General features: G+C 44.8%; 1 protein-coding gene across 1 annotated transcript; it reads right to left on the bottom strand.

Moving 5' to 3' along the window:
- Positions 1 to 87673: 87673 nt before the first annotated feature.
- LOC144372381 (acyl-coenzyme A oxidase-like protein) lies at positions 87674 to 231207 on the bottom strand. Its single transcript, XM_078035782.1, has 11 exons — positions 231068 to 231207; positions 214406 to 214489; positions 207454 to 207540; positions 206920 to 207018; positions 202282 to 202396; positions 201895 to 201981; positions 200104 to 200176; positions 196366 to 196498; positions 160066 to 160100; positions 103723 to 103839; positions 87674 to 87920 (listed from the first exon to the last, which is right to left on the bottom strand). Exons 1-11 carry the CDS (start codon positions 231200 to 231202, stop codon positions 87674 to 87676), a joined length of 1212 nt encoding a protein of 403 aa, XP_077891908.1. The 5' UTR covers positions 231203 to 231207.
- Positions 231208 to 232500: the final 1293 nt, after the last annotated feature.

Raw genomic sequence — 232500 nt, 5'->3', positions numbered from 1 at the left:
ATGAAAGAAGCCCTGGATGTTTATGGAAAGAGTGAATTAACAAGTGCACAAGTTTGAAAGAAGCTTCCCTATGATTGAGTACTGATGGGAGCACGTTTCAGCTTGTTCAATGTTAGGAAGGACATAGTAAAAATATATTGCTTGCAAACACAGTTTACAATGAAAGCAAACCAATGGTTCCTCCTTCCTTGTAGGAAGATGTTCAAAATCAGCCATTTTTTGAAGAAAGATGAGAGAGTTCTGTGTCTGGGATAAAATGGCTGCTTTCCAGCCATATTTCACAGAGAACCCAGGGCTTCCTCTGAATTAAACCCAATGTGATCTTGTGTTATTATCAAGCACAGCACACTGCAGTGTTTGGGATCCGCTGTCCCCAGGATTTACTTCAGCTCCTTAGCTATCCACCTGCATTCAGAAGAGCTATTAGCCCAATTTTCTCTTGTTTGCATTTATTTTCAATTTTTTCACCCTTGAGGGATTCTTAAAAATCAACCAACCAGCAATGCTCTTCTATAAACCACTTTGCCAGCATATGGTTTTGTTTTGTGTTGACAAGATCAGGAGCAAATCTCATTTTCATAATACACCTGTCCCTTTGGTGACCAACTTCTCAGTTTACCTATTACTTTGGTGAAATTAAAGATGCTTCTGATGATTTTCCTTGGTGATCCTAAACTCCTTCCACTAATGGAACCAACTCCAGAGATCACCCTTCAACCCAAGAAGGGAAAAGTAGGAACAATTTGCCGTCAAACCAAAAAAAAAGAGGATACTGCATCTATTCTACTAAGGCTTTGGGCAGCTGGTGAAGTTGCTCTTGAATTTCATGTAAAAAAGCAATATTATGTCTTGGAGAACTCTGGTCTTTAGATATGCAGATATTTAGATGCCAGGTTGTTGGCATGGGCTCCCTGGAGGAACGTGAATGTGAATACACACAACAACATTGAAATCACAGATGCCTTTTGCAGGCTCCTCCAGTACTATAAATAGATGATTTGGGGCACACTTTTGGAAACAAAAATAATGGAGTTGGGAATGCATACAACTAAAACAAATTGATTGAATTGATTGAATCCTATGAAGCAGAGGTTGGCTGCAGAAGAGAATCACTTGGTCAGATTTTTAATCCTACTATTGTCATGTGTTCAACACTAGACTAACAAGATAAAAAATTCTGAGGATAAGGGCTGGGTTATGGCTCAGTGGTAGAGCACTTGCCCAACATGTGTGAGGCATTGGGTTTGATCATCAGCACCACATAAAAATAAATAAATAAATAAATAGCCCAGCTACAATTAAAAAAATTTCTATAAAATATGAGAATAAGACAGGGCAGAAGCATTTTTTTAAAAAAGCTTTTTGGGTGATTCTAATGAGCAACCAGGGTGGAGCACTACTGTTGGGAACAATAGCACAAGTAAATAATACCTGCTGAGAGGGAAAAGATCAAATGGTAAACAGCGCTGCCCTGGGGGTCCCCTTTTCTTCAGTGGGCTGCTGGGGGACATACCAAAGATATTGGCAAAACAGGACACTCAGCAGTGAGTATTCAGCGGCATCAGGGTGGGGCCAGCTAAGTGTGAACGGAGCAAATGGAATGAAGTTGGGTAAAGAGTATCTAAATTCTCATAAATTAAAAAGCAGAAAATTATTTCATTTTCACAGAATGCATTATGACATTTCTGATAAGTTTAAAGACAAATGATATCCTTAGATTTTAACTTTTTTTTTTCATACAACGAAGCCAGATATCTTACCATTTGATAAGTTCAAGGTCAGCAATAGCTTCCCAACAATAGTATTTTACTGTCATGGCGGTTTAATTCAACTAAACCTCTATTATAGAGTGCCTACTGTCTACCAGAAAATGTTCAACTAGGAATAAAGATTTTAACTAGAAGAAGACAGACAAGACATCAAAATGAAGGTGTTTGTAACTTTCCATTGTATGGTAGTACAAGCCACTTTCCTAATAACTACAGGTTAGTGACAGAAATCTGTCCCTTTCCTGGCATCAGCACATGCTGGTTCAAGCCACTGCCTTCTCTCACTGGGATCCTGAGCTAAGGGATCCCTAACTAGCTTCCTTCCTCTACCCCAGCTCCACCCCTCTGCCTGGTTTATTATTCTCAGAACAGCAAGCAGAGGGATGTGTTTATAATAGAGTCACGTCATATCATCCCTCTGTTCAAAGCCATCGGTAGCTTCTTTTCCACTTGGTGTAAAGGCCAAGGTCTTATCAGTGACCACACAGCTACACAATCTGCCCTATCACTTCTCTGGCTTTGGGTCCACCTGCTCTCCCTGTCTCCACCCCAGCCACTCTGGCTTCCTTAGTTTTTCTCAAAAGCTCTATACATACTCCCATCTTGCTTTATTTTCTCTTTTAGCCAACACACTTATTTCTTCTTCTAAAGGGTTTAAAGTACTTACTGATCATGCTTATCGTCTACTGTGCTCAACTAGACTATAAACTCCCTGAGGACAGAGATCTCTATTTTGTTCACTAATACATCTCAAGAATCTAGACCAGGCACCAATTATAAGCTCAATAATTGTTATTTTTTTAAACTTTTAAAATTTGTTCTTATGCATAATAGAATGTATTTTGACATGTGGAGTACAACTTCCCTTTCTTGTGGTTGTGTATGAGGTGGAGTTACACGGGTTGTGCATTCATATATGAACCCAGGAAAGTTATGTATAATTTATTCTACTATCTAATTATTGGTTGATTTAGTATAATTTGTAAGAGTTCTCAGAAGTGACTTAAAATATATGTGGTAAAATTTCCACAAGGCTAGAAACGACACCTATCTTGGCCATCACTCTTAGCCCACAGTAAAGAGAATAAATATTCATTGAATGGATGAATAAATGAAACTAAATTTGGCAATCAATATTTCCCCACAAAGGTATCCATTTCCAGTTTTGGTCCCACATTTTAAAGTAAACCTCTTTAACCATTAATACTTGGATGATTCTTTTTAGGTCCTAATATCTACTATGTTTTAAGAAAATTGTTTTCCATTCTGAAAAAGCTAAGACTTCCTATAAAAATATTTTATTTTTTTTCTATACTGAGCTGAAATCAGAACAGTTTTCGGCTCCGGGTGGGGGTGAGTAGTCTCTAGGACTCAAGGTCATATGAAAGGCAAAATCAGAATAAGTTCAAGTCCTAGAACTGCCACTCCCTGCGGGCCCCTGAGCTCCAGGATGTCCCTCTGGTTCTGCCACCTCCCAAGCTCATCTTCTTGTCTTCTCTGAAGTTTTCACATGAAATCCAGGGAGAGGACTTCCTGGCTCACTTCCCAGGCTGCTGCCTCTATTTATCATGCGTTAAAGAAAAAGTTGGCTGTCAGGTGGGAATAAACTGGAGTTTGCCAAAGTATCCAACACAGGAATTGATTTACTGAGCATTAACTCAGTAGCTTACTGGGAGACATTGGAGTAAGGAGTGGCAGAGAGGGTGAAGAAACAATGGCTTTAAGGCAGCCCCTGATGTCAAGGAGTGTCCAGTATAGTGGGTGAGCCCGGGCAGGCCTGCAGGGCCTGGGCCAATGGGGAGGCAATGTGGGATCTGATTCAAGAAAAAGGAGCCAGTCATAGATTAGGCCTTTAAAGGAAGGAGTATATTAAATCTTGCGGGGTCGGGGGACAAATTGAACAGAGAGAGGAAAGGGAAAGGGACAGATTGTTGGAGAAGAGACAGAAGACCAAGTTGGAAGAGCAAATGGAAGAAGGTCATTTCATGTGAGTTGATTCAGGCTTTGCTCTAGAGGTAGCACAGAACGCCCGAACAGGGTCACCACCAGGGTGAAGGAAAGGGGACATCTGCATCGTGTGCAAGATATGAGGCCCTGCCAAAGCACTCAGTAGTCAAGGTAAACAAACATTAATGAAATATTTTAAAGATCAAATTGACAAAGTTGAGCCAGGCTTTTTATGAATATAGTTTTACTGAAAAGTTTGACTTGGGGAATGCAGGATGAAAGCCCCATTTTGGAATTCTGATCTGGGAAGACCAGTTTGAGCTCAGAGCCTGCCTCTGCCTCTGCAGAAGGGCAGCAGGAGGCCTAGGAGCTAGGGCAGCTAGTGGTCCAAAAGCACCCTCCTGTTGCTCCTGTCCATCTTCCTATTTTTTCCCCTATATCATGCTGCTACCTTTCTGGCTTCTGCTGTCTCCTGTTCTTGAGGGCACGACGGATAATATCAGAATCGAATGGGAGAGACAATTTTGTAAACAGTTATCCACATCAGAACAAAATAAGGGGTGTGGGAGATGTACCAAGAAGTGTAGCAGTGTTGGCTGCTTCGAGCCGGGATGTTCTAGAAGCTGGTGGCATCTACCCCTGGGCTTTACAGAACAATCTGACTTGGCTAAGCAGAGACAGTGGGAGGACTGACCTGGGCTCAGATCCTAGCTCTGCCATTTATTAGGTGTGTTACCTTGGATAGGTCATTGGACTTTTTTGAGCCTCGTTTTCCTTCTTAGTAAAATAGGGATCATGATTACCCTCTCCTCACAGGATTTTCATGAGGTTTGTGTGAGATATTATGCACAATCCTAGAATGGTCCTGTTCAAGATTGTTATTGTTAATGCAGACTCACATCATAGTTCCTCTATCGAAAATAAAGCAGTTCTATGAATGAAGACAATATTGGAAATTCCAGCTATCTGGAATGGAGTATGGCCATTTTCTAGTTAGCAGAAAGGGTTTGAGTAAAATCCAGAGTGAGTTCTAATGTTAGACTTCCCAGATTTACTGAATTTATCAATGAATCAACCCATGTATGCTGATTAAATACCTGTTATTTGTAAGCTAGGTATTGTGGATGACCCAAAGAAATACAGGACATGATCTTGGTCCCCACTGAGATTAGAATCTGGTAGATAAGACTTGATATAATGGGGGTGTACTTTTTAAAATTTTATTTTATTTATTTGTTTATTTTGTTTTGCAGCCTACTATACATGTATCCCTCTCCTGATAACAACACCTGGATTTTTCCTTGGGAAGCTTTCCCATTCCCTGCTCTCAGCCCTATCCTCTCTCTGGGTTCAAGGGGACCCTTGGTGTAGCCTCAGCCAATTAATGCATTGCCTTTCCCTGGCCACAGTGATTGGTTCAGGGATGGGCACATGACCCAATCAGAGCCTAGGGGACTCAGTGAACCCTTATAGGTCTGCTGATTTTTTTCCTACTTGACTAGAATGTATGAAGTTGTTATCATTTTGCCATCATAGAGAGAAAAAACATTTTGAAATGGAACCCAGGTACAGAGCCAAGAGGGAGGGGTGAGGAAGGGAGAGGGAGAGATCTTAGTGATTATTTGAGCCACAGAACCAAGCCATATTTGAACTCCAATAATCCAATTAATTCTGGTTTAAAAATTAATTGGATTATTGACATGGTGAAACTTTGTTGTAAGTTTTCCCCAGCCTCCACCACATTCTGACTTCTCTGTGTGTGTCTGATTCTTAACTACTACCTGCATATATTATTTGATATCAGCCTTTTGTCTAGCTCTCCTCCTTCAGCAGACTATAAGGAAGATGAAAAGACCTTGCAAAACATGCCATCTACTTCTTTGACTTGCTTGCAATAAGAATAATGGTTCAATTTAGCACAAATATCCAGATTAATTTATACTGTGGGCAAAAGGTAACCATTGGCCTATAAAAGCTTTAAATTTACAAGATATCAGAGTATCACCTTGAGAAGACTTATGAAGTTGCACTCATACTTAATCTCAAGATTTCTTACAAGAGTTTAAATTAGTTTTTTCCTTTTTTTCAAACCAAAGTCACAATTGTGGGTTTAAATTGTGAGTTTCCCCCTTTTTGATTTTATGACTTAACCAGGAACAATTTGGAGGACACTCAAAACAGAAATTTTCCATTATCATTTTTAGGTACCATATCTTGCCAGCACTACTGATTAGATACGTTGGGTCAGCACTACCAAGTGTCTTATTTGCCACCTTCCAAAGAGTTTCTGGCCAGGCATGGTGGCACACACCTGTAATCCTAGCAGCTCGGGAGGCTGAGGCAGAAAGATTGCGAGTTTAAAGCTAGCCTCCACAAAAGCGAGTTGCTAAGAAACTCAGAGGGACCCTGCCTCTAAATAAAATACAAAATAGGGCTGGGAGTGTGCCCCACCCCCCAAAAGAGTTTCTATATCACAAAAACTGCGTGTCTTTTCAGTAAGAGCATAGTAGGTGCAATAATGAAATTATTGGTTCAGGGAAGGAAATTGATAACAAATAACTTTTCTGACAAATGGGGTTCATTGTGACTAGTCAGTGTTGTTAGCATAATTGAGTTTAGCATCAAAGCTGAAATCACCCTTTGAAAATTAAGTGAATTTTTGTTCCTGTTAACTCATTGTCTTGTTAGTGTTCATTTCCTGCGGATGAGTTTGAATCTAATTTTGTTCTTAAAAATTTAGAGACATAACTGGGATTATTTCAAGATATTTGGCATGGGTTCACGTCCTGTGCCAATAATTTTCTTGCTGCACCTACAATATGCTTGCCCAAGAGACCCATAATTTGTATGATGCAAATTTCTAAAAGGAGTCAAATAAGAATGTAAGAAATTTGACTGTCTGACCCAATGTGACTAATGAAGCCAGCCTCACCCGAGGTGAAGGGCTCCCACATTCACTGGCCATGACAAATCAGAATGAGAGAACTTGCCCTTTGTGTCCAACTCTGCAGCACAGATTAAGACATAGCTATAAACCAGCACTGGTTTCTGCTCCTGATGGCAACATTATCATTTTTAAACTTATCATTAGTTCATTAAAACAATCCCAAAGCTTATGAAGGTTGTTGACAGAACATAAATACAAACATAAAAATAAATCATACAAAGTCCTCTGGAGCTGCCTGAGACTTCAAGGATCAACTGGTCCAATCCTCTGCAGCAGCGTTACAGTCCTTGTGTTCTTTACCTCTGTTCCCATGTCTTCATTTCTAAGCTCTCCTTTAAGAGGAAAGACCTTCATGAGGTGCTGCTCTGTGAAGGGTCTTGTTCTTTCATTTGGCTCAAGAGATAACATGTCCCATGATTTGCTATAACTGCGGTATATGGTCCAGCTGGCACCTCTGTTCCAGAGCACGTCTACTTAGGGATCTCATATCCTCTGGGCTTCTCAGGTCTAGGCTAAGTATGGTGAGTTCTTCCAGATTTCTTCTGTGTTGGTTCTCTGTTTATTGATATCACCTAGCTGGGCATCTTTCCCAAAATATCCATGCTTACTTTATTGAAATGCAGTACTGGACATGATAGTTAATAAATATATTGAATAGAGACATGGAAATACACATTATGTTTCCTCTAATAAGTGACAACTTCCCTTGACTTCAGTTATTTGCTATAAAATAACATGTTGGACTAGATGATCTCTAGGATCCATTTCCTGGCTCTGCTCTGAGAGATGAAGACTGAATATGTACACTTTCAGAATGAGTATAGAAAGGAATGTTATTTAGATATTCACTGTAAAATTGATTTAATAGAATAAAAGAAAATAAAAGGCTTGTTATAAATATTTTCCTGAAGCAATTTACCTGTGTAGATTATGAGCCTGATTTATTTTCCTTTAGGAAATGTCACTGGTAGTCTTTGGACACACTTAATTGGTAAAATAAAAGTTTTTGATGAGTTGAATACATGTTATAAAAAAGTCTAGTTTAAATATTTTAGTTTTTGCTGAAATGTTATCTCTGATGTAATTCATTTCTGTTGGTCTTTGATTTTTCCATCAGTAACAGGATCCCAAGCTACTTTATAGAATGTTTATAAACCAGATGAGGAGTGAATGTGGGTTCTACCCTGTGTAGAGTCAAAAATGTGAAGGTAGGTATTCTGAACTAGATGGCAGCCTTTGGAGACCAGAGTCTGGCTTCCTGTGACTTTATCCTAGTGCACAGTAGGACTTAGTAAAGTCCACTGTGTTAGGTCAAGAATTTCACCCTTTTCCAACAACAAAGTTTCTGATAAGGAACTTGACAACAAATATATGAAAAAATGTTCAATATTTTTAGTAATTAGGAAAATGCAAATCAAAACGATGCTGAGATTTCATCTCACACTAGTCAGTGGCAGCCATCAAGAATATAAATAATGATAAATACTAGAAAGGATATGGAGAAAAGGAACACTTTTGCACTGTTGTAGGACCATAAATTAGTATAACCACAGTAGAAATCAATATAGAGACTCCTCAATAGACAATTCACAGAACCCACCACATGACTCAGCAATACCATTTCTCAGAATTTATCTTGAAGAATTAAAGTCATCTTTATCTACAACAATACATGCATACCCGTGTTTATTGCAGCATAATTCAAAATAGCCAAACTAGAGAACCAGCCTGGGTGTCCATCAACACATGAATGGATTAAGAAAATGTGGCATATATATTTTGTCTTTAAATGACTATGAGATTCAACAATACAATGATATAAACATGGAACTTTCTTTGCAGGAATGTTTCTTGACAAGTTAAACTCATTTAATAGACATCTTAGATCTTTTATTTTTATTGGCTTTTGAGAATTGTATTTTTCCAGAAATTTATTCTAAGTTCTTAAATTTATTTAGGGTGGGTTATTCTCTTAGCATATTGCAATGTTTGTAGTGTGTGTTAGCATGTCATGATGTCCCCTCTTCCATCCTTAATGCTGTTCATTTCTACCATCTCTATTTTTCTTGACCAGTACAGCTAAGAATCAATTTTTTAATCATTTCAAAGAACAAACTTTCAGGTCCATCAATTTTCTCTAATTTGTTTTCTAATTCATTAGTTTCTTTCTAATGTTTATTTTTAACCTTTATTGTATTTAGTTTGCTCTTCTTTTTCTAACTTTTTAAGGTGAGAACTTATTTATTTACAAACTTCTCATTTTCTACAATAAGCATTTTAAGCTCTACATTTTCCTCTAAGGACTCCTTCACTTCACAAAATTTGGCATGTTGTATTTTCATTGTCACTCAGTTTGAAATATTTCCTAATTCCATTTGTGATTCCTTCTTTGATTCACAGTTTATTTTAAGATGTATTGCCTAATTGCCAAATGTTTGGGAGATTTTCCAGATATCATTTTGTCATTGATCTCTAATTCAATTCCATTGTCAATAGAAAACCACTCTATACTATTTTAATTCTTACAAAGTTATTAAGATATTTTATAGCCAACATGATGGCTCTGCATGTACTTTTCAACAAAAACCTATAAATGTCAAGAAGGCTGCACTGAAGAATAGTGTTGTTCACATCTTCTATAGCCATGCTTATTTCTATAGCCTACTTATTTCATTGGTTACTGGATTTATCCATTTCTCCCATGTTTCTGTCAATTTCTGCTTCATGTCTTTTCAATCTCTGTTATGGTATATAGCTATTTAGGATTATTCTGTCTTCTCAAGTGGCTCTTTAATAGTCATGAAATGACTCTCTTTCTCCCTGGCTATACTTTAGTCTTAAATTTTGCTTTAACTGATATCAGTATGAGCTCTTTGATATTATTGAGCTCAGTAGTTTCATGCTATATCTTTTCCTGTTATTGTCTTTACATTTAAAACATTTGACCTTATTTTAACATCCTATGACAACATCTGCCTTTTAATTAGAATACTTATGCCATTTACACTTAATATAATTAATGATTCTGTTGAGTGTAAGTCTACCACATAGCTACTTGTAGTCTGTCTCCTTCAATTTCTGTTCCTTCGTCCATGTTTTCCTTTGTATTGACAAGTTTTTATTTTTGACCCAGGATACTTTCTTCTTTTTAATATTTAAATATTTAATTGAGCTACATAAATTGTCAGTGATAAATGCATTCAGAGAAGGAAGTGATGGATGATCCACTGATGTACAGCCTTGAGGTAAGGGATATATTTCATAGTACCTGGAGATTGGAAGATATTTCAAGTCAAGAAAAAACAGTCTCAGAGAATGGAAATTATTTAGGTGAGTAGAAATGCAACACGGACTGATTTATTTTTTTATTCTTCGAGCATTTTCAATTCTAAAACAAAAATAAACAAAAGCATGAAATGAAATCAGCAGAGATCTATCAGAATCTGCTTCTGGAGGGTTCTCAGGTATGACACCTGGATCCTCACAATAGAGAATCTCTGGACAAGTGACAAAGGGTTTTATCTTAATTAAGTGGGAGATAGTGCTAATGGGTTTCTGTGAGCAGAAGAGCAAGGTTTACAGTGAGTATTTACAGAAAGTTGACCTGGGAAATTATGTGACGTGTGCACTAGAGAAGGGATGTGAGTGTCAAGGAAGCCCTCAGAGACCAGGTGAGCAGCCTGTGTCCCCATACCATGAAGGTGCTATGGAGAGGGAAAGAGGAGAAAAGAAGGGCTGATGCATGGTGAAGAAAGCAGAATGGCCCAGAATGATCATTTTCTGGTTGAAGGGGATCAATGGGCATCTAAGTAAGGCTAGTTTAAAGCTTTTAGAACTGAGGACTAGAGCTTCAGTTAACAGGGAATTTTAGGGTGAGGAAGAAGATGACTATGGTGTCATGAGCTTAAGGAAATCCAATATGTAAAAGCTCCAATAAAGGTGAAAGTGTCAAATTATAGTTGTATAGTGATTCAGTGTGGTTCTGGTGTCATTGAGTACAGACAGAGATAATTCCTCCCTCACAATTGAAGTCACCTTATTTTGCTGTGTCTGTTTCTAAGATATACCCAAGAACATATGTCCATACAACTTTTTCCTAAAATTGAGCTTTCAAAAAACTTATTAGAATTCAGATGAGTAAAAAAAAAGACACTGAAGAATATACTGAGCTTCGTGGTTGACATTAACGAAGTTCTGGAAGTCACAGAATAAGGAGAATCAATTAGGATGAGAATGAGGGAAGACTGCAGAGCCAGCTCAGAGGTGTTACTACTGCCTCTGCTGCCTTCCCTAGCCACCCAAGTCTGGGTACTTTCTTGAGCCACACTGGCTGAATCAACGCCATACTTCATGTGTAATGCAGGGACCTTAGAATAGAACGATTCCATTTATACAACAGTCCATACTTCATGACACTGTTGCCATATATTTCACTTTTAAATATGTCATAAACCCTAAATAATTATTCTTGCTTTAAACAACCAATTAAATTCTAAGAAATCCTGCACACTTAGCAATTTAAGTGGTCTTTAGTTTAGATCTGAATTTTCATTTAGATCCATTTGTTTATATAGTTTATATAGTTTTTTTCCTTAGCATTTCTTGGAGCTCAGGTCTTGCATATGTTTGGATTGAGAACTCTAGATAGATTTTTTTTTCTTTCAGCAACACTATAAAGATATCTCCCAACTGTCCTCTGGCTCTGCAATTTCTAATGGGAAGTTGATTGTCATCTTGCTTATCATTGCTGTCTGCACCTAGTGGCATTTTTCTCCAGTTACTTTTGAGACTGAACTTGGTCTTTGATTTTTAGAAGTTGTACTATAAGGTGTTCCATGTCTATATTTGTTTTTAATCCTTTCCTGCTACAATGTTGCTAAGCTTTCTGAATTTGTGTACTGCTATTTTGATAACATTTAAAAATTTTTAAAATTCTCTCTCATTCTGCCTCTCTCTCCTTCTAAGACTCTGATTGCACGTATACCAGGGTGTGCAATCCTGTCTCTCAGGCCATCAATGCTCTGTTCATTTTATCCATTTTTTTCCTCTTTGAACATTAGTTCAAATGATTTCTTTTGACCCATCTTCAGGTTTACAGATATGTGCAGTCTCTGTTGTGTGCAGTCTGCTGTTAATATCATCCAATTAATTTTGTATTTAGAGGATTTTTCAGTTCTATATTTCCCACTTAATACTTTTAGTTTCCAAAGTCTTCTGAAACACCCTCTCTTCCTTCATGACCACTTTCTTTCTTCTGACCACTTTTTAATATATTTACTCATATTTTTTTAAAAGATTCTTGTCTGCTACATCCAACATCTGGGTCATTTGTTTCATCCTTTAGGTCTTTTACTATTGACTGATTTTTCCCTTGACTACGAAGCACATGTTCCCATTTCTTTACATGTCTTTTATTTCATTGTCAAGTGGATGCTGTGGTAAGACTGACTTGGAATCTTGATATCTTCCCCTAAAGAGTGTTGGTTTTATTCTAGCATGCAGTTAAACTGCTAGCAGGTAAACTTCAACTTGTGGAGGCTTGGTTTTCTGCCTTGTCAGGAAGAATCTACTTTGGTTTGCTTTAGTTTCTTTTAGTTTTAGCATTAATCCTTAGGCAAATCCCTTTTCCTGGGACATCATTTTACTTCTAAGCTGTGACCCTTCTGGCATTTCCATGGAAATCCCGCTGAGTGTACTGCACTTCTCTAATTTGTCAGGATTCCAATTACAAACTTGACTTCTGCATGAGGGGCTGAATTTCTCTAAGCTTTCCCAGCTTAAAACTCCCTGAGCTCCTTGTCATCGTCCCTGCCTTTCCACGGGTATTTCAAGAATTGGTCAAGGATCTAGATGGTGTGCATACCCATAGTCTGAAGGTTCCCTTTGTGACTTCTTCCTGTTTTTGGATGTTCCTCCTCAATTTTCAGTTGCTTTGGCAATTCCAAACTCGATCCGCTGACTCTCTAGGTCATTAATATTGAAGCTCCCATGAGGGGAATTCATCTTTCCCAAGGATGGGAAAGGGTTTCTAACTGTGAGCTAAAAACCCAAAGACTATAAAAAGCATTTCTGCATGGCTAAAAAGCACCATAAATAAAGTCAAAAGACAAACTTCAAATTGACGGAAAACTTTTGCATTATGACAAAATGATCCTTCCCAAAGAAAGTACTCTAAAAACTTGATGGACAAAATATACCAAAACCCTGTGGAGAAAAGGGAAAATGACGAGAACCAGCAATACTTGAACTCTATGTTACAGTGACCCCCTCACAGCTGGAAAACCGCTTGTAGTCACTCTGTTTAGAGCAATGTGGAGACACCACTTCTGACCTGCCAAACCCAGAACTCAAAAGGCACAAGAATGGATTCTGCCGAGGAGACTGACAAATAGACATTGCCATTGCCACCCTTTCCCTCTTGCTGGAGTTTCAGGGTTTCAATCTTCATCTCTCACTGAGAAAGGGGAAAAGGTTCCCCATTACAGGACTTTCAAGCAGCATTCAGAGGGAGGGAGCCTCACATTACTCTGAGGGGGAATTTGGCAATGTCTATCCAAACTACAAATGCACTTACCTTTAGACCCAGCAATTACATCTCTAGAAACCTGCCTAAAACTTACAATTCCAATGATGCCAAAATTTATATCCATAAAGTTTTTCATTGTAACATTATTTATAGTTACAAAATTGAGGGGCGGGGACTGAACACATAATTGAATACATAGGACTTTGAGCAAGCCAAATTATATCCACACACTACATTGCTCTGCAGTTTTTAAAAATAAATAAGGTTGATCACTATAAACTTATTAGAGTGATTTGCAGGACATACTGTTAAGTGGAAAAAAAAATACAAGGAGTAACACAGTGTTCTATCCTCCATAGGAGAAAGAAGGAAATGTGAGGAGACTTACATGCATCTGCTCATTTATGGGCAAGAAATCCAGGAGGGATAAACCAGAAACTAAAGAAACTTGCCACTTAGCTAAGAAAAAAAGGAAAGAGATGGAAATGGAGTGGCTAGGGTGAGAAAGGACCTCTAGGTCCCTGAAGGTACTCTCTGTATAGCAAACTTAGCAATGTTTCACATAGCCAAGAAAACTCAAGTGGATGTAGAGGAACTCAAAGTGGAATACACCAATAGGAATGCGTGTTACAAATAAATAGCATAGGGCTAGGGCTGTGGCTCAGTGGTAGAGTGCTGGTCTACCAGATGCGAGGCCCTGAGTTCAATCCTCGGCACCACATAAAAAATAAATAAATAAAATAAAGATATTGTGTCCAACTACAACTAAAAAATAAATATAAAAAAACAAATAAATAACATAATCATGCTGACAGGGGGAAAAATAATTAAAGATACTTTGGCAATGCTGCTTGGAAGGATAGAGTCACAGTGGAAAATACCGTATTCCAGTTAGCAAACGTGTCTCCCAGGGGCATGAGCCCGTGATTCTGAAACTGCTTCACGTGCATGCCAGGATGAGCAGATAAGAAAGAGGGGAATAGACAGTAAAAGCCAGGTTTCCACTGTCCCAGAGAAAGAGGTCCCAGAGAGGACAGGAGGTAGGTGATGAGCCCTTTGCCCGGGACACAGAGCCATGAGCACAGCTCATGATTCCAATGCATGTGACTTCACAGACACACAGGTTGACTTCCCAGCTTTGGACAGTCTCCAGCAGTGACAGTGCTGTGACCAGACATTGGTTTTTAAATACCATTCTCCAAGAGAAGGACCCAGGGCTCCCTGGAGACACGATGGATTACAGGGCTGGCAGGAACGCTGCATAAAGAGCCCCCAGGTGAGCAAATGATCAAAAAAGGCAGGGGCCCCTCCATACTATTAAATTAGAACACAAAGTGCAAGATGAATATCTATGGATACATATTGATGCAAATAATAATGGAATACATAAATAACTGGGGGAGAAAGAACACCTCTTGGTTCCAGTTAATAAATGTGGTAGGAAGGAGGAAAACAGAAAATTCTTGGTGGGCGAACACGAGGGGGGTTGACCCAGAAAGATCCACTGACGGCTGCTGAAAATAATGGGTGGGAGTTTGAGGAAAAATAGATATTTGCCATCTGCCTAGTCAGAGCCCTGTCCCACCTTTGCCCTGGCTGACTGTGATCCCGGAGGAAGCCCTCCTCAATCTGAAGGTAGGTCTGACTCAATGACCCGAGGGGCCCTTCCAGCCCCACACTCCCATGGGAACCCTGTACCTCCCATGTCATGATCAGGACTGTGACTTCTTTCCCTGTCCCTTACCTTTACCTCCATTTCCTCCTTTCTCTTCCATTCCCTTCTCAAAATTTCTCTAGAAAGAGGATTTAGGGCTTTCTCTGTGAGAGAAAAATGGAGAAAGTTGGAAGTGAGGGGAGCCCTGGGAACCAACAGGGGCCTCAGCCTGCCTTGGGTCTCCCTCTTGTCCTCTCCTGGGCGAAGACCATCACCTACTCCTTCCTGGGCCACCATGTAGCTAACCAGGACATCACCCTTTCCCCATCTCAGGAGGGTCAGGATTTGAATCTGATGGCTCACTGAGCAAAAAGAACACGTTCCACATCCAGGACCTTCAAGCACCAGTCAGCAGAGAGGAAGCCTCAGTTCTGCACAAAGCGGCCTCTGCATAGGCAGCTGATGTGCTCTGGAGACACAAAAAGGTCCCTTCCCTTAGGCCAGCTTCCCTGCCCCGCTCTGCCCAGGGAGTGAGAAGATGCATCAAGCTCAATGCAAACTGTGAGCTCAGGGATTTGGGTTCTAATCCTTTCTCCTGTCTTTGATGATCAGAATCTGGAACAAAGTTCTTGACATTTCTGTGCCATGAGATTTTTTTTTTTTTGTAAAATACCTGCCATTCAGGTTGTTGTATTGGTTTTTAGAAATTGAACAAATGCAGATTATTGGAAATGTAACTTTCTAATAACTGGCTACTACCACTCTGTCCCCCACACCTACCCTTAAATTCTTCATGGAATACGAGCAAATCAGCTCTGGACTTTCTCCGGGTTCACCCACAACAGTATGTCTCAGCTCCCTCTGAGCCTACCAGCTACCCCCTGAACAAGGCTCTTAAGGACTGACTGAAGGATGTTCCAATGGCCTTTTTTCCTCCACAAGCACCATAAACGTGCCTCCAGCTATCAACACAGACATCTTGCATTTTCCATAAATGAGAACTTAGATTAACTCCCAAGCCCAGCCAGATGAGCTAAGTGAAGATACTGTTGCTACAAAGACCGCTGTTTCAAAAGCACTGTGGTTTTAATTATGTTTTAAAGATCTAAATCAAGAGCTTTAAAGTCATGCACACTCAAAGAGTAGTCAGGTCGTCCACTGGCCACAACAAGAACAACTGTAGGTGACAGGAATTTTTCTAAATAGAAGGCAGAATGTTCCATTTCTGATCATCTTATTGCCAGTCTCCACCAAATCCCCTTTCACATCTAGAACCCTGAATAAGGAACAAGCCCCTGGGTAGTAGCAAGCAAGCCAGCACACTGCCCTGGATTTCCATGATCATTTGTGGTGTTCGTTGAAAAGCCCCTTTCCTTTCCCTTGCCTTGTGATTTAGCCTGGCAGGGTGCTGAGGGTATCCTGCTTTAGGTGGCTTTAAGAGACCCTTCCCAGGGGACTCGCACACATGAAGTGAGTAGACAGAGAGTGGGAGGATGTTCCAGGAGATGAAACAGACACGACTCTGCCCCTGGTTGACTGGCTGTTTTCAGCCATCCGCTGCCTCATCCTCTGTCTGATTCTGTCATGCATATTTGAAAATAAAATCACTGGCTAAACGTATTGATTACTGATCACCTTTTTCTGGACAGATTTTCTCTGTAGAATGACAGAAGGTCTCTACTAGGGTGTTCTCAATGTGATGAGCCATGGGTCATTGTTCCCTCTCCCCCACCAAATGGAAAGTGATGCAGCAGCCTTGATGAGAGGGGGTTTGCAGACAATTTTGGAAAACTGGAGATGCGAGCTTCCAGGGAATCCAGGGAGGGCTCGCTCCATGGCCACCAGCAACCCCAAGGGCAATCCTTGGTCCCATTTTGAGTGACACTCTGACTCCAAGGGGGAAATGCATTCTCAGAGGAGTGCATGCTCATATTCTTTGGTGGGGACCAGGTAGTTCCTCCAGAATAAGTTGGGTTCTAGAATGTTCTTTGAAGGCTGACCCAACTTCTCTAAAGTGAAATGTGCTTTTGAAGAAAATTCCAGAGGATTACTGAAGAGCTGAGGAGAAAAGCATATTTCTGAAGCCCATTCATATTTTTTGCCTCTTTTATTTAAAGATTCTGAACCGAATCACAGGGTTATCTTTAGGGGAATGTGGAATTCCAATGAAATCACCGTTCCTTGGACAGCACCCAAAGACTATTGTCCAGACTCTGGGCCAGATGTTCAAATGCTAAACAGAATCATTTTATTTCATGATACTCCAAAATAATACAGGTGGACAGATGCCAGTCTATAGCTAGCTGAGCAAAAAACTGGTCCAGAAATATACACTAGAATATAGAAGTGCACATTCTTTCTCTAACTTTGCAGGTTTTCTCTTAGTACCTATTTCATTTTGCCTTGGGCTAAAACTAGATGTGACCTAGCTCAGGCAGGAGCCTTGCTTAACAATGTCTGCAGTCTTCCCACACCCCTAGCCCTAGAAAATCCAGCTCAATGATACTTAATTGCATTGACCATAAAAATGGTTACATCAATGGCAGTAACTAAAAGAATTAACATGACCATAAGACTTATAGCTTTTTAAAATAGTTTTTTACATGTTTCATCTAATTACATCCATGCATCAAGTTTGTATTACCCTCATTTTTCTTATCCCAAATTATAAAGGAGAAGCTACAGCTCAGAAAAGGGAAATCCTCATTGATTCTAAAACCCTCATTTTTTCCCCACCACACTACATGCCTGATGTTTATTTTATACTCAGAAAACATCCATGTGTGTGTGAAGGTTTTTTTTCTCTCCAAACTACAAAACAGACACTTAGGAAAAAATAAACAACTCCTCTGGTAGGGAAAAACTATAGGTAGAAAATAGACTTCTGAATATTTCATTAGTTCCAATAAGCATCCAATACTATGCTGAAATAGAATTAAAGCAGATATTTTACAGTGGATCTATTTTTCTAGTATGGATAACATGAACATATGAAAAGAATATGATAGATTCCTGAATATAGAGTGTTGGAGAATGTTTTAACAAAATAAGCATAGAGAGATTTAAACCCTGATATGGTGCTGGGAAAGTACAATTTGGTTCAACATTTGTAGAGAACAATTTGGCAGTATATAAAGTCTAAACACTGTGCTGTTGAGGATTCAGTATGGCACAGTCCATAATTACTGAAAAACAAGAGGTGTCGGAATCCAATGCAGTCATGTTCTTTTGGCATAAAGGAGCATTACACTATATTATTAAGTGGAAATATTGGTTTAGAAAAAATATATATAGATATAGTTTGTTTTGAAAAAATGTATATCTTAATACTAATCTTGAATCATTTTTTATTTGGGATGCTGTATTTGTTATCTATGTCTATGCAACAAATTATTTCCAAATTCAGCATCTTAAAATAAAAAAAAAGACTAATTATGTCACACATTGTGTCTCAGAGGGTCAGGAACCCAGGCCTGGCTGGGTGATTTTGGCTCAGGCTGTCACGTGAGCTGTAGTCAAGTTGTTGACTGTCCCAGTCCTTGTGGGCTCTGAAGAATTGACTAGGGCTAGAGGACACTCTCACAGGATCATTCACAGAACTTGGGTAAGAAGTTTCAGTTCCCTGCTACATGGGCTGCTCATGACATGGTTTTTCCCAGGATGAACTATGGAAGAGAGAGGGAGAGAGGAAGAGGTAGAGAGAAATATAAAAAGAAAGGTAAGAGGAAGACAGAGAGAGAGGAAGAGGAAGAGAGGAGGAGGAAGAGAGACAGAGATAGAGAAACTAAGGCACAAGCCACAGTATCTTTTATAACCTGCTTTCAGCAGATACCCTCTCATCTGTGTGCTCTATTACTCCCACAGACCAACCTGTGTACAATGTGGGGACAATACAAGGGTTTGACTATCAGGAGGAAAGATCTCTGAAGGCCATCTTGGATCCTGGCCATCCTGGCCCACCATGATTCACATTCCTCCAAAAACACATTCACACCTTCCCACGAGGGTTTTATACCACTATAGAGTTAGCTCAAATTCCATAATATCATCATCTAAACCCAGTCAAGTGCCATTCCTCACATAGGGTTCCTCTTGCTTTGAACTAAAGAGGCAAGTTACCTGTCCTCCACATGGCCAACATATAGTGGAGGGACAGGACAGGATAACTGCTCTTGTTCAAAAAGAAGGAACATAGGCATTAGTTGTCTATAGAAATTCTGAAATCATAAAAGAACTCAAAAGTCATAGTGGTCTTTTTGCAAAGGACCAGATTATTGTCCATTCCTCAGAAAGTATTAATAGTAGCATCAGCCAGCACTTTTCCAAAATAACTAAATTAGCATTATATCCAACTAAATGGAGATTGGGGGACATCTTAGGATGCCAATGGCCACAAAACATAACTGAAGGTTTTGTCCCAATTCCCTAGTTACAGAAAAGAGGATCTGATTGGCCCAGGCTGATCATCTCTGCTCCAATCAAAATGGACAGCAAATAGCATAAACATGACTCCTGTGCTGAGAAATGCGGAAAGCACATCTACGATGAAAACAGTGTATGGAATTTCACTAGGTGGGGGAAGAAGAGGGCTAGCCTCTCAGGTCATAGAACTTCTGGGCAATCCACAGAGTTTTCACAGCAGGCATTAAATGAGTCTGTCTAATTAAGAATCAGTGGGATTTTATCTGTTGACAAAAAATAAATAAATAAGTTTTTGTTTTTTTTTTAAATTAAAACAATCTGAACTCAGCCAGGCAACTTTCCCTAGTTAGGTCTCACTCCTACTTGGGGGAAATTTATTATCCATGGCTCTTGGCTCCATCCCTGGGCTCTTGGTTCCTCTTTCTGAGGCATCCTTCCTTTTTCATGTAAGGCAGCGTGTATTCATGCTGGATGCTTTTCTTAGTCTGCTTCCTGATGGTGGAGGCTTGGTGGCTCACAGGCTGTATTCATTTTGTACTGTCTCAGCACTTTCCAGCACGAGCTGAAAGAGGCTTGGCTAATACAATTCTCTTAAAAACCACTGGAGTATGAATAAGGCTTCAGACAGTGATCTTAATTTTCCTAGAAGCTCTATAGTTGGAGAGGGTCTGTGAAGCATATCTTTAACCTCTTCAAAGGGCCTTTTGCCTGGCTGAAGACCTACCTTTGATGCTTCTCAGTTTTTTAGAAGATTTTACACTCACACCTGGGCTTTATCTTTAGACCATAGATTTCTGGGAATTCCCTAGATTATATTTTTGCTTTGAAGCCATTTAAAAAATGAATATTGTTGCTATTGGTTAAATTGTATCTTCCAAAAAGTCATTTTGAAGTACTAATTCCCACTACCTGTAAATGTGACCTTCTTGGCAATAGGGTCTTTCCCTATGGCATCAAGTTAATTAGGGTAGGCCCTGATTCAATATGACTGTGGTGTCCTCATAAGAAGAGACACCAGGGGTGCAAATGCACAAAGGGACAGTCATGAGGGGTAACAACAGGACAGCAACCTGCAAGTCAAGGAGATAGGCCTCAGGGAAACCAACTCTGGACCCCAGAACTGTGAGAAAATAAATTCCCAGTGTTTAAGGCCGTCAGCCTGTGGCACTTTGCTAAGGCAGCCTGACCTGACTGAGACACCAACTTTCTGAAAATATCTTGTTATTACCTAATATGTATTTACTCATCTTCTTTTCAAAAGTATATTTGAAAATTATTCTTGTGATATATATGCCAATGTATATACAGCCATTATATTTGCTTCTATTCAGAATGTCTGTACTTAGATTTGTTTCTAATCTCTGACAGTAGGCACTTTTACTGAGAGGATTGACACCTCTTTTATTTCACATTGTAACCCATTCTAAACCTAATCCCTACCTTCCAAGGGTGGGAGCTGGAGGGATTTCTGCCTTTCCAGGATAGAAATGCATCAAAGCTTCCTCTCCATGGTTTACTGTGGACTGAACCCAGAGATAATGTTGTAATGAAGTGTAGTTTTCAAGGAATTACCAGATCAATGCAGTCCCAGATCAAAGCACTAATCTTCCAGGGCCAGGGAGTGGGCTACTATACTGAGCCAAATTAGAGACAAAGGCACAATTAATGGGAAGCAGATTGGGACTCAATCCTGGAGAAGTTCTCCAGCCAAGGATCAGCAGTGGGAACTCCTGAAGCAGCTCTGAGGAAGCACTTTCTGGGCTGTTTTTTGCAACCCCTCTGATTATACGAACTTCTGGCCACTTATTTATCTTCTTTGCTTTGTCTTCCATGGTGATTTGAAAAATGAGTATCCTGTGTTCAGTATTCATGTTAGTTTTCAATTTAATGAAATATGTACTTTAATCTGAGTTCCTCTAATATCACAGTCAGAATAAAACAAGACCTTTCAACTACCCTGTGATTAAAATAAGAAATTCAGCATGTCTTCACTTTACTTTTCCTCTTACCTTTAAAAATAGGATAGATCCAATCTATTGCACAACCAGTTACTCAAGTTTTTTTTAATTCATTATTTTAAAAAAATTTTTTAGTATCTATACTAATTTTGTCATTATTTAAAAAAACACATATATTGAAACTTATTATTGATTTGATTTTGATTCTTTTAAATGTCCTATGGAGTAGGTTTTTGAGTAATTTTCTAGAAAAGCCATGTGAATGAAACTGCGTCTGATCACTCTTTTTGAGTAAATTATCACTCTCAGTCTGTTGCTTATATGATATTCTCTGTTCTGGATTTCAGGGTTTTTCCATTAACATCTGGGATGTTTATACACTAAGGAAATATTTTCCATTATGGCTGTGATGACCGTCTCTGCTCCCTTCGTCTGGACATTTCAGGGTACGTGCCACCCCTAGGCAGGCTCTGCCGCAGTTTCACTCTGCGTCTATTTTCTTCTCTTGCTGTTTTAGCTCTGGCTCTCCTACAGTCTCGGGAAGCTAGTTTACATATTGCCTTTTCTTTTTTCTTTCATTCTTTCTTTTTCTTTATTTTTTTTCTTCTTTTTTTTTTTGATACCAGAGACTGAATCTAGGGGTATTTAACCACTGAGCCACATCTCAAGCCTGTTTTTATTTTTTATTTACAGACAGGGTCTCACTAAGTTTCTTAGGTCCTCGGTAAGTTGCTGAGGCTGGCTTTGAATTTGCAATCCTTCTGCCTCGGCCTCCAGAGCTGGGATTACAGGTCTGCTCCACCATACCCAGCTACCCTTGCCCTTTCTCCATTGTTATACGAACTTCTGCCACTTATTCATCTTCTTTGATTTGTCTTCCATGTACTTCTCCAAGTACAGCATTTTTGCTTTGATTAAATTCTCTAATATTTGGCTGGTTCCATGTGTGATAAGGCCAGGGGACATGCAGCCACTTGCACCCATCTGATTGTGCCCTTGTGGTCTGGCAGAGCCTCAGCTCAAATGGATGCCTGGAGGGAGAACTGATTTACAAGCCCAAAGCCCTGCTTCCAGCAGGTTCTCACCCAGTGTGACTCTGTTCCCCTAGGAACCATGGCTGCTTCCAGGACTCTTCTGCCTCTAGAGTATTTTCTGAGAGCACACCCGTCCCCAGGCATCGCCTACCCTCTCCTTCCTACCCTCTCTGTGCTTGGAAAACAGACAGTGTAATTGATATAAAAAGAGAGGAACCAGAGCAGGAGAGTTGCTGGCACCCAATTCTGACCCCTGGGTACCTGATTCCTGTGCCGAGGGAGAGCAGCAGCCTGATTCTGGCTACAGCATGCTAAGCCCTGGACACAGAGCCAAGACAGACGTCGGGTGAGCAAAGCCTTCTCCTAGGGTCTCCTGGCTATTTATGCTGGGGCAGAGGACAACTGGACATTGCTGGGTGGGGTGACCTTTCCTCAGGCCAACCCTGCCAGTACTGCACATGGTGAATATTCCCTCTGGATTCCCACCAGCGCTTATACAAAGGACGATGCTTCTCAGATTCATAGGAAAAAGGGTGCGTGAAACTAAGACGATGCTAATCTTTACGTTAACTGATAAACCTTTCCCTCCAGAGAGCAATATATTTGTCATTCGTGTGGAACAATGAGTTTTCAATTCAATAAGGGTTTAAAAAATCACCCCACTCGCTACCTCCCAGGGCAGCCGAATGAGGCTGGTAGATGGACCGTAAAAGACACGCAGGGGTTAAACAGGGGCGCTGGCTCCAGAGCCCAGGCTGCCTGAGCTGGCCCTTTCCAAGCCTGTAATTAAGCTGACTCAGCCTCTGCTAAATTTAGCAGCTAGCTCACCAGCTAGGAGGGCCTCAAACACGAGTCAAAAGGAAGAAATACAACATGACTGATCTTTACCTTGTAATAAATTCTGGCCACCAAACACCGCTGAAGAACCCTCTCGCGGAAATTCACAGCCTTCAACAAAAAAGCGAGGTTACCAATCGCATCGGTGTTAAATGCCAGGAAACTGGAAGACAAATACAATGGCCATCGTTATTATTTTGGTTTCACTAAAGAATTTCATTTGAAAGAAATCGTGTTTTCCATTTTTTTTTCTTCCCCTCGGAGAAAGCAGTGTAAACACACATCCTCTCCCGTCCCTTCTCTCACTGACTGTACATGCACTTCTTTTTAGTATTTTTCTGTAAATGGTTGGTTCTAGTTTATTCTACATTTTTGTTTTGTGGTATAGAGGTTATTTGGTTTTCTGTTCTTACTGTTAACTATGTGTTATAAGTAATGTTCAATACTTGGTATAGTCTATATTAACAGCTACATAATTTATATCAGGTGATAATATATTCAATTATTGATAAGTAAATATCGAAATTGAATATGAACAATCAAATATATATGTCTAGGCCACAAAGCATAACATTTATAAAATACATTACATATCAGGATCTGTGATAAGTATTGGCTGCTAATTTTTTGATAGTATAAAAATTCTCAGATGTGGAAATTATTATCAACTTACAGCTTGTTATGGTTTGGATATGAGGTGGCCCCCAAAAGCTCCTGTGTGAGACAATGCAAGAAGGTTTAGAAGAGAAATAATTGGGTTACGAGACCCTTAACCGAATCAGTGAGTTAATCCCCTGATAGGGATTACTGGGTGGTAACTGTGGGCAGGTGGGGTGTGGGGGAGGAGGTGGGTCACTGGGATGTGCCTTTGAGGTATATATTTTGTTGTAGCAAGGAGAGCTCTCTCTCTCTCTCTCTCTCTCTCTCTCTCTCTCTCTCTCTCTCTCTCTCTGTTTCCTGGTGCCATGTTCCTCCAACATGCTCTTTCAACTTGATGTCCTACCTCACCTCCAGCCCCAAGGATGGAGTTGGCCATCTACAGACTGAGACCTCTAAACCGTAACCCCTCAAATAAACTTTTCCTCCTTAAAATTGTCCTTGTCAGGTCTTTTGTTCACAGCAGAAAAAAAGAAAAAGAAAAAAGCTGACTAGAACATATCTCAAGAAACGGAGGCTCAGAAATATGGAGTAACCTGCTGAGAGCACAGACGCAGGACACCATCAAGCTCGGCTCTGTCCTGGGGAGCACCAGTATTTGAGGGAGAGGAGCCCTCCAGGGCTTGGGCAAGGGCAAGTTAATGATTCATGGTGTGACTGTCAGCAGGGCATGGTGGCACATGCCTGTAATACCAGCAACTCAGGAGGCTGAGGCAGGAGGAATGCAAGTTCAAAGCCAGCTTCAGCAACTTAGTGAGGCCCTAAGCAACTTAGCAAAGGACCCTGTCTCAAAATAAAATATAAAAAAGAGCTGGGCTGTGGGGCTGTGGGGCTGTGGGGCTGTGGGGCTGTGGAGCTCTGATTGAGCACTCCTTGGTTCAATCCCTGATACCAAAAAAAGAAATAAAAAAGAATGATGTTACTATCTTCATCAGGTAGTAATTTCCACTCTCCTCATTTGGCAAATTAAGAAACTGAGTCACAGGGAGTTAAAAGGTTTAACCACAAACAGACTCAAAACTGTCACCCCATGAGCTTTTGCCTTTCAACTCTGCCTTTTGGGCTAATTTTGTGGCTCTCCCCCTGAACCTTTCAGGTAACGTCTATAGAAAGGTAAGGGGTTAGTTCATGTAGGATCCCCAGAGCACAGCCACATCTGGCCCTCCTTTCTCCCACATCCTGGGGAAGTAATTATTATTATAGTACCCAAATAACTTAGGTTCCCAGTCATTAAAAATTAAAGACTCAAGTAGCTGTTGTTGACAATCAGGCAGGAGAGAAACTTCAAGAAGCACTTCTGAGACACTTTTGATATAGTGCTTTGGAGAATGCCAAATCCTGAATTAATAATCACCCATTTAGACAGGGAAGGCAAGTAGAAGTTATTTATGTGCAGTTATCAGGAAATTCAAATTACTGTTTGTGAATGCTTATTTTGAATCTGGGCTTCAGACGGTTGAGTTTCTGCTTGTCTATTTCTCAGAAGGCAGAAAGAACTTTTAGTTAATTGAAAAGCAGGCTTTAGTCTTTCTGGGACTGTCACTATGAGACCTGGAGGCTGTCAGTGCTGTTGTTAGGACTGCTTTTGTGTCTTGGGATGCTTGCTGCACGCCAGCATTTGCTGACCTTAGGTTACAAACTGCTGTGCAACAGGCTCTTGCCTACCGGGCCCTCAGAGTCCCTTGTCAGGCCCAACCACATATGCAGCCCTAGGAACTCATCTAGTGTGAAAAATAGGAATATAGCTAAAGGCAACCTCCTCGTCACTGTGTTTTATAAGGAGGTGAAATGACTCTATATTTAAATAAAATTTAGATTATATGCAAATGCATATTATGGGTCATGAGGGAAATGCAAATGAAAGCCACAGTGAGGTCGCAATATACATATACCAGGATGACTAATGACACGGACGTCCAATGTCGCTAGGGATGCAGAGAGACTGGAGCCTCACACCTCTGCCATGGTAAAGCCCTTCAGGAGAAATTGTCTCTCCATTTCTCATACAGCTAAACAAATACCTATGCCATGAACTAGTGATTCCACACCTATTTGCCCAAGAGAGACAAAACAAGTGTTCACAGAGGCTTATTGGAGAATATCCATGGCTGTTCTACTTACTGTACTGGAACACCTAGTGGGAACATTTCAGGTGTCTCCTCATCATGAGAGAATAGGAAACAAATCCCAGAGAATCATGAAGTAAAATACCACTCCTCAGCAACAAAAAGGAACAAACACACGTGATTCCATAGAGAATCTCCAAAAGGATCTTGCGGGGTTCCTGAGCCCACCGCAAAGGAGGTCAGACTCTATGTTCCCCTTATGTGAACTTCTAGGACAGGAAAATCTCACGTGCGATGGGAAAATATCAGAGTGATGACTTCATTTGGAGTGGTGGTCATTGACTGAGAGGTACAGAGAGAACTTTCTGGAGTGATCAGTGATGGACTAGCCCTTAACAGGAGTGTTGGTTATAGAGAGGTGTGCATTTATCAAAACTCAGTGAATGCAGAACAGATGTACATTTCATTGCATGTAAATTTTCTGCAGAAGAACAAAGAGAACCACAGCCAAATGTTGAACTGGAGTGAATGATGTTCCTGCTGGATTATTTAGAGATCTGGCCATGCCTGCAGTTTACCTTGAAATGCGTCAAAAGGAGAAGGAGAATGGACACAGGAGCCAGGGACTGATGCATGGAGAGATGGTCATGTGCTGCATGAGGACAATTCAGCCAATAACAGACTGCCTAGAAGATGGTCCCTTAGCATCAGTGGAGCTGATTCCTGTGGCCTAGTGACACCACAGCCATCATAAGGCTGCAGCACATCACTCACGTGTGTGGGGACACTGGTGTAAACACATGTGCTGCCTCCCGGTCCTTTGAAAGCACATGTTACCATGTGCAGTACCCAATCCTGGATCCTGGTGGGAAACCTCTGGTCCTGGCTTACGGACTTGCTGTCTGGGTGCACCATGGAAAGTCAGCTGCTGCGTGTGTGCGAGTCCCACCAGCAGGGGCCTCCTGCCTCTCGCTGCCCCAAGGCCACTGCTAGGTCCAGACCTACAAAAGGTTCACACAGTGCCCCGCTATGTTCACACTATGGCAAGGCTGCCAGCTGCCGTGTTTCTCAGTGCATGTCCGTGTCATCGAGTGGCACGTGACTGTGTATGTGTGATGGTGGTTTGGCAAGAACAGTAGTATGCTCGCAGTAGCTTCTCTGTGACAGGTTCCCCCCAACACCCAGTGAAAGACACATTGTAAAAGCCTTTCAACTTTGCTGAATATTTGAAAATATTCATAATATGGAAAGACCCAGGAGTGCAGGACAGGATCTTGACTTTGCTCAACACTCACCACCTCTTTGGGATCCCTGGGCTGGTGAGAGCAGTGAGGAGGACAGTGGCAGGCTCCCTGGGAACAGAGGGAGGCCGCACTCCCTGGGATGAGCAGGGGTGGAGTGGCGCTGTCTGCAGAGTCAGGGACTGCCCCTCACAGGTGCCAAGCAGCACCTGGTCTCATGGGGCCTTTCTAGGACAACGACTAATCCCCTCACAGCCCAAATGAGGGGTAGCCTCTGGGTGGCCCTGCAAAGGGCTGCTCACTTGGAGAGGTTTCAGAGTACAGAAGCTCTCGGCCACCTTTCTTCATTCTCACGGCACATGGGCACTTCTCCTGTGCTTTGTCACTGTGATGGATATCCTGCTGCTCTATGGGGGTGCATGCTCCGGGGAAGCTGAGAGCCCAGGTCCTGCTGTGTCCAAGTGTGGGGCAGTGGCCAGTGGCAGAGAGAGCTGGAAATGTGTCCATGACAATTCCTTCCTTCACGTAAAAATCAGGGTAAGTAAAGTGTGGGGATTTAAGTAGATAAGCACAGGGGGAGTGAATGAGCAGGACCCGGATGTGTGGGGGAGCCATGTGCACTGTTTTGGAGGTTAATAACTGAGACAAAAATAAATGGGCTAGAACTTTCCAAATATTTACAATTGGAATACTGCCTTTGGCACATCTCAAATCTGTCCTGGAAAAATTTGCTAGGAATATAGATTTGCATACGTGTGAGAGTATGTTGTGCTTTCCAAATAATGGAAACAAGCCCTTCTCTGCTCTCTGGAAAAGAAATGAAAGAGCAGATGATTTGTGACCAGTTGGGGAACAAGTTTCCTGAAAGGAAGAAGCTGACTCTGCTGGAGAACTGTGCGAGTCCTTTGACTCCTCCTACACTGGAAAATTTTCAACCTAATAAGTTGGAGAGAAAACCATCGGTGCTATACAATGCCCACTCAGGGGTAGACATATTTAAAAAGATGCACCAAGTTGCTTCAGTATGCGAGAACCAATTGAGACATAAAGCTAACAGAAATTTCAGCAAAATAGTCCAGGGATGTGGGAACTCGTGTTTTCAAGCTTTAAGATAAACCATGGTTGGAATAAACAGAAACCTGAGCAGCAACTTTTTAAATAGAAAGAAGAGAAGGGACTACAGATTTCTAAATTTCACTTCACCCCCATGGTTACAAAAAGTCCCATATAAACATTTATTGTATTTTCCATGTTTTTAATCAGGACTGCATTATGGTATTGTCTCATGAATAGATCCTCTGGAAATTAGCTCAATACATTGGGATTGAGAGAGTAATCATTTTTTATTTGCTTCCAAATAAAAAATAATATATTTTTAAAAATCCACAAAAGAAACACATTAAGCTCTCCAAAAGTAGAATAAAAGAGATGACATATTTATAGATGTAAAAAGATGAAATAGACAACAAGGTACAAAGAGAGGATCAGCAAAGGGAACAGTTGGTGGTGTGAAAAATAATAATAATAGTAACAATAAACCAACACTCATCTGGTGATACTGAGCAGCACCAGCAGAGAAGGGAGGAGGTGCAGGAGATAATTCTATGGAGGACAAAGGGGACGTAGCCACAGATCCAGCACAAGTTCAAAGGATAATCAGAATAGTATGAAAACCCTTGCACCAAGTGGATAAATTCCCAGTAAAGTACAATTACTAAAACTTACACAAGAGGAAAAGCCTAAACAGTTCTGAAATAATGAAATGAATTAAATTGATAGTTTAAAATATTCCCCCAAGTGCAGATCATTTTCAAATAATTGAATTCTTCCACAGAATGAGAAACCACTCCCAAACTAGCTCCAGGAGACTAGTAAAAAATTGACACAAATCTAAACCAGGGATGTTGAAGAACAGAAAATTATGAGCAAATAAGTATAAAACCACTCCCATTCGAATAAGCCAAGCCCCAGGAACGTGAAGATGATAACCCAGCCTGAGAAAGCCAAGGATCTCCCCAGAATGTCAAAGTAGTTCCACACCAGGAGACTGACAGGTCATTTATCAAATTAACAGAATACAGAAAGGTAGGTTCATTTCAATAGATGCAAACTCATTTGAAAAATTCATCATCTAGTAATAATGCAAATGTGTTAAAAATAAGAAATGGAGCTTCTTTAGGATAACAAGTGTTTCTAGCAAAAGCTCCAGCCAACATTTTTAACAGTGAAACTCATCTTTTTAAACCAGGAACTAGACAAACAAATACTTTCTCTGTCTACTTCTAATCCAATTGCACCAAAGTTCCTGGCCTTGCAGTAAGATGTGAAAAGGATAAAAGAAAAACAACTGAAAAGGAAGAAATAGAAAATCATGATTTGCAAATGATATGATTGCCTGTGTGTGTGGGGGAAACAAAGAATCTAGATACATTTAGAAGAAAATTTTTACAGTCAGATTTATTTAGAAAAGCCAGCTGCAGACAGTCATGGTAGAACTTGCCTATAATCCCAGTAGCTCTGGAGGCTGAGGCAGGAAGATTACAAATTCAAAGCCAGCCTTAGCAACTTGGAAAGGCCCTATGTCAAAATAAAAACTAAACAAATAAAAAGGGCTGGGGATGTGGCTCAGTGACTAAGTGCCCCTGGGTTCAATCCAGGGTACCAAAAAAAGAAAGAGAGAGAGAGAGAGAGAGAGAGAGAGAGAGAGAGAGAGAGAGAGAGAGAGAGAGAGAAGAGGAGGAGGAGGAGGAGGAGAAGAAGAATGAAAGAAAAGCCAACTGCAACAGCAAAAATAGAATTTAAAAAATTCTCTTAACAACAACAAAACAATGGTAAATCTATCAAAAGGGGGCTGGGGTTGTGGCTCAGTGGTAGAGCACTTGCCGAGCATGCATGAGGCACTGGGTTTGATCCCAGCACCACATAAAAACAAACAAAATAAAGGTATTGTGTCCATCTACAACTGAAAAAAAAATTTTAAAGATAAATATTTAAAAAAATCTATCAGAGGATATACTATGTATGGGTAAAATTGTACAACCCTAGAAGATTCTTAGAAGATTAAAATCTTTGAGAAAAAATATCTGTTTTATTTACAAAATAAATAAGAAAAGTATTTACATGTCAAATTTTCTGCAAATCCATAGATTGAATACATTTCAAGGAAAATTTTAGCAAGTTTTCAAAACTGTGGTAAAATAAACATGTGGAAGCATTTGTCATGTTAATCATTTTGGTGGATCCTTCATTCCTTTCTAGGACTTCTTCACTCTAAACTGAAACCTGGATCCATTAAATAATGGCTATGCATCTCTCTTAGCCCCTATAATCAATTTTCTGTCTTTGTTAATTTGAGTACTCTGGGTACTTCATACATGTTTTAGTCATCTTTTTTGCTGCTGTGACTAACAGACCTGACCAGAACAATTGTGGAGGAGGAAAAGTTCATTTAGGCACTCACAGTTTCAGGGGTCTGAATCCATAGGCAGCTGTCTCAATTCCTCAGGGCTCGAGGTGAACCTCATGGCAGAAGGGTGTGGTGGAGGGAAGCAGCTCACATGATAATCAGAAACGGGGGGGGTGTGGTGTAGATTCCACTTGCCAGATACAAAATATATACCCAAAGGCACACTCCGATACTCCCTCCTCCAGCTACATCCTACTACATTCAGGTACCACTTAGTTCATCCTGTCAGGGCATTCATTTACTGATTGGGTTAAGGCTCCCATAACACAACCATTTCTCCTCTAAACTTTGCTTTGTCTCACACATGAGCTTCTGGGGGACACCTTACATCCAATCATGATAATATACATTCAGTCATACAACACTGCCTTTAGTATATAAGACTGTTGTTTTCTTTTGGAGGAATTTGACAAACTGATATCAATAGCTATAGGGAAATACAAAATTCTAAATACGTAATTTATATGTTTGTGTGTGTGCCTATAGGGAAATACATAATTCTAAGTTGTATTTCAGCTATAATAATGGAGTAATATTTTATCATAAAGACAGGGTAATGATAACCTGTTTGTTGGGTCAAAAATATGCAAACTCTCTCTAGGAACAAAATAACCCCCAAATGGACTCCCACATGTGTGGAAATTTAACAAATGCCAAAGTAAGAAAAGTATTTACATGTTAAATTTTCTGCAAATCCATAGATTGAATACATTTCAAGGAAAATTTTAGCAAGTTTGTATTGCCAATAACTAGGATAGGATGGTTAGTTTATTAAATGGTACTGGAACAACAAACAACTCCAAAAATTGAGGGAAAAAATGGAATTAGATCCCTTCCTCAAAGCACATACAAAATTTTCCAATGAATTCAGGAATTAAACATGAAATGTGAAACTCTCAAGACAATAAAGAAAGTGTTGAATATCAAAGAAAAGGAGAATTATAGTTTAAAAATTTATAATCTTAACTTAAATTGTTGTAATTCAGGAATTTGCATTCATCCAAAGATACCACAAAGAAAGTATAAGAAAAGCCACTAACTGGGTTGTAGCATCTATAGTGACATAGGAAAAAAGAACCCCTCAGAATCATTAAGATGAGACATACACACACAAAATAGAAAAAAAAATGGATAAAAACATGAAGAGGCATTTCACCAAAGAAGAAAAACATAAGGAAAATGAAGAGGGGGAAAACACGGTATGCCTTAGAAGTAATAAGGAAAATGCGATTTAAAATCCTGATAGGAGATCATTTTTTATGTTGCATTGAGAAAACTTAGGAAATCTGTTAAGATCAAGTGCTGAGGAGAATCAGCTGTGGCTCTACAGAATGTGTGCTTTGGGCAGGAGGGTAGACTTGTAGAACCACTTTGAAAAATACCTTGTCACTGTCTAGTAAAGTTGAAGATTGGCATATTCCACAATAGCAAGCCCACTTCTGGGTGATATCTACTCTAGAGGAATGTTTTTCAAACAACAGGTTGCAAATCACGGATGGGCCATGAAATCCATTTAAAAGATTGATATCCAGTGTTCTAAAAAATAAAATTTAAAAACACCAGACAGTAACATGAGTAGCAGGACAGGAACTGTTTCCTGGAAAGTTTGCTTCAGTTGTCTGGGGTGGAGGGCTCTAGGTGTTGTGATGATTGAAATGCATTTTTGACTCTAGATCATGTCAACTATGTTTGAAAGCCCTGTACAAACTCTTGTGGGTTCCCCAGAAAACATGAGCAAGATTTTTTTGTAACAACTTTGTGCAAAATATCAAAATGTTGCTTACACCTAAAGGTCCGCAAATACTAGAGATTAGAATGGATTAGCCAATTACGGTATACACATATGATGGACTATTTGGGGATGATATGACACTTCTTGGCCACATATAACAACTTGGATAAACCATAGAAACAAAATATTGAGTGAAAACAGAAAGTCCCTGATATAGCATATATTATGCCTTATCTTCAGAGCTTACAGACAATGCTAAGACAAAAAAACTGATTAAAATGATAAAAGCATCCTGAAATCATGTATCCTGCGTGTGGCGTCAAATTCCAGCTCTGCCATTCATTAGCCATGCAACCATAAGCAAATACTTAACCTCCGTGCCTCAGTTTCCTCATTGATGAAATGGAAATAAAAACCTACTTAATGCGGCTTGAGGGTTAAAACCTATAATGCGTTAGGAGCAGTGGGTGTATAAGAAAGAAGGTGCATGAGGAGAAAGAAGAAAATCAGCATTGTCTGAATTCTTATGGTGGTCAGAGGTTGCAAAAGCATTCAATTTACATATTCACATTTTTTGTGTACATTAGATAGTAAAAAATTTCAAACCAGAGTAAGTTGGGCATGTCAAGATTTTGCAAACTTAGGTTGGATAATAAGATATTGAAGGCAGGTGACAAGGACACCCTGAGTGATATACATACCTGGTCCTCAGCTTGTCACTCACAAACGCCACCCAGCTCCAGAGCAGGCCAGCTAGTGGTTGGTCTTTGAGCTGTTTGGTGTACTGAGCCAGCAGTTCCCGGGCCACCACCTGTGCAGAGTTCAGTCCTCATCAGCCATGCTCAGAAAGGTAGAGAGGCCAGAGTGCCTATAAATACTGCCACTGGATAAGGCAGTTTCCCTATGATCAACTCCTTGGAAGGAATCAAGAGCAAGATCCCTTCTTTCCAGGGACCTCCAGTGCCCATGGCAAAAGCCTTGTGTTTACCCACCACTCCGATTCCCCCCACGGCTGATTTCTAACTAGCTCTGCCTCCTGCCTGCCTCAGCCTCAACATTGGTCCTGGAACCGAATACTTTCACTGACATGTCGGATGAAAGCTGCCTGCCTTCTGCAGATCAGATGGCCAGTCTGTTCTCTTCTTTGCCTTTGACATTCTCTGGTTAATTAGGCCTTTAGAGAATAATATTAAAATGTCCAAATTAAGCCATCTCTACCGCCCCCACCCCATCAGCAGCTTTAAAGATATAATTCGGGCCTAAAATACTGCATGGATTTTGTTCAAAGATGTCTGTGGCTCACTCACTGACAGATTGACACAAGTGAGGCTACCTTGACTCAGCTGCCCGCAACCAGCCTCCACAACAGCGAGCCCAGCCCAAACTGCTGGTGTTCTGTAACTATGCACTAACAAACTGTTGTCTCAAAGTACTAAGTTTGGGGTGATTTATTAACTAATCAGTAGAGTGCTAGTTCGTTCTCTTTTGGTTATTATTTTTAGAATTTCCCTTATTCACTGTATAAATGGTTTTACAGAAATTATATAAAATTTTATATATGCTATCATTTAATAGTATATCATGTGATATTTTGGGGTATTTTGCATTGCTATATAGGATTCTACTTAGCTGTTTAATAGTTATATAGTGTTCTTTGTTTGAATAAATCATGCTAATTAAACATTTCCCTTTCAGTAAGACACTTAGGTTCTTTCCAATTTTACACTGTCAATAACCTTGACATCAATATATCCAGATAAACAGCAGGCTAGTGAGAGCCCAGGCCTGACGCAGTGACACGGAGGCTGTCAGGCTCTCCAGTCCCAGGGCCATGGAAGGATTAACTCCCCTCCCCATGAAGATACAGGTGTTTCTGGCTATTCTCTCCTTTCCTGTTTCCATGGAAACCTGCAACGTCCCTGCTTCCAAGGGTCCTTAGGCCTGGGCTTCGGTCTGCATTTGAGGTTGCCTTGGTAATCTTGTGTATGGAGGCAGGCACGGGAATGTCTTACCGTGTTTTTTCCTTTTGCTTTATTATAAATTATGTCTCTTTGATTTCTTTGAAGTATTGACTCAAATTCTGAAAATTATGTCTCTAGATGGATTTTATGATCCATGATTTCATTTCAGGATAGTAAAGGGAGTGTTACTAGGTATCTCTGGTAATGCATTAGATCCCATGGAATTGCGCGTCACTGAATTACGCATCAAAGAATAGGAATTTTTTATGGTTGTTGCTATACAAAATAAGTGTGAAAATCAAACACTCCCAACAGTGAGGAAAGTGAGAAAAGGAAAAAACTTTAACTAGGGCTGAAATTAATGTGATTTAGCAGTCAAGTTCAGCTTCACTAATTTCTCACCAGGATTGACATGTCCACTTCTTTGTTCCTGCTAATCTATTAGGTGTATAATGCTCCAACGCTTCTCTCTCTATTAAAAAAACCTCCATAAAAGCAACCTCATTCCAAGCATTGAGCAATGGCTTTCTCTGATTTCTATCCTCCATAGTTTTCTCTCATTCCATTTTTCTTGGTAGCAATTGCTGCTACCTGAGGACACAGCACCACTTCTTTGCTGGTGTGTGGTCCACCTGCCACCCAGAAGCTAAGCACTGAGAGGGCCAAGTGTCCCTCCTTGTATCCCCAGACAGGCACCACAGAGTTGGGAGCTGAGGAGTCTGCTTCCTGTTTTCAGAATCTCATCTAGTACATTCCCTCCCTTAAAATCTCCCTCGTGGTCATTTCCACCTTTCTGATTTAAGCAACTTAAATTGGGAAAATTAGCTCACTCCAACTAGTATTAAAATTAGAATGACATAACAATCAAGTTCAGGTGCTAAATTTGAGAGAAGCTGGGTCCTGGCCTACATGACAAGATAACCCATTGGGGGTGCTTGCTTCTTTTTTAGGTCATGAGACAAGCCAACATAATTTTTAAGAAGAGGTGTTTTCTGCTGTCGAGGCCCCATCATAAAAGGTAAGTGACTGAAACCATCAGTTACCATGAGGTTTGTGGGTTGCCATCTCTAGACCCAGGACTTTGACAAACTACAAGGAGGAGGCAAAGATAGATCAGGGAGCATCTAGACAGAGCTTGCAATGAAGAGGCATTTGTTTTTAACCTTTTAGATATATTATTGAATATAGCATTATAGCATACTGGTTATACACACACACACATATGTACGTATATATGTGTATGTGTATATATATACATATGTATATATACACACACACACATACATACATACAAACACATATGTGTGTGTATGTTAACTTTCTATTTTAAATAATCAGATTTACCAGAAGTTGCAAAATTAAAATATTACAGAGATATTCTCTCTAGCCACCACCACCTAGATTCCACCAAAAGTGATCTCCTATATAACAAAAGTGATTGTCAAAACCAGGAAACTCACTACCATTTTTATTCATGGGATCTTTTAGTTGTAGTCAAGATTTCATGAGTTAAAATGAACCTCCGAGTAAGTCCTTTTTAAAAATGAAACGTCGGTTTTTTTGCAGTGATTACATCCTGAGCAAAGTCAGGGGTCTAGGGCATGCCGGATTTCCTTGAGACCACCTGGGATGCGCTTTCTCTCGTGGGGGCCTGCGGTTTGGGGGATGCCTCTGCAGCTGTTTCTATGGTTTTCTGGTCCTGAACTCTTCCTTTTCTGGTCTATCTGCTCAGAAGCCCTTTCTTTTCTTTTAAATTTTATTTATTTATTTATTTTTACTTATAGGTGGATACATTATCTTTATTTATTTTTATGTGGTGCTGAGGATTGAACCCAATGCCTTACGCATGGTAGGTGAGTGCTTTACCTCTGGGCCACAACCTCAGCCTGATGGAGCCCTTTCCTTAAGAGAACTAGAGGCCACCTGAGCAACGAGAACAGCCACCACCTTCTCTTGTAAGGAAGGCCCCATCTGCAGGAGAAATCAAGTTCATCTGTAGCTGACATTTGGAAGCGATGAGTGTGGCAACTGTGTAGAACGATGACATCAGAAGCCCACGTTCATAATCAATGTCACATTCATCATGCAGCACGGACTGTGTAACACCAATAAAAGTGGTTTTAAGTCAAATCGCTTTTCAAGACATCTAGGAGGCAACCAGCATTTCTACACTAAATATTCCCCTGATTTATGCCAGGTACAGTGAGACTTGGATTAAGAAGTCCAACAAGGGCTGGGCACGGTGGTGCACACCTGTAATCCCAGTAGCTGGGGAGGCTGAGACAGGAAGATTGCAAGTTCAAAGGCAGCCTCAGCAAAAGCAAGGCACTAAGCAACTGTGAGATGCTGTCTCTAAATAAAACACAAAATAGAGCTGGGAAAGTGACTCAGTGGTCAAGTGCCCCTGAGTTCAATCCCCAGTACCACCCCGCCCCCAAAAAAAAGTCCAACAAGGAGAGTTTTCTTCCAAGGCTGAAACAGGACCAGCTACATAATTGGGGACCCCATACAAAATTAAAATGGGGAGACTTTTGTTAAAAAAATGATTGAGCATTTCCAGACTGTGAGGACAGAACAGTCAACTGAGCAGGGGCCTGAGCAGCAGCACAAGGCTGGCCCTGTCCTGGGGGCTCCAATGAGATTGCCACAGTAAACACAGGACACCCTAGTAATATTTGGGCAGCCAAATATTGAACAGGACATACACTAATAAATTATTTGTTGTTTACCTGAAATAAGAATGTCTTAGGGTGTCTATATTTTTATTTGCAGTATCTGGAACAATGAAGGCAGGCCAGGGGCCATCCAGGGATGCAAAGATCAAAAAAAGACCAAGAGGCATGATTCTCCAGAACCCAATTTAGAGTTAATTTCTCTTAGATGCTGGGTATCCCAAGGAAACAGTTCATAGAAGAGAATATTTAAAAATTCCATAGCAAGAAGGGACAAGAGAAGGGGTGAGGAAGAAGAGGAAGAGGAAGGGGGAGGGGGAGGAGGGGAGAGAAAAGAGCCCAGGAGAAGAGAAGAAAGACTACTTTAACTTATAAACCAATATGTATGATGCTCCGAGTAATTGCTGGGCCTTAAACATAGATTTCATTTTTAAACAAAGGAAAAAAATGTTTAGGCCCAGAAAAATTTATACATAGTTCAACTGAATTTAAGAGTGGTTAGTTTTTTGTTGCTATTTTTAGTTAAATCTGGACCCAATTTAACTTATCTTTTCAATTTTTATTCCCAATTGGACAATGAAAGTGTTTTCTTTGGGGGTTTTCTTCCTTTGTTTTGCTACATTTATGAAGCACCTACTGTGTATAGGCACTCTTGAGCATGTACTAAGGCTGAGCTGTGTTCCAACTCTTTAGATGGAATAACTAATTTAACCCTGTGACAACTTTGGGGAGCTAATAGAGTCACCCTGTGGCCCACAAGAGACAGCTCAGGGCTAGAAGTTAAGCAGGATCCGCACAGCCAAGAAGTGGAAGGGCTGGGACTTAAACCCAGAGTCCATGCTCTTAATAATCCTACACCTAAACTGCACCTACTATATGCCAGGCTCGGTACTGGGCACTGGGGTATGAAGAGAAGGCAGGGACAGACAGCGGCTGGGCAGACAGGCAGGAATAGAGAGCTCCACATGTTCGTGCCACGGTAACAGGTAAAGCCAAAGTGCAGCAGGCATGGAGGGGCAGCTCTGCACCTGAGCAGGGGCAGCGAGGGGAGGACCTGCCTTCAGGGCTGACCTTGAAAGGCACAGAGGCTGACATGGAGGGCTGGAGGCTACTAGATGGGCCACCTCTGCTGTTTCTTGTTAGAATTACTTTTTATTTTTTTTCCTGTCATAACGAAGTTTTAGGGAACACCACACCACCGGGCCTGCTCATTTCACTGGGTGATGGCTGCTTTCCTGCTGCGGGGCAGACTTAAGTGGTTGCAAGGAGCCCATGGCTAGCACCCACGAAGCTCTCCCCCACCCATATTTTACTGGTGCATTGTAGTTGTGCGTGAGGGTGGGGTTTGTTGACCCTTGTTAGTTATAGCTTTTGACCTACAGAATCTGTACACACCACAAAGTGGTCATGGCTTCATGTCTCTAGGTCCGGAGGAGAGGCTGGTAGCAGCAGACCATGGGGACAGACGTTCTTCCAGCTCCTTGTCCCTTCCTTGGGTCTCTTCTCCCCTCCGTTCCCCATCCACACACCTGGACCCCATTCAGCAGTCCTCCTGCCACAGCCGGGCTCTCTCCATCAGCATGGCTGCGTAGCACTTGGCTCCCCTGCTTAGAACTTGACCCGGCCAGTTCATGGGGCACAGGGGCTTGAGCCCTGGTGTCTAGCAGAAGCTAAAGCTGCGTTCGGTGTGGAGGAAAGAACTAGTAATCTAGTGCCACAAACAGCCTTAATTGTGCCCCTACTATGTGCTAAGCATGCTATGGGAGTGATTATGATACAGGGGTCCACTTTATGCTTGGAATATAGCCCTCGCTGCTCTGGCACTGTGACTTATTTTTAAAATGGACACGTTTCTTTCTCTTCTTCTCTCTCTCCCTCCCTCCCTATCTTTCACTCCCTGATTTCTGGAAGAAACAGGATCAGCTTTCTTCTCCATCCTAGGCAGAGTGATCTGTCCTTGAGCACACACTCACCACAGGAACCGAAGTAATTCAGGGATGGCACCAGAAATCTCAGAAATGACTCTCTCCCAAATTAACAAGTGAATTACACTCCAACAGAAAACACTGGAATGTAGCCTTTGAGTCACCTCTTTTAAAGCCCCCTGCTCCCCCTGTTGGAAGGGCAGAATCATAGCCTCTGGAGCAGGAGCACCCTGTGGTTCTCCCTTGCTAGCAAAGCAAGAAAAGTTCTTTGCCTTTTTTTTAAAACTGCGTCCGTAACTGATGCCAATCCAGTAATGAAAACAGGTTTTGAGAAAAAAGGAAAAAGAAGGTTTATTGATTTGCCAGCAAAGGAGAAACACAGGGGACTCCTGTCCCAAAGCCTGTGATTTTGCCCACTGGCAGGAACAGGGGCTTTTACAGAGGTGATTCGGAGAAAATAAGATTAGGGAGGAGAAGATCAGGGAAATGAAGATCAGGGAGGAGAATTTTAGAGAAAAGAATATCAGAGATGATCAGGGAGGAGATCAGGAAGGAAAAGTTTAGGGAAAAGAAGATCAGAGAGGAGGTTTGGGAAAACAAAAAAAAAAGTATAAGTTTCAAAGCCATAGTCATATAGTATCAAGTGAACCCCTGTCACGTGTCCTTGTTATTAGAGTGGCATCAGGAACAAAGAGCAAACTTTTGGTAATAATTACTGAAACCCTGGGAGGCGCAATGATGCCCCCATCTTGCAGATGCAGGCTGTTGCCCTTAGAGGCTAGCCTTGCCTGGGACTTCAAGGTTAGTCAGTGTGGGTGATGCCACGTCCTTCCTCCAGCACCTCTGCAGCCTCCTGGAGGGACCAGCCTGGGGACCGCCAGTTATTAGAAGCAATCCCCCATGCGTGCTCTGGACCTGAGGAAGGATGGAAACTTGTGAGCCCACTCATGGTCCTTGTCTCTCCCCAGGGGGCACCAAACCCTCCACAGGTTTCTAGGGCCAAGTTGTCCAGAGTAGGAACACTGAGAAGAGTTAGCAGTTGGTAAAGGGCATGTACTTACTGGGTGCGAGACTCATCCCTCCCCACAGATGAGTTCTGTTTGATCTCCAGGCTCCCCCTGGACCCTTAGCTATTTCCCATTAAAAATAGTGTGCTCGCCTTCTCTTGGAAAAATGGAAATTCTGGGAATCTGAACCCATTTCCCTCAAGGCAGCTGCTGGTGGAGCTGGAGGGGGTGAGGACCCTCTGTTTGTTCAGGTACTCTCTGTTCTCTGAGCCTCCCAGGACTGCCACAGTAATCTAGGGCCCTGCCTAGCCCAGGAGGCAAGTGATTTGGTGGCCCTGGTGTGGGCCTCTTCCAAGGTCCCATACAGCCGCTAAGAGAAGCCTGGAGTGAGCCCCTGCCCCAGCCCTGCCCCTCGCCATCACCTACCCTGATGAATGGCCCGAGCCCAGCACAGGGGCTGCTCCAGAGTACAGCTACCCTCCAACCTCCCACCAAAGATATGGAAAATGTGTGGCATTCACCCAGCCGCCTACACAGTTGGCACCAGAAATCTCTGAAATGACCCCAAGGTCTTCCCTGAAGCCCCGTCTTTCCCCAGGGCTTGCAGCATCTACTCTGAGACACAGATCCAAAAAGCACTCCAGGGTCAGTTCAGTGGAATTGACCTCTGAAAAGAAGCTTGGGCCTGAAGGACAGATGGGCCACCGAGCTTGACTGGAGTCACCCAGCTTGACTGGGGTCACCATGGAGGGCCATGGAGGCCCACAGGTGTTCTGGTGGTTTTATCCATGTTACTGGGACGTTACACACTGACCACAGGTCCCCACTGAACTCCCAAGACTGTTGTGCGCAGGTGGTTTCCCAACCCCCACCCACCCCCCTCTCCCCCCCTGCTCCTTCTCTCCCCACTCTCCCTCACTTCCAGCAAGTTCCCTGGGGTGCATGAAGTGCCAGTCCCCTCCTGACTCCCACGCCCTGGCCGCGGTCACAACACCATCTAACTGCTTAGGGCAGTTGGAATAGATGTTCCTAGAGCACTTTAAAAAAAGTTATTATTGAAAAGAAAAAGTAACTAAAATTTTAAATCTACAACAAAATAAATAAATGGCAATGAGGAACACATTAAAAAATAAATCCCATGAAGTTTTCTGCAACTTGAGTAACTCAGAAAGCCCTCCCCAAGGAGGAAAACCCTCCCCCATACTGACTGAAGTTGTTTCAAATTAATGTTACTTAAACATGTTCAAATACAAACCCAGATATAAACACCTTGTGTTTATAACTCTTGTTCAACTATAAACTATGAAATTAAACACAAGTGAAACTACAAACCAAGTGAGATTCAGATTAACAGTCCTAATAGTGGATGGCAGGCTGCCCCACACCAGGCCTAGCCTGCTCTTCGTGGGTCCCTGGGGTGGTGCTGGCTCTGTGCTGGGGACACGACTCCCTCCACCACTCCTCTCCGTGGCCTTGCCACCCGCCCTCCAGCAGCACATCCTACCATCCAGTGCCCTTCACTGGGCACACTTTTTTATGGTTCTATAAAATCTATATTTCCCCCCTCATTGGCTCCAGGTGATCAAGGTGATGTTATTTGGTGCCAACAGCTTATAGATACATAGTCCCCCTTATGCACAGTCTCACTTCCCAAGCTTCAGTTCCCCGTGGTGAGCTATGGTCTAAAAACATCAGATGGAAAATTCTAGTAATAAACAGTTCCAATTAAATAACTTCTATTAAAGTATTTCTATCATTTCATTATTTTTAGTTATTATTATTGCTGTTACTGGGCCTAACATATAAATGAAGCTTTCTCATAGGTGTGTACATAGAAGAACAAGCAGTATACCCAGGATTAGCACTGCGTGTGGTTCAGGCACCGGCTGGGGGTCTTGGAAGGCAGCCCCTTGGATAAAGGGGGACAACTGTACAAAGACCAAGGCTGGAAGCCCCTCCGAGGTCCTGGTTACTAGGCTCTTATCCCAATGAAAACCCCCTTTTAGACAATTTCTGCTTAGATCAGCATCAGAATTAAAACACACAATTAATGCATTTTTGTCAAGAACTCATGTTTGCCAGTTTGCACAGCAATGCAATCTCATTTAATCTCGTGGCCAAACTCAGAATTTGTACGGAAAAGGAAGGCATCGCTCTGAGAAGCTAGGAGAAGTAAAGATAAACAAGTGGCCCAGATTCAGAAGGCAATGCCACTGCCCTGGCTGGGCACCGCCGCTCTCAGAAAGCTAGACCTCAGTCCCTACTGCTTGTGGCTGCCCTGTCCCCCTCCGTACCCTGCGTCAACCTCATCACCACCCAGGGCTCTATCTGCCCTTGAGCCTCCTTCCACACACCTCTGGCCTCCGCCTAATTTTTTTCCGCTATCACTACAGGTACTTCAGGGTGTCACTTCCCACCCAGGTCCTAGGGAAGGTCCCTTGAACTCTTCTCTGGCTCTGCTGGCTTAGGCAGGTCCTCGGGCCTCCAGAAGGCCTGGAGACAAGGGAGGTTGCTGATCTTCCAGGGTGCAGAGCTGTCCCCCAGCCCCATGGCCCTCTGAAGCTCCGCCCTGAGGAGCTGAGCAGGCTCCCTGGCCAGGCATCTGGGTGCCCTGACCTTCATGCCCCTCTGTGGTCCCAGGCACCTATACAGCCTTTCCTCTGGCATCTCAATATCTCCACCTGCTGATCACTGAGGCTCACCTGCAGCCAGAGGGCTGCGGAGAATGTTCTCTCAGAACTGCTGTGCGGGCCCTTCCTGCTGCAGAGGGAACCTAAGTCCTCCAGCTCAAGGTCCTGCCTCATTTATTGCCATCACCAGACTGGTCCTGGGGCTCATTCCAGGTGCCAGTGTCCTGCTTGTCACGGGAGAACTTTGGCATTCCCCAGTGGTGGAGTGTTTAGACTGGAAGACAAGTGTGTGTGCGTGTGTGTGTGTGTGTGTGTGTGTGTGTGTGTGTGTATGTGTCTGTTGTGTGGTGTGTGTGTCTTATGTGGTATGTGGTGTGTATGTGTGTGTTGTGTGGTGTGTATGTGTGTGTTGTGTGGTGTGTGTGGTGTACGTGTGTGTTGCATTACTTTGTCCTCTGGGACAGGATTTCTCTTCTTTGTTACTCTTCATTCCTTCTCCCTCCCCTACTTCATATTAAGAAAGAAGCTATGTTTTAATGGCTTCAAATCCACTGATTTTAAAAACTCAAAACCAAATTAAATGGTGGGTCACAAGTAAAAAGTGTCCTGGCCAGCCCCTTGCCTCCAGCACCCCTTCCAGTTTTCAGTAGGTGTTCTCCTAGAAGCAGCAGAGGGTCAAGGTTCTTGCACCCTGCTTTAGTTTGCTCTGTGGTTGCAGCAGTTGGGTTTTTAAAATTTATTTATTTGTTTTATTATTTGTTCTAATCAGTTATACATGACAGTGCTATTCAATTCATTGTACACAAACGGAGCACAATTTTTGACTTCTGGTTGTATCCAAAGTAAGGTCGCAACATTCGTGCAATCATACATGTACCTAGGGTGATAAATATCTGTCTCATTCCACCATCTTTCCTACCCCTTATCCCCTTCCCACCTCCCCTTTGTCCCATTCATCCCATGCACCCCCACCCCATTATGGATGAGCATCCATTTATCAGAGAAATCATTTGGCCTTTGGTTTTTGGGGACTGGTTTACTTTGCTTAGCATAATATTCTCTAACTCCATTCATTTACCTACAATGCCATAATTTTATTCTCTTTTATTGTTAAGTAATATTCCATTGAATATTACTTAGCAATAAACACCACAGTTTCTTTATTTATTGAAGGGCATTATAGGTTGGTTCCAGTTTAGTGAACATTAATGTGGCTGTGTCACTGTAGTATGCTGTTTTTAAGTCCTTTGGGTATAGACCAAGGAGGGGGACAGCTGGGTTACACGGTGGAGCAGCTGTTTTTGAGAGCTTCTGTTTTTCCTGGAGTCCTGGTGGGCTTTTCTTTCTTTTATTTCAAGAAGAGACATGCATTTTTTCCATCACCCCACCACCATCTTCCTGTTTCCTAATCATGCTGAGTGCTGAATGGAAACCACTTCCTCCTCAGGCCATGCTCCTGACCTCTGAGCCTTCCGGGTCTAATTTGGACTCACGGTTTTCTGCTGCCCTGTGCCCACCATCCAGGTGTTTCTTTATGCAGACTCTTCTTGGGTCAGCTCCAGAAAGTATCTTGTCTCTTAAATTCTTCATTCCTTCTGCACATGGATGTCCAATTTTCCCAGCACCATTTATCAAAGAGACTGTCCCTTCTCCAGGGTCTGGTTTGGCCACCTTTGCTGAGGATCAGTTGGCTGAAGACGTGGGGGTTATTTTGGTATCTCTATGCTGTTCCAGGGCCTGTGTGTCATTTTTATCCTATTCCCATGCTGCTTTAGCTGCTGTGCTCTGTGGATGTACTGACCTCATCAGGTGCTGTGAGGCCTTCACCTTTGTGCTTTTGTTCACGATGGCTTGAGTTGGGCTTCCATATGAATTGAAGCATTGTTTTTTTTTCTAGTTCTGTGAAAAACTTTATTGATATTTTGATGCAGATTTCACTCAGTCTGTGAATTTTTTTGAATAGCATGGACATTTTAACAATATTAATTTTGCTAATCCATGAATGTGGGAAGATTTTTCTTTTCTGTGTGTTTCTTCTTCATTTTCTTTCATCAGTGTTTTGGAATTTTCATATTGTGAATGAAATTGCTTTCAAGATTTCTTTCTCAGCAATCTCGTTATTAGTGTATCAAATGCTACTTATTCAGCTTTGCTGAATTTATTTATTAATTCTAATAATCTTCTGGTCAGCCTTTAGTTTTTTTTTCTATGTATAGAATCATATCATCTACAGAGATAATTTGACCCCCATCTCTCACTCTGTATAAAAATCAACTCAAAATGGATCAAAAACCTAACTGCAAGTCCTAAAACTACTATATGAAAACATAGGGAAAAGACTTCAAGACATTGGTATAGGCAATGATATTTTTTTAATGTAACCATAAAAGCAGAGGAATCAAAAAGAAAAATAGAGAAATGGGATTACGTCAAATTAGATACCTTCTGTACAGCGAAAGTAACTGCCTACAAAGTGTAGAAACAACCTATAGAGCCAGAGAAAATAATTTCTATTCATCAGAACAAGGAGTAATAGCCATGATTAAAAATGGACAAAACATCTGAATAAACACTTGTCAAAGAAAGAAATAAAAATGGCCAGCAAATACATGAAAAATGTTCAATGTCATGAGCCTCCAGGAATGCAAATCAAAACTGCCGTGAGATACCATCTCACCCAGCTAGAATGGCTGCTATCAAAAAAATTTTAAAAATATATGGATATGGAGAAAAAAGAACGCTCTCACACTGTTGGTGAGGATGTAAATGAGATCACCCACTACAGAGAACAGCATGAAGGTTCTTTATAAGTTTAAGAATGTATCTACCATATGATCCAATGTCCCTCTTCTGGGTACATATCCAAAGGACATGAAATCAGCATACCAAAAACATAACTGTACACCCATACTTATGGCTGCACTGTTCATAACTAAAATATGGAATCAGTCTATGTGCCCATCAATGGATAAATGGATTGTGTATGCGAGCGTGCAAGCACACACACACACACACACACACACACAGGAATAATTTTCATCATTAAAGAAGATGAAAACTATCATTTGTAACAAAATGGATGGGACTAAAGAGCATTTTATTCAATGAAATAAGCCAGACACAGAAAGGTAAAGGTACGTATTCTGTCTCATACATAGAAGCTAAAAAAAAAAAAAGAAAGATGATAGGAATGTAGAAAAGTGATCACTAGAGGTTGGGAAGGTGGGTGGATAAAGGAAAGCTGGATTTAATCAGTGCATGCTGTATGTATATATTGAAATATCCTACTGAAGTCCATTAATATGTACAATTACATATGTTAATGAAACTACAACAATTTCAAATAAATATATAAATTCTTGTTTCCTTTTCTGCTTTTCTGCAATTCATTCACAAGTAATATTTTTTCAGCAAATTCATGGCAGGTAAACTTCTTGAGCATTTGAAAATCTGTCTTTATTTTGCCTCATATTTCATTGGTAATTCAACCAGCTATGAAATTTTGCATTTGATATAACTTCCCTCAGGACTCTAAATGTTACTCCAGACCCTTGCCTCCAAAGTGTGGTCCATAGGCCAGCAGTCATGGGGCATCACTGAGGTGCTTGTTGGCAACACACAGTTCCCCACCCCAAAATCTGAACTTGAACAAGATCCCCAGGGTACATTAGAGCTGAGAAGGGCTGATGCATCCTTGGTACTGCTGCTGGGAGGCCTGAGGTCAATCTGACTCTCCCTTTTAAGTAAGTGATCTAACATGACTTGGCCTGAGGCTTGGGGCCCTTCTTTGTCCTTACTAGATGTTGTAAAATTCTCCAGGCTCTTTGATCTTTTCCAGTGGGTTCCACCATACCTGAGGCTTGTGCCTGTCTTCAGATCTGGGACACTCTTTATTTAGATCTCTGGTTTTGCCTGCCTGGCTATATTCTTGGCTCCCTCTCTCGTGAATGTCACAGATCCCCTGGACCCATCATTCACATCTCTTGCCCTTTCACTCCTTTTCCCTTGTTCTTCCTGGTCTTCAAATCGGGAACTTTTCTCAAATTGGTCCTTTAACCCTCAGATTAGATTTTGTTTTTGTCTGTGTCTGTTTTGCAATTGTGTGCTTCTAATTTGCAAGGCATTTTAGGATTCTCTGAATGCCCTTTTTCATAGCAGGCTGTTCTTGTTCAATAGCATCACACATCTCTACAGGCAGTGATTCGTGCAGCTGCTTTTCTTCCTCTAGTTCCAGTTGTTCTCTTTGTCCATTTGGCACTTTCTTTTTCATGCTGTTGATGATTCGTCATGTCTGATGAATTTATTAGATGATATGGAATTATGTTTATTTTTTAAGTGTGATGATGTTTTATAAGAAAAGGCCCTTAATTTTAGAACACAAATGTTAAAATTGTTAGGGATGAAGTGTCTTGATGTCTACAATATACTTCTAAATGGCTTTGTGTGTGCATGCACATGCACATACCCACACACCCACACCCACACTCACACTTACACTTGTGCATAGATGGTAAGAAAGTAGAAATTTTAATATGAAAACACTGTTGACCTATGATGAAAACAGGTGGGCCCAGATTTTGATTGTACTAGCCTCCCAACTTTTTGTTGCATTGTTATACTAGTCTCCCAACTTTCTCTTGAATTTTTTCATTGTAAACATTGCAAATAAGGAAAAAAAATGTATCTGATGATGATTGATTGTTCATTCTCTGAATATCTTTAGGAAAATACCGTCAGGGTTTTAAGATTCCTATATAATCTGCTTTTTTTTTTAAATAGAAAATCTGATAACAATTTGGTCTTTTTCCCCCCTCCCCTTCAGTTTAAGTTTAAATGAAACTACAAAAGATCAATGGCTAACACTCCACTACTACTTGATAGCTTCTGTGGGCCTGCTGCAATAGCACAGCTCAGGCCAGCAAGGAAGGCTGGCCTCCTCAGCCCCTGCATCAAGGCCTGTCCTAACACTACATCTTGGCTGAATCTAAGATCTGGAGTTTTAAACATGGAAAAAGTACAAGAGGTTTTGTTCTCATGGCTGCCTGTTATATCTGGCACTAGAATGACCCAGCGCTCACTTGCTTGGAGAAATACTCTTTGCTTTCAGGACGTCAGGATTAGTAGCACCTCTGCCAAGCTTCCAGCCAGGAAGCACACATACTTGATATCAGCAGCTCTGAGACACAAGTCTACAACACAAGCACTCTGACCAGGCAGCAAGAAGGTGCCCCTGCTTGATCATTAAGTAAGTTAACAGTAGGTCATTTGCATTTTTGCTTATGTGCACTGCAGGGTGATGAACAATATGTGCAAAGCCTCTGAGTAACATTCTTTAGGAGATCTGCCAGAAAGGATTAGGAGAGGACCTGTATTGATGTATCTCTAATGAAGCAAAATAAATTTATAATGGGATTTCATGGGTGTAGGTCATAATTGGATTTGGTGGAGGATGTAATTAAATTTCACCAAAGGCTTACAGCCTCTGCCCTGGGAAATAATGGAAGGGTCAGAAAACCTTCTATTTGGCTTAAAAGAAAGCCTGCAGGAAATGGAAAACACATCTTCCCCGTCTTGGACCAGCAACCCCAACATCGCTAGGAACTCTAGGACTGCAAGAGTTTCACTTCAGGGTACGATGTGCAAGCCCTGTAGGTAATATCAGAATACTGTGAAACTCACTCGCTATTTTCTGCCTTTAGTCTTCTCAATTTCCCCTCTTGACTTCAGCTAGGAGAGCCAAAGCACAATCCAGGACAGAGAATGGCAGCCTCTCTAGGGTGAGTGGATCCCAATATATAAGAATAAGGGCAGCTGAATGGTGCAGGCTGTGTCATGGTACAGCCCTGCCAAGGTACTGGCATTGATTCTGGATGACAAGTGGCTTGAAAACTTTGGGAGCACAGCAGGGCATACAGTGTGTGTCCAGTGATGACAAGCAACAGGCTGATTCCCCACCCCCATCTCTAAGTGAATGCACCTAGGGATCTTGGTCTCGAGGTACCTAAGCCCTCCCTGGGCTTGAGTGTTCTGCCCACAGCAGGTGTCAGGAGCTGTGGCCAGATGCACTTCCTGTAGTCAGGTGCTTGGATGTGGCAAACTGCAGACCTGCTATTGGGCAGTTCCTGGGTCCAACATCTCTTCAGATAAAGGCCAAGAGAAATAACTTTACCTCCAGCTACATCCCCCTGAATTCATCAATCAATTGTATTCCATGCTTTCGACTCTCTAGAAATTAATCAATTAATTACTCTCTACAAAAGTAAGGCAGGAAGAACATATTTGCTAATGGCATGTCCAACAGAGGACTTGGGTCTAGCATATATAAAGAACTCTCAAAATTCAACAGTAGAAAGATTGTAGAGTCTTTCACAGGACAAAAGTTTAAGTTTTGATGAAGTTCAGTTTATCAATTTTTCTAGTTATGAACTATATTTCCAATGTCAGGTTTAAAAAAAAAAGCTTTTTTTTAGCTCCTGGTCTCAAGAATTATTTTCTACATTATTTTAAAAAGTTCTATAATTTCACAAGTTACATTTAAGTCAATAATCCATTTTGAGTTAATTTTTAATAATGTGCGAGACTTAGATTGAGGTTCATTTTATTGTCTCAGGGTATCCAATTAATTCAGTATTACTTGTTGAAAATACTGTCTTTCTTCTACTGAATTGCTTCTCATTTAAAAAAAAAATCAATAAGTCCCATTTTTATGGGCCCATTTCTGGGGGCCCAGAAATTTCTCTTCCATTTATCTGTGTGTTTATCTCTTCACCATATACCATATGGATTGCTATAGTTATCTAATGAGTCTCAATGTTTGATAGAGTAATTCATCTTACTTGATTCTTATTTTTCAGAATTTTATTTTAGCTATTTTAGGTCTTGTGTTTTTCCATGTAAATTTTAGAATAAACTTGTCCACAATAATCTTATTTTGTAATTTTGTCAGAAATTACATTAAATCTATAGATATGAAGAGTACTGACATCTTTCCCATGCAGAGTTTTCTAATCCATGAACATAGTATGTCTTTCCATCTATTTAGGTCTTCTTTGACATCATTTAGCAGGTGTTGTGATTTTCAGCATATAAATCTTATACTTGTTGTGTTAGATTTATACTTAGGCATTTCATTTTCTTTGGAACAATTGTAAATGGTATTGAATTTTAAATTTCATTTTCCATATGTTCATGTTTAGTGTATAGAAAAGCAATTGATCTTTGTATATCAATCTTTATTCTGAATCTTGCTGAACTCAGTAAGTTCTGGTAGTCTTTTTGAACATTCTTTGGGATTTTCCATGTAGACAACTGTGTAGTTGGCAAATAGGGATTTTTAAAAATTTTTCTTCCTTTCTAATTTCGTATTTTATTTTTCCCACCTTACTGCAACTAAGACTTCCAGCACTATGTTGAATGACAATGGTAATAGTCAACTTTTGAGCCTTTTTCCTGACTTTGTTAGTAAATTATTCAGTGTTCTACTACTAACCATGATATTAGTTATAAGTTTTATACATAATTTTATTAGATTGAGGAAATTCCCTTGCTTCCTAGTTTACTAAGAGTTTTTAATCATGAAAGATTGTTGGGTTTTGTCAAAATTTTTTTCTGTATAGAGCTATCATATAATTTTTTCTTTTTTAATCTATTGATAGAATAAATTGCATTTATTGAGGCAACTTTGCATATCAGAAATAAATTTTCCCAGGTTATAGTGTATATATTTCATTTTATACACTGCCAGATTCAACTTGCTAATGTGTTGTTGAGGATTTCTGTATCTAAGTTTATGAGAGATATTGGTATATAGTTTTGCCTTTTTCGTACTGTCTTTGTCTAGTTTTAGGATCAAGGGCAATTCCAGCCCCTAAAATGACCTCAGAAGTGTTCTTTCCTATTTTCTGGAGGAGATTGTTTAAAATATCTTAAATGTTGGCTAGAATTCTCCAACTAAACCTAGGTCTGAGGATTTCTTCAGGAGCTTTTCTGTTATTATTAAAATTGAATTACTTTAATATTACAGACCTGTTCAGGTTGCTGATTTCAACATTGTTAAGTTTGAGTGGTTGGTGGCTTTTGAGGAATCTCAGTCCATTTCTTCTAAGCTATCCAATTTACAAATGTTACTGTCTAATATTCTCTCATTATTCTTTTAATGACTATATGAACTCTAACAATATATACTATTACACTTCTGACATTGGTGATTTGAAACTTTTTATTTTTACCATTCTTTTTAGAGTGCTATCAACTCTATTGATTTTTTTCCTCTGAAAGAACCTGTTTTGTTTCATACATTTCCCCTACTAGTCCCCTGCTTTCAATTTCATGAATCTATGCTCCCATATATATTATACCCTTTCATGTTCTTAGTTTGTACTTATTTTGTTCTTTATTCACTATTTTCTTGAAGTAGAAACTCAGATGACTGGCTTGAGACCTTTCCTATTCTCTAAAGTAAGCCTTTGGTGCTATGAACTTCCCTCTCAACATAGCTTTATCTGTATCCCACATATTTTGATATGTTGTGTCATAATTTTTACTCACTTATATGTATTTTTTCAGTTCCTTTGAGACTTTCTTTTTGACCTCAGGATTTTTAAAAATGTTTTTCTTCATTTCTATGTATTTGGAAACATTTATCTTTTGGTTATTAATTTTAGTTTCATTCTATTATGGTCAGAAAATATATTCTACATCATTTTTTAAATTTTTTAAGGTTTATTTCATAGCTCAGGATATAGTTTATCTTGGTGAATATTACTTGAGTGCTTGCAAAACACCCATTCTGCTCTTGTTAGGTGAACTGTTCTGTCCATGTTAATTAAATCCTGTTGCTCAAATGTGTTCAGTTTATCCACCTCTTTTCTGATTTTCTATCTGGTAGTTCTGTCAGCTGCTGAGAGTGATATGTTGAAGTCTCCAATCATTGGTTACATTCTCTTTTCCCCTCGGAAATTTTATTTCCACTTAGGGTTCTTTACACTCTCACTTTTAAAATATGATTTTCAGAAGTATTTTCTCTATATACATTGAACAATATATCAAAAGGTGTTATAATTATTGTCTCAAACATCAAATATAATTTATAAACCTAATTACAAGAAGGGACAGTATATTATATTTACCCCTATCCATTTCACTGCTCTTCTATTCTTTTGGAAGTTCTAAGCCTTCTTCCATTATCATTTCCTTTTTTCTCTAGAGAACTTTCTTTGACTACTGTATGTGTGTGTGTGTGTGTGTGTGTGTGTGTGTGTGTTGTGTGTGTGTGTGTGTGCACATGCATATGTGGTGCTGGAACTCAGGGTCTCTCTTGTGCTAGGTAATCATTCTACCACAGAGCTACATGCTTATCTCCATTAGCTACATTTTTAAGAGCAGATTTGCCAGCAACAAATTCTCTTTGCATTCCTTAATATGACAATGTCTTTATCTCTCCTTCAATCTGGAAATATATTTTCCTCATATAGAATTTTTCACTGATGGTTCTTTTTCTTTTTCTTTTTTTTTTTTTTTTTTTGCAGAAATTGAAAATGTTGTGCCACTTTCTTCTGGCCTCCATGGTTTCATATGAGAAATCTGCTGCCACTTGAATTGATTTCCCCTATAATGCATCATTTCTTTTTATCTACTTTTGAATAGAAACTCAAACTTTGGTTTTGAGTTTAAATGAGTTTAATTATGACATGTCTTGAAGTGAATTTCTTAGGTTTGATCTTTTTGGGGTCCATTTATTGCTTGGTTCTGCAGTTGTATATATTTCAACAAATTTGGGATGTTTTAAGGCTTTATTTCCTTGAGTTCTTTTTCATCCTTGGTCCTTCTTTCCTCTCTGAGATTGATACTACAAACACTAGTTCTCTTTTTTATTGGTGCATTATTCTTATCGATAACAGTATGATTCATACATGCACATAACTCAATCGATCTTCTTCCCCAGTGCCTTCCCTTTCCCATCTCTCTTTCCTCCTCCAGATCTGCTTCCTAAACTCTACTGATTTCTCTTCTATTATTTTAGGTAGTGTATATTTATATGTGAATTCATTATAGTATGCTTATACACAGATATAGCATCATTTGGAAGTTTCATTCCCCAATACTCCTCCATCCTCCTTCTTTTTAAAAAAAAAAAAACTTTATTTTTATTTGTTTATCTTTATGTCGTGCTAAGGATCGAACCCAGGGCCTTTTGCTCTTCCACTGAGCTAATCCAGCCCCTCCTCCCTCCTTCTTGATCCTCTTCCTTTACTTTATTGATTTCTCTTCTATTTTCATGAGATTCCCGTTTTAAAATTCTCTCTCTTTCTCTCTCTTTTTCTGTCTTTCTCTCCAGTTTCCACATATGAAACAAAATATTTGACTTTTGACTTTCTGAAGCTGGCTTATTTCACTTAGTTTGATGTTTTCTAGTTTCATCTATTTACCTGAAAATGATTAATTTCATTCCTCTTTATGGCTGAATAAAACTTCATTGAACATATACACTATATTTTCTTTGCCCATTTGCCTGTGGACAGGCATCAAGGCTGGTTCCATAACTTGACTATTGCATTACCATAAACCCTGATATACATGTATCATTGTAGTGTGCTGATTTTAGTTCTTTTGGATAAATACCAATGAGTGGGAGAGCTGGTGGAATGGCATAAAATAAAAAAGCTTCTGTAACACAAAGAAAACAACTAGGAGTGTGGAAAAGAGCCTAGAGAATAGGAGAAAGTTTTGTCAGCTACTCTTCTGACAGAGGATTGATATTCAGAATATATAAAGAACTCAAAAACTTTAACAATAAACAAACAAAAACACAGAAAATCCAATCACTAATTGGGTAAGATATTTAAACAAACATTTCTGAAAAGAAGAAATACAAATGGCCAACAAGTATATGAAAAAAAATGTTTAACATCTTTAGCAATCAGGGAAATGCAAATTGAAACTATACTGAGATTTTATCTCACTCAAGTCAGAATGATGATCATAAAGAATACAAATAATAATAAATGTTGGTGAGGATATGGGGGGAAAGGTACACTTAAACGTTGCTGGTGGGACTGCAGATTGGTACAATTGCTTTGGAAAGCAGCATGGAGATACCTCAAAAGACTGAGAATGGAACCACCAAATGCTAGTTCTTTTGCTATTGTTATACAGGTCCCTAAGACCCTGTTCATTTCTAAGTTCTCTGTTATTTGGATTGGGTAAATTCTATTGATCTTCCCTCAAGTTCATGGATTCCATTCTCTGTCTTCTCTACTCTATTTCTGGGGTCATTCTACAAACTTATTATTTCAGTTATTTTATTTTTCAATTCTATAATTTGTATTTGGCCCCCATTTCAACTATCCTATATTTCTGTTGATATTTTTCTGTTGTTTCTATTTGTTTCAGATGCATATGTTATTATCACCTGAGCACTTCTATCATAGGGACTTTAAAATTCTTGTCATATAATTCCAAGATCTGATTTTTCTCCATGTCAGTATCTGTTGGTTTTCTCATTTAAGTTGTAAATTTCCTGATTATTTGTAATGACAGGTGAGTTTTTAAAATTACATCAGGCTCTTTGCATACTGCATTATGAAATTCTATTCAATCTTGGGTTAGTAGAATGTCCATCTTTCTACTGGGTCTCTCCAACAGTGCCCTGGCAAAAGCAGAGCAGGAACTCGCCCTGTCTGCATGTAGCTGACAATTCAGCCCACACTTGGCCCTGATGATACAGGTGGGTGGGAGGGAGGAGTCAGAATGCCAGTTACTGCCATCTCCCACCACCCCATTATGCCTTGTTAAGGCTGGGTGAGGAGAGAGGCTTCTGCTGAAGCCCGGAGGGGAAAGAAAATCACTTCATTCTATTGATGTCAAGTGAGATTGTGGCTCAGCTTCTCATGTGACCCCTTTGGGGCCTGGGAAGGATGAGAGGGAAGAGATGACAATATCCACCAACTCTGGTCACACTACCTTGTTTGGATTCTTATTGCTGTATTGTATGGGGTGTCAGCTCCTTGGTGGGCCAACTACCACCAGGGAGGGAGAGAATATAAACTGTCAACTACCCCCTATTATTCCTGGTTCAGTCTAAGATGTCAGGTAGAGGTTGGGACTCTGCTCTCCACTGGACCCTGCCTGATACCAGGGTGAGCAGTTGAAGCATAATGGTGACTAGTTCCACCTTATATCGCCTGAATGGTGGATGTAAAAACTTGGTTCACCAGAAAGTCCTGCTGATACTCCATGATGGGAGAGGCTGAACATTTCCTGCTGCCACCAGGAGCAAGAAGGAAGATTAGCTCCCTACTCAGACCCACCAACACCACCGGGTGGAGAAACAGGATTGCTACCACCTGGTTCTGCTGACTTTGTTGGGTTGGGGGTGAGACAGAAGATCAGCTCCCAGCTGGACCTGCTGAAATTGTTGGAAGGGTAGGATTGGGAAAGTAGTTAGGTTTTTTCTTCTATCTAACTGATGTCCAGTGGATATTGCCAACATGATTTTCTAGTAGGCCTCCATCTTCCTGGTCCTTCAGCTAGGGGGAGCAGGCTTCCTCTTAGAGTATATTTTGTTGGCACTTATTAAAAATCCAGGAGATATGTACCCTGACTGGGATATATGGGAGGCAACAAGGAAACCCAAATCAATTATTATCTCTCCATTCCTCAGATTCTGAAGTACCCTGGAAGCTGCCGTCTCCCTGTCCCCTTTCAGTCTCCCTGCTGGTTTGCTGTTTTACATGCAGATCTTCTAATGGTTGAGAGGGAAGATGCGAGGGATGGGGCTAGTCCATCTTGGTGGACCAGAAGTCCCCATTCTTCTTGTTTAAAAACACAAAGTTTTGATCACATTCCATGTACTATTTTATATCATTTTATGTACCATAAGTTTTTAATTTCTGTTACAAACAGTTCAATTTTAAATGCTATAGAACTCCCCACTGAGTGGTCAGAAACCTGATTTATAAAATCACTTTGCTATTGTTGAAAATTTGGATTCTAACATTATTGCTGTCATAAATAATGTACTGGTGAGAATGTACCTAAAGTCTTGCTGTATTTAGGATTATTACTTTAGGGTGGAGTCCCAGGAGTAAAATTATACCCAGCCCAATAGCAACATGCAAGGAGACCCCTTGTGCCCTCACCAACAATGGGGCTTCAATATGCTTTTGAGGATGAGTCAATATGACAGAGAAAAGAAAACAGTGTTGCAATTTTTCCTAAGATACATTTCTTTCATCACTAGTGAGGTTGTTCGGGCTCCTCCTTTTGTAATTTGATATCTTACGTCCTTTTCCTGTTCATCTTTGAGGGCTTCCATATTCCTTTGGAAGAGCCTTCTTAGTAGAAAAATCTGACTTAATACATATGAGTAGTTCTCTGAAACCAAAAAATATAATTCAACATTGAAGATAAGCTGAGAGCAATGATCTAATCCACTGTTCAGCTACTGCAAACATCAAGTACCTAACAGGAAAACACCTGCCAATTAAATAAAGACATCAGATGAAGATAAAACATGTGAAGCACTACAGATTGCTGTATAACTCTTGAACTTCAAAATTATGCTGTTTAAAATGAATAAACATTTCCTGAACCTTACCTGAAGCATGACAACATTGTCGCCTTCGAAAGTTACAAACACATCTGCATCACACTTCAAGTCTGAGATTCGGTTTTCCATCATGTAGCCCTATTGCAGAAGAAATAAAGAAAATAAGAAACACATTTTAAATTTGCAATCCCATAATTATACAGGATTAACACTTTCTTTGAAATTAAAAATGCAGAAAATTAATTTTTCTATATTTTTATTGGTGCATTATAGTTTTACATAACAGTGGGATTCATTGTCACACATTTGCACACGCACACAATATAACAACGTGATTTGACTAACATTATCCCCAGCATTTCCTCCCTCTCTCCCTTCCCTCCTGCCTCCCCCTTGTCCCCTTCCTCCACTCTACTGATCTCCTTTGGGGGGAAAAATGCAGAAAGTTGAAAGTAATAAAATAGCCATATTTTTTCTAATCATGATAATCACTGTAAGAATTTTGATCCATCACATTAACTTTTGATTCACAAATACTATTTTGCATATTGTCTTCATCTATAGTAAAAAACATTTTAAAATTATCATGTCATATTTTTCAAAAGAATCTCAATAAGGGATACTGATATTCCTCTCTCTTCCAAATACTATGAATTCTAATACATAGCAAGGTATCAGTGATTATACCCTACCATATACAGGCAAATAGCACCCCCCACATGTGACATACAACTTTCTAAAAGTTGGCAAATAGACCAACAAAAATTCTTGGGAGGCCACATAAAAATCTTAAATTGCCACTCTGCATGGTGACATCATTAAACTATTCTGCACCATAAACTTGCACTGTGGCTAGTTGTTCTTTTTTAACTTCCTGAGATCCTTACTGCAATGGCAGCAGCCCACTGCTCATTTTCAAAGTATTAAGTGTTTCCTCACACAAAGAACTGCCCACTCAAGAGAACACAGGGTTAGGCCCAGGCGAACGGTGAAGGAAGCCAAGCTTGTCTCTGCCCCCCTCCCAGCCTCTCCACTCTCCTTTAGCTTGGTGTTCTCCCCCCCAGAATCTCCAGAGCCTTGCCCAATGTCCAGATCTGCTTCCATAAAACACCATCAGATCAGCAGTGATTGTCCCGTTACTTCTCCCAGGAGCATCTATCTTCAGGTAGCACAGTGGCTCTGAATTACTCAAACTAAAAAGTTTTTTCTCAGCAAGAGAAACAATAAGAGAGGTAAATAGGGAGCCTACATCATGGGAACAAATCTTTACTCCTCACACTTCAGATAGAGCCCTAATATACAGAGTATACAAAGAACCCAAAAAATTAAATAAGGAAACAAATAACCCTATCAACAAATGGGCCAAGGACCTGAACAGACACTTATCAGAGGAGGACATACAATCCATCAACAAGTACATGAAAAAATGCTCACCATCTCTACCAGTCAGAGAAATGCAAATCAAAACCACCCTAAGATACCATCTCACTCCAGTAAGATTGGCAGCCATTCTGAAGTCAAACAACAACTAGTGCTGGCGAGGATGTGGGGAAAAGGGTACACTTGTTCATTGTTGGTGGGACTGCAAATTGGTGCAGCCAATTTGGAAAGCAGTATGGAGATTTCTTGGAAAGCTGGGAATGGAACCACCATTTGACCCAGCTATTCCCCTTCTCGGTCTATTCCCTAAAGACCTAAAAAGAGCATGCTACAGGGACACTGCTACATCAATGTTCATAGCAGCACAATTCACAATAGCAAGACTGTGGAACCAACCTTGATGCCCTTCAATAGATGAATGGATTAAAAAATGTGGCATTTATACACAATGGAGTATTACTCAGCACTAAAAAATGACAAAATCATGGCATTTGCAGCGAAATGGATGGCATTAGAGCAGATTATGCTAAGTGAAGCTATCCAATCCCTAAAAAACAAATGCCAAATGTCTTCTTTGATATAAGGAGAGCAACTAAGAACAGAGCAGGGAGAAAGAGCATGAGAAAAAGATTAACATTAAACATGGAGGAGAGGTGGGAGGGAAAGGGAGAGAGAAGGGAAATTGCATGGAAATGGAAGGAGACCCTCATTGTTATACAAAATTACATATAAGAGGAAGTGAGGGGAAAGGGAAAAAAACAAGGGAGAGAAATGAATTACAGTAGATAGGGTAGAGAGAGAAGATGGGAAGGGAGGGGAGGGGGGATAGTAGAGGATAGGAAAGGCAGCAGAATACAACAGACACTAGTATGGCAATATGTAAAAACGTGGATGTGTAACCGATGTGATTCTGCAATCTGTATACGGGGTAAAAAGGGGAGTGCATAACCCACTTGAATCAAATGTATGAAATATGATATGTCAAGAGCTTTGTAATGTTCTGAACAACCAATAAAAAATAAAATAAAATAAAATAAATTAAATTAAAAGCAAAAAAAAAAGAATGTCAAATTTCACCCCTATTAAAATTGTCCAGCCACAGAGGATGCAGAAACTCACAGAAGGGTGCTCACAGGGCAGTTCATATATCTGAGCCTCAGGGACCTACTGCCTGGGGGACCTGCTTTGTTGCTGAAAATGGGCACAGGAGTTACGGAAGCCTGAACTTCCAGGGTCCTGCTGCCCTCAGATCCCTGAAAATCTGTGAGGATCAGCCCTGCTGCCTGCCATGAGGAAAACCCTCTAGGGCCTGGCCCTTCCTTTATGCTCCTCAGCATCACAACTGGACAGTATAAACCACCTGTAGTGACAGAAGCAGAGGAGTCTTCAGAAGGCCACCAGAATTCTTAATTGTTTTCATGAGGTTAAGCCGATTCTATAAATAATCAGTAAGACTCCAACCTGGAGAAGCTCTACCTCCCCCTCCCTACCTGCCCTCCAAAGCCAAGGGCTCCTCCCCTCACCAGGAAACCACAAGAAATCAGGTTCCAACTGCACATCCTCCTGCCTCCTGTGCCCACCCCAAGGCCAGAGTCCCCTCACATCCCATGCAGGGTGGGGGGCTCATTCACTTCACCTCCTCCTCTCCATCCTCAAAGCAGCCCTGTGAAAGGGATGTCACCCCCACTTTCCAGATGAAGAAAGTAAGGTTCAGAAGAGGTGCTGGAATGTTCTAGAATCATCTTTCAAGTTCCCCTGTGGAAAAAGAGGAGCACTAAGTCCAACACCTCAGAGCCGAGATGTGGTAGTTACACTAAGAATCACAGCTGCTAACACTCCACATCATAATGTTGAAGAAACAATGGGTGTTGCTCCTCTGTCCCCCATGTAGGAAAGGGCAGCAGGTTCTTCTGGTCATTATCTGTCACTGCCCAGGAAACCAGGTGACCAGGGTTTCAAAATGACTGAAGGAACACTCTAGTCAAAGGATGGCAGAACCAGCCCCCACCAACAGGCTAGAAGAAGACCGGCCCTGACAGCCTGGGGCACAGTTTGTCTCCTACCAGGTCTTCAATGCCACATAGTTTATTTTTCCCCCTCAACAGAACTCCACTGTGAAACCCTTGACTAGTTCAAAGGTCAAGAAAGACTGAGGGAAGATTCTGGACTCTGTGGCTCTTGGGAGCCGAGGCAACAGGATGAAGACCCTCAGAGAGCTTTCAGGCAAATGGAAATGCAATAGCTAGCAGAGAAAACCAAACTCCCATATGTGTGAGGCAGCAGTGGCAGTGGGTGGCACATGGCTTCAATCTCCCAAAATTGCCAAGGATGTGTTTACCATCTAATTTCCTTAAAATAGGCCCAGAAAGCCAGGCATGGTGGTGCATGCCTGTCATCCCAGCATCTCAGAGTGCTAAGGCAGGAGGGTTGCAAGTTCAAAGCCAGCCTCAGCAACTTAGGGAGGCCCTCAGCACCTTGGTGAGATCTAATAGAAATCAAAAATAAAAAGGACTGGGGAGGTGGCTCAGTTGTTAAGAATCCCTGGGTCCAATCCTGAGTATTGCCCTCTCCCCAAAAATGAATAGGCCCAGAAGGCCCAGCCTCACTGAAGTCTAAATCCTGGGACATCTGTGGTGACTCCTTTAGAAACTAACCAGGCTCAGAAAGTCCAGGACTCTGTGGTTTGGGTGAGTGTGTGTAAGAATTTAGAGGAAGCTCGAGGCTGTGAGAAGCTCCTGAATGGGGACTTGTAGCCCTCTTCCCTAGAGACTTTAATTCTAATTCTGAGCCTCACATTCTTTGGGGACAAGTGACTATAAAAAGTGTGTGTGTGTGTGTGTGTGTGTGTGTGTGTGTGTGTGTGTGTGTGTGTGTGAGAGAGAGAGAGAGAGAGAGAGAGAGAGAGAGAGAGAGAGAGAGAGAGAGAGAGAATCTGTCATTTGGGGTAGGGTACTAGGGATTGAACCCAGAGGCACTGAACCAAATCCCCAGCCCTTTTTATTTTTTGATTTGAGACAGGGTCTTGCTATATTGCTTAGGGCCTCACTAAGTTGCTGAGGTTGCCCTTGAACTTGTGATCCTCCTGCCTCAGCCTCCTGAATTGCTGGGATTATAGGTATGGGCCACCATGCCAGGCTGTCATTTTTTTTTAATTAAACAGGAAGGTTTTAAAAAATTATTATTTCTAAAAATAACAATACATAAGCAGTGTCCAAAAAAATCCTAGAAAACAAAAACAAAAGGAAAATAAATAAATCAGCATCCAACCTCACAGTGTAGAGGTAAATGATTGCCTAAGAAAGAATAACCCCAACAAAAGGGCTTAGGTTAGAAATTGGAAGTACAAGATGGAAACAGGAGTTGTCAGGGTTGAGGAGGAAGAAGGGGATGGAGCAGAAACAACTGAGCAGCTCTGAGTGGAAGGGAGCCATAGACTGTTCCAGGAGGAGGAGGACATGACAGAGCATAGAGATACAGTCAGATGAGACCTCCACAAGGGTTCACAAACCAGCACCGCAGAAGGAGCCCAGAGAAGGGACAGCCTGGCAGGCCATTGTGGATCAAAATATTAATGTATTTCTCACTTTCTTCTTGTAGCTTTAAGTTTTTAATCAATTGTAACCAATTTTTACATGGTGAGAGATAAGGGTCTAATTTTATTGTTCTGAATGTGAACACTCAGCTTTCCCACTACCATTTACTGAGTAGATTGTGTTTTCTCAAATGTGTGCTTTTGGCACCTTTGTTGAAAATCAGTTGGCTGTAAGTGTGGATTTACTTCTGGACTCTCTGTTCCAAGTCACTGGTCCATGTCTGTTTTTATGTCATAATCCTGCTGTTTTGGTCATTATAGATTTGCAATGTCGTTTCAAGTCCTGTACTGACATGTATCCAGTGTTACTTCTTTTGGCTAAGATTGCTCTGACTAGTCAAGGTCTTTTGCAGTTCCATACGAATTTCAGATTGCTTTGTCTATTTCTGTGAAGAATGATGTTGGAATTCTGATACATATTGCATTTAATCTGTAGATCTCTTTGGGAAGTGTATGATCATTTTAACAATATTAATTCTTTCAACTCCAGAACACAATATATCTTTCCATCTTTTGGAATCTTCCTCAATTGCTTTCATCAATGCTTTACAGTTTTCATCATAGAAGCTTTTCATCTCTTTGGTCCAATTTATTTTTAGGGATTTTTTAAACTATTGTAAATGAAATTTTCTTTTTCATATAGTTCACTTTTAACATATGGAAATGATACTGATTTTGTATGCTGATTTTGTCTCCTGTAACTCTACTGAGCTCATTTATGAATTATAATAGTTTTTTTTTTTTTAGTGAAGTCTTAAGGATTTTCTACATGTAAGAACATGTCATCTACAAACAGGAACAATTTAACTTCCTTCTTCCCAATTTGCATGCCCTTTATTTCTTTGTCTTTCCAATTGCTCTGGCTAAGGCTTCTCGTCTATGCTGAATAGAAGTGGTAAAAATGGGCATCTTGGAAGATTTTAGAGGAAAACTTTTCAACTTTTCCCATTAAGTGTAATGTTAACTGTGGGTTTGTCATATGGCCTTTATTGTGTTGATACATTCTTTCTGTACTTATTCATTGAGTTTTTGTTGAGAAGAGATGTTAAATTTTGGCAAATATTTTTCTGCGACTAGAGCAATGATTATATTTTTTATTATTTTAACAGAATTATAATGTGATGTGCCACATTGTTTGCCTATATTGAACTATTCCTGTGTCCCTGTCATGAATTACACTTGGTCATGGTGAATAATGTTTTAAATGTGCTGTTAAAGTTGGTTTCGTAGCATTTTGTTAAGGGTTTTTGCATCCTAATACATCAGGTACATTGACTTGTAATTCTGTGTGTGTGTGTGTGTGTCTGTGGGTGTGTGTGTGTGTGTGCACACATGTGCATGCGCAGGGTCTTGTCTGGTTTTAGTGTTGGGATTATGTTGGCTCCCTAGAATAAGTTTGAAACAATTTCTTTCCTTTTTTATTTTTATTTATTTATTTTTTCTTCTTGGAAAATTTTAAAAAGCAATTGGCATTTCTTCTTCTTTAATTGTCTGGACAAATCCAGCGGTGAAGCTATCAAATCCTGGGCTTTTCTTTATGGGAGACATTTGATTACCAACGCAGTCTCCTTACTCCTTATCAGTCTGTGTAGGTTTTCTGTTTCTTCATGGCTCTGTTTTGTGAGGTTGTATGTGCTTAGGAGTTCATCCATTTCTTTTAGGTTTTTCTAATTTGCTGACACTTAACTGTTCATAATAATCTCTTGTGATCGTTGTATTCTGTCTATTAGTCACAATGTTTCCTTCTTCATCTCTGATTTGTTTATTTGTTTGTTTTTTTTTTATCTGTAGGCTCTTCTCTTTACACTCCTAATTGCTTCCTTGGCCAGGCAGAAGCCTTTTAATTTGATGCCATCCCACTTATTGATTCTTGGGTTTTTTTTTTCTTGGGTTTGGGGAGTCTTGTTGAGGAAGGGATGCCTATACCAATATGATGAAATATTGACTTCATGTTTTCTTTTAGCAGTTGCAAAGTTTCTAGTCTAATTCCTAAGTCTGATCCGTTTTGATTTGGCTTTTATGTAGGGTGAAAAAGATCTAATTCTTTTATATATGGATATCCAGTTTTCTCAGCAACATTGGTCTTTTCTTCAACATAATATTTTTGGTACCTGTGTCAATTAATGGATGGTTGTAAGTACGTGGCCTTGTCCCTGTGTCCTCTATTATATTCCACTGGTCTTCATATCTACTTTGATGCCAGTAGCATGCTATTGGGGTTACTACAGCTCCATAGCTACACTAACACACATATATGTATATATATAAACACTCACACATACATACATTTACTTATCTGTTTCCACAGTATATGCATTTGCTAATGCCATTTTGTGGGTTGTTTTCTAGTTATGGAGGAGAGCCCTCCTTCCTCTCTGTCTTCCTAGATAGGGCCTCACTATGCTGCCCAGGCTGATCTTAAACTCATGGAGTCAAGTGATCTGAAAATGCAATGTCCCCCAAAAGCTCAGGAGACAATGGAGCAGTGATCAGAGATGAAATGATTGGATGATGAAATCCATAACCTAGTCAGTGGATTAATCCATTTAATGGATTACTGTGCTAAGTGATAACTGGGGGCAGGTGGGGTGTGGCTGGAGGAAGAGGTCACTGGGGGCATGCCCTTGGGGATTATATATCCTGTCCCTGTCCCTGGCTCTTTGTGCTCTCCTTCTCTCTGCTTCCTGGTTGTCCTGAGCTGTGTGGCTTTCTTCTGCCACACCCTTATGCCATGATGTTCTGCCTCACCTTGGGCCCAGAGCAAACCACTGAGACCAAAATAAACTTCCTCCTCCAACTTCTTCTTCTTCTTTTAACCAGGGATTGAACCCAGGGGTGTTTAACCACTGAGCAACATTCCCAGCCCTTTTTTATTTTTTATTTTAAAACAGGGTCTCACTAAGTTGCTAAAGCTGGCTTTGAACTCATGATCCTCCTGCCTCAGCTCCCCGAGTTGCTGGAATTACAGGCGTGCACCATCATGTCTGGCTCTAAGTTGTCTTTTCTGGTATTTTTGTCACAGGAATGAAAAGCTGACGAAGACATGATCTTCCTGCCTCAGCTTTCCAAGTGTTGGATCGTGATTGATCTTAATCCTGTGACCACTAGTCAGCATTTGCACATTGAGTTCAATCTTTGCAGTTCGGCTTTGTTAGGAAGTGTATTTCAATAATAAAGCCTGTCCAGATATTCAGAGCAGGTCACTAGCAGAGTCCCTAAGCCTGTGACCACTTCAGCTATCGTAGCACTCGGAAGTGCCCTAAACTGAGAACATTGCAGCTGGAAACCCATGATTGCCAAGGAGAGGGTGGCACTGGGCCCTACCTAAACCCAGAGCCACCGATGTCAGTGAGGTGGGACGTGGTCTTCCTGGGACACATGCATGCAACTTCTGCTGCTGAAGTTTATTCAGGGCCTGAGGTCACTATGATCAGCCAGTAGTGGTATAGGCTAGAACCGGAGCCCACCTCTCTGGGATTGGGGGTTCCTCTCTGTCACCAGAGTGGATCTGGAGCCTCCATTCTGGTTCTGGCCTGGGAACAGGGGCTGAGGTTCTTCTCGGGGCCGAGTGCTCCTGTGGCAGGCATGGTGTGGATTCCAAGGCCATGTCCCAGGCTCACTTGTCTCTCTCCACACTATGCTTCCTAAGGTTTGGAGAAGGGTGATTGAGCAACACAAAACTTCTCTTTTCCTACTCCCTCATTTATCCTTTCTTGTTATGTCAGAACCAAGTGCTCTGATTCTTCACCTGGCTTCCACAGCTCCTATGAGGGTATCTGCCTACAAAGACAGTTGCCATCTTGCTCCACCACCTGGAAGTGAACCTCCAGGAAGTGAACCTCTTCTTAGCCCACATGGGAAGGGCCATTACTCCCAAGGACCAAAAGCCACAACCAGCAATCAGTCTTTCTAGAGGAGGGTGGAGGAAGGGAGAAGAGGAGAAAGCAAGAGGTCACTGCAGGGCTAGAGTCTCTGGCTCAGAAGAGAAAGGGCTGAAACCATGTCTGAAGCCTCAAGTCAGACCAAAGGCACTGTCCTTGTTCCTTCAAGCAAGTGTTGGAGATTTGCCCAGCTCTTTCCTGAAACCCTTTCTGCCAGAGACCTGCACTTTACTCAGGAGGGACTTCATCTGTTTTCTGTGGCTATGACTGAATACCACAGACTAGATAATTTATAAGGAGAAAAAATTATTTAGCTCATAGTTCTGAAGGCTGAGAAGTCCAAGATTGGGTAGCCATGTCTGGTGAGGTCCTTCTGGCTGGTAGGAACTCTCTGCAGAGTCCCAAGAAGGCTCAGGGCATCACATGGTCACACATAGCAGGCTTTCTCAAGTCCCTCTTCCTCTTACAATATCCCATTGGCCCCACTCATATGGCCTTGTTTAATTACCTTGCAAAGACCCCACAAGGGATTAAGTTTCTACTCTCTTTTAATGTCCCACTCTGAGGATTAAACTTCAACATGAGTTTTGGTGGGAATAGACTACAGCAAAGGTCTCATTTGCCCAAAGAAAGCCACATTGGCCAGGGTAGTCCCACTGTGGGGAGAGTACCAGACCAAGTCCATTCTTACTGCAGGTGGAAGAGACCCTTTAGCCCCAGGGCAGGGCAGGTTCAGTCCTGCACAGAGCTGATGACCCCTCCGTGATGCCCAGTGCCATGTTTTCTCCTCTCAAGTGTGTTCCAGAATGCCAAAGGGCACGCTCTTTCCATGGTACTTTCCAGAAAAGTATCTCATGTGCCCCATCCTACTTCTGTCCTGGGGTAGGATTTTTCCTCCATCTGTGAGCCTCCCTCACTTCCCACTGGGGGTTCTAATTTTTATAAGTCTCCTAATTATCTCACTTTAACTGGAGTGACAAAAGGCCCATGCAGGGCTGGGCACCTTCCTCCCTTTCTGCTGTGATGATCTGAAATTTGGGTGCCAACAGAGGTGAGGCAAAGAACCTCACCCCCCCACACACACTGGTGCAAAGGCCAAATTTGGGTGCCCACAGAGGTGAGGCTAAGAACCTCACCCCCCTACTGGTGCAAAGGCCTATCCACAAGTATGGCTGTATGCTGGACCAGTAGCCAATGACGGGTAAGATCCAATTACAATGGTACCAACCTAAGACAGGAGGCTGAAGCCTTGAGGTCAGCTGATCTGATGACGGGTAAGAGCCATATGTAGTATTGGACAACCTAAGACAGGCACGGTCCCTAAGCCACACACTTGATGTTTAATTAAACAGAAGCGGGGAGATGTTGAGAGCCACAGTTTAATCTGAATGACACCTGGCATTTTGCTAGAGGGAATGGTTGAAAGGTGACCCAGCTCCAGGATTAGGGCAGCTCCTGGATTAGGGCGGATCCTGGGGGGGGGCAATAAGGCAGAATAAGGCAGATCCTGCTGCCTCAGGCGCCCGCTACTTTGGAGTTCCCATTGAGTTCTCCCAGGGGTTCCGGCGCATGGAGCCTGGTAGAGGGAGTGTGTTCCTGGGAAGTGTGTGTAGAGTGCTGGTGAGAGTTCGGAAATAAAGAGTTGCTGTTTGAACCTACAAGGCTTTGTGGTGGCTCGGTTATTTGTGCTCAGCCAGACTGCAGTGTGCACGCGCGCACACACACACACACACACACACACCCATGAGGCAGGGAGGCCGCCATGTCAGCCGGGTTCTCAGCCCCCGTGTGCCCTTGGAGCTGCTGATGAATGAGAGCTGGAGGGCTGGGCTCTCCCAGAGCTCCTCTCAGCTGAGGCTGTGCTCTCTGTGGCACGAGGGACTCCAGAGAGTCATGGCTGCTTCGGCTCTGATGGACTCTGCTCACTGTCTCCAGGGCCTGATGTAGAAGGCTTCTTGGGAGTGGGCTCTCGCCCTGTGTCTCTGTTGAGAATCTCTCCAGTGCAGGGCCTGAAAATGTTGCCCTGGGCATATCTCAAGTTATAAGTAAAAATATACTTTGGGTACACCTACAAAAACAGCACAGGAAATCCATACACAAGTGTGTGTGTGTGTGTGTGTGTGTGTGTGTGTGTGTGTGTGTGTGGTGTGCACGTGCACACACGGACTAACCTATCTCCCTCCTATAGTCCATGTGCTGGAGTCCTAACCCCAGTACCTCAGGATGTGACTGTGTTTGGAGAAAGGGTCTTTAAAGAGGTAGGGTGATGCTCAGCGAATGTGACTAGAGTCCTTATAAGAAGAGCCTATTTGGACACAGACACCTACACAGGGTGACCGTGTGGAGACCCCCAGTGAAGAGAGCAGTCTACAAGCCCAGGAGAGCCGTCTCCGAAGAAACCAGCTTTGCTCACTCTTTGGTCCCATCCTCTTCATTAGAGAGGGACCTTTCCCTCTGTACACCGGGCTCCTGGGTGGGGACATTTGCTTATTCATGGTGGGATTGGCAGGGGAGGGTGGGAAGGAGAAGGGATTCAGGGAATAAAAAGGTTTCATCCTTGAAAAAAGTGAGTAACATTTTCCACTAGCTTCCTTCCCTCTAAATAAAACAAGAAAGGAAGAAAGAAGGAAACGTGGGACAGACAGAGGGAACTCTAAACCCATGTCCCAAAAGCCACCTGAGTCCTCAGGAGGTGATCCGCCCGAATCCTGACTCCTGGAAGAGAGAGCCCTGGCGACTGCCCACCCTGCCCAGCTTCTGGGTTCCATCTAGCCCCTTACGACTAATTGCAAGTGTCACCAAGGTTGTGTCTCATTTCAGAGGGAGCCCCGTGACACATACTTTATGATTCAAACTTTATCCGCTGAAAGTTTAATGTTTTCCTGCTGTTTTTAGCATCTTTAAGTTTTTTTAAATGGATGATTGCATTTAATAAATGTATCAGAACAAATTAGAAACAGGCTCTCTTTCCCCTCTTTAAACAAATTGAGGGAAAATTTTGTTAATTTGAAGAAGGAGAAACAGATGAAATCAATCTCATTTATTCATTAGGGGAGAGCCAACTAAAAACATAAGAGGCTGACCTGCCATGCACAGGGACTGTGCCTTAGAGCTGTGTTGGTGACATGCCTCAGCACCTGCACCATCCCCGTCACGGGAGCCCATCTTTGAGAACAGGTAGGTGTAGGAAGGCACCTGCCACCCTCCCTATGACAGCTCAGACCTGGGCTGAGAGCAAAATGCAGTCAGCAAAGGGCCGACCACTGCCCCACCCTGCCTGGCATGCTCTGAGGTGACTTTCAGGACAAATAAACTGGAGAGAGTGGGGAGAGGGAGTTCCTCCTGGATCCTGTCACCAAACACATACCAAAGCTCCCTGTGTCCCAGGCTACCCACGGTGAACCACAGACATGACCACAGACATGGTCCTGTCCTCGTGAGAGAGACGGGTATTTGTGAGGTAGACAAATAAAATGGGTAATTTAAAATGTGTGCCAAAGTCTAGAAAGGGAAAGTGGGAGTTACCTGTGAGAAACATAGAGAAAGAGACCTTCTCTGATTTGGATGCCAGAGAGGGTTTCCGGAGGGCTGTGTCATCCGGAACCTTGGAGGAAAGATGTCAGTCGAGCAGTGGGGACACTCAGGTGAGAGAGAAGCAGGTGTGACACCCTGAGGCCATGGAGGACTGCAGAATGCCTAGGACTAGAGAGACGTGGGGCTAGAGATGGTGACTGAGGAGACAGTGACCTAGGATAAGGCTGGGGAGGCAGACAGGGACCAGATCAGCTGGGCCTCAGGCGCCATCTTGGGGATTTCTTTTACGTTAGCTTATGTGCAGTGTAAAGTCAAAAATAAATTCTAAGCTTTGGAAGAAGATGGCTTGTGGTTTCCAAAGATGACTCCAGCTGCTGAATGGAAGAGACCATAGGAAGCAGGAGAGAGGGAGAGAGTTTGACCAGCTGGTGGTGTGGAGATGGGCGACCCAGGAAGAACGGGACAGATAGATGGTGCATGGCTCAGAGAGGGACTGATGTGTGTGAGAAACACAGATTGCTGCAGGAACAAGTAGGTGGAGGTGTGCGGTCCACTGAGTGGAGAAGCCTGGAGGAGGCCTATGTCTGTGGGAAGGAGCAAACGTTCATATACATTAGGTGTGAGAATGGGTGACATCCCAGGGAACTGGTGGAAATGAACACAAGACACAAGAATCTGGAGATGTGAAAAGACGTCTAGTGTCTCGCCTTGTAGGCTGCATTTAAAAATCTTGGGAAGGTACAGAATCATCAATGGGGTGAGTGCACAGAGAGGGGAGGACCCAAGGTCATTTCTGGAAAATACCAAGCTCAAGAGGCCAGATGGAGGGAAACCGGCAGAAGAGGCTAGGAAGAAAGCCAGTGAGTGTGGCACCCTGGTGCTGAGAGAAAGGCACATCCAGCGAGGAAATCTACCCTCCTGAGTCTACCCAGAGCTCAGGCAGGTAGACCAAGATGGGCCCTTTGAAGAAACCACTGGGAATCTGTGGTGACTTAAAAATAGTTCGGGTAGCAGGAGTGGGGAAGCCAGATTTGCTTGGGTCATGTCTCTGGCTATATGGCAGTCCAGATATTCTTTTAAACTTCTCCAATAGAGACCATCAAAAATATGCTTGTGAAATTATTTCTTAAAAGATGAGTAGCTTAGCCAGGCAGGGTGGTGCACTCCTGTAATCCCAGCGACTTTTAAGGCTGAGGCAGGAATATTGCAAGTTCAAGGCCAGCCTCAGTAATTTAGCAAGATCCTCAGCAACTGAGTCAGACTCTGTCTCAAAACTTAAGAATTAAAAGGATTAGAATGTAGCTCAGTGGTAAAGAGCCCCGGGATTCAATCCTCACAACAAAAGACATGACTGCGAAGAGGGTCAGTACCAGGTGTTGGAGGCCAGGTGAGCAGTTATATGATGACACCATTCAAACCTAGTCCTCTGAAAAGTGCTGTAAGCCACCGCCCACTCAAGAAGACTGGAGCAGATATGTTGGTTCAGCTCTGGATGTGGATGGAGGGGAAAATCTCTCTCTTTAGAACTCCCAACCATGGTGGCCTTCACAGGGCTCCAGGGCCTGCATCTAGACTTCCTAGGAGGCACTCAAGCCCCAAGCAGCGAGGGTGGTTTAAAGTGAGCCTGGGTCATGATCTCCAGGCACCTGGCAGAGACACACAGACCCTCTCTGGCCTGAAAAAGCTACCAAAATAAAGTTCCAGTGACCACAGTTCCCCACCCTAATCACAAAATGTAAGGGAAATAAAGGACAACCAGAAGAAGTGGCAGTCAACCGAACCAAACCACAGAGGCAGCAGATACCAGTATTAGCTTATACACCTAGAAGGAGACAATATAAAGACCACGAAGAAGGAATAGCCCTTCTTCAAAATGCCTAAAATTTTCTGAGATTGTTGAGTGACACAATTTCATGCCACATGTTCAGCAAGTTCAAATGAACCCAAATAGGAGAAGTGAAAACAGATTCGTACTCATGCATTTCCCATAAACACCAAAACACATAGAATTCTTAGAAAGAATGGGAGAAAAGTAGATGGCCATGAAGTTACCATTAGTTAGATGGCTGATTCCTCAGCAGGGAAAAGGAATCAAGACAAAGAGAGGAACTTCCGCACTGAGAGAAGCCACTGTCCAGGTGCGCTCTACACTTCACGCTTAGCCTTTCAAGACCAGCAGGAAGGAGGACCTGTCCAGACGAAAACCCAGACCCACACCAGAGATCAGTGCAGAGCAGGGGTCATGACTGCAAAGATGCAGGAAGGAATTGGGGGCCAAGAAGGTGGTGAGAGGAGGGAGAAACAGGGTTTCCATAAAGTCATGCACAGACGGTCCTTGGTGGGATTAGAAAATGGGGTACTGAAGCAATTGACCACAGAGAAGGAGACTCGCTGTACAGCTGACAGGTAGTTGACAAGGCCAGTATCATAAGAGATTTTGAAAACTCTGTATTACACCGGCCCTCTTCTCTGAGGATAGTGGAATTAGGTGGAAAACCCAGTATTTGTTGGGCGCGGTGGTGCACACCTGATTCCAGCGGCTCAGGAAGCTGAGGCAGGAGGATGGCAAGTTCAAAGTCAGCCTCAACAACTTATCAAGGCACTATGTAATTAGAGACCCTGTCTCAACACATGAGGATGTGGTTCAGTAGTTAAGCACCCCTGGGTTCAATCCCATATCGTCCCCCCCTTCACAAAAATGGTGAAAGAACACCTAGTATAAAATATTGTACCAACAATGACAAGAGCAGTGACTGAGAAGGCTGTCCTTGCAGGGGCTGTGGTTCTTAGCCAAGTGGCTTGGCTGGGACATTGCTCTGCCATGTGTGGTCCTGGGTAAATGCTATGTCCAGGTCTCAAATAAGGAACGCCGGGGACATAATTGATAGACATATTCACTGAATGTAAGGGTCAAGTAAGTCACGATAGAAACTAAAATATACTTAGAATCAACAGACAGAAAATCTTATATATCAAACCATGATTGAAAGAGCCAAAACAGTATTTTAAAAGATAACAGCTTTAAATGTTATTATTATCCAAAAAAAGAAATAGAGAAGATTAATAACATCCAAATTAGGATATTAGAATATGAGCAGGAAAATAAAACCAAAGAAAATAGAAGGAAATAAATAATAAAGATAAAAATCAATGGAATAGAAAAACCAGACGCAACAAAGAGGATCACAAAGCCAAAGTCAATTATTTGAAAAAAAAAAAAAACACAAAAATAGATTCAGAGAGTAAAGTAATGGGAAAAATAAACACTTTTTGAAATGGAAAGGAGGCATAAATCCCAGATGCAGCAGGAATTAAGACCAATATAGCTTAAAACCAAGAAGAAAGGGACAAATCACCAGAAAAATATAAATTACCAAAACAGACACAGGACGAAATAGGAAACCTGAATAGCTTATGATCATTAAAGAAACAGAATCAATCATTGAAAATGTTCTCAGAAAGAAACCACAAAGGCCTGAACGGACTTGTAGCTATTTATGCCAAAAGTGCAAGGGACAGATGATTCGTTTCCAAGCAAACCCTTCCAGATAACAGGAGAAGGGACACCCTCAGGGCATTTAGTGGGGGTGTAAACTTTGATATTCAAACTAGGTAATGAAATTACTAGAAAGGAATACACAGGCTAATCACTCCACCACAGATGGAAAAACCTGAACAAACATTAGCAAACAAAATCAGTAGTTTTTTAAATACACACATGTGCATACCACAGCTAAGTGGTGTGTATCCCAAAACCCAGATTTGTTAACATTAGAAAAATCTGTCAATAGACATTCACCACACAAACAGATTAAAGGAAGATAAAGATGCAATAAATAATTTCATAAAATTCAAACACATTTGAATTTAAAAGCCAACACCCCCAACCCACATACATATACATACCTCGACCTAAACTAAGGTTAAAACAGACCTTCCTACACATGATAAGGAAAATCTAAATACTAAATAATATCCTTGATGACAAAACATTAAGCACGTTCCCTTTAAAGTCAAGAATAAAATGCAGGTGTCTGTTATCCATCAATTCTGTAAACCATTGCACGGGAAGTCCTTGCCATTTCAATGCAGAAGACAAAAAATTAATGTAAATAATTGATAGTAAAGGAAGAAACAAAGCTACAATTTTTCCCTGACAGGCAACATAATTATCTTCATAAAAAACTTCCCAAACTATAAACTATAAATTAGAATTATTATGACAATTGAGCAAGATTGCTGGATATAACGTCAACATACAAAATTAAACTCCATTTCTATATGCCAGCAATGAAGGGTTAGTTAGAATATGTTTTGAGAGCTATCATAGATATCATAATTGAGATCTGATCAGCACTGTTCTCTAACCACAGAACTCACAGAGGTGGGGTATCAACAGGCACATTCATGATACATGAACATTCCAAAAATGGTAGAGTTGGAAAGGGTTTAACTCAAACAAAGATAGGGATTCAGCATTGGATGTGCAAGAGACCATCTGGAGTGTGGCTGGACACACATAATTCAGAGGTAATTTTATACAGCACGTTTAGTGTGCCTGCATTTTTACCTGCCACATGAGGTACAGTATGCAACTTCCAATCGCGTTGGTGTGTTGGCACTCAAAATTTTTGGATTTGGGATTGAGAATGCTCAGACTGTACATGCAATAGCTGAATACAAAGAAGAGTTGGGGAGAAGTGGCAACCAAGAGAGGCAAAGGCTGGGCAATGGGTCTGGAAGGGCGGAGAGGCCTGAAACAGGCATGCCTGGACTCCAGACCCTTCCCAGTTCTTGGTCCTCACAAGACCTGGATTCCAGAACCCACCTTCCCAACTCTTCTCCTAAGGTGCAGTCTTCTTTTTCACTTAAGCAAGTTTGTAATGATTCTCTTACTTGTATTCAAAAGAATTTTAATCAACTTGGGAAACTTCGTATGCAGTAAATCCTTTTGGAGAAGTATAAACCATCTCAAAGGACAATAAAGCAAGAAAGATGACAACATATAGTAGATTCCAAATTGGCAAATTGGCACAGGATCAATGCCAGTCCACCCCCTTATCCTATCACATGTCTGAATGCTGTATAAATTTTACAATCACCTTGTTTATGCCCTTAGGAAACTTGGGTTGAGACCTTCAAAGGACTGTTACCAATAACATGGATTATTCTTGGGTTATTCAGCACTTTCTCGTCAGAATGGGTAAGGAATCATTCTACTGTCTGTTACTGTCCCCCTATAATTTGCCTGACAAGATAGGATCTAGGAATCATGACTCTCACTGAGAAGATGGACACCTCAGGGCAATCTTCCTCAGGATTCCAGATTAACATCAAAAGACAAAGAAGCCTGTTTAAAAGCTATGGACTATGTTAAATGAGGATTAAGAGTAAAACAATGAATAACCTAGGACCCAGAGGGTCAGGGAACAAAGTTGTGGTCACCTCCTACTTTGAGAAAAAGAAAGAAAAAAGTCAAAGTCCTAAACAAAGAGAACCCCAGCCCCCCCCCCCCATGAGATCTGGAGAAAACATCTCACCTCATGTTCTTCCATCCATGGGAAAACCATAAATCCATTAGAAATTAATGACTCCTACCCCTGGGGCTACTGGAGGATTATGGGTGGCAACATCTCTACAGGCTGCTGTACCTAGCAAGGACTGGAAGAATGTCAGGGAGTCAAAAATGAACCCTTCTCTTAAAAAATAAGGGTTGATTCCACTAATCTTAGAGAAGATTTTTTGAATGTTGAGAATTGGTGACTTTTATAAATCTCTACAGATCAGAGTATCTTCAGAAGCTGAATCTGCAGCATCTCAAGTTCAAGGCAACTATCTTCTGTGTTATACTCAGAAAACGGCAGCAGAGGGTGAGGAAAGGCTTAGAGTTTATATCCAGGAGCCCTGGAATGGTGGGATTCATCTTGAAGGTCCTCATCACTGCCAGAGAAGGGGTCTCTGGCCTGTGAAATAGAAGAGGGATGAGTTGGCCAGGAGACATTGGGTTCTCTAGAGAAATGAGAATGAAGCTGAGCAAAGAGCTTGGCTAACAGAGTCATCATTGTTGGATATGGAAAATGACACACCCTAAAACAGTGTGGCTCAGGAGAGGGAGTGAAGGAGAAGGCGACACACTATCCTTTCCCAGTGACAAGACAGGCCCCAGGGAGGAGGTATCCACCAAGTCTGACAGACAGCCTCTGGGAGAGGCCAGAGCATCGATTGTTCCCCACACAAATCCTTTCCCAGGTACCGACCAGGGACCCCAGATCCTCCATCTGGCCCAGAAAAAGATAAATCCCAGGGGGTCTGACCGCTGACACCAGACCCCCTCCCATCTTGCCCAGTAAAACAGATCCCCAATTCCTGAGTGCCCACACTGACACGCTTATTAATTAAGTCACCTCTCATTTGAACCTATATAAGCCCACACTCCTCCTCTGGCCAGTGGCTCATTTTTCACCAGGAAAGCGGGTCCATCAGAGGCATCTCCCGGTTCCTGAATAAAAAACTATACTGACCCATGAAGTTTGCATCGGGCCTGGTCCTTTTGTGCTAACAGTCTTGGCAACCAGAGTACCCACATGGCCCCTTCTGGTAGAGGACCCTTCTACCGTGAGGCCACATCAACACTTGGACCCCGAGACAGACCCTTCTTGGAGGTTCCCAGCTCCAGCCTTGAGCCTCTCTGAGTGTGGGCAGTGTCCAAACTCCTCCCATCTGCCACCCTGTTACTTGGCACCGGGGAGAGGCCAGCCAACCCTCACCCCCTCACACATGTGCAGTCACAGCCAGTGGCACCCTTGACCTTCAGAGCCAGAATCCTCCGCCAGCACCACTAGCTAGCTACACATGACCCAGGCCTCAGCCAAGGTTATTCTTGTTTGCATTTCCTCTCCAGAAGTTGGACGGAGAGCCAGATAGCCTCCGCCTTGGCAGATCTGAGTGGGTCTGACCCCCTTGTGTGTTGTGAAAGGCATCTATCCAGAGGACGGCTGTGAAGAGTTAAGGATTGAAATCAATGCCATTTATTTTATCCCAGGAGTTACTGCATCAGCTGCTCTTGGACAGACTGGAGACCCTCAAAGGATCCTCTACTCTTGGGCCAGGTTGCCTGCCTGCATTGCCTGGGGGGGGCTCTGTGTTCCCCTGCAGGATTGGGCAGGGCCCCATTGAGTTCTTAGATTTGTTTACAGTTCTGCATCCACTTGGGTCCCCAGCAGACACTCCTGACTGTTCCTCTCTGTCTGCATTCAAAGGACCTCCACACCTATTGTCAGCACACAGGACCCGGCCATGTGAACCAGCGACAGCAACTCCCAGTGGACGCTGGCAGGCTCCTCCTGCAGTGGAGGCTGGCAGGCTCCCCCAGGAGTGCAGGAGGTCACCAGCCTCAGCATGCAGGCATGGCGGCATCTCTTTGGGATTCCCAAGATTTGTTTTGTTGACTTCAGGACTTTGCTCTATTCCAAGGGTTAGTGGATGCCAGAAAAATGAGGTGTTAAATCTCCCTGAGGAATGAGTCATGGCCAAGTCTACTGAATAAGCAAGAGACTCTGTATCAAATTTACAAGCATTTGCAATTGTTTCAGTGTTTTCTGGTGCAATCATTAAATGTAATCATTGGGGCCTCTTCCAGCTGGAGTATATTTGCAAACAGCAGCTCCACAGCTAACATGAAAGGGAGGATCAAGGCCCTTTGCTGATAAGATTATCATTCTGGATCTCAGCTCCCTCCTGAGACTCCACCCTGTTGCAGTTCTGTTCAGATATTTCTTTATTTGCTTGGTCAGTTCCACTCTTCTATGTGGGACAGCAGGACAGAACCGGTGCAGCAGGGCGGTGTTATGAAGACCCTCCACTGCTGGGAGTGGGACACGAAGTCCTGCTATGGAGACTGACTGTGAGCACCCTGTGAACCCAGGGCTGACATCTGGTGTTGGTATCAGGGGGCAACGTGAATGGCACAAGACGTGGCTATGGGTATCCTGCTGCAGGCACCATCTCAAGCTGAGGGATACTGTAGAAGGTCCTCATGAAGGTTTGGCTCTGCAGGGCCAAGGCCAGCAGCTAGGACTGGGGTCACTGATCCGCCCTGCTGAAAGGGACAGTGGAACCCACGTGTGTATCCAGGCTGCAGGCCTGTTTTGGTGGACACTGAGGCTTCGGAGTCAGCATTTGGTGAGCATGCCCAGCTTCAGCCTGTTAAGCTCCCGTAGGTGGGGTGGGGGAGCACAGGAGGAGCAAAAGATCGGTGGGGCAGAGGTGAGAAGCCTTCCCCTGCTGGGGTAGAGCCTACAATCCTGTAGAAGCTGACCCTCCCTCCACAGGTCACAGCAGTACTCTGAGGAGCCCCGACCAGGCAGCTCCCGCAGAAGTCTAGTGCTTTATGGTGGAGGCCAGGGAAGAAAGGAAGGGAACAGAGTTGGGATCCTTCAGTGTAGCCTGTTACTGCATCCACAAAGGGGAAAAGAGGGAGGTACCACCTTCTCCCAGTATCCATGGGGGATTGGTTGTAGGATGGTAACAGTGTCCACTACATGCTTTCAATGTAGCCCTTTTTGCTCTGCCACTGCAACTGATTTCCAAAATGGACAAGTTTCTTTCTCTTCCTCTCTCCCTGCTCCTCCCTAATCTCTTCCCCTCCCTAATCTCAGTCACAAGTGGATCACCTTTCTTCCCCATCCTAGGCAGAGTTAGATAACTCCCTGAGCACATATCCACCATAGGAACAAAGTCATCCAGAGTTTGAGGATGGCACCAGAAGTTCTCAGAAATGACTATCTCCCAAGTTAACAAGTGAATTTCAACTCCAGAGAACAGGTGGAATTCAACCTTTGAATCACCTCTTTAAAATCCCCCTGTTCCTGCTGATGAGCAGAATCACAGCCTCTGGGACAGGAGTCCCTTGTGAAGTTTCTCCTTTGCTAGCAAGGCAATAAAATTTCCTTTTCCTTTTTTCCAAAATTGTGTCTTCATGATTGGGTTGGCATCAGGGACAAGGACTAAGCTTTCAGCAACGGGACCCCTGCAGATACCCAAATCTTCAGACGCTCAAGTCCCTTAGATGAAGTGGCATAGTCTACTTGAAGTCATCTCCAGATGGCTTATCATACCAAACACAACGTAAATGCTGTGTGAGCAGTGGTTACGCTGTATTGTTTAGAGAACAATACAAGGAAAAAGAGGTCTGTATGGGTTCAGGACAGATCCAGTTTTTTCTGAATATTTTCAACCTATAGTTGGTTGAATCCATGGGTGAATGTGTGGATACAGAGGGTGGATGATTGGATTTATTGAGTGCTTACATGGAATAGGCACCAAGAGAGAGAGGGATACTGAAGCTCTCAGTGGGGAGGTCCAAGGGCCCTGAACTGAACATAAGATTCCACCACCCCAACCCCGGTGGCCCCCTTCCCATGACAAGGCACCTCTCCCATCAGAAATGCTCATCTAAGAAACACAAGGTCCAAGGCTGCTTCTCCCGCTCCCCTCTCAGGTGATTTTAGGAAATCCTCTCTAGGTTGCTCCAACACTGGGGAAGGGGCAATGTGTAAGTAGAGTCAAGTATCAACAGACTCTAGAAGTTGGTTGACCCCACCAACCCTTAAAGAAGGAAGGTGGGGGGAAGAGAAGCAGCAGGGGCCTGACTCACACGACCAACCAGAGGCAGAGCTGGGTCTCCGCAGCCAACTGAGAGACATACGGTCGGCTTTCGCTCGTGGGCACCTGAAGGGTTTTCATCACGTCTAAATGGAGCCTGTTTGACTCTCCTTCCACATACTGAGATTAGAAGCCGAAATGCAGAACATGTGTGGGAACAGAGAACTGGCCACTGGGGCTCTCGCAGCTGGGTGCCAAGAGCAGGCTGGGCCAGTCTGCCAGCTCCCGTGCCAGCCCCTCCCTGGCTCAACACAGAGACTTTGGGGTGAGTAGTTTAACTAAATCCCACTTCACTTCCCTGGGCTGTACCACAGGCAAAACAGCAGGGAGTCATCTCAGGAAAAGAACGGTCTGGTCCTGTTGGTGGCCCTCCCCTACTAGGGGAAAGTCTAGTTCAACTAGCGTTAACCACAGAGCAACCAGCAAGACCCAACCAGCAAGACCCAGCCATGACACTGGGAACCAGCTCAGGCACATGAGGGGCCTTGCCAAGCTTTAACATGGTTGTGAAGTTACCAGTTCTATTCAAACCATGCTTGTACTAGAGGGAGAACTTAGCTATTTTCTCGGATCGAGTGGGTAAAACCAGTAAGACACTGTGATAATAGGAGCAGATGTGACTCCATTTTGTTTTGTGACTCCATCCTGTAAAACAACCATGCCAAGTAGAAGGGTCATGACTGGGGCAAGGTGTTCTTTTCCTTTTGCTATAGAAACCTTTAAGAACACGGAACTACCTAATGGGGCATTGTTTCTGTAACTAGGGGAACGGGCTCTGTTTCTGTAACTGGGGTGACTGGGCTAACTGTGATTGGTTAAGGCTCCCGCCGCTTGACTGTACTCTCCCACTTCTGTAACCCAGCTTGCTTGCATTGGCTGGACCCCTGAATGTTCCTTTTGGGGTTTTCAGGCTTATCAGGAGTGCCCTTGCAATTGTTTGGGGCTGATCAGGGGAACAGGTTTATGTTCTGGTCAGTCGCCAGTGAGCTTCAATAAAGGCTTGATTTGATTATGCACGAGTGGTCTGGAAGTGAGTTTATGAAACCCTGGGACGAAGCTTTGACTACAACAATACAAGTTGCATATGGTGCAGTGCCGTGGGTCAGGGGCTTGGAGAGACTCTCTGGATATGAAGCTTGGCTCTGCTGCCTTTTCGCTCTTAACCTTGGGCAAGTTATTTCATCTCTCTGGCCTAAGTTTCCTTCCTGTTTTCCTGCCGCCTTTTAGATTAATTTGGTATTCTTATAATTCCATTTTAACCACTTCTTAGCTAGACGGCTTTTTATTTTAGTGGTAGCCTCAGAGTTCATAGTATGGGTGGAGGTTCCCTAATCTGAAGGTGGAAATCCAAAATGCTTCCAGTTTCAGATTTCACAGTACTTAGCATTTCAATCCAGCCAAGTCTATGGAAATATTCCAAAATCCAAGAAACTCTGAAACCTGAAACGCTTCTGGCCCTCAGCACTCCAGATGAAGAAAATGACCTGCATGTATCGTTAGCCATGATGGTCCACTTTCAGGTGACATCATCCTACAGCACATATGGTGTGATAGCCTTGCAATGGTGTGCTTTTTCTTCCCTCCTGACATTTCTGCTATTATTGCTCACTTTACTCTTACACATGTTGTAAACCTCACTCTAGATGGTTGTTATTTTCATTTAAAAAGTAAACTAAATCCAGGCACAATTGTGCAAGGCTGTAATCCCAGTAATTTGGGAGGCTGAGGCAGGAGGATTCTAAGTTCAAGGCCAGCCTCAGCCTCAGACCCTGAATCAAAGTAAAAACAAAAAGGGGTGGGGATGTGGCTTGGTCGTAAAGCACCTGGGTTCAATCTCTGTAGCAAAAAGAAAAAAGAAAAGCCAGTTAACTTTTTTTTTTAATGGTACTAGGGACTGAACCTAGGGGCACTTAATTGCTGAGCCACATCCCCAGTCCTTTTTTATATTTTATTTAGAGACAGGATCTTGCTGAGTTGCTTAGGAACTCACTAAATTGCTGAGGCTGGCTTTGAACTTGCGATTCCCCTGCCTCAGCCTTTTGAGCCACTGGGATTATAGGTCTGAGCCACCACACTCAGCACCAATTAACCTTTAAAAAGATTTAAATACTGAGACTAAAATCTGATCATTTTATCTGTATTTTTGATGCTTTTCATTGCTTTGTGTAAATCCCTCTCTCTATCTGGTATCACTTCCTTCTGCCTGAAGAATTCCCTTTAGTACTCCCCATGGGAAAAGCTCGTGAGTGATGAATCCTGTGAACTTTTACGAGTCTAAAGGTGTTTTTATATTGTTTCTTAAACATAATTTTGTTGGATACAGAATTTTAGACTGACTTTTCCCCTTTCGTTACTTTAAAGATGTTGTTCCATTGCCTTCCAAGGTGATGAGTTCCACATGAGAGATCAACTGTCATCCTTCTATCTGCTCTTTTATACAGAAGACTCCTTCCTTAAGCTCCTCAGACAGGCTGGTGGGAGAGGCACTATTCCCGTGCTGTGTAAGCACTGCGGCTGCTGCTCTAATCCTGCTGGGTGATTCTGTCCTCAGCCCTGAGCCATCTCACAGGCCTGTGCTAGTCAGTACCAGCTGGATATTCGGGGATGGGGAGGTGGGAAGAGCTGCTGCTGACCTCTGAGGTCTCCCTGGTCCAGTTCTCTCCTGTCCACTACTCCATCCTGTGAACTCTACGTGCTTTGTTCCCGTTGGCCCCTCAGCTCCACGCCTTCCACCCGGGGAACTCTCTGGGCCCTGCTGTGGATCACCTAGATGGTTCTTGGGTATGTATATTTCTGTCCTTCAATAGTAGCCCCCACATTGGGAAATGATGGTTTCCGACCCTCAGGACGCTGCTGTCGACTTGCCTCAGTCCCCCTCCTCAGGCATGGCCTGGAAACTCTCTCATGGTAACCACAGGGGCACAGCAGGGTGGTTTGTCTCCTTCTTCTGAAAGGTTCCCATCCTTCCTTGCCTGGTGGCCATGCCTTACGAACTCCTCGGTGCGTGTCTGCTGACCTGGTTTTGGTGTCTGGGTCAGGAGGGCATACCTGCCGTGTGTTACTCCAACTTGATCAGAAGTCCCCCAAGGCCAGAGCGGCTGGAACCTCAGGGCCTCCCAATTCCAGGCACAGAGCACCATGCCCCCCTCAGACTCCCTGGCCTTCAGGACCCAGAACATGTGCCTAGCACCCTGTCCCACACAGACGGAGAACTGGTCACCCTCCACAGTGACCCTAACCAGCAGTCATCAGGGCTGTGATGTGCTTGTGGGAACAAGGACCACGAAAACTCCAGCCATGCAGCTCACTTAATGATCAGCGCCTAGAAATTTTTCTTTTTGTATGAAACCTCCTTTATCCCAGGCAGAGAGAGAGAAAAAGGAGTAAAAAAGATTAAAATATGATTGAATCGCAAAGTCCCACTCTATTTGGACCCTGCATTATCCACTTCACTGCTAAGAAAGTTCTTTAAGCATAAAAACATTACTTTCAAAACATTCAGCCTGACACCCAAAGAAAGCAAGAACTGTCAAAAGTCCTACAGAAACAGCCAGCCTGAGACTCTGTCATGACCCCCGACACAGAGCAATAATGGCATTTAAATCAGCCACCGAGCATTATGGGAACATCAGTCTGTGGAGGGAACAACCTGAGAATCCAGAGGTTTCTGCAGAGTAGTTCAAGAGCAACCGTGCAGGGACCATGAACTCACCTAGACCCAGCTGGGAGGGCTGGGCGCCCATCCACCCCCAGATCCAAGGGAGGACACGCAGGAGGGAGAGAGGGCCACTTTGTGTGCACTGGTGCTGAGGAGCCGATGAAAGGCTTTATCTCCTTCCCATTTTCAGATGCAGACTCCTAAGTACCAAAGGGCCAAACTGGGAACATTCCAGTGAGAATAGGATTACAGAGACTCTGGCCTTGGAGAAGCCACCCCATAACCTGGCCCAGAAAATGTACTCCCCTGACACTCGGGCTTCTGGTGGCCACCGCAGACACATGCAGCCAGCCCACTGCTGTTGGATAAGTGAGTCCCAGGGATGTTGTGCAAACAGCGGGCCGTGACACACTAGTGGTCACAAAATTGATTTAATGCACCAGGACTGGCTTTTCTTAAAACGACACCCACTGAAAACCTAAGAGCACCTCACAATAGTGAAGCCAGTGCTGTCCACAAAGCTTCTTTGTCCAATTTCATGTATGTATGCTTGTGAGGCCCGGGTTGGAATGAAAAGTGTGCCTATACCTCTGGTCATGGTCAAAGAATCTGAAGTGCATTGGCCCAGAAACTTGAGCATTCTCTGTTTGACTGCTGTCAGGAGTAGACATGGCATCCCCTTTGTTTACAATGCCAATGCCGTTTAAATACTTGATTCCAAGAAAACAATCAGAGATATGCAAACAAGCAAAAAGTTAGGTACTAGAATATGTTCTATGGTGTCATTTAGCATAACAATAAAACTGGGGCATAACCTGAGGGACTGGTTGAATGAATTATGGTACATCCACGTGATAAGTGATACCAGTCCTTAAAACTTCACCTGAAGGATCATCCTCATCAACTCTGAGATGAAAAGAAAAGATTATAAAAATTTAAAAACACACATGTGCAGTGCATGGAAAGAACATGGTGTGAGGAACAGTCTGTTGCCTCTGAGGGATATCTCTGCTCTCCTCCTTGTGCTTTTCTATATTTAAAAATTTCTATAATAGGTATTTTGGGTTTTTTGTTTGTTTGCTTTTGGTACCAGAGACTGAACCCTGGGGTGCTTAACCACTGAGCCATGTCCTCAGCCCTATTTTTTTTAATCTTAAGACAGGGTCTCTCTAAGTTGTTTAAGGACTCACTATATTGCTGAGTCTGGCCTCAAACTTGTTGTCCTCCTGCCTCAGCCTCCTGAGTCATTGAGATTACAGGTGAGCACCGTCACACCTAGTATATTCTTTTTATAAAAAATAATATAATAATTGTGATTTTAAAATATGCTTTATTCAGGATAGAAGCTGCCTTTCCCTGTGGTGTTCACATTGGACAGCAGCAACAAACATTAAAGTCAGCAGGTGGGAGAGGCAGGACTGCACAGGGCTGAATGGTGAGAGTAGAGGCAAAATGTAGGTGCCAGATGCACTCAGATTGAGGTAAATCGTACAACAGTTTCCCATCCTCTCCTCTTCCTCAAGCCCAGCTCCTACACTAGACACAGGACATAAAAATTTGTCCCCACTACAGTGACACAGCCACCTCAATGTTCATAGCAGCTCAATTCACAATAGCCGAGATACAGAACCAACCTAGATGCCTTTCAACAGATGAATGGATAAAGAAAAAGTGGTATATACACACAATGGAATATTACTCAGCCATAAAGAAGAATGAAATCATGGCATTTGCTATAACTGGAGAGTATCGTGCTAAGTGAAATAAGCCAGTCTCCCCAAACCAAAGGCCAAATGTTCTCTCTGATGTGCAGTTGCTGATTCACAATAAGGGGGAGGAAGAAGAGAAGATCAGCAGATTAGACAAAGGGGAATGAAAGAAAGGGAAGACGGGTAGGAATAGAAAAGACAGTAGAATAAATACATTTGAATGGGTTTCCTTTTTTTGTTTGTTTGTTTGTTTGTTTGTTTTGTGGTTCTGGGGATCGAATCCAGGGCCTTGTGCATGTGAGGCAAGCACCCTACCAACTCAGCTATATCCCCAGCTCAAGAATAAATATATCTAATAATTTTCCTATGTACACATATGAAAATACCTAAGTGAACCCCATCACTGTGCCCAACCCCAACAATGGGGTCCTAATTAGAATAAGATATATTCCATGCTTGTATAATTTTATCAAAGTGGATTCTACTGTCATGAATAACTCAGAAGAAACAATAAAATAAATAAACAAACAAAAATTGTTCCCAGCCAAGAGCTGTCAAGGTGGGCACCCTGTCTCTGGAGATGAAGGGCCAATGCTCCACCATGTGTTCTTTCTCTCTAAAAAGTAACAATGAAGTCCTGGTAACACGGAGTTCAGGATGAATAATAATAATAATAAAATAAGAGAAGAGCAGATGGACAAGTCTGTGGACGGATGCCGAGTTCCAGGGCTTAGGGGTCTGGCTACCTGGGTATTCATTCACTCCGTCATTCCGTCCCTGCACCTGGCCATCTGCCACTCAGTCCTCAGTGGGCTGAAGCCTCCCCACTGAAGTGAGCCCGAGGCTGGGGCGGCCAAGGATGAGGGAGGATGAATTGCTGCCCTCAATTCAGCCTCGGTTTCCTCGTTAGGAAAGGGCATGGTGAGCACAGCTGAGATGGTTGGCACCCGCCGTGGGCCCAGCCGCTGCTGCTGGCTTCATCTCAATGGACACCATCAGCTGCTGCCGTGGCCCTGGGTCCAGGTCCCCCGAGCACCTGTCACAGGCGACTGTGCAGACATTGTCCGTTCCCTCTCCAGGGTCCTCAGCCCTGGCCTCCCCTGCACCTCTCCTGGGCTTAGCTTGTGCCTGTCCCGGTGTCCCTTGATGGGCCACACCCCTCCTGTGTGCAGGTGTCCGTGCCTGTGTGTCACAAAGAAGGTACATCTGGTCCCCATCCCTGGTCCTGGCCCAGAGCGCCTAATTTAGCACAATAAATACACATTGGTTCTTCTCCCCCTGTTTCTGCCATGACTCCGAAGTCCCTGGGGATTTCCTGAGTGACAGGGCTGAGGAGCACCTTTGGTTTTAATGTTTCGTCTGTAACCCTGGAAAGACCTAAGAGCTCCTAATCCCCTGGAGAATTCCTGAGTATTAAAAGCATCTTTTGTCCAAAGGAGGCAACTTCTACTGGGCTCCTGGACAGCTTTGGGGTGGGTCTGGTCACTAGAAAGTCCAAGCCAGGATTAGAAGCTTGGAACTCTCTTCTCTCCCTCCCATCCTCTAGGAAGGGGACAGGGCTGAAGATTTTGAATAATTAATCATGCCTATGTGGTCAGACCTCCATAAGAACCACTAAAATTGTGGTTCAGAGAGTTTCCAGGCCATCGAACTCATCCACATAGTGGGAGGCTGGTGCACCCCCAAAGCCACAGGGACAGAAACTTCTGTGTCCAGGAGCCATCCAGACATCATTTTATGTACCTCCTCATCTGTATCCTTTGTCAAATCCTTTATAATAAATAGGCAAATGCATTTTTCTGAGTACTGTGAGTTGATGCAGCAAATTCTTGAACCATTTTCTGTTGCTATCATAAAATAACAGAGGCTGGGAATTTTATAAGGAAAAGAGGTTTATTTAGATCACAGTTTGGGAGGTTGAAAATCTGAAAGCTAGTGGCTTCATCTGTTACACCTCTGGTGAGGGCCTTCTGTCTATGTTCAACATGACACTTATGCCATAGCATAAGTGTGCACAAGATGACTGAGTACCACAGGTGGAAAAGTGTCACATGGTAAGAGAGGAAGTATTGCAGGGAGCTGAGGAAACCAAATTTGCTTTATAACAAATGCTCTTGCAGTAACCAATCCAGTCCTGCGAGACCTGTTCCAGTGTTAGATTTAGATAAGATGTCCCCCCAAAGCTCACGTGTGAGACAATGCAAAAGTGTTCAGAGGTGAACTGATCAAATTACGAGAGGGGAAACCTCATCAGTGGGCCAATCTACTGATACGGATAACTGGGGGTAACTGTAGGTTGGTAGGATGCAGCTGGAGGGAGTTGTGGGGCTGTGCCTTTCAGGTTTGCATTTTGTCCCTGGTGAGCAGAGCTCTGGGGCTCCTGGTTGCCGTGTCCAGAGCTGCCTTCCTCCTCCACGCCCTTCTGCCACGGTGTCCTGCCTCCCCTCCAGCCCAGAGCTGTGGAGCTGGCTGACCATGAACCTCTCAAACCAGGAGCCAAAATAAACTCTCCCTCCTGTAAGCTGCTCATGTCAGGCATGTTGGTTACAGTGAGGCAACAGCCGACTGCATGTCCAGTCTCCGAGAACTAACAGGGCTCTTCAAACCCAGGAATCTGGGCCTGGGGCTGGGGCTCAGCGGTAGAGCCCTCGGCTGGCACGTTCAAGGCCCTGGGTTCGATCCTCAGCACCACGTAAAAATAAGTAAGTGAAATAAAGGTGTTGTATCCAACTACAACTAAAAACAAAACAAAACAAAAACCATGAATCTATGCACACGAGGGTAGATTCCTCATGACCCCTAATGCCTCTTATTGTCCCCATCGCCTCAACACCATTACAACGGGGAATCAAGCCCCATGAGTTTGGGTGGGGACAAACCACATTCCATAGCAAACAGGAGGACCCAGGGAGCAGGACTAGACAACCAGAAGATTACAGGAGGCACCAGTCAGACCCTGTTGAGGGACCTGTTCACTGCCCCCCAGTGTCCTGACCCTCCCCATGAGGACTGCCCCTGCCTGGGGGGTCACTTCAGCTCTCACCTCCCTCCTGCCAACATAAGCTCATTCTACCCCAGAACCCCTGGGTTCTGTCCCCATCTGCTGCCAGCCTATGTTTGAAGGGACGGCCGGCTCCCAGACTGCAGGTGGACACCCGTCACTAAGGGAGGTCTGGCAGCCCTTGTTCTGGCTGCCTCCGGGCCAGCTGCACCTCAGTGCCAAGGGCCACTTTATTCTACATCCTCCTTCTTTGCCACATGAACTCCCACGGGACATCCCACGGGAACAAGGCAGGGGCGCGTCTTCACTTGGCCATGTTCTGAGGAACGGCCCTGCTGCCATTCAGATGAGCCAACACCACTGTCCCCAGAGAGAAGCCCTCGGGCTCCCACAGAGCTCTGCCCCTCGTGGGCCCAACTCTGATGCACTGAGCAGGGTGTGGAGCTTTCCAGAAACCCTTCCTTCCCCTTCATGTTCCACAGCTGCCCTTGACCTCTCCTCTACTGAGGCTAAAACTCTCCTCCTCTTTTGACATCTGGAGCTTGTGTCTAGGCCATGTTCAACCATGCTCAGCACCCAGCTCAGAGGAAAGCCCAGCAGGGACCTCCCTCCGTCCCTCCCCCTCTGCATCGAGCCAGGTTCAGACGAAGGGTTGCATCCCCGGGGTGACTGATATGGGCTTGCCATCTGGGCGGAGCCCCAGTCCTGCCGAGCTGATGCCTGCAGTCCTGCTGGCCTCCAGTCCCAGGTCCCCAACCCCAAGCCTGCAGTCCAGTGCACACAGAGTCACTTTGGGTCCACTTTCCCACCAGCTCTGGGCTCCACCTGGTGGGCCCTGGACCCTACAAGTACCTCTGTTCAGAATTTCGCAAAACAAGGCACCGATCCCACCTGTTCTCGGAGCCCTGTCCATTCCCAGAGACTCACGCTGGGCTTTCTCACCCCTCATTGCAAGATCCAGTCTGAAGCCTGGAGCTGGGGACACACGGGGCAGTGTCAAAATTCTCTGCCTTCTGCCTTCTTCTAGGGCAAGAAACCCTTGGGGGTCATTTCCTATTTCTCAGCAAGGGACTGAAAGGCAGGAGCACGGCTTTGGTTGTCTGAAAGCTCCGTGGCCTGTTGACCACCACCAAATTGATTGGCATGTAGCGCGGGCTTTATGGGACAGGCACGCGGGCCAAGCACTTTGCAGATGGGTTTGCATCGGTCCTGGCAGCATCGCACGAGGGAGACACGCGCAGGTAAGTACCCAGAGTCAGAATTCCAGGGGGCTCAGAGCCAACTCTGCCCAGCCCAGGGCTGCCCTGCGCACGCGCACTCCTGGGGCCCCGGGACCGCACGCGCTCACCATGCCTCCTGTGCTCTCACGGCAGTCCTGCAGGCAGCCGACGTTCTCCCAGGTGCTGTAGGCCTTCAGCCCCGCCATCAGCGCCTGCAGCGCGCGGCTGCTGACCAGCTCCTTCCCTTGGAAAATGTCCTCATCCAGAAGGGCCCCCGCGTACCTGCCAGATAGAGCAGAGAGGTGTGATGGACGTCCTGGTACCGCCAGCCATGGGAAAGAGCGCATCCAGGGACATCAGAACCCCAGGGTCACCACCCAAGGCTTCCCATGCCCTTCAGAGGTACCCATGTACCACAGCAAAGCTGCAGCCAGGAGTCTCCCACACACCATTCTCCCTTGGAAAATGTCTCCTCCACGCCCCAGCTGCTTTGCCGCCAGGCCAGTCACAGGCCTCCTTTCGCACAGGGGCCCCTGTCCCAGCCTGATGCTGCTTCTCTTCTTCTTTGAGTCTAGGAGCACATGGTCGCACTCCAGATCACTCTCTCCTGCCCGCCACACAGTGCACACATTGGTACAACCGATTTGGAGAGCTGTAAGGAGGTTCCTCAAAAAGCTAGGAATGGAATCGCACCATGACCAAGCTGTCCCACTCCCTGGCACTTATTTTAAGGGCTGCCTTCCTTCTGAAAGCTCTGGGCAGAATCCCTTCGTTACCTACCTTAGCTCCGGGTGGCCACCTTCTGTGACTTTCCTCCTCCTTCTATCTTTGAGGTAACTACGCCCACCTGCCCTCCCATGCTGCCTCATTTCCACTAGGTGAGGAGATGAGGTGAGGAACCCCCAGAAGCCTTGTCACTCCTTCTTAGCCTCCTCTCATGTACAAGGAGCCCTGTGACTACACGGGACCCACCTCTATAACCCATCATGGTCCCCAATTCAATTGTATCTCCAAGTCTGTTTTGCCCTGTGAGGTGCCATATTCACAGGTTGTAGGGCTTCGGATGTGGACATCTTTGGGGCCATCATTCTGGCTAGCACACGGTCCATTTCAGAACTCCCAGCAGAAGCAGAATTAAAACATGAGAATCATGAACAACTTGTGACACTTTGTGTGTAGAGGGCGAAGTTGCTTAGGGCCTTGCTAAGTGGCTGAGGCTGGCTTTGAACTTGGGATCCTCTTGCCTCAGCTTCCTGCCATTTCTCTGGAGTAAACATGTATGTAGAAGTGAAATAGGCAGGTCATATGGCAGCTGCATTTTAACTTTTGAAGAAACTGCCACACCATTGTTCATATCAGCTGTGTGATTTTTCCTTCCCACCTGCAGCTCATGAGAATCCCAATTGCTCCCATCCCTGACAATGGTTGGCTTTGCGTCTTTTTAGTGTTAGTCCTTCTAGCAGTACAAAATTGTATTGCCTTGGTTTTGAAGTTGCATTTCCCTGATGACTAATGATGATGACCAACTTCTCCTGTGTCTGCGCCTGATCATTCATTTATCTTCCTTTCCTGTCTGCTTAAGTCCTATTGGCTTGCTCATCCTTTTTTTTTTTTAACCAGGGATTGAACTCAGGGGCACTCTACCACTGAGCCCCATCCCCATCCCTATTTTGTATGTACAGACAAGGTCTCACTGAGTTGTTTAGGGCCTTGCTTTTGCTGAGGTTGGCTTTGAACTCGCAATCCTCCTGTCTCAGCCTCTGGAGCCACTGGGAGACAGGCATGTGCCACTGCACCCGGCTCATTCTATTTTTAATGGACTATCCTCTTTGTATGTTCTGGCTAGCAATCCATTGGTGGATGTATGTATTGCAAACATTTTCTCCCATCTGTGGCTTGCCTTTTTATTTCCTTAAAGACAGAAGTCAATTTGGGCTCAAAGTATTGACCTTCATCCATCCAAAATTTTCTAGGGTCTGAACATCCTGTTTCTCCAAATGAAACCTACACAGCAAAAGATACTACAAGGAGCCAAGTCCTAAAGCAAAAAGCAAAGGCTTCTGTGCTCCAACCACAGAACGCAGAAATCAAACTAGAGCAAGCTGACAAGATGCACTTCCGGGTGCATGATGAAGATAGACAGAATCTCTCTAAAGTCATGAAGTCAACAAGAGGGTTGGATTCTGTTAACCAGAAAAACTTGGATGAAAAGTGGGAGGGAAAGGGAGAAAGAAGGGGAATAGCATGGATGGTGGAAGGAGATGGTCATCATTATACAAAATACATGTATGAAGATGTGAATTTGGTGTCAACATACCTTATATACAAATAGAGATATCATAAGTTGTGGTATAAAGGTGCATTAAGAATTGTGATGCAAAAAAAATCAATAAGAGAGCTCATGTATAATGGCATAATTTGTCGTGAACATACTTTATATACAGTTATGAAAAATTATGCTGTGAATGGATAATTATGAATGTAATGCATTCCACTAATGTCATGTATGAAATAAATGAGTAAATAAATAAAAAAAAAACATTTAATGCATTAAGCAACTGAAAAAGGGCTTATGCATTGTCATTTAGTTTGGTCCTTACAACAGTCCTATAAAATAGGAAATCAAAACACCATTTTACATATAAGGGAAAAGCCTAAATACAACCTAGGTTATATACTTAACATGTATTAGGGCAGAGAGAGGATTTTAACCCAGTGTGCTCTCTTGTCCTAAATAACGTGCTCTTTGGGGGTAGGGCTATAGCTCAGTGGTAGAGCACTTGCCTAGCTGTGTGAGGCACTGGGTTGGATTCTCAGCACCACATATAAATAAATAAAATAAATAACATGATCTTTTCATTCTAAACAACATGCCTGTCAGTGGCCTTAATCAAGTTCATGCAGTTTAATCTATGCTATGCTATCACTACTCTTGCCTTGGGCTGTAACTTGACTTAATTTGCCAGGAAAATGTCCTGCTACAGAAGCCCTCTGCCAGACAGAGTGTCAGGGTCCAGGAGGAGTGTCTAAAGAAATCTGCAATAGGAGGCTCAGACTGGTCCAGAAGGTAAATTAGGAAATAAGGATCCCTGTGTCAAGTTTACTCCTCTTTAGTAAGCCCATCTATTGAATAGGTGAGATCTTTAGATATGCCAAGTACCTGTTTAGAAGTTGCATCTGCCGAAGTCTGGCTAGGCAAAATAACCAGGGGGTGATGAGCAACTTGTGAAGGTTGATACAGTAGTAGCGGGAGCCGCTTTATTATGGGACATACAAGCATATATACCCAACTAATTACACATATCTTAACTTAATTAACATAAACTAGATACAGCAGTCAACCAATAAGGAATCCTCATCATCTTAATAATTATACACAGTTTAACTTAATTAACATAAACTAGATACAGCAATCAGTCATTAAGGAATCTCCACACTTAATGGCTCGCTGGCATTACTTCATAAACTACTCCCTCTGGCAAAATGCCAGGCGCCATCTTAACTTGGTTGTGGTCCTCATCAACATCCACTCAAACAACAGGTGAAGAGAAAATAAGTGCAGATCCCCCACCACACAAGGGTACAGGAGGAAGGCAGACAGTCACTCAGAAGCCACAAAGTCAATGAGAGGGTTGGATTTAATTTACAAGTTATTTTGCATAAAAAGATCAGATACAATTTCTTGGCAGTGATGCATGGAAATTGCATTCTTAACAGTGCAATGTGGTCCTGGCAGCACAGGGGGATGAAGGGTGTCTAAGGTGCTCAGCTACCCTGATTCCATTTACCTATGAGGACAGAGCACAGGTGAGGTTTCTGCAAACTGAGGAGTGTCATTCCACCTGTTCATCAATTTAACAAATGCCAATGAGTCCTCACTTTGTGCAAGGCACACATCTATCTAGGTACTGTAAAAACATCAATTAAAAACAGAGAGCCAGGCACGGTAGCACATGTCTACAATCCCAGTGGCTTGAGAGGCTGAGGCAGGAGGATCATGAGTTCAAAACCAGCCCCAGCAAAAAGGCAGGTGCTAGGCAACTCAGTGAGACCCTGACTCTAAATAAGATTTTTAAAAAGGCTGGGGATGTGGCCCAGTGGCCAAGTGTCCCTGAGTATAATCCTCAGTATGCCCCAAGAATTCTAAAAATTCAAAATAAAAAAGACTGGGGATATGGCTCAGTGGTTAAACACCCCTAATCCCCAGTAAACTTCCTCCCCCATCAAAAAAAAAAAAAAACACAAAGCAATGAAATAGAGAGAAATCTCTGCCCGTTGAGTTGCCTTGAGACATTAATGAGTTACTACATATAAAATGGTAGCCCAGGGCCTATTACGTGGCAAACACTTGAATATGTGTCAGCTACTATCTTAATGTTATCCTTACAGGTATTGGGTAGGAAGAATGCCTAGGGGATGACGAAATCCAGCTGAATCTCAGAGGTACAGATGGCGCTGTGGCCCTCCTGGCCTGGAACCCAGCCTGGACTGCCTAAGCTGCCCATGTGGCCAGGAATAAATAAAACGCAGACCTAAAATAATCTTTTGGACTGATGCACTACAAAAATCAATGTTTTAAAAAGTTGTTAATCATTTTCTAAACTAGGAATTTCATTTCTGTAGCAAATTTCCTGGCCAGCTACTTCCAGACTCCTTTACAACAGGAAAGAATAGTCAACGTGCAAAACTCCAACCAGTGAGGTGGCCAAGTGTGATGTCACTGCAAGGTCATCTCACTGCTTTTCTTGAAACAATGTGTGCAGAGAGCTAGGCCCTACTAGGTGTGAACATGCCAAATTGAGGACCAGAGGTCTCCACCTCAAACCAAGAGTAGTAGTGGGACAGTAAGAGGGGCCCAGGTTGCTGACCCAAGGAGCTTATCTGGACCTTCCCCTAGGAGGGAAGCTGGCTTAGGAGCAGTGACCCCCTGAGCTGTGTCCCAGAGGATGGCTGAGTTACCAGGTGGAGCAAGGGTGTGAGGTGAGTGCTGGGGGCGGGGGACGGTCCCCCAGCAAGGGCACAGGCAGGAAAAATATCAGCTCAAGAACCCAGCACAGAGCCTGTGGTGGAAATCAGCAGAGGAGGGGGGGGGAATGGCAGGTGCCAGGCAGGGGGAAGAGGCTCCGAGGCCGTGGGAAGGAGGTTGAGTTTCACTAAGGGTAGAAGATGCTGCGGGGTTGGGGATAAAGGAGGGTCCCAGTGAGAATTCAGATTTTGTTTCAGGAGGATGGGGTTAGGGGAGTTGAGCTAGGACGTGTCCCAGTGACATGACAGAAGAGGGAGGTATCACCAGAATGTAGAAATGATAGAAAGTTGGAGAAGTCTTGGGGCCAATGGCCATAAGAACAATTCATATTTATTGAGCATGGTGTACCCTATTCTGAGCATGTCCAAATATCAACTCCAAATATCAAATTTCATCTTTCTAATAACCTGGTGTTATTCTTCCCATTTTAGAGATGGGGAAATGAGACACAGAATGTTAGTCACTTTCCCATCGTTGCACAATTAGCAAATGAAGGGATCAAGGTTGAGGCCTCAAGCGTAGAGTCCCAGAGGCTCTGCTCTGCATCACCTGGAATATCTGAGGCTGTGCCAGGCCCTGTCCTAAGCACGTTCGTGTGTTGACTCTGCAGCCCCCCCACACCCAGAAGTAGGTACTGATATCTTCACTCCGTTTCTAACGAGCGACTTCACATCCAGAGAATTTCAGTGGTTGCCCACACGGCTGTGAGTGCCAGGGCTGGGATGTCGACCAGGACAGCCCGGCCACTCCTGTCCCTCAGTGACTTCACTTCTGTCTCCTCCATGAGGCCCCTCTCAGGATCCGTGGCCTGGAAGGATTCAGAGAGCCAAGGGATGAGCAGTCTGGGGGACCATGAAGGAGTGGAATCGGCTGCTGAGGTGGCGGGGCTCCCGGGAGGCTGCATAACGTGCACAGCAGGTGGTGCTGAGCTGAGAGGTGCACATGTCAGGTCCTGAGGCCAAGAAAAGGACCAGGGGTGGGAAATGTGCCATCCATCTTGAGGAGGTGTCCCAGAAAGACAAGCTCGAGGAAGGTGACTGCTCGTTGGTAGAATATAGATGGCCTCATGGTTGGTGTAGCACGCATGCCCAGTGAGACCCACGTGGCAGTGTCTGCTGCCAAGGCACTAGGGCAGGAGGCTGGCAGGGCACAGCCAGGGCTCAGCAGTGAGGAGCAGTTCCTGATTATCAAAGGCCCCATGAAGGGAGCTTGAGAAGCTGACCCAAGCACAGACACCCACGCCAAAGGCAGGAAACAGGAGTCCTAGCTGGCTTCCCTATCACCCAGGTGGGGCTGTGACCTGGCAGTGGCTGCCCAAACCTCCAGGTCTGCAGAGGCACCTGCTACACAGGCGATCTGATGGAGGGAGAGGTGCAGCAGCTTGAGGAGGCTGGCAGGGGAGTGCTGCAGGGCTCCCTGCAGAGCTGACCTCCCCTCACCCAGCAGGCCTTGCCCAGCGCTGAGCACCAAGGGGGCTCCTCTCCCCAGGCCAGCCGGCTCCAAAAGACATCAGATCCTGCCATCTCTTGAATATGCACCCCCACCCCCCAAAATCATGCAGGGGTTTTATCCCCCCAAATCTTATGTTAATGAAATTAAGAAACTAGAAACTTCAGCGGCAAGTGGTGTTCAGAGGTAGACATTTGGGAAATGAGTAGGTGAGATTAGGCATTAGGGCGGAGCCCCCATGATTGACTCCTGGTGGCTTTGTGAGGGCAGGGAAAGGCCACATGGACACAGAGATGCCCGGGCATTCCTGCCATGGTGTGACATAGCCATGGGCCCTGGCAGGAACCTGCAATGTGCCATTTGAACTTCCAGCCTTCTAACTAACTGTGAGTTCAATGAAACCTTTTTTTTTTTTTTTGTAAAGTAAACTGACTCGGGTATTTCATTATAATAATAAAAAGGGCAGTTTCCATCCTCTTTGATTGAAGACAAGAGAGTGTTGGAGATTCTCACCGAGGGCCAGCAGATGGGAGCAGATAAGCAGCCTGCAGGGAGGGACTTAACCCAGCCAGGCCTCCCAGCTCCGTCCCCCACCCAGGGCATGTGCAGGGCTTAGGAAGTGAGCTGCCAGGCCCCACACAGCAGCAGAGGATGCGGGGGAATTGGAATCTCAGGTAAACAAGGCATAAATTTTAGTGTAAACATACTGTGCTTAGACTAAAACATGCTGCATTAGTTATCTGCAATTGAAATTGAATTGGGTGTCTAGATTTTACCCAGTAACCAACCAGCAGTGCACCACACAGCAGCTGGACATGCATCATCACATGTGCATTGATGGAAGCCATCCCACCTCACTCTGTCACCTGCCTTTCCACTGTGGAGTGGGACCACTCCTGTCATTGTTACAGGAAACGGGAGATGAAGCAGGGCCCGCCGCCAACCTGGCTGGAGGTCTGTTTCCTAACTGCAGATTTATGCTCTCAAAGATCTGAAGTACCCGTGCTTCAGTAGGGCTCAAAACACCAAAGGACCCTCTCACTGGTCAGCCTCAAGTTTCCCAGACACTGAGACCTGAAGCCAACTGACTAGAGGCATGCATCCACGGACAGCCAAGAAGGAGATGGTACCAGGGCCGGTGTTTGCTAACCTTTGTGGAGAAAGAGAAAGAAAAGGCGTGTGCAGGAGGAGAGGAAGTTGGCACATTTTTTTTTTGTCATGTTACAACTAATTTGATTAAGCTCCTTCCTCACAACTGGAAGAGGGGCAGTAGGGGCAGTAAACTAGAAAAAACAAGAAAGCCTATGTAGCAGGAAGAGCCAGCTTATCCCTGGACTTTTGTGGTTATATTATTATTATTTGGGTTGATACAATAGTTCCACACACTCGCAAGGCACAACGTGGCGCCCTTGATTCATTGTCACACTGGCACCATCGGCTCAGGGTGATCAGCATAAACTTCACTTTGATTTAACACACAGACATCCTTTCCCTCATCCTTCCTCCTCCACTTAGGTCCTTCCTGGGGACCTGTGATCAGATCTTCCATGCAGTGAACCCCTGCTGCGATGCGGGGATGGAGGGAAAGGAGTCACCAAGGGAACCCCAAGCTCGCCAGAGAGCAGGGGGTGAAAGGAGACATGTTTTAGTCAGCTTTTTCACTGCTGTGACTAAAGGACCCGATCAGAACAACTGTGAAGCAGGAAAGGTTTGTTTAGGGACTCAGTTTCAGAGGTCTCATCCATAGAAGTCTGGCTCCATCCCTTGGGGCTCAAGGTGAGGCTGGACATCATGGCAGAAGAGGTGGCAGAGGGAAGCTGCTCACATGATGATCAGAGGCAGAAAGAGACTCGCTCACCAGATCCATAGCCATGCCCCCAGTGCCCACCTCCTCCAGCCACACCCCACGCACCTCCAGCTACCACTCAGTTAATCCCATCAGGGATTTGCTCGCTAGGTTGAGGATATGATCCAATCATTTCTCCTCCAAACCTTCTTGCATTGTCTTACATGTGAGCTTTTGGGGGACATCTCACATCCAAACCATAAGATGGAACCCAGGAAGGTCCAGGAGCAATTGGCTTGATGTCCTGTTCAACAGGGTGGCCTATGTACAACACATCAAGGGCCCCGGGGTATCTGTATCAGTTTCTATTAGGTGCTTCTATTTTCTCTCTTTGAAACCTAAAGCTACAAATGTGTTCTCTCTCTGTCAGTCTGATTTTGGAATTGTGGGGAGAGGGCATCTCCCTAAAATCAAGAGAAACTTTCATTTCATAACAATAATAATGTAGCTCTTATAAAATCAAGAAATATTAAGCTTAAATCTAGCTAAAAAAAATTAAAAACAGATGCAGAAAAAGGAAACATGTTGATATAAGCAGTTGATACTTCAGTTATGCATAAAGATGAAGATATACAAATGAATTTATAAATGTGGCGTGTATAGGGGACCCATTGTAATGGGATCTAGGAACAACTGTCACAGGTTTGTAGATATTCAATTGAGAAGTGAAGAGCTATTTCCTCTTCTTAATAGTGTCAAATTGTACTGGGCAAAAATCAAGGAATTTTGTTTTCTATGGATGTAAAAATTTCTCTGATTAAAAAATTCAGGTTTGTTTGGATTCATCTTATACTTTCATCACAATTCAGTAGTGCACTTCTTTTCTGTTTGTAAAATTTGCAGGTCACGTGAGGCAACTCCTTAAAACGACCCCATGGCTTTCAGCTCTGGCTGTAGGAGAATCATAGCAGTGGGACTTAAACATGCCCACTCCCAACTCCTGAGGCCACCCCAGATGAATGAGAACCAATGGGAGAGAGTGACAAGAGTCTTTATTTTGTGGAAAGCACATCAGATGGATTCAATATGAATTGAATAAGATCCATGAGAACTGCTAAAATGAAAAACCAAAACAACAAAACAAAAAACCTCACAAAAACCTATGTGTCAACTCTGGCTCAGATGAAGCAGAGCTGGGAGGGTGAGGTCAAAGAGGTACAGAGGAGGAGGAAGGCCTTGTTCAGAGTTAATGACAACTTCAGGTGGAGTGGATGAGGTCAGAAGAAATGTCACAGGTTTCTGATACAGAAGGATACCAGAGGTATTTTTCTCCAATGATAATATCACTAAAAAATGCATGAAGTAAAATCATTTTCCTATGGAGTTGTCACACAGCGAAGACTTCAGGAAGGCTTGGAGAACTGCATTCCAAAGGGTGACGAACACGTTTTAGTAGATTGGACATTGCATAAGGAAGGAACAGAGAACCCAAGGAGGGAGACATGAACATTGTCCAAATTAATGCATAGAGAGAGATTTTAAAAAGAGAGACAGAAAAACAAAAACATAATTCCAGTAAGCTGTGGGGCAGTGCGAGTCAGTTTAGCATTTGCATGCTCACATCCCCAAAAGAAAGAAAAGAAAGAAATGGGGAGAAAAATCTTAATGAAATAATGGAGAAAAAAAATGTCTAAATTTTATGAAAATTTCAACTCTTCAATTCCAAGTGCTCAACAAACATCAAACATTATAGACACAAAAACCCACACCTACACCATCATAAGCAAGCTTTAAAAATTAAAAAAGAAAGAAAGAAAGAAAGAAAGAAAAATCTTAAAAGCAGCTTGAGTGGGAAAAAAAATTTACATCCAAGGAAGCAGCTGGAAGAAAGAGGGCTGTTCTCATAGGGACCAAGGAATCAAGGAGGAGAAGAGTGGAGGCTTTAAAGTGCTCAAGGAAAGAGAGTCAGCCCAGAATTCTGTGTCATTGGCAGTGTCCTTCAACTACAGAAAGAAAGAGGAAGAGGAGAGGAAAGAATGGAGGGATGGAGGGATGGAGGGAAGGGAGAAACAGACGTCTCAAAAAATGTAAGTGGAGGGATTCACGGCAGTTGACCTTTCCGTGTTAGAAGCTAACAGAAATGTCAAAAGGCAAACCAGATATCAGTTAGAACCTTTGTCTAAGCAAAGGAAGTAACAGTGTTGGAAGTGGAATAAGAAAGAAATAAAATAAAATAAAATTTCCCTTAGTTTTAATTGCTTTAAGACACCATTATTGAAAAGAAAAAGAAGAGCAGCATACTGAGAGTTTGTAGGGTATCCAAGGGGAACAATGTGTTCTGGGGTAACAATGGCACGAAGGACGGGAGGAGATTTGGGAATACATTGTTTAAGGGCCCTACTCAACAGGAGAATTTGTCTATTTTTTGAAGATGGCCTCTGATTCATTAAAGATGTATATTGTAAATCCTGGGCCAACAATTAAAATATGCTTTTTAAAAAGTATAAATAATATGTCAATAAAAATGACACAATAGAATAATAAACAACGTTCTGTTCACCCAAGAGCAGGCAGAAAATAAAAATAAAAAACACAGATGGAAAAAATAAGCATCAATTATAGTAGGACAGACTTGAATCCAAACATATCAGTAATCACTTTGGGTACAATTGGTCTAAACACACCAGTCAAAAGCTGGAGATTGACAAATTGGATAAAAAAGCAAGACCCAATTATCTGCTGTTAACAAGAAAACTGCTTTAAAAACAGGGTCGGCTAAACTACAGTGTAAAGAAAAAAGTGCCCTGAACACATTAAACCAGAGCCCTGGGTGGCTACGCTGTATGCAAAAACGGACCTCAGGACAAGGAATGTTTTGGGGACTGAAGAAAGAAATCACATCAGGACAAACAGTCACTATTCCAAGAAGGAATGACAATCCTACATGTGCATGCACCTAGAACTTCTTTTTTAAAACAACCTCCAAAATAATTGGAGTTAAAACTGGTAAAACTGAAAGGAGAAACAGGCAAGTTTACCCTGGTTGGCAAAGTCAGCTGCCTTCTCGCTCACCGAGAACAAGTGGGCAGAAAATCGGAAAGGACGTTCAATCTGCAGAGCCCAGTTCACCAGCTGGAACTGGCAGACTCGACGAGATGCTTCTCTTGACCACAGAACACACATTGTTCTCAAGTGTACGTGGAACACTTTACACACACACACACACCACAAATATACACAACGCAATAAATTTCAAAGAACAGAACTCATACCAAGGATGTTCTTGGACTATGAAAGCACTTCTAAATAATCCATGGGTCAAAGGGGAGGTTTCAAGGAAAATTTTTAACTATTTTTAACTAAATGAAAACACAACGTATCAAAACAGGCTGCAGCTGCAATGCTTAGAGGGAAGTTTTAGTCTTAAATGATTATATTAGGCAAGAAGAAAGGTGTCAACACAGTAATGTAAACTTTCACAGGGCGGGGGGCGGGGCGGGGGGGAGCAAAGTTACAGCAAGCAGAAGGTGCCAAAGTCTGGCTTGGCACAAATCAGGAGCCACTTGTCAAAAAGAAACTAACTTTATTTTTAGAACTACAAACGCCAAACAAAACAGCTCCAGGGAAAAACCCTCAGAGCCCAACTGCCACCACCGGCTTCCACAAGCCTCTCTCCCCCACACCAGCCTCTCAACCTCCCCCAATCCTCCTGCTCTTGAGGCCGATTGGCTGGGTTGCGTGGGCAGAGCCAAAGAAGTCACCCAATGAGCAGCTCCGTGGAGGAGCCAATCAGCTAGATGTTGCTGGGGCCGCTGTGAGCCAATCATCAGCTGGCAGTCTGAAGGGCAGGGAAACAGCCCAATGAACATCACCGCAGAGGAGCCAATCAGCTAGATGTTGCTGGGGCCACTGTGAGCCAATCATCAGCCGGCAACTGGAAGTTTGCTGGCAGCTGGATCATCAGCCGGCAGCTGGAAGTTTGCTGGGGCCCCTTTGGCTGTGGCTCTCAACAAGAAGGGACTTCATAAAGAGTGGAGTAGGTATCAATTAAATTTAAACCAGACCAACGACAATCACTTCAATACTGAAAAACCAACAAAATCAATAAACCTCTATCCAAACTGATGAGAGAGGGACACAAAGTAACAGGACTGAAAGAGGGAAAGTCACTACTGACCCCACAGATGGTAAAAAGATGATCGGGAAAATGCCACCCAGCACTCTGGCCATAGATTCAACAGTTAGGTGAAATAAATAAACCACTCAAGAAGTGAAGGCAAAAAGCACTGTAATAGGCAAAACAGTTCTGCAAAAGAGCAAAGTCGGAAGACCCACAGAACCCAATGTCAAGGCAAGTCAGATTGGTTTTTTTTTTTATTTGTTTCATTTTGTTTTTACAAATTCTGCTGTCAAGATTCATGATCGAAATGTTCATCCAACTAGAAGGGGGATTGCTCCATCTACTAAAGGGCATCTAAAAACCTCCTGCAGTGAGCCCTCACTACGGATGGAGAAATACTGCCTGCGGCCCGGAATCAATCCCAGGGGAGGCTCGTCTGCCCTCACCATGGCTCTCCAGTGCTGTGCAGGGGGCTAGCCAGGCCACTAAGGCAAGGAGAAACTCACAGGCATCAGTAGTGGCAGGAAGAAGGAAACTCTTTATTCCTATGTATGTATTGTGTATATAGAAAATCCTAGAGTTCCCAAAGAAACTGCTAAATCTAACAAGTGAATTTAGTTAGAATATAGGATATAAGGTCAATATATAAAATAGTTTGTTTTTTAATACACTGTCCACAAATAATTGGAAATTAAATTTTAAAAAGCAACAATTTGAATAAATTTATTAGAAAATTTATACTGGAAACTCTATGCTGGATATATGAAAAACTTACATGTCCATCAACAAGAAAACAAACAACCCAATTTAGAAATGGGTAAAGGCACCAAAAATGTGTACTACCTTTCTGAAAAACTAGCAATTTCTTAGAATGTTGGACGTATACTTATCCATTTGCCCAGAAAGTCCTCTCTAGGTATTTACCCTTAGAAAAATGAAAGAGTATTGTGCAAGAGTATTCACTGTGTCTTATTCATCCTGGATAAAAATCCTGGAAGCCACTCCCAGGTCCATCAGGGGGAGAATAGACAAGCCAGTTGGAGTTTGTCCATTTAATGTTCCTATTCAGTAATAAAAATTAGCCAACCATCAAGAACATTGAGGGACACCAAAACGATATGTTGAAGGAAACGCATATGGTCTATGATTCCACTTACCTGCTGTGCTAGAGGAGGCCAACCAAGCTAGGGGGAGAGCAATCTGAAAGCTGTTTGTCTTGCCTTGGCAAAAGCAAGGTGCTAAGCAACACAGTGAGACTCTGTCTCTAAATAAAATACAAAATAGGGCCAGGATGTGGCTCAATGGCCGATTGCCCCTGAGTTCAATCCCCAGTACCCCACCACCACCAAAAAAAAGAAAGAAAGGAAAGAAAGAAAGAAAGAAAGAAAGAAAGAAAGAAAGAAAGAAAGAAAGAAAGAAAGAAAGAAAGAAAGCTGGCTGTTTCTGCTGGTGTTGAGGTGGAAGCTGGCTATGAGGGGCCTGAGGAACTTTCCCAGGGAAATGTTGATGCTTTTCTACTTATATCTATTTTTATTAATGCATATTAATTTTGCACATTAATGGGATTCACTGTGATATTTGCGTGCATGCAGCCTGCACTGTCGGTATCCATCTGACCCTTCTTCCATCCTCCTCCCACCTCCCCCGGAACCCTTCCCAGTCCCTCATATTCACGATCCTACTTTGACATCCTTTTTTTTAGGTTCCGATATGAGAGAGAACACGTGATATTTGTCTTTCTGTGTCTGGCTTATTTAGCTTAATTTGATATCCTCCAGTTCCATCCCTTTGCCTGCAAGTGACAGGATGATCATCATCTCCTCCTCCCCTTCCCCCTCCTCCTCCTCCCCCTCCCCCTCCCCTCTCCCCCTCCCCCTTCTCTTTTTCCCCTCTTCCCCCGCCCCCTTCCACTTCCTCCTCTTCCTTCTTTTGGTACTGGGAATTGCACACAGGGGTGCTCAACCACTGAGCCACATTCCCAGACCTTTTTATATTTTTTTAGAGACAGGGCCTCACTATGTTGCTTAGGGTCTTTCTACATTGCTAAGGCTGGCTTTGAACTCTTGATCCTCCTGCCTCAGTCTCCCAAGATGCTGGAATTATAGGCATGCACCACCATGCCTGGCTGATTTCATTCTTTATGGCTCGGTAATATTCCACTGGGTGTATCATAATTTCTTTTTATTAATGCATTTTTTAAAGAGAGAGAGAGAATTTTAATATTTATTTTTTAGTTTTTCGGTGGACACAACATTTTTTTTTTGGTATGTGGTGCTGAGGATCGAACCTGGGCCGAACGCATGCCAGGTGATCGAGCTACCGCTTGAGCCACATCCCCAGCCCAAATGCATTTTTATTATATAGAATAATGGGTTCCATTGTGGCATATTTGCAACAAAGGTTGTTATTTGTGACATTGAAATGTTTGCTACATGAATATGTATTTTTATCAAAACTTACTGAACTATACACTAAAAACCATGCATTTTACTATATGCAAATTTTAAAAACTCTCCAAATATTTTAAATGACAGATGTTGGATGCAAGTAATTTAAATTTTTTCCAGGTAGCGTGGCTCCACCTTCCTGTTGCTGCCTGAAGCTGGGTCTGTAGGATTTGCTGTTGGGACACCCTGCAGGGCTGGCATCTGCTCCAGCCTTGTGCAACAGGAACAGAGGGCACCCCCCCATCCCCACCCCTCCAGTCAGCAGCATGCTGATATGGCAAATCCCTCCCTTCACCACCTTACAGACCTCAGGACCTGTCACTCCTCAGTGTGTAAATTTCAAACACATGCCAACTCTAAGTGATCCACAGTATGACTAGCGCGGCATTGCAAATGTAGAGAAGAGGAACACAGGATGAAGGACCCAGGTTTGGAGACCTGTTCCCAGTCCACCTACTCCTGGGCCCTGTGATCGTAGGCAGAGCCCCAATTTCCTTCAGCGCAGGAGTGACAATACTCACACAGACACCCCACAGCATCCCAGCTCTGAGGAGGAGCTGCTGAGAAGCTCCTGGGGAGAGCCTGGGGTGAAATGTGAATTGCCCTGCACCCTGAAGGCACCATCAATCGCTGCCCTTGTCCTCGGTACCCTGCCTCTCCGCCCCACCCCAACACACACACCTTGACCTACTTTAAAAAACTTGACTGTTGATTTAGAACTTTTATCAGAACATAGAGCTATTTTAACTGTTCAAGTCTGTTATGTTTAGAAACTGGCAAGAAGCATTGGATTCGGGTTTTCTCAAATTCACTTGGATTCCATTTGTCTAATAGATAACTGACAATTGTTTTTCCCTTTTATTTTTTATTTTATTTATCTATTTAATTGTTATTTTTTGTTACTGGGGATTGAATCCAGGGGTGCTTAACCACTGAGCCATATCTCCAGCCCATTTTGGTTTTTATTTTTTATTTTGAAACAAGGTCTCACCAAATTGCTTAGGGCCTCACTAAGTGTATGAGGCGACTTTGAACTTGTGATCCTCCTGCCTCATCCTCCTGAGCTGCTCCAATTACAGGCAGCGCCACTGTGCCCCACTATTCCCCCACCTTTACCCTGGGCATCAGATTTGTACCACAGGCTCCTTCCAGCTCGTGGTTAGGAAATGACCCCAGTGTCTCCTTCTCCTTTTAGTGCTTATTAATACCAGGGTCTCCCATTGGCCTGGACAGAAACGACCCCAGGGCCATCTCACCTGCTGGTAAAGGTCAGGGCCAGCACTGTGGCCAGGTGAGGCATCAGCCAGAGCGTCTGTGTTTGGTGCTCGATGATCCTCACCTCTTCCTTGGCTTTGGGCCCAAACTGCCTCCGGCTAGAGAAAAATCAATGACAAATTTTTACCAAAATGTGGTGGGCAAATTCATGTCCTGAGCTAAATCTGCTTCCCCACCCTTTGTTTTCCAGCAGTGCGTAATACAGAAACCCAGGTCTCCTTCAAAGGGGTTCAAATAATAAGACACCCAAGACTCTGAAGGAAGCCTGGTGGAACTCTTGGACTCTTTGAAAATTAATCTTCCCACCATGGAATATTTTAAAGGAATGTATCTAATACACAGTAATTTTTATCCTTAGCATTTACATGACATTTTGCAGTTCCACGTGCCCTGTGATCATTAATTATCCAGCTTTCCCATGTTTGTGGTATCATTAATGGGCTAGGAGGCATACCCCAGAGCATATTTCAAAAGGGCATCCTCAACAGAGGGTGACGTTAACCCCATGCTCTCGTCAGTTTCACAGTGGGTCATTATTCCCAGTGCCTCAGCACCCCCCTGCAAGTCTATGTGCAAGGCCCCTCCACATCCGCCGTGAGTCCATTGTGCCTTGAGGACAGAGGCTGCATTGCACTCTGAGGCAGCTGTGTCCAGGGGACCAAAGCTCTCCTCAGAGGAGCATACAAGATGGCTTGGGATGGTCCCCACAGGCAATGGCCAGGGACAAGCCTTGCAGAAGCCTGAGGCTGCAGACTTCGGGAGAAGAGCCAAGGCCTGCTGCACAGTCTCCCTTTGCAGGCCAGTGCTCTATGGTCCTGAGTCTGGCAGCATTCCGACTTCAAGCAGTTCAGAGTTTAATGTTGAGTGTGTGTGTGTGTGTGTGTGTGTGTGTGTGTGTCTGTGTGTCTGTGTGTGTGTGTGTACCAGGGATTGAACCCAGGGGTACTCAAACACTGAACCACATCCCAACCCTTTTTTATATTTTATTTAGAGACAGGGTCTCGCTGAGTTGTTTAGAGCCTGGCTAAACTGCTGAGGCTGGCTTTGAACTTGCGATCCTCCTTCCTCAGCCTCCTGAGCTGCTGGAATTACAGGCATGCACCACCACGTCTTGCTGATGTTGATTTCTTAAAGAATGACATTTGATACAATACATGCACATATACACACACGAGCACACACACATACACAGTGCCCACTGTCAAATGCCCAGAGCACACCTGTGCTGCAGACACCCTTAGACCGGGGATATCTATCAATCACTCAAAAAGAAAAGGGAAAGACCATTTTTTTTCTAAAACTTTTCTAATTCATAAAGGCTTTCTTAAACATAATTTTATATTTTGATATCATCTTTATTTGTAATCAAAACAAAGTCACCCTAATGTCTCTCACACGGAAGGCATCTAGAAGTAACAATAGGCCATGTCCCAGGGAGGGAGGTGGTGAGGACAAATGGCAAGCATGCATTGGGCAGCCACTGGCAAACACTGTGAGCACCGGATTGTTTTCCACAATCTAACCACCCACAGATGACTGTCCCAGGAATACCACCCCACCCTGCCCCCGGTCCATGTCCTTCCCTCTGTCCCTGCATACGCCCAACCACTGCAGGTCGTGGCTCCAAATGAGAGGCTGGACAGGCCATAAGGAAAGCTCTCAGCTGGTTCTGGATCACGGTGAGACCAGAAAAGAGACAAAAATCACAGATCCAATAATGGTGCCATCATAATACTAGGTTATTGCTGTGGACTTAATTTGGGTCCCCACAAAATTCATATGTTGAAGCCCTAACTCCCAAGTGACTATTTGGAGATAGGATTTTTAGGAGGTAATTAAGGTTAAATGAAGTCATGGGGTGTGGTGCTAATCCAATAGGATCGGTGGCCTTATATGAAGAGGACGAGAGCTCTCTCTTTCTCACTTATGCACTGAGGGAAGGTCATGTGAGGACAGAGCAAGAAGGCACCATCTAGAAGCCAGAAAGAGAAACATAACCAAGACACCAGATCTTATCTCAGGCTTCCAAACTCCAGAACCAGAAAAACATGTCTATTGTTTTGCTATGGAAGCTGGTATGGTCTGATACAGTCATTTTACAAATTACATTTTTCCTCACTGTCTGAACTTTTACTTTTAAATGCTATGATTATACAGTGGATTTATTAATGATGTGTCTAAAATTTTATCAGGGGACATCTATGTATCTGCTCTGTGTCCAGCAGTATACTAGGGGCTGGCGTCTATCATGTCCAGCAGTGTACTAGGGGCTAGCATCTATCAGGGTCTAGGTGGTCAAGCACTAGCCACTGAGCTCACAGCCCAGGATACAGAGAAGACTCAGACAAGGTGGCATGTGCCGCAAGAGCCTTGAACATGGCCTAATCTCCCACCCTCTGTCAATCACCAGTATTTCCTGTTTGCAGCCAAAAGATCATTTCAGGGCACTCTAATCACATGGAGACAGCAAAGGAAGTGATCAATCATCACACCTTTTAGGTTTGGATTTTCTTAAAAGCCATTTCAAACATACAGTTTTAAATAGCATCCACCAAATTTTCAGTTTTTGCCTGTGAAACCTGCCTTGGCATGGCACGAAGTAGGCATCAATAGCAGAAAAAAAGAGGAATGAATGAACCTTGAGAATGAAGAAATGCAGACGAAGCACGGCACAGTGTCCCCCTCAAGACCTCAGATGCCAGGCCTCACCTGCCTGCTGTGCCGCCCAATGGTGAACCCTGCTGACCCTCATGATCCTTACCCACCAATCGGAAAGTGCCCCGTGCCAATACCCTGCTCTGTTGAACTGCCCCCAGCTCTATAAATGTGCAAAGCTGTTCCTCAATAAACGGGTACTTCTCTAACAACGAGCCTTGTCTGGTCGTCGCAGGACCTGGACCTGCCCTGGACCTTGCAGGTGGACCTTGTCATGTTCCCATTTCTCTTTAACCCCTGCACTTCCACTGGGGTGACAGAGCAGAAAGAGACTTCCCCCACAGAGGGGCCATGAGGCAGGCCTTGCGTGACTTGTATAGTGCTGACAGGGAGGAGCTGCACTACACCTCTGTGGAGTTCCCAGGGAAGGGTCACAGCTAGCTAATCCAAAGGCAGCAAATGATGCTCTATGGGCACATCTCTCAAAGGCAAGCTCAGGAACCCAGAGCCCACACCTAACCACCTCCCCTATAAGGTTCCCACACGAAGCTACTATGGCCCTGCCCTCATCACCCAGGGCCAGGTGCCAGGCAACTGCAGGCAGCCTAGGCCTCAGAACCCACTAACATGATCCAAAGTGGGCAGTCCTCCCCTGCTCGGCCCACCTGGCCCACTGCTCCCTGCAGGAACCACCGTAAAGGCCCATGCCTGTCTTCCCTGAGTCCTTCAGCTCCCCAGGAGGCCCTGCGAGGCATGGTGCACCCCCTCCTCTTGAAGTGTGAGCAGAGAGCTGTCTTCCCCGCAGCGCTCCTTTTCTGAGCTGGTGACCTCACCGTGTCTCAACAATAGCAAACTCACATTTTAAAACATACAGCTCACTGATGGCAGGCCTGCTCACCTTCAGGCAAGGGGGTAAGCACTCAGGAAAGATGGGAAGCGAGAGGGCAGGTTGACTATCCTGCCTTCTCACAGTCCACGCCCACCCCTCCTCCCACCACCCATCCTCCCCCTGGAATGTTACTAGATGTTTTGAAAAAATAAATAAATAACATCTGACGTGCTGGGTAAATACCAGCGTGCATATAGGGCAGGGATAGACGAAGGCAGAAAAGGAGCCTCGCCTAATGCCAGCAGCCCACCTCACTGCTGGCTTTCTTGCCAGGGACCAGAAAGAAAGAAGTGATGGGCAGAAGAAAGCAGCACCTAACTCACTCACTCACTCACTCCTCCCTCCCTCTGGCCTAAGATGCTGCCAGTCCCCAAAGCACTGAGTAGTTTCTATGCCTCTCTGTCTGGCTTCTCCAGGGGGAAATGGGACACTAAAGGCTGATGACCCTTTTCCCACCTGGAGATGCAGCCAGAGGTTCAGCCCTGTGACTGCCACTGTCAGACTCCAAGCTGGCAGCCTGGCTGCAGCAGAAGCGGCAGAGAGAGAGGACTTCAAGACTCAGAGGGCCTGGCCTGTGAAGGAACCTGCCCTGCCACTCTGCAGCCACCTCTCATGGATGCTCTCAGGACCCGTTGGCTGAGCTGGGTGCCATGCCAGCCAGGCCCATCCTCTGGTTGCCAGCACCTGGCATGCTGCCCTGGGCACAGCTGTACCCCTGCAGCTGGCCAGCAATTACTGCCTGCCAGAGGTTTTTATTGTTCCAGTTTATGATCTAGATGGACACAATATTCTTCCTGGTCTTTTCCCTCCACTGGGTTACTATTTTTTCTTTAAAAATACATGTAAAGGCTATATTTTTCTCTGTAAACATAATTTTTACTTCAGTACCCAACACATTCCCTGCACCCACTCCTGAAAGAGCCCAGAGTCACTTAGCTCATTTTTTTTCATGGTCTTTAAAAACAAAAAACAGGACATTGTACACGCAATGATATCTCTGCGAAAATAAACCTGGAGCTTAGAGAGTGCTGTGCACGGTGCCATTTAAAATTACAGATTTAAAGAGCTATTTCTGGGTTCCAACAACTCCTAAGGAATAGAGGAAGCATTTATTTTGGGTTGTTTTATTTCATTCCCACTCAATTTTGAACGCGGCTGCTTAAAGCAACATTCGTGGAAAGTGACACGGCTGTTAATCACCAAGACAGCTACTGCAGGCACAGCCTCTGGGGGACCGCAGTGCCCGCCTTCCCAGCTTTCCCTCTGGTCCCTTCTCCCAAAGGAAGCCAGTGATCTACTAAAAAGATAATTGCTTCCCATGTTTTCCGCTCTGCGGCATCATTGCATCAGGCTGCTGCGAACGGCATCCCGTCACGTGGAAGGAGAGGCATGTGGCCTCTTCCCTTGGCCCTGAGACGTCTTGAGGTGCTCAGGCTGGTCTCAGGTAATCCTGGGATCCCCCTTCACTGTCAAGGTGCTGAGCCCTTCCGACAAAAGCTGAGCTCCTTCCTGGGCCCAGGCCACATTCTTTACGGCCACCTTCCCTTCCTAATGACCCAGATGCAGACTAGGTTCAGGGGAACCTTGAAGGCCCAGGCTGAGCCCTGAACCCTTCCCCACAGGCCTCCACAGAGAGGCTTCAACCTCTCAGTGAGGCCACAACCCATCTTTTCCTGTTTTTCCTCCTCCTCTCAGGCACTCCTGGACATAGAAACTCAAAGGGCAAATATTTTACAAAGCAGGACACTTTAATGCCACTGACTGGACCCAGCAGATTGGATCCAAATGGCCAGTCAGGGTGTAAAAATTCCTGGCTTCTTATTATTAAAAATGTGTACAAGCCAGACACCCCAACTCTCAGCCCCATCACTTGTTACCCCAATCCATCCTACCTTGGGGTCAACCTTGGGATTGTGAAAGAGATAGTGCGCACAAAAGTCATGCTTTTATGTTTGTGCATTTACGGCACAGTGTTTCGGGATGTGCCCATTGGGCTCTGAGCCGACCTGCCCTAAGACATCAGGTTTTCGGCAGGCTGTCCCCACCAGTCTGTAGCTGTCACTCTTCCAGGGGGCAACTCTGGGTCTGTCTGTAGAGGAGGTGAAAGCTGTGCATGTGTGCGAGTAAGGGGGATATAGATAAACCCTGTCTCATGGTGGTCTTGATGTGACTAAACATGCAAACTGACTCCAAAGAAGAGAGTTCTCAAAATGCCAGCAAATAACATTCACTCCTTTTGAGTACTTTTTCTCCCAACCCTAACAGTCTACCAATAATAAAGCCAGCAAATACTAGAAGAGATGATTATGATGAGATCAATGACAGTGACAATTTTTTTAAACATGTGACTAATTCAGATACAGAAAGAAATGAAGGTCCATTGCTGTGATGTTGGTGTCCACAAGCCTGCAAACACAGACATGGAGACCACACTGTCCTGGCCCGAGGGCACCTCTTTGCCCACCATTCACTCTTTTCTTTCCTTTTGATCACATCAGATCAAAATCCCAGGAACAAAAGATCCTCCCCAACCAGAAACCCATGGATCTGAAGTTGTGGCCAGTATCTGGCAGCAACTGACCCTCCATTATCCAAGACCGACTTCTGCACCCACCAGCACTGGAAGAGCAGAGCAAGCTGGAGCAGGCTGCAGATCACAGCTGGTCAGGGTCAGGCCTCTTCCTCCCACCAGCTGAGAGATGACCCCAATGGAGACACTAGAGGCCCTTCAGGCAGGAGAAATCTGCACACTGGGGCCACGTTTCTTCTGAGCAGGTCGTTTCTGACTGATGTTATAATCCTGGCTGGCGAGGACCAGAAGGGTCACCCTGCTTCTGAGATTGGCCAATTCCAGGTTCTTCTCTGAGGATTCAGCTCTACAATCAAGAGTGGGTCTGATCCATCATGTTTTGGTTCAAACCTCTTGAAAACAAACACCCCAGGAACCTGGATGTCTGGCTGCTGAGTTTGTTCTTGTACTGTTCTGGTGCCTTGTGCTGTCCATGGGAGCACATCCAGAGATCAAGTGGCTGTGTCCCCACAGGCAGCCCAGGAGAGGAGGAAGAAGACAGAGTGGTGAGAAGCCCAGGCTTGGGATCAGACATGTCTGTTCGCCAGGCTTTGGCATCTGCCAATGTGCTGTCTTAGGCAAGTTACATGAACTCTCTGAGCCTCAGGATCCTCAACCCTAAACTGGGGCTGATCATCAGTGTGTGCTAAGTGAGGTGGCACCACGCTGACAGGTAGCAGGTGTCCCAGGCACAGCAGATGTTATCACCACAGTCAGCACCATGGCCCCTGAGGCTCTAAGATCACCCGCTATTCCACTCATTCTTGATCAAGAAAAACCTCTGTAAATTTTTCCCAAAGCAGTCTTTTTCTTCTCTTTAACTCAAACAAACCACTAACTTACTCTGCCTCACTAAAACTGCTGTAAAGAGATTTGAGGTGAAGAGAAAAGTCCTTCAATTTAAATCCCACAACTTAAAGATAATAAAATGGCTCAGAGAAGAAGCTGTCTCTGTGTTAGAAGTGCCGCATATGCATGCACTGAGTGCATACCCACACACCCCCATATCCCTGTGTACTGGAAAGCTCTCTGACAACACCTGCCCTATTAGGTACCCGGAAACACCAGCTGATCTTCTCCCCAAATTCCTGGTGCAGACAGGATGGGCAAAACACAGCCAAAGAAGGTGGTCAGAGTCTCCCACAGAAGCAGCAGGATTTTTCTAGAGCCATCAGCGGAACCCAGAGAGGGGCCTGAATGCCATTCAATTGGTTCCCACACAAGAGAAATTACTTTACTTTTCAGAATTACAGACTTAGCAATTTCTGTGAGTGACATAATGGCTAATGTTAATCAACAGAACTGTGATTCTTTGAAGTTTTTCTTGAAAAAAAAAATTGCGTCCTAATGAATACAAAATTACAACAGCGGGAGACGCGGAGCCATAAATTATAGCTGAGGCTGCCTGGGGTGGGCTAATGATTTCACTGTTTAGTTATTTTCACATCTTAAAAAAAATTACATATGGACAGAGATGCCATCCATCAGGGATCTTGCAGGAGCACCTCAGCCATGAGAGTGAGGAAGCCAGAGGGTCAACCCTGGGGGCTCCGGGCTGTGTGTCCTCTTTCTCTGACGTCCCATGGCAGGGGCAATGCCTGGTACATCCTGGGTGCCCAGTCGGTGGCTAGAGCCTGCTACCATCCTAAAGAGAGCAAGCCTGACCTGAGTGTGGACAGAGGGAGGCAGGCAACAAAGGCTGCACCCCAACATCTCCAGGTCTCCCTTCACCGATACTGAGCACCAGGAGATGACGGCCACGTAATGAAGCACTCCAGAGTGTGTGCTTGTCCCCATGCTTCTGCCTGGCTTGAGGTTATTCTTGACATCGAGGATGTCCTGAGATGCTGGAAGGCTAGCTGGTGCCCCCACTAACCCTTCTCATCTCCAAATTTCAAGGTAACTAACGAGGGTCCAGAGGCTCCAGAAGCAATAGCAAGGTCTTCAGATCCACGAACATGAAATACTTCTCTATTTATTGAGGTCTTTTTTGACGTTTTTGGTAATTTCCAGCATGTAAACCCCACATGTGTTTGGTTCAATTTGCACCCAAGTATTTCAATTTTATGAGCAATTTTTAAGTCAAATACCATATAATAAGGTCTAGGTCATATCTCATGGTGATCCCAAAAGATTCCATTGCCTAGTGATGTCATAGCTTAGCTTTTATAAGTACACGCTGTGATATTTTCATAGAGGCAAAATTGCTTAATGATACATTTCTCAGACTGGGCCCCTATTAAGCAGTGCATGTCTGTATATGGTATTATATTTTAATCCCAGTATCCATGTGTTTACTGTAGTGTACAGAATTAAAATTGATCTTTGTATGTGTATTTTGTATCTTCTGACGTTGCTGAACTCACTTCTGAGTTCTAAGACTTTTTAATAAAAATTTTGAAATTTTCTTTTTTCTTTAATATTTTAAAATTTGTGTTAATTAGTTACACATGACAGTACAATGACCTTGACATATCATACATTTGAACCAGATGGGATATAATTTCTCATTTTTCTGAGTGTACAGGTTGCAGAATCACATTGGTCATTTTTTTCAATTTTTTATTTGTTTTCATTAGTTACACATGACAATACTTTCTATGTAAATAATCATATCATTCTAAGTACTGTGTTATTACTTGTTTCCAAAACTATATGCTTTTAATTTCCTTTTCTTGTCTTAGAGCACCGGCTATAACTTTTACCAATATATTGAATAGTATTGGCAAGAGTGTATATACTTGCCATATTCCTTATGTTAGAGGACAACACTCAGTGTTTCACCACAAAGTATAATATTGGCTGTATATTTTTTTGTAGATTCTCTTCATCAAGATGAAGTTATTCCTCTCTTCTATTTAAATAAGTTTTTTTACCATGAAAATATGTTTAAGTTTCCAAATGACTTTTAAGTATCAATTGATAGAATTCTTTTTTAGATTGTTGATATGGTAGGGTATCTTGATTAATTCTTTAATATTAAAAAACTTTGCAGCCCTGGAATAAGTCCCACTTGATCATAATGTATAATTCTTTTGTTATATTGCTAACTTCTATTTTCTGATTTAAATAAAATATTTTTGTGTCTTCATTCATAATAGACATTGTTCTGTAATTTCTGTTTATTATATTATCTTTATTTGGTTCAGGAATCATGATATGACCAGCTGTATAAAATGAATTGGACTATGTTCCTACTTCTTCTATTTTCTCAATGTTGCTATTTTTTTAAAAAAAAATGCTTGGTAGAAGCTGTGTGTAGTGGTGTACACCTGTAATCCCATCAGCTTGGGAGGCTGAGGCAGGAGGATCACAATTTCAAAACCAGCCTTGGCAACTTATCGAGGCCCTAAGCAACTTAGTGATACCCTGTTTCAAAATAAATAATTTTAAAAGCAGTTGGGGTTATGGATCAGTGGTTATGCACCCCCAGGATCAATCTCCAGTACCAAATAAATAAATAAGAGCATGGTAGAATTTTACAGTGAAATCATCTATGCTGGAGATTTATTTATTTAGGAGTTTTATTATGACTTCTATTTATTTTGTAGTTATAGGGTTATTCTAGTTGTTTTACACACTGAGTTATGGTATTTTATGGTTTTGAAGAATTAGTACACTTCTTCTAAGAATTTCAGATTTATGCTTACAGAATTGTTCTGAGCATTCCCTTATTATTCTTTTGATGTTCTGAGTGCCTTTAATAATCACCCCTGGATCATTCCTGATAGTAACTTTTGGTGTTTTTTGTTTGTTTGTTTTGTTTTTTGATACTGGGGATTGAACTCAAGAGTACTATACCACTGAGCCACACCCCCAGTCCTATTTTGTATTTTACTTAGAGACAGGGTCTCATTGAGTTGCTTAGCACCTCACTTTTGCTGAGGTTGGCTATGAACTCGCAATCCTCCTGCTTCAGCCTCCTGAGCTGCTGGGATTACAGGTGTGCCACAGCACCCGGCTCCTGATAATAATTATTTTTTATTTTTTTGTTTTAATTTCTTATAATAATTTGTCTCCTCTCTCCCTCTACACACACCCCCATTCTGACAGTATTGTTAGAGATTTATCTAATTTATTGCTTCAAAGAATCAGCTCTTTGCTTTATTACTATTATTCTCTATTTTCAACTTCATTGATTTCTGCTCTCATCCTTATTATTTCAGTCCTTATTATTTCACTTATTGTTTCCTTTTAGTTTATTTTCTTCTTTTTCTAGGTTCTTGAGTTGGGAGCTTAGATATTGAGGTGAGACTTTTCCTCTTTACTAATGTTTGTATGCATTCATTGTTATAAACTTCCCTCTTGGGGAAGGGGCTATAGCTCAGTGGTAGAGTACCTGCCTGGTATGCATGAGGCCCTGGGTTTGATCACCAGTAACTGAAAAACCAAAATAAAATCACACACACACACACACACACACACACACACACACACACACACACACACACACGGAGCACAAGATATGTTATTTTGGTGATTCCAGGAGGGTACTTGAAGTGAATGTGTTCTCTGCTTTTGTTGCATGAACTGTTCCATAGATGCTGATTAGATCTTATTGGTTGATCACATTGTTGAGTTTTTCTATGTGATTGCTGACTTTCTATGTAGTTATCTATCAATTATTGAAAGAAGATATTGAAGGTGTCGATTAAAATGAGGGTGGGTGGGCTGGAGACACAGCTCAGTGGTACAGCACTTGCCTGACAGACATGAGACCCTGGGTTCCATCCTGAGAGCCATACAGATGCACAAAAGTAGGTTGGTCTAGTTTTCCTTCAGTGCTACTAGTTTTGATTCATATAATGCAGACTGTTATGTTTTACAGACATATTTAGGATTGCTATATTTCCTCGATGGATTGAGTCTTTTATCATTATTCAATATCCTTCCTTGTCTATGGTAATTTCTTTCCCTGAAGTCTACTTTACATGAAATAAATAGAGCCACTCCTGTTTTTACTTTGGCTAATCTTTGAATAAAATATCATTTTCTATTCTTTCACATTCAACCTGCCTCTGTTGTTATATTTGAAGTGAATGTTTTAAAGGCAGCATAGAGATTAGTTACGTTTCTTAATCCACTCTGGCAACCTGTTTTTTTTCTTTTAAGAGAGAGAGAGAGAGAATTTTTAATATTTATTTTTTAGTTATCGGCAGACACAACATCCTTGTTTGTATGTGGTGCTGAGGATTGAACCCAGGCCGCACGCATGCCAGGTGAGCGCGCTACTGCTTGAGCCACATCCCCAGCCCCAACCTGTTTTTTTTTTTTTTTTTTTTTTTTACCTAAATTATTTAGACTATTTACATTTAATGTAATTACTAATATGTTAAGGATAAAGTCTTCCCTTCTTAATTTGTATTCTGTTTTTCATTTCTTGGATTTATTTTTATTGCCTTCTTTTAGCTTACAAGAACATCTTTTTAAATTCCATTTGATGCATTATTGTGTCCAGGAGTGTACCTCTGGATAGCATTTTTTAGTGGTTATGCTAGATATAACATTACGTATACATAAATTAGCACTACAAAATTGGGTCATTTCACCAGTTAAAGTGAAATTCCATCTCCTTCTCCTGGTTATGCTTGTCTTAAATACTTCCTCTATTTACAGTTAGAACCACAACAGACAATGTCATAATTTTTGCTCCAACTGTCAAATATAATTTAGAGAACTCAAGAAGGAAAATCTATTGTGTGTGTGTCTTTTTGCTTACCTTGTTGTTTCTTCCTTCCTGATGAGCCAAGCTTACTTCTTCTGCTTTTTCCTTTCTGTCTAAGGAACTTCCTTTGGCTATTCATTTGGGATAAGTGTGCTAGTGATAAGCTCAGTTTTCCTTCATCTGAAAATGTCTTGATTTCCTTCTCATTCTTAAATGTCATTTTTACTGAATGTAGAATTCTGGTGTCATAGTTTTTTAGCATTTGCAAAATGTCAGGCCACTTCCTCTGGCCTCCATGGGTTTCTGATGAGACATCTGCTGTGGTTCCAATCCTTTCCCTCTGCTGCAAGGTTTTCCTTTGCCTTTAGTTTCCTAAAGTTTCACTGTGATATATGTTATGCGGATATCTTTTTTTAAAAAATTATAGATGGACATGATACTTTTATTTATTTATTTATTTATTTATTTAAATGTGGTGCTGAGGACCAACCCCAGTGCCTCACACGTGGTAGGCCAGTGATCTACTACTGAGCTACAGCCCACAGCCTTCTGAGATCATCTTTTATGGGGTTTGCTCAGCTTTTTGAATCTGTGGGTTATGCCCCTTGCACATTTGGGGAGTTCTTGGCTATTGTCTCTGAGCATTTTCTCAGCACTGCTCTTTCTCATTTCCTTCTGGGACTCTGAAGACACAGCGCTAGGTCTTTTGTTAATTCGTAGGTTGCTCAAGCTCCGTCCTTCCTCCTAGCCCAGATCCAGTGTGTTATGCAGATCTGGGGATGCCAGTTCATAGTTCTTCCCTGGGTCCTCTCCATTGTGCTGCTGAGCACATACACTGATGGGGTTTTGTCGTTGTCACTATTTTGGTTGGGTTTAGTTTGTTGTTGTTGTTGTTTATTTGGGGGGTTTTTTGGGCACTGGGGATTGAACCCAGGAGAGGCTGGTCCTGACCTTGTGATCCTCCTGCCTCAGCCCCCCGAGTTGCTGGGATTATAGGCAGGCGCCACTGCACCTGGCTCACTGATAATTTTTATTTAGGTTTTTTTATTTTAATTCTAAAATGCCTGTCTGGTTTACCTTTATATTACTTTTTTAAAATATCTTTTTTAGTTGTTGATAGACCTTTACTTTATTTATTTATATGCAGTGCTGAGAATCGAACCCAGTGCTTCCCACATGCCAGGAAGTGTGCTACCGCTGAGCCCCAGCCCCAGCCCCAACCCCAGACGCATCCTTTATATTAATTTGCTTTCTATTTTTTGAGAAAATTTTCTATGTTTTTATGTTTCAGGTGAATATTTTTCAAATTACTCTCTCTACCCTCTTGATGTTGGCATCTCTCGGTTGTCATTTTTATTCCATTTGAGGGCTTCCTGGTTCCTGGTATGAGCGGTGATTTTCCACTGAAACTCGTACATTTTAACACTATCCGGGGCCACTCTGGATCTTATGTAAGCCTCTGGCTTCCTCTGGCACTGCTGAGGTAGGGAAAGGAGTCACTCTGACAGGCAGAAGCAGAAATCCAGGCTCCCCAATCTGATTCTGTTAGCACCCAGGTGATGGGGTGGGCTCCTCCACACAGCAGGAGAGGGGTGGGCATTCTGGCTCCTTGGACAGTCCCCTTTGCACATCAGTGAACATGCATCATTTCTGCTGGGTTCCAGAAGGCTCTAACTCCCCTCAGCCTGCTCCCTCCCACCACAGCAGGAGGTGGAGGAGCTGCAAGGCAGGTTCCCTACTGGTATCTCTCAAGACCACAGGGGTAAGGACTGTTACCTTCTGGAAAGGATGAAAATCCCAGCTTCTGAATTGGCCTTCTGACACCAGAAGATGTCAGAACTTTGCACCTGCAGAGGGTGACAGTCTAACCTCCCCTCTTGGCTTTTGTGGGCATGGGTGTGTATGGGGTCTCAGCTCTCTGTGGTGTTAGACTAAAGGAGGGCAGTATTTATCTGAAATTTTCCTGTCTTGTGGTCTCTTTTCTGGTCTTTGAGGAGGACAAAACAGGTTTTGTTGGGGCACGTACATGTCTTTGTATTTCCATTGGTGTTTCGGTTCCACTAGAACCTAGTCCTGGCTTGAGATTCATAAGACAGGAAGAAACCAGGGAAATCCCCACAGGACCATTCCTCAGACCTGGGGGTCCCAGCTGCTCTGCCTTCCTGTCTCTACCTTTCTGAGTCTTGTCAGGTTTGTTCATATGTAACAATCCAGACTTTGTAGTTGTCCTTAGGGGAAGAATCATATATTTACTTGATCTTCCTACAAGCGCAAGTCCCATTTCAAGTTTCTAAACATAAAATACATAGATTTGAACTTTAGAAAGTCTACCTTTGTTCAACTGGTATAAGTGTGGAAAGCAACACTATTAGATTTGTCTAGCTTTCATATGAATAAAGGGAGGCAGAAGAAAAAAAATCATGTGTAGATACTAATTTGGAATACATATGCCCCATGCTCTCCTTCTTAAAAGATGTGCCACATCTTAAAGATGTATATTGACCTAATAATAATGTACTAGGAACAACAAAATATTACATGGAAAATGTGTGCAAAATTATAGTGACCCCAGTGTCAGAAAAAGTGAAACAGTTTGTTATAATCAAGGGATAATGACTCTTTAACCTATACTAACATGCTTGATCAGGAACATTATGCAAGTTCTGTGTTCTGCTTTTCTGTTTACCTAAGATTTCATTCTATGCATATCACTAAATATACTTGAAATTATAATTTTAATGATTATTTCCTTAAATTTCTAGAAAAAATACTACTGAATCATAGAATGTAAGTTTTTTTTTAAATCTCTTGACATATATCATCAACTCACTTTCCAGAAAGGTTTTATCAATCTATTCTTTCTACCAGTATATAACCATACCTATCTTAATACATTCCTGGCAAAGTTGAGTGTTGTTCTTTCAAATATCTTTGTTAATTCAACTATTACCTCATTTAACTTGCCTTTCTTTCATTATTAATAATTTAATTTGTTTACATATTTATTAACCATACATATCTTCTTTAAATTGTCTTTCATATCATTTCCTAGTCTACGTACTATGGGGTTAGAGTTTTTCTTATTTATTTTAGAAGCTCTTTATATATTAGAGAAATTAAACCAATATCAGCCATATTTGTTTGGATATTTCTCCACTATGTCATGTTTTTAGTTTTGATTTTTGGAGTCTGTATATTTCTTATTTTTATGTAATCAATATAACCTAACTTTTTCACTTTGGGACTTTTTCCCCATTAGTCATATTTTTCAAACTCTAAGAAAGGATAGGTGACTTTTTAAAAATTTCACCTGTTGTTATTTTGTGGCTGATTCTAACTTTCAGAGATGAACAGGGGTGAGAGATGTAAGTCTACCCCAGTGGAATACAGGAATAAATCTACCAACCTAGTTACCTCTGGAGAGTGCCACTGGGCTGACCCCAGAAGGCTCTCTGAAGGTGAACAGACTCTTGTTTTATCTGCTTAAAATAGCTATTCCTGGGTCCTGACAATTCCCTAGACCCTCTTCCTTCCAATGGTTTGGCAGATGAGTCCTTGTTTTAACCTTCCTCCCACTGTATTCTCTAATCTGCCAGGAAACAAATACAAGTCCTGAGCCTCCAAGACCATGGCCTTTTCCAGGCATCTCTGTCCATCTCTGATTCTACAATTGAAATAATAAGTAACAGCAAACATCGCCGTTCTGTTGGCAACAGAATATGATTTCAGGGAATATTTCTCGAAGGGCAAAAAATTTCTTGGAGTGGATCTCCATTGTAGTAACCACCCAACTCAGCAAAAAACAAACACTTCATCCTCCATTTAAAGGTTTCTAGCCACCCAGTTACCCCGACCTATGTTCAGGATCTGGTGTTGGATGAACACATCTGTGGTCAAGGTCTACGACACAGAAACGAAAAGTCCCCTCAGCTGGAGTCCAGCCAAAGGGCAGATCCCTGGATGCTGCCCACTGCCACAGGTGCACTCGCCTGGTACCTAATACACAACACATTCCCAGAACCCCACTTCAGGACCTTCCTCCTTAGCAACCCACATCTGGCTACCACCCTCCCTTGACTGACCTGTTCCTGGCCCCAGTCGTCTCCTGGGCCATCCCAAAGCGCAGTGCTGTCATCTGGATTGTGACAAGCCCATTTTATTTTTTTTGTACTGATGTATCCTTGCATATAATTGAAAATTAAAAAGAAAATAAACTGACTATTGTTTACTTTACAAGAAGCATTTCCAAAAGTAACAATGTATTATGCCTGTGACAAAAATAATTCATTTGCTCTGCAAGGATACAGTCAGCAAATAAACTTTTACAAGGTCATCTGAGTTTTTGTGTAAGATCTTAGGATACTGGAAATTATCCAAATCACAGGATGCCAAAGAATGAAACTCAAGATGACAGCCCACCAAATGCCTTCCAGAAAGGTTCACGGGGCTAGGGAGGCTGGGCCACAGAGCCTGCCAGGAGTCAGGAGGCCAGGTCCTCGCACACCTCTCTCATGGACTGGAAGTGAGATAGCAGCGCGCTTTGGACTTCACTCAAAAAGGAAACCCAACTTTCATCTCTGGCTGGACTCCACTACTTTTGCTGGCCTGCGTGCAACAATACCGATACCAACACACTTTTCATTTAATTGCTTAAAATTATTTTAAAACAACACGTAAGGCCTCTGGAAACTGTCCTAGGGTATACTGCGAGTGAAAAAGTAAAATTCAGTAAAAAGAGTGAGAGCCTATATTACTGGAGTCATGATCCACTCATCTGTACCTTCCCTTCACCAACAGCTCAGGTTGACAGAAGCCCTATTCCAGGCAGCTGTGGCCAAATGGGCTCCCTCCACCCTGGCTCCTAGCCTAGGGCTGTGGCTTTACCTTAGAGGAAGCAGTACTGGCATGTCTTATTCCACCTACCCCCCCACACACACACTCCCAGGTCCATGTCACAGAAGCTCTATTTCAGGAGGTACATCTGAGAGGACTGGGGCTCCTCTCCTCCACCCAACTTCCTACTCATAGTGCAGAAACTCCACTGCAGACCCAGCAGGTCACAAATACTAGATCCGAACATCCTGCTCCAGCTTACCTCTGGGGTGGAGGCCTCACACAGGAAGGATAGACTGAGAAAACCTGTAGCTATCATTCCTGCTCAAAACCTTGCTTGTAAAGCAGAGGTGTCACTCAGGGAAAGCAAGACACTGTCCCACCCGTAGTTCTAATGTCCTGGTACCAAGTCAGAACCAGAAGAGAGGAAGACCATAAGAACAGGAGGCTTTGTGGTTTGCTTAAGGAGACCCAGTCTTTGGAAAAAAGCATGGGAAAGACTAAGCCTACGAGTGCTGTTACAATGACAATCTTGGTCAGGCACAATTAAGAGCTTCTGGAAACTTATTATTCTCTTAGTAGCAGACTGAAAGAGGATAGTGTAACAAAATGGTAGATCAATCAGGAAGAAGTTTAATGGAAAGAACTAGAAAAGAGATAGCTAAGAGCTCTCTGGGGTCTGAGCAGCTGCAAAAGTTGGCCACACCCTACTCCTTCCATAGGACCTCACTGTAAGAGGAACAGACTGTGAAAACAATCACCTCATGATTCATAGGGCCTAGCAACTGGTATGCTAGCAAGAGAGGCAGGCCATACAGAAGCTCATGGGAAGAGGATGGGAAAAACCATCCAACAAAGCTCAGAGAAAACCAGTCATCCCAGGCCCTCAGGGAGACTGTCCCTGGCATAAGGCTGCATCCTCTCAGGAGCGGCATCATAGCACACCCCACTACAGGACAAAAGATCTAATTGAAATAGTCCACACAAGTCTCTAAACAAATAAGCAAGCAAACAGTAACAAGCCCAAAAGGGAGGATCGTATCCAGAGTTTCTACTGTACTATCTAAAACAGCCAGTTTAAAAAATATATTAAAAAATTCCAAGAAATAGGTAAGTGTGAGCCATACACAGGAAAAAAAAGCCAGCAATAAAAATTATCATTGAGGCAATTCAAATAGTGGACTTAGTAAGCAAAAATAAGGCATTTATTGAAAGTTATTAAAAAATTAAAGGAATGTGTGTTTAAAGAGGTAAAGTATGTCTGATGCCAATGTTTAATCAAATAAATAGTGCCAATAAGCAGATTATAATTATAAACAAATGGAAATTCTGAAGTTGAAAAATAAAAACTAAATGAAAAAATTCTGATAGATTAGAACTGCTAGAAGAAATGAGTGAATTTGAACATAAATCAGTAGAGGTTAATGCAATCTGAAAAAGAGAGAGAAAAACAGAAAGAAGAAAAGTGAACAGAGTCTCAGAGTAATGAGACCCAGGAAGCCTACCCATGTTCAAAACCAGGAATACCAAAAAGAACCGAAGGAGAAGGAGGAGCAAAAAATGGAAAAAAAAATAATGACTGAAAAATTTCACAAGTCTGATGAAAAACATCCAAGAAGGTCAGTGAGCTCAAGCGAGATAAGCATAGAGAAATCCATACCCAGACACAGGAGAAAGGCTGATTCCAAAGACAAAGAGAAAATCTGGACACAGTAAGAGAGAAAGAACTCATCCCAGACAAGGGAATACCAGTAAGACGGACGACTGAGTTTTCATCAGAATCAGCCCAAAACAGGAGAGTGCTGGAAAAGCAAGCAGACAACAGGACTGCATTTCAAAATTTAAAAATAATGATATTCTCAAGTAAACAGAAACAAGATATTAATTGCATAATTAATAGCAGACTCATCGAACATACAACAGGAAGTTCTTTAGACTGAAAGCAAACTATTATAGCAATTGAAGTGTACAAAAAACAGAGCACCAGTAAAATAATTATGTCAGCAATTACATAAGATAGTATGATTGTACATTCCTTTCTTCTTCTGATTTTTAACATAAAATTATTTTCATAGAATAATATAATTATAATTGTATTGCGGGGCCTATAACATAAAAAATGTAACATATTTGACAATAACTGCTCAAAAGTGGGTAGGAACAAAGCTACATGTGAGCAAGGAAATGACTGCCACCAGTTTGTAATGCAAGTCCACAGGAAGAAATTAGGAGAATCAGAAATGGTAAATAAGAGGTTATTTTTTAAAAGCCTATAAATATATACTTGCTATCATTTCTCCTCTTCTAAAAAGAGATGAAATTACATAAAGTAATAATTATAAAATATATTGTCACGTATGCAATACCTATAGATGTAATATGGAATATGTGTAAAAATAATAGTACAAAAATGGAAAAAGTGGACAGAGATAGAGGGGGAGGGAACAGTTGAGTTTCTATATTTGATTGGGATTTAGTTAGTGTAAATGCAAAGTAGACTCTAATAAGTTAATATGAATACCATATTCCTTAGAACAACCTCTAATAAAACAAAAAATATAGCTTTAAAATCATTTAAAAGAATCGAAGTGTTATGCTGGAAAATACAAAAGAAAGCAGCCAAAGAAACAGAAGAACAAAATCTACATATGATGTACAAACAAAAAGGAAAATGTAAATCCAACTTCATCAGGAATAAAATGAAAATTGAATGAATTAAGCATCCAATAAAAAGGCAGCGATTGTCATACTAATTTTTTTTTTTTTTTTGGAATACCAGGGATTGAACTCAGGGCACTTGACCACTTAGCCACATCCCCAGCCCTATTTTGTATTTTATTTAGAGACAGGGTCTCACTGAGTTGCTTAGGATCTTGCTAGGTTGCTGGAGCTGGCTTTGAACTCACAATCTTCCCACCTCAGCCTCCTGAGCTGCAGGGATTACAGGCATGCACCACTGTGCCCCGCTGCCATAGCAGATTTTAAAACAAGATTCAAATGTATTCTCTCTATACCACACAGACTTGGATTCAAAGATACAAATAAATTAGTAGTAAAATGATGGGAAAAGATGTATCTTATAAACAGCAACCACGGGATCAAGAGTGAATATACTAGTATCAGATAAAATAGACTTAGAGACAGAAAAGTTACTAGAGATAAAAAGGAGCATTCTATAATTATTATTTATGTATTCAGAAAACTGACTCTATTTTCAGATAATGTGATCTTATATATAGAAAATTCCAAGGGATCCACTATAAGACTGTTAGAATGAATAGACAAATTTAGCAAGGTTGCATGATATCAGATCAATATAGAAAAATTTCAGCATAATTAATTTTATGCTGAAAATGAACAACTACAAAGTGAAATAAAAAAATAAATCCACTTATAACATCATCAAAGAATAAAACACACAAGAATAAATTGAACAAAACAAGTGCATGACTTGTTCACTAAAAACTATAAAATATTATTGAAAGAAATTGAAGAAGATCTAAATAAGTGGAAAGGCATCTCATGTTTGTGAGTTGGAAGATTTAAAAAAAACAAAAAAAAAAAACAGAAACACTGCCCAGGCTAACCTACAGATTCAATGCAATCCCTATCAGAACCCAAGATGCCTTATTTTTCAGAAACTGACAAGATGTTCCAAATTAACATAAAATAGGAGGGACCCAGAATAGCCAAACAATCTTTAAAAAGAAGAATATTGTTGGAAAACTCATGCTTCCCAATCTGAAAACTAACTATATAGCAGTAGTAATCAAGCCAGTGTGGTACTGGCATGGGATAGACATATAGATCAATGGAATAGAATTAAGAGTCCAGAAGTAGTAAATCTTTACACTTATGGCTCATCAATTCTTCCAAAAATGGTGCCAAGACAAATCAATAGCAAAAGAACAATCTTTTCAATTAATGGTGCTGGGACAACTGAATATCCACATGCAAAAGAATGAAGTTGGAGCCTTCCCTCACACCAATCAACTTAAAATGGATCATAGATCTAAATCTAAGAGCTGAAATTACAGCACTCTTAGGAAAAAAAAAAAAAGCACAGGAGTAAATCATGATTCTGGTTGAGGGAGTAGATTCTTAAGAAATAAAATGGACCACATCAAATTAAGAATTTTGTGCTTCAAAAGTACACCATCAAACAGAGTCAAAGATGACACACAGAATAAGAAGAAATATTTGCAAATAGTATCTCTGATAAGGGAATAGTATCCAGAGCATATAAAGAACTCATGTAATTCACTAAAAAAAGATGCCCAATTTTTTAAACAAGTAAGGGATGTGAGTAGCAATTTATCCAAAAAAAAGATATGCAAATGGTTAATAAGCCCATAAAATGTTCAATATATCATTATTCAGTGATATATTGATAAATGTCCAATGATCGTTAGGGAAATACAATTAGCTGTAAAACAGTTTGGTTGTTCCTCAAAATATATTGAACACACAGTTACCATACAACCCAGCCACGTCACTACAAGATAGAAGAACAAAAAACATACATCATACAAAAACCTGATGCCTATTTATGGGAACATCACTCACCATAGCCAAAAAGTGGAAGCAATCCAATGCCCCTCAATGATGAATGGATAAATAAAATGTAGTATATCCATACAAAGAATATTATTTGGAACATAAAAGGGAATGAGGGTGTAATGCATACTAAATCATGCATGAATCTGGAAGATGGTAGGCTGAGTGAATGACATCAGTCACAAAAGGGCCATATATTACATGATTTTTACAACAAAATGCCTGAATCAGCAAATTTATACAAACAGAAAAATCAGTTCTTGCATAAGGCTGAAGAAGAGAGGCAATTGCAGTGACTACTAATGGGTTTGGAGTTTCTTTGGGGCTTGACAAAAGTATTGTAAAATTAGATCACAGTGGTAGTAGTGACAAGACTTGCTGAATATATTAAAATATATACTGTAATGCATTGCAGACATTATGTGGGCAAATGTTATAGCATGTGCTCACATCTCAAAACATCTTATTTAAAAAACAGTTGACAGGAGGCTGAGGCAGGAGGATCACAAGTTCAAAGCCAGCCACAGCAACTTAGCAAGGTCCTAAGCAACTTGGAGAGACCCTGTCTCAAAATTAAAAAATAGAGCTGGGGATGTGGCTCAGTGGTTGAGTGTCCTTGGGTTCAGTCCCTGGGTCAAAAAAAAAAAAAAAAAGGAAAGGAAAAATAATTAGTTGGGGCAGTTTTACTTCCTCTTGGGCTTTTGGTCTCCACAGAGGAAGCTCGCCGAGCTGATAAGCACGTCCACATCTCTGCCTAGACATGTAGACAGTCTGTGCAGCCAGGTGGCAAAAGCACAGGCTGCTTGAAGATTCTATAGAATCGAGTGCAAAATAGCAATTAAAATGTCCCCAGATGTTCATTTTGATGATAAAATAGAAGACTTCTGAAATGGAAGACATAACCCGCTTCAGAAGCACTCCATGCAGAAGGTGTTCTAAATTTAGCTTTGGTATTAAGCTAATTTGTTGAACGAAAGCTACCGGGCTGGCATCTTTGGGCTTCGCTGCAATTCTCTTTAGATAGACAGGTTTGTTCTTGTAACTCTGAATCTCCTTTTGCTTGTACATTATTCATAAGTTTTAAATGGCACCTTCTGTCACAGTTTTCCCCCAGATACTAAAAACTTCCTTCAAGTTCCATTATAATTTGAATCTATAATTTGCTCCTCATAAGCAAACTACAAAAGGAACTTAAGTTCAGATGAGATCATGGCACTTCCTCCCTGTCCTGCAGGTGTGGTGGTGACTGTCGCTAATCACCAACCAAGAAAATGAGGAGGAAGAGGGATTGAAGGTTTGCCCAAATCAGAACAACTTCTGGCTCTACCATGAGGACAAAGAAGGCCAATAAGTCAGGAGGACTTTGTTGTGGGGCCTTATGAAACCTTGGCCCCATTAGTCTGTGGTTCTTGGATTTTTTTCTTGGAGTCTGGGAAAGGAGGGGTGTTGGAGGTTCTGCTTATTATTGGGCTCTTAGGTGTAAGTGTATGTGGGGTAAAGAAAGAAAATGAGACTTTATGGATCGACTATATAATTGTGTATTCACACCAGTCATGGACACTAATCTGTAAAATTATCCTTCCAGGGAGGTATTAGTAAACTCAGATTTCTGGAAGAAACCAAACCCCAGCCAACCTAACTCATTTGCTGGAGCTCCCAAGATAAGCCACCATCATGCTGGAACTTGGTCCTCAACACATCCCATCCCCTCTAGCCCTCTGCTGAGTGACCGTGTGGTGATATCGGACCCGCTGGCAAATACCCAGGGAGGGGGACAGGGGTTGGAGGTGGGTCAGCCATGAGGCCATTATCTCTGACAGGAAGCAAATGTCTAAGACTTTATTGACTATAAAATCCCAGACTACAAAAGAGAGAAAACAGATGCAGCCTAATCATTAAAAGTACACTAAATATTTATCAGCAGGTAAAGTCTTGTAGGAATCACTTAAAATATTTATTTATTCAGATTATTCAAATAATTGTCTTTCTCTTCAAATGAACATTGGGAATTCTGTGTGCCTATAAGGAGAGGTAAATACACACCCTCCTCTGTCAGCAAGCAAGGGAGCAAAGCTTCTCATTATGAAAAAGAAGGAAAGAGAAAATTTTGGATACTATCCAAAAGGAGGATACTGGGCTTCCTACCCAGACTAGAAAGGCCACTCACACTTTGAAAGTCACTGTAAATCATTTCTCCAGATTGGAATACTAGAAATGTCCCTGGCCATCCCATAATGCGGAGCGACTACATCTCACTGAGGCTCCCTTCCCTGGGAGGTGGGCACAAGGCTGGGGCGAGAGTTGAGGTTTTTTTTTTACTCCTTTTTCATGGACAGGTGGAAACCTGATCACAGGATGCAGATGACCTGAAAGCCAGTGCCCTGTGGTTTTTGATATGAATTTTAAACCATTTGCATGCTTTACTTTAATGCAAAAAAATAATGTTGCATTTTTAACCATGATTGGCCACATTGGACTCATCCTACACAAAAGCATTTAGATTTTTTTTTTTAAAGAAGCCAATTTCTACTCCTCACAACACTAAGATCTGAAAATTCAAAGCATTCTAATGAATTCAACAGTTTCTCTTTGGGACCAAAGTTTACCTACCCCAGATCATCTGAAATAGGTGGGGGCAGATCACCTGCCAGGGGAGACATAAACAGAACCTATGAACACCCACCAGCGCTGCGTCTTACACACCTCTCACAAAAGAGTATCCTTAGGACTGTGGGTCAGGAATCACTGAAAAAAATTCTGGGGCAGTGCACTGGCAGGCCATATGGATATGTCAGAGGGGAAGTCAGCACAGAAACTGGCAGATTTCAGGAACAAGTGTAAGAAATAGTAGCCAAAAAGCAGTCTTCGGGAAATGGGTCTGGGATGCAGCAGGGGCTCAATAAATATCACTGAAAGCTGAACAGCAAAGGAAAGGGATGACTCTGGGCCCAGAGAGGGGACAGTAATCTGAGATGGCAACAGAGTTCTTCTGCAAGCCTCCCTCCAATCCAGTGCTGAAACCTGGCCTTAAGAAGGATCTCAGGGGAAGCGCAGGCCATGGGGAAGGGTGCTATGAATCACAGGGAGGGGCCGTGAGAGAAAATGGCAGTCCAATGTGGCCAATCGTGGTTAAAAATTGTTTTTAGTATTAAAGTAAAATTTATGCAAATGGTTTTAAATTCCTATCAAAAGAAATGATATCCTCCTTCCACACAGAGCCTACCTGTACAGATAACCACAGGTGCCAGTCTCTTTTGTGTCTTACCAGATAGCCCATGTGCCCCCTCTGTGTGCATGCATGTGCGTGCACCTGTGCACATGTATCTACCCATCTTTTTCTTCACACAAACAGTCCCCACTATTCTGTGCCTTATTTTATCTATTTATTTTACTTACTGACACCTTGTGGAGCTCTTTTTATGGCAGTGCTGAAAGGTGGCATCATATGCAACCCCAAAATATAATACCTTGGTAAAAGAATTATTTTGAACAAAAGACACTTGAAAAAAACAGCAGATGCAACAAGGGCTACCCAATCTCCTCTTCCTCAAAACAGAGATAAACATTCCCCTGTGAAAGATGCCCTCCCTGTACAAAAGAAAGGAATCGTTCTCCAACTCACAGCCAAGGGAATTCTGTACATACAACGTCATTAAAACGACTCTTATCTCCTTTAGCTCCCACATAGCCTGATTTCCACCCTTGCCTCTCATTGCTCGCCCTAGCACCAGAGCATCTGGGTTTTACCACTTCTCTGGGTCCTTGCTTCCTTATAAGGGCTCCCATGTCACGGAACCCTTATATAAATGTGTGTGCTTCACTCCTGTTGGTCTGCTTTATATCAGTTCGATACTTGGGCACAGCCAAATGCTCTAAGAGGGCAGGGGAAAATTTTGCCTCCCCTACCTCTTTCTTCCTAAAAGCCACATGATATTCCACTATATGAATTAACTGCTTTTTATTTAATCGACCTTCCCAATAGATCCTTAAGGGCTTATATTATGTTTAGATAACAAATAATGCTATTCTTTTTTTTTTTTTGGTACTCCAGGGGGTGCTTAACCACGGAGCCACACCCCCAGCTCTTTTTAATTTTTTATCTTGAGACAGGGTCTCGCTAAGTTGCTTAGGGCCTCACTAAGTTTCTTAGGCTGGCCCTGAACTTGCAATCCTCTTGCCTCAGTCTCTAAGTCATTGGGATTACAGGCATGTGCCATTGTGTCCTGTTAAATCAATGCTATTCTTCAATCCACATATTTCCTCTTATATAAAGGGTGAAGTATATGCTGAGGTACATTTCTAGAAGAGAAATTTCTGGTACAAAGGAAGCATGCATTAATGATTTTGATAAATATGAAAGACAGAAAGTTATTGCAATAACAATAATACTAAAATCAAACTGGAAGAACTCTTCATCCCTTACCAACAGAGAGTGCTTAGGAAAACTACAGGAAGCAGGAAAGTGGGCATTGCACAGCCTGTCCCCAAGGCCAACAGGGTCCCCTGAGTGTTCACTTCACAGGGCCCATGCTGGTCCCCGTTTGCATTTGCTCATGATAGAGACCTGGCCATCCTCAGTCACACGGATGGTCTCTTCTGGTATAACTGCTGCACCCTAATTAGCTTTAACAGGCATAAGATAATCCTGGTTTTGATTCTAGATCCACCTCTGATGAGTTTGGAAACATTTTTTGTAAAGAACCAGCTATTTGGGGCTTTGTGGGTCATGGGTTTCTACTACGACTACTCAGCTCTGCCACCGCAGGAAAGCAGCAGGAACAAAGGATGAGAGCCATGTTCCAGTAAATCTCTGATTATAGGAAACAGGCGGAGGGCTAGACTGGGTGCTTGGTCTAGAGAATCGAAAGGTGAATATCTGCTATCTGCCATTGAGGTCTTGCCACGAGCTGAGGGAGGCTCAGAAACATCTGGCTCTAAAGTCTAGTTACTTGTTGAAAGAAAAACTAAAGGAAGCTACTCTGAACCATTTTTTTTTCCATAAGGATCTTCTAAACCCAACTCAGTGAAGCCCAGAGTCCAGCAGGAGCTCTAGCCCTGGAGACGCTCACAAATACAGTTGTCATACAAGGCTGGGACAGGCTCGATACTGCTCGTCCTCACGAGAGTCCTAACACAGCTACAGCACATTGACCTTACTGCGGTCCGGCACCTGCTGAGTCAGAGCCTTCCTCAGTTACTGGAGGATCAAATCCACTTTTTTTCAGATTGCATTTCCATCATGCTGCGGCACACAGTGTGGGAGGCTTCGTGGGACAAGGACTAGGCCCGCTCCCCTGGGTCTACACGAGCAGCCAGCGGGACTCCAGGGCTCCTGGGAAAGGCACTTCTGGCAGGGCAGCGGAGAGTTTCAACGTGCTTCTGGGTGGCTAGGTTCTAAGTGACCTCCATGGTTTCCTTAGAAGCAGCGTCACGGGGCAGGTGCCCCTGCCTTTCTTATAGATGCAGGAGGACACTGGGGCCAGAGGCCTTCCATGGACTGGGGAGGGGTCAGAGAGAAGCACAAGGCACTTTGGACATTGTTTTAGGCAGCTGTTGAGCTGCTGTGACTAAAAGGGCCATCCAGAACAACTGTAGAGGAGGAAAAGTTTATTTAATGGCTCATGTTTCAGAGGTCTTAGTCCATAGAAAGTCGGCTCCATTCCTTGGGGCTCAAGGTGAGGCTGGACATCATGGCAGACGAGTGTGGCAGAGGAAGCAGCTCACGTGGTGATCAAGAAGCAGAGAGAGTCCACTTGCCAGATACAAATATATACCCCAAAGCCACGCCCAGTGCCCACCTCATCTTGCCACACCCCCCACTTCATTTACCGCTGAGTTCATCCCTATCAGGGGTTAATTCAATGATGGGGTGAAGACTCTCACAGCCCAGTCGTTTCTCCTCTGAACCTTCTTGCATTGTCTCATACCTCACTCACATTCCATCCATAACAGACATGAAGTAAATGCCACTAAAGTGGGAAGTTCTAATAGAAAGTTAGAAGTTCTAATAGGTTCACAGGGATCTTGACCTGCCCCGGACCAGGGCTTGCGAAGGCACCCTGAGCCGATGAGCACCCTCTCTCCTCTCTGGGAGGACCACACCACGCTCCAGCTGCAGAAGGCAGGGGTGGGGAGGAGGACCTTCCAGGTCTGGGAGCTGTCCCTTCCAGAGACATAAAAATGCAGAGGTCCATTAGCAGAGAAACCTTCTGACACTGGAGATGTGAGAACTTTCATGTAAGTCTTTCTACCTTTGGCCTCATTCGTGGGGAGAAAAAAAAACAAACTAGATTTACCACTCAATCTTTTACTCTGCCAACAGTGTTTCTTGAGAGCTCACTAAGTGCCATGATTTCCTAGAGCTGAGGAGACGGCAGTGAAACACCAAAGGGAGGAGGACAAGATGCATGGTAACCAGCAATGGTTCAGGTTGAAACGAAGTCATGAAAGACAAACCACCGTGATGCCCCGGAATGGCTGGTGGGCCACTTCAGTCACAAGAGGTCACAAGAAAGGAGCTCTAGGAAAGACGGCAGAGGGTTAAGGAGGGGTTCTCATAGGAGCTGTGACAGCACAGCATTCAAGGAAAGGGGCTACATGTGCAAAGGCCCAGAGGCAGGAAAGAGAGAGAATTTTTTAAAGTCTGACTCGAATGGAGAGCAGAGGGACCCAAGAGGATACTGGGGCAGCAGGTGAGGCCAGATCACAAAAGGCCTCCCACCAAGGAAGTGTACCATCCCATGAGGGCACTTGACTGAAGAGAGGCTATTGAAAATCACCCTGAGTCCCAGAAGCAAAGCAAGACTATCCTAGGCACGGTGGACAAGCGTGCACCCCAACTTTAGGGATGAATCTTAAGAATGATGGGGAGGGCAGGAAACTTCTTTGGCAGAGATTTTCAAGAAGAGTAGAGACAAGGTCAGTGGGGTGTTGGGACCCAGCCCCCCCCCTTTGCTTTCTCACTTCCTGGCTGCCCTGAGGGGAGCAGCTTCTCCACCACACACTCTCTGACACCATGTGCTGCCTCACCACTGACCCCAAAGCAACGTGCCAACAGACCAGGAATGGAGCCTGCAAAACGGTGAGCCCAAAATAAACCTTTCCTCCTTAGAAGTCGATTGGCCTCTGGTATTTATTATAGCAACAGAAAGTTGACTCACACCTTATGTGTTCCAAGAAGAGTCCCAGATCTATGGCACATAGATCCATGGAAAGTTCCAGATCTATGGAAAGTCCTGCAACAACTTCCTGTATGCATGAACTACTCGATAACCAGTGTAGATAAAGCTGGCGCTCCACTTGGAAAAAAATATACCAGCTTCCTATCTCTTACAAACTTACAAGCTAACTCTCTGATGAGCTAAAAAGCCAAACACAGGGAAAAGTATAAAATTTTTGGAAGAAAAATTTAGAAAAATTTTATGGTCCAACATGAAGAAGCTCTTCGTAAGGAATTCAAGAAATCCAAAACTGATAAGGAAACAAAGCTAACAAGATTGGCAAGACCCAGTGTTAGTGACTGCAGAAAAAGACGTGTCTGACAACCTCAGAGGGCTCATTGCTAGAGTCTTTTTAGAGCAGCTTGGCAGGGTTCAAGTCATTCACTGTATGCAGCAACTCTAGTTCCAGGAACCCACTTTACAGGGACAATCACCCATGGGCACAAGCACACGTGTATGAGCTTGTTCGCCACATCATGTTTGTGTAATGGTGAAATAAAAGCTTAGGAGCCTCATACAGTGGTGCACGCCTATAACCCCCTCTACCCAGGAGAAGAATCGCCGAGTTCTAACCCAGACTCAGCAACCTGACAAGAACCTGTCTTAAGACAAAATTTAAAAGCCTGGAGATGTAGCTCAGTGGTTCAGCACCCCTGGTTCAATCCCCGGAGGAGGAGGAGGAGGAGGAGGAGGAGGAGGAGGAGGAGGAGGAGGAGGAGGAGGAGGAGGAGGAGGAAGAGGAAGGGGAGGAGGAGGAGGAGGAAGGGGAGGAGGAGGAGGAGGAGTAAGAGGAGGAAGGAGAGGAGGAGGAGGAGGAGGAGGAAAAGGAGGAGGAGGAGGAGGAAGAGGAGGAGGAGGAGGAAGAGGAGGAGGGAAGAGAGAGGGAAGGGAAGAGGAAAAAGGAGGAGGAGGAGAAACAAAAGAAATAAAAGCATAAAAACAGAAATGTCTCAATAAACAAGTAGTTAAATAAACTCTAGTGCATCTAAACTATAGAACAATAACATAAGTTTTACTGAAAGATTTCAAAGACATTCTGCAGTGTTAAAAGAAAGCAAGTAACAGAATATATATATTTATATTTCCACATAAATATGTGATTGCATAAATATTTGAATGCAGATATATGCTTCCCCATATGAGAATACTTGTTCCCTGAGATTATGGAAAGATGGGCAGGGACAAGGAGGGGACAAAGGGAGTGTCACTTTTCACTTTATTCTAGATTGCCTTTATCTTTCACAGTACGTATTCTTTTTTCCTCTCATTCTGGTTTTTCCCTCTACTCATTTGGAAATACATACTTTATTTTTATTCTTCTTGTGAGCCACCATAGAAATTTCAGCATCCATATTGAACCTCATGAAGTTCCCTTCGGATGGGTCAGATGGGAACGCTGGGGCTTGAACCTCCACACCCACCTCCCCCAGGGCTCTGAGGCTTGAGTTCTACTGTCTTTTGGATCCTGAACGTTCCCTGAAGCCCCAGGTGTCCAGGGCTTAATCGAGAAGCTGTGGGGCTTTGAGGTGGCAAGCATATAGGAGGTGGAAAGGTGGAAAGAAGTGAGGTCATTGGGCACATATCTGTGAAGGGCATCCCTCCATCCCCTCTGCCTCTCTCTGCCCACTGGCTGCCATGGGGCGAGCAGTTTCCTTTGCCACATGGTTCTGCCTGCTGCCTCACCAGAGGCCCCAAAGCCGGGGATTGACACCGTGAGCCAAAGTAAGCTATCAGCCCTCATGAGCTGTTTATCTCAGATATGCTGTCACAGTGGTGGGGAGTGGGGCAACACACAAGGTGTGGTAGCGGGAGGCGTCTCCGGTCCACTTGCCCTCCTGTAAGTGGAAATCCACTGCTCCTCTCTGGCAGTGTGCACTTCTGTCCCACGCAACAGGACCAGGTGGGATTTCTCCTATTCGTTTTCTTTGCTTACTGAAGAACTGAGCTGGAGCTTTTTTTTTTTTTTTTTTATCTCTGTGGCTCTTCTTCTGTGTTTGGTGGCCCCTCACTGCCACCTGAGACCAGTAATAGTCTGGGCAATGATTTTGGATGTCCCCATGGTCCTCCACATCACAGAACTCAGGTGCCTGGTAGGTGACAGGTGAGTGAGACAGAAAGACCAGGTGGGTTTAGCTGCTTGCTGAAGTGGGCCTTCCTGACCTGGGCATGGCCCGCAGTGGGAGGTGTGGTCCTCTCCTGTTCCTGTCCTCTCCTGGGTGTCAGAATAGTCAGGCTGCCAAGCAGGATGAAGCTGGCAGAGGCGGAGCTTTATCCAACCTTGGCCTTGCAGTCAGCCCTCGGGCTGTCCTGGCCTCCCCTGCTCTGCAGGGAGCACAGCATCTGCCCTTGACTCCTCAGCAGGCCTGGGGTTACTCACAGCAGGCCAGGCTTCTGCCAAGACCTTGTGCTTGTTTTCTAGATGTTTCTAGAAAGATCTATAGCCTTTGTCCTTGTTTTTATGTTAGTTTGGTAAGAAATCACCCTTCTAAGGGATCTGCACAAATGGATTGTATCAGGTGGCTCTTATCTGAACGCTACAGACTTAGCTGAAGACAGACAGAACTCCACACTTTGGAGGTAACCACGAGGCTGATGCAGCTCAGACACACAGGGTTTCCTTTTCCTCTGGACACAGGCTGCCTGGGTCACCATAGAGCACCCAGGCCGCCATGTTATCTCGTCCTCATGAGCGGAAGACACACAATGGGAAATAAATACATAACAGAAAGGAAATACTTCCTCCTGGTACTTTCTAGTTCAGGGGCTGGCAAACTGTTTTCCGCCAAAGCTAAAGGTAAATCTTTCAGGTTTTGAAGGTCAGAGGGGCTCTGTCTCTACAACTCAACTCTGCTCTGTAACTCAGAAGACTGCCACAGACAACAAGGCCTTGCTGTGCCCCCAGGACCTCTACCCAGCACTGACTGGGGGACATCAGGTGCCACCTGAAGAGGACACCAGGGTTGGGGCAAGGGTGAGAAAAAGGCACTTTGCAGAGACCCTGAAGTCACAGAACAAAAAACTCTCTTGTCTTGGTGATACCTATCAACATAGAGCATGCAAATGTCATGCCCACGCACCCTGCTGTGGGCAGCCCCCTTACCCCCTCTTAGCTCTGTGTCTGCTTCCAATGCCTCCTGTTGCCCCCAAAGAGCCCCACAGGTGGCCTGGGGTGAGGTCTGTCTCTTGCAGTCTTTTTACCTGAGGCAAGCAGTCCTCTGCTCATGTGAGCATCCTCCACCCCTCCTGCTCTGACATGGGGTTATGTCCCCCAGCCTGACAGCCTCTCCCCCAGCAGCTCAGTGCTCCAAGCATCAGGCCCTGCACCGAGTCTGGTCAGGGCATGCACAGGCCCTAGGAATGGTTAGTACCACATGGAGGGTGCCAGCACCACAGAGCCACCTCATGCCCTGTCCTCAGCCTCAACTTTAGATAAGAGAAGGCTGCATGACCTTCCTCAATGACATCCCCAAACTTGGGGTGACCCAGTCATTTCTCTAGAGGATGTCCCTGTGCATACAACTGACCTGTTGGACAGATGTGGGATTTGAGCAGCTCACACTGGGAGGTCTGCACCCCTCCCACTCTACATGGAAGGAGGCCCATTCTCTTCTTGCCATGGCAGGAGCCAGGGCCACCAGAAGGCTAAGCAGAGGAGCTCACCACTCCTCTGACACTACCTTATCCGTGCTGGAGACAGACAGGGGTGGAGGTTGAAGGGGTGCCTGGTCAAAACCTGGCCCCTCACTCACCCACCAGCCATCCACTTATAGATCCTAAAAAGAGACAAGGATAAATCTAGTCCCTCTACGGTAGGGTTGTCAAGAGGCATAGATAAGATGGTGCTTGGAGAAGCCTCTAAGGAGAGTCTCACCCCTGCCACCTGGGATTCATGACACCCTGTGCACCTGACCTGCCCCACTGCCTGCCCTGTGCAGAGTGTGATTCTGTGCTGTGGCCACACCTCCTGGTGCTAATGTCCATTGACTCTCTCCTGGGCCTACACTGGATGCCTATCACCCAATGCTGGCCTGCCTCAGTGCTTTCCACCCAGGGGTCCTCCTTGTAACCATGGGCAGGACCCTGGGTGAATGCCACCTCCAGCAACCCCTGGCATGGACAAAACAGTTTCAAGATAAGAGCCTCCCGAGCCTCGCCACCCTGTGTGGGGAAGGCAGGTGGCCTGGGATGGCAAGTGACTGTGCCCTAGGAGCCTGCACACCCGCCCACAGGACTCAGGGGATTTGTGACGCATTCCCTTAACATTCACACAAAGGCAGGGCAGAGAGAGCAAACTAGAAATCTGCACAAGTTTTTCCTAGGAGAGTGGACACCCTGACACTGTCCCCTGTCCTGTGGGGCACTGCTCCCTCCTTTCCTTAGAGATATTTCTGTGGAACTGAGTAAGGGACACGGTGCGATGTGGCAGGGGGCTTCAGATCCACTAACAAGCAGTCTGTCTCCCCACTCCCAACCCCCAATATCCACAGGCCAACACTTTCCAAAATCCAAGTTAAAAGAATGGGTAAGATAGACACAGATCATTCTGAAAAACTGAAACTCAGAAACCCTGAAGGTAGGTGGGTGGATGGACTGGCACCCAGAGATTCCGAGGAACCGCACTCTGTTGGCCCCTGGCCCCCAGCCTCTCCTCTCCAGACAGGCCCCTGGTTCCAGAGGGAGAGCAGGGCTGGCATTCTGGTTCACTGACAGCCACGGAAGACACTCCCAGGCCACATACTGAAGGCCTCTCCTGATTCCATGCCGTCTTCTCACCTCCCTTCTCTCCCTGCCCTGAGCCTGACTCTCTAGGCCCACTACACTCCGCACCACCCCAGGACACTCCCCACACCACACCTCTGTGCCCTGGATCTGCACCCTTCCCAGCAAGGCCTGCCCCTGCCCTTCTCCACTCGGCAAAGCTCGGCTCATCCTTCAAGGCCAGAAAATGTCCATTCTTTAGTACCTATCCAGAGGGATGTGTTAAATAAACCCACCCCAGGATGCAACATCAGTGGTTCAAAATAAGGCAGAGCTTTATTTAACTATGCAGAATGGTCTCCAAGACATATGGTTCTGTGGAGAAAAAAATTAGTTGTAGGGTAATCTATAGATTATGCTATCATTTATATGCAAAACCCCACATATGCACAAATAAAATCATATATCCCTCTCCATGCACACATACACATAAATGAATTCAGCACATCTGGAAAGACCCACAGTGCTGACCTCTGGGAAGGTCAGGTGGGGTGAAGGAGAACTTGGGATTTAGAATAGAATATATTCCTTGTATCACTTATATATTAAAAAATAAAATTTAAAAAACCAGACATAACCACCTTGAAAATATCAGCCCTGCTCATCTCTTCAGTGTCTCTCGGGCTGGCTGCCTCTCATGGGGCTCAAAATAGAGGATGAGTCATGGTCCTCTGAAACAGCCTTTCTTTCACCGAGTTGAGACACACTTAGTTTCAGAATGTGAAATCAGGCCACAGTTCAATGGTTGAGAAATGCAAAGTTAAAGTAAAAAAGAAAGGGTTCGAGAGGGGCATCTGAGGACACAAGCCTTGGGGCGAGTTCTAGCCCGACCCTCCTCCTGCACACACAGCCATGTGCTCCCCTCCAAGCCTCGCTGGCCTGGTGGCAGGGACCCCAAACTCACCCCTTCCCTTCCCTCAGCGTTTACAACTGGAGACACACAATTCTATTTTGGTAACAGGAAACTTGGGCTTGGGAAACAGATTCCTGTCTTTCCAGTTTGTTTTGATGTTCACAGTCCCAGAAATTCTCCTGAAGGCCCTAAGTTTTAAGTCCTTTCAGAAGCTCAGAAATGCAGAAAACGGCACCAAAGAGAAATATGTAAGAAATCAAGCCATCTGTCCACCAAACAGGAAGGCAGCTGCCTGCCTGGCCACTTTGCCTGCCCCCCGGGGTCCCCATCTGCACACACCCCACCCCCTCGCAGGAAACCCTGAGCCAACAGGTGCCTGATGGGAGTGAGATGCATTGGCCACCAGGCTCTGACGAGACGCCAGCCTGGGAACCTGGACACAAGGTGGCTCAGGACAGACCTGGCAGTCCTCCCCGCCCCAGAGCTCCGGGGGGGTGGCTGGGTGGCTCTGCAGGCACAGGGGCAGGGGTCAGACTGCCTTGCAGTTGGTGGGACCTGGTGAGCTCTAGAGAGGCTGAACGTGGGGATGGATGCTGGCAGAGCCAGTCTCAGCTACAGTGAGCCAGCTACTCTGTGCGGGTAAGAGAGCCTTGGGGTCTCTTAGTTGAAGGGCACTTCTAAAGATCCTGAAAGTCACCAAGCCTAGAAAAGATTGGCCTCCTAAAGACGTTTCTAGAGAGAATGTCCTGGTGGGTGGATCCCTGGGCAGTTGAGTGTCTTGCCATAGAGGAAGGAATGGCTTTGGATTCCCATGAGCTTGGTGAAACCTGGGTCTTGAGAGGTGGAGATGTTCTGTGCTTGGTGCTGGGGCTGCCTCTTCCTCCTCCTCCTCCTCGGGGACCCTGGAAACCTTTACTGAGGGTCTCCATCTCACCAGACCCACCCCATGTGCCCAATGAAAAATCATCCAACAGGAAATGCTCCCCTTCCCACTGGACATGGTGAAAAAATGCTCTGAGAAAATACAGATTTGACCACAGTCAGCAGAGCGGTCACTGACAGGAGCTAGGAAGGGGACTGGGGATCTCCAGGCACTTGATCATCAATGATTTGGGGTGTTAGGTCAACGGGTTTCCTCAGGGGCTTATCCAAATGAAAGCATCACTTCTCTGTTCCAGTGAAGGGAGTTGAGTAGCTTCGACTTGTCCCTGCGCCACAGTGAGAAAGGCAGAAAAGTGAAGAAGAGCAGAAACTGGAAATAACTGGCCTTGGTGCACCCACAAGTCATACCATCGGCAAGCCCAGGGCAGCACAGGCCAGTGCCTGAGTTTGCTCTGATATCTACTCCAGGGTCACAGCTGCCTTGTTCTTACAGATTGTTCCTCACAGCCAGATGGAAGGCACAGGGAAGGCTCCACAGAAACAGGCTCACCACAGAGACCACACAGGTTCTGAGTGGGAGCACTGGAGGCCATACCCCAGGTCACAGCCGAGTGCAGCCCAGGCTTAAGGAATGGAACGAGTCCATCTACATCTGGAACCAGGGACTCGGAGTTCTGGTTTAACTTTGGAATGTCCCCCAAAGTCCATGTGTAGAGACTTGTTCAGAGGTCCCTAATACAGCATGTTCAGAGGTCCCTAATACAGCATGTTCAGAGGTCCCTAATACAGCATGTTCAGAGGTCCCTAATACAGCATGTTCAGAGGTCTCTAATACAGCATGTTCAGAGGTCCCTAATACAGGAGTGTTCAGGGGCCCCTAATACAGCATGTTCAGAGGTCCCTAATACAGCATGTTCAGGGGTCCCTAATACAGCATGTTCAGAGGTCCCTAATACAGCATGTTCAGGGGTCCCTAATACAGCATGTTCAAAGGTCCCTAATACAGGAGTGTTCAGGGGACCCTAATACAGCATGTTCAGGGACCCCTAATACAGTGGTGTTCAAAGGTGGCTTTTGGAAAGTAATTGGATCACGAGGCTCTGACCTTACCAGTGGGTTAATCCACTTGATGGATTAATAATGTGAATGGACTCAGGAGGTGGGGGGAAGGCAGGAGGAGGGCCTAGTTGAAGGGAGGGGCTCCTTGGGAATGCACCATTGGGGACTGTATCTTGCTTCCAGCCTCCTCCCCTCTGTGACATCCACTCCTAGTCCTTCTCTTTCTCTTCCTGCCCCTCTTCTTCCCAGCAGCCAGGAGCTGAGCAGCTTCACTCCCCCCCCTCCCAGCATGATGTTCTGCCTCCACTCAGACCAGAGCAACCCAAGTCAGACAACCATGAACTAAGGCCTCGGAACCACGAGCCCAAATAACCCTTCCCTCCTTTAAGTTGCCTTTGTCAGGTTTTTTCACAGCAAAGGAAACCTGACTAACTCACTCGGGTTGAGGACCTGCCCTGCCAACAACTAGCTGGGAGACTCACAGGGAAATCTCCTAATATTGAGGGCTTCTAATTATATTTTTCTTCTATTTACCACTTTTTCTTTTGGAGAGGAAAGTATAATTTATTTTATTTTAAGTTTTTTCCTGATTTGTTATACACGACAGCAGAATGCAACACATACAGAGCACCATTTTTCAAGACACTGATTATACACAGAGTATTTTCACACTATTCGTGTCTTATACGTGCACTTAGGGTAATGATGTCCAACTCATTCCACCATCATTCCTACCCCCTTGTCCCCTCATTTCCCCTCTCTCCCCTTTGCCCTATCTAAAGTTCCTCCATTTCCCCCACACTCCCCTACAATGGCCATTATGTGTCAGCATCCTCATATCAAAGAAAATATTCGGCCTTTGGTTTTTTGGGATTGGCTGACTTCACTTAGCATTATATTCTCTAACTTCATCCATTTACCTGCAAATGCCATGATTTTATTCTCTTTTAATGCTGAGTAATGTTCCATTGCATATATGTATATATATACCAAAGTTTCCCTATCCATTCATCTACTGAAGGGCATTGAGATTGGTTCCATAATTTAGCTATTGTGAATTGTGCTGCTGTAAACATTGATATGCTGTGTCCCTGTAGTATGCTATTTTTAAGTCCTTTGGGTACACACTTAGGAGACTGATAGCTGGGTCAAGTGGTGATTCCCTTCCCAGTTTTCCAAGGCATCTCCATTCTGCTTTCCAGATTGGCTGCACCAATTCGCAGTCCCACCAGTAATGTATGAGGGTGCCTTTTCCCCCACATCCTCGCCAACACTTATTGTTGTTTGTATTTTTAATATCTCTAAGCTTCTGATAATGTTTCTTTTTTCTGAATACAAAAACTATATACATTCATTGCAGAAAATTAGAAAAAGCTGGAAAAAATAAAAGAGTAAAATAATCACAGTTAATTTCATTACTGAAAAGCAAGCACTGTTATATTCTGGCAAATTTCCTCCCAGGATTATTCAAGGCATATTGCTTTTACATTCTGGAGAATAGTTGTAATGTGCTGCAAACACAAACACAATTTTGTGTCAAATTAAAAAAAAAACAAACCTCAACACTATATCATGAGCATTTTTTCCATGTTATTACAAACCCTGCCTGAACAATACTTTCATGGCCATATAATATTCCATTGTAGGAACACATCATAATTTAGTGATCATATTGTTGTTTCCAATTTTGTATGTCATGAATAATACAGAGAAACACCTTTGCTCCAATATGTTTTATGCAATCTTGGGCTATTTTTTTAGGGTAGATTCTAATAGTCTTGTTTTGTATTTATATTTCAGTTTCTCTAAGAGAATCATAATAAATCAGATTTGCAAACTCAAATGCCCACTTGGATTAGGAAGGGAAATGAGGACAGTGGGCTAGGTGTAAGAAAACGTCAAAAACTAAAGAAAGCTGTGTGACCCTGGTGAAGTGCACCTGCTGGTGGCTGCCCTATGCCACAGAGCCAGGGTGCTGCTGGACTGCCCAGTTTTCCAAAGAAGCTAGAAACCCAGGCTTTCTACTAATGTATAAAAGTTGGCAAAAGGAGGTCCTCCTGCCCTTCCAGGCTGGCCACAGCCCATTCATAGGGGGCTCTTCCTTCCTGGCCACAAGGATGGCCCTCACCATGGTGCTAGGGTGGGGCTACAAGAGGAGTCCAGGGGATGACTCAGTGAGACCAAAACAGGATTTCACAGTTTGCATCAGTTCCAAAATTCTGCTAGTCCTTCTTTCTCTGGACTTTTGCTCAAATATATGAACGACATCTCTGTGGGTCTCTACTCCCAGCTCCTGCCTGGAAGGTAGCTCATTACACACACCCATTTTATAAGCAGGACCAAAGGCACCCCTGTCGCTAATCATGTAGCCAGGGTTAGACTCTGAGTTTCTCCATTTCAGGTCAAGAAGCAAAATGTATGTGGGGGAGACAAGGGGAGAGTGGGACAAATACAGCCCTAAAAGCAGCCAGAGAGCCCTTCTCCCTGTGGTCCCTCCCAGAGCTCAGCAAACCCAATGACACCTCCACTCTGCCCAGCGGGGGCAGCCACTTGCTTTGGGGATTTTGTGATGTTTGTTTTGAAGTCAGTCTTGTCGAGCCTCATTTGGCAAGGTTTTATTTTGGTTTGGGTTTTGTACTTTGAATATGCCAGGGAAATCTCAGGGAGCCCCATCCACAACCAAAAAAAGAAAGTAAAAGTCTTCTGGAAATGCCTGATACGGCTGGAACCTGGTTTGGTTGGGAGCAGGAACATCTGGAGAAATCAATACTGAAAACATAGTTTAACCAAACAAAACTTGGCATCCCTCCAGGAAGCCCTGGTGAGAGTCATTGTCCACTTTGGATCAGTAGTTACTCCCACTTCCTGTGGGAGGCTCCTGGAGGACACAGAACTCTGTGGACCCAGGAGGACACTTCAACGAACCCTCTCCATCTGTGATCCCCAAGATGCCGTTTTCTGGATGCTCCTTCGCGGGGTCTCTGTGAAATGTTCGACATGCGCAGAAGCACCCAAACGTGACCCCAAATCCGTGTCTGTCTCTCCAAAGCTCATGATCCCTGCCCTGCAGAGCAGGCTGGCACCCTGGCCATAAAGGAGCGTCCTGGGCACCCCAGCACTCCATCTTCTACACCAAGATCATCAGAGTGAGTGAAGTAACACTGATTCTCTCCAAAGGACCTGTGAGCACACTGGGGACCTTGAACTGCGTGTCTCAGCCCAGGCTGTTCTCACTCTGGAAAGATCCAAGTGGCAAAGTGATGCACAGAAGCCCTGGCTCCTTCCTGCAGCTGAGCACCCAGAGATCTCTCCTAGGTCTCCACACAGGACAGCAAAATGGCTGTTCAGGTGGTAAACCCCTGACATCCCCAACCTCCCCCCCCAACACACACCCCAGCAGAAAGCTTCTTTCCTGGCTGTAAGAACAGAGCACAAAACTATAGTTGCAAAATCACAACTAGGAAGTAAAAAGAGGCATACAGGGTTGGAGAAGGCAGGCTGGGTGAACTGGCTGATGTCCCCTGGCCTCTCTGAAGCTGAGGAAGGGCATGGGACTGACTCTCAAGGATTCCAGGCTTCGATGAGACTGAGGGGTACCTGGGAAGTCCTAGCAGGAACTCACAGGCCAGGAACCTCAAGGCCTGTGCCAAAATGCAAGGTGAACGTCACACACCCCATAGTCCCGATGCCCCTGTACTTAGTGGGCTCAGACCCTCAGCAAGTTAGACTCATATCACCATCCCACCCCCCTGATGGCAGGGGGCCCTAAAGCAAGATAGCACACGTTGGACACGGAATCAGTTTCCACCACTGGCAAGCTCTTTGTACACAGCAGCAGTCAACAGCAGCTGCGATCCCTCCGCCCTGCGCCCAGTTGTCTCTCCTCCCTCCAGGTGTGCTTCTGACCCAGCAAGTCTCTCCTTCACGGTGTCCTGATGAATAGATCGTCTGTGTTTTCTTTGCCTTCTTCTTAATGGCCTGGACTATCCTCCAGCAACCCAGCTGTGCATGTCAGATAAAATGTATTGGGGTCGAATGGATTCTCACATCGCGCTGAAACGTAGCACTTAACAAAGGACCCCTGGCCACAAGATAAGCATTCCAGAAAGCTACCCGAAGGCTCTGCGAACTGCCACGCCAGCCGCCCGCTACCCAAACGTGGAGCCCACCGGCATCGGTCTACACAATTACTCCATTCTCTCTCTCCCCCTCCTCTTTAGCTTTTTCAAATATAGTTATGCAAAAGACTTCTGTTTTTAAACTCCCTGTACAAACACAAACATTTTACAAAGCCCACGCAGATAAAATCAGCCCGGGTTGAACGTGTCCTGAACACAGAGCTCTTTGCATCGTGACCTTTCATTGTTGAGTAGAAATGGAGAAGCTGGCACTTAGAGAAATGGTGAGATTTTTTTTTTTTTATGTTGGAAACAAAGGTGTCACCCCGCATGAAGCAGGCACACTCTCTTCAAAGGAAGAGATGTTTAAAAACTGGGGGGAAAGAAGGAGGCACACTTCCTGTTTGAGATGGATGGAGGAAGAGGAGTCGTTCAAATGTGCAATGCAACAGGTGGGCTTAAGAAACTCAGAAAAGGGTGCGTGGAAACAAACCCTGACTGCCACCGTGATATTTTAAAGAAACAACATTTGTATTTTGTTCCATCACTGAATGAAATCAGCCAAAGCCATAGGGAAAGTACATATGTTTGCACGGAGCCCGCAGTTGACTCATTATCTCTGACTTTCTGTTCTGGTTAAAAACATCTCTCTCTTGAGCCTGCAAGCGTTCAGACCCTCACAGCTGAGGACAGATGTGGCTAGCAACGCCTTGCGAAACCAATGCCAGGAAGTGGACTGCCACCAGAGTCTCGCACACCTGCAGGTGACATCACAGGCTCTACCTCACCCAGAAATCTATTAACACGGAGAAACAGGTGTCACCAACCAAAAGCTACTCTTAGAAAGCATTCACCTCCCCAGCCTGAGGTTGCAAGTGGCAAACTCCATGCTGAACTTGCACCTGCCTTCCATGTCTGGTCAGGGGCTCAGGAGGATCCTGTGCTCCCCACTTCAATGTCTCAGGACACCTGTTCCCCACAACCCCAGGGCTCCAGATGCAGCCAGAACAAAGGCTTTGGAGAAACGTCCGAATACTGCCTTTTCCTGCCATTCAAGGAATTTTGTCTTTTCTCTTGTAGCAAAAAAGTAGTTAATACCAGTTCAGGCTTCCCTAATTTCTTGCCTCTGAAACAGCTTTCTTGGGGGGTCAGTGACCAGGTATTTAGGAAGCATTTGACATGTGTAAAGAGCACACTCAGAAACGATGCGTGCCTGGAATGTGCTTCACAACACTCCAGCAGGAGAGGACGAGGAGGAGAGAGATGAATGGACACTGTGAAAATGTTGATAATTGCAGACACTGGGAGAAAAGTCATTGGGAATCCACTTTGTTATATTTTATTTGTTGGAAATATTCCATTAAAAAAAATCTTTTTAAACATGTAGCAACATTTCCAGTCATTCACACTTCCCCTCCCTTCCTTCTTTGCAACAGAACCCCAGCATGATTCACGTAATCCACCCTCCTCCACAGATCTACCGGGCTTCACTCACCCAATTAGGATTCCAATTCCCCTCACCAGTTATGGCCTTAAAAATGCCCAGCTGGTTTTCTCTGGACAATGAGAAATGGGGAAATCTCTTGAAGGGTTCCTAAAACTACAGTTTCCATACTGATAAAAAGTAACAAAGTAGCATATAGGAAAAGATGGATCTACCTCTTCCACTAAGTCTTATTACACCTGCATGTGATAGAAAGACCCTCAACGGCCATTTTGTGACCACGAGGGAGTCAGCCAGACAAGACTGACAGGCTGAGAGGGCTGCAATTTGCAGAGAGGAAAGATCAAAGCAAGTCTGGTTGCTGAGGATGTCCCTGAGTCCCCAAATGACCACTCTGCACTGCCTCACTTCAGGAATCGGTAAGTGAGAAAACAGTTCTCCTGCTGCTTACAAGAGCCAGCCGGGGCTTCCTGCTAGAACTCAAGGCCTCCCACCTAACGCCAAATGACCCCTGGACAAAGGGAGGAGAGAGTGGAGAGCCCTGAGGCTCAGGTGGTCACTAGGTGCTCTTTGCTGCATCATCAGAGTCCTGATAAGAGCAGCTGTAAAGTCTGCCGAGTCCTCTGGGTTGAGATGTCCATCCTGTGTTCCCTTAGAACCAGGGTCTTGTCTTTTATCCCACAGCACATACTTGATACCTTGCTGAGTTGGCAAGCCGTCGGGTACAGCCTGTGTCTTCTCTTGTAAAGCTGCTCTTTGGCAGGCTAGGAGCATCTTCTCCAGTGGTCTTGTGTGCATGGCTATGCCGGGTGAAGGCCGCTGTGACAACGGTGGGCTGTGTCAAGGTCTTCATTAGGCAGCTGTGTGCCCGGGACTATTCCTCCACGCCCTTGTCTCCAACAGAGTCCGCCCTCCTCGTGAGCCCGTGGCAGTGAAACCAGGACGGCTCCGGCCACTTGTTACCTAGAGAGAACACTCAGTGCCCCACATGCGCTGGCTCTCTTTTCACATCAAGACTTGCTTCAAGGTCAGGGCAGCCGGTGGTGAGGGGAAGAATCACTTTCTTTTTCCATTGCTTTCAGATTTTTTTTTTCTTTTTTTAAATAACAAGTATAAAAGAAAAAAGCAGATGCTCTTTTGTGAGGAATTTTCTCTCCAACACCTAGTATTTCCTTTTTCCCTAACTTCTTTCATGACAGAAGATATATGATTAAAAACATATTCTAGAAGGTTTCCTTTCAGGAAAAACAGATTCCTTGGGGTCAATTAACTCCACTGGAAGTGAGTGTCCTGGAGCACAGGTTGGTGACTTTCTCACCTGAACCCCAACTCCTGGCCATGGGAGTGGCAGATCCCAGGGAGCAGGCTGAGCAGGGACATACCTGACCTCTGACTCCTGACCCATACCTGAAGGAAACAGAGGCTCAGAAAGCCAGGGTCCCTCTGAGATCACTTGAGGAGGGGCCACACTTTCCTGAGACTGAGCAGGGGCTTTACAGACTTAGCCAGGTGGTCAGCCTCTGTGGTCTCTACCCCTCAACCCGCACTGTGCATCGCCTCACCACCCTTCAGTAGCTACTCAGTTGTTGCTTACAATACCACATTTCAGAGTAAACGTCTATGGACATCACCTACCCTCCCGGCTCGGGTGCTCTACGGACATCACTTAATGGCCTTGCTGCTTGCCAACAAATAAGCACAAGAGGGTCAAGGTCAAAGGCCTGAGTTCAAATCCCACCTGGGTCATGTGTACCTTGATGGAGAGGTGTTAGGGCTCTGCCTGGTGGAAAACAAGGAGCTAACGACAGAAGTGGGGTCTGGAATGTGTACTCTTAAAAGGAAAACTTTAGACAAATTAAATTTAGCCAACTTCATTTCAGTAAAGAAAAAAATTCATGATAACTCTGCACCTCGAATCTTTCAGAACACTCAGTGCCCCACATGCGCTTTACACCCAGGGAAGAAGTGACCTACAGGAACACCCTGATTGATTGTTGTCAGCATTTGCCTTATATGATGGTACCTGGGCAGCTCTCAGCCCCTGATTGGCTGGAGGTTTGGCCGCTGTGGTTGGTTGAGACTCAGCTACTTGTTTGGCGAGTTTGCTTCCAGTTAGGTTACAGTCTGCTTACGTATCGAGTTAGGTTAAGTATGCTGTCCACAGAGAAACGCTAAGCAAACCTAAGCTAGGTTTGGAGGTGGTTTTAGGCTAAACGTTATTCAGGTTAACAGTACCAATGATACTTCTACCCAGTGTCTGCCAACTCCTCTTCCTCATCCAGAAGTTTCTCCAGCACATACCGTGGAGTCCCTCATGGCTGAGGTACCCTCCCCATACAAGCACCCCCCAGCCTTAGAATATTGGGTGCCACCTTCATCAGGACCAATGAGGCGGGCGTGATATGTTTTGCCTTCCTCAATGAGTTCTCAGCGAGTACGGGTTGAATGAACAAATTGACCTATAGTCAATTTAGCCAATTCAAAATCTCAATTGAATTTTTCTTTAAATATTTTTCCAGGATTGCATTTCTTTCTCCTTTTAAGATTGAAAAGAGGAAAGGGAGAATGGAAATAGGAGTCAAGGTGAAATAACCAATGACCTTCCAGCTCCGTTGCAGCTAGTGGCTGATTAACAGGGCAGGACTTTCCTGTGAGCCTCCAATGAAAGCCAAACAGGGAGATTGGAGGGCTGGCTCCAGAGGGCGGGCTGTCCTCTTGCCAGTTTATATCTCTGTATCATTGCACGAGCAAACATAAAGGGATTCTGGGGGAGCTTTCATTTTGGAGGGGCTACCCCTCCCCATCCATTTAAATGATTAATCAAACAGGTTTGATTCCTGTTTATACCCATGAAACACCACCAGCACCATCCCCTCCCCCTGAGCCAACAAATAGAACAAAAAACATTTTTAGGGAATACTGAAAAATATTTTATCAACACAAAAACCAACACAGCATGTGAGCTTCTAAATAAAAGGTTTGATGGGGTCTATGCTGACTGAGCACATTGTGTGTGTGTGCTGCCAAGCCCCAAAGATCAAAAGAGGAGTAAACACTGTGCTGACCCCGGGAGCTCTCAGTCCAGCCTGTGCCCCCGGCCCCCAGGCACTATTCGCTGTGGGCTGGATGGCTGGTGCTCTAAGTGGCTGTCCCACGCATTGCAGGACACTGACTATCCTTGACCTACTCACTAGATAGATGCCAATAGTAATGTGCTTCCAGTCAGGACAACAAATATATCACCAGATGTCCCTTAGAGACAGAATGACCCCGACACAAAACCACTGGCCTAGGAGGAAGTAACATAAATACCAAGAGGAGGCACCATTGCAGGAGACCCAGCACACTGGATGTAGTGAGCACCCGGGGACACAGGGCTTGGGCGGGAACAGAGCAGGGAGTGCCTCTCTGGGTGGCCCTGGAGGCTCTACCAACCTCAACAGGAAGCAAAACCTAAGTGATAAGCCACCTCAGGGAATATGAAAAGAGCTGTCTCAGCACAGTTCGGCATTGGGCTCACTGCAGGTGACGCAGAGGCTGCCCCTTCAGAGATGCCCTGCACCCCCACAGGCTCCGCCCTGTGTGTCATGTAAAGGCTGTAGCATGTTCTTGATCGGCAGGACCTTGGAGCCACGTGTGAGACCAAGTGGATTTCATACAGCAAGTTGCCAACAAGTAAGGCATGTAGTGACTGGAAGGAGGCAAATCTAGAACTTTCTGTGGCTAGTTTACCAGAGCCTCCAGTTCCTCCTTGCCAATCTAATTATGCATCACAACTCCAGAGAGGCCCTGCAGGAGGGAGCCCAGATCAGAAACCAGGTTTACGGCAATGTCATGGACTGTCAGCCTGTGAGCCAGGTCCGCAACACGTCAGCGTCCCTCCAGACAGAAGCTCAAGCAGGTGCTGGATGAACTGCCCGACCAACTGCAAACTCAGGCTTGCCACCCACTGGGCCCTGCAGTGCAGCCAGCCCAGGGGACCTGGGGAAGGCAGGAGCAGTTGGTTCAAACACAGCTGGAGTCTACCTGGGCTTCCCCCTGCCTGGCCGGGCTGCCCTGACCACTGCCCTGAACAGAGCTGGCCTGGCCGCCGCCCTGACCCTGACAGCATGGCAGCCCCTTTCAGCACGGTAATGAGCCTTGCTGTTGGGCTTCGTCCAGCCTCATCTCCCTCTGCCCTTGGCCACTTGGTCAGCGGCAGTCAACCAAGCGGGAGTTGGGGTAACACCTGCTGCGATCGCCCAGCCAGAACGCGGGGCAGCTTTCTCACTGGCGAGAGCTGTGAACAGCTGCACCCCATTCCCCGTCTCTGGGGAGAGGTCAGCAGCGAAGAGTTTTCCAGATGGATGAGATGAGCAGCGCCTCCTGGAATGTGACCTCGGGCACCTGCTCCCGCCCCACAGAGGAACAGAAGCCAAGCCTGTCACGTCCTCCCAGCACCCCCGAGGGCTCAGGGGACCCCAGACTGGAGAGCCGACTCTGGCGGCCCCTTGCATGCTCTTTGCCTGGCAGCCTGTAGGTGAAGGACAAGGTCAAATCTGACCGCCTGGGGCTGCACCGCCCCAGTGAGAGGGCCTCCCTGAAGCCCCATTCCATCTGCAATGTCCACAGCTGACATAAGACGGGACTGCACCTGTGTTTACGTGGAAAGCCAACAGCTTGCCCTTGCTGAAAGTGATAAAGTGGGCAGAAACATGAACTTGAGGCCTCACCCGGGGCCCATGAGACGGGCATCATTCCAGATGCAGAGCCTGCCCCAGACACAGAGGCCCTTGGAAGACAGAACCAGAAACACGGCCTCAGTCAAGGTGGCTGCACCTTGAAAAGTGAAGCTGGGACTCCTACCTAAGCTCTCCTGGGTTCCAGTTCACTGACGTCATGTCATTACAGCAAATTTGCCCTTTTCGGGTGTCAGAGTTGAATGAGTTTGGGGGAAATGCAGGTAGTACTGTAAGCATCACAATCAAGGCTTCAAATGTCACCAGAAGTCCTCAGGCCATGTCTGGTCAGGCCCTCCGCCTGCATCTCTTCTCCTCTGTAGGTTTTCCTAATTGTCCTAAAAATGGAGTCACGTGGTGTGTGCCCCTCGGAGTCTGGCTTCTCTTAGCCTCGTGCCTTTTATTGCTGGTGGTGTCTGATGATGTGGGTGTACCAGTGGGTCACCTCCCAGTTGAAGGACACTTGGGAGTGTTATCAGTGTGAGGTTGTTATGGACAGAGGTGCAATCAGCGTTTGCCTACAGGTTTTTGCTTGGACAAATGTTTTCACTTCTCCTGCGGAAGCATTTAGAAGTGTGACCCCTATTGTCAGAAACTACCCAAACATCTTCCCACAGTGGCAGTGCCATTTTGCCTTCCCACTAGCAACAGGTCAGGGTGCCAGTCACTCAGCAATTCACATTGTCTGTTTGCTGGTTGTGGCCTGGAGGTGTTTCTTGGTAGGGAGAATATTAGGCTTTAAGCCATTCTAATATACAGTGTGCATAATCACCTTAATTTGCATTTCCTTAATGATTCATAATATTGGAGCATCTCTTCATGTTTTTATTTATGATCCATATATCTTATTTAATGAAGTATCAGCTGAGGCATTTCTGCCCATTTATTAAGTTGGGCTGTCTTGTTTTCCTGGTACGGCTATGAGAGTTATATACATTATGGATACAACTCTTTTATCAGGTCTGTATTGTGCAACTATTTCCCCCCAATTTGTGGCTTGTTGTGTCATTGCTTAGCAGTGTTTCTCAAAGAGCAGATGTTTTTAATTTGGATAAAATAACATTTTTACTAACTTTTTCCTTTATAGTTGGTGCTTTCTGTGTCTGAAGGAACCTTTGCCTTACCCAAGTTCATCAAGACTCTTTCTTAAGTTTTTTTTCTAGAAGGTTTTCACATTTAGGTTTTAAGTTTAGGTCCTGATCCCTGCGTGTCCATTGCTATACAAGTTCTTAAAAATTTGGTAAGGGTCTTACGTACATAAATGTCTCATTGACCTGTATGTCTCTCCTTTCCCCAATACAGCACTGAATTGATTACTGTAGCTTTATAGCAGGTCTCGAAAATAGGTCCTGTACATCTAGTTCTTTTCCTTTTCGAGATTGCTTTGGCTGGTCTAGTACTTTTGCCTTGACAAATGTTTTAACTGACTTGTCAATGTCTGCACTAGGATCTAAATTTGAATGGTGTTGAATCTCGAGATCAATTTGATTTGAGCACCTTATTCTTCTAAAAGTAAATGGGTCATTCTTTCAGGAAGATATCATAAAAGAAAGACCTCCTCCGCGACCATCCCAGGCCCACAACATTCACGTAAGTGGCCTTAGCTGCAGCCACGTGCTGATGTGCAGGGGCCTGTGTGGAGTGGGCCCTGCAGTCGGCCTTTCCCCCTGCTGCCTGAAGTAAAGAAGAGGTGGAGTCAGATCTGACTCTGACACCTGACAAGAGAAAGGAGGGGGTTCCCAATCAATCTTGGGAAAGGAGGTGACATCCCAGGGTCCACAGGAGGGTGAGTGGGAGTTCACTGACATGGAAGAGAGGAGGGAAGTACATTTTCCAAAGGCAATAGCAAGATCAGGTGGTGGGGACAGGAAGCTTGGTATGAGGTGGGAATGGGGGCTCGAATGCCAGGCGAAAGCCCAGGACTCTGACCTCTGGGTGTGGAAGCTGTGGGGCTTCGGAGTGGAAGGAAATGATCAGATCTGAGAAAGTCCCCCTTCTTGGCAGGCCAAAGATCCCCTGGAGCTCACCCTGTGGGTATGACAGTGAGCAAGCTTGAGTGGTCAGACCAGAAAGATCCTAAAGGATAAGGCCACTCTTCTGGTAAGAGACAAGGGGTTACAGGAAGACCAGAGGAGCACAGGGAGACACATCCATCTACTCCCTCACTCCCCCAGGCCCTGAAGAGCACCTGTACTCTGCAGGCACACTCACAGCCCCATGCCAAGGTCCAAAGTGACACACACAGCAATGTAACCTCAGCCTTCAAGGGTCTCATTAAGTAAGACCATGGGACCTGGACACTCTGAGTATTTATGGTCTGCCATTTGGGGGCAATATTTATCTTTCAAATGCAACCTTCCAAAAGACAGCTTTGCTTCTAAGATTATTTAAGGTTAATAATTTCTTGGCAACTCTGTACAAATCTGGTCAGAGCCTCATTGTGAAGTTTGGAAGAGAGACAGATGGAACAGTCAGCCAGAGTGCCAGTGACAGAGACATCTATTCCCTGGAAAGGGAAAAAAGGGCAGAAAGACATTTTTGTTTGTTTTTACAAAATTTGGAGAACAAGAGTCTCCCCCAGCTGTCTCCACAAGATCAAACCAGCTGCAAATGGGAGTCGCTAGGTATCTGCCAACACTTGACCTAAAACTCCAATAGGCCCCATGTCCCTGCTTCTGTTTTTCCCTCCCTCTACATTTCAGGATGACAATTCCCTTTGTTTCTTGATGCTGCCTGTCCCTTCAATAAGCTCTCTGATTCATTTGCCAACTTCAAACTCCACTTCTAATCCAAGTCAGAACACAAGAGTCCACGACCCCTTCCCTTCTTCCTGGGCCATCTGGGCTCATTCAGACACACACACACACACACACACACACACACACACACACACACGTGGTCTTGGGGTGACAGCTTAATCACAGGTCCTCAAGTTCCTCATGAGGACGTGGCCACAACAGTACCAGTCGGGGACCGCCAAACTGCATGTAGACACACTCCCGCTTCTCTGGGGGTCCCCAGTTCTCCCTCCCCCTGCATCTCCTGGGGCACTGGAAGCCTCACAGGGAGGTGGCACCTATGACTTCAGTGTCAGGTTTGGACAGACCTCAGTGGAGACCAAATGGGCTTTTCTTAGGACCTGTGAGAAACCAGCAAGGACCACTGCTGGGTGCTGTCCACAAGTCACACCCTGCGGACTTCCATTGAACTCAAGCCACCGAATGGAAAATCTGCTTCCTTCCTCATTCACTAAAGAAAGACATCGAACAGAAGCATCCTGTTATGGGTAGTTCTCTCATCTTGTCCCCGACTTTCATGAGCTTTTCTAAGAAATATGGGCGTAAGCAGCAGGTGCAAAAATTCCACACTGCTGGTTTACGTGGCCAGAGAAGGAGAGCTAAGGTGAGATGCCCCCTCTGGCCCATTTCCTCGTTCCTTATCACCCCAGGGGTACCACCAGGAGGGACTGTGTTTCCTCAGGCAGGAAGAACAGTTAACTCTTTCAATCTTGTAGAAAAAGAAAAAAACAAAACAAAACAAAAAACACCCACACAGTGGGGAAATTGTTCCCCACTGTGTGGGCGATGGGGCCCCAAGAGCTGTTATCTGCAAAGGGAACTTCTGGGGGTTACCCAGCTGTCACCACTGTGTGGATTCCACGCGAAAACCTCAAGCCAAACAGTGGGGAATGAGCATCAAGAGTCAATTTTCCACTCCGCGAAAATGACTTGACTTGACAAAAATAAATTTAAAAGGCAGGATAATAAATGGCGCACAGTGGGATCTGGTATGAAATTCATTGTCAGTCATGGCTGACGCTCTTCTTGCTTCCTGTGTTTATGCTGTCTGAATATGACCATGGTGGCCTCACTTCCAGACCCCTCAGCACCCTACCTGCACCAGGTCTCAGGGTCTCAATGACACTCACCTCTCTCTCTCTCTCTCTCTCTCTCTCTCTCTCTCTCTCTCACACACACACACACACACACACACACACACACACACACACACTGCTGAACCAGGCAGACAGAACTGGAATAGCTGGTCTAGCAGGAGTTGCCGGTTTCTGGGGCAGAAGTGGGAGGAGGTATGTGTGCAAATGTGTGCAGGGGTTCCTACCCTGAACACTGTTCACTTTAACAAGGAAGATCGCACCCCTGCACATTCACAGGCATGCACAAGGCAGCCCTGGGGCTGCCACGCAAGGGCCCCTCTTGCTCTGGGGTAGCTCTGCCCCCACTCCACCCTATGTCTGTAGCAGCCTGAGGGTGCTGCCTGCTCATCAAGATCAAGATCAAGATTCTGGAGACTCTTTCCCCTCCTGTCACACTCAGCTCCTTTAAGACCCCCAAATCCACTCCTCTGCAAAAGTTAGTTCTGTCATTCTAGAACCACATTTGCCTCCTCCCCTTTCCCCACCTCCACCTCCATCTATTCTAGAGGTCAATCGGGGTTGTCTCCATCATTACTCTTGGCCCTGGCCCTTCAGTTAGAACTTTGGAAACAGACCTGGTGATTCAAACCCCAAGTCCCAAACCTGTCTTCCAGAAGTAACCTTCCTCACACGAAGAAGACCTAGGAAGCTCTCAATCTCAGCATCTGGACTCTGGGTAAACATGACAAGGAAATGGGAACCATTTCTCAATAGCAAGCATGAACCTTTGAGTGACCTGGAACTGCGTAAGCATGAGGCACAACGCCATTTTAAGAAGTAATCAAAAGGAAAACAGTGTGGTGGCTACTCCTCAAAAGACTAAACTTAGAATTACCCTAGGATCCCAAATCCCACTCTGGTATCAGTGAAAAGAGGGACTCAAACAGGTATTTCCACACCCATGTTCACAGTGGCCAAATGGCAGGAATAACCCAAGCACCCACTGATGGATGAATGAGAAAACCAACACGGTACATACGTACAATGGAATTCACTCACCTTCAAAAGGAAGGAGATTCTCACACATGCTACAACACGGTCAGGTCTTGAAGACACTATGCTAACTGAAACAAGCTAACGAACTTGGACAAACACTTATGATTCCATCCATGTGAGGTGCCTAGGGTAGGTGAATTCACAGAGATAGAAAGTAGAATATGGTGGCAGGGAATGAGAAGACAGAGAAAAGGGAAAGGGGACATTTAGTTATAGTTTGGTACGACAAAAAAAAATTCTGGAAATGAATAATGGTGTTGATTACACAAAAATGTGAATGTACTTTTTGCCACTGAAGTATAATACTTAAAAATGGTTAAAATTATGCTATGGTTTCAATGTGCCCCTTTCAAGATTTGGATGTTGAAACTTAATGGCCAATGTTAGTATTAAGAGGCAGGGTCTTTAAGAGGTGATTAGCCCTTGAGGGTTCGTCCATATGAATGGAATTAAGGACCTTATATAAAAAAAAACTTGCACTATTGTTGGGCTATCTTGTTCTTCCTCCTTCTGTCATGTGAGGACACCATGTTGCTCCCTCCAGAGAATGTGCCATCTTGGAAGTCTGCCATCTTGGAAGTCCGCCATCTTGGAAGTAAGGAGCAGCCCTCACTACACTCTGAATCTGCCTGAACCTTAACCTTGGCTTCCCCAGAACTGTGGGAAATACTTTTCTCTTTATAAATTACCCTATCTATAGCATTTTGCTATAGCAGCATAAACAGACTAAGACAAATGTTAAGCTTATTTTTCCAAAAACAAACAAAATAAGAGAAGTTTCAGTAAATACAAAAAAGTGAAGGAGACTTGAAAAGAAGGGACTTAACTAGAAACTCTCATCCTTCATCTTCTTCTTCCTGAATGAGGGGAGAAGTAGGTGGCAGGCTCACATCAGAGGGCCAGAAGAGCTACTACCAGGCAACAGTGGCCTGCAGGCTTCTGAGAGAAAAGGCCAATTCCTCCTATACCCACAAAGAAAAGGTGGGACAAAGGACATGGAGAAGGAAGGGCAGATGGCACAGGCCTGACCCACAGATGGCTCTTCAGGGACACCTCCACAAGTGACATCAATTCCTGGCAATTGAGGCATTCCCAAAGGTAGGTTTCCTCCCCACCACAAACTCACAGATGCTTCAGGACTTCCTGGAGTTTTAAAATAAGAATTCTTTCTACTTCAGAAACAATTTTCGGAGAACACATCCTTTGGTAATAAATGCCCTCCGTGTCTCCATAGTATTGAGGATGTCAGTCCTCAGACAGGTCAAGGGCTCAGTAGCCCTCTGCATCGTGGCTTGTGTGCGTCAGACAGCTTTGCTTTGACAGAAGCCCAGCCAAGCTCCAAAGTCATCTCTGAGCTACTACAATCACTTTCTACTCATTTTTTTCTCTTCCCGAAGCCCTCCGACTCATGCAGGTGACACAGCTGCCTTTGTGACTGCTCACTCTAGAGGAAGAGGGTGGTTGGAGACCACTTCCTCTAAGGATCCTTGGCTCATTTACCTCCCATGTGTCCTCTCGAGTCCTCCCGTGTGCCTGCTCTGCTTCCCTAACGAATAAGCAGCTTGCAGCAAGAACGGTGTCTCAAGTTCTCACCAGTGCTCCAGATAGCCTCTGGCATTCGTTCAGCCTGGGTGGCACACTGCACCTTCTACAAGGGCCACTGGTCCCTCCTGCCCCACATGCTCCAAAGTCATCGGCTCCCTTAGCTAAGAGGAATGGTCTCCACTTCCTCTCTTAGAATACAGGCAGTGGGGGGCAGGGGCTACAGCTCCAACCAATGCAATAAGGTGATGCTTTGCGACTTCTCAGACTGGGTCACAGAAAGGAGGCAGCTTCCACCTGCCCCTCTCTCTTTCTGGGACACTCAGAGACAGTCAACCACTGTGCCGTGAGGAAGCCAGGCCAGCCCATGCGGAGAGCAGCAGAGGCCCAGCCATAGCCAGCGTCTCCTACCAGGCACATGAGTGAACCAGACTTTGGATAACAGGGTTCTCCACCCTCCAGCCTCCAGCAGAGGCTCCAGACTGTGAGGCAGGGTGAGCCACCTCTAGGGCGCATCAGACCTTGGGCCACAGAGCACATGAGCATGACACAAGCTTAGTGACCAGGCAGTCACAGCGACAGGAGCAGGCTCCATGACTTTAGCCACAAGAGGAGCAATTCCAAAGCCCTAAGCTCTCTGAAAAATGGCTTATCAGCTGTCACCAGCTCCTTCACTATAAGGCAGAGGCTTGACATGGTGGGCCTCGGGGCCACTGTCCTCCCATGCCTGCCACTAAGATGGCCAACACTTTCAGAGTCATACCACCTGCATTCAGGCCTTCCGGGAGCCTGACACAGCCTCAGAGCTTTTTCTATAATATACACTTTCCACCACAGCCCCCAGGATAGGTACATCCAGGTAAGAAGTAAGAGAGGATCAGAGAGGGTAGGGAATTTGCCCAAGACAAACTGGAGAGCAGATTGTAGAGCCTAAGACGAGACAGACAGGCAAATGTCCAAAAACACTCGGCTGGTGAGAGGCAGAGCGCACGGGGCGAACCCGGGTAATACTGACCCCCTTGACAGCCAGTGGCTGTTGGCCAACTGATTTCTTGACAGAGTGTCATGAAGGAAATGCCTCAAACCAGGGAGGTTGACGCACACACCAGGGACCAACCTGAGGACTCAGAATTGAAATTTCCCTCCGTGTTCCCATGTCTGAAGTCTGAAGCAACATCAGGACCCCAAAGTTGGGCAGGGAAGTGCCCACAGGGCCCTGAGGGCTGCACACCTTCCCCTGCTCACAAGAGCCGACTCTTGGCTCCTGCAGGCCACAGCTCACAATGTCCACTTCTCTGCGCAGCCTTCTGACCACTGTCTCCCCACCACATTGCTCAATGAGGTCATGCTGCTCTGGGGAAAAAGGAACCACAGCAGAAGGTCCATGACAACTTGGCAACCCCCGGGCAGCATGCTCCTTCCAGTACTCAGCACCACCTCCAGCCCCAGGAGGAGGCAGAGGCAGCCATGCCCAGTGGAGGGCAAGGAGGCAGTCTCCCTTCCGAGGGAAGACCAGGTTCAGCCCAGGCAGGCATCTCCACCACGCACAGGGAGCTGGTGGCAACATGAATGACTTCAGGCCTCCCCTCTGGGTTCTGGAGGGGAGACAAATCTCTGCCATTGGCCTAGTTGTGACAAGAGCAGGGACAAAGGTCCCAGGCAGCCTGCCCCTCTCCAGCTTTGCCCTGCTCTGCCACCTTACCCAATCCTAAACCGCAGGGACCAAAGACCTTCAGCCTGGCAAAGTGCGAACGAGAAGGCTTTATTCCCAACCCACCTATAGACTGAGTTTCCACACAGCCACGACTCTCCACAGAGCCACAGGAAAGCAACCCTAGGCATCTCGGGAAGGAGCCCGGTCTCGAGCGCCATCTTGGCTTTCTTAGAGGAGGGGCACCTTTGGCTCCTGCCTTGAAACGGGCTGCTCCCTTCCTTGACCTGCAGGACGCAGGTGACAGAGAAAAACGGAGCCCAAGAAAAATCAGCCTCTCCTGCCCTCTCCCTCTCCCCGCCCCCTCACCTTTCTCATTCTGGAGCAGTCCACATTTAGAACACTCTAGAAAAAGAGCCTCTTGACAGTTGCTGAGAGAACACTTCCAACCCCTCGCCCGAGAATGACACACCAGGTATCCCATCAGCTTTGGGGTCCTGCGTCCACGCCACATTTGCTCAGGCACCTTCTCCCCGCAGCAGCCTGGCTATGTGACAGGGAATGGCAGGCCTCTGCAGGACAATGTGCTCCCACAGGTGCAGGGATCGTGCACACAGCAGACCTAGAAACACAGGTAACTGAGGGCGCCGGACACACTACCCTAAGAGGTGGCACCTTGGAGAAAATAACAGAAGAGGAAGGTCGCTCTCACGTTCCCACCCTTCCCCTGAAGCAGGTGGTAAAGCATCTTGGATGGGGCCCTGCTAGGACCTGGCAGAGCTTCTGGATGTCTGAAGACACAGGAACAGGGAAGAAACTGAGCAAACAGGAAGCCAAGGTGCCCTGTTATTACCATCAGATCACACCCACTTTCCAACATTGTCCCCACTTCCTTATGAAGGCTCCTGCGTCATCCATGAAGTAACCTGGTAGGCCCCCTCCCATTACCTGTCTGCCATTGTGTGGCTCAGCCATGAGCCTAGTGATGGGTAGGGGAAGACATTTCTTTGCCCCTGCACAGTAATGAGCTTCTCTGAGGCAGCTTCTTCCTCAGGCCCTGGAAATGTCTGACATGAACACTTTTCCTCCCACACACTCATCCCAGGAGTCCAAGGCCAGGCCGGCCCTCTGCCTTCTCATATCTGCACAGAGCCAGGGTCTGTCTCTCTGGGTCTTAGTGATTATCTGATTCCACATTTAAATTGAAACCATGCATACAGTTTGTTACAGGCATTTTAGGAGGTGAACTTGTAACCCTCTGGGTTGTTTGTGGAGAGTTTGTGACAATGTCCCTTGAGCCCTAAGCCTTTACACAAAGGTGGTTCTTGGGGAGGCCATGCACACAGTTTGTCAGCACTGCCTGTCGCCCTTCACTGGGGTTGGCTCTTACTTTAATTCAGTGTATAATACATGCTGATGCTTGCAAACAGGAAAGAGTTCATTCTAGGATGCCCGTTTGTGGTAGGAGAGGGCATTAGATAGTACAAGCATTTTCATAAACTTGATGCAGTTGAGACCAAAGTAGAAATCCTGCAGCAAGATGAAAATGGAGGCTTTTTGCCACTGCCAGACGTGGCAAGACAAGAGGAAGAGGCCCCGTGGGGACGGGGCAGGGGCTCGCCTGGCCTGGCCTGGCCTGGCCTCACACGCAGGGCACCTCTGATTTTGGTTATTACTCTTAGGCAGGTGACATTACTCAGAAACCACTTCTGTGTCCCTGCTGTGGAGCTTCCCATTTTTGTGTTTTAACAGAAATGTTCCACCTACCACCAGTTTTGCATAGAGTCCTTATTCTTCTGAATAGCAATTTGCTCTTACCAATTAAGCACCTAGGACAATTTCATCGGTGCCATTAACATCATGGAAGAGCAGCCACCAAAAATAAACTCATAAACGCTAGGACTGGAATAAATTAAAAGCTCCAAACTAGTAAGCACAGTTCTTTAAAAATAAATAAATAAATAAATAAATAAAGCTTTACCTGTGGCTATAGCGAATGGCGATGGTCAACCCAAGCTGTAATGAAGAAGAGAAAGAAGCATACATTAGTTAATATCAAGGACAGGTTGATTCACAAGAAAATTAACTCAATACAGTCAAATATTTCTTAAAAGATTCCTAAAGTGCTCTGTTGCTAATACTTCATAAGTAGCACATTTAATGATAGATCTTTAGTTTCGACGTTGCTTTTAAGTGATCATTGTGTTTTGAAAAGGTCTTAAAGAAGCCTAAAATATTTCCTTATGGGTTAAAGAGAAGGTGTCCTTCATCAGGAAAGACGTCCCGAACGGGGCTCTTTCAGCTCTGCGTCAGCAGTGGAAGGACCGGAGGCAGCCTGTGGCTAACTGCAAGGTTTACATTGGGACAGCAAAGCCACCAGGGGACCCCTCACTGCCTCCTAGCCCCAGGAACATCAGTGGGGTCCAGGCCACCAAGGAGATGGGCCCCCTGGGAAAGGTCCAACTCAAGACCCAGCCCTGGGCGCAACAAAAAAACTTAGCCTGAAATGCTCAGGTGACGTCAAGAGCCCGTGCAGGCCACTGCAGAACACAGCAGCAACTGCAGGCTGAGGTGAAGCTGTGACTTCCTCTTTTGTCTGTAGGGAGGGTCATGGAAACCTCCTAAGCAAATGTGGGGGGTCAAATGCTAAAGCCTGGGCCACAGCTAGCTCACACAAGGTGGACGATAGATTCTGAGACTTTGAGCCTCAATTTCCCCATCTGTACAATGACCAAATAATTAACTTCTCACAAGAAATGTAAGCATGAAGCATCTTTTCTGCATTGGTGTGTGTGTGTGTGTGTGTGTGTGTGTGTGTGTGCCAATCCCCAACAGATAAGGAAAACTCTACAAATATTTATTTAGCTATTGCTATTAGCACAATATATAGGCAAAACTTTAATTATGAAATGCCGCAGTCCGGCTGCAGCAAAATAACCAGGGGGTGACGAGCAACTTGTGTACGTTGATACAGCAGGAGTGGGAGCTGTTTATTGTAGGACAGGAGGGGTATATATACAATCCACACAGCTTATCTTAATTAACATAAACTAGATACAGCAGTCAACCAATAAGGAATCTCCACACTTAATGGCTTGCTGGAGTTGCTTCACAAACCACTCCCTCTGGCAAAATGCCAGGCGCCATCCTGACTTGTTTACAGACTCTAACAATGAAAATGTTTCAAAATTTAATTATTCCACTTGTTTTTAGAACTTTGAAAGTATTTCACCATGGAACAAGCGATCATCACTGCCCAACAAGCTTTATTCACATAGAAGCCTCACAGACCTGTCCAACTGTCGCACTAGGAACTTAAAGCTCACAGCAATTAAGAGCCCAAGGTTGTCTATAATATCATTTCTTTGCAAAAGGTCTAAGTTGCACCTTGAAATCCCCAAGTATCATTTGTGGTGTCCTTGATATCCCCCTGTGTGTGGGGGGGGGACATGTTTATGGCACTGAATGATGCAAGATGTCAGGCGGGACCCCAGGCAGGGGGCGGCTGGGACAGGCAGGGCAGAGAGAAGAGGAGGGAGAACAAAGTAAAAGTTGAGGTAAGAAAGTCCAACGTTATGGTCCAGTGGGACAAACGGCAGAGTCCCCGGATGTTGTTGGGCTGGCTCAGCTCCATAAAGACTCCCCGAGTGTTACCATTGCAGGCACCCAAATGCAAGCACCAACCAAGGTGAGTCACCGAGAACCAAGGAAATCACACTTAAATTTACAAAAATAATGTGCAAAAGTGAAAGCCTGGAAGAACACATCCAGTTGATTTCATAGCACACTCGCCTGAATGTATTCCATTATCTATCTCAATTATGCAAGGAATCGGTTTTCTTTGAGATTTCAGCAAATAGAAGAGAAAGATGCCTCAGGGACTGAAGAAGAGAAGGAAATTACTTTGGGAAAGAAAGAAAAGCTGAAACTGTAGCCAGAGAGGTCAGGATGAGCAATTTGCAGATTTTACATGCTGTGTCACTTTACATTTCCTGGGGTTAGAAAGTTCTGGCTTACAGTTGGGCTAATTATAAGATAATTTTACTGACTGAATATTTTGATAAGCTTTGGAGTACAGTTTAATGGGTGGCTTTTCCACAGTTGAAAGATAAGCCCATGCTGGAGCAGGGAGAGGAAATGAGGGTGGGAGGGGAAGAATTAGAAAAGCAGAGAAAGTGATCCTGGGGCAGCTGAGCTGCAGAAAGGGGCTGGGAGGTAAGTCTTTGGCAAAGGTGAATTTCAATGAAGCGTTTTTATTCATCTTTTCCTGGCTTCTGAATCAAACGTATCTGATTTTATTGTTGCTTTTAAAAGAACGCCTTTATACGGACAGCACTGTGAATCATGGAAACTCCAGTGGACAGGGTCAGTTCACACCCAAGGCCAGACCAATCGAAGGCCTCTGAAGCCCTCGGTGTGTGCAGGCCATGCTAGGGATCAGGACCGTGGGGCACAGGCAAAAGGCCCTTGGGCTACACTGGAAACAACTGGACATGGGCCAGAACAAGAGATTTTAAATGGTCATTCTGAACATGGCTGAAACTACACATAGAAATCCAACCAGACAGCCCTGAAAAGGGTTGGAACAGTACAGGAAAGTTCTTGTGGGTCTTGCTTTGAAATCACAGACCCAACAGGCTGATGAGGCAGTGCTGTCCTCTGAATGGTGAGAGGAGGAGCCTGAGCCTGCTGTCTCATTCCCACAGAGGAAAAGGAGGGGAGGTCTATGAGCTCTGGACCTTGGCAAACCCAGGGGAAGGCAACTGCGAGACCTGCTGAGAGAGGAATCAGAGACGATGTTCCCACGGCATTCAGAACAGCATCCGCCTCTCTGAGGCCCTTCACCCTGCTAAGATGCACCAGCAGCTCAGAAATACCCTTAAGTCTAGCGCACAAACTCACAGGCACGTTCACACACGTGTGCAACATCTGCTTGTACACACTCATGCGCAGGTGCACACTTACACATACACACCTCCATACTTGAACATGTGCACACTGTTGTAGTGCACATGTGCAACATGCTTGTTCATATGCATACACGTGCATGCATGTTTTTGCTCACATGGGCATGTACCATCACATGGGGCACACAGGTTCACACGTACACACTCACAGAATGTGCATTTACTTGCTTATGCATATGCCTCAATACTGTGGCATTCAGAGCTGCCCTTGCAGCCCCTCAGACAAAGGGAGGCCTCAGACAATTGACCCCTTTGTTGCTGGTCTCAGCAGGGACCCCGGAGAGGGGAGAGAGGCCGCGGTTGACCCCTGACCCCAGCCCAGCCAGGCTGAGGCCCAGGGACGGGAGGTCAGCGGAGTTGCTGCCCTCCCTGGGGAAGCCCCCTCAGGACCTATGCAAGTGGTGCCAGAACACACGTAACCAACAGCAACGCCGAGTTCTTCTTTTTCAGATTTACACAATTTGTTAGTCACAAAATTAAATCACAGTTTAATGGCAAAGAAAGAGTAATTTAGCATTTTTCAAAATCTCCACCAGCTACAAAACCCCTTTTCCTGCTGCTTCAGGCTGAAAATGCTCCTTTTCTGGAACAGCTGGCCGAGGCAGCTGTTTTGTATCAAGTCGGAGGGTTTTGGTAAGGCCCAGGGAGCTCAGACGACAGGCAGCCCTTCCTGCATTAAAGGGTAATCTGAGAATAATTTGCCATAAAACACCCAGAAGTGCTCCAGCTGGGGCCAGATACTGAGAAAGCACCATGCAGACGATGCAGATCTTGTAAAATAATAATAATAATTTTTAGAAACACATTTTTGAAACATTATAAATTTTTCTTAAAGAAAGGAATGATTTAAAGGATCACAGAAAGCAGCCAGGAAATTCCCTTTCATGTCCATGGATGGCCACTGAGCGCCTCTTCCACAACAACCGCTGGTCCCTGTGCAGCTGGGCACTGGCTGCATGCTCGAGATTCTCTCTCTCTCTGTTATACACACACACACACACACACACACACACACACACACACAGGCTGAGCAGCCATCAGGTGAGGGAAGAGACTCTAGGAAGTGCCGGCCCCACAGTCACCCAGCTGCTAAGTGCAGCTCTGAGTCCAGAACTCCCCAGACCAGGGTGGCACACCGGGGCCCCAGGACCCATGCTGCAAGGGCTTCAGGGCTGTGACCAGAGCCAGGTCCTTCCTCAGCCACCAACCAGCCACTGTCCTCTGGCACTCCCGGTTCTTCAAGAAATGCTAGCAACCAGGGGGATTATTACAAAAACTCCCACATTTTAAACTACTTTGAATATTTTTCAAATACCATTTGAGCCAAACAAAACATGTCTGTGGGATTCAGCCAAGGGGGCCACCCGTCGGCAACCTTGCCGGGAGTCTCTGTGCAGCCATGCACCCCCGCCTCACCCCCAGGGTGTTCAGAGCCTCAATCCTGAACTCACTCGCTGGTGACAAATCTGGAAAGAGCCACCATGTTCCTTGTAGGGCTTTTCCCTTTCCTCCTTATGGGAGTTGTTTTTTTTTTATACTTTTATTTTTTTCTTTTCAAGGGTCTAAATATTACAATATCCCAAAATAAACACAATAAGGAATTTTGTTATTTATTTTTTTCTGCACTTCTTAAACTGCTTCTTCCCTGCCTTTTACAGAAAACAAACATGAAGGGGAGGAGATGCAGCGCGCACCCCAAACAGAGCCCCAGTGTGAGGAGAACGCCATGCACACACAGCCACCGTGTGGAAAGACACACAGACAGAGCATGGCACGAAGAGAAGACGGCACTCACTGTGGCCATAGCGTGGACAGAGCCTCATGGGAGCAGAGCCACAGCGGGGACAGTCTCCCATGCAGATCCACGGAGGAGCAGAGTCCCCTGCTCAGAGCCACATGGCAGACAGAATCTGACATGGATAGAGACACCGCGCAGAGAAAGTCCACACAGCCAGCACCTGGACATGTCAACCTCCAGGTCAGGTGGACAGGGAGAAAGCCCCACAGAGCAGAGGTCTTGAGCCCCTTCCTACTGTCCTTGCTTCGCCCTCCTGCTGAGCCAGGGCACCCCATGCCACCGGCACGGCACCCTCCAGAGCATCTTCCCCTCGCACCACCCCAGGTCTCCCTGACCCTCTGTGCCTGACTCAGAAGCCCCCTTATGCCCTCCAGAGCTCCCTCACCCCCAGCCTGGGGTCTTCCTTATGCTCTCATGGTTTCCACTGATAAGCTAACTCGCTAAGAGATGCTGGTGGCCAGCGTCCGGGAGCTGTGTGGTCAGGGCCCCTGACCTCCTGTACCTCTGCCTCCTCACTGTGGAATGAGCACGCCTCCCTCTCATGGGCCGATTCAGGCAGATGAACTCAGACCTCACACACGTGGACCAGCAGCCTTGGTCTCTGGGGAAAATGGTGAGAAGTGCAAGTTCCCCAGGCCACATCCCCCAGACCCACTGAATCAGAAACTCTGGGGTCAGGCTTTCCTCCAGGCATCAGGTTTGAGAAGTACCAGTGACATTTGGAAAAAGCTTAGCAGCATGCTGGGCACCACCCAAGCTGGTGTTAGCTGTCAGAAGTGGTGGAGGGGACGGTGGCACTCTTGAGACAGCTCAGAGGGAAGCACCCTGCATTTTTCACCCTCCTAATGGCTTTTCAGCAACCTGCACTCAGCCTGGGGATCTCTCATGGGCATCGATCCTCAACAGTGAGGGGCCTCCTCACTGTCCCATGGTAGAAGAGGACACTCAGCTTCACAGAGGCCAAGGGCAGGCCTGGCAGCCCCAGTGGACTGCAGCCCCTTCTGTCATTCCCACCAAAAGAGGAAAAAGACAGCAAGATTGGTCGAACAAGTGAAGTACCACACATTCTTCACTTACTGAGTTTATTTCACAACGTTACTCTTCCCTGGAAAAAAGCATATTTAAGTTTTTAAGTTTAGGAAAAGAAGGGGACACATTGTGTGCATGTGTGTGTGTGGAATAAATAGGCTCTTCCCAGACTCTTCAGAAACCTAGTACTCCAGATCTGAAAGTTTTGAAGGCTAATGTGAAAGACAAGCTGCTGGACTAGTGGAAACAAACGTGGAGCCAACACTGAAACCAACGTGGTGCTTGTCCAACCAGCCTCGGGAAGCAGGCCTCAGGTCCTCAGGCCCAGGTGTCTGGAGACACCAGTCATGTTCGGCCTCACGCCTGTCTCCTAGGAACCTGAATCAGGCACCACCTTCTCCTCCAAAGCTCCTGCAGAGCTTGGAGGCAGGAGGCCAGGGCACCTTGACTCCGCCAAGACCAGGACAGGACCCGACCCAGAAGCAGATGTCATCAACACTGGGATGCACTGGCGCCAAACCGGGGAGCAGTGGGGTGTGAAGAGTTCAGCAAATAAAACATTTTGAAAGACATAAGAGGAAAAGTCACTAAAAAAAGAATTCCAAGTACCAAACACGTGGGCACACCCTCAACCTCTCCAAAATAAACAAACAAAATGGACGTGTAAACAGCAAGATGCAAGCTGGGGACAGCCTCGGGCAGCAAGGGCTCCCCAGGAGTCTACCTAACCCCAGCCCAGCCCACCATTTCTTAGCCCCATAACCTGGGCCATGACACACTCTGTGCTTCGGTTCCCCTTCCCTCCCTGGGGACCACAGTGTTCCTCACTCACAGACTTGATGGAAAGGCTGAGCCACCTGCGTGCAAAGCCCTCTGCACAATGTGAACGCTTGGTTGCTCTTAGCCACTGACATCTGCAGGGACCGGATGTAGGAAGAACAGCCCAGGGACAGTAGCAGGAGCAAGCAGCTACTCACACACCACAGGCAGCTTCATGAGTCAGCCAGCTCTTCTGGAAAGCAATTTGACAAAATGTCTGGAGGAGTCACGAAGGTCTTGATACCTTAGATTGTCCCTAAGGAAACACTGTAAAAGAAGGGGAATCTAAAGACGCACACTACAGCCCCGGAGGAGAGGCAGACTGCTAATTAATGGGAGAAGAATTCCATCAGTTACACATCACTCGATAGTTTGTTGCCAACATAAATTACAGTGAAGAAGATAGTACAGCAACACGAGAACTCGCTAGGAGGTAGTCTGAAGAAGCAAGAACATGAGGGACAGGCATTTCCACACTGAGGGACGACCTCATAAAAAGGAAGACGCGTCCCTCTCTCACCCACTATGCACAGCTCACGCCCCCAGCCCCTGGATGGGGTCAGTGCATCCCTCCAGCTGAGCAGCTCTGGAGTGTCCTCTTCCCTCACAGGAAGGACAGCAGGAACTTCTAAAGGGACTGCCTCCTTCTAGCAGGAAGCCAGAGCTGAAAAGGCTTCTGGTCCTCTCTGTGGCCAGGAGATGAAGGCAGGCTCTAGAGCCACCTCCCTGACCCCGGCTCTCTCTGACCACCTGGCCGCTGACTCCATCGGCACACCATGTCACCCTGACCTCAAAGTGCAGAGCACTGTTCCACCCTGCACAGCATCTTGGCAGCCCTCAGGGACCTCATTCACCTTTCAAAGTTCAATCACATAGAGCCCTAGATGCCACAGCCCCTGGGGGTCTCGCGCCCCACCCTGGCTTTCGTGCATCCCTCTCTGGCCACTTCTGCAGGGAACATGTCGGGGCTGCTGGCTACACACAGACCTCCTCCCACCGCCCTGCACACTCTTGGAGGATGGGGGTTCAACCCCGCATCTAGTCCAGGGCCAGACCCACAGTGGAGCTCTGTGAGTGTGTGTTGAAATCATGGAATTTGTATCACCTCCACTTCCATGTGGCACCCTAAGTCCCACGAAGTTTGCATCTGCCTCCTAGATGCTTAGAGCTGACAGGACAGCCATCTCTGGGGACTCCATGTTCTTGTGCTGCCCATGCAGCTTCCTCACCATGAATAGGAGCCCCATCTGCACAGAGCACCGGACTGTGCAGAAAGGTTTTCCAGTAGCTGGAGAAGAGATTACTGGTGCACTGCACAGCAAAGAGCCTAACTGCTTTTTAAAAGAGTCAAAACAGAAAAGAGCAAAATAAATTCCCCAAATCTCAGGCAAAAGCCTGGTATCTTCAAACTTGAACGTGACATGTCTCTAACATCAATATGGCCATCCCATGGCTACACTCCAGTGTTACCACCAACAAAATGGGAAGAGCGGTGTGTCTCTCTGTGGGAAAACACACCTTTCAATGCATCTGAAATATAAGGTTCAGGTTAGAATCTGAGCCAGGTGGGAAGTTGGAGTGAAATGTGCCCATGGGTGGTATGAAGGAGCATCTTCTGCCTGTCAAATATGATGCCATGTGCTGCAGAAATAGCACTTCATCTAATCCTGTCAACAACTTGGATCAGGAACCATGCTATTCCCATTTTATGGATTGGGAGATAGAAGTTCAGCAAGTGTTCCCTGCCTGAGCTCACAAGCTAGAAGATGATTGAACATGCAGGGATGGCTGGGGTCAGACTATGGGGTTTTGTGGGAGCTTGACCCTGAGACAACAGAGAGGTGCTGAAGCTGTCTGAACAAGGAAGTGCTTCTGAAAGGTTCACCTTGGCCCTTGCCTAAGACACACAGGAGGGGAGAGAGGCAAAAAGAGAACTTCCTGTCCAAAAATGTCTGTCATCCCTTGCTGATAAATAACCAATTTGGAAACAGACAATTAAATAAAGTCACCCCGCTTTGTGGGAATTGCTGGGGCTATCACCGTCCTTTGGCATCAGCCTGGCCTAAGCCCTCTAAACCCAAGCTGAGTGTTCTGAAGAGATGCCAAGTCTGCTCATTGTCCAGTGTCGCTCCGTGCCTTCATGCTGCTGGGCACACCCAGGACCAGGGCCCCAGGAAGAGTGGAACAAGTGGACGGTCGGCACTGGAAAAACCACCTGGGGCTGAGAATGCTCCTGGGTTTTACTGTTCTTGCTGTCTTATGGTTTTCCCAGTTTTTCTCTTGAAAGCAGGCCATGGTTAAGGACCAGCACAGCATGGGTGGGTAAAACTCTGAGATTAAAACGGTTGTCTTTCTTGGAGGAACCCAGGGAATCAGCCAAGGCAACCACAGTCCCTGGAGCAAAAAGAGGAATCTTAAGAGAAGAAAGAGCAAGAGAGGGATATCCCAAGTCTGCGCCTGAACCCTGCCTGGGTCTCTGGCTGACCCCCAGACCGTGTGCAAATTCAAAGCCATGCAGAAAAGCTCAAGGACTTGGACTGAGACTTGAACACAGAGAAGAAGGGATGAGGTTCAAGGTCAGGCCTTGAGTCTGGGTTAACTGCCTGCTGAAACAAACATTGACTTTCTTCAGAAGAATATAACATCACTCAAGAGTCCTCAAAACAAAATAATCACGATGTCCAGAACACAATCCAAAGTTACTCATTTACAAAGAACTGGGAAAATGTGACCCATTCCCAAGAGAAAAGACAGCTAGTAAATGCCTATTCTAAGATGATCCAGATGCTGTAATTACCAGATAAGATCTTTAAAGTACATATTGTTGCCATACTCCATGAGGCCAAAGAATGTATGATCTATTTAATATATATATATATAAAAAAAACGCTCCACAGAGAAGTTGAAGATAAAAACAAGAAACATGGAAGAAAAACAGTATCTCTGAAAATAAAAGTTCCCTAGACAGGTTGGACAGTAGAACAGAGAGAATAAAGGAAAAAGTCAGTGAGCTTGAAGATAGATGAGTATGAACCATCTAAACGGGGGAGACAGATTTTTAAAAATGGAACAGAAGATGGTCTATAAAAGAAGAGGAAGCCTATTTATTAATTAGAAGATGCAGTGCCACTAAGGTTATCAATTCTTGTGATCACAATACAATCAAGCTATTTTATAGGTATAGATAAGCTGATTCTAAAATTTATAGGAAAAAGCAAAAGATCTAGAATAACCAAAACAATATTGAAGAACAATGAAGCTTAAAAAAAAACTCACACTATTTTATTCCAAAATTATAGCATGAAGACAACTTAGTCTTAAAGACAGTGTGGATACCCAGGTCAAGGCACACAACACAGGACCCAGAAATAGCCCCACACAGACCGAATCCACTGAGTTCTGACAGGGCAGAAAAGCAATTCAATCAGATGGGACAGTCTCCCTGGTAAAGGATGCCCCAGCACCTGGACATTCATATTCCCCCCCTCAAAAAAAAAAGGAGGAGGAAGAGGAGGGGAAGGAGGAGGAAGAGGAGATGGAGGTCGAGGTCTTGGACTGTGGCTCAGTGGCAGAGCACTTCCCTTGCATGTGTGAGGCACTGGGTTCGATCCTCAGCATCACATAAAAATAAGTAAATAAAATAAAGGCACTGTGTCCAAATATATCTAAAAATTAATAAATATTTTTAAAAATAGGTTAAAAGAGCTGGGCACGGTGGCACATACCTGTAATCCTAGTGGCTTGGGAGGCTGAGGCAGGAGGATATCAAGTTCAAAGCCAGCCTCAGCAACAGTGAGGCACTAAGCAACTCAGTGAGACCCTGTCTCTAAATAAAATACCAAAAAAGGGGGCTAGGGATGTGGCTCAGTAGTGAAGTGCAATTCCCAGTACCAAAAAAGAAAGAAAGAAAGAAAGAAAGAAAGAAAGAAAGAAAGAAAGAAAGAAAGAAAGAAAGAAAGAAAGAAAGAAAGAAAGAAAGAAAGAGGCTAAAAGATCTGAACAGTCACCAAAGAAAATACAAAGGGCAAAGGACCCTATGAAAAGATGCTGAGCATCATTTGCCATCAGAGAAATGCAAATTAAAATAACAATAAGATACTGCTACACACCTATCAGAAGGGGTACATCTATCTGACACCCAGAACAAAATCTTGCTCATTAATCATTGGTGAAAATACAAAAATGATAGAGTTGCTTTGAAAGACAGTTTGTTTCTTAGAAAGCTACTGATAGTTTACAGTATCACCCAACAATGGTGTTCTCACATCATGAAGAATCACATCCACACAAAAACCTGCACACAAATCTATGGCAGCTCTATTCATAATCACCCCAAACTAGAAACAACCAAGATATTCCTCAAAGGGTACCTGGTAAACAGCCTGGAGTACATCCACACCAAGAAAACCATTCAGCAACAGTAGAGAACCAGGAGGGATCATGAACACAGAGCGCTAGGTACAGGAAGACACTCGGAGAGGCCACTGGCTATATGATTCTACTTATGGGACATTCTGGAAGAGACAAAACCAGACAGATGGTAAATAGGTCAGGGGCTGGCAAGGTTTAGGGAAGCAGGAGGGCCCAACAGGTGAAGCACAGGGGATTGCTGGGGGTGGCAAAAATGCATGGCACTGAAGTAGCAGATGCATCAAACTCTGCATCTGTCAAAACCCATAGAATTTAAGCATGAAGAGTGGAACTTAATGCAAGCCACTAAAACACATCACACGGCAGAATCCAGACTGAGATAAAAGAGCCTGACTGCGGAGCTGGGAGATCAAGGTGCTCAATGAAGTGATCTTGGAGCTGAACGTGGACTGAAGTGAGTGAGCTGCACATGAGCACTGGCCTGCACACGATTGTGTCACTTCTTGAGGGGTGAGTCCAGAGCCCTGGGGCCAGCAAGTGCATGTACTGCAGCTGACCAGCCAAGCACATGGACAGCAGGTGCCTGAGCCAGGCTTCTCACTGTAGGAGCAGCTACAATGACAGAAGGCTGGAGTGACCCGTGTGGTGGGTTAGTGTTTCACTGAACATAGATGCACACTAGTGCAAATGTACAGATACGGGTACCTTCCCTGCTCTGTGAACTGGGAAGGCCCAGAGGTAACAACATTCCAGTGGCCAAGAAAACTCACAGCACCCATATCTTGTCTTCCCAAAGCTTTCTTCAATAGAAGATACCAGGGCTCCTAGGACTGGGGCAGGAAAAGCACAAGATGAGCTGGAGCCCATTGGCAAGCCAGAAAGAAAGAAAGGGCTTCCTGCAAATTAGCTTTCTGCAAATTAACAGATAGGGAACTGCAAACAATTTAAACCACAAAATAAATGAAGTAATATTCGATTATAACCCAAAGTACAAATTACAAGTCCAAAAGTACATTTATTCTACATATAGAAAAGTAATTGAATAAATGAATAAAGGAGGGGGGAAGAATTCCAAATATATAATGTAGGTTTTTTACCCCTAAGGAGGGGCAGAGTAACTGCCCACATTCAAAGCCGGGGTGCTCATATGAAGGTGGGGGAGTAACTTGAGAAAGTTGGTAACAGTGAGGTTCTATCTCACTCTAGTCTGATGGCAGGCATCAAGAATACTCATAATAAATGCTAGAGAGAATGGGGAGAAACACTGTTGGTGGGACTGTAAATTAGCACAACACTATGGAAATCAGTATGGAGGCTCCTCAAAAGACTAGGTATGGAATCATCATGTGACCCAGCTACACCACTCATTGGTATTTATCCTGAAGAATTAAAGTCACCTTACTACAGTGACACGCGCATACCATGTTGATAGCAGCACGGTTCACAATAGCCAAAGTATAGAGCCTGCCTAAGTGCCATCAACAGATGAATGGATAAAGAAAATGTGGTATACATCCACAATGGAGCTTTATTCAGCCATAAGGAAAAATGAAATTATGTCATTTGTTGGAAAATGGATGAAACTAGAGGCCATTGTGTTAAGTGAAATAAGGTCAAACCCCGAAGGACAAGGGATGTATGTTTTCTCTCATGTGGAAGCTAGAGAGGAAAAAGGGAAAGAAAGGAGAGGGACAGTGATCACATGAGAATCAAAGGGAGATCAGTAGAGGAACAGGACTAGGGGATGGGAGGTTGGCAGGGAGGGGAGAAGTGTTGGGGAGCCAATGATATTGTTCTATTTTGTGCATGTATGCATATGTCACAACAAATCCCACATGTACAACTGTAGTGCACAATAAAAATGTGGGGAAAATAATAAAAATAGATAACTAAATATAAAGAAAAGAAAGTCTACACACACACACACACACACACACACACACACACACACACACACACTAGCATGTCACGGGGAAATAAGAGCCAAATAAAAGAGCTCTCAATAGCTGAAGCTGAAACTATTTAAACAACAAAATAAATGAAGTAGTATTCGATTATAACCCAAAGTGCAAATTAAAAGTCCAAAAGTACATTTATACTACATATAAAGAAGTAATTGAATAAATGAATAAATGGGAGAAAGAATTCCAAATAGATAACGTAGGTTCTTCACCCTTAAGGAGGGGCAGGGTAATTGCTCACATTCAAAGCCGGGGTGCTCATACGAAGGTGAGGGAGTAACTTGAGAAAGTTGGTAACACAACCTTGGCCGTGTTAAGTCGGCAGCCACCTGACCTGGGGCAGTAAAGAGACGGACAGCGCCTGCCTGGCCCCAGAGGTCTTGGCAATGGTCCCACTTAGCTCCAAGGGCATCAGAGTCTGAGCCACATCCAGGGGAGAGGTTCCTCTCCACCCAGGTGGGAGGTGGCATCTCGGGACCTGCAGCGTTGGGCAACCCATTCTCTGGTCGGAGCCCAGGCAACCTGGGTGAAGTCTTCATGCTCAAAGCTTCGAGATCCTCTGATCGCTGGCAACTTCATGATGAATAGAAACTCACACAAACAGGCAAGAAAGAGAAGGGGCAAAGATCTTAAATGTTCCTCCAGAGGGATTTCACCCCTGGGAATCCCCCACTTACACCCCCTCCACACTCAGGACAGAATGAAGAACTGAGGAAAGGCAGGACCGTCCCTGCACCTGACCAGGAGGCCAGGTGAAAGTCCACCTTTAATGGATTGCACTTCAAGTCACAGTTGGGTGAAATCCAGGTATGGCAGCCAGTCTTGCCATCCAGTTTTCCATACAGATGCCTCATATTTGTTGGGCACTGAGACACAGAGATGGACTGCCAATGTCACTCACTGGCAGTTGGTGTCCAATAGTGGTGGAAGGGGGAAAGTTTCCCTTGACCACAGTCTCCCTTCCTTTCACCCCCTCCCACCCTCATCTCCTGGGCTTACCCGAGTCATACCTTCCCCAGGAGATGTCACCTCACAGTGACACCCTGTCATTCTGTCACCTAATTGGTGAATTTCCTAACCGGGGCTAACCCAACCATTCTATTTCCCTACCTCTGTGTTCAAACCACACCTCCACGTTGCAGGACCAAGCACCCCAGCTCCACTGGAGCCCACAGCCCTCTTCATGCCCACCTGCCCCCCCCACTCTGTTGCACTGAATGACTGTGGAGACTGGGCCCTGCTATTCCAAATGTCCCTCAAAGGCCATGTGTTGAGGCTTGGTTGCCAGCCTGTGATGCCACGGAGGTGGTGGTGGGGGTGTGTGGAACCTTCAGGAGGTACAGTTAGTGGAAAGAAGTTAGGTCATTGGGGTGTGCCCTCAAGAAGGACATGGGGACTCTGGCCCCTTCTCCCTCTCTTTGCTTTCCTGCCACTATGAGGTGAGCAGTATACTTCCTCCATGATGTTCTGCCTTTCCACAGGCCCAGGCAAGACCGCCAACTGACCATGGCCTGAAACCATGAGCCAAAATAAACCTTTCCTCCTTCAATTTGACCTTTGCAGGAAGCTTGTCACAGTGTGGTGATCCGGCTAACACGATCCTCTTCTTCCTAAGCTTCCACACACACCCGGCTCCTGCTCCCCAGGCCTTGACTTGTCCCTCACTCCTGGGAGGACAGAACTCATCTCCTGGCCTGTCCTCGCTTCTCTGAAGCTTTTTCTCTCTTCAGACTCTGCCTCTCGTGTCTCTGGTTCCAAGGCCAACCTTCCACCTGTGTTTCATGTCATGTCCTGTGTCTCCCTGCGACACTCCTTTCTGGCAATCTCCCTCTCTCTGGCAGCATTGACCTCTCCCTGTTTCCTCATTTCCCTCTGGAATAAAACATGTCAGATCCTCCTCCTTCTAAAACACCCTGCCTCAGCCCCACAAGCATTCACACCCCTATCCCAGCGGTCTCCTTGGCTTGAAGACATGGACACAGGTAACGGGTTCAAATCTCAGGTCCACCTCTTACCAACTAGGTGACATCTGGAAATAACCAAGACCACACTAAAGTCTATGAGGGGGCTCTGTGGTAGGAACAAAGGACCCTACGACCATAATACAGAGGTTCAGAGAATCCCATCCACAGCCTCAGGAGATGGGGACACCACTTTTAGGTTGGAAGAAGAGGCACCTGGCACTTACAGTACCATTTCACCTTTGGCCAGGCTGCAAAGAAGCAACTTCAGGATTCGCAAGGTCATGAAGGTGGGTCATGCAGAGGAAGGCCATACTTGAATTAAACCCTTCCCCCTGTTCTATGCTGCCTACTTTGAAAGTGGAACATAGGCACAGAGTAGGCTTTGTGTACTAAGCAGCCCTAGTGACGGGATGCTCAGATTCCTGCCACGGCTCTGACAAAGGTGTCCTCTGAGTTGAGGAGGTATGTCACACATTTGGCTGACAAGATCAGTTCTTTTTAAAGACAAGTTGGGAGCGTGGACTGCAGCAGAGCTTAGCTGAGATGGAAAACATAAGGAAGAGAGCACTGCGGTGAGCCAGCCCCTGAGCGCCTTCCACCATGACAGCTATTTATTCAAGCATGAAAACTGGGACACTGTTCTCACCACACTAATTAGACAAAGAAATGAGATATGCAAATATTTTTTAAAAAGTCTACCAGCTCCGATATTATCACCAGATGAATGTTAATAAAGAAAACATGACCCAGCAGGGTCACCCCAGAGCTCACATCCATCACCCTGACCACCCGACCTAGAAGATCCCTGGAAAGAACCACATTCCAGTCCCGACCATTCTTACAACCTTGGAGGTATGCAGGATGAAATCCTTGGAATGTCACATCGGGTGGGTCAACCTCAAGGTCAAAGGAAGCACCACTACCTAAGTAAAGAGCATGGAAGTTTCCAGAAACAAACCCAAGGCACTCTACTTGAGCCCCAGTATATCCTTTCTTCCTTTTCTAATGTAGCCTCAAAACAAAGGGTCATTGACAAGAGGAATTTTGTGGGGACCTGCCAGTCATTCGGGACAGGGATGGACACAAGTGCCCTACGTGAGGGGGTTGCCCCTGCCAAGCTGCCTCACCTCCAGGAGCCTCCATCTTCCCTCTGTGCAACAGGAAGCGTGGTGGGGCTGCAGTGGACACTGAGTGAGCGCCCAGAGCCTGGCCCGTTGCAGACAGGATTAGCACAGGGCAGCTCCTGTGCTTCTCATGGACCTTTGCTCAAATTACAACAAAGATGCTTGGGATGGGCTGGGCACATGTTGACTTCAGTTCACAGATACCCGCTGAGGGCCTCCCAGGTACTCGGTGCCAAGTGAGGTCCCTACATCCTGGAGCTGTTGGAGAAGCAGGCGGTTAACAGTTGGGAGGAGCCAGAAGCCATGAGAGCTCTTGCAGACAGGTAGAGCCAGGTGGGAGACTCCTGGGGATCAGTGTACAGACTTAGGACTGGGGGGATGACAGCGAGAAGCAGGCAGAGTCGCCGGCCAAAGGGCCAAGCTGTGCAGAGCCCAGAGGTGAGGACACGTGGCCCTGAGGAACTGCAACAGGGTCTGTGTTGCTGGAGTTTGAGATCAGTTTCCCTCGCCAGGAAGAATCCCCCTAGCTCAGCTCCTCCAAAGTTTGGGGCCAGGGCTGCTCTCTGAAGCTTTAAACCTATTACACGGCTGTCATTAGAGAACAGAGACCATTCCGGGACCTGTGCATCATTCGCCCAGAATAGCACTCCAGTCACACTGACAATGTCGTCAGACCCAGGAGGCTCAGCCGTGAGCAATCTGCAAGGGCGGCCAAGGAGAAAGCAAGCACTGAGGAAATAAAAACAGAGTAGTTCCTGCCCATGCGCACGCCTGCCCAGACCAAAATCCCCTGGTGCGCACGAGTCCCAAAGCTTTAAAACAAAGGTCTGGATGTACGTGTGAGAAATGGAAAATGTTTCCTTTTGTTCCTTTAAGAGATTCAGCTCAGGCTTCTAGGGCTCTTCATATATTTAAAATGCCACCAAATAAGAGCTGGGGATGTAGCCCAGTGGTAGAGCTCTTGCCCAGCAGGCACAGCCCCTGGATCCAGTCTTCAGCACTACAGAATGAATAAATGAATTAAAAGTCACCAAATGACCCACTCCCAATCCCCATAGCATTGTGATCTGGGCTGATTTATTCTCCACCAAGGAAATCTTCCCTTCGTCAGTATATATCCATCCACTCATCCATCTGTCCATCCATTTTTCCTTCCACTCATCCATCCGTTTGTTCACTATTTGCTCCCTGAGTGCTTACTGGGTGCCAGGACCTATTCTAGACCAGAGAGTCGATGGTAACCAAGAAGAGATGTGAGGGGAAAATCAAGAGAGGCACTCTTATCATCTTGAAGTTCACATTCCCAATGACCAGCTTTGGAGGTGAGGTACCCCAAGCAAGACCTCCTTCCCCCTGAATCTGCTGAGCAGCAAATAAATGTGGCTCCTCAGAAGTTCTTGGAGCCCCCAGTCAGGGCCAACCTTGCAGGCAGGGAGTTCCTGTTCCTCAATTGACCTCCTTTTTCCCCAGCCACAACCCCTCCAAAGTGAGTCAAGCGTGATCCAGAGGGAATTCCCTACAGTGCAGTCAGGATTTCCACATGCTCAACTTACAGTGTATTCTCCAAGAGCAGCTAGAGGTGGGAGAGCTGTGCTCTTTATTTGGGACATGGTAATACATACATTTTGAATATGGGCAACACCCCCCACCACCACCACATGACCTTTGGACAAATTGAGAAATAAAGTAAGGAATTGCAGACAGAGATTAAAACGTCACCTTTTTTAATTGACTCAAGTCAGACTGGAGGAAGTGGTGGAGGGTTTCTTAGAAGGGCTTGCTGACACTGCAGCCAGCCTTAGACACATGCCCACACATCCCTGGAGGTGACAGACAGAGAGGGAGGCATCCTCCTGGAAGGACCTTCACTGGTGCCCAAACCACTGGTGCATTCAGTACTTGCTCCCAGAGGGAGGAGGAAGAAGGGGAACTGAAAGAGGAAGAGGGACAGAACAGGTCTACAGAAGCCCAAATGAGTTGGGTATTTAAGGAAACACTGTCTCTAATGATGGGAGAGGAGGAGGTGTGACCCTTCCCAACTCCCTAGACCTGTTCAAGTCACACAGCCATCAGGCCAGACCTGCTATCACCCTTGACCCCTCACATCCAGTCACCCCACCTGCTCTCTCTGTTCTGGCCCCGCCCATGCATCATATCCTGTCCCCCTGCCCCTTCCACACTTTCTGCATATCCTCTCTTGCTTAGACTATCATCATAGTCCCAACTGTCCATCCTTCACCCCCTCCATCTTGTGAGTTCCTGTTAGGATAGTCAGTAGACCTCTGGTCCTTCCCCTGCAGGTGAGTCTTCCTCTCCGGGCCCTCCACAGATCATGAGTGCTTGTGCATTATGGCCCTGGCTCACCTGTCCCCTTAGTCAGTGTATCCCCACCACAGCCTCTCGAGCAGGCCATGCAAACTTGGGTCATGTTAAGCCCTCTGTTCACCCACAACTGGACCACACTGCTTCACCCTTCAGTGTCTTCATACATTCCCCTTTTCCTGGATTGTCCTTCCCTTTCTTTATTTCTGAAATAATTTATTCTTGTCCTTAAAAACGAAGAACATACTGTCTTTGGGGAACTCTTCTCTGAATGGCTTGAGTTAACCTTGGTGATTTTCTCAGGTCCTGCCCATAACTCCTTGAAAGCACTTACTTCATGTTGACTGTATGTGCTATTTTCTAGTCCTTCGGCTTCCTAACCCTCTGCATGCCTCTAATTGACCCCAACTGACTCTAGAGGGACAGAAAGATAACTCAGGAAACAGAACTCTGAAAAGCAATATCCAGTTGGTATCAGCAAAGAGATTACAGCACAATTGCACATACAGAAGATAACATACTAATATAGAAAAAAATAAATAAGAGGAAAAGCTCTTCAAGGTTAAACATAACTGTGCAAACAAACTATGCGATCAGAAAAATGTTCAGAATATAGAGTAACTCCTGTAGGAAAATATGAGGGGAAAATCAAGAGAGGCACTCAAGCTAAAAGTTCAACCTCCCAACAATTAGAGTTCTGAGAAAACAGAAAAATGGGATAAAAAAGAATTACTGAAGAACTACTAGAAGAAAAGTTTCCAGAAGAACAAGAGACAAACTTCCACACTGAGGCATCCTATTGAGAGTCAAGCAGGTAGGAAGAAAAGAAAACTTGTACATTGTTGGTGGGGCTGCAATACAACTACTCTGGAAAGCAGTGTGGAGATTCCTCAAAAAACTAGGGATGGAATCACCAGATTACTCAGTTATCCCACTCCTGGGTATTTTTCCAAAATATTTAAAATTGGCATACTAAAGTGCCATAGCCACATCAATGTTTATAGCAACACAATTCACAATAAGTGAATTATGAAATCAACCCAGGTGCCTGTCAATAGATGAATGGATTAGGAAATTATGATATATACATTATATAATATAGATATGTAATATACACATATATTATGGCATTCACTGGTAAATGCATTGAAATAGAGAATCTCATGCTTAGTGAAATTAGCTGAACTCAAACTCAAAGGTTGAATGTTTTCTCTCATATGTGGAAGTTAGAGTAAAATAAAGAGGGAGGGAAGGATTAGATAACATAAAGAACCAATCAAATACAAATTAGTAGATGAGTGAAAGGACGTCTAGGTAGAGAAAGAGAATGGGAGACAGGAGGGAGAACAGGAGGGAAAAGGAGGAGGGAAAGGGGGGATCATGAACAGAAATCCATTTCCATGCATGTATGAGTTTGTTGGGATGAGCCCCACTACTATGTGTAACCATAAAGCTATAATAATAATAATAACAATAATAATAATAAATTGTGATAAACAAAAAGTGAGACGTGGGAACATCATTGAAAAATTCAAACAATCAAAAGACATAGGCTAGTAGAATGGATTAAAAAAAATCCAACAATATGCTGCCTACAGGAGACTCATCTGATAGGAAAAGACATACACAGACTGAAGGTGAAAGGTTGCAAAAAATTATATCACTCATATGGACCCCGGAAGCAAGCAGGGTGTCCATACTCATATCAAATAAAATAGACTTCAAGCCAAAGTTAATCAAAAGGGATAAACAAGGACACTACATACTGCTCAAGGGAACCATACACCAACAAGACTTGACGATCATTAATATATATGCCCCAAACAATGGTGCAGCTACGTTCATCAAACAAACTCTTCTCAAGTTCAAGAGTCAAATAGACCACAACACAATAATCATGGGAGATTTTTTTTATTGTTGGTTGTTCAAAACATTACATAGTTCTTGATATATCATATTTCACACTTTGATTCAAGTGGGTTATGAACTCCCATTTTTACCCCTTATACAGATTTCAGAATCACATCAGTTATACTTCCATTGATTTACATATTGCCATACTAGTGTCTGTTGTGTTCTGCTGCCTTTCCTATCCTCTACTATCCCCCCTTCCCTCTCCTCCCCTCCCCTCTTCTCTCTCTACCCCCTCTACTGTAATTCATTTCTCCCCCTTGTATTATTTTTCCCTTTCCCCTCACTTCCTCTTGTATGTAATTTTGTATAACAATGAGGGTCTCCTTCCATTTCCATGCAATTTCCCTTCTCTCTCCCTTTCCCTCCCACCTCTCATCCCTGTTTAATGTTAATCTTCTTCTCATGCTCTTTGTCCCTACTCTGTTCTTAGTTACTCTCCTTATATCAAAGAAGACATTTGGCATTTGTTTTTCAGGGATTGGCTAGCTTCACTTAGCATAATCTGCACTAATGCCATCCATTTCCCTCCAAATTCTATGGTTTTGTCATTTTTTTAATGCAGAGTAACACTCCATTGTGTATGAATGCCACATTTTTTTTATCCATTGTCTATTGAAGGGCATCTAGGTTGGTTCCACAGTCTTGTTATTGTGAATTGTGCTGCTATGAACATCGATGTAGCAGTGTCCCTGTAGCATGCTCTTTTTAGGTCTTTAGGGAATAGACCAAGAAGGGGAATATCTGGGTCAAATGGTGGTTCCATTCCCAGCTTTCCAAGAAATCTCCATACTGCTTTCCAAATTGGCTGCACCAATTTGCAGTCCCACCAGCAATGTACAAGTGTACCCTTTTCCTCACATCCTCGCCAGCACTTGTTGTTGTTTGACTTCAGAATGGCTGCCAATCTTACTGGAGTGAGATGGTATCTTAGGGTGGTTTTGATTTGCATTTCTCTGACTGCTAGATATGGTGAGCATTTTTTCATGTACTTGTTGATTGATTGTATGTCCTCCTCTGAGAAGTGTCTGTTCAGGTCCTTGGCCCATTTGTTGATTGGGTTATTTGTTATCTTATTGTCTAATTTTTTGAGTTCTTTGTATACTCTGGATATTAGGGCTCTATCTGAAGTGTGAGGAGTAAAGATTTGTTCCCAGGATGTAGGCTCCCTATTTACCTCTCTTATTGTTTCTCTTGCTGAGAAAAAACTTTTTAGTTTGAATAAGTCCCATTTGTTGATTCTAGTTATTAACTCTTGTGCTATGGGTGTCCTACTGAGGAATTTGGAGCCCGACCCCACAGTATATAGATCGTAGCCAACTTTTTCTTCTATCAGACACCGTGTCTCTGATTTGATATCAAGCTCCTTGATCCAATTTGAGTTAACTTTTGTGCATGGTGAGAGAAAGGGATTCAATTTCATTTTGTTGCATATGGATTTCCAGTTTTCCCAGCACCATTTGTTGAAGATGCTATCCTTCCTCCATTGCATGCTTTTAGCCCCTTTATCAAATATAAGATAGTTGTAGTTTTGTGGATTGGTTTCTGTATCCTCTATTCTGTACCATTGGTCCACCGGCCTGTTTTGGTACCAGTACCATGCTGTTTTTGTTACTACTTCTCTGTAGTATAGTTTGAAGTCTGGTATTGCTATACCGCCTGATTCACACTTCCTGCTTAGCATTGTTTTTGCTATTCTGGGTCTTTTATTTTTCCATATTAATTTCATGATTGCTTTCTCTATTTCTACAAGAAATGCCGTTGGGATTTTGATTGGAATTGCATTAAACCTATAGAGAACTTTTGGTAATATCGCCATTTTGATGATGTTAGTTCTGTCTATCCAATCATGGGAGATTTTAACACACCTCTCTCACCACTGGACAGATCTTCCAAACAAAAGTTGAATAAAGAAACCATAGAGCTCAATAATACAATTAATAATTTAGACTTAATTGATATATACAGAGTATACCACCTGACATCAAGCGGATACACTTTCTTCTCAGCAGCACATGGATCCTTCTCAAAAATAGACCATATATTATGTCACAGGGCAAGTCTTAGCAATTACAAAGGAGTTGAGATACTACCATGCATTTTATCTGATTGTAATGAAATGAAATTGGAAATCAATAATAAAATGAGAAAGGAAAAATCCTACATCACATGGAGATTAAACAATATGCTACTGAATGAACAAAGGGTTACAGAAGACATCAAAGAGGAAATTAAAAAATTCTTAGAAGTAAATGAAAACTCAGATACAACATATCGAAATATCTGGGACACTAAGAAAGCAGTACTAAGAGGAAAATTCATTTCATGGAGTTCATTCCTTAAAAGAAGGAAAAGCCAACAAATAAATGACCTCACACTACACCTCGAAGCCTTAGAAAAAGAAGAACAAATCAGCAGCAAATACAGTAGAAGGCAAAAAATAATTAAAATTAGAGCTGATATCAATGAAATCAAAACAAAAGAAACAATCAAAAAAATTGATAAAACTAAAAGTTGGTTCTTTGAAAAAATAAATAAGATTGATAGACCACTAGCCACGCTAACAAAGAGAAGAAGAGAGAGAACCCAAATTACTAGCTTACGGGATGAAAAAGGCAACATCACAACAGACAATTCAGAAATACAGAAGATAATTAGAAATTATTTTGAAACCCTATACTCTAATAAAATAGAAGATAGTGAAGGCATTGATAATTTCCTTAAGACATATGAACTACCCAGATTGAGTCAGGAAGATATAAACAACCTAAACAGACCAATATCAAGTGAGGAAATAGAAGAAGCCATCAAAAGACTAGCAACCAAGAAAAGTCCAGGACCGGATGGGATATACAGCAGAGTTTTACAAGAACTTTAAAGAAGAACTAATACCAATACTCCACAATCTATTTCAGGAGATAGAAAAAGAGGGAGAACTTCCAAATTCATTCTATGAGGCCAATATCACCCTGATCCCCAAACCAGATAAAGACACCTCAAAGAAAGAAAACTATAGACCAATATCCCTAATGAATTTAGATGCAAAAATCCTCAATAAAATTCTGGCAAATTGTATACAAAAACATATCAAAAAGATCGTGCATCATGATCAAGTAGGATTCATCCCTGGGATGCAAGGCTGGTTCAATATACGGAAATCAATAAACATTATTTACCACATCAATAGACTTAAAGATAAGAACCATATGATCATCTCGATAGATGCAGAAAAAGTATTCGACAAAGTACAGCATCCCTTTATGTTCAAAACATTAGAAAAACTAGGGATAACAGGAACTTACCTCAACATTATAAAAGCCATATATGCTAAGGCTCAGGCTAGCATCATTCTAAATGGAGAAAAACTGAAGGCATTCCCTCTAAAATCTGGAACAAGACAGGGATGCCCTCTATCACCACTTCTATTCAATATAGTTCTCGAAATATTGGCCAGAGCAATTAGACAGACAAAATAAATTAAAGGCATTAAGATAGGAAAAGAAGAACTTAAATTATCACTATTTGCGGATGATATGATCCTATACCTAGAAGACACAAAAGGGTCTACAAAGAAACTACTAGAGCTAATAAATGAATTCAGCAAAGTGACAGGATATAAAATCAACACGCATAAATCAAAGGCATTCCTGTATATCAGCGACAAATATTCTGAACTGGAAATGAGGAAAACCACCCCATTCACAATATCCTCAAAAAAACAAAAATACTTGGGAATCAACCTAACAAAAGAGGTGAAAGATTTATACAATGAAAACTACATAACCCTAAAGAGAGAAATAGAAGATCTTAGAAGATGAAAAAATATACCCTGTTCATGGATAGGCAGAACTAACATCATCAAAATGGCGATATTACCAAAAGTTCTCTATAGGTTTAATGCAATGCCAATCAAAATCCCACCAGCATTTCTTGTAGAAATAGATAAAGCAATTATGAAATTCATATGGAAAAATAAAAGACCCAGAATAGCAAAAGCAATTCTAAGCAGGAAGTGTGAATCAGGAGGTGTAGCAACACCAGATTTCAAACTGTACTACAGAGCAATAGTAACAAAAACAGCATGGTACTGGTACCAAAACAGGCAGGTGGACCAATGGTATAGAATAGAGGATACAGAAACCAATCCACAAAATTACAACTATCTTATATTCGATAAAGGGGCTAAAAGCATGCAATGGAGGAAGGATAGCATCTTCAACAAATGGTACTGGGAAAACTGGAAATCCATATGCAACAAAATGAAACTGAATCCCCTTCTCTCGCCATGCACAAAGGTTAACTCAAAATGGATCAAGAACCTTGATACCAAATCAGAGAGTATGCATCTGATAGAAGAAAAGGTTGGCTCCGATCTACATATTGTGGGGTTGGGCTCCAAATTCCTTAATAGGACACCCATAGCACAAGAGTTAATAACAAGAATCAACAAATGGGACTTACTTAAACTAAAAAGTTTTTTCTTAGCAAGAGAAACAATAAGAGAGGTAAACAGGGATACTACATTATGGGAACAATTTTTTACTCCTCACACTTCAGATAGAGCCCTAATATCCAGAGTATACAAAGAACTCAAAAAATTAGACAATAAAAAAACAAATAACCTAATCAACAAATGGGCCAAAGACCTGAACAGACACTTCTCAGAGGAGGACATACAATCAATCAACAAGTACATGAAAAAATGCTCACCATATCTAGCAGTCAGAGAAATACAAATCAAAACCACCCTAAGATACCATCTCACTCCAGTAAGATTGGCAGCCATTCTGAAGTCAAACAACAACAAGTGCTGGCGAGGATGTGAGGAAAAGGGTACACTTGTACATTGCTGGTGGGACTGCAAATTGGTGCAGCCAATTTGGAAAGCAGTATGGAGATTCCTGGGAAAGCTGGGAATGGAACCACCATTTGACACAGCTATTGCCCTTCTCCAACTATTCCCTGAAGAACTTAAAAGAGCGTACTACAGGGATACTGCCACATCAATGTTCATAGCAGCACAATTCACAATAGCTAGACTGTGGAACCAACCCAGATGCCCTTCAATAGATGAATGGATAAAAAAATGTGGCATTTATACACAATGGAGTACTACGCAGCACTAAAAAATGACAAAACCATAGAATTTGCAGGGAAATGGATGGCACTAGAGCAGATTATGTTAAGTGAAGCTAGCCAATCCCTAAAAAACAAATGCCAAATGTCTTCTTTGATATAATGAGAGCAACTAAGAACAGAGCAGGGAGGAAGAGCGGGAGGAAAAGATTAACATTAAACAGAGACATGAGGTGGGAGGGAAAGGGAGAGAAAAGGGAAATTGCATGGAAATGGAAGGAGACCCTCAATGTTATTCAAAATTACATATAAGAGGTTGTGAGGGGAATGGGGAAAAAAAACAAGGAGAGAAATGAATTACAGTAGATGGGGTAGAGAGAGAAGATGTGAGGGGAGGGGAAGGGGGATAGTAGAGGATAGGAAAGGTAGCAGAATACAACAGTTACTAATATGGCATTATGTAAAAATGTGGATGTATAACCAATGTGATTCTGCAATCTTTGTAATGTTTTGAACAACCAATAAAATAAAAGAAAGAAAGAAAGAAAGAAAAAAAAAGAAAAATTCAAACAAATAGCTTGCAGAAATAACTTTCAGGTAACAACAGAGGAAAACAGGATTTTCCATGAGTGGATCTAATGCAAGAAGATAATGGAGGAACACCCTTAAAGAAAATTATTTTCAAGTTAAAAGTCTCAGCTAAAATGTCAATCAAATGTGAAGGCAAAATGCAGAACATTTCAGACATACAAGGAATCAAAACATTATCATCCACACTCCCTTCCACAAGATATTACTTCTATACATATCACAATAAAACCAGAGAAAACCCAACCAAAAAGATACTAGAGGATTTGGAAAAGTTTTTTTTACTTCAAAAAATCTTGCAAAAGAAAAATACTTAGATGATGATTGCTATAGATCACATCAGATATAATTAGTCAAGATTAAAATAAAAAAATCAGTGGGCACCATTAGATCTTCAATGAGAATAATGGATGGATTCCATATAACAGGCAAAAAGAATCAGAAGCTAGAAGACACTATTGTTATGGTGTTGAAGACATATATTTTTTTCTCCTAACAAGAAAAAAGAAAGGCAATTTAAAATTCCAGGAGAAATCAAAAACAAAAATACAATTACAAAATACAATTATCTAAATATCAAGCTAACAAAAACATGACAGGCTTTTGAGTAATTCGCAGAGTATGAGAAAAGTGATTCCATTTGACCTAGAAGCTAGGAATAGTGTTGTTCTTCAAAACTGTAACGGTGTTTTGACACTTGGTATACAGAGTAGAAATATGAGCCTCACAGACTACATGGCTCTACCGTGAACAAGACTGGCCTTAATAATATAATCAAAGGTCCAAAAGCTAGATGATGGTCCTAGAAAATATTTTTAAATGCTTCAGTCTTGACAGCATACAAATGAATTGTTCCGCAGACAGAAGTGGAGAGGCAAGGAGTCAAGATATGAAGTGGTTAGGATGGGAAATGGAGGTCCAGGATATTTATAACTAACCCATTAGTTCTTGGGAGAATTAAAATTAATAATGTAAACATCAAAAATTGTGAAGGGGAAAAAAGTGAAACAAGAGGTAAAGGCAGGATGTTGTGTACCTAGATTCTCATCTGTCACAGCAGAGAGGCAGAAATGTCTAAAGTTAATAAATCAAGAAATGTAGAACACATACTTAACAACCAACCATTTGCTTCTCAGAGAATATAAGGGCTTTGTGGACGTAAATTTAAATGGACCACTTTACTTCTTAAAATTTATCTAAGCAAGTACAGACTTTGTTTGCCTTATTAAATTTCATTGTAGTAGGCAGAGATGTTCAAAATCATTCCATTGGCTTGAGCCAAAAAAAATAAAATAAAATTTCCCTGGCTACAATAAATGTCCATCATAATGGTCTTTTTCCCATAAAGAACATCAATATGAAGGCTGGAACAACCCTCCTCCCCCCATCCTGCTGCCAGCCCAGAGATGCTCAGGGCCACAGGGACCGAGAGCTGCCAGGCAAAGTTGGCAGTGCCACTAAAAACTAAATCAGATCCCAGGTCCCAGTGGGGAAGGAGGCCTGGATTCCAGCCCGGCCACTCACCATTTGGCTTCTGCCAAATCCCAGTTTGGGTGGAATCTCCATGTTTTCCAGTGTGGACACCACGTTTTTTAAATTTTGGGTTTGGTTTGGTTAACCAAAGCAAATACTAGGCGGTCTAGGAGCACCAGGGATCAGGACTGGCACAGGACCCTCAAAGACCTCCTGCTTGAGGACCACAGAAGCCATCCTGGTGTTGGGCATGGGCCGGGCCCCAGAGCCAGACTGCTGGAGTGTGAGCCCTGCAGATCTGGGCCAACTGTTATATCTTCCTATGTCTCTGCTTCCTCATCTACAAAGTGGGAGTCAAGAAAGCACCCACCTCACAGGACCACTGAGGCCATCAAATGGGTAATTATGTGTGAAATGCTCAGACCATGGTCCCTTAATAGGAAGCACTCAATACAAATGAGTGGATCCCTTTATGTGATCTACTAAAGGAAGGGACAAAGGTATGGAGTGAAGGAGAGGGACGGTGATCTTCACCAGGACACATCCTCTGTGGAAAATCAAATTTCAGGCAGGAAAGCTGCTGAGGATGACGATGGGCCAGCCATCAACCATCCAAGCTGACCTTGCAGACCATGATCCCCAGAGGCAGCTCTTGGGCCGCCAAAGGGCAGTGAAGCTCCTCTGAGCTGCAGCCCGGGCCCCTTTCTACCCGGTCCAGGCGAGCCAGCTGCTAGAGCCCAGGAAGGCCGGCCCCCTACCAAGAAGGACACACTGGGCACTCAGAGGCAGCTGCACAACCTCCCTCCCAGCTGCCCTGCCTACAACCGGGGCCTCAGGACGCTGGGGTCCCAATGCCTCTGCTGACTCAGTCAAAGGGAGCGGTGTTCCTTGAAACGTTGCCACAGTCACAAGCATCAAACGTTCTCAGGCCACATCAAACAAGGAGGAATGCCCAAGGACTTTCCTTTCCTTCAGCACAGAAAACCCCTACCCACCCTGTGCTCCCAGGCTGTCCCTCTGTGAATGTGACCCAGATACCCTACTCAGTAGGAACAGGGTGGATGCCAACTCTAGGCTGCCCTGCAGAGCCCCACCGACCTCACTTAGAACTCTTTCTCTAAGACACACAGTGGGGCTGCGGTGAGCTTAGTGGTAGAGCATGCGCCTTGCAAGTGTGAGGCCCTGGGTTCCATCCCCTAGCCTCCCCCACAAAAAAAAAGGACATGCTCTGGACCCTGATCTCTGAAGTCCCTTCCAACCAAAAATATTGCCCGCTATCTCTTTATGACGTCTCTCCGTGTGGGGTGTCCTCCCTACCCCCCACCCTGTCCCCTCCTGCAGGTGTGATCCTGGAGCCCTCCCCGCTTAGCTGTGGCTTCCTCTTACCTGGATCCACCTAGCTGTGGTTTCCTGTTACCTGGATCCGCCCCTGTCTCTGGAGGACACACCCCTGTTCCAGGTCACCCACTTCCACAGTGCTAAGAGGAAGACAGTCAACATGCACTCAGAATTGAAACAAGTCCAAAATGGAAGCCTTCTAAGCATCTATTTCAAATCCTTATCTCTGGTTGTACTCATCTCTGCTCCTTGGTCTTTGGGGGAGAGGGCAGTAGATAAATCTTTTAAAAAGACAAATGTTTAAATTTCAGTTGTTACAAACATAAACAGCTTCCATAGAAACACCACAAAAATATTTAACCATTTTCATATCCACCCAAAATGCTGCAAGCTTATGTTTTTTTAAGAGACATTTATGAGTCAAATTCTGCCCTGAAGAGTCATCAAAATAACTCCACATCTTATTTACCATCTTGGTCTTGAGCCTAACAATTACTCAGCTGGTGAACCTCGTTCTTTCATTGTCCACTTTTTTAAAAGCAGCACTTGTAACTGATAAGGAGCTAAATAAACTGGCAACAGCAAAATCCCAGCAGCTTCTGACACACGGAAAGTAAATACAAAAATGTCAAAAGACGTGGGCAGCAGGTTGGTATTTGCCGCCCCCTGGTGGTCAGTTCTGGGAAGTTTCCACAACAGAGAAGGAAACTCCATACTCCCAGCGGCCAAGGAGGGAGCCTCATTCCATCCAGCTTTCCAACAGCTGAGCAAGTCTGGATCTTCTGCTCCCCACATTTGTTTGTGTGAGGACGCTGAAGGGGCAGCAGCGGCCTGAGCAGAAGGAGATGAACAGAGCGGCCCTGCCTCAAAGCATACTCAGCGTGATGGAGACAGGCCTGAGCTCCACTCTCCAACACAGCTCTGTGAAGACACATGCCAGGGACCTGCCAGGCCAACAGTGCCAAGCAAATGAGTGCCACTGAACTCTGCCCTGGCAACTTCAGCCAAACTCACACCGGGTGTAGGAGCATGCCTTCTCTGGACTGTGCACTAGGAACCCATGGCCTCCCCACTCTGTGCTCCATCATGCCAAGCCACACACGCTCATGGTTGGAAGGTTTCCACTCCTGCTGGCCCGCTGGAGGCCATCCCTGCACTGAGCCCTCCTGTGTGCAAGACCTCAGAGATGCTGCTTAATCTGCCCTTTACTACTAGAAGAGACCAGGCTCTGGTGGATGGGGCTTGTCTCTGGCCTGTCCCACATACAGGCCTGATGGGTGGAGGTGTCTAAACTGTGGTGTCTGTAGGTAACTACTCTTTTCTAAAATGTTCCACAGCTTCCTCCATTAACTACTAACTCATATGTTAATTGATCGTTGTGTTCAGAGTCTTTGTAGTGGAATGTGTGGGTAGATGGAGGCATAGATGAGTGGATGGCTGTGTGGATGGATGGGTAAGTGGATGAAAGGGTAGATGGATGAATGGGTGAGTGGATGAATGGATGGATGGATGCATGGATGGGTGCATGGATGGATGAATGCATGGATGGGCGGGTGGGTGGGTGGATGGATGGATGGATGAAGGCATGGATGGGTGGGTGGGTAGAAGAGGGAGTAAAAAGACTTCCACAGCATGCTCTAAGAGACCCTGCCCTGAGGCTGAATAAAACTATACAATCCTTGCCCCACTGAATATCCTGTTAGTAATGGTAAGAATAAGATCAATTTAAGTTACAAGAAGAAATGAACACAAAGTGATTCCAGGAAAAATAGAAGTAGATGGCCTCACAGCAAGAAGAAAACATACAAAACCCTGAAAGTTTTGTAATGGTGGTCATAAAAACTATAATTACTAATTTGAGGGAGCTGAGTGCTCCTTGGCTCAGGGGAACGTATCACAGCACCTGATTCACAGCCATCAGGACAGATGGGATGCCACACTCTGATGCCAGCTGACCAGCTTCATCCCTGGCTGGTGACTGCAGCACACAGCACTGTGGCCAGCACTACAGTGAGAACATCGGCACTGGGACATCCTGGAATGGCATCAGCGCCTGCTGTGCCTGCCAGTGCGACACAAGCCGAGTGATTGCTCCAGTGCTCTCCTGGGGATTGCAAAGCCCTCCCTGGCCTGAGACTAACCACCTCAGGCTCAGGAACCCTGCATACCTGACCTCCTTTCGGTTCTGATCCACTGTGAACTAGCATCCAGTCAAACAGTCTTGGCAAAGTCATTCCAGAGTACTGTCAAATCCCTACCCAGAGAGGCCAGAGACCCCCTGAAAAAGTGGACTTTGCACTTTCCCCGGACCCTGCACTCATGCCCAGCAGTGCTGAGGACAGGCTGTACACCTGTGGCACATTCCAAGAGGTCCCAAGAGTCCCTCCTGAAACCAGTCTTCCCTCTGCGCTCCCGTCAGCTCCAGGAGGCTGCAGAAACACCGCCATCTTGCATATGGCAACCTTGTATGACTTGAAGATTGCCATCAGTCTCTCCACCCTTCTCTAAGACACATGCCCTTCACAGAACCCCAGGAGGATGGCCAAGTGGTGTGGGCCCTGTGGTCCCCAGCCCCCACTCAGGGCCAACACTGCTCACCCACGGCTGCTGCCCCACACCCTGCTCAGCCTCATAACTCACCTCAGCTCTAGGCAGCTTCTGCCAAGGGGTGAGCCTGAGTTACAAATTCTATTTGTCACCCTCAGAACCTCGGAGGTGATTTTAGCCAGCGGTCTGCCTGAGCTTGAGTAGGTAGGCTTCTGCAGGCCTTGTGATCCCAGCAGGGCAGGCGTCAAGGGCTTGGTGCCCGCAGACCCTCCTGCAAACCCTTCACATGACGTCCCTGCAGTCTAACAGCAGCTCTATTTCCAGAGAAGTGGAGATGCTCTTGGAGGTCGCACAGAGGCAGGTGCAAGCCCAGGGAGGCTGGCGCTCTGTGGCCTCCCAATGGCGTCTGGAGGGGGTAGGACTTGCCAGCTATTTCCATGCAGGCCAACTCCACTCCACTGGACTCAGCTGACAGCTTTACTGGGCACTCCTCTGCCTGGCTCAGCCCTGGGCTCTGGAATGAGGTGAGAAAGAGGACCCCAGCTCCACTGGCTGCTGTCTTGAACGCCCCCTGGGAGTCTTTCCTAACCTGGCTTATACTGGCGGTTCGGGACTTTTTGTAGTATGTCATTCTGCTCCAGCGGCCATCCAGACCAAGTGTTCAAAACGCAGAAATTCATTTTCTCACAGTTCTGGAGGTTAGAGACCCAAGGTCAAGGTGCCAGCAGGTTAGTTTCTGATGAGGTCTCTCTTCCAGGCATTTAGAGGACCACCTTCTCACTTTGTCCTCGTGTGGCCTTTCCTCTGGGTGCATAGGGACTGAGATCTCTGGTGTCTCCTCTTCACAGACACCATGCAAGTCTTATCAAATCAGGACCCTACCCCTATTTATTGCATCTTAGTTACCTCTCTATATACACAGTCTCCAAATACAGTCACATGAGGGTGGCCAAGTGTAATGGACTGCACTGTGACATGCCCCGCCCCAATTCATGGGGACGCCCTAATCCTCAAGGTGACTTTAACAAACACCAGCTGGTTGTAACTGAAGTAAAGGTTGCAAGAGGTTTGTGACGCCTTGGGCACAGGTGACACAGGGACCACATGCAGGCTGTGGCCTTTAAGAAGAGACAGCAGGAGTTCTGAAATGTATTTGAAAATGAGCAGCTCGTGCCATGCCCACCTGTGGAGGAAGCAGGGAACAGCAGGAGGGAAGGTCAGTGGGGAGAGGGGGCTGGTGGGGGAGAGCTTGGACTTGATCCTAGGGACGAGGTGGCTGGGATGGTGCCGGACACTTACGACTGCACTCATTTGTTGTGTGCAGAGTTCTCAGTGAACACGAGTCCAAGGAAACGGGGATGATTGCTGGGGAGGGGAGGGGCTCGGGAGGACTCCGCAGTCGCAGTCGAGGGGGAGTCTGGAGGCCTTTCCCAGGGACAGGTGGGCAGGACCCATCCACAGCTTCAATGGCACCTGGGAACCTGCTAGAAACCCAGATTCTCTAGCCCCACCCCGGAGCTGCCAAGTCAGACACTCCCAGGATGGGACCCAGCTCCTAAGGGCATCCCTTAGGGAAACTCCTTTACAAGTGGGGGCCAGCTCAAGATGAGCTAAAGTGCTGTCTCCGTGCAGAACCAATCCAAAGGGACAGACCTGGGTTCCACTTCCCACTCCCCCTTCTCCCCACCCTGCCCACTCACCCAGCACCAGCTCCCTCCCCCCCAGCCCCTCCCTCCCGGCAATCATCTCCATTTCCCTGGCCTCCTGTCCTCACTAATCATTTAATCTGGCCTGGCATTTTGGACACAAATTAGAGGACGGGGATTACAGTGAGCCTTTGAGGGAAAATCCAAGAGGACGGAGGCCTGCCGCGGCGGTGAGAGACAATCGTGGAAAAGAAGACATCTGGGCAAGGCCTGAAAGGCAGGGCATGCTTGACCTTGAGCGAATGTCACTGTGGAGAGCCACCGTGACAGTTTTCTAATACATCAAGAATGAATGTAGGACAGAGAGATCTGTTTTTCCACTCATTAGCAAGAGCAGACCCAGCAGGACCATCTTAGGTTTCAGCTGGGAAAACATCTGGGACCTGTTTGAGCCACAGGAGGAGGAGTTGCCGCCAAGGAGGCCTCTGAGCCCATCCTCAATGGAGACTTGCATGGTGACATCACAGCCGCCAGGGCTGCTGTCCAGCCAGACGACATGGCAGGGCCTGGAACACTCGGGGTCTGATCCCTGCCAGGCTCTGGGCAGGTTCCCCCTTACCCCAATGCTGTGGTCTGGATCTTATACAGTCTACAAAGGCCCACATATCAAAGGCTTGGTCACCAGCCTGTGACACTTCTGGTGGGTGGGGCCTAGTAGAAGGAAGTTAAGCCATTGTGGGCATGTCCTTGACAGGGATATTGGGACCCCTTCCCCTTCCTGTCTCTCTCTTTACACCCTGGCTGACAAGTTGATCAGACTCCTCTGACTCTTCTCCACCCACAATGTGCTGTCTTTCCACAAGTCCAAAAGCAATAGGCCAACTGACCATGAACTGAAAGCTCTGAAATTGTGAGCCAGAATAAACCTTTTTTCTTCATAAGTTGATTATCTTGGGTATTTTGTTACTGTAACAGAAAGTTGACTAACACTTTCCACTCAATTCCTTTGAGTGGAAAGGTTGATATGGGCAGAGAAGGTGCCAATTCTGAATTACCGTGTTCTGCTTTAGATACCCAGGAATCAAAGGGATTCTTCTCTCCTTCCCTCTTTCTGGGCATCTTTGCAAAACATTTCAGAATGCCTTACCAAGGCCAGGATTGAAGGCATGTGTTTCATGGGAAAGCCATTTATTCCTTTCCCACTGCCAACGCCTACCTTCCCAACAGCAGCAGCAGGAGCAACAACAACCAATGTGTCTCCATCAGCTCCGAGCTGTGGAGCATTCATATGCATCCCTTTGTCCTGCCTCACCATCTTCCCAAGGCCCGCCTGAAGACAAGGACAGTGAGACTCAGAGAGGACCACTGACCTGCCCACAGCCCTGCTGCTGGTCACACGCGGGACGAGGCTGGAGCCCAGGGATCTCTGACTTCAGAGACTACGATGGTGATCATGACCATCCATTGCCAGGAACAAAGCACACACGTCAAATACCCAACGAGGAATCAGTCTGCACATGGCTCTTGGGGGACAGGTGCTGACCCCTGATTATGTCCAGAGGAACAGAGAACAAGAACCTCACCTGCCTGTGATCTCAATGACTTAAGGCTGAGGCAGAAGGATGGCAAGTTCCAGGCCAGCGTGGGCAACTTAGCGAGACTTTGTTTTAAAATAAAAAATAAAAAAAGGGGGCTGGGGCTGGGGCTCAGAGGTACAGCGCTCGCCTAGCATGTGTGAGGTAATGGGTTTGGTCCTCAGCAACACATAAGAATAAAATAAAGATACTGTGTCCACCTATAACTAAAAAACAAATATTTAAAAAAAATTAAAAAGGACTGGGGATGTAACTCAGCAATAGAGCACCCCTGGGTTCAATCCCCAGGACCACAAAAATAAAACACAGAATCACCCCTTGGTCTCCTCTCCCGGAGCTATCCCCGTCGTACTGCGCCAGATCTGATGACATAGAGAACCAAGACTCTCCTGGAAGGTCGCCCCCTGCCTTGCCCTCACTGCCCACACCATAGGCCACGTGACCCCACACGGAGCTCAGGGAACCACCAGGCTTCTGGCAGCAGGAGCACCCTCACACCGTCACCCACTCCACACCTGTGGGGCACAGGGTCTCCCAGCAGCCTCTGCGGTCACCACCAGCAAGCATGCATCTGTCCTGTGTCCGTACTCTCCTCAGGATGCTCAGAGTGTGCTCTGAGGGCTGCAGGGGTGCTGGGGACAACTTCAGAAAGCCCGGGTCAGGCTCTTCCTTCGTCTCCTCTTTGATGCCACCCTGGACTCCTCTGCCTTCTCTCCTTCCCTCTTTCCTGAGCATGGCTGAAAGCGTTTCTGTAACAGACCTGAAGAACCAGTTTCCCTTGGCTCTTGGACGCCTCCTCGTGAGGCTTTCCCGGGGCCTCGTTTGTCCGATGGTTCCTGACAGGGGACTTTAGAACACCCAACTGAGCCCACTGCAAGAGCCACTGCAAAACAAGCACAGGAATGGGCGCCACGGGAGGGCGCCGGGCTGCGGGCCATCCTAGCATGTGCGCTTCCACCATTCAATGGCAGGAGGAGCACTGCTTGGGAAGCTGGGGTGGGGCAGGCGAAGGAGAAGCGAATTAAGAGAGATTGTCTGCTGTTCAGACATGTGTGACTGAAGTCAGGCCTGGAATTACAGGAATGTCACTCCTCTGGAGGGAAAGCTGGATTGAAGACACAAAGGCATATTCCTGCAGAACCTGTCTTCCTTGCAGCTTCACTAGGCTCAGGGGAGGTCACAGCGGGCTTTCCCTCACGCGAAGACGGAAGGGCCTGGAGAACACAGAAGTGTAGGCCCATGCGGAGGAGAGAAAGAACCTTCCAGAACTTTTCTCTCCTGCTGCTCTCTCCAAATCAATACATAGGAATACGGGGGAGGAAAGGCAGAGATGGCTTCTGGAGATCTGGCCTCATGGACTCCGACACATGACAGGGACTGTCCCCAAGAGCCCCTGAGATCCACACGCCCCATGAACTCAGCTAAGACACCCTGACCTTCACCTGCAGGAAACTGAAACAGGTGTGTTCGTCCTGAACAACCCAGTCTCCTTGGGTCAGCTTCTGTGGCTCTGTGGCCACACTGCCCAGGCTCCATCCACCATGATTAGCAGCTCAGGATGGATGGGACACTGTCTTGAGAAGGACACAAAAACGTGACCTGTGTGGCCAACTGACTCCCTCTAGAGTGTGACCAGTCATCCCGGCTACATGACACCACTGGGGCTCAGGAAGCTCCGCTCCTGACACTGTTACGCATCCCCCAGAATAAGCAGAGAATGAACAGTGAGGTCCATTAAAAAGAATCAACTACCTTCATGGTGCTCAGAGCTTGGAAAGTCACTGCCAATCTCGAAGGGGTCAGCGCGGCCAACATGGCATTGAATCTCGCACTCTTGTTCTTAATAGGTGAGTGGTACTGCCCATCTGGGGCCACGGAACCAAACCTGTGGGAAGGAGTAGAGCAGAATGGACAAGAAAGGTGGGTTAACAAAAGAAGAAGGCTTGGCAGCTCTAGAGGTGCAGTTGGGTGGCTCCCTTATGCCCAGGAAGTGCACCGATTTGCATGAGAACTTCCCTCATGAGAACAAGAGCAGAGTAAGCTTGGGGTGGGGGGACGGGCCTTCTCAGGAGGTTCGTGAAAGGCTGGACTCATAGGACAATCATGCATAATAGCCCCAAAGTGGAAACAACCCAAGTGTCCATCAACTGCTGAAAGGACAAGCAAAATATGATGTAGACATACCACTAAATATTTGGGGTCATAAAAAGAAATTGAGCACTGACACGCGCTACAATTTAGGTGAAGCTTGAAAAAATCCAGACACAAAGACCCCACATTATATGAGTCCATCTGTGTGAATCCCCACCTCTGAGGGACTCCCAGGAGAGTCTGAGAAAGGCTGACCACGGAGACAAGGGCAGGTTTTCAGCCACCACCAACCTGCAGCCCAGCAATGGCCCCTGAGAAAAAGAGGCATGATACCACCATCATTTAACCATACCAGAGACTGCGTGTACAACCTGGCCCACTTTTTTAAGAGATATAATTCACACCCCATAAAATTCATTCCTTTAAAGTGTTCAACAGAGTATTCACAAAGCTGTACAACCAGCACTACTATCCAGTTCCAAAACATTTTATCCCCAGAAAAGAAACATCATACCAATAGCAGTCAGTCTCCAAACTCTCCACCTTTCAGTCCCTGGTATCCCTTAATCGACTTTATATCTCTCTGGAGTTGCTCATTCTCAAGATTTCACATAAACAGACTCATATAACATCCGGTTTCTGTGTCTGGCTTCTTAGCATGTTTCCAAGGTTCATCTATGTTGTAGCATGTATCAGTCCTTCATTGTTTTTTATGGCTGCACAATATTTCATTGTGAGCATTTATCAGATTTGGTTTATCCATTCAGAAATTGATGGATATTTGGGTTATTTCCACTTTGGGGCTATTATGAATAATGATGTTATGAATGTTTGTGTACACATCTATTTTTTTAGTATCATGCTAACAATGTTTTTATACATATGTAAGGATAGAACTGCTGGGTCATCTGATAACTGTGAAACTACTGAGGAGCTGCCAAATGATTTTTCCAAACCTATGACAACACATTACATCACTGCCAGTCAGGCATGATAGTTTTGCTTCCCCGAATCCTCACCAACACTTAGTGTCATCTGTCTCTTTTACCATAGCCATCCTAGTGCTGTGGATGGTATTTCATCATGATTTTGATTCACATTCTTCTGATGACAATGGTGTTGAGCATTTTTCCATTATTAGTACTTTATATGCATTTTTTGGAGAAATGTCTTTTCAGATGTTTGCATGCTTTTTAATTGGGTTATTTGTCATTCTATTATTTAATTATAATAGTTATTTTTATATTCTGTATACTATGTCCTAATGAAATATTTTACAAATATTCTCCCCTATTCTCTAGATTGTTTTCTGCTTTCTTCATAGTGCACTTTGATATACAAGAGTCTTTTTTAAAAAAAAATTAATGAAGTCTAATTTATTTTTTAATTTTTAATAAATTTATTTATTTATTGTTTGGTGAGCTATCCTTCCAGTGTCATTCCCCTGAACCAAGGTCACAAAAATTCACACCTGTGATCTCTTTTAAGAGTTGTGTAGTTTTAACTCTTACATTTAGGTATGTGACCATTTTGAGTCAACTTCTAGATATGGTGTGAGGTAGGGCTTCAACTCATGCATTTGCATCTGATATCCAGTTGTACCAGTACCAGTTGCTGAAGACTTTTCTCTCCTCATTAAATGGTTTTGGCACCCTACGTGAATATTAATTGGCCATAAATGTGAGGACATATTTTAAGACTCTTTCTTCCATTGTTCAAAATACCAGTCTTGATGACAATGGCACTGTACTGTTTTCCCATCATAAGTGAGTCCTCCTATTTTTGACTGGTCAAGATTGTTTTGACTATTCTGGACTTCTTATATTTTCTTACGAATTTTAGAATCAATTTTTCAATTCCTGCAAAACAAATCTGGGATTTTGATAGGGATTGTACTGATTCCATACATCTATTTACTGGCCCACTTTTTATCAAGTGATAAAACAAGATCCCAAATGTGGGTCTCCTCCTCAAAACTCAAACTCTTGCCACACACTGTCCTACAACATTTAGGGGCATTTTAAATACCTATAAAATTATGTTAAATTCAAATATTGCTTATCAAAGAAAGACTATCAATCCTCATATCTTCTACAAATACTGTAGCTCATGATCATTTTTCTTTCTTGTGATGTTAGCCTTTCTGATTCCTAAGGCACTGCCTGGCCTCTGGAGGATGGGCCAAGCCACCAAGATCTCATCAGAGTGGTGGGACACAGGGATCTTCCCTCCTCCCCATCCTCCAACGTGGGGTGGTGCTGACAGGGGCCTGGAGATGTACAGACACCTCCAGGGGATGCTGGTGGTCCTTAGACCTGCTGTCATGGGCACTGGTGGCCCCTGAGAGGAGCTGGGGGTCTTAGGTATCCACCAGTATAACTGCAATAATTCTTTAGTTGTCTCCACTCTATTTCCTCCCAGTTCATGGCAGAGAGCAAACAAAATTTGCTTCTTCTAAGTTTGTTTCCCACACAATTTTCTTAAACTTTTGGCATCTACTACCATATTTATCTGCTGACAAGAACTAGCAGGCAGCAAAAAGGAGTAAAGTGTTCAAGGAAAATCCACAGGCAGCCAGGGAGACAGCTGCTTATCCACACACCGACTGTTGGCTTTGTCAGAGACCCAAATAGGAGGGTGGCTCAGGACTTTCATAGGATAAGGAAAATTCTGCTGAGAAAGTTAAAAGTAATTGGTGCTTCCAGCCTCTGGGGGTGGGGGAAGCATCATTAACCAACCCCTGAACCTTCATCCCTAGAATGCACCTGAGAAAGCAGCCTTCACCTCACTGTTGAATTCACCTTGACCTCACTGTGAGGTACTGGGAAGTGAGCACCTTGAACTCATCCCTCCAGGAAGCAATGGTCTTAACAGCCTCCCAAGCGGAAGGACAGTGCCTGAACGCTCACAACCCACAAAGGATGGGACAGTAACAATCAGTGCGCGAAGGGGGGAATGGAACAATCTAAGTGCCCAACAATAAGGGATTCGATGACAAAACTTACAGACCATTTATTTAACAGACTGCATAGTGTTGTTAAAAATGATAATGCCTAAGTGTGTTTATTGTTACATTAAAATATTTGTAAAATAATGTTAAATGGAAATTATAAGTCTTAAAAAAAGACAGCATCCTCATTTGGTAAAAATTTCATTTGGTAAAATCTGACATATCTCTCTAGATTTGTTGACGTGTTAGAAAGTCCAGAGAGACACATTGGAGTGGGACAATCATTGTATCTGGGCAACGGCAAGTTGGATCATTTTCATTTATTTCTATTTGTTTCTTTGCCTTTTCCAGTGAGTTATCAATAGCTTGTCAGGGAGGCTGGGGGAAGACGGGCCTCGCTTGGGAGAAAAGCAAGCATCTGCAGAGTTGCTGAGAAGAAAACCACTCACTTATCCAGCAGGTTCTCCCTGGGTACCCGGACCTTGTTGAAGATTAAGATCCCGTTATCCACACCGTGCAGACCTGGAGAACAGAAATGAACGCAGCTGCAGGGAATCCAGGCATCAGCCATGTTGGCCCTGCCCTTTCCCAAGCCTTTGCTCTACAACTGTTGATGCTCTGGGTTGGGGCTGAGGGGTGAGGATGTGGTCGGTCTGTCTGTCTCCTGAGCCCACTCAGCCCACTCCCCCATAAGTACAGAGGACAGTGAGTGTGCTCTTCCTTCTGCGCAGCCTGCCAGCTCCGAGGCTTAGGCTGCGGGAAGGTTCCCACCAGAACCTTCCAGAAGTAACAGTGGTTCTCAAAGGGAGAGTTCTAGGCAAGGAAAGGACAGGAAGGCACAATGGCGGGCCAGCTTGCTCTCCCAGGAGAGCAGAACCACAGGGCTCCTGCCTCCAGGGCCTCATCATCAGCGTGCAGGGGGAACTGATGAAAGCAAATGCCACAAGACAAGGAAAATGGCCACAAGGACATGGGAGGGGGGGCAGTGTCCTACAGTCTGCCAGACCTACTTCCTAATGGCACCTGTGGTCAGACGCTAGGGTCTATGTGTTGCTCAAAAAAAAAATCTTAGGGAGATTTAATCCAGAGGCAAAAATGCCTTCTTTCATAAAAGATCTTATTCGAACCTCACCCCTTGACAAGGACACGGTACATTTTGGAGCTTACAAGGAAACCAGGCTGACCTTCCGCAGTTGCCAGTGTTTTCAATGTCTGGAGAGACCTTTTAAGAGCTCGGCCCACTCTCCGTTTTCAGCAACACATGATGCACAAGGTCCTTTCCAGGGGCCAGGGCCAGCCAGGGCCCGGTCACCCAGCAAACCCAACCTAGCAAACCCACCTGCAGCCCAGCCCTGCCTCTGTGGGAATGGTTAGTTTTGCTCCCTTGGAGATGAAACTCTATCCTTCCCCCAGGGATGTCCTTCTCCCTCTTCTCTCCCCACTCTCTTCTCTTGTTTTTTTTTTTCACTCTCATACTCCTTTCTTTTTTAAAATTTTTTAGTTGTAGGTGAACACAATACTTTTACTTTATTAGTTCATTTTTACATGGTGCCGATATTGAACCAGTGCCTCACACATGCTAGGCAAGCACTCTACCACTGAGCCACAACCAAGCCCCTCACACTTCTTTCTTTGGCTTTGGCTGGTCCTTGGCCAAAGATGGCCACGGCCACAGTGTGGTCTCACTGAGTGTTAAGGTTGAACTGTGCTCCCCCATCCATATTATGAAGCCCTAAGCCCTATAAACGTGACCTTAGTGGAGAGAGTTCATACAGAGGCAACCAGGTTAAAAAGAGGTCAACAGGGTGGCCCTAATGTAAACAGTGGTGTCCTTATAAGAAGGGGAAATTCGGAGACAGGCACATGCACAGGGATGTTAGCATGAAGATGATCATTTCCCAGCCAAGGAGAATCCTGGGTCAGACCCTTCCCTCACTGCCCTTGATCTTAGGCCTCTGGTCTCTAGGACCGTGAGATGCTAAATTGCTGGCGCTGAAGCCCCTGCTTAGCCTTAGCAGACTAATGCTCTGTGTCAGTCTCAGACGTCATCAAGGGCCTGTGGGCATGAACACCACAGTGGGCTAAGGGGGACAGAGAGAGAGCACAGAGCCTGCCCTCCGAGTGCCCAAGTCTAAAAGGGACAGAGAAGATGGACAGTGTCCAGTAGCTGCCTTGCTACTAGGAAATTCAAGAAGCTGGGAGGGATGAGGCTGGTTTGGTCTGCCTTCTCTGGGACTCACCTTCCTTGTGCATCATATCAATAGCTGTCACTCCTGGGTACAAGCCTCCATTCTCATCCCGGATGGGAACGATGAAACAGTGGGGCCCTGAGGGAGGCAACAGAGACCCTTAGGAAACTCCCAAAAGATGTGAGTAAAGTTTGACGCACTTCCTGGGATGGAGTGAAATTCTTTTGATCCCAGAATTCCTTCAGTTCTGCACTGTGCACTGCATGCAGAGGGGAATAACATCAGAACATAAGGATAAATCCATCATCATTTCCACTCAGGAGATGATGTTGGTACTGAAGATAGAAACAGCCCTGCAAAGTGGTGTTCCATGTAAAGTACTCACTGGGAAAGAGAGACAGTACAGCAAATCCTCTGGCTCCCATGTCAGTGACAAACCTTGTGAACTTCCGTTGATGATGAGCTGGGCAAAGACGGCTGCGTAGTTCCCACACATGGCGTTCCCGATGTACATCTTCTGGGCGTTTTCACACGGTGCGTGGATTACGAACTCCTGCAGAGAGAGAGAGAGGAAGCCATGGAGTGTTCCCTCACATGGCCCGTTTTAGCTCCTGGGCTCAACACAGAGAACACTATGACAACAGACCCACTCGGACACTTCCACCTGGTGAAGCCAAGGCCATCAGCTGTGCCAGCGCTCAGACTCAGCAAGGTGAGTTTTCAGGGCATGACCCCCCCAGCACAGCAAGTGCCCAGGTTTTATCCTTCACCCTTCCTGATCTCTCTTTCTGATACCATCAAGCCGAGCCTGCCTGGTTTTAAAGTATGGTTTATCCCTCCTCAGTGATCAGCGTCTCTCTCTCTCTAGACTACTTCCTACTGAGGTTTTAACTTTTGAATAAAATAATCCAACACCCCACCTGGGAGGTCCCGATGAAAGAAGGAAACATCCAATGATCGGGGCCCTGGATGGGTTGTTCCAAGCCCCACATCTGCGTGTTTCATCTTGTCCTATCCCTTCTGGGCAAGGCTCTTGGTTCTCTGCCCTCTACTGTTCACAGGCCTGGGCTGTCTCTGCATCCCTGGCATGGGCCTTTGTTTGAACAGCACCCAACCAGCTAACCGGAGGCCAACACTGTGCCTGGGTGCAGACCAGATACACTGGCAACCTTGACCTAGTCCCTCCATTGCTTAGAATAGCAGCCTGAACAATTTTATTTTTATGAAAAAGAAATCATTAAAACCTTTGGATAGATGGGTCCAGAACCTGCTCAGCCATTTTTTTGGCCTATGAATAACATAAGCAACTGTTGCCCAAAAGCTTCTCACACCCAAGACCTTAAAACAGAAGCACCCATCAATGGGTCTCTCTCCACATCATGAGGAAAAGGATCTTAGAACGTGCCATGCAGTTTGCCACCATGACCTGGCCACGATTCCAGCACCAGTGTCACTGGGACGAGGCAGAGAGGAAACGCAGGCATTTTGTTTTCAACTTCTGCACAGAACTCAGTCTTCTGTTTCCAACTCTGGAAGCCTGAACAGGGATCCCCTTGGAAATGCCGCCCTTCGCCCCTGGCCTTCCCCAGCCTTGCTCGCCACATGGGTCACCTTCCAATCTCTCGCCAAGGAGAGGGCCACACTGTCAGCTTTGGGCACAGAGCTCCTGCGATGGGTCAGGGAGCCCAGGGGAAGTGACAGAGGGGGAAACTGCACATATAATTGGAGCTGACAATACTGAAGAGGACTGAACTAAACTGACAAGCTATTGATCACGCAAAGATGATCTCAGATTTCAGATTATTAAGTATATAGACTGCACTTTGCCTCAGGCCAAGAAACACAGTCTTGAGGCCTAAGAAAACACTCTCTGACATCGGTTTGTACGGGGAAACTTCTAACATGTGCAAGAGCTTTTCAGAAACATAAATGGACAAGCTGAGTCTTTTCAAGAAAAGTCTCTGGAGGCTGCCCTTGTCTTATCTGGCCAGCCAGAAGTCCTCACAAAGAAGAGGTGCAAGGCCGGTGCAGTGGGAAGATCGGCAAAGCAACCTGTGTGGTGGGGGTACCTGCCCGTGGGGGAGTAAGGGAAGGAGCAGAGGAAACCCTGGCCTGGCAGAGAAGGTCTGGTGGGACGGGGAAGAGGGCTGGAGGCCACCATCCCCATAAACATCTGGCACACCCCGGGAAGGAGGTTTGTCACTTCTGGCAAGATGCTTGATGTGGAAAATTTACATCAGCCAAAATGCTGGTGTTAAAACTGGGTCTAAATAACACACACCATGTGTGCCGGTTGCTAGTGTAACCATTTGTTGAAGGCCAGCAAAATGGCCAAGCACTAAAAATATAAAAAATAAAAAATAAATAACTGCTTTGGTCAGAGAGCTCATAACCTCATTTATTTTTGCCAGTAAAAATAAAATTCTCTCTTACCTCTTAACTGTCCATACCACTAGCCCATCCACACACACCCCCACAAACTAAATAAATAAATAAACAAACAGAAGAACCAACTCATAGGAGTGAGTCACCAGAATGTGAGAGCTTCCCTGGTCCTGGAGGGAGGGCGGCTCCTGGCGTGGCCTGGCATTTCAGAAGGGAAACGAAGGAGGAACGAGACCCAACGAAGGGCGAAAGCCACCCTCTGCCACACCAGCTGCCAGTGGGGTGCGTCTGAGACGGGCTGTTCTCATCCCATGGAGATGAGCGCACACCAGAATCTCCACGTCATAACTGCGACTCCAAAATTCCCCTGTCACAAAGTGGCAGCTGCTGAAGTCACCAGGTAGCAGGGTCATTTATGCTGCGTTGGGAAAATGGGACCAATGCAGAAAATTTTTTTTTTTGGGGGGGGGAATAATTGTAAAGAGAAACAAATAAATAACAATTGTGGGTGGTTTTCCTCCCCCATTAATGACAGCAAGGTGACCTGGATACTGCTGCTTGGGGAAGGAAGAAATTGGCCAAAACCAAAAAGATGTAGGTCAGTGAGCCGTAACCAGCAGAAGCCACACTGTGAAGCGCAGTCCAGCCAGCATCTGAGACTCTCTTGTTAACTGCATGACCCTAGTCAGTTCCTGAAGCCCCCTGAGCCTCAGTTTCCCCATCTGTGAGACAGGGACAACACTACCTTTCTATATGATTGTAGGACATTCGACACAATGAGACACAGAGTGCTTAGAGTCACCTTAGCACATGCATGCTCCATGGACGGGAGCCTCTGAACGTCATGACTGAGGGACGGTGCTGGACAGAACACAGAGCACCCTGCAGAGGCAGCTGGACACAGCACTGCAAAGCCAGGTGCTCTCTGAATAGCAGCACTCGCTCCTGCTCTTCCCATGACCTTGGACATCACTGGCTACTGCAAAGAATGAACATCAGGGGGAGGGAAAGCAGAGCACCCTCCATACAGCTATCACCTGGATGTCATCCTACATGGTGGCCACTTCCAAGCAGCACTTGTGGGCCAGGCACTGTGGTGCACACCTGTCATCTCAGGGGCTTGGGAGGCTGAGGCAGGAGGATCACAAGTTCATGGCCAGCCTCAGCAACTTAGCAAGGTCCTAAGCAACTTAGTGAGACCCTGTCCCTAAATAAGAAATAAAACAGGCTGTGGATGTTCAATCCCCAGCACCAAACCAAAACAAAAGAGAAGAACCAAGTAGCATTTGTGGTCAAGAAAACTCTGTAGACAAAAGTCCAGGTTCAGAAAGACATGCTTAGGGAAAAAAGGAACAGGCTGAGAGATGGACACCTGTGCCACGCCCACACTGTGCTCACACACAGGCCTACACACGCAGGTTTACAAAGGCTCACTTGTAGAAAGAACTTCAAGATGTAATGCTCCCTTCAAGTAGCCCTTCAGGATACCCAATATCAAATAAGAAACTATAAAAATGGGTGAAATAAGTAAATAGTTGTTTTCTTTATTCAGGGGGAGCAGTTGCTAAAGAGGGGGCCTCTACAAAGTGGGGACTCACACTGCAGGCTGTGACCCAGGATGGAGAGACAGATTGATATAGAGAGTCTTCACCAAAATATTCATTTCACTATTAAGAAGAAAATGGAAAGACAGAATAACAACAAAAAAAAAAAAAACAAGAAAGGGAGAGGAGAAACAAGCAGAAGGGAAAATATCAGAGTTCTTCACGTTCAGTAAAAGTAGAGAAAGACTGTTTTGTGCAGCCTCCTGTGGCCACAGGTGACCGTGAGAACATTGCTTGATACAGTTGGCCCTCCAAATCCTTGGGTTCTACCGACTCTGGCTTGAAAATATTTTTAATTGTGTCTATTCTGAACATCCATGGACATTTTTCTTACTACTGTTCCCTAAGCAATGCATTTTAGCAACTCTGCACAACATTTGCATGGTATTAGGTATCATGAGTACCCTAGGGATGACTCAAACTACACAGGAACATGTGCATGGGTTCTCTGCAATACCATTTCTCTAAGGGACTCGAGCATCCATGGATTTGGGCATCCACGGGGGTTTCTGGACCCCTCACAGGCACTGAGAACTACTGTGCCATCCTGGAGGACTTGACTCCTGGTAAGGAAGCCCGGCACTGAGGATGCTCCAGCATTAGAGAGTAGCAAACACACACGGCTCTGAGCGTCCTCCACCTGAAGCTGCTGGGAAGGGCAGAGCAGCTGTAGGGCTGTCCCTGTGGAGCCGTTCCACCGGGTAGCCGGTGAGTGCGAGCGAGGTGCATGGTGTCGCATGGCATCAGGCTCAGGGAGGCTGAGCTTGTGTCCACCTCCACCTAAACACATAGACGCTTGTTCTGAATCCGAGTTCCTCAGCCACAGAGCAGGGTCCCAAGTGTGACGAGTCTCCATGCCCTTCCCTTAGCTACCTGGCAAGCTCTCTGTGCAAGGTCTGTCTCCTGCAGAGGCCCCCCAACTCCACAGACTCAGTCCTGTGTCCTCAGGCCTGCCCAGTTCACCCATCCGACGACTCTGCAGAACTAGTCTCTTCACACCATAAAGTTGGGCTCAGGAAGAAGGACAGTCTGGTCTGTACAGGTCACCCGCTGCCCTGAACCATGGAACATGGTACAGACTCCTCACCTGAGCCACAAGGTCAAAGGTGGCCTCCGTCTGGATCCCTCTCACGTTGCTCCCGTGGCCCCTCTCGGTCATTGCAAACATCCCGGTGTATTGTTGCTCCTGCAGTTCAGCAGATATGAGAAGGTGACTAGCTGGTCAGATCCTCAGCTGCAGACCTCAGACCATCAGAATGTTGGTGACAAAGGGAGAAGTAATGACAACTAACGTGAACTTACCAAGATGGCAGAATCAGCACAGTATTTAAGATAAGAGTGCAGGGGTGGTAACACAGAGGCAGAGCACTTGCCTAACATGTAAGGCACTGGGTTCAATTCTCAGCATTGCATATAAATAAATAAAATAAAGGTCTATTGACAACTAAAAATTTATTTTTTAAAAAAGAAGATACTCTTGAAATTCCCATTTGGAACAAGAATTTTGCTGACCCAAATGTTCTTTTATTTTCTTTTTCTTAAGACACTCACACATCCCTAATTACTATAGATATTGGAGGCTCTTCATAGAAGAAGCTCCCTGCTCAGGTGCACGCCATACCTTGAGTGGCTGCAGCCATTGAGTGACATGTCTGGGGCTTCCAAGATTCCTCACAGCACCACCAAATAGCCAATAAATGATTCCACACTAGAAACAAGGAAAATGCAAAGCATTGTTAGCAAGGGTAGGCAGTTTAATGACAATCAAACCCACTAGGCAAACTCCATCCCAGGAACCTTGAACTTGACCTAGATCCCACAGGTGAGTAGTCTCCGTGCCCTTCCCCTTCACTGCCTGGCAAGCTCCAGTGGCTCTCTGCCTGTGGGTCCCTCTCTTAGAAAGGCTGCCTGCCGCAGTCTGGCTGGGCACAAAAATCACGAGCCACTCAAGAAGGAACAAACTTTATTTTTTGAAACTGCCGCTAATGCCCCGTATGCGCCCGGGGAAGATTGCCGACCACTCACTCGGTGTTCTCCGGGAACCCCAGAGGAAGTTCCTCCCCCGGAATTCCCTCCTACTGCACTTCCCCAACCAATGGGAACTCTCCAGGAGTCTGTAGCAGGCCCAGGTGAACAGCAGGAGTCCAATATCCATATGAATGCAAATCTTAACATAATCATATCATCTCAATGGCTAGCTGGGTCACCTTTTAACCAAAAATGCCATGCATCATATCACTTGGCTGTGGCTCTTAGAAGCTGCCCCCTAACTCTACAGAGACTCAATTCTCCTTCTCAGGGCAGCCTGGTTCACCCCATCAGAAGGTGGTCACCCTTCTGAAGGTGTTTCCTGTTATGTAGAAAAGTATCTGGAGCAATGACGCCAGATGTTGACCACCATCTGCAGAGGTGAGCCCTGCCACAAGATGTCAGCAAACAGGCTGATGGGAGAGCGAGTCAGAGCAAGTCAACAGCTTGGGACAAGTCAGCCTGGGCTCTGCTCCAGTTTAGTACTCAGTGCTGTGAAATCTAGATGAGTGATGTGGAGCCTGATGTGACAAATGGAGCTCACACATGCAAGCTCCCTGAGGCTCACAACACTGTGACAGACACATCCCCATGCCCACCTCACAGAGGAGGATGCAGAGGGTCAGAGCGGGAAGCTGCAGTTCAAACGGAAGCCGCCTAATGCCTAGTAGGGCTTCATAATGTCGCCATGACCTGGCCTCAGCACTGTCATAAGGAGTGCCTTCAGTGACAGCCAATGCCAGGCACCTGGCCCAGTCTTCATGAGCCCTGGAAAAGTGCCGCTGATGAGGAAGAGGAGGGGGAGAAAAGAGGGGAAAAAGGGAGGGAGGGGGAAGAAGAGGCTTGTGCAGCAGGACCACTTGAAGGGAGCTGGCCGCTGACTGCAAGGACAGAGGACTCAGGGGCACAGACGCTGGCTGGCCCGCGGGTCAGCATTCTGGCCCCTCCTAGCCACATGCCCCAGTGATCCTCTAGGGGGCCCTTCTCCCCTGGAATAAATCCAAATGGTTTGTGGGTGATGCTGACCCCGTCCCCAGCTTTAGGAAGAGTCTGTAGCTCAGGACTGGCTGATGGTGGATCATGCCCCTGGCAATAAGGATGGCCTCAGGGATGGCCCTATGACCTGGATGGGTCCATCCAAGGTTCCCCCGGGGGAAAGGAGCTGTTACCTGGAGGGACAGAGTCCTGGTGCTGCTGGTGGCCAGGTTGCCGTGAGCTGGCCAACACACAGGGGATGAGGAGAGGGAGGAGGTGGCCCAGAGGTCCCGCGCACCCCGCCTGAAGCCAGCTGCCCCCAGGGCCCAGCAAGGCCCTCTTTGTTCAGGCAAGTCTAGAGTGGGCATTAGTCTGGGATCCTTGGCACCTGGATGAGCTGCCTGCAGCCCACACACATGGGCAGCCTGGATGAACACCATCAGCTCTATGACAGTGACACTAATCTCAGCTCTATGGGATGTGACTTCATCAACTCTAAGCCAACACCAGCTAAAACACTCTTGACACTGGGACAGCAAACTTCACAAATCCCATTCGATGTAGAAAGTGCCCTTCATCTGGAGAACCCCAGTGTCCTGGGAAGAGGCTTACTGCCCTGGCCGCTCAACGCACTTCCCTACAGGATCACAGAGGGCACTCGGCATGACCCTGCTGTTGCCAGCTTAGGGAAATGACATCAAGGGTTGCATGTATTTTTCCCTAAGCCATCTTAGAAGTAAAGTTTTACAAAATATATTTTACTCAAACAACAAGAAGTTTAATCTTCCACCCCTAAATCTGGATGGTAGCTGACCCAGTTTTCACAGTGTTATTCCTCTTCTAGGTTTAATCCTTCCTCGTCTTGAGGAAGGAGAATCACAGTGTTGCCACTGCATGTTGAAAGCTTCCATTCTCTAGCTATAGGAGGAGCCCCGGCTGTCAGTTTTCAGAGAACAACACCAGTAAACAGAGGAGGCATCTGAGAGACCCCATCCACACTATGGATCCGAGTGTGGGGTTCTCCTTCACAAAAGGTACATTCTGTGAATGGCGGGCAACCAGACCAAGCTTGGATCCCCTGGTGGGGTCTAAAAGGTGATTCCTGCCTCCCAGCCTCCCGCAGGAGCTGTGGGGGAGGGGAGAGGCATGGCCAGCCAGCTGAGCCAGTAGGAAGGTGGCAGGGGGTCCCTAGGGAGAGAACCAGAGGGATCAGGACAGACACAGGTGACAAAGCTGAGGGCAATGTTTGGTGGGAATAGGAAAGACAGGACTCTGGGAGATCCCTGGTCTTTAGCCAGAGTCACCAGGGGGTGGAGGCCCACCAACTGCAGTGGGCGGCTTAGAGGAGGAGCCTGGAGGAGCTGGGAGGAGATTTTGAGGCCGGCATCCATCCAAAGTGCCCCTAAGTGGAAGTGTGTCCGGGCTGCCATCACCGCCTGGTGTCCTGCCCCAGCAGACCTCAAGGGACAGGATGCTGAGAGGTGCATCTCCTCTGAGAGAGACTGGGGCAAGCAGTAGCAAGGAGATTAAGAGGTGCCTAACAAAGGCCCTAGTCCCCACATGTGCCCAGAGGGCCTGTTCAGAATGCCCTCACTCGGTCCTCTCAAACCTGGAGAAGGAAAGGACTCTGCATCTGGTGCCGGGGGTTGGGTGATGACCACAGAGTGTCCAGCAAGGGCTGGCAGGAGCCTCTGAAGGACACAGTGGAGCCACCTAAGCACTGAGAGCTGCAGGAGGACACGACCAAGAGGCCAAGGGGTGGGCCTAGCAGGCCTCTGACCCCCAGGTGGGGACCAGAAGGAAACTGGGACCAGTCAGAGCAGAGACACGTGTGGGTTCCTCCTCAGTCCAATCACAGAGTTCCTCCCAGGACCACTGCTGGGGAGGCTGCCAGCCACATCTCAGGGGTCACAGTCCCCACCACTCATCAAGCTCCTGTGACAGGCCAGCCTGGTAGCGTTATTGATTTAGATCTGTACGAAGCCTGTGGATGGGCCACAGCGGCACCATCTTTACAGAAGGACAGCTAAGGTACATGCACAGTAGGAAGGCCTGGACCATGACCAGCAAGTCCTAGACACAGGGCGTGCACCCTTGTTGTCTGGCTGCTCCCTTGCCACAGGGAGCCCTGGAGGTCCATCATATGCTCAGGAAGCTTGCCGTGCCAGGGCTGTGACAGGCCAGGCCCCTCCTACCCAGCATCATGACAGCGGGTCTCCTGGAGGGCCTCTGGAGCCTTCGGGGACTTTTCGTCTCATGTGGGATGCACTGAAGCACAGAAAATGGCTTTTGCGACAACAGTGACCCCAGAAAGGATAGTGTTTGGACCAAATTATGTGCCCCCAAATTCCTATTTTGGATCGTTGCCCCCAGTGCTATGGTACTTGGGGCCTTAGTGATAGACAAAGTCTAACCCTCTGGGGGCTAGTGCCCGTGTGAGAAGAGGAAGAGAGACCAGAGCCTGTCTCCTCATCATGCACACACAGAAGGAGGAGGGCACCCTGCACACCACAAGAGCCCTCACCAGGACACGCCATGCAGTAGCCTGGTCTTGGGCTTTCCAGAAATGTGGGAAAACATGTCTTGTGGCTTAAGCCCTGGTTCATGGCACCTTGTTAGGGCAGCCCAGCAGACTGACAGAGAGCTCGGCGATGGAGAGTAGAGAGCAGAGGAGAGCCGACGTGCAGCCAGGGAGGAAGCATTAGGCTCCTTCGGGCCTCAGAGGCCCCGGGTACATCCACGTGTTTGGTGGAGGGCCATGGAGCGGCTCCTGAGCTGGCACGGGGAATGCAGAGCCCCCCGTGAAGACAGCCATTGTCCCTGGCACCTCTCTGGCCTTCCTAGCCCTTTGCTCTGGGTGGCTCTGAGCCAGCCCCAGCCCTGCCAGCACTGGGATGCGTGAGCAGAACTGTGTTTGTCCAGAGCGCTCAGGGCAACACAGAGCCTCTGCAGGAACACAGACTGGGCGAGGCCCAGCTCCAGGAGTGCAGATGACTTTTGTGAGTTGATGGTGACACTAGGTTGACAGCCAGCTCGTATGAAAAGCAAGGGCTGCCAGCTGCTCTTGGGCTGGTGGGAACCCCTGATCCACCCTGAGCTCACGAAAGCTGTTCCCAGCCCAGTACAGGCCCTCCTGGGCAAGCTCTCTGCCACCTGCAGGAACAGAACAGAGCCTCTGCTTCCAGGCCAGACTCAGGGCAGGGTGCACAGGTTTCTCCCACTATCTAGGACTCCAAGTTCAGGAAGCGATCTCCCACAGTGACTGATGTGTGGAGAATCAGTGGAGTTGATAGTAACTATTGCTAACTAAGTCATCTTTATGGTGATAAAATACTGTAAAGCTTTTAGCCACTTTTAGTGTACAGTTCAGTGACATTGAGTCCCTTCGCAATGCTGTGCAACCATTACATTTCCAGAACTTCTCATCATCCCAGAAGGAAACTCTGGACCCAAACAGCAGTAACTCCCCAGCTTCGAGGTCCATGTCACTTCATCTCCCTCCACCATGGCATTCCCTTCCCACACCCAGGATTATGGGGAAGTTTATCCTATCATTTCATCACTAAATGTTTTTTATGCATCTGTAAAAGATAAAGACTTTTTAAAAACAGCTCTAAAACCATTATCCCTCCTAAAAATATCACACAGGTCCTCTGACATCACCTGAAGTGCACTCCTCAAACTTTCCCAGCTGACGCGTGCTATTCCTTTGCAGTTTGCCGCTTGAGCCAGGATCTAAGCAGGGGCCACAGGCAGCCCTTTGTTGCAAGGTCTCAGGTCTGACCCCTGCTCATTCCAATACTCCCTGTACAACTCTGTCCCTGAGCTCACTGCAAGACCACAAGGGGGTCAGGAGGGGTAGTGGGGTGGGTAGCACAGGAACCCCCAGGATGGGACCATGAGCCTGGACTGGGATCCTCAGCATTTTTGAGAGGAGGAGCTGTTTTTTGTCTCTTGGTCGACTGCCCTTCTCTCTGAAAGCCACAGCCGTTCCATCCAGGAGGGAAGAATCACAGGGAGGCAAGTCTCTCCCCAAAAGGGCTGATGGTGGACCCCTCCCCACAGATCAGCATGCACAGATTCTTTGTTTTCCATTCTCACCCCTAGAAAATGCGCATGTGGAACTGAAATAACCGCCATCTTGGACTCACCACCAAGCAACCTGGCTTCCTGCCCCATCATCTATCTTCAGGTTCTTTGTCCAGGAGACAAATCTTTCCCCTGGAGACAAAAGGACCAGGTGTCTGGACAAGGGAATTTGTTTTCAGACCCAACAGTGGCCAGAGGGGAAAGGTGAGGCCATGGGATTAAGCCTGGGATTAAGCCTCTGTTGGGATTCAGGGAGCCACGCAGGGCTACGGAGGTCCCTCTACCTGAGCTAGTCCATTCACCACCCTTGGTGAGCTCCTCACAAAGCAGTGAGATGTCATTTTTTGGCCATGGGATTGGCAAAAAAGGAGAAGCCTGAGGATTCCAGGTGTGGAGAGGATGTGGACCCTGGGATTGGAGTGTATGCTCTTGACAGGGCTGAGTTGATGCAATAATACTGACATGGCCTCTAGTGTCAGGCATTCCTCTAACTAGCAAGTCCAGGCCTAGTTAAATAGCTAAAGGAAGCCTGTGCCAATGTTCAACGCCAGACATGCACAAGAGTATTCACAGTGGCATTTTTCACATTAGCAAATTCCTGCAAGCAACATGAGAAAGTGAATGGATAAGTGCTATGATATATTCATGCAAAGGAATATTATGTAGCAGTAAAAATGAACAAACTACCCTCTCTATGTCATTCCCCCAGTGATTAAACTAAAAGATGGAGAACAGATTTGTTGTGGCTAAAGGTCAGCGGTGAGGTAGGGGATGGATACAGCTACGAAGGGGTAGCACCACCAAGATTCTTTGTAATGATGAGAAAGCTCTATAGATTGATTGCAGAGTGGTTACCGAATCTATTTATGGTGTCAAGTTGCATAGAACTACACACAAGGTTGAGTTGATGTAATAATACTGACATGGCCTCTAGTGTCAGGCATTCCTGACACTAGTGGTTACTGAATCTATTTATGGTGTCAAGTTGCATAGAACTACACACACACACACACACACACAGAGACTTACACACACACAAATGTGTATGTGAAAACTAAGGTCTGTATCCTCATTAAACAGAATTGTACCAATGTCAATTTACCAGTTTTATCTTTGTATTATGGCTAACCAGATGTCACCATTGGGGGAGACGGGTTTCACATGATCTACTAATTTTGTGACTTTCTATAAATATTATAATTTCAAAATACAGTTTTAATTTTCAAAATAAAATATTTAAATTTTTTTTTTTTTACTTAAGAAGAACAGTGAGTTGCAACATTGGGATGGACTTTAGCGATGATACCTAAGTGAAGAGAGAAAATCACAAAAGGTGATGAGACTGTTTTCATAAAATTAAGATCCATGAAAATAACTCATTGCTACAACCAGGATAAAGCGATAGGAAAAGAAAAGCAGAGGAAACCAGATCGGGCGCGCTGGCTAAAGGGGAAGGCAGGCTGCTGGGCCTGAGAGCTCACCTTCACACTGGTGGCCAGGTCGGCTGTGGAGAGCACCTCCCCGATGACGAGGCCCCGACTGACAAAATTCTTCGTCTTCTCTGCCTGCAAACATGATAGAACCAATGTCAAGGTTTCCTTGTAGTTTGACCTTGAAATCCCCATTATTATAATATGTGCATGTTACGTTGGGGGAGGGGGTGCGTTCTGGGGATTGAACTCGGGGGCCCTCCATCACTGAGCCAAATCCCCAGCCCAATTCTGTGCTTTGTTTAGAGGCAGAGTCTCACTGAGTTGCTTATCATCTTGCTGTTGCTGAGGCTGGCTTTGAACTCAGGCTCTTCCTGCCTCCACCTCCCAAGGCTCTGGGACTACTGGCCTGTGCCACCGCACCTGGCCTGCATGTTACTTTTGCAATAAAACACAATAAAAGTCATTGTTTAAGAAGCAACCCCACATTCCACTGCAGCAAACGTTTTCCTCTTGTTTCCATGGAGCCATTAGTTTCTGAGAACAAGTATGTAGGGCTCACACACTCTTTTCTTTCATAGAAGCAAGTCCACCGCACCTGCACTGGTAACAGACACCCCTTACTTGGGCTTTGCTTGGGCTTTGCTTGGCCTTAGCCAGGCTCAGCCCTGGCCTGGCCTGCCAGAGTTCCCTCAGCAGAGCAGGCACCCCAGGATGCACACCCAGGTGACTATGTCCATATGGAAACAGAGGACTGAAAAGGCTGGGGAACATTCTGGACTAAGGTAAAGCAATATTCTTTGCTTTCCTAACCAGAGGCCATTTCTGGGCTTTGAGGCATTAAAACCATGAGGTCCTGGTCTCGCTTCACTGCCCTCTTCTCTTGCACAGTGGGTGAGCTTCCTACTCTGCCAGCAGGAAATGAGAGGGGCCAAGCCCCCATTGCTGGTACATTTTAACAATTCAGAGGCAACCAGCACTTCCTGAGAAGGGGGAGATACCATGAATGGACAAACTCTAACTGCCCATTGTTGGAATGAATGACGTTTGTCCTCATTGACCAGTCCTTCTGAGACCCAGCCACAACACCATACCTGCATGTATGTATGTCTACTATAGTCATGCACATGTGTGCATACACATATGTTGTGCATCCACATTTACATAAGCGTGCATGCCTACCTGTGCATGGGTTGTAAACATGTACACCTATGTATGTGTGTGCATGTGGAGACAACTGTGAATGTGTGTGTGTCTGTTCCTGGGTGTGCACACGTGCCTGTGTGCACAGTGACTCTCTACTATCAGGATAACAGCCAGCCTCCCTGGATGGCTTTGTCTCCACACTGGCATAAGCTCTCTTCCCAAATGCACTCTATGTTTCCTCTCCCGTTGGTTTTTATGTTTCTCTCAAGCGTTATTAATTTTATCAAACAGCAACTGTCAAGATTTATGACTCTTATCATGGCTCTGACCCAATGCATCTTGTATTGATTATTTCCTAAAATAACTCCAGGCTGCAGCATATACCATTGCACGATTCCAGCTTGGGCTCACACTGGAGATTTGGTTACTAGTAAATAATACAAAATAACCATTGCAGATATCTGCAGATTTCTCAGAGGGCCCAAGTATCCTTTGTTGCACAGATCCTTATGGCAGTCCTAACCCCAGGTAGGAGATGGAAAAGCTCAGGCTCAAGGAAGCAAGTGACTTGTCTAACCAGTGGCACCTGGCAGGTGACAGAGCCAGGATCAGAAACCAGACTGACCAGGTTCCTCATCCAGATTCCTCCCCACCCCTCACTGTCCTCATCATTAAGTACTCCAGGTGGCTGGGCCTCCTCACAAATCAACTCCAATTTTGCACCACCAACCCTGTCCCCAGAGAGCACCTAAGGTCAACCTGCTGGGTGTCCTAGATAACTTCCTGAGAGTCGTCCTCTGCAGCGGACTTTCCTTTGCCTTAAGCCACCTACTCTGCTCAAACTTAAACCCTCAGAAGTGTGTAAGTCTCTCAGAATTGACTGTCTAAGTCTCTCAGAATCGCCAACAGTTCACAGTTTTCTTCATATTTCATTCTCCTAATGTAAACTGTCAATTGTCGAAGTATAATTTTGTCATCAGTGGTATTCAAAACTGTGGTCATTTTTACTCACCAGTATGAAATAAATTGCAAACACATTTGCTGAAGAATCAGCCCAAACTTGGCCATCTTTGAGCATCATAAATTGTTTATGCTGATTACTTCCCTTCCCCAGTCTCCACACGAGATGGCCACCTGTGCTATTGGACCTGATGGGAAATGCCAACAGGAGTGGACTGTTAATTCTGTGATGTTGACCTAAGCATGCATTTGGACTGGTCCATTTTCAAGAAGTCAAACCAGAGTTCCAAACCTGAGACTAGGCTTCATTTGACAGACTGCCTGACTGGTATAGATTTTTTAAATCTTCTCCAAACATAATTTCTCTCTTTCCTTCTTTCATTTCTGATTGGCTAGTTGTTCATAATTAAAGAATGTTCAATATTGACAAGTTTCTCTCTCATTGAACTGGCACCACTGAATTACTTATACTTGTCATAATCAATCAATAATCAACCTGTTTTTGTCTGCATCCATTCTTGCAGCATTTCTTTTGTATCAATGCTGCCTTCATTTACACTTGCTACATTCAGTCCAAACCCAATCTCCATGTCATCATGTAAATTGGTAGCAATTTTAAATGATAATAATTCTATAAATATATGGGTAGACTACTCAAGCTTATATTTCATCCAAAATTACAGCCCATGCTATTTATACTTTTGCTTAATAAATTCAGACTCGAACAGAAGGAAGATCAAGTTTTTCCTTAAGTACTGCTCTTCAGAGCACTCAATGTAGCAGAACTCTGTGATTTAGTATTCTGTTACAAAATCTGCAAAAATTTTGGTTTTCTAAACCCCCGAGTCCCTAAAAGACATATATACTTCCTCAGTGAAAACCAATGTGATTCGGAACTGGTTGGGTGTGGTGATCTGAGCTGCCTTCCTCTGATGTCAGAAGTCCCCGTGGATCCCTTTGGGTGGGCAGCCTGGGTTAAGTGCCCAGCCAAGAGTCCTGAGCAGAGTTTTCTTATCTTCATTTTCTAATATGAGTCTCCAAACTGGTGTACTTGCTTCTCCTAATTTCTGTTTCAATTTTTAGTTATAGCTTTAGTCTTACTGAATCTATGTCCTTTGTGAGAATGATCCTCAAATGATTTTATAAAGAGGAAAAAGAGTAAAATGCACAGATTAGTGGGTTTCAGGATTCAGGGGAGGCTCTTGCTTTCTGAGCTCATCATCTCTAACCCTCCACAAGATTCTAAGCCTCGTCTCCCCATGGCCATCTTGTGCCTGGACTATTATAACAGCCTCCCAGCTGGACTCTGCCCCCACCCTGCCCCAAATATCAGGCACTAGGATCTTTCATTATTGTTGTTGTTGTTGTTATTGTAAAATTTTCATCTAGATACAAGCTTTGCTAAATAAATAAACTGCTGATATTTTTCCTATATTGCAGTTGTCTTTTTATTTCTTTAATGATTTCTTTTGATGGGTATCAGCTTTTAATTCTTAATGAAAGTCAATTTGTCACTTTTTGGCTTGTGCATATTTGATGTTTTTCACAGAAGGAGTCTTCTCTAATGGACCTAGCCTGTCCTAAAGTCACAATGACATTTTCCTTTGTTCTTCTACAAATATTGTAATTTTGGAATTTGTGCTTAGGCAGATAATACACCCCAAGTACTATTGTGTATAGTGTGAGGAAGGGATAAAGGGTATCTTTCTGCTACATTTCTTCTATATGCTTAACTAGTTGTTCCAATACCATTTATTACAAAGACATTTCTTACCCCATAGAGACATTAGTTACCCCATAAACTAATCATAAATATTTGAGTTACTTTCAAGGACTCTCCATGTCTGTGCCCTTGATCTCTTTGTCTATCCAAATCAATACCATATACTTTTGAGTCTCTTTGTATTAGGTTTTGAAATCATGTAATGAGAGTCTTCCAACTTTGTCCTGTGTCAGAATTAGTTCAAATATCCTAGGTCCTTTGCATTTCCACAGGTTGTTGGAAAAATCTGTAAATTCTTTTTTTTTTTTTATTGGTTGTTCAAAACATTACAAAGCTATTGACATATCATGTTTCATACATTAGATTCAAATTGGTTATGAACTCCCATTTTTACCCCAAATACAGATTGCAGAATCACATCTGTTACATATCCACATTTTTACATAATGCCCTATTAGTATCTGTTGTATTCTGCTTCCTTTCCTATCCTCTACTATCCCCCCCCCTCCCCTCCCATCTTGTCTCTCTACCCCATCTACTGTATTTCACTTCTCTCCTTGTTTATTTACCCATTCCCCTCGAAACCTCTTATGAGTGCTTTAGTATAACAATGAGCATCTCCCTCCATTACCATGCAATTTCTCTTTTCTCTCCCTTTCCCTCCCACCTATTGTATCTGTTTAATGTTGATCTTTCCTTCCTGCTCTTCCTCCCTGCTCTGATCCTGGTTATTTTCATTATATCAAAGAAGACATTTGGTATTTGTTTTTTAGGGATTGGCTAGCTTCACTAAGTATAATCTGCTCTAGTGCCATCCATTTCCCTGCAAAATCCATGATTTTGTCATTTTTTAGTGCTGCGTAATATTCCATGGTGTATAAATGCCACATTTTTTTTATCCATTCATCTATTGAAGGGCATCTGGGTTGGTTCCACAGTCTAGCAATTGTGAATTGTGCCGCTATGAACATCGATGTGGCAGTATCCCTGTAATAAGCTCTTTTAAGGTCTTCAGGGAATAGTCCGAGAAGGGCAATAGCTGGGTCAAATGGTGGTTCCATTCCCAGCTTTCCCAGGAATCTCCATACTGCTTTCCAAATTGGCTGCACTAGTTTGCAGTCCCACCAGCAATGTACAAGAGTACCCTTTTCCTCACATCCTCGCCAGCACTTGTTGTTGTTTGAGTTCATAATGGCTGCCAATCTTACTGGAGTGAGATGGTATCTTAGGGTGGTTTTGATTTGCATTTCTCTAACTGCTAGAGAAGGTGAACATTTTTTCATATATTTGTTGATTGATTGTATGTCCTCCTCTGAGAAGTGTCTATTTAGGTCTTTGGCCCATTTGTTGATTGGGTTATTTGTTTTCTTATTGTTTAATTTTTTGAGTTCTTTGTATACTCTGGATATTAGGGCTCTATCTGAAGTGTGAGGAGTAAAAATTTGTTCCCATGATTTAGGCTCCCTATTTACCTCTCTTATTGTTTCTCTTGCTGAGAAAAAACTTTTCAGTTTAAGTAAGTCCCATTTGTTGATTCTTGTTATTAACTCTTGTGCTATAGGTGTCCTGTTAAGGAATTTGTAAATTCTGATGATGGCATTATAGTCGTTTTAAAATCAGCATCATGGTGTGTCTCTTTCCTCCCTCCATCCTTCATGATGAAAATCTCCACTGACCTCATTTGCCATTGCAAGAAATCTAAGCCTGTCAGCGTGGCCTCCACATCTGGCCCTTGTCCCCTGGTGGATTCTGGGCGTCACAGGTAGGGTGTCTCCATGCACAGAGTTCTGGGAGCATTTGGAAGCAAAGGCAGTAGCCATGTTCTTCTCCTGAGGGGCTCGTGACTATTCCAGGAAAACCCAGTACAAGACTAGTAAGAGGTGGCATTCCTGTGGCTCTGTCTAAGGGTCCTTTTCATTTTGTAACAACATTTGGAAAATGCTATATGTCAGCATTCTGACATATAGCATTTTCCAAATTCTCATCTCAAATTTAATATCTCTTTTCTTAGCAACATATGCTTCCTACCAAATACCTAACTACTTGGGAAACGTTTCTAATTATTAGTGTAATCACAGGATTGATTTGAAAAGCATATAAAGTCATTATTATATTGACAGCATCTAATAGTGAATATATCCTATTGACATGACCAGTTTGATGTGTGAATTTAGTTTTCTGTTAGTGTGAAACCTACAGCATTTTCCATTAGTTTTAATGCCATGAGAAAATGTTGTCCCAGTTATTATTTCCCTTTGTGAAATATGAATTATGGCTATTTAAGAACTGTTTGGTCAGGCGATGTCACCGGGAGTCACCCAGCATTCATATGTGCCCAAGCACAGTCTGAACATTCACTTGTGACATGCCTTCACGCCTCTCTTCAGCACTTCAAGGTAAGTGCTGTCAGCATCCACAATTCACAGAGGAAGAAACTGAGAATTGGAGAAGTGAGAAATGTGCCTCAGGCCACAGCCTCTCAGTGAAGGAGCCAGACATGAGCCCTTGTCCAACTGATTCCCAAATCAGAAACCTGAAACCATCACAAAATGGTGAGAAAATTATTCTGTGACCACTCCATTTGGGTGAGAAAACAGATTGCATATGCAATCCTGCTACCAGTTACATTTGGTGTGTATGTGTGTGTGTATGTGTGTGTGTGTGTGTGTGTGTGTGTGTGTGTGCCTATATGTAGTTTTGACTTTCCTATAGTGAACAGGTATCACCTTGATAATGAGGAATTTTTCAGCATTTCTCCCAGTGAGGGTTTGCTAATCTTGGTATTGTGTCCATCTGTAACTGACACTTCTCCAAATCTCATGGCATCAGTGGGAGGCAGAGAAACAGACTTGGTAACAGGTAAGAACCAAGCTGGTTCCATTGCCAGGAACTGGGGGAAATAGCACTGAAGTGCTTCAGGGCCGGAGGCCCAGGACTCGTACCTGCTTCTCTATGCCTGATTCTCCCTGCCTGTTCAGTGGCCCTGGTGGGAGGTTCTCAGGTCAGGTGCCCGTGCCCAAGCTTTATCCTTTGGCAGGGAGGGAGCCACTGGGACCCACCTATGGTATCCACATGCCATGTTTGGATGGCCATAAATGACAACACCTTGTCCTCACCCTTGAAGTCAGACTGGCCTCTCCCCAGGTACCATGATTAGGGCAACCTCCTCCATCACACACACGAGGTCGCCACTGAGCTCTGAGCAGCCTGCTGTGCTCAGTGTCCACCTGACTGGCCTTGCTAGGCTGTCTTTGACCCTTCCTTGGCCATCACCCTGTGGCTGATTTATACCAGCCCTGGCATAGCAAATCCTAGACCCTTGGAAACAGGGATGGTCTCCTATTTATCTCAAGTTGGAGGCCTCTGCTCTTTCTGCACCTCAACAGAAGGCCAGGCGGGGTAGATCTTGGCCACCCAGGTCTGCGCAGATCTGGTTTGAATCCTGCCCTGCTCCCTTGCTCTTTAGCTCTTGCTCTTGAACTACTTCTCTCTCTAGGCATTACCTGGGCCTGGAAACTGGAGGGTCACACTTACTTGTGGATTTACCAGGGGATTTAGTGGGATTCTGGGTGCCAAATGCCTGCCAGCCCTGTTTTACTTCTCTGGCTCCTTCCCAGTCTCCTCTCTGGTCCTTCTCACCACCAGACAAGCTCAGTCCTCGAGCCTCCTCTCCTCCATCACCACACACGCCTTGGGGACCCACCCAGCCTCACAGCTCTAACTCACCTCTATGCCCTTGACCTCCCACGCTCCTCAAGCTGTTTGTTGGTCCCACGCTCCTCAAGCTGTTTGTTGGTCACATCCCAGGGCTAACTCCTGACTTAACCTCAGATCTGCTTGGATGGCTGCCGTAGTCTGGCTGGGCACAAATAACCGGGAGGTCACAAGCCACTTGTAGGTTCAAACAGGAACTAACTTTATTCGAGAGCTCAACGGGAACTCAACGGGGATTCCGTGAGAACTCAATGGGAACTCTGCGAGAACTCAAAAGTAGCGGGCACCCCAGGTAGCAGGAGCCTCCTTATTGCCGGACAGCAGAGGTTTATATACACAACTGAATACACAGCTTGTTTCAATTTAGCATCATCAGTTACAGCAATCAATCGTTATCTTAATAATTATACACAGCTTAACTTAATTATCATCATCTTAATGGCTCGCTGGCGCTACCCCTCAACCACTCCTTCTGGCAAAATGCCAGGCACCATCTAGACTTGGTTGTGGCTCTCAACAGATGGCCCCACTTTGGTGGACAATACCCTGTCCTTCAAGTTGCTCAGACAAAACATCACGGAACCAACGTGCCGTTCTTCCCTCCCACTCTCTCACATCCATCACTCAACAGATCCCACTGCTTTTCCTTCAGCAGCCTCTAACTCAGCCACGTCCATCACCCTGACTGGCCAGTCTGGTCCCAGCCAGTACCACCTTGGTCCTAGGTGACTGAAAAACCCTCGCAACTCATCTTTGTGTGCAGACCTGCTCTCATAGAGTCAGCAGAAGCCAGGGGATCCTGGAGAAATGTCAAATCATATCCTGCTCCACCGGGTCCCTCCAAGCCTCCCATTTCAGCCACTTCAAAGAAACCTCTTATAAAGCACCTCAAGTTCCAGCTCCCCACCACCTCCCAGGTCCATCACCCCCTACTCTGCTCCCACCACAGTGCCCTGTTGCTCCATTAACAAGCCCAGGACCCTCCCGCCTGCCCTCAGGCCCTCGTATCTGTTGTTCCCTCAGCCTGGATGCTATTCCCATGACACCCACCTAGTTCACTCCCCATCCCCTTAGGCATCTTCACCTAACCATGGAGCACCTCCATCTCTCCAACTCTCCCAGCACCTCTAGATTCTTGATTTTTTAAAAATGTTTTCAACATATACATAACATAAAATTTATTATTTCCATCTATTGTTTTCAGTTCCAGGAATTAAACCCAGAAGGGACAGAATTCTACCACTGAGCTACGACCCCAGCCCTTTTTTTTTTTTTAAAGACAGGGTCTTGCTAAGTTGTTGAGACTGGCCTTCAACATGCAATCCTCCTGCCTTAGCCTCCTGAGTAGTTGGGATTACAGGTGTGTACCACACTCCACTTATTTCAACCATTTTGAGCATACAGTTCTGTGGTGCTAAGTACACCATGAACTTTTTCATCTTCCCACACTGAAACTCTGCACCCATTAAAAAATAACTCTCCATTCTCATTTCCCCTCAGAACCTGGAAATGGCCTCTCTGCTTTCTATCCCATGAATTTGACGACTGTAGATATTTCAAACAGATAGAATCCTACAGCATTCGTCCTCTTGTGACTAGCTTATTGCCCCTAGTATAAAGTCTTCAAGATTCATCCATGTTGTAGCAGGCATCAAATTTTTCTTCTTCTTTAGGCAAAACAATGTCCACTGTAGGTCTGTATATACACCATATTCAGTTCATCCATGCATCTGTTGATAGACAATTCTGTTGTTTCCATCTTTGGGCCATTGTGAATAATGCTACTGTTAACATGGTAATACAAATATCTGTTTGAGTCCCTAATTTTATTCTTTGGGATATGTACCAATAAATGGAATGTCTAGGTCATCAGCAATTCAGCATTTAATTGTTTAAGGAAATGCCACATTGTCTTGCCCAGAGGCTACACTGTTTATAGTTCCACCAAGGCACTGGCAATGTGCCAGGGTCCCAGTTAGCCACATCCTCTCCAACCCTTGCTGGCCGCTGCTGCTGCTGCTATTGCTTCCTTACACTGCCGTCCTAATGGGTGTGGGTGGTATCTCCTCGTGGTCATCATTTCTATTTCCCTAATGATCTGTGATGTTGAGCACTGTTTCATGTGTTTATTGGTCGTTTGTACATCTGCCCTGCAGGAATCTCTCTTCAAGTCCTTTGACTGTTTTTAAATCTGGTTATTTATTGTTGTTGCCCTTGTTGAGTTGTAGGGGTTCTTCAATATACTCCAGACATCAATCCTTTATGGGATGTCTGATTTGCAAACATTGTCTTTTCACTCTGTTAGACTGTTTTGTGTGGCTACCACACAATACCGGAGCCTGGGTAATTCATTAAGAACAGAGACTTAGTTATTACAGTACTGGAGACTGGGAGGCCCAAAGTTCAAGGGTTCACATCAAGAAAACATCTTCTTGCTGTATCATCCCATGGTGGAAGGTGGAAGGCAGAAGGACAAAAGAGCATGTGGGATGTGGAGGTAGCCAAACTCATTTTATCCGGAACCCACTGACTGCCTTAACCCACTTAAGCATTATGCTGGGGCTTAAGTTTCCAACACATGAACTTTGAGGATACATTCAAACCACGGCCCCTTTGACACACAAGTTTCTAACTATGATGTAGTCCAATTCATGTTTTAGACAAATTTTTATTAAATTTTTTTCTAAAATTGTTTAAAATAAGTTTATCTTTAAAAACATGTTTTTGTTTCTATCAAAGAAACCACTGCCACACCCAATGGGTTTTTTGTAATAGTTTATTAGCTTTAGTTTAACATTTAAGTCTTTAATATATTATTTTTTGTTTTGGTTGTCAATGGACCTTTATTTTTATTTATTTATATGTGATGTTGAGAATCGAACCCAGTGCCTCACACATGCTAGGCAAGTGCGCTACCACTGAACCACAACCTTAGCCCACATAATCTATTTTTTAAATATTTACTTTTTAGTTATAGGTGAACACAATATCTTTATTTTTATTCTATGTGGTGCTGAAGATCAAACCCAGTGCCTCACGAATGCTAGGCAAGCACTCCATCTCTGAGCCCCAGCCCCAGCCCAAATCTTTAATCTATTTTAAGTTAATTTTTGTATATGGAGCATACACCATTACAATTGTCCCAGCACCATTTGTTGATAATATTTCCTTTCTTTATTGAATGGTCTTGGCACCCTTCTCAGAAGTGATCAACCACATATGTAAGGCTTTCTTTCTGGTGTTCTTTAACTATTCCATTGTTCTATATTTTTGTGTTTGTGTCAGTACCTTATTGTTTCAATTACTATAGCTTTGTAGTAAGTTTTGGAGGTTCCACTATTTGAAGTGTGGAACCTCTAAATTGTTTTTCTTTTTGAGGACTGTTTTGTTTCTTCAGGGTCCCTTAAGATTCCAGAAAAATTTTAGAATTTAGGATGGATTTTTCTATTTCTCGAAAAAAAATATTGCACTGACTCTATTGTTTACAGACATCTTAACAATAGTATCTTCTAATCTATGAACATGGGATGCCTCTCTATTTGTTTGTGTCTTGTTCAATTACTTCACCAATATTTTATAGTTCTCAATATATAAGGCTTTCTTCTCATTTGTTAAGTTTGTCCCTCAGTATTTTATTCTTTTTGAGCTACTATAAATATAATTGTTTTCAGTTTCCTTTCAATAGTTCATCATTAGTACATAGAAATTCAACTTATTTCTGTGTGTTGATTTTTATCCTGCGCGTTTCATGAATTCATTTATTAGTTCTAGAAGGGTCTTTTTTTTTAATTATTGGGCTCTTCTATATATAAGAACATATATCATCTGACAACAGAGAAAACTTACTTTATTCTTTTGATTTTTATCCACAGTATCTATCACTGATATGCCATAAATGTATTGTTTATTAGTTTATTGTCTGTCTCTTCCCCCACAAAAATGTGAGTACCACAAGGACAGGTATTTTTGCCTGCATTTTTCAGTGTCCTTTGAACAATGCCTGACTCATGTAAGAGCTCAATAAATATTTGTAAAATTAATGAATCACTTCACCTGGCACATAGAAAGGACATAGAGGATGATAAGCAAATGATATTATTGACATAATATTTCAGTGCAAGAGTGATAATTAAGCCTTAAAAATAAAATATTTAATTGTGCAGAATAATTGCAGTGTCAAAGAATAAATAACACCACGATTCCAGCTGCACTGGAGTCCTTGGGAAGGTCCTAAATCACTCCTCACTCCTTGGTGTGCCCTTTTAAGTAATCTCTTTGGCCATCACAGATGACAACACAGTTTGGTTGCCAATCTACACAGAGGGACTTCTATAAACAGGCCACTCCATCCTGTCATCTCCACTCAAATCCTTCAAGTATCCCATGGGGACAGGGCTGGCCTGGCCAGAGTCATGGCCAAGTGGCCAATGTCCAAGTTTTTAGAGCTGGAGCTGGGACAGAGACTCCTGCCAAAGGCAGCAAATAGGACCAAGATCTAGGGCAGCCTGTCATAGCCCACTAGGAAAAGTCTGGGTTCCAGGACAAACAGAAGCCAGAGGGCCAAGGAGGAAGCCAAGGCCAGGGCGACAGAGCCAAGAGCTGAGTAAGCAGGTCAAGACCAGAACGGGGCTCGGGTTGGGAGGAGGTGTGCATGGCCAGGTCTGCAGGGTCAGCGGAGGCTGGTGCTGGTATCTGTGAGCAATAGGGTGGGGGCTGGTGGGACGGGCTGCCATGAATGACCAGTGACAGACAGGTGTCCTCAGACTCGTGGCATGTTTCCTGATCAGCTAAGTTTCTGCAATACAACGAAAGCTCAAATTTAAATGGTTCCTGGGAAAAGTTATTTCTTTTCTCAGAGATTAATCAGGAAAGCTTTTGGTGGTAAGCTGACCTTAGAATATTATTCCACCTTTGATCTGATCACCTACCTGATGCCTCTTTAAATATCTAAGTATTAAAAAAAATTCTGAGATTATCTAAAATTCTGTTCAAATATAGATAATTACAATAAGTATAATACACACACACACACACACACACACACACACACACACACACACACACACAATCTTCTGCTAATTCCCCTCCAAGTTGTTGAGACTGGACTTCCTGAGGAAAATGCAGATGATTTAGATCAACAGTGCTCACATTTTATGGTCCTTGGATCCTTTACACTTAAAAACTACTGAAAATTCCAATGGGACTTGTTTTTTGCAGATTATATTTAGCAATTTAACAAATTAGTAATTAAAACTGAGAATTTTTAACTTATTTATTAATTTTTAAACTAACAATAAATCAATTATATGTTAATATAAATGGCATAATTTTTATAAAAAAAATAACCATAATTTCAAAAAAGACTCAATGAAAGGATGGTAGAATTTTACATTTTTTGCTAATTTTTTAAAGATCCATCCCAAAAGAAGATAGCTAGACTCTCGCATCTGCTTTTGCACTCAGTTTGTTGTGATATGTTGCTTTGTTTGAAGTTTATGATAAAAATACAGTGTCACATACGTATACTGTATTTGGACATCTACTTTCCTTTCTTTCTTTCTTTTTTTTTCTTTGGTACTGGGAATTTAACCCAGGAAAACTTTACCACTGAGCTATATCCACAGTCCTTTTTATTTTTTATTTTGTTCAAGTTGGCTTCAAACTTACTATCCTCCTCCCTCAGCCTCCAGAGTCTCTTGGATTACAGGCATGCACCATGCCCAGCTAGACATCTACTTTTCAAGAAAGGACACCCAGGGCCCTCAGACTATACTTTGAGAATCACTGGTTTAGGTAACGATATCATGCCCCCAGCCATGTGGCTCATGGGTGTGTGGAAGATCAGCACTCAGAAAAGGAGAGGAGATGGTTGTGGGGGTGGGGACTTCACTGCTCATATATCTCTTCCTAACTCTTTCTACACTTGGCCAAGAGCAAGCTGACCTCAACTGGGTCCCTTGACTGGAAAGAAATGTTGACATGTCCTCCAAAAGCTCCTGTGTGAGACTATGCAGGAATGTTCAGAGGTGAAATGATTAGATCATGAGACTGGTGATCTAATCAATGGATTAATGGATTATTGGGTGGTGACTATAGGCAGACAGGTTGTGACTGGAGGAAGTAGGTCAATGGGGGCAGGACCTTGGGGATTATATTATCCCTGGACCCTTGCACTAAAAGCTCTTTCTATGTCCTGCCTGTCTCAAACTGAGTGACTTTCCTCTACCACAACCTTCTGCCAACCTTCCCACCTCAACCCAAAGGTATGGAGTCAGCCTACCATGGACTGAATCTCTAAAACCATGAGCCAAAAGAATCTTTTCCTCCTCTCAATTTTTCATGTCAGGTATGTTAGTCTTAGCAGCACAAAGCTGACTAAAACGGAAACAAAGCACAGCAGTACTCAACCCCCAATACATACTGGATCATCTGGCAGATGAAAATGCTGATTTGATTGGCCTGAGCAAAAGCCTATATACAACAGGATATGCAAAAGCTCCCCAGGGGGCTCCAATACACAGCCAGGGGTGAACTCCACCAGACAGAAGCTGGCTCAGAAAGCAGACTACCTGGGCTTGAACCTGGGCTCTATTAGTTACATATACAACCCACTAGTTATATAACCAAGCTCGGGCCAGCCGTTCAGCTCTGGTTACCTACCTGTAAAACAGGAATACTATGAGGGATGTGGTGTAGTCACAGAAATCATCCCTTTAAAGCTCTTAGCACTTCGACTGGCACAATGTAGGTGCTCAGTAAGCTTCAGGATGATGGTTACAGTGATGACTGAGGTAGATCTCAGCCTCTTTCAGCTTCCAGGGACAGGTATTCCTGGGAATACTGCCCACACAAGGCTCTCCAGGCAGGAGTCCCAGCTCCTGCCCCAGCACTGTCACACAAAGCGGACAACCAACCTAGTCTATCTCTTTATCTGGACACCGGGAATCACAACTCTGCCCCCTTCCCGCCCCCAAGACCCAATCCTGGAATCCTGAGGGGAACGAGAGAGCTCTTGGCTGATGTGCACAAAGGTGAGGTCACTACAAACAGGTGCAGGAGGAGCGGGATGGAGTGCACCGGCTGTTCACGCTGCGTGCGTGTCGTGCGTACGTGTCTGAGTGCGCATGTGTTTTTCTCTTTATGTTTATTGGAACATCCCAAATCCATTACAGATGGTCAGAGGGGAGAACACAGAGTGGAAATATTTTAATGGCTTATTCTTGGCCTGTGAACTGTCCATAGAGACCTGGAACAAATGAAGCTCCCTCCTCATCTGTGCCTGAGAACGTCATCCTCCTACATCACGCGGCGCCTCCGCCTCAGAGCGCATCGGCTCACCCACAAAAATTAATTTGAAACGGGGGCCAGGGAGAGAGGGGAGGGCCTGGCTCTCTCTCTGGACAGCCATGACTCTATGGTTTTATTAAGAGGCGGGATGAATCATGGAACACTTCTAGAATTACTGGACGTGGACAGCTCCTCCAGCTGTTAATGGGGTGGAATTTGAGAGCCTTCGAACACAGATGTGCTGCTGAGTCCTGTGACATCCTCACGATGCGATGAGCCTGCCGTGCTGAAGGCCGGTGGAGTTTCTTCGGGTTCACTGGCTCTTGAGAATTCGCATGGAGAAAGGTGCCAAATCGGCGAGGTAACTAACAGAAGGGGACCGGAGGGCCACCTAGAGCCCATCCTGCGCCTGCTCAAGGAACTGTGCCCAATCGCTGAGGACAGAAATGATCCAGGCCGCTTAGACCACTAGGGGAGCCATGAAAACAGGAGGATAATTGGCTTCAGGGCTCAACACGCTTCAGGGGCAGGATTACAAAAGCTAATCTTCCATATTCGGCAGGTCAGGCTTGCAGCAATTAGCAAGCCTCATTAAGGGGTCCCGGCTCTGAGCACTGACATGAACTTGAGCCGCGGACATGTAGGGCTGGTTAAAGAAGCAGGAGCCTGGCCTTGTGCCAAGAGCTCACCCACCAGCCCGGCTCCCAGCGCCTGGGCAGGCTGGACTCCGAGAACGTGCTGGAAGCAGAGAGGGCCGGATTTTTCCTTCTAGTTTCGGTTTCATTCACAGCTACATGTGTACATTCCGGCAAGAGGTGATTAGGTGGCTTGAAAATCTTTGCCAATCTGCTTGGTGTGAAAGGACATTTTAGGCTCTGCAAGCTTGCCTTACTCTTGTCATGTGGGGGGCTCTTCTGCCAGGTGGACGTCCTTGTAGGCTCCTCGGGGGTGATGCCATAGTCCCCTGCCAGCCTCAAGGTGGCTAGGACATTTCAAGAGCAGGCTCATCAGGGGGTCTATTCTCAGGTGGATCCCAGACACCCCCCTCCCCCGCCCAACTCTGATCTACACTCCACAAAGAAGGGTCTCCTGGGATCACCTGAATGGGGAGGAGCCACCCTTGATCCTCTGACTCTCCCTCCACCTGGCATGAAGGGGCCTGGGTCACTGATGGATGGCACTGGCTCCCGGACATCATCTATGCCACAGTCTACCCTCATTCTGGCCCCTCCCAATGAGACGCTGCCCCAGGAGCTTCAGTACTTTCTCCTTATGAAAAGGGGTATGTGGAGGAAGCCGCAAAACGGAATAAAATGGAAATGGACTTAAAACCTCACTAAAATAGATGGCTCCTACAGCCTCATAAAGAAAACCTTCAATCAGCATCTTCTTTCCTTCTTTCTTTATCCTGAGGCTAAAATTAGCTAAAATAATATCACTGAATTTAGAATGCAATTTTTAGACAAACTTTGGACACTTCCAATTAAAAGCCTCTAAAATGAGTTCTTTCTATTTATCAGCTATTTAGACTTTATGCCTAAAATGACATGGATTTTGTGAACAAATATTTCATTACTTCTGCTGATTCTCCTGTTCCCCAGCCTGTGAGCTTAAAGAAGTGGACATGGGGACCTAGGGAAGGGGTAAGTGAGGTTCATAGGGAGCAGGGAAGAGAAGGGGTCTGAAGAAGTTGCCCCCTACCCAGTGGCCTGGTCTGTCAGCATGCCCCAGAACAAGGTAAATGAGCTTGCATACATCGCAAAAGCAAGCCAAATGAAATCTCTCTCTTTCACACACACACACACACACACACACACACACACACACACACACACACAAGCGCACACGCCACACCACCACAGAAAATTAACAAGGACACTCACCTGTTCCTGAAATGCACGTTTTATCAGTGGATGACCCAGGATAAACTTCACTCTCTGAACTGTCAGAGCTCTCATCTCATCCAAACTCAAACCATACCTATGCAGAACAGAAACCACGGGGTTAGGACATGGCATTGCTGAGCAGAGCCTGCAGTATCCCCTGTTGGACGCTGTGTACACTGTGTGTGTGATGCAGACTGTAGAGTCAGCAAATGGCATCAACTGGAAAAGGAAAAGGGAGCATTTCCTGACACAACCATCTCAAAATAAGTCTGCAGCTCCTCCCCTCTGCAGGCCTTTAAAGATTTCAGACACATGATAAGTCTGTGATGGCCCAAGAGCAGCGTTTGTGGAGATGGGGATGTGGGTGACCTGCTGTGGTTGCCATAAGGAAAGTTGCTCAGGGCAGACTTAGAAAGACCCTCCTGGACCGCCACACCATGGAACTAACTCCAGAGTACCCCTGAGGCTCCTCTTGTCTCCTGCTGCTCCCAGATGACCACGGGGCGATGCTCTCAGTCATCCACCTCTGCCCAGCAGGCAAGCCCTGCTTAGGACGCCCGCTGGTCCAGGGAGACCTCGTCATAACGGTGGTAAAGGCTTGGGCTGTGTTGTACTGAGGCTGTCCCAGCTCCACCTGGTCCCTGTCACTCCCTTCACAGCCACCACTCTGCAGTCTGCAACCTGGAGCCTCTCCCCACCCATCCAGTCCCTCTCCTTCACCCCTGACAAGTGTTTTCCCCCATAAGTCTCTCGCACACCTGGATGTCTACTTTTCAATGAACCTAAATTCACCAGGGAGGAGATGTCCCGTCTCTGCCATCTAAAATGTTTCCATCCAAAGCAGACTCCAGGCCTGGAAGAACCTCACTCCAGTGTGAGTACTGGCTCTGTCACTAATTGTGTGATGCTCATACTGAGAATAATTAGACATTTGAATATTCTGACCAAGATTCTCAGACAACCATCTTTTTTTTTTATTGATTGTTCAAAACATTACAGAGCTCATGATATATCATCTTTCATACATTTGACTCAATTGGGTTTTGAACTCCCATTTTTACCTCAAATACAGATTGCAGAATCACCTCTGTTACATGTTCACATTTTTACATAATGGCATATTAGTGACTGTTGTTTTCTGCTACCTTTCCTATCCCCTACTATCCCCCCTCCCCTCCCCTCTCCTCCCATCTTCCCTCTCTACCTCCTCTGCTGTTGTTCAATTCTCTCCCTTTTTTCCCTCCCCCTTGCCCCTCATAACCTCTTATAATTTTGTGTATCATTGAAGGTCTCCTACCATTTCCATATGCTCCCTTTCTCTCCTCCCATTCGTCTTTGTTTACTGTTAGTCTTTTCCTCATGCTCTTCCTTCCTGTTCTGTTCTTAGTGGCTCTCTTTATATCAAAGAAGACATTTGGCATTTGTTTTTT

The sequence above is a fragment of the Ictidomys tridecemlineatus genome (assembly GCF_052094955.1).
Source record: "Ictidomys tridecemlineatus isolate mIctTri1 chromosome 12 unlocalized genomic scaffold, mIctTri1.hap1 SUPER_12_unloc_9, whole genome shotgun sequence".
Classification (NCBI taxonomy): Eukaryota; Metazoa; Chordata; class Mammalia; order Rodentia; family Sciuridae; genus Ictidomys; species Ictidomys tridecemlineatus.
This window is presented reverse-complemented; position numbering and strand designations above follow the sequence as displayed.

Coding starts and splice junctions, on each gene's coding strand:
- LOC144372381 (XM_078035782.1), bottom strand. CDS start 231,202: ATGCCATGTCCTAACCCCGTGGTTTCTGTTCTGCATAGGTATGGTTTG. Junction 201,982..202,281: donor CATCAACGGAAGTTCACAAG/GTTTGTCACTGA, acceptor TGCCTCCCTCAG/GGCCCCACTGTTTCATCGTT. Junction 196,499..200,103: donor AGGGAGAACCTGCTGGATAA/GTGAGTGGTTTT, acceptor TCCTTCCCACAG/GTTTGGTTCCGTGGCCCCAG.